The sequence below is a fragment of the Anabas testudineus genome, chromosome 4, assembly GCF_900324465.2.
Source record: "Anabas testudineus chromosome 4, fAnaTes1.2, whole genome shotgun sequence".
Lineage (NCBI taxonomy): Eukaryota > Metazoa > Chordata > Actinopteri > Anabantiformes > Anabantidae > Anabas > Anabas testudineus.
This window is the reverse complement of record NC_046613.1, coordinates 24,457,378-24,745,735: the sequence shown is the minus strand read 5'-3', so window position 1 is coordinate 24,745,735 and position 288,358 is coordinate 24,457,378. Positions and strand designations below refer to the sequence as shown.

Here is a 288,358-nt window from a genome sequence, read left to right as displayed (position 1 = left end):
TTATAGCACTTGTTTCTTCAAACATGTGATTAGTATTGAAGTTGAGCTCATGTCAAAGCCAAAACACAAACTTTGACCCAAGCCTACCAACTTGTTTTTGTGCAGAGATCTGCCCCAGTTTTAACAATGTTCTTGTTAAGATCATAAAACAGATTCACGTTTCAGCAGTGAATTGTAATGTCATCTGCTGTTCTGGGTGTCAGATCAGGCTAAACTTATGTAAGTCAATCCAGAGGACGTGGATTAAATTTGGTTCAAAGACTGAAATCAGGGGAGCAGACGCCCATGGTGTCGCAATCACATGTTCACATATGAGAGGAATGTTTGGATGTCCAAATACTTTGGACACATCAGATCACAGCTGGAAACAAACTGTACATAAATTCAGTGTAATTTGGTACAACAAACACCTCATTTCATTGCTCTCAGTGAGCTTTGACAGCAGAGACACTTAATTAGATTTCAACACAATTCATGCTGCCACCCCAATCCCTCTATGTTGCCTTGGTTGCATGTTGTTAGACAACATGTGGAGCCGCTCTCGGGGCCCGGCGCTCTTGGTGCCCTTGGAAGCTCCGTCCCTCATGCTGGTTTCAATTCCATAACCTTTCAGATCACGGCGTAATGAGTCGAAATGGCTCGCACATGCACATTATGCCCAGACGAATCATTTTTCCACCGAGCCAATTTACTCCCATGATTAAATCTTTTTTTCCTACATGAGTCAGAGCACAGATCCAGGCGAGGCAGAGGTTTGGAGCGTGTTGTGTGTCTTCAGGGAGTCAAGTGTGTGTGTCAAATGTTTGTGTGGAGAGTCAAGTGTGCATGAGTATGTAGAAGGAGTGAGAGGTGGAAAGTCACTCAGTGCACCTTCTCTTTGAGGTTTAGAGGATCTGTTAGTGACGTTATTTCATTTTGAGACACCAACTTTTTCCCCTACTACATCTTGGAGGGAAATATGATGATATTACCACCACTCTGTTTATCTGATGGCTGGAGTTACTGGTTACTCTGCAGATTCACATTTCTTAATTTTCCTTACTGTTTATATTGTAGTAAAAATTTGCAGTAGTACTATTTTCCTTGTAGTGTTCATACTTGTAATGAAAGAAAAGATTAAAGTAATTATTAGTCATTTAAAACTGTGTGTATGTGCTTGGTCTGGTTGTGAGTGTGATGTATTCATAAGAAGGATTCAGAGAAACAGGCCCCGATGCTGGAGCCATTAGCTGCTCTAGTAAATCTGCTGGGACCTGAGAGAGTCGGCCCGTCAGCGGCAGGTATTTCCTGTCTCTTGATCTTGGGAGGCAGAACTCATTTCTGCTGGTGGGGGTTCGGTCTTCGTAATAAGTTGCGGTTTAGTGCCAACAGTTTATTATTCAATTTCATTTTGAATGGTGTGTGTGAATGTATTTTATCCAGTGAGAGTCCATTTGCCAACTGCATATTACTCACTAGCAACTGGCAAACTTTTCAATGTTTGCTGCCAATTCTTTAAAAATCTATTATTCCACAGTATTCCTGTAAAACAACTACAGTGGACTAAAGTGTGGTTATTATAAAACACATATTTAGGCTTCCACTGTCACTTTGGGTAAAAACACTGAAAGCATATCAGCCACATCTCTGATACACGCATGTCGTGTGTGCTTCTTTTTAATCTATAAATTAATATATGTTTTGTCTTCAAGTCTGTTCCTGTGTTTAACACGTGTAGCTACAATGATCGCTCATTGAACACTGGTAGTTACTTTTAATCTTACATTAGTCTCTCAGAACAGCCCCATGAACTAACATTTAGTCTAATATAAAACCAAGTATTAAGCCCCAGTTGCAAAAGCTCTCTCCACATACTGTATCACCTAAACATGATGACTGCAATAAAATCATCTTGTGCCAGTGCTCTCATTTGAGGCCAATTCACATTTTCCGCTGTAATATCCGTGTAATCTCCTTCCAAGTCTGTGGGGTTGGAGCAGACTCTCCACGGATGCCCGCGTGCAGCTCAGTAATTCGTGCATGTGCAAACTGTCCCCAGTGCCAGTGTCCCGACTACACATGTGGCACAAAAGTAAACTAGACACTTGTTAATGCAGCTGAAGTATGCAACATTTATTTCTACATCCCTGACACCTTTATGTGAACACAATTACCTACTCCTGAGCACAGACTTGTACAATAGATAATAACTCAGCTCTTTGTGCTTTGACAGAGTCGACTTGGACTGAACATGGCTGCTGAGCGTCCTGAAAGCCGAGGATACAACCATTCATACTGGTCGCACATCCCCCACTGCATAGTGAGCTACAAGTTTCCTTAGCTCCTTCAAAGATTTATAAATATGTATATGTAATATAATATGGTATGGTATAATATATAGGATGGTACTTTAATGGTTGAGAAATGTACAAAAATGAGTATAGCACTAGCTCATGTGAGTCCCACTCATATGGACTAATCATGCTCGTGAGTCACTCACTCATTCATGACCTGTTTGGCTCCCAGTTCATTATTAATGTTCAGTCATTTTCCCATGGAAGGCACGGCCATTATAAGCTGACACTTCTCACTAGTACTGTGCTGATGCCTTCGTGCTAATGTGGTTTGCTGCTGCAGAAGGAAAACTGTTTGAGTTGGGGAGAGATCACAGTTTAGGTTAAAAAGCAAATTGGCTAATGTTGGGAGCCACCGTCATCATGGGTTGAAGAACTGTTTTCTTAATTTTAGGGAAAGGCTGTGGAAATCACTGTGGACAGAAAGAAGAAGGAAACTGAAAACACACAGTAGTCTCCAGTGTCAAAGTCAAATGTTTAGGAGGTTCAGCAGGATTTTAACAAGGCCACACTACTGTCCTGACGTGTAAGACGGGTGGACATTTGGAAATGCTGTTGTTTTCTGTGGAGAACAGACTGGATGTTCCTAATGCTTAAAGTACACAAGCAAAAGGACAGAAGAAGAGACAGTGGATGCTTCTTTCAATGTGAAATACCTCCTCACTGTCTCCCTCCCACTCAGGAAAGGACAGCAGCATCTTTAAGCTTCGTGTGTGTGTGTGTTTTTTTCCTCTCCTCGTTTTAAGGCACTCGAAGCTCCTCAACCTCAAGCAGGATTTTTGTATTTAGAGGAAAACAGGATGTGAACTTTTAAGACCACACTAAAGGAGTTTATGATGGAGGGAGACATTGTTCCAGCATGTTCCTGGGCTTGTATACAAGGGAACATTGAAACACCCGGCGGTTAAGATGTGAGGGGGGAAATTTATTGGACTCACATGGGCGACATTTTTAGTCAAACCTAATAGTAATTTGCTCGTCATATGGGACAAGTGTTCCAGGGAAGTAGGACAGTTAGAGGCAATTTGGGTATGACTGAGATGATGAGTGACGCTAATGACTGAGTAAAAACATGATTCAAAGTGTTTCACAGTTTGGATTAATGTGGAGAGGAAATACCTTTCTTTGGCTTTTAAATCACAGTTTACTTCTTAAATCTGTCACACACGGTTTATTTGTTTGTTTGTTTAGTTACACATACGAGAAAATGAAAAAAAAAAACAGTGCTGTTGAAAGGGAACTGTGAATCATAAAAACACGCTGAGGGGTTGTAGCATCTCCAAAGAGAAGACATCTTAAGTTGATTCAAAGTAATAAAAACACTGAGTCAGAGAACCAAAGGGAACACATGCAAACATAAAGCTAAAGATAGAAGAACATTAAGGAAAATTGAATTAAAAACTACACAAGACTGAGCCATAAGGTTGATGTGTTCATCTTATAGTCGACTAGCATGGACGGTTTTTATTTCTGCAGCTCAACCTTTTTAAACTTAAAGCTGCATGAATTGATTATTTGGCCACTTGGGGGCAGCACAACAGTACAACTCTGAAAACAACACTGGCATTGACAAGTTCTTATGGTTAAAAGAGTCTGGTTGGTAACGTTCTCAAAAATTTGCCATAGGTCTCACAAAAGAAAAAGTTGTTTATTCACTATAGAATTTTTTTAACTACCTTTAACAAAAACTGTTTCCCACAAGCCCTCGGTGTAGCCATGTATATTGTAAAAGTGATTCGTTTTTTTTTTTACAAACACCAATAAAAAAACATTAAATGACAGATCGCACAGAGGTTCTAACACTAATAAGCTGAAGTCTGGATGTGGCGTCATGACTTTTGCTCTCTTATTTCCTCATTCAGCAGACAGAGAGCAACATTAGCATTCATTTGAAGTGATGCTTGTGTCCACCTGATGGAAGCAACTCAAACATTCTGCTAGATATTTCAACAGCTTCACTTCAACAGCTAGTCTCCTTACTTTGACTGTGTGGAGTTTGCAGTTGAGATAGCGAGCAATGAGTTTATCAGAGCTCAGTAATATCAGCTCTTTATCAGATGCGAGAGTGCGTCGTCTAAAATGATGCAAAGTGGGATTTTTATTTGGATGAATTCTGGAGCATGCAGCAGCAGGTTGGTGAAAACCCGAACAGCAGAGGCTGTATCTGTACAGGCTGACACTCTCATATGTAGGTCTCAATCATCAGTATTTATGGTGTGTGGAAATTTGCTGCCATGTGTACAGGAGCCAAGACTAAAACATGAACCTGATGTGAGCAGAGTGATCCTGACCTGAGATGGCAGCTCACAGCTCGATGGCAAAAACTTAGTAAAGTCCCCCTCTAACCCATCATCATCTCTAATGCAGGGGCAGCCAAGAGGGAAGAGAGGAGGAGGGGTCCGGGAGCGCAATCCTACTAATTTGAAGCAAGTTGGGCGATTTTATGAACTAAGCTGTGAAATATGACTTTAATAATGGTTGCAAATGGCAGCGCCGGCGTCTGGGAGCATGGGAGGGAGAAGAATATGGCGGGAATAAAAGTGTGGAAAATAAAGAAGTCAAAATTCCTACAATGGGATCAACACCAGCTCACCGCCGCCTCCCTCTGCCTCCACCACCACCCTGGCAAAGCCCACAAGCTAATGAAATGTGAAAATACTTGTGGGTGCGGCGACTATGGGCTCAGCAAAATCCAGCTCCATAAACTGATGATTAAATCGATGTCCCTGTGGCGGGGGCTTAATTCTGAATAGATGCTCCACTTTGCTCTGGCGGCTTGCGGGGTGAAGCTTCGGCCTCAGAGAAGAGAAACAGACTGAGACAACCAACGTCTGATGAGAGGTTTAATGGGTATCGCGGTGTCGTTTAATGGGGCACTGCGGCACCACCCTGGCTTCACCCCTGCCCAGTGGTTGGAGTTTTAAAACCCACAATGTTGGTGCTTGGATTCTCCTTTTATAGCTTTTCACCTATATTTAGAAAGTGTGAAACAAACTGAAAATAATGATGCTACATAAACTATTTAAGTTGTACTAACAAGCTTTTAATCAGCTCACTCAGTTTTCTTGTTTGGAGCCAAAATGCTCAAGTAATGTGGAGCATTTATCAACATTATAGCAGAGACACATGTTGGGAAAGTCCCTCTTTCAGAGCTGCCTCATGATCCTTCTCTTCCTGTGGACGAGATCGATGTCTGTACACAAACACACGATGCCTGCCCCATTTGGTTCTCAATAGAAAACATGCACGCTACACATTCCCCTATGAGAAATGAGAATTTAATGACTGCACCACCACGGGCTGCTCCAATCGACAAGCAATCCTGGGAAGGAGTTAAGGGATGTTGTTCATTGTCACATGACATTAGGAGCATCGACAGAAACTCTCCACCTCCTCCTCCTCTGAACTGCCTCCTCCCTCCACCCCCCTGAACCCCCAGCCCCGTACGCACATCTTGCCTGCAGATGTGGTGAAACCGCAAACACTTCAAAGTGCCTCCCCTCAGACCAACAGTGTACCCTGACGCCAACTGTAAATGTCCTGGACACAGTGCACGGAAAATATTAAACCCCCCAAACTCACAATGAATAGCCCAGCTAAACCGGGCAGGCAGAGGGGTGGGGTGGGGAGGGAAGCAGACATCTAAAAAGGCCCACTAAAAACACTTAATGACTCATCATTCTGCTACGCAACAACACAGGAGAGTCATCTCGCCTGTCTGTCTGTCGGCCAGAAACACAGGAACGCTGCGGCTTCTGCTGTTGCTGCTGATGGACATCTGCAGCCCACTCAGCGCCGCATCAGATATTTACCTGAAATCACACAGAGGTGTGTCATCAAAACATCTCTGCTGTGAGTCAAAAGGAAACAGTGTGAGAGTCGGAAAGAAAAGAGGCTTTTGCTGTGATGAATGTTCTTCTGATTGTGTTTGGAGAAAAAAGGTCTCGAGGCCCCCCCCCCCCAGACAACTTGGTTAACATAATGATGTAATTTACTGGGGCCCCTAAAGAGTTCCATTACATACACCCAGAGATTTAAGGAAAAATTACGTTATTTTAAAATTTGGGTCTTTTTTGGTGGTTTTGTCCATTTTTCTTATATGTTATGAAAAGATTCTACACAGCAGCTCAGCTTTATAATGGCCACTGTGTCACATGATAAAAGTCCAATTTAACACAATTATACCGAATAAACCACTGATTAAGACTTAAAACACCTTTAAGAATATTACCCCAAATTAGTGTAAATAGTAAATTCAGCTGATCATGTACTCACCCAGTTTACAAATGCTATGTATCGCTATGTGAACAGTCATGTTCTGATCCGGGCTTCATGTAACAGGGTTGGAATTGACTCGTAAATTCTTCTCTGTGTTCAAATAATGGCCAAAACACCACAACACCAGGTTGTAAAAGAATAAACAGTGAGAATTGAGCAACATCTAAGTGTGTGTGTGTGTGTGTGTGAAATCATCTGCAGCAGCACATGTGCTCGCTCGCATGCTTGCATATGCATCATATGTGGGATAGCGTGCTTGCAGTCCTCTGTGCGCTGTGATCACTAAACTCTGCGCCACCTCAACTGTGCAGATCTCTGCCGTTTCTCATGGAAGATGAAATGTGCTGCTCTCTATCCCAGAGGGGCTGCTGGGAAGGGGTTGAAAAGCAAGGGGGGAGGAGGGGTACATGGCAACATCTCCTCTGATTCCACATCCCAGAGAACTTTGACCTCCAGCAGAGAAACCAAAATAAAAATCCCCTTCTCGCCGCCAAGGCAGCACAACAGGAAGATGGGGTCGTGGAAGAGAGGTGGGGGGAAAGAGAACAATGAAACCCCTCTCTCTGGTTCCAGATGGGTGCTTCTTGACAGCCCAAAGCTTTTGTTCCACTGAAATAAGGGGGCATTGCTGTGCTTTGCGACGTTGCCAGACATTGTAGGTTTCTCATGAAGATGCACTGCGCCAGGGTTCTGACAGGGTAGAGAATCCACCACCACAGAGGAGATGTGGTGAGGAGAATATTTCCTACCAGTGATTTTAAAACCCTGCAAAGTGGTAATGCATCACATTACCACTTTGCATGGTTTTAAAATCAGCTATCATGCAACAGAAAGACAACAGGGCGAGCAACTAGGAAGCACTGCTGCACATCAGATGGATAGGTTAGTATATCAATGAAATGTGGACACTGTTAGGGGCAGGACTGTTTCTGGAGAAGACAACAGGAGCTTAATTAAATGAAACCTTTGAAATAGGTTGATCCACTGGGAGCAATGGAAAAGAAATACTTACTTCTAAGTACTCGACTTCATAAAGTCGACATTAGGATTAATATTTGACTGACATCCTACAGTCTGCCAGATGTGAAGATGAATGCTGTGACACATTTTGGATAATAAATTTAGGGAATCTGTAAAAACAAAATAGGAACTAGTATTTTTAGATTATGAATTCATATGTTTCTTGATGGTTTCTGGAAGAAAACTACTGTAACAAACACATGCTGTTAAAGTTTAATTCAAGTTTTGCTGAAGGCCCCAGAAGGGCCAGAGCTGGTCCTGTGTGAGTGCGTATATGTATGGATATGTGTGTGTGTGTGTGTGTGTGTGTGTGTGTGTGTGTGTGTGTGTGTGTGTGTGTGTGTGTGTGTGGCAGTTGTCCAGCTGTTAGATGGATGAGGTGCGATGCTGGCTTTATTCTCCCATGACAGAGGAGCAGCCTCGGCACAGGGCAGCGACTCACATGTCTCGGTCTCACACGATTCCTCACTCTGATTGACGGACTGGAGGCAAATAATGACTTAACGTCATTACAGCTTGAAAAAACTACTATGAGGATTTGTTTTCAATTACAGTCTAATTTGGAGCCGCCACCCCCCTCACACACACACACACACACACACACACACAAATACTAATCTATACTTACTCTCACACTGAATTAGAAATGTCTGTGTGTGCAATCATAAATTGTTTATGGCACAAATGGGATTCAGATCAGATTATGGGTTCAGAGGATGTGTGTGTGTGTGTGTGTGTGTACGAGTCATGACCTTGGACACCGTTAAGCCAACAAATCCTCCATTTATAAAATCAAAGTGGATCCATGTGTTTTTGTTTTCCCTCGTCCTCATAAACCATATCACACGTTTGAGTCACAGAGGTTGCTGTAATCTCCGTTGCAAGTCATTCTTCCTGTGATGGCTTAATGTGTGTGTGTCTGTTTTCATTAAGATAGATTCTTGTAATAATCTGCCTTCTGCAGGCCAGAGGTTAGTCAACTTGTTGTACAAAACTCGGCAACAGAGGCACTGAGACTTTCACCATAATTCAAGCCATACTCACGCACAGTAACAGACGTGAATGTTAACAGGTGTCGTAGCTTGGCGTCATAATTACTTCAGTCCTGGAGAACTTGTGCTTTTTGTGGGTAACAGTAAATACAGCTTATAGAAGACACTCATGAAGAAATGCCCCTGCTCGTGTGGTTAGTTAAAGTATCCCCCTGGCCACTCGTGATAGCTCCTTGGTTGGCCAAAGTGACCCACTTGACTATTGCACTATATGCTATGTGATTTGGGGCTCTTCTGTTTGTCCCACTGACCAAGTGTCCTTCTTGTTGGTTGGTACAGATACACCCATTTTAATCAGTACTGCATTAACTGGCTCAAATGCCCCGACAGTGCCCTTCTCACTGGCCTGAACACCTGTGGATAGACCAGTCTGGTTTGCCTTAGTGTTCCTCTGATGCCCAAGTGCCGCTCACAGGTGTCTCTCTTGTGTGACCACGGGGCGTCGAGCTGAACCCAACACGTGGCTGCTTCTGATTTTTGTGCTTCTGCCTCCGTTCTGAATCCGTGCTCACTTCTGCAGACACACACGGTGATTGTCAGCCTTATCTATTACCAATTCCATGTCCATGGATTTGATTTGCAGCAATACGACTGTATGTGTAATGACAGCATTAAGGCTTGTTCTGCATATATCCAGTTTCAAGGAAAACGAAGACAGATGCTTCTCCTTCGCTGCTCTTACACGTCAACAGAAATAAGGCAAAAACACATTCCTGGTGGCTACGCTGACTGTGTTTAGCCCCGGCTGTGTGTGTTCTGCCTCAGCACTTAAAGGGACCAAATAACAGGCGATGCTGGATGTCTTGACTTGAAGCTGAGGCTCCTTGCCATCGTCAGCCGGTAACGTGAGTAATGAGTTCTGTCAGAGGCTGGCGGCTGACTGATGTTTTCCACCGCAGACGAACCTCCCTGAGAGCTGACGGCCACATGCTAACGACAGATCTCTGCTTGCAAATGAGCGGTCCACGTAGAGAAAGGTGATGAGATGATTGGTGTGATACGCCCAGTGCAGTCGCAACTCAAGGTCACGACTTGGTGGAGTATCGAGGGTTGGTACTGTATGTTCTTCGGTTGAGATTACAACACAAGGGAGACAGCACGCCTTCAGGACAAGTGTACACCACAAGTTCACTAACATTGTTTCACATGAAAGACTTTAGTGTCTGAACAATTTCAACTTTCAACTGTCAAACCCTGTTGTAATATCCATATGTGTTAATGTGACTTGAGTGCTTTGGAATGGCAATGTTTAGGGAAATGTGCAGCAAGTTCAGAGCTCCGAGGAAGCACAGTAGTGTTTCTGAAAATTCAAGTCAACAAAACGGGACTTGTTTTTGTCAGATTACTTGGTGAGAACAGGGCCTCGTTTCATTTGCACACCCTCTCACACAAAACTTCATCAAGTCTTTTAGCATCTCTAAGGGCTGACCGTTCCTACACCTACTGTGGGACTGACCACACAATCACCTAATCAGCAACTCTTACACAAAACTAAATGAACCCTTGTTTGAAATTGTTCCATTGGCCACGGTTGCCGTGTTACTTGATGGTTTTTCATGCAGCTCACATCCTGGTGCAGCGATGATGCAGCAGACTTTTCCCCCCTTCAGGGATGAAACTTACAAAGTTCATCTCTCATCCTGCTGTGACCCACACAAACGACAGCTCATTTTTATTCCTGTCATGTGGGAGATCGACTGACGCAGACTAATGACCTGTTTTGATCTGCAGTTTAAAAAATAACGACACAGCACATCCTCAGCCAGTTCACTGTGAAAGCCGGGCATTGTCTCTAAAGCAGTTTAATTTTGACGGACATAAATAGGAAAAAGACAAACTCTTCCCTATTATTTTTACAGTGAGTGATCGTTTCCCTTGTCTGGCTGATGGAAATTTAAAGAGAAGAAACCAAACAAACAAAATGAGCATTAAAGATCTCTGCTTTACAGGACACACCCTTTGTGTTTCTGACACATTAAGGAAACCTTGAGGCTACTCGTAAAATAAAACTACATCTTTCTCTCTCGGTCATAAAATAAAACAAGATTGGCTGCCTCTGCAAAAAAACACAGGCAGCACTTTTCTTGCTGTTTTCCTCTGAGAAGAATGATTGTAAATGTGTAATTAAATTAATAAAATAGTCCCTGGTAGTAAATCACGGCCCCTGAGGATGCCTGATTGCACAGCTGAGTGTGTTTGTGCATGAATGCATTTTGGCTTTCAAGCTAAATGTAAAGAGAAGTAGGTGCATGCAGGATTTTGTGGTTAAAGGTTAGCATATTAAAAACAAAATGGCAACACAGACTTTAAATTTTGCCCAATCCTGAGGGCAGAGCACTCACACAGCATTTACCTCTGGTGGTTAGTTAGTGAGCTGAGGAGGGGGCCGAGTGGCATTAGGCTTCAGCGCATGGTGCCAGTTTCTGCTATAATAAAGGCATTAAAAAGCCTCCTCATTAAACTATTTTGGGCACAGAGGATGGTGTGGAGGGGTGCTGAGGGCCGGGAGGGGGCACCAACACTAAGACAGAGGTAGCGGCTGCCAGTGATTCTGAGCCAGGGCACCTCTATGTCACTGGTGGCTGCAGAGATGTAATTACAAACACATGCTTTTTTAATGGGGCTCCAGGGGATCTGTGCGATGAGAGAAAAGAGGCTGAGAGAGGAGAAGTAATGTTTAAAGGTGTAAAAGAGAAAAAAAAGCACAACAGCACACAAATAAGGCCACGAACTGCTGAGACATCAACACCTCTGGTTCTTGAAAATGAGCTTTTTGAAAAACGACGTGGGGTCAAATTGAATAAATCACTTTCTCCGCCGTTATGTTAAGATGACATCCTCGTTATACTGACATGTGGCATTGCACAGTAAAAGTGTGTGAGACCAAGGTTCGTGTTCGGTCTCCTTCCAACAGTCAGTTTCGTTGAACCATTTTTCTCAGACTCGGTTTGAACGCAGCCTGAAAAAAACAACTGTCCTTCAGGTACTGGTTGGATGAATAAAATCCATTTTGGCTTCATCCCTGAGTTTGAGGATTTATCAGCCGTCGAAACACAGCAGTTTATAACCCAGTGAAATATGAGTTTACAACAAAGATTTTGTCCTCGGTCTCGATGGTTGCCAAGTAAACAGAATTAAACCGTTCACTTTGCGAACTAATCTGTCAGGAATGTAAGAGTGTGTTCTTGTCGCACTGAGAGTTGCCGTTTTGCAGAAGAACCCAGGTTTTATTTATTTATTTGCAGGAATACAGTGCCAGCGTGTGCACGTTAGCTCAGAGAATTCACACTGTAAACACCAGAATATACCACTGAAAGCAGTCAGAGAAGACAGAGAAGAGGAAAATGTCGTTGGTTGACAAATCCCCATTGAGATGATGACTCAGACTTTGGGACTTGGATTAAAATGATCACATGAGATGGAAAAACCTGAGTCTTTTTGATAGAATTGTCAGGAATTATTGACAACACCTGTATTGTGTGATTGGCTGAAATAAAAAACTAAAAAGTTCGGAGGAGACAGAACAAAGCTTCATCCTGCTGAGAGGCCGAGGCGAACAATGTGCCATGTTTGTACCAGATGCTGGTGGAAGTTTTTCAGTTGTTTGGCAGAAAACAAAATGCAGAGGTTGAACAGAAAAAAATGTGACGCATTAAAGACGTCTTTCAGTGTATCTGAATTAGTGTGAATAAACCCTCGTGAGTGAAAGCATGCGATGGAGTCAGCTCAGTTCATGTTGGCAGTAAACACTCCTGTGTTGTTGCACCAAGATAAAACCAGGATCAGCCCGACACTGTCAGGATTCACTGGACTGAAGAAATGTTAACTTGTGAGTATTTGATTGACATACAGTACAGGAAATAATAAGTGAGGACTATGTAGCTCTGTGGTGGAAAGCAACGTGTTGTGTAAGACTGAGGTTCCTGATGAAGTGGATGGTAATAGGAAAGAAAAGTGGGCACCACCGGGCTGCCCTGCCAGCCTCCCTCTTAGCAACCCCTCATGTTTATGTTGAATGTGGGCCATATAACAGCGCTGTGGCTCTGATGTGGTGCCGTGGTAATCATGTCACCAACAGACAGAGACAGACAGAGCGAGGGAGAAGCTCTTTGAGAAATGATCAACACCAACAAACGCTCTGATGAAAGAGCTTGGCCGCACATTCAAGCGCCTCATTTCATGAATAAATTTAGACGGGCGTTAAGAAAAACTGCTGTGGTGGCGACAGTAGATACATTTATGAGGCTGTAACTCAAATTAGATAAACAAACGGCAGAAATCAAATTACTCGGCTGTCTGTTCTGCTTGTCTGCTGAATGGCTGTTTCACAGGGATCAGCATCAGGATCAGTTCATATGGAAACAGAACAATGTGAGACCAGTGCACAACATGTCCCGATGAAGCCAATAAAACAGATAAAGAATATATAAGATACAGATAAATGAAGTCAACCTCGTGATCTGACTGAACTGTTTTATGTGACTGCAGCTTTTCCCTGGGTGAGACAGGACAGTGGGATAACATTTGCTTAAATCAATCACTTGTCATATGGAAACTGTGAGCAGAGGGCTGGTGGGTCGACGTATCAGGAAGAACCAAACAGATGTCAAATCAGTGAGCAGCGATGTGTTGGAGAAAGAGAGACCGAGGGGGGATCCCTCTCTCAGGAAGGACGAATATGAAGAATTCGTTCCCTCCTGGTTCTAAAAACAAGATTTCATAAAAGGTATGAAATAACAAACATAGAGAAATATTCAGTAATAAAAGATGTTATCCATATTACTTACACCTACCTGTGACTTAAAGGTGCACCGGACTATTCCTTCATTACGTCCTGTGAACTGTCTACATAATTAAATAACTGAGTCTCCAGTCTTTTTTTTTTTTTTTATTACACCGACTCTTCACTATTTCAGCTGCCAAAAGTACTCGATACACGTAAGTAAAAAACAACCTGGGTTAATCCTGTTGCTGCTTCTCCTCTTTGCACAATACATCTGAACCAAAGACTGACTCAATCCTTTTCAACTCACTGACTAGTTTCAAGAAACAATACGTACACCTGCCTGTTAGGTGATAATCCCACTAGTGACATTTCCACTCGTACAGTAAATACAGAGAATGCCATGTTCCTACGCCGTTGGCTGTCCCCTGTTTGTTTTGGTGTCTTTTTGTGCAAATGTTCCTGATCTGTAACTGGTTCCCATGGTATCAGACCACCGTGTTCCCAGTCCTCCAAGATCAGCTGGCCTGTTGTGGTTTGATGATGCAGCTCAGGAATCTGTCACCCAGAGCAAAATGCACCGAGATGTTTAGAATCAGGCCCACAAAATATGGAGGTGGTTTCTGAGGGGAAAAGCTCTGCGACTCGGTCCCTGGTTCTGATTAACTGTGTGTTTGTGGGAGGATATCTTGATCAGCATGTGTGTGAGTGTGTGTTAATGTCTGGGACCATATTCATTGTACCATCTCCTCAAATACCCTTTTCTGGTTTTGGTTTAGCAAGTAGTCGAGGCAGAAGACGGGGTAAAATACACTATTAACAAGAAAAATACTTTACTTACAAGTAGACAACTGTAGAAGAAGTACTGTACTGCAATCAAATTACTTCTAATGAAAAACTATTATTTAGCTGAAGAAAAACAACAACGTGGCGTTTAGGCACAGTCTAGAGAGTCTATTTGTAATTTATGTAAAGGTTGTGTTTAAATTAAAGAGAAGAATGAATGATGAAAAAGAACTAAAGAAAATCTTTAATCTTACTTTTTGTAGATTAAGTGCATTTTATGAAATGCATTTAATGAGTTACTGTTAGGACAGAATGAACATTTCCAATATGGGAAGACATTTTTGGATAAGTTATGGAAAACTGTGAAAGGTGGAAAGAGCAGAAGAGAAGTGCAGCCCAGTTTCAGAGAAGTGGAGGGATTTTGGGAAGGTGAGGATTCTTTTGGAAAATGTGGGACAGTAGAAAGACGCTTGGGCAGGTTGTGAAAGTTATTTTGGAAAATACAGATATTTTTAGAAAAAGTGAGGCCGTTTTGGAAAAGGAAAACATTTTGGTATGTGGGACACTTTGGGAAGGGGAGGACATTTTGTCCATTAGGGTTAGGGAATGAAATATGTGTGTTGGTGGTTGTGGTTTTGGTCACGGTGGTGTTTGGGGTTGAGAGTTCATCACCATCAAATCTTTCATTCTTTGGACTCAGTTCACGATGTCTCTTAATCATTTCTTTCAAACGATTCCACCCTGCTGATTCTGTGTTGGAGAAAACCAAACAAGACCCAAACTGTTTCGAATCACAACAGATGGTTTAAAGACAAAACAGCATCAGAGACGTTTCACCAACTGGCTTCTATTTTAATAAAAGCTTGTTTACAGGAATCCTTTGCATTCATCTATTCAGGGTTCTCTTCAGAGTGCACGACCTCTTGTTTCACCCCACAGTTGTGTTGTTTTATATCTCCCATCCAGTTATCCTAATAAAAGTTGATTTTGAAAATAATCAAATCAGTTTTATGTAATTGTTTATGAAGAACATAAAAAGGCCTAACAAGGGAGGGCCATAAATTAGTCTAATTATCACAGCTTTTTTTGTTTGGAACAATGACTCATTATTGCTTTGCGTACCCACAAACACGACACATACTTGGATTTAATGTGATTAACTCACTGCAGCGCAGCTTCAGCTGAGCCTCTGCATTTCGGAGCCATAAATCTCTATTCTCTGCCGTCAGCAGGGGCTCCTTACCTTCAGCACTGCCAAAACCAAATTTCAAATCCATGACTCCTGTTCTCCTTATAATGAAATCAGATAAGGGCGTGGCAACGAGCTGAGAGAGACTTCGTACACAGCACAAAACTACCAGAAACTCTGGGGGAGATAGGGCACTGCTGTTCACGGTGTACCTATGCCAGAGACTGCTAATAGGCATTCTCTCCATCTCTCCCTCCTTGATTGGGTCCAGATGTGTGTGTGTTACACTCTGGGAAATGGTTGAGATGAGAGACGGCGAGGCCGCCAGAGCCACAGTAAATTCGTGGAACGGCTAATGAATAAAACAACAGCGGATTAAATGTGCCATAGCTAAAAATAATTTGATTAAGAATCTGATTCAACGGCCAAATCGTTGGAGGCCATGCCGGAGACAGCTGTATCTTTATTTGAGCTCTGGTGTGCAGGACCACATTTTCCTTCCTAATGAGCTTCTCTGAGACTTCGATCGGGCTCTTTTTATGGGGATTTTTGGGCAAAGCTTGAAGCCTGATGAATCAGTTGTCATCCTGTGTGATTGTCTGTTTAAAAAGTCCCAAACTTTCTGATTCTGTGAAGACCGGTTCAGCCAGGGTCAATCCAGAGTTAAAACAGGCCCCTGTTCAGCAACTAACCAGCATGTATCAGCTCCCCATCATTTTCATGAAATACACATATCAGGAAACACACAAACCTTTCGGAGCTCTATGTCGGGCCTGATCACTGCAGACTGCACTCCAGAAAACTGTGGAAGAATAAAATACAGTTTACAAAATATAGAGTAGAGTCGACATTTTCTGAGAGAACATCTCATCTAAAAATACAATTATCTTTTTGTAGGAAATGTTATTCTATGTGGATGATGTTCTGATGTTCTGATGTTCTGATCTGTTTAGATTAACAAATGTAAATTTTTAAGAATTTGTACACCTCCTGTTGGCATGATGGTAAAAACACACTTGAGGTAAGGTTAGAGAAATGTTGTGATTTTGTTTAAAGTTTAATAATTGAGTTGTATCTGAAGTGACCAGACCACCATTTTTCTCTCACCTTAACCAAGTACAGTACGTGTCTACACACAACCATAAAACAATTTAATCACTCTGTAGTCATTCTACTGCAAGATCAGAGACTATGTTTAAAATAACCAGTGAAACTTGTCATTTACAGTTTTGTAATAACAACATTTCTGTATCATGAAAACCTAACCTGGGTGCAGGTACATCCTTTAAAAACTAATTTGCAGTTTATAGTACACAAAAAAACTTTTGATTCAGTAAGATGACAGAAATGCAAACAGTTCATGTTTGCATTTTGTTGGAGGACTGTGATGGATCAGGGGTTAGTGTGCTGAGGGGCGGCTCCGATACCTCTACTTCCAGTGCTACTCTCATGTCTTTTGCTCTCTGTTGCCCTCCTCTCTCTGCTTCTGTCTTTTCAAACTGCGTGTATATTTCATCTCAACGCAAACTGACAGGCCGACTCCACTCCTGACTTTCACCTGTCCACCCTGCTCGCTGCTGGGACTGCAGCTGCAGCTCTTCTCCTGGGACGAGCCCAAACGTCTATATGTCTCACAGCTGAAATGCCTGAATGAGGTCCAAAGAGCTCACCGGTGGGTCAAAAAGGCCCGCTGCCCTGGCTGCCAGGGGAAATAGAGCTAGTAGGCAGGTGAGACAGGGAGGCATTGTTTGGTCGTGTTTCTCTTCCTTACAGGTGGGACTGCTCAGAGTCTGGAGCACAGACCTCTGTTCAGATGGACAGGGACACTCTCCAAGAACATTAAGAGGACTTGGCTTAAAGTTGGCATGACCCAGACTGAGAGCCAAGTCTGAAGGAAATGGAAATGAGAAAGGTTTGGTGGCCTTAAACGGAAGGTTTGAGCGATTATATCTTTTGTTCACATTTTAAACCATCAACCCAAAAAACTGTTCAAACACACAGTTAAAGGTTTTTTTAAATCAAGTTTGATTTTAAAAACAGACCTAGAGATCGAGAAGAAGTGAGAAGAAATAAAACAATTATTTTGTCATGTGAGAGACTGATCAGCTGTACAGAGCTGAGGTTGTTACTGCTGCAGAGACACGTCACAAAAACACGTCACAACTTCTTCACGTCATTTCAAGGATTTTATGAATTTTAATTTAGGTGCAGTTTTATTCTAAAAATCTTTTGTCATGCAGGTAAACTGCAAAGCTGTCATTTTAGCAACGATAAGCCTTTTCTTATTGACTCTTTATTACTGTAAGAAAGATTTTAAGGTTACACTGTATCTTGACAGTTGTGTGAAAGCGATAATATGTGTGTTTGTGTAAATCTACACATGTTTCTCTCAGGTACAGGTACAGTATTTTTTCCCAGCAAACTTTAATTCAAACCACAAAAATGCATTTAAAAGTTTATTCAGTATCCCAAAGTCAAACTCTAAATAGTAATATATGGTTTTTAGACATTAATGAAATTAACTCCTGTCCATGTCCCTATGGTTCATAATAACATAAGAGCTAGAACAGGAGTCATTATGTGAATATAAAAAAAGAAAAAGATTTACAGGAAATTCAAGGTGCAAAAGCTTAAAATCATCAAGGATCATCCTGATGAAGTCTACAAAGAGAAACCAGCTGAGAGGCAGGAGATCAAAGTAAGACTTTCTGTATTAGAGATAATAGGAACAGGAGAAAGCTTCAGAGAAACTGAGAGACACGCTGTAGGTGAAGAGAATGAGATAAAAGGAAACTGTGGCCATGATGTCAGGCTGCTGTGTAGTGCTGCATACCGGCTACAGATGGCAGGACGAGAGGTCAAGGATGGAAATTAAGGAACAAATTCAGAGCAGCAGCCGAGGGTGAGAGGAGACGCGGCGGCCAGAACAAGGCAGCAAGGCCAAGGGGTCAGCGTGGACTGTGCATACAGATTTGTTAAACAGCAATTAGAAGCTCCTCCTGCTTCCAGCGCAGAGACATGGAGACGGCCTGACCTCTAATCATCCACAATTTTGTTCAGGCTCTGACTCTCTGATACGCGTCTCCGCAGACTGGCTGTTTATTTTTCACAATACTTCCGGTTTAAGCAACGTGGCCTGCGTGTCTTTATTCTATTAAGTCTGACACAGCTGGATGGCAAAGGTCATGTGCACACTTACTGCACGTGTTAAATCATGGAGCTCCACAAGCAAGTATCTGCCCACATCTCATTTCTGTTACAGAATGGGAAATCCCCTGTCAAAGTACTGGTCATTAACAATACCAGTGATTTATTTTAGGCTCGTAGGCCTCTAATATCATCTGGAAAATCAGTTTAGTATGGCCCATGGCTTTAAATACCACAGTAGTCAGTGCTGCTACGAAGAACAATTAGTCAGAAGTGGGAATCAGAGGTGTGGAGTTGTGAAGTCGCTGGTTCTGTTTTTCCTCTTCATTCTTTAGTTTATTCCCACATCAAGGTTTTTCTTGAAACAGTATCCTCAACGTTACTCAACACAGGTCTCTCCCAGATAATGTCATAATCAGAGTTTAATTATTTCAACCTTGAGAAATCTTGTTGTGTCTGTGATTTTGGCAGACACGTTGAAGTACTACAACACCCATGAGAGTTATTATTCAAGTCAGACATTAAAAAACGTCTTCCTTTTACAGATATAACAAATATGAGATTATGCAAGTGATAATTGCAATTACACGATAACTGGACAGATCAAATGAAACAAGACAGAAATACATGATATGAGAATATAAATAAAATATTCTTCTTTATAAGAAAGAAGAAAAAACTAAAGGCTAAACAAGTTTTTAAAGTTTTTTTAGTATGAATGGAGAGTGGCAAATGATTCGATCACATTTTGATTGAAACAGAGTGCGTGGAACAGAGGAAAGTAACTGGGCAGCAGGTCTGAGGGGTCTGAAGGTGGAACAGGAAGCACTCCAACAATGACCCTGGTGCCAGAATATGCAGTGTTTTAAACACAAAGTGGTGACACATTACTGACTGGAAAAGTAATGGATCACTAATTACTCATCAGTCATTCTATTTCTCTTTACTTTACTTACCTCAGTGCAGCTCCATCAGGTGTCTTTTATTAAAGCAGCAGATTAACTGATGATGCAGCTGCTGGTTTGACACGTCAGCATTAAACAAGCTTAGCCAGTTGACTCCTGACTCCTGACTCTACACATGCCTGTTGCAGAACACACAACATTTAACTCTGGAATTCCTCGGAGTCCCTTTTCTCCTCTTTTGGTAGGGGCTATCCTGCTCATCCTGCTCCCGACCAGTACTCGCTCGGTGTGTACTGGACAGGTCGGCCAACTCAGAGTCAAACTGACATAAACCCTCAATTTAACCAACTCAAGTTAAAATAATAAACAAGTTAACAAAACATCAAAGTGTCATTTCTGGAATTGATAAGTAACACAAAACCCAACTTGGAGTCCATTAAACTGCTCGTTACTGAAGAAGTAATCACATAATACCTTACTTGGCTGATTAATCCTGTTAAATCTAATAAAGAATTAAATGTGACTTGATCAGTGGAACTGAGGAACTGTCTCCAGTTTGTGGAAAATCCTCCTTGACACATGTGGATGATCTAACATGTTGGACTTCTGAACTGAGCATGCTTATCATGAAAATCTCCTTCTCTATTATCAGTACAATAGGTCCTACAGGGGATTAATACACTTCCCCTACCTATAACCCCGATATGCCTCCACAGATCATCTCAGTAATGAGCCATGTGGTCCCCTCTGGCTCTCACTAATCAGGGATCCAAGGACGTCCCATCCTCAGCCTGATGCCGTGGCAGCAAAACACAAGCTGAAACCATAGTGGTTCCCTTTCTGCCATCTGGCCTCCATGCCTGATCCTGTCTCCACTCTGCCGGCGATTTACGCCCTCCTGAGGTGTTTCGCCTTTTAACTCGCACATAATTGGCCCCCAGATGCAAAAAAGATGTGGAGGCCAGTTTTTATTAGTTGCCAAGCCGAGGTCATTGTTTTTGCATCGCTCTGACTCAGCAGTGCCAAGGTTAAAAAGAAACGCTTCATGTCTGTACACCTTCACCAACAAGAGCAAAGGTAATGATGAAATACAGAGGCACAATCTGATGGTGAGTGCTGAATGACAGTAAAGCAATAAAAGTAAAACATATTCTTTTGCTTTTCTACAAAGTTCTAAAATATCAGTTGAGTTCCTGTCCACAGACCCCTCCACCACTGACTCACCAGACACCATACGCCTGCTGTCAATTTGCATGAGTTAATAGGTGATATTCACAAGAAATATACATGACATGACGAAATAATGAACTTTATGGTTTTCTGGGTAGCTGGAAAAGTCAGATTGAAGCTCTGACATCATTTCAAAGTTAAAACCCTAGCATGTGATAAATGGTGGAACCTGTTTCTAAGGTTGACAGTTACAGTATGTAAGAAAAATGCAATTTAGTTCAGTAAATTCAATTAGAATGGCACGATCACAGCAAAAACAAGAGCATTTAAAAAATGATTTAATTAAGTATTTTTAACAATTCAAAATCATACATTATATTGATCTTGTCTCATATACCTAAAGCGGCATCAACACCATAGAAACATATAACACATAACAACAATGACAGCAACTCTACAATTTCACAGTTGATTAGACCTGAAACAACTGATTAATTGATTTAAAAATGTTTGTTTGGAAGTGGTCAGAAGTGCGACTCTGGTCCTTCTGGCCACCCTGTAGTAGTTCCATCATATTCGCATGTATGGTGGCACAACTAACAATTAACTACACAACAACAATTTCCTCAAAGGGAGCAAAAAAGTTTGTTAAAGTATTTTTCAAGCTAAAATCCCTGACACCACCTTGGGCTCAGGGACGTGGTAAAGGAATTCTTCCCTATTTATTTTATTTTGATAAAACTATTCAATTATGTAATGTTGAAAATAATAATTCTGTGTTATAACAACATCATTTTAAATTTTACAATAAGATAACACTGGTAATACTGTTACCCAGCTTGTGGGCAGATGTGCATATCTATCCACCTTTACATTTAGAACACCTAATATAAAATCACATACTTTCCAGATTTGCTCAGTTGCAATGAAGATGAAATGCGGTTGTGACTGAACTTCTTTATTTTTCCTTTTTAACGTTCCACATGATTCTAGGTCATTTTATTCTTTATACAACAAAACAAGCAACAAATTAAACAAGCCACACTTTGATAACAGGTGTGTCTAATTCTCCACTTTGCAGAACAGCCTCTTAAATTTCATGCTGCTTTCACATGAAGCAGTTCTTTAATTAACCTCTGACCCCTCTGACCTACAGGCAACTCTTTAAAGACACAGAGGAGGCAGCAGATGATAGATTTATAGGAACTGAATGAAAAATGATAAACACACTTTGTTGCAAATGGTTTTTAACGATCACAAACTTGTAGTTAAAATGTGGGTGAATTTTATTATAAGAAATGAATGATTTTTGTTTTAATTGCTAAGTTAAATCAAACTATAATCAAAATCATAAAGCAACAATCTGAACTTATTTAGTCTACCATTAATATGCCTTCTGTATTATCATCTAGAAAGTCACATTTGCTCATAATACTTTAATTGGCGTAAAATATATTTTGTAAGTTGTTTTAAAAACAATATAAGAAGCGACAATAGACCCAAATCTTGAGGTTTAAATTCCATGTCTGTGTGTTTTTAGTCAGGCGATATGTGTAACTGCGCCGCTCTTAAGGGTCCTTGACGTGGCATTAATAAACAAAGATGGCGGCGGTGTCTGGGGCTTCTTAGAGTTTGTCTGAATACTTTGAGCTTTATGATGATTATTATCTGGAGTTAATACACACAGCCCTTCCTCTAAGGATTGTCTTTCCTGACTCGTTTGGAGTATTTTAGGTGTGAAGCTGTAAAATGAGCGCCTGGGCTGGTTTTTCTGACGAGGAGCTGCGGAGGATGCATCATAAAGGTAGCTAGCGTTTCCTTTTGCTAGTGGTAGCCAGACACGTAAGACTCTGACTGTGTGTGGGTTTTTATTGCTTAAGATGAACTTTGATAGTTATTCTGAGACATGTATTTTACACATTTGGGAATAATCACGAACTCATCACTTTTTCAGACTCGGAAATGTGCAGTGCAGCTGCCCGAGGTCGGAAACCGCCTCCGGCAAACCGGAGTCGGCAGCAGCTACAACGGGAGAAGGCTCTTCAGCTAGCCGCGCAGAGAAACGCAGGTGTCGGATCACCTGGTCTTCTACCGGAACAACAACTCACACAACCGCCGACGAAGAAACCGCCGGAGGCTGCAGCACCAGCAGGAGGTCCGGCTGTCAAACAGGAGGTGCCGCAGAGACCCGGGGTGCTGAAGCCGACAGACAGTCATCAAGTGGCTGCAGAGGAGGAGACCCCGGCTGTCAAAGAGCTGGAGAAACAAGAGGTGGAACTGTTAGTATGTGTTTGTTATCGTACACATTACAGAGGTTTGGTTTGATTTACAACACAAAAATACAATCAGAAGGTGTAACCCACTGCTGGGTAACTGTAAAAAGAAATGTATAACAAGAGACTCTATGTTATTTGTTAATGCCAAAGTTTAGTTGTACTTGTACCTTTCGTGGTGTCTTATTTTTTCTTTCTGTCTGATCACAGGCGGGAAAAGACACGTCTGGAGCAACTGCAGCAAGAGCAAAAAGTAATCGAAGAGAGGAATAAGCGCAAGAAAGCTCTGCTGGCAAAAACCATTGCTGAGAAGTAAGTATGGATGGGTTAGTACTGTGCTGAGCAAGATGATATGATTATACATAGGAATGTTAAGTAGAATTTAAGTAACCGCAGTATGTTATACTTTACTCTGCCACAGGTCCAAACAGACCCAAGCAGAAGCTGTGAAGCTGAAGAGAATCCAGAAGGAGCTTCAGGCTCTCGATGACATGGTGTCCAATGATATTGGCATCCTAAGAGGAAAGATAGAACAGGCCAGCTGGGACTACACCGCTGCAAGGTAGAAAGCCTATCCTTGATGAACTAAGAAATTAAACAAGGTGTGTTTTATGTAGAAAATGTCTGTGACCTCTGGTAGATGGCCGTTATTGTGAGTGAGAAGCCGTTCTTCTGAGTACTGTAGTGGAGAGAGGAGACGCCCAGCCAATCTAAACACCTATCTGCTCCTGTCAGCCTCTGCTGTGACATTTTAGCTTTGCAAAGCAAAGCACATGTGTTACTAACTAATATTAAGTACCATGCAATGTATAGTATATTTACTGTAAGTCCTCCCCTTTTAAACCCTAGAAACACTGCCCCCTGCAGATGGTTTCCAGTACTCACATAACTCCCCCCCCCCCACTTTTAATCCACATCTGTTTCCAACACTTTGAGTTTTTTTAGCAAGCACTGTCCCACTAAGATGTTTTAGATGGTCTGCTTTGCTTCAACATACAGAGCTTAAATAGACATGAATATAACTATCTATCCAACCATTAACTGAACCTCTCTTTCTGTTAACAGTTGTGGTGCCAATCCCAGCTGACACTGGAAGATAGGCAGACAGGTTGCTAGACTATCACAGATCTGACATATAGCGACACACACATGTCTTTAGTCTGTGGGACGAAGCGGGAGGAAACTCGAGTAGGCACGGAGAGAGCGTGGAAAAGTCCACACAGAAAGGCACTCGGCCGGCTGGTAGATTCAAATAGGGGCCCTCCTGGCTGTGAAGTGACAGTGCTTATGACAATTCTTAATTCCTTCGGTTGCTGAACCGTGGTCCCTACTCACAGTGATCCAGTAAATCTATATCTGACCTTGTGCTTGTATCTGGGATCCCTCTTTGCAGCCTGTTGTGTAGTGAGATTAGATCGATGTCATGAACACTTCTCATCACTGATGTTTGTATAACGGGAAGAGGACCTGACCTTCACGTACTCATTGCACTGGACTCTGTTATGATTATGTTGATTTAATCAGTTGTTGAGCTTACAGTGAGATACACCATAAAACCCCAAGGTGAAATTCAACTTGTAGAAATGTTTGACATCATTTGGTTTATTGCCACAGTTTCCAAACAGCTTGTGGTTTCCTGTTCTTCACAATTAAAACAATGTTTCTGTGTTCAGACGTCGTGGGAGGACTTGTATCCTCAGTGGGGCCGTTTCTGAAAATATTCAGTTCATGTGCCAACACACAATCTTAGTTTTAATACAGATACTGTTTTTAAATATGTAAAGCTGTTTTCTCGTACATTTCTGGTACATTTAAGAAATGATTGAATCAAACATTGATAAAGATGATCCTGATCAGGCATTTGCTGCCAACGTTTGGTGCCTGACAGTTTTTAAGGCATGTTAGTAGCAAAGGAAGATCAGTGTTGAGAAAGTACTAATGGAGCCACCCGTGTTGCCTGTTTGTCTGATTAGTCGTGTCAAACCAGAATATATAAATGTTTTTATCAATGATTTATTATCAAAACTACTAAGAGTTAATTTTCTGATGCTTTCAGCACAACATCTAACCTGATTGGATGTGTATGATCTTATATAAAGTTGTTATTCATGCAGGATTCTGACGTCATTTGTGTCATTAGTGTTTGCATTTTGACAAAAAGCAGGTATGAACAGATGAATGGGTTTCCTAATATACATTAAGCATATTTGGTCTTGGTGCTTTTTATGAACGGTCATGCAATGCAGACGGGAGTACTTGGATTTGTTACAGCTTCATTTGTTAATGAAATGAAACATCTCCACTCCTAAAGAAGCAGTTATTCATGGTTAAACTGAGAAATATGTTTGTTTAATACAAAATATATGTGACGAGCTGTTTTTAATTTTTATTTTCTCTCATTATTTCTTTACATTTTCCATAGAAAGCGGTACGAGAAGGCAGAGGCAGAGTATGTGATGGCCAAGCTTGACCTGCACAAGAAGACAGAGGTAAAGGAGCAGCTGACGGAGCACCTCTGCGCCATCATCCAGCAGAACGAGCTGCGTAAAGCCCACAAGCTGGAGGAGCTGATGCAGCAGCTGCAGCTTCAGGCGACCGAGGAGGAGCTGGAGAGGCAGAAGGAGAAAGAGGAGGAGGACAAGAAAAGAAGTTGTGTGGAGGCGCAGCGAGATGGGAAAGAGGAAAACGGTTCTATGCAGAATCAGGAGGGAACAGTGCAATCAACCAAAGACTGTAAAGCCACAGAGGAAGAGACTGTAAAAGGGGAGATGGGAGGTGAAGTCCAGCAAGAACACAAACTTATGATTGAACCACCAAAGATTGAACAAGCTTCTGAAACACTAGAAAATGGTCCTCAGAGTGAGACTGTGGCCTCCTGATGCTCTGAGTGACTTCTTCTGTAAAATATCTTCACATTATCCTTCACTGTAGGATCAATATACAGTGGCAAGAAAAAATATGTGAACACTTTGAAGTTTTATGGTTTTCTGCATTCATTTGTCAGAAAATATGATCTGATCTTTACCCAAGTCTAAAAAGAACATTGCTGCACCCTGAAGTTTGCCAAAGAGCACATTGACCCTCCACAGCAGTATTGGCAAAATATTTAGTGGACTGATGAAACTAGATTGAATTATTTGGAAAGAACACACAGGACTACATCTGGTATAAAAATGTCACTGCATAACATCATGAAAACATCACCCTAGTCGTATGTATGGTGGAGGAAACATCATGATTTGGACCTGCTTTGCTGCACCCAGGCCTGGCCAGCTTGCAATGAATTAGCTAGTTATTAATTCCAAGGTAGTTAATAACATACTTTTTCTAATAGCACTATATTATTTTATTATTTGTTAATAATCTTGACTTAAATGAAGATCAGATCACATTTTGTGACAAATTAATGCAGAAAAATAGGAAATTCCAAAAGGTTCACATACTTTTTTTTTTTTCACTTTAAAACACTAACGCAGTCTTAAACTTAGTCTGGGGCTGTCAAAAATATAGAGCATATGACATTATGTTTCTTTTGAAATGTCTTCCCAGGAACTAAAGAACAGGAACCTTCCCTAGGGTGGATGTCCTCAAGGAAATTGTCATGTGCATTTCCACAGCAGGGCTCAAGCCTGGACAAGACTAATCACATTATTAAAAGCTCTACACTCGGCTGCTTTTTACATGTGCAGCAGGTTTTTAAAAATCTGGAGTGTATTAAATGCTGTGCAGTATTTGACCAATCCGTAATGTTCAGCACTGAAGGCCCTGCCCAGATAGTTCCTGGTCCGTACTACGGCCTGACCTGGGACCAACCTAAATTTAGACCCTAGTTCCATTGTGGAAATGCAGGTATTGGAACTAAGTTCATCAGAGGTTCTATACCAGGTTCCTGGTCCCCAGGAAAAACTCTGCAGTGGAAACAAGCCTTTAGTTGTTAGTGTGTATTTACATTTACTTTATTTTCATAAGACAGAGTTGAATTATTCCAAAATGCTAAAATCAGTGTCTGGTTAGATTTAGAAACCTGATGTCTCTCTAAAATCGTAACTACGCCTCGTTTAGACTGTATGTTATTCAGACACAGTTCATCCACAACCGCTTGTATTGAAGCATTTAACATATGAGAATTTGGGCTTCTTGTACTAAATGTTAAAAGACTTTGTAGAGAGCTGTGTTGAATACTTCATTGACACTAATATGAATCATTTCCAAATGGTACCCAGCACTCGCTGTATTTGTACCTGCAGGATCAGATGGAATCATGTTCAGCTGCTGAAAACTGTAAATCAGAAAATTATCTTGCAGCTATTATCCTCAATCTGTCCGTTCTTATGTGTGCGCTTCCTAAAAAAAAGAACTGTTCTTCCAAACATGTGGTTTTACATCATATCTGAATTATCTCTGTGAGCAAAGGTTGAATTCAACAGGCCACTGGTTTTGATTGTTGTCTCTTTGTGGCAAGAATAAAAGATGGGTACTGTTTACTTCCTGGAAGAAAATATCCGTTTCATGCTGACGGAGCTGAGCGTTAATCCGTTTCTATTCTAAACACGAACCCTCCTGTCCTGTGTGTTGTAGATGAACGAACATGTTAGCTGGTGCTGGGCTTGTGTTTCACAAAGCTAATTCTGGTCTTGTCAGTGCAGCTGAGGAGCAGCGGGCCTCCTGGATGGTAAGACGATATCTGTTAACGTATGTACGGATGCTTCAGCCTGCATGTGTTTCTGCAGTTTGCTTTCCATCGCAGCACATGGAACAATGTGTGGAAAATAATATGTGACAATAATCTCATGTTAAACTCTGTAAATATGGGCCTGACCAAAGTCTGATTGATTAGTCTGAATGTTGTGACACAGATGAATAAAACATGTAAGAGGTTATTTAAAGTGGGGTGAATATTTAAAAAGGTCATATTTAGATAAAAACTGCTGAAGGATATTTTACTAAAATAAACCTTAAAAAAAAAAAAGCAGATTTCCTTGTGCTTTCTGTTCTCACTTTGTTTTAGTGTTTAGATAATGAGTTGTCTGCAGGTCGCAAGCCTGTGGTCCTGGAAGGAATTTACATGGAGGAAAGCACTTTGGGACTCCCATCGCTTTTTCAAGTCATTTTTAAAGTGCAGTAAGTGTTTCTGTAAACCGCTCTAAGATTTTACAGCACTCCGGTCACATCTGGCCGTCTGAAGGAGAGGCCGTAAAAGCAGCTTTTTAAATTAGTTGGGAGGTGGAAGCTCTGAGAGGGAGAGTGACCACGGTCCGTCTGTCCCTGCAGAAACTCCAAGGTCAGTGTTTGAAGATTTCAGCTCAAAGTAATGAAGATAATTAAACGAAGTGGTTTTTAGTGGGTCCTTTCCACTCGTTGTGAACATCACTATAAAACAAAATCACTGGTGAAATGTAATTAATTATGTTTCTTCCATCTTGAAATTGGATTTTATTCTGTGTTACAGAGGGAAATGGACTTTTTACTCCACTCCATGTATTAGACTCTAGTCAAGTCATTTGAGTCTAATTGTGTTTCACTGTAATTTAATTACTTTAATACTTTTATTTTTACCCAACCCGCCTCATTCATTTTCTTTTTAAACAAAACCTTCATGTGAAACATTTTCATACAATTTCGATTTTTAACTAACTCTATTCATTTGTGAACTTGCTTGAGGCCCATCTGTTACAAACTTTATTTTTATTCTAATTAGAAATTAGCTCCGTGTTGGCAGCAACAGTAAAATACAGTTTGAATTAATTCATTAGATTTATCTGTTAATAACAGCTTTATTTAAAGGGCCATGTGTTGAAGTACTAATTACCTCTGATGTGTTGAGTTGACTTTTAAATGCAGTCAGTTTCATATTCAGATGAATTAAATCAAGTATCTGAGGATCTTCATGATCCGCTTCACGGCCTCAGTTTGAAATAGGAACAGTAAAAATTGTCTCGGTCCTGTGAGAGAAATCCTCAGGGGCTCCTTAAAAACAGAAATGTGCGCTTGATTAGGACGAGAAAACCCGAGAAGATCGGGATCCGGAGGTTTGGATCAGACCGAGAACACGCGTCCCCGTTAAAAACACATGTCCACCGGTGTGTGTGTGTGTGTGTGTGTGTGTGTGTGTGTGTGAGACTTCAGAGAGCGCAGGGTTTCTAAAGTAAAGTGGGATTTATGTGGCGCTGCTGTCCCCCGACAGGTCGAGAAAAGCCGAGAAACCCGAGTCTCCGAAAAAGAAGCGAACTCCTCCTGAGACCATCTGGACGCGTCGAGCTTCAGCTCCACACTAAATAGAAGTGGATGGATGTTTATGGTGGAGCCCTGTGTTCCTCTGTTAGAGGCCTGCAAAGGTTTGAAGCAAGAAAAGAACCGAATCTTATTAGAACTCAGCTTCACTGTTGAAGAGAAGAAGGCTGCACACAGAATGTGTCTCTGTAATATATATATATATATATATATATATATATAGACAAATAATCCTTCAGACAAATAATTTATAAATAGCTCCATGTTGCTCTGAAAAAGAAAAGTAATTTAATAAAACACAGGAAACAATAAATAGAAATAGAAGGAAAATGATTCAAATGTAAAGTGAAACACAGAAACAACGAAACCACTAATGAATGATTTATTTATCCCGGGATCAGTCACTGGCTGCGGTGTTAAACAGTCGGAGGGTGGTGTTGGGGTGGTGTAATAAAGAGGATCAGTGCGGCTGGATTAATTTCACACGGCCACTTGCTCTGTAAACTCTCCGTGTTGTTTTAATCAGGAGCAGATTTGCTGTTTTATGTCTGAACACCACAGAGCGTTTACAGTTCCAACAGAGCAGCAACAGCACAACAAGAGGACGAGGGGGCACAGCCACCAGGATGCACTTCATCACTACTGGAGTGGGGGGGTTCCACCACATCCATCTGACAGCTCCAGTCACTTTTCACATCACATCAGACACAGTTCTCCTCTGGAGCAGCAGGTTCCTCTCAGCTGACTGACGCGGATCCAGCTCAGACTTTTATTCTAACAGCGTTTGATCCTCGACTCTTCTCTGAATACCAAGAGTTTTATATCAGTTTTAAATCAGATACTAATATTTGATTGTTGTTCAAGTCTCACAGTGTCGCTGTGGTTTAGTTTTAGGCTGTGGTTTAGTTTTAGGCTGTGGTTTAGTTTTAGGCTGCGTCGACGCAGTCAGAGGTTATGTTTCATTTCAATGAAAGAATTAGTGAATTGTTTTAATTGTAAGAGAAAATATGTAAAATGTACATGATGATAAATTCAGATTAACTGCATCAAAGTACAGTTCAGCAAATGTTAGCATTTTAACATGGGCCTTAAGAAATCCGTGGCTAATATTCCACAGTCTGTGAAATATTTATATATAACATAATATATATATATAATGTATATATTATATATATAGTATATGTATATATGTGTGTGTGAGTGTGTGTGTGTGTGTGTGTGCAACAGATTTTATCAGAATTAAAATAAAAACAATCAAATCTAATCAGTGCACTTTTACATGTTCAGGAGAACCTCTCTGCAGATGTCTAAACTTCAGTCTGCATTACAAGGCCCCAGTGCTGGCTCCTCGTCCCCTCACAGCCTCCCCTGAAACTGTAATCAGCTCCGTGTTTGTGAGACGTTTGCAGCTCGGTCCCGGTGCAGCCGCTGCAATCAGGCGCAGCGCAGGGGGAGCGTGTCTGCAACATGTGGTTCCCTGCACAGGATGTAAAGAGTCAACAAGGAGGCCATTTACTCCTAATTAGGGAAATAAAACAGGACAGGGGCCAAGGCGCTACTCCAATCAGCACCAGAGGTCAGTGGACAGCGGCGGGACCGTCGTCATCGTCCTCAGCCCGGGGCCACGACTGAACAGCACAGAGGGACTGAGCTAAAACAGAATCAGCAGAGAAAGAAAACACATTAAGACCAAGTGGGAACTTGGATTTAAATGCGTGTTGGGACTGACAGGACTGGTGGAGGAAGAATTCAGTGGCACCACAGAAATTCAACAACAGCATTAATGATGTGGAGGCATCAACAAGCAAGTGTCATTGTAATGTAACAGCAGTGCAGCTTTTCTTTAGGCCTCTTATCCGAAGGGTTTGAGAGACCTCAGCTTCTCTCAGCCCAGTTTCCAGATGGTCTTCAACTGTTTGTCACTTTAGAAATTGGATTTAAATATTTGGGAAACGTAAAATCTTTCAATCTTGAGTAGTTGTTGGAAATAGTTCAGGACATTTAGATCAAGTAAAAAGTGAAATAAATACATAATGTACATGTGTGTATGTGTATCATGATCCTTCTTTTATCACAGACATGAAATCATCAAGAAATCACAATAGGAAAAAGTCTCTTATTACTTCTCTACTGATTTGTCCCTCACACCATTGTCTTCACTTGTTTAATGTCTCATCTTTAATAATAAAGTCATAAATTAAAAAATGTTTCTCACTTAAAGATCCGACTTGAGCCGGGTCACAGGTCGCAGCCTCGTTCTCTGACTAAAACTTAGTATGTTTTCAGGGATTAATGAAGTTAAACAGACGGGGCAACGCTGCACTTCCTCCGTGTCTGTAGATTTGCTGTAAGATCTCACTACTGGTCCTCGTTAACTTTTACCCTTCACCTCGGAGGGTCAGCAGGTTTCCGTGGCTCCACTGTTCAGTTGCCACCCACCGCCTCCCCCGAGCTGGACCAGACTACAAACCAGTGCAGCCCCTAATTATCCCTGTTCAGGCTTTTACTCCTGACATGAGTTAGAGTCTGGAGTTTCATGAGTCTGTGATCAAGATCCATTTCCAAGTCGCAAAACTAATTTAGTGAAGCTCTGCATAAATTTATGATCACTCCTGTTTTTTGCTCGTACAGTTTAGAACAGTATCAGACTGAAAAAGGTCAGCGTGTGAGATTTAAACCATGAATACTGGTAAATACAGATCAGAATTATGACAATGTTGACTGAAAATGATGTTTTAATGATGCAAAAAATAACAGAACAGCATAAAAGCACCTTTTTAGCTCTGTTAGATTTTTGAACTCCACGGTTTGATTTACAAAGAGCCGTCTTTTCATCTTTATAATTCCTGCACGTGTTTATCCTGAATTTAAGCTGAACGTGATTTAATAATCATAAAGGTGATTTTAAACCTGACAGGTTTTTTAAACCTGACAGGTTTAAAATTACGATCCCTTCTCGCTCCGTCTTTGTTCCACAGTCTGCAGTGCTGCAGCGTACACAGTGAAGGCCCCGGTCCAAGTTGGAAGGACAGTAGGGATGTTTGGTTATGTGGTCTCCATCTTGGACCACTGGGCCTTCAGCGCCCCCACGGAGTTTTTCCTTATCCAAACTGAGGGCGTGTCGGATTCCTCTGAGACTGATCTGTGAATCTGAGCTGTGTAAACAACGTTTTCTCCATCTGAGTTGACAGTTGTTCCCAAAGACAGAGACGAGTCTACAAACACTTCTCATCTCACACTGTGATGATTTGACTTTACTGAGAACCTCAAACATTTGCAGCCTCTGTGTTCTACAGTGAGTGATGACTCTACATTTGATTTGAACATCCCGTGTGATTTGGCTGCTTTTCCAGATTCTACTCAAACTACTTTGATGGATCCAGGTGTAAATGTTGTCATCCTGATGCTGATTTCTACTCATACTCTCAGATTGGCGTGTTCCTCACAGACAAACTGTAGCAGCCGGAGTGAAACAGGCCACGTTCACATTGAGGTCTGCACAAAGAACAGGGCCCCTGCAGGAGAAGACAGAGAGTCTGAGACACGGGGAGGCCTTTTCTTTTCTTTTTTCTTTGCCCTAGCTGGCACCAGAATGGACTTGTAGGCAGGAGGGGGGGGGCTAATGATGAAAAAGTCTACTCTATCCCTGTGCCTTCATTAAATACATGGAAAGAACGAGAGAGGCACATCTGGATTCAATCTGCGTCTCTTTGATGGCATCAAGTGTTCTTTTCCCAGATCATGAGGCTGGAAGCTCTGGGATGTCTATGGCAGCTTGGAGCAGAGTCGACTCCTGCCATCTGAACACAGCCCACCACATCACCTCTGCCATTCGGCCCCCTCCGTTCCTTCATCCCCTCACCTCCACCACCTCTGCAGTGCAGCTCCAGTAGTGAAGGGAAGCAGCACCTGATTGATTTTCAGAACCGTTCTACTGTTTCTCTGCTCGGTTCAGTGGGAGCTCTTCTGTTATTTCTGCACTATATTTATCTGCTGGTTGGAGGGACTGGTCTAAAACAGAGGTTCCCCACATGTTTGGCTTGTGACCCATTAAAATAATTTCTACTTGTGACCCATCATCTGGCTAATTTGACCAGTGAGTGTGTTTCTTTTTCATTTAGAAGCATTTGAACATTTGAACGTGTCCATTATTTTAAACTAATACCAGTTTTCTTTGGATGCCTGTTTCAGAAGAGTGACTCCTTTTATCTCTCTCCCTTCTTTTCTTTCATTTTCAACTGATCTGAAACCACAGAAATTCCCCCAGATCATCAGTTGGGAGAAAATCATGTCTGATATAGCTCCAAAGGGATTTTCAACGCCGTCTGAGTGACGGTCTCTGAAGAAGCTCATTTCACTTTCTTTTCCACCGCCTGACTCAACGGTCCAGATGCTCCCGTTCTGATTGGCTGAGCCTCTGTAAAGTACCTGGGATTCACACACCTGTGAGCAGTAAAGTGGTAAATTAAACTGCTGCTGGAGGATGACTCTGTGCCGTGGAAGCTTTTTACTGTGCAAATGACGCAGTGAATGTTTCTGTTGGGGATTTTCCTAAAGTAACAAGGAACCAAAATATCCGGAGCAACATTCTGCAGAAAGTAATAATGAGGAGAACAAGAACCTCTTCAGACCAGTTCTATGAGGCTCATTAACATGTGTGAGTTCAGCATCAGCAGAATATATTTAAAGGGCCACTTCACCAATTATAGGAAAAAAAACAATAGAGTCACAGGAACAACCTGCTCCTTGTAGAGAAACTGAAACTGACAAACTGCAGCTACACACGGAGCAACCTAAGGATTAGATCTGTAGTAGAGTTTCTGGCCACATGGCACATTCACAGTTAACTCTCCTTCTAGCTCGGGTTTGGTCTCCACCAGCCCCGGAGGCTTCACCTTCCTGATGTTGTTCAATTGACTTCTGTCACTGCTGAAGTCAGAAAATTCAGTGTCGTCCTCCTGCACTGCCGCGCTGCAGGACTCCAGTCTGAGTTTGACCTCAGGGACTCTTTGGTATTTGACTTGGACCTTTTCTTCCCTGAAATTGCCTTCCTCCTTTCCTTCCTCCTTTCCTACCTCCTTTCCTTCCTCCTTTCTTTCCTCCTTTCCTTCCTCCTTTCCTTCCTCCTTTCCTTCCTCCTTTCCTTCCTCCTTTCCTCCTTCTTCCTCCTTTCCTTCCTTCTCTTTCCTTCCTCCTTTCCTTCCTCCTTTCTTTCCTCCTTTCCTTCCTCCTTTCCTTCCCTTCCTTCTTTCTTTCGTGTCCTTGTTCAGATACATTATTCACATACTTTAAACAGTTAAGTGAATGAACATTATCTGCACATTAGAAATTAAAGTGAAGTCACAGACAAACCATCACATCACAGAGGTTAAAGTCTGGTGTTTTACTGTCAGTCTCCATCAGACCTGTGACTTGGACCTAACTTGGACTTGGACTTAATAAGGGGACTTGACTACAGCCCTGCTCCACTGCATTGAGAAGGTGCCAGTCAGAGTTCTGAAGTCTTAAAACCTGCACTCATCAAAACCACTGGGGCTTTGTCCTGTGTCTGTGTGTGTTGGTTATTAACTGTAGATGAATCCTGTGGGATACGTTTAACAGAAACCTGTAGCTCTGTTCACCGTGTGACTCTAATTGTGTTCCTGCTTTTGAACCAGGTCTACATTTAAAAGGACCTGTTGCTGTGTGGACTGAGATAAATGTCCCCCTCATTAAACCACATTTAAAAACAGCTGACATGATAATGATGCAAACAGAAAACAGAAACACACTGAGATCCAGATCCAGAACTAGTCTAGTACTGCTCCCTACAACTCAGACTGTGCTAATGTGGACAGATCTGTGGATAGACTGACTGGCACGGGCTATGGTTGATTTAATTGGTGGCAGACCGCAGGCCAATCACAGTGGGTCTATCAACACACAACCAGCGATAACAACCGTGCGTCTCCCTGCGGACTCTGCGCACTGTGAGCTTTGCCAGCCAGGGGAACGAAAACAAGCTGAGGGCGGGGGTTGGCGGTGCTGATGGTGATGTTTCTGCTGAACTGGTGGAGAAAGGTGGTGGGGGCCTGTGAAACGTCAGACACAGCATAAAGGCGCTGCCACGTAATTACGGGATTCTTATTAAGAGCGAGTGTGTGTGTGAGAGAGAGAGAGAGAGAGAGGGGGAGAGAGAGAGAGAGAGGGGGAGAGAGAGAGAGAGAGAGAGAGGGGGAGACTCTAGGGTTTGTAGCCTGGAGGCGCGGCGATAACGTCCTGCCTCCCCGACCCTAGCTGCCGCTCAGCAAGCTTTGCGCACACACGGACTTTTGCGCATCTGGTCGTCATCAGCAGCAGCAGCAGCAGCGCTTCCTGCTCAGATGTGACTCCACCAGAGAGCGAAGACAACTCGTCTTAGAGGACTTCTCCGACTCAGACAGTGCAGGACACAGTGAACTCTGTCGCCTCCTCTTGTTCTTCGTGGATGGATTGGCTCTAGGTTTGTTTTTGGGAAAAGTCAACGAGGAGAAACTTTGCTGAAGTTTGTTTGAGCCTCAGCTCCTCGGCTCCTCTGGATGAGAACAGACCCGCTCTCTGCTCGGAACAGCAGAGTGTCTCTGTGGCTGCTTTGTGAAGCTGCTGCTTGTGCGCTCTGCATGCACGGATCTACTTGTCTCGCTCCTTCTTCTTCTTCTTCTTTTAACAGTTCCGATTTTTCCGCTGTTCCCAACTTGCGTCATGACTTCTAGCTATGCACATGTAATGGACAGGCAAGCCACGATATCAAACCGCCTGGAGAGTCCAATAACGTCTAACCTGGACAACCTGCAAGCCAAAAAGAACTTCTCGGTCAGCCACCTGTTGGATCTGGAAGAAGCAGGGGAAATGGTCGGAACCCAGGCGGAAGAAAGCGTCGGGGAGGCGGGGAGGAGTATGCTGGAGTCCCCGGGGCTAACCAGCGGGAGCGACACGACCCAGCAGGAGAGTAAGTGAAAAGCAGATCTGCAAGAGCTTGAACACAGGCCGGGACTGAGCAGAGGAGATTAGAAACAACTTCAAACAGTGTGACTAAAAGTGTGTGTGTGTGTGTGTGTGTGTGTGTGTGTGTTAGATCATCAGCGTTGTTCTCCTCATGTTCTGGTGTGTGTCCGTGTGCAGACGCATGAATGGAGCTCTGCAGAAAGCAGCTCTCATGGAAGGAATCCTTCAGTGAGTTTTGGCAATGCATCATCCCTGACGGCCTCCTCCTCAAAACGGCCATTAATTCACCATTAACACTTTGATGTCAGTGAGGTATGGGGAGGTCGGTGGACACAGTCAGTGAAGCAACCTTACAAGTCAAGCTCGCGGGTAATAAATCTCTCTCTGACTGTTGACCTCAATGAGGCCGCGGATTTGATCTTTTTATGTAAGATTCAAAGAAATACAATCATTTAAATTACTGGGAGGGGCCAGTGGCTGAGTACAGTAGAAACCGGTTTGCTGATTTATTTTATTTGCTTATTTTATTTAATTTGACACAAAAGACTGAAAAAAACTTTTAACAACCGCGCGTCTCTTTTCTCCGTGCGCACAAACGTGAGGCCGACAGAAGTTTGGTCAGTTGAGAGGAGGGAACCAGTCTCCAGGCTGCTGCTGACAGTCCAGCCTGAGAATCAGAGTTACTTTATCAACTTAGTGCCTAAAATGAGCCTTTGCGCGCAGTGAAGCCGATTAAACGTTGGACGGAGCCCAGAGAGAGTAAATAAACGCTCCCTCCTTCCTCCTCCTCCTCCTCCTCCTCCTCCTCTTCTCCTGCTCATTTGCAGAGGTTGACAGAAACGTTAAAGGCTTTAATGAGTGTTATTGTTATTTTTTTAAAGGCTGAAAACCGGAAGTGTCCAGGTCACGTCGTTAATTCACGGTTATTTTCAGCCTGTCAAACACTTCAGAGCGTCGGACTCGAACCATTTGTCTTAATTAGCGCGCGTGTCCGCGCGTGTCCGCGCTCCAACAATTAAGGAATCGAATAACAAGAGCTCATCTTATTTTGTGGTGAGATGACTTTAAAAGGAACGGGTTTGAGGAGCAGCATCAGTTTTTGAGCCACGGACACAAATCAACGTTTATTTGTCTGATTTAGTGACTGAAACGTGAACGCAACATGTTCAGTCTATTTTACTAAAATCTCACGTGCTGCTTTTTTTTAAATTTGTGTTAATTTTATGATTTGAATTTTTCAGGAATCAGTAGAAGGTTTTTTCTTGGACAGACTCTTACTGAGAGCTGTTGATCAACCTGATCACACGTGTTGGTCACACTTGGAGCTGCAGGATGCAGCAGCAGCTGATGATGATGATGATGATGATGATGATGATGTGACAGGACTCACTCTGGTTTGTTGTTTTTTAAATGGAGCTGAATTAAAAGCGCTGTGCGGCCGGTTTTCATCTGTGTGTTTGGATCAAATCCTTTATTTAAAATTCAGGAAAGAAGAAATGAACACAAGGAAAACAAATCTCACACGAACTCGGGGATTTTCCTGTGTTTTAAATGCACTAAAATTAAAACTATTAATTATTAATGATTTGAATTATTTCACTGCGTCACTTAAAAATAAAATCAGAAAATAATTATTCAACAAAAGTAAAATAGACGCACGAAGATAGATTTTAGTCATGATCGAGTTAACTTAATTAAACTAAATGAAATGAAATGAAAATAAAAGATCAAATCTTAAACAACTCATTTTCATTTCCTGACTTTATTCTAATATTTATTCTACTTCTTTTACTCACTCACAGGGAATTATTGCACCTTTAATTTGAAGTAATATTCTTTTGATTCACGTCCTTTTCTTTTTATTTGTAGGCTCCTGTTTTCTGTTTCATCGTTTTCTGAGTGGCTCCTATTTTCACTTTTACTTGAGTTTGTGTATCTCCACATGTCTCCAGCAAACAAACCTCATCGTTTTCATTTCAACCTCCCGCCTATAAAACTGAAACTATGCGCGGTCTCTGGTTTCACCATGTGCGGCTGCAACCAGCGTTTACTGCCGCAGTTTACTGCGCCCGGCTCCTCAGCACCACGCTCCTTATTCTGGTTCTTCCCTCGATTCACCAGTGAGTTCCTGTCAGAGACTGAGACTGAGACTGAGACTGAGACTGGAACTAAAGTGAGATGAGAGAGTCTCAGCTGGTTGAGATGTGTCCTCATAAACCACACATGCTTCTCCCAGAATAGCAGAAACGTAATTCATTTAAAAACAGCACATCTACAGCTTTAAGTTTTGGGACTTGACTTCCTGAATTTTTAAATTTAAATTTTTATTTAAAGGGAAAAATATAAAACGTTGAGTGTGTTTTTTTTTAAATTCAATAAAGCAAAAGAGAAAATGAAAGTTCAACTAAACTCACAGCTTTAATTCTTATTTCTCTGAGTGTTTGAGGAACACAGTGGATGTTACATCAGTCAGGTCACTGGACTGGGGAAAAGTATTTTTAATTAAAGTACTTAATTAGTATTTGATGTAGGAGCCTGTGTTACTGTAAATTCCGAGTACTTCTTGACAAATACTTTTTCAGGATTTTACAAAATACTGCGTTGAAATCATCAGAGGTCGTTTCTGTGACCTCTCAGAAGTTGAACACATCAGTGATGTTAAAGGATTAAGAAAAGTAAAATGAACACGTTTACATCAGATATTTTATCCTCTCACTCATTTTTTAAAGTGAAATTTCAAAAGCAAAGTTTTCAGAATCACACACTCGTACTTTTATTTGCAGGTTGTAAAATTCTAATAATGTTTCTGAGGTGAATAAACTGCAGGATGGAGGAAATGGGAATCATCACAAGATGATTCGATTCTTACAAGAAGAGAAACGTTTGGTCTCATGTTCCCTCTCATTTCAGTTCAGTGATATAAGGAATGGTTTTCCTGCTCGGGCCTGTCACACTGCTTGATGCTAGAATATCTGAATAACAAATGTCCTGATTGGCTGAAACCGCAGAGGCCAGTTTAGGTTTCATCAAGGTTTCATCAAGGTGCTGACACTCTGCAGCATCTTCTCTCTGTGACTGTGTTTGACCATGTGGAGAAAGTTTAATATGTGTGTGGAGAAAATAACACAAGGATCAACAGCATCAGATTCTGTTTAATCTTCTGTTTGAATTTTATTTCAAGGTTTTTCAGTTCCACATTTTCAGATCAGAGGTTTTTATCTTTTTAGTTTTAAGACTGAACAGGCTCTAAATGACCCAGATAAACTTCAATAATAGCAATTAAATGTCCTAAACAATTCAAAGTTAAAGTACTGGCTAATAGTAAATAAAATAACTTCCTACCCCCCCTCTTTAAATTCTTTAATTTACTGAGTATGTTTCATTCTCTGTGGGAAAAAATCTAAATGTTAATATACCAGAAAAAAATTCACCAAACGCGACTAAAATGTTTTATTATTTCAGAAAATATTTGAGGAATTAACAATAATTATTTAAAATCTTTCTGCATTTAATAAAACACAGAACAACATGTGGCTCTATGCTGACGCCTGTTGATGCTGTATAATGTCATTAAATTTAGATTTTAGGATAAAATGAATTTCTAGCAGCTGTTAGTTTGAGACTAATTCCAGTTTTTAAATACAAATACAAAATCACACTTTACTCAAACAGGAATAAATAAATAAATATAATTAGATTTTTACTAAATGTTCTGAGATGAATGAACAAAAGTTACTGTGTCATCGAGCAGCGTTTTTAAAAAGTTTTCATCAAAACTCAAAATCAGAAAACTGAAAACTCCACACAGCTGTCGAACACTCAGGTTGAGTGTGTGTGTGTGTGTGTGTGTGTGTGTGTGTGGCTCCAGATTTCCGTCTGTGTGTGTGGGTGTAATTAGACAGGAACATGGATGAGCACGTTCTGTTTCTCCCTGTGAAAGTGTTGTTTTGTGGTCTCGCTGTAGCCGCAGAGCACCAGCGATGATTCCTTCCTGCAGTCACACGGAGCTGGGAGGTGTTTTTGATGAGAGCCTGTTCCAACATGGATTCTAGATTTATCATAGCCGCCTGCCGAGGTTTTGCTTGTTTGCTTGTTTGATTGTACATGTGTGTGTTTGTTTGTTAGTCAGGCTGTGGAGCCAAAGAGCAGGTGGTTCACTCATGGTGCTGATCCAGTTAAGACAAACTACAGAACGTGGATCTTAGAACCTCAGCGCTCTTCACGCAGAGAGTTTTACTTTTAAAGATGCAGAGTTTGGTAAATTGTTTTTGGGAAAATGTCACTGTTGAATTATTATTATAGTTCCAGCTGTTAGTTGGATGAATGGATCTTTGACGTTTTCACATTTTACTGTTTTTACATTTAGAGTATTTTCCCAAAAGAAGTGTGAGGGCAGTTTGACCAGTTTGCAGGATCGAGGTCAACAAAAAAAAAAAAAATATATATATATAAAAAAAGTGGGATGTAATTTGCTAAATTATTATTAAAACTGAAAATGTTTTACTGTAGTTGAAGTTAGACTTCATTACTTAACATAAAAAATAATTCTAATGGAGCAGTTTGTCTGAGGAGGCATCGACATTCGAGAGCAGCAGCAGCAGTGCTCGTTGTTAGAGCTCCTTTTATTATTAAAAGTAAATGTGCTCCGTCACGGTCGTTCAAACCTTTCGTTGTACAGTCTGAGCTAAAAGCTCAGCTCCAGTGGGAGAGCTCACTCGCATTTAACCGTGCAAAGGTTCAACATCTTCTTCTTCTTCTTCTCTCTGCAGATGAACAGATGAACACGGAGGAGAAGAAGAAGAGGAAGCAGCGCAGGAACAGGACCACCTTCAACAGCAGCCAGCTCCAGGCTCTGGAGAGAGTGTTTGAGAGGACACACTACCCTGATGCCTTTGTCAGAGAGGATCTCGCCCGTCGGGTCAACCTCACCGAGGCCAGAGTCCAGGTAGGAAACAGGGACATCGCAGCTGAGAGTCCCATGTGGTGTTTCCTTCAGTCCTTGAGAGTCAGAGACTTTTATTTTGACATCACCCTGACAGAGCAACTGTTTCCCCTGATTCATTAAAATGAGAAGATTTATCAGACCAAAGTTCAACCTCTGATCAAAAGAGGAGAACCCTGAAGACTCATCAGTTCTCTGAGTCGCTGCCTGTGGGTACTGGACTGTAAACCTCCTTCTACTGTAGGGACACAAGATAAACAGATTCTTATAAACACAAAATGCTTCTAGAAGCTTTGGCCGACCTGTGGGACCCTGTGAGGAATCCTTTGGGTCGTCATGACTAAAACCAACTTTTATTAAATCATGAAGCGTTTTGTTTGTGTAGAAAGAGGAGTTTTTATTGGATACTAAGTTTTGTAAGAGAGAAACAGAAGAAGCAGCAGGGAGCCTGGTTTCATCATGTGAGCTCTTAGTCTAACTACTGATCCTGCTCAGTCCTTATCAGTATTAGCATGTTTAAGGTGCATATTAAGGAACTGATAAGATATTGTCAAATAGCTGTTATCATACTTACTCAATCACTTAAACAATCAGTGATGCTTTAGAGAGTGCAGGCAGTTTGTAACCCCCCCCCGAGGATCGCATGTGATCAGAAGAGTGGATGTAATGACGTGTAATTTCCTCAGCGGTTTGCAGATCAGTGATAAAGTGCAAGTGTGCAACACATGAGCTAAATAACAGAACAGGAGCTCAATATTATGATGTAATTGGTCAAATGAATGTCCCACATACAGACTTGATTATTCCTGTTATTTAGTCTTAGTGGACGTGACACAGCGGGCGGAGGTTGTACTGATACTGTCAATTACAAATATAACAACATGGAACAACTACACCTTTTAATTGATTAACTCATTTCTAAACCTGTATATATAGTAGGCTGCTGATCGTAGCCTGAGAGACAAAGCTCAGGGCAAACACCCAACAACGTTTAACCTTGCACATGAGCTCCTTGTATCTGTGTGTTCATCTTCATATCCCCTTTATGATTTGTCTGAAGAGGAGACTGTTGAAGGAGGTTTATTAAACTTAGACTCATATAATGTATGAGACAGGAAATAATGAGGAATATCTGGAGCATTCACTGCAGATAAATACGTATCTGTAATGTTTGTGTGTGTGTGTGTGTGTATGTGTGTGAGTGTATTTTCTGCCCTCTCTTTAATCAGCACAGTGAAAGTATTTGCTCTGTGGGCAGAGTGAGAGGGGAAGAGGAAATGGTGATGTTGGAGGGAGAAGAACGAGCACATCTGTGATTAATGTGGAGCAGAGAGCGATGCAGAAATGCTTTGATAAAAGAGACTTTGGGCTCATTCCTGAGGCAGTGCGTCAGCCGGTTTCTAATAATGGATTTGATTTCACAGTGAGGAACAACATTATCACCCCTCTAAGTCACATCATCATCTGTTTGGGAAGGTGTGTGGGGGTGGCGGCTGTTCGTGAGAAGAGGGGGAGATTAGTGGACGTGTGGAGACTGTGGGAACGATACACTCACTGCTGAACATGGTCAGACAGCAGTTTAACAGTCGGAGCATCGTCCAGATAAAAGCTTCAGTTGCTTTTTAGTGTCTCTGCTTCTTTGTTTGATTTCTGGTTTTACGGTGTAGAGAAAACTGGTGGCGACGTGCTACTAATGCTCATGTTCAGGCCAAAACTGAACAGGAACGGGACCATGTCGTGGACCGTTTGGCACTGGGCGCCACAGAACATCAATACCAATATCATTACTCTTCATTATGCAGCAAGCAGCCGTGTCTCATGGTTTTGGAATGAAATGCATCACTGCTCATGAATATCCCTTCATGATTTCATTTGACTGTTCTCACTGCATCTGTCCACAAAGAGTGCAGAGAACTCATGAGCCCTGAAAAACATTTAGCATGAAACAGCTCCATTTACTGAAAAATACCTATTAATACTTAATAACTTGATAATTAATTCATTATTGGGATGAACAGAAACAAAACGGGCTGAAGTTAAACACACAGAACGCGAACGAGTCTTTTTGGAGGCGTTCAACATCACACACAGTCGAGAGCTCAGTAAAATCTACTTTTCCATTCAAATGTCATTTCATCCTGTGGACATTTGACGTTTTCCCAGAAAACTCACTGGTTTATACCAAAGTTGTGTATTTAACGGTGCTGAAGAGGTTAAAATGAACAGAAAGTGATTTTCTGTTCTCTGTCGTTCCAGGTTTGGTTTCAGAACAGGAGAGCTAAGTTCCGCAGGAACGAGCGCGCCATGCTGGCCAGCAAAAACGCTTCCCTCGTCAAGTCTTACTCAGGAGATGTGACAGCAGTGGAGCAGCCAATCGTACCACGCCCTGCACCCCGCCCAAATGACTACCTGTCCTGGGGCAGCGCTGCCCCCTACAGGTAGGGTCTTATCCACATTACAGTAACTCTCACTGACACTGCTGCAGCGCAGGGAGAAGAACTCCAGGTTCTGCATGTGAAAGAAAAGAAAACCGACTTCACACATGTTTATACTGAACAGAAAAGTAATGTCGAGAAGAAGAGTAGAGTCCATGTGAGGAGGAAATAAATCAATAAAGGGTGAACAGAGTAAAGAAGAAAGACAGCAGGGGACAACAGTGGATAGGAAGGAGGAAAGGAGGAAAGGAGGAAAGGAAATAACAAAAGATACGTAAAGAGGAAAAAGGAGGAGAGGAGGGAAGCTCCTATATTTCTATATAATATACGATATGTTACTACACAATACTGCAATATATTATATATATATATTACATAATACTACTACTACTACTACAGCACCACTGTAGCTTCACTGCAGTCCCCCCCCCCCCTCTGCTGCAGAACATTTAATCTCACCAGTGTCTCCAGTTGAAAAAGCACAAGCTAACACCACCGTGACCACGTTACCACCACCGTAACATCACACACACACACACACACACTCACAGGCCGCAGCTCCACACTCTGTTATTGTTTCATTTCCTTTTCTTCTGCTACCTGCACATACTCGTCATAGTTTCTCTGCCCGTTTTCATCTCCTCTGATCCACCTCGACTCAGACTGGATCAGAGCGCAGCTCAGCGCCACCGTCTAACCTGCATCGTTTCAGTCTCTCGGCCTTTATTCGACATGTTAGACAATCTGTAAACCAGCTGTCTGACAGGTTGATGCTCAGACGTCGATTCTTCTTATTTTCTTTCTAACGTTGACATCAACACTTTTATTACATTCATGAGCACAGAAACAATAAAAAAGGAGAAAAAACTTCAGAAGTAAATTGTGAATTCTTCTGAAAAGTTTTGATTTTAAAATATATTGTTCACCATTTAATTTCCCACAAAATGCATTTAGTAAATGCAAAGTTATTGTAAACGAGCATAAGATCATGCTGTAATTCACCACAGTAACAGCAGAATGGCTTTTAAAGTATAAAATATAAAGTGACTTACAGTATTAACTGGTGTTTTTCTACTGTGAATTTACTGCACGGTAGCAAACGCTAAAAGTTACATTTAGTGATTTAGCAGTTACCCTTAGTGTAATTTACACTTTGCTGTTGCTTTGTAGTATTCCAGTAATAGTTATTTTAATTTCAATCTTTGTATGTTTGTCACTGTTGCTGCTTGTATCTAACAGTACAAACTCCTGACACAGCATCATCAATGAAAATGATTAATTCATTTCAAAATGTAGCGTTGACTGATGAACTGATGAACTAACGCTGCTCTCTAAAATGAGAGAATGAGGATTTGTGTTAAGTTACGGTGTGACTGTGTGACCTCAGCTTCCTCTGCTTCCTCGTCTGCACATATCTAACTTCACACTAATTGCGTTGAATCAAAACACACTTTTCCTCGCCTCCTCTCTGTCACTGTTAGTGGGGTGAGACCAGATCCTGTGACCCTCCTGACGAGGTGATAATGTGAAAACAAACCGTATTAAATCTACTGTGTGACCCCTGCGACCCCGCTGTGCTACACTACACCAGATAATGAACACTGCACACACAGACGGAGCTCTACTGGGCAACATTTTTTGTGACTCTGGTTACATTGGTCATGATTTACAGTAATCCTCCGTTATGAAACTCTGCTAGAAAATGTCAAACCCTGCGGCCGTGGCTCAAACGCACTGAGAGCTTTTTGGCTGGATGCAGAGCAGTGAGGGAACTCTTCTTGTGGAGCAGGAATAATGCTATGTGCTGCTAACACTTCACTGTATATTATTCTTAAGCTGGTATCCGATGCCGGAGGGGGGGCCAGTGCGAGTGCCACAGAAAATGCTGCCCTCAGAGAACAAGTACGCTTTCCCTTTACTACATCTACATATTGTTGTCTTTAAAGGAGCATACCACTGTTTTTGAACATGTTATGAACTTTTCTTTACCTGTCTGTTGTCTTATTATGTTTTCATGTCGTTTGTTCACTTCTTCTCACAAACAGATTTTATTTAGTTTGTTTTCTGTCTTTTTTTCTTAAATTGCTGTGACAATAATAATATTATATTATCACACTGCTAACAACATTATTTATCAGGACAAAGCAAATGTTTTTACAGCAACAACAAAAAACAACACAGGAAAGAAATTAGAGGTTAAAAAAAATCATTTTAAATCCAGGAGCAGCTTAAAGTCAGTGACGACTTGGAACTAAATATTTACAAGAAGATGAAACGACACCAGGACACAGTTCTTCTTATGTAGACGTGAACACGTTGCTGGATTTAGTTTTAAATGTGGTCATGGAATATTAGAGGTGAACTAAAAACAGCAGTGTGACATATTTTTCTGTTTTTTGTGCTGATTACTGCTACAGTGCAACGTATGTGTGCCTCCTCATGATTAATGCATTAATAAAGTGATACCAGAGCTTTGAAGCAGACAATAAAACAACTCTAAATTATTCAGTTTGTGATCTGAACTTCAACAACACTCAAAACGAAACAGCCTCAGAAGAAGCTCCTCTTCAGCCTTTTCTGTAAGTCGACCACTGAAAGCTGCAAAATCCCAGTTAAAAAGTAAACAAGTCAGTAAATCATGCAGACGGACCAAAGGAGAAAGACAGCGATCAGACAAAACAGCACATAGAATAGTAATAATTCTTAAATCTAAAGAGAAATAAAAGTAGGAGAAATAAACTTCAGATATTTCAGAGGTCATTATATCATCATCATTATTAAAAGCTGGACGTTTTCCTGAGCTTTCAGTCACTGAGGCCCATCATCCAAATCCATCAGCTGATGAAGGAGCAGAGATGTGGCTCAAAGCCCGGGAAAGGATTTTACTTTTATTATACATCATAAATTAAATACTGGGAGGCTTCAGGATCTGACAGGTAACCTGCCAGTTGGGTGCCAACTTGTGTGTGTGCTCGTTGTTCGTTGATCGACCGAATCTAATGAGGAAATAATTGATTCCAAAGCACAAAAGACTGGACAAAAAGCCTTTTTCAGCAGGACGATGGATAAAAACATTAAAGAAACTCTGTGTTTTTATGCTGGAAACAAACTTCCCACTTGATGAATGAACCATATTTAGCAGAGACTAAACTTTAATTCACTCACCTCATGTAAACTGTGCAGAAACACTGGTTAAGCTCCTTTTTTGGTTTCCGAGTTTCGTAAAGTCGGGATCAGAAATCCTTTTTGTTCCTTTACATTTTTCCACTGCTGCAGCTCATGTCAGTCACAGGTGATGTAACCCCCCCCCCCTCTTGTTTCTCAGTGCCATGGCCACCTACCCGCCCACCTGCTCCAACACCAACACGTCCCAGGGAATGAACATGGCCAACAGCATCGCCAACCTGCGGCTCAAAGCCAAGGAGTACAGCTTAAACCAGGTGCCCACGGTCAACTGAGAGGAGGAAAGGCTGGGGGCTCGCACAGGAGGGGAGGGGACCCTCTCTGCCGCTGGACCCCCGCAGGCGGACACCGCCTCCGGGATAAGAGTCATCTCACATTACCTGGATTGTTAAGTCTCTTCTCGTTTCCGGAGCAGCCTCGTGGCGTACTTCAACACCTGTATGCAAAAAGAAGGACACAGAGTGGGGGCAGGATTTTCCGTAAGATGCTTTTTTTATTCTCCTGAGCGTCACTGAACTCTTGTTTGTACAAAAGGACAAACGGGGATGCTGTAGCTGAATATCTACATTGTTTTACATTTGTGATTGTGACTGAGATGGAGGGTGAGTTTCTCAAAGATCTTCTTTAGTTTCCATCAGAGATCATTTCTCCACAGAGGCTCATGTATGGACTACGTGGAATTCCCTTTGTGTCTCTGGCTGTGATGTTGGAGAAAATTACAGACCAAAATTTGGACAACAACTTTCTATTTTTAAAATCAACAACAAAGCAACAAGAACTTCCTCTGACATTTATACCATTTTTTTAAAGATAGGTTTGTTTCGTTTTTTTCACATTACTTTCCATGTTATACCACTGACGAGCAACATTTTCAACGCATTTTGATTTTCATGTAATAGTCCAATATAAATGAGATGCTAATGTATTTCTCAATCCAAAGACCAGTAGGTTCTCTTAATTCACTATGATATGCTTTATTTGTAACAGAATAAAAACTTGTATATTAATAAAAATGCATTTGAAGCAATACTATGGCAAAGTGTCCAATTCCCCAGACATGAGAAATCTTTGCTTTTCCCATTTTTGAACTATGTCCTGAAACAAACTGACTGAATCTTTATGGTTGGAAACTTATCATAACACAAATGTATCACTGCTATAGTTGAGTCTGGCTTCAACTGCGCTTCATTCATGCACGGCCCATAAAAGAGAGAATTACAAGTCGCGAACAGATTCTCCTTCAGAAAAACCTCAACCTGTTCCTGCTTTGTGTGTTTTTTTTCCTGATTACCACAACCTGAGATTTCCATTTTAAAAACACGATATTTATGAGCAGGGAAATCCTCTCTCTAATATGGAGGACCCCTGGGCCTCGTTTAACTCAGCGGCTGTCATACAGAGTGTTTCTTCTTCTTGGACCCTCGTAACCTTTGCAGTCAACACAACACATGCCAGCCGTCGTCCTTGTGTGGCTCACAAGGGCCGTAAAAATGTGGAGTCTTATGAAATTACATCTGAGGTGGTAGAGTTTCAGTTTTTGAGGAGCCTTTAAGTAAAACGTGCTCCACAGGTTGCTGCCACACAAGTCTTGTGGAAATGTTATTTGCAGAAGTTTATTGCTGACAAATACCTGAGACTAGTACGATCCTGATCAACTTCTTAGTCATAGACCAAACTCCCTTTAAAAAGTTTAAGGTTTAATTTTGCTTTGACAATGGCAAACGTTTCAAGTACATTAAACCTGGTTCTACAACATATTCATAATTCTTTTTGTCTTTTGCTCAATTCATCATGAAAGTTGTCAACTTTCTGTTATTTTGGGACATTTTTCATCATCTCACTGCTGCTCACTGCCTCCTAATGGTAATAAGAATAATAAGGTTTAATTCCATGCTGTTCTTTAGCTTCTGACATCAGTTACTTGGAGCCTCGTGTTCCGTGCTGTTTTTCACTACAGCTTTGAGATGCTGGTACTTTAATGAAATACTACATTTTCAAGATGTCATGTTTCAACTGTGTTAATGTTAAAGTTAAAAATCAGAACCACGGTGCTCAGTAAACGTCCTAAAACGCTGCAGAGTGTTGCAGAAAGACAGCGCGGTCTGAAAATGTTTTGACTTTGGCTTCTAATCTGTCTGAAAGCAGGAAAATCCTCATGAAAGCATCAAAACTTGGGAAGCTTGTCATCATTTCATTATCTCCATTTGGGACAGTTTTACTTTTATGAGTGTTTATTTTGAATGTGAACTTTGAACTTTTAATTGTAAGGGAGCATTTTTTAAACTGTGGTTTTGTGGTTTTAGGACTTCTTCTCCGACTTGTTTAAGTTCTTCAGTTGTGTGTTGGAGCTGAGTGGGGGTTAGTGGGAATAACAAGGTGGTTCACTGATGTGACTGGGGGCTTTTCCTGACCTGTGCGCCACATTAAAACTCCGTATTTCTGTTTTCTTTTCAGCCGCTTTATTTTCTGCTCTTGCTTGTTTTCCCGATCACTGATCCCTGACTGTGGTATGTCCAGTGTCAGACCCCTGTCCCCCTCTCCCCTGCCAGGCGCCCGGTCTCACCTTTCACGGCCAGGGCCTGGGCTGACCTGAAGTGATTCCAGATGTGGAAATCTTTTTGACCCCCTCCCACTTCGCCTCCTCCTTCTCCTCCCCCTTTTCGCCCCCAGGCCTCGGCCAGCCACTCCATCAGGGCTGACAGCGTCCCCTCGGACAGCGTCTCTCCTCGCCTGAGCACATGACATACAAGGCAACTCTCCCACCACCGCTTCTCCGCCTCCCCTCCCCTTTCTCCTTCACCCACCCACCCCCATCGTCAGCAGCACATCTGGAGGTCATTACAGAGGAGACAGTAAGAGCGAGGGAGGGGTGGGGAGTCTGCGTGCAGAGTGTGTATGTGCAAGAGAGCGGGAAAGAGAGCGTTTCTCAGCCCTTCTCTGTTAAAACTTCCACCTCTTTTCCCTCTTTCATCCCTTTTCTTTTTCTTTTTTCCTCTTCACTTTTGCTTTTCACCCCCCTCTGGTGCTTTCCGCCCCTCCCTTTCTGCCTGCAGTGATTTTGGTCCTGCTGTCAGTGCCACATGATCACAAATACTTTATTAATGAGCGGTTTTGGAAAAGAGCTCGGCACAAAAAAAGAGAGAGAGAGAGAGAGAGAGAGAGAGAGAGAAAATGTCGACGCAGTCTGAGTGAAATACTGCACAGCTGTTAACAGTGTGTGGTTTGGGTGAACAACCAAAAGAATGTCCCGAGATGTGGAGTTTCCACGCAAAGTCAAGTTGACTGAGAGGTTGCACTGTTTGTGTGATTAAGTCACTATTATTACACACTTCTCATAAACACAGATGCGAGCTCGAATGCACCCTCTGTTGGATTGGAAAGGAAACATAATTAACTTCAAACTGCCATCTCAAGGTTAACATTGATGACCATATGTACTGTACAACCACCGCCAACAAGTGGGTGTTGTTTTTTTCCTCAGGAACTGAGAAAATCTGGCAGCTTCTCCCCATAAAAACAGTTGCTTTTTCTGATTAACATGAACTATTTTTGAAAGGATTTCACAACAGTTTCAGGGCCATAAAAAGTCATTAAAATCTCTTAAAACCAGAGGCTGTGTAAACTTTAAAGGATAACTCAGGGTAAATACAACTTTTCACAAAATGACATTCATGGTGGATGATTTCGCAGAGTGTGATTCTCCTGCCGACTGGTCAGGTCCACAGAGCACCAACAATGTCCTCATGGAGAAGTTGTGTGTCATCATTTAAGGTTACAAAACCACACAATAAACAGAGTTGGAGAGAGTTCACGGAGCCAGTGGGCTGCAGCCAGGTGGAGGCTGTGACAGTGGCTTTTCTCCTCGTGCTAAGATGCGAACTGTCAGAACAGCGAGAAACACTTTGGCTGTGGTTGGATGACGTCTTATGTGAGTTTGTTAAAGCTCAATTTTATGTAAACAGTCAAGCAACAGGCAGGTGAAAGGGACTGCAGCATGCTGAAGATGAATTCATGTGCTGTTACAGAACATTCAAAGCTTTGGTCCAGACTGAAACATCCTAACTTATCACGGACGGATCGGAACAACACCACATTTTCTCCAGATGATGAACACTGCTGTTTCCATGATTCCTTGACTTTGAATCAAAGTAATGTCTCTAAATCTTTGGTTTAAGTATCAGTTTGTTTGTTTTCGCTCACACAGCTGGTTGTGTGGCTCTTACTCTGGTTTAAACTGTAACCATGATCTTTGCCTGAACCTTGACTGGTCTCTACCGAACAGTTTATTTGCTGAACCACATCTTCTACCATAGTTCTCTGCACATACAGCTAAACTAAATCATTTTTAACATGGATAATGTGAAACATCAAACAGCATTGTTCTTAAACGTGGTGCACACGCAGCTCTGTTTGTCTTTCTTTGCACTCATTCTTCTTCTGTGGAGACACTAAAGTACAGCATGTGAGTTCAAACCTAAATGTCACGTCGCATTTTCCCATGCTGCATGTGAAGCAGTGACAAAGATAGTTTTTGTCTCGTCCTGGAAGTAACTTAATTATGGTGTGATAAATGCTTCTGGTTCAACTTAAATGGCTGTTGTGACCATTCTGGTCCTGGAAGAATTAGCGTTTTAATTCTTTCTGCCTTGCTGAGGTTCAGCAGGGCAACAACCAAAACAACAATTATGGTGAGTGACATGACGTGAGCTCCGGGACATCGTCACTATATAATCTTCGAGCTCATATTCCCTCATGGCACATGAACTATTTTAAGTGTTTTGAGGAGTTCGTCTCTTACAGGAAGTCCGGCCTCTTGCAGCAGAACACGTATATGACCTTGGAAATATGTGGGAGCACAGACATTTACTGACTATATTATTCATCCAACAGGCACAATGCTCAGTTTGGGTTTTTTCTCTTTCTGCCACTAAAACTATTTCATGATTTAACACAAAGCAGTAAAGACAGCATCATGTCCACTGTCACACCTGTCAGCTGGTCTAAACCTCTGGATGAGGTCAGAGCTGCGAATTCATCCTCTCTGTAACAGCTCCAACCTCCAGGCTTAAGGGAAGTTTGAACAAGAAGCAGTTTGTTTAAAACACGCACACACAACCAGAAGCAGCTTGAAAGTCACATCATCGGCCCTCTGAGACAACTGTGACTTTCACTCATCCAGGATTTTGTTCGGTGCTCATGTGTCACCTTTACTCTTCCACAGATTATCGACTGTCTTACTCCCTCTGCTGGACACTGGCTGTTCACACAGGAGAGGTGGAGTGGTCAAAAACACAAAAATTCATATATTCTTCAAATACTGGAACCTCACACCGACAAAAACCTTCTCAATAATTCTCCTTCTTTCTTTAAGGAAGTCCTAAATTTCAGGATTAATCAAAAGTATTTCTATCTTTAAACAGGAATAAGTAAAGCCGGTTGCTTCACTACAAAACATCTTCACATACAGTTTCCATCAGGCTTTTTAAGTTAGAACAATCATCTAGAAAAATTAACAGCCTTGTTTATTTCAGAGGAATTACATCTTAAACTAGAATGTAATGCATTTTTAGTTTGACACATATTTACTACCAACTTTATTATGTCAGCACAGCTCATAAAGTAATGTTTTCGATTTCAAAAGGAACATTTTACCTTTTTAAATGAAGTGGTGCTCATGAACGTTAATGGAAATCTCATGAGGGGAATCTGGAGCATTCAGTCAGCACACACAGGCTTCATCTGAGCTGTCATGAAATGGTTGATTTGAACTGCTGCTCCAGCCAAACCTTTGATACTGATACCAAAACGGTACTTTTTCAGAGCCTCACTCTGACAAATCTAAACCCCATAAACACAAATTTCAAAGTAGAAAACAAACTTCTCACATCTACAGCCTAAAACCAGGATGTATGTGACGCCAGCTTTCAGCATGTGGCAGTTTTTTCAGTCCGTGTAAACAAGTGTTGCAGCTGGAATCAGTGATTCTCTATGAAGGAATCAACATAAATAGTCTGAGTATGGAAATGCAAATGAACGACGCTGTGTCTGTGACAAATGCTGCTTTGTGTCTCTGACATCTTCCTCCTTGCACAGCCCATGTTTCATTGTTGCTGCTGACTGAGGCAGCGAGGACCAAACCTGCTCAGTCATCTGGACTGGAGTTTCCTCTAATGGGCTCCATACCGACCAGTTGGAGATGATTATTTGGAGAAACATGAAACTGCGCTTGGATCAAATCGGCCAATGTGGGCACGTTACAGGTCTTGGCATGCACATGGACGTCCGAACAAGGGATACAGAAGTGTGTGTGTGTGTGTGTGTGTGTGAGTGAAAGAGCATAAGAGAGGGATACAGTTTATACATGGGCCTTTTGATCAGCGCCTAAACTTGAGGCTATGAGGAATGTTTCTTTTTCTCCTTTGAAGGCAGTTTGAGTTTTCTCTAATAGTTTTGGTTCAACTCGGGCTGGAGTGTGTGTCAGTGTGTGTGTTCAGCTCGGTATCAATGGGGGCGAGCTCTGAAATGAATATCATTGTCACATCTCGTGCCAGAGCAAATTTCCCATCCAAAACGAGCAATTTGGAGCTGACGCCTGCCGTGGAAAATCTGCCTTCAATTTTCCCCACTGGTGGCTGAGCGTGCGCTCTCCCCTACAACTCTTTTCTCTCATTCACACACGCTGAGCAACGGAGAGGCCGAGCTCTCCGTCTCTAACACACAGACACAAACACACTAGCTTGCAGATCTAGTTGGCCTGCAGCAAGTGGACCCCACAGTTTATTTTTTTCTCAATTATCCATTTAGTGTAAGTGGCAGGCGCCTGATGGGCTCCACGCCGAGAGGAAATGTTTGTATTGTCCTTATTTAACAATGCCGTTTAAACTAATACCTGATTAGCGACTGAGTCACAGTGAGAAATAGATTTTGGAGACAGCTGGTTTTTCCACTTCCAGTAATCACCTCCTACTGTCACAACTTCTGCAGACACAGACTGTTCTTACTTTAATTAGCTCCAGTATATGAGCGCTGTTTCAGAGACAACTTCTGAATCTGTACTCATAAATCCTCAACACACAGTCTTGGCTGAAATCACAGAAACTACTACATCCAGAACCAGGTTGGAATAAAATTACTGAGCACATATCTGGGTTTGGTCTTGGAGACATGTGAAGTGGAATAACATTTTGAAATAATGTAGGCTGAAAACCTTTTGTTCTGTTTGTGTTTTTATCAGCATACAGTCAGTCTTTGATGACTGGGTTCTTATCACGGCTCCTGGGGTCTCCTCTCTGCATCATGTCTCCACGTTCAGTTAAGAATCCTTCCTTAAATTTAAAAGTCATATTTAAACATGTGATAAGCACATATATATTTATAGAGTTAATAGTCTATGAAGATTTTACCAAATACAACAAAAGCAACACAAGTTGACGTCTTGACTCTGCCCATTTACTGTTTCCATGAACTAAACACATGATTAGGTTCTTTAGCTGATGCAAGGGTCAGATGAACAGACTCTGTTGGGTGTTGTACAGATTTTAAAGCCCCATGAGGCAGATTTTATGAATGGGATTTGATCCATTGCGTGTGAAGAATCTTGTCTGCCTCAGATGTGGGTTGTGACTTTTCCCCAAAAGAGCAAACCTGGAATCAGCGTCTCTTAGTTTGTCAAGTGATGCAACAGATACACCACAAATGAACAGACCTGTGTCAGTTTTCAGATTAGGTTACATGTGTGGAGATATTTTCATCAGCCTCTACCAAACGGATTACTTGGGCTTCTGTAGTGGATTCTCCATGTGGTCCAGCCTCTGTCCGTGCTCAGCTGCACAAGCACTGGAAAGCAGCGATGATTTCAGCATGACAAACTAAACTGAGCCAAAAAAAGCTCTAACACAGCAGTTTGTCTGTTCTGATCTGCTCTAATTACAAGTCTGAGTCGTCATGAGAGACACCAAGTTGGCAGAGTAGAAAGCTGCATCTGATTGGAAACAATGGCGTGATAATACACCATCCAAATTTTTTATTTGGACACCACACTCCTCAGCTCTGTGGTTTTCACTCGGAGGAATTCTGCTTTTCTTTTGACTCATCATCAGCCTGAACGACCTTATGAAATCTCGCTGAAGCCTCTCCTCCCCTGAGGACCGACTCTTCTTCATCTTTATTTTCCCCTCTCCGCTCATCGTGCATGTTGTTGGACTGCTGTGCTGTGGAGGAGCTTCTTCTTCTAAGTGATCGAGGCAGGCAGCCTACCCTGAAACACATTAAATCTACAGAGACAGCAGGAATGATGGGAGTGGAAGAAGACGGGGACAGGAGGGAGAAGAAAGAAAGACAAACAGTGGTTCAACCAAACACGAGTCTGACCAACTACATATGCCTACAGGTTATTTTAAAAACGTGTCCGACCTCATCAGTGTCACACGAGAGAGAATCAGAGAATCTTAAAGGAACCACAGGTGACTTACAAATGGTGGTGGAAGTATTTCTGCAACAGTACAACTCATTTCTAGTTTTGTCAATAAATAACCAACTCTAACATCTAAACCATGTTCACAAGCTGATCGCAGGTCATTTATTTATTTAGACAGTGGAGCCACTAGTTGCTCACAGTGTTATTCTCACACACACACAAACACACACACCTGATTGCAGTAGTTCTGCCATCCTCAGTCACCTCACCTGTTCGGTGTCTAGTAATTAGGTCATTAGATATAAACCAGTGCCAGTTGGTTTCTCTTTACTCTCCAGTGTTGTGACAGTGATTTTGTCTCTATCTGCTCCGTAACCTCCTGCTGGACTTTTTACTTCCTCAGAGTTAGTTTGCCTCTTGCTCTGAACCTTTCTCCCCTGATGTTGAAAACTAAGACAGCTCTCTGCAGTCCACTGTTGATTTATATTTACCTGTGCAGTTTTTACTTAAATGTAAGTAAATGTAGAGCATGTTAATATTTAGACTGTTGTAAAACCTTAAACTATCATTCAGTGTATCCTGACAGTACCCTGATCTATTTCTTACCTACCTGTTGTAAACATGAATAAAGAATGTAGGTGCACAGGTGTTTTTCCCAGTAGGTATTGATTTTCAGCCGGGAGATATTTGCTGTTTTTTTATTTTAGTAATAGTTGAGAGTGGAGTGGTATTTTACTTTGACTTTGTGTGTATTCTAATCCCTCATCATCAAACCTTCATCACCATCAACAGCAACAGTCACGTCAACATGATTGAACGGTGAGTAACTCCACAAACAACGCACTGAGCATGCTCAGTGGTTAAGTTACAATTTCCTGGTAATGTGAAATACTGAATATCACCACATATTTGGAATCTTTAGAGGAAAATGACCTATTTGAGAGACTGACCAGCTGTGTAACATGTGTTTGTAATGATGGACCCACCTGTGGGTTGGCAGGGTAGAGGTTCTGATAGATATCAGTGCCAGGCCGGTTTCCTGCAGTGATGAAGGTTTTGATCACTACATCAGCTCTGGGTGCAGGAATGAGGTATTATTAACCGTCAGCTGAAGTGTCCTGACCTCGGCTGACAATTATGACAAATTCATACAAACACAGCAGGAAACTGAAGAAAGGGCCGAGTATCTTTTACAACAGAGTAAGCAGCGCGCATATTCATAAACATGATGTCACTCATCAGCACATCTACACACCCATAAACCACACACATCATTCAGTCCGTGCAAAGACGCAAATGTACACGGGTCAGTGCTCGTACAGAGACACACGCACATCGACCGTTCTCCTAAATAAAACCTGAAACAGTTTTCAAAATGCAGAACTACAACAACACTTTGACTGTTCACCTGTTCAGGTTTTGCTCTACCTACAACTAGTTTTTTAGTCTTAGCATCTCTGTTCATGTGCAGATTAAAGTTTTCTGTTAGTGAGTTTTAAAGATGCTGCCAGGTGTATGTTGGATCTTTGGACACAGAGGCTAACTGCTTCCAGTATTTATGCTAAGTTAGGCTAAGAGAACCGTGTGAATATGTGAAACTATTCCTTTAAGACTCCCAATCAGGTTTTGCAGAACATGTGCATCCTGGCTCTTCATGAGCTGTCTCTGCTCTGTGTAATGACGCCCGAGACTCCACTGCTCATACAGAGAAAACATATTGAGCCCACATGTATGCAGAGTGGTGGTCACATACACCCGGCCGTCTGCAGTATTTAAATGTGCACACACCCACATGCACTCAGACAAGTGTCTGCACTGCAGGACAAAACGTGAAGGCAGAAAAACAAGGAGCTGTAGTTCAGCATTTAGCCACCAGGTGACATGAAAGCAGTGGTTGGCCCAGACTCACCTGCTGTGAGGGGAAATATGTCAAATGACGCACTGACCACTTTATTAGGTACAGCTCTCCAATCTGAGGCCACACATGAACCCATATCTAGAATTACTGAAGGAGTATTTAGTGGTGTTGTACTTATATTAAAGTGTGTTACTCCCACTCTCCTGGCAAAAGAGGAAGGTTCAACACCACCTCTATCAGATAGATCCATGGAAGCTGCCCCCCCAACTCACACTGCACTGTGTCCAGCTGACTGATGTAAGACTCCATATGTTGTACTGGGTAGAATAAAGTTTTACAGGTAACACTGATGAGTGAAGAAATTAAAAAGAAAGGTTTTCTTATTGTTTCAGGATCTAAATATTTTCACCTTTTCCAAACAGCAGGAAGAATCCTTTAAATCCGAGGACACTTCACTTCAGACCCCAGTGATGCTGTCTCCTGTGCTGTCTCCTCTGCTGTCTCCTCTGCTGTCTCCTCTGCTGTCTCCTGTCTCGTCTCCTCTGCTGTCTCCTCTGCTGTCTCCTCTGCTGTCTCCTCCGCTGTCTCCTCCGCTGTCTCCTGTCTCGTCTCCTCTGCTGTCTCCTGTGCTGTCTCCTCTGCTGTCTCCTGTCTCGTCTCCTCTGCTGTCTCCTCTGCTGTCTCCTCCGCTGTCTCCTCCGCTGTCTCCTGTCTCGTCTCCTCTGCTGTCTCCTGTGCTGTCTCCTCTGCTGTCTCCTGTCTCGTCTCCTCTGCTGTCTCCTGTCTCGTCTCCTCTGCTGTCTCCTCTGCTGTCTCCTCCGCTGTCTCCTCCGCTGTCTCCTGTCTCGTCTCCTCTGCTGTCTCCTGTCTCGTCTCCTCTGCTGTCTCCTCTGCTGTCTCCTCTGCTGTCTCCTGTGCTGTCTCCTGTGCTGTCTCCTCTGCTGTCTCCTGTCTCGTCTCCTCTGCTGTCTCCTCTGCTGTCTCCTCTGCTGTCTCCTGTGCTGTCTCCTCTGCTGTCTCCTCTGCTGTCTCCTCTGCTGTCTCCTCTGCTGTCTCCTCTGCTGTCTCCTCCGCTGTCTCCTCTGCTGTCTCCTCCGCTGTCTCCTCTGCTGTCTCCTCCGCTGTCTCCTGTGCTGTCTCCTCCGCTGTCTCCTGTGCTGTCTCCTGCTGTCTCCTCCGCTGTCTCCTCTGCTGTCTCCTCTGCTGTCTCCTCTGCTGTCTCCTCTGCTGTCTCCTCTGCTGTCTCCTGTGCTGTCTCCTGTGCTGTCTCCTCTGCTGTCTCCTCTGCTGTCTCCTCTGCTGTCTCCTCTGCTGTCTCCTCTGCTGTCTCCTCTGCTGTCTCCTGTGCTGTCTCCTCTGCTGTCTCCTCTGCTGTCTCCTCTGCTGTCTCCTGTGCTGTCTCCTGTGCTGTCTCCTGCTGTCTCCTGTGCTGTCTCCTGTGCTGTCTCCTCTGCTGTCTCCTCTGCTGTCTCCTCTGCTGTCTCCTCTGCTGTCTCCTCTGCTGTCTCCTCTGCTGTCTCCTCTGCTGTCTCCTCTGCTGTCTCCTCTGCTGTCTCCTCTGCTGTCTCCTCTGCTGTCTCCTCTGCTGTCTCCTCTGCTGTCTCCTCTGCTGTCTCCTGTGCTGTCTCCTGTGCTGTCTCCTCTGCTGTCTCCTCCGCTGTCTCCTCTGCTGTCTCCTCTGCTGTCTCCTCTGCTGTCTCCTCTGCTGTCTCCTCTGCTGTCTCCTCTGCTGTCTCCTGTGCTGTCTCCTGTGCTGTCTCCTCTGCTATCTCCTCTGCTATCTCCTCCGCTGTCTCCTGTGCTGTCTCCTCCGCTGTCTCCTCCGCTGTCTCCTCTGCTATCTCCTCTGCTGTCTCCTGTGCTATCTCCTCTGCTATCTCCTCCGCTGTCTCCTGTGCTGTCTCCTCCGCTGTCTCCTCCGCTGTCTCCTCTGCTGTCTCCTCCGCTGTCTCCTCTGCTATCTCCTCTGCTGTCTCCTCTGTCCACGTCTCCTAACACCTCGGATTCGTATGAAGAGCCTCTGCATCACGAGGCTTTCGCTTTGATGTTGGGGGGGGGGGGGCTCATCTGACGCGTGAACATCCAGTCTGCCGTTTATTGGGTCGCGAGGGGTGGGGGTCCCTCTCTGTTACCGACCAATGAGCTGAAACGGGAGCATCGGTGGCGGCGGCGCCCGAGCAGCAGCAGCAGCAGCGTCATCATCATCATCATCTCTGACTCCAGACTGAGGAGATAACAAATATTCAGAGATGCTAGTGGATAGTTAATGAATGGAAGCAGCGATCAGGAGATGTGCCAGGAGGAGAAGATGATGGAGAGGGGACCAGTCGGGAACTGAGAGGTGAGCGGGAGTCACCGTGTGCAGCAGCAGCAGCAGCAGCAGCAGCAGCAGCAGCTCGTTGAATAACGTGTTGTCAGCGCTAAATAACGAGCAGATAAATAACGTTTATCTAATAATAGACGACTTGTAATGCTGCTGTTTCTGCTGCTGCTCTGTCTTGTAGTTAATAGTAAACCGGGATCTGGCAGCCGTCTGATGGGGGGGCAGGAGGTCTGTCCTGTCCACTATTGGTTTATTGATGTCCCAGCTGTATGATGACCCCCGGCTGGTGGACAGTGTGTGAGGACCTCTGTCTGGTTTCCAGTGTGTCAACATGTTGTTTTACTCTGTTTTCTAGTTCAGTGACTGTTGTGCCCGTCCCTGTTCCACAATCTGTTCTGCACATTTCCACTGTTTAACTGTATGTCAAGCAGACTTCACATGTTCCTCCTGTATTTACAGTGAGTGTCACTGATTAATACATGAAGTGAAACAATGAAAAAGCCGCTGCAGGATGTAAATAATGCAAGACGCCATAAAGTCCACCGTTTGCTGTTGTTTCCAGACTGGACCTTACGTTACAGATTGACAGAAGCAGCTGTCTGACCTTTGTCTGACCTTTGTCTGTACCTCTGTTAAGCTTTGTGTCAGTCACTGGAGTCTCCACGTGTCGCTAATGGTGGAGTTCTCTTCAAAATGTTGAAGTAAAACAACTATTACTGATAGACAGTTAATAGAAGAGGCGTTGTATGGCAGCACCAGTCAGTCCTGTTAATGTCCCATACTCAGTCCTCTCTGTTGTACATTGACCTGATCTGTCCCCCTGCCGCACAGTTACTGACCTTCTAGTTATACCTCACGTCAGATACACGTAGTTTTCCTTTTGTTTTGAAGACACACAGCTCTTAATATTACTTTAATAACTACTATTGCAGAGATTATGAAGAAACCAAGCACTTTGTCATTGTTACAAACACATTCAGAAGCAGATCCAAACGCACGGGTCACCACAAGGACAAACTGCAGTTTGATTTATTTTAATAATAACAAAATGACCACAGTGCAAATAGATAAGAAAAAGAAACTAGATAAATGTACATGTAAGGCTGTCGCAGCAGAAAGAAAGGAACGCTGCAGGGGGACAAGACTAACTAATAATACAACTGAAAATCACTGAACTAAGTCAGAAGGAAAAATGACGAATACACGAAAAAAGAAAACGTCACAGCCAAAAAGAACAGAAAACGCTGCTCAAAACAGGACCAAAGAAAAGAAACCTGAACTTTCTAACTAGTAGAAACTAAAACGACACACCTGTCGGACCAGGTGAGACGAGCCCCCGGAAGTGCCAGAATAACAAGGAGAAAACAAAGCTCAGCGCCTCAACTGGTCGAACCGTGACAGTCATTATGGTTCAGTACAGTTTTTACTTCTCCTGAGGAAAGTACCAGGTGCTCCTGCTCCACTTCTACCGTCCCTCCCTCTACATTTTAGTGAAACACTGCTTCACTTTATCTGACACAGACGTGACAGGTTAGTTTTCTAATCCAGATTTTCCATCCCACATAGATAACCTCAGAAATATGAGCCCTTTCTTCTATTTTTATCTCCTCCTTTCTGCCATCTCTAATTTTCCTCTGATTCAACTGAAAAAGGGAAAAAATCTCCAAACCATCATTTATAAGATTTACGTGGAACCACATCACACCAAGTTATTGATTATTTGTAAAGTGTTGTGTAGTAATCGGAGCCTTGGATGGGGGTTGGCATGATGCTTTTTAATAATAAATGCATTTGACTGCTGACTAGATTTAGTGAAAACACATGCAGCACAACAGTAATGGCCACATGTTCACAATGGAGCCGAACAGAGCTCTGTAAATCACATCGCAGCTGTTTGGTGAATCTGCTGCAGCAGATTTTTACAGTGAAATCATCACGTTTTTGTTAGATTAGCTTTACACCAGCGTGACGTCTCAGGGATGTTTTTTGGCTGCACTCTTGAAAAACCAGTCGTCATTCCTGTCTTCTCTGACAGACTATTGGCCTCATAAACACGCTGCACAGACTGAAAGATGCTCATCGACAGCTTGTGCAGAAACGAGAGAGTTAATTAGACAGTTGTGTCCGTCCCAGCAGAGGGAAGGTACACAGGCCCTGGATCTAATCATGGAGACTGAGGAGGTCTGTGCCTTATTCTGTGCAGATGGTGCTGGAGAAAGGTCCAAAAAATAGCTCCAAGTCTCATGCTAGATGCTGAATAACTTGAAGTTGCTCCAGGCTGGGTTATGTAAAAAGAAAACACCTGTCTGTATCAGCTGGGACCACAAACCTCATCAGCAACAGAGAAGCTCCTTCCTACATCACGTGCTTGTCAGATGTTGTAGATTTGCTTAAATTCCTCCCATAAGTTTCTAATGTCGTCTGTGGTTACTCAAATCTTCACCAGCGGCAGGATAAGTGAAATCTAAAACTGAGAGAAGTCCCTCTGTTCAGAGTCAGAGAGCCTCATCCCGTGTCGTCCTTTAGTGTTAACTAACCACCTTTGGATGCACTGAAAAATGGAAGCTGCTGCTTCTTGCTGCCTTTTGGGTGCAACTTCTGATGTAAAGTCCATTCATTCAAAAGTGATTATCAGGTTAGCTTTACAAACCAGACTACCTCCATGTCAGCACCAGGCTGATAATGAAAACATCACATCAGCAGCAGCTGCAGTTCATCAGTGTCAAGCTGCTGCCACTCTGTGCACTACGTGGAATTTGACTGAGCTTTTGATTTTGCAGTTTCAAACAGAACCCTGAGTAAAATGAAGGTTGTTACCACAACAGTGTGGATAACTGCATTGCTTAGCACTGAAGCAGGTCTTTTCAATGAGGTGTGTGTGTGTGTGTGTGTGTGTGTATGTGTGTGTGTGCAGCCTGTGAGAGCATGCTAGCAGCTCTGTGAGGTTGTAATGAGTTTAAAGAAGTGGAGCATGGATAGAAACTGAAACAGGAAAAGTTTTAATTGGAATTTTTCATTTGTAATTTGAAGAGCAGAGGGTCACCAGTATTTATCATGAGCAATCGATGAATTTTGTGAAGATCCAACAAGTAAATGTTTGGCTCTGTGGGGCCACAGCATGTTGCAGAGTAATTCTGAGTTATATCAATCATAACACTGCTGCTGTGACTGATCAAATGATGTTTAATGTAGGTGACTGATTGTTGAGTGTTTTCTATCCACAATGTGTTGCACTTTTCTTCTGGTACTCAGTCACTAGGTTTGGTCTATGTTTAGCTGCGTGTTACTTTATTTTAGGTACATAAGTAATTTAAGGTTGAGGTCTGGCAGAGTTTCAGTTTCAGCTTATACAGTGCCTGGTGACAACTTCCTCAGCAGAAGAGAGGAGAAGACGTTAGAGAGGGAGTGACATTGGAGTGGAAGGTGACATAGGAAGGAGGGAGGAAGGAGGAAAGGTGTGAGCAGGATAATTACAGGGTGTGTGTGGTTTTAGTGTCTGCAGACTTCACTTCTTCTCTCTCATTTCATGTCTGTCTCCCTGCTGCTTTTCTTCTTCTTCTACTGTAAGTCCCTCCCTCTTCCCATCATCAGAGACTGAATTTCACCTCCTCAAACTGAAACATCAGCTCACATCAATTATCTTTGTTAATGTAATGATGAATTCAATTTAATAATTGTTTTCTCTCTATGCGTTCTCTGATTTTGTGCAAACAGCAGGCCAAAAATAAAGCTGGGAACTCTGCAGTGTGTGACTAACATCTAAAATTTAATCTTCCGGGGCTGCTGGGACTCCGGAGGTAGAGCGGTCGCCTACCAATCATTGGGCCGACTGTTGATTCCTGCCTCCTAATGTCATATGTCCAAGTGTCTTTGGGGAAGACATTGAACCCCAGGTTGCCTCCAGTGGGTCAGGCCAGTGGCACAGCTGGATAGTGTAGTGATAACATCGCCGCTCTCTCTGCAGAAGACTGAGGTTCGAATCCTGGCTGTGGTCCACCTCCAGTAGGGGTCCTTAGGTAGGACCTCCTGACGCTTACCCTGTCTTTGACTTGTACTTTGTACTCTTTGATAAAAGCGTCTGGCAAAGTGCTAAATGTAAATAAGCCAAGGTGGTTGTCGTTCTCTACAGCCTAGTAGAGAGTGGATTTAAATTAAATAGAGTTTAAGAGGTGGTGAAGTTGCCAGTAGCAAAACTTTATAGCCTCAGTGTTGCAGGGTCTTGTATTTCCTCTACTTCCCTTTTTAAGTCTCTGGATCTTTTGTGGAAGTTCAGCAGACAGTAGTGCTTCTTTCCCACATTGTCCACTTGCTGTTGAGACCTTTAAAAGACGTCAAACTAGCTGAAAGTTTAGAATAGCACAGAACACAGAAAGGTGAAAATGCAGAAATCAACATCCAAGACACAAAGTGACCTGAGCTGAGAGTTGTTTTGGCCCATTGCATAATAATCTGATGTTCTGACCCCCTCCCCTTCTCAGACCTGCAGAGCTGCAGGATGGCTCAGACTGTGTGCCTCGAGCCCCTCACGTCCTCAGGTTTCCTGAGTGGACACACTCCATTTGTGGAATGTGAGGCAGGTATGAAGTGATTCCAGAGAGAGAGAGAGCATATTCAGCATCCTGTAGAAACCTGCAACAACTACACCTCAGTGCTGCATGTGTTTGTGTTCAGAAACATCTAATTCCAGTTATTTAAAGGACCACGCTTCAGTCAAACATACAGATTAGAACATTCAGAGACTTGTTTTTGTCTCTTATGAGTCTGTATCTTTCAGACATATTTATGTAGTGAGTATAATTGACATCCTCAGCAGCTGTACCTGTACTGCTGCAGGTACAGCTGTTTTGGACCAAGTTTCCTGATCGGGGCTTTTGCTGTTTCGATGCTTGTAGAGTGCACAGGTGGAATTTGTTGGACAATATGTCTCAGTGTACAGTGAGAATAGCTGGTGATGTGTCAATCTGCTAAAAACTAAATACATTTAACTATTTTAACTTCTCACCCCTTTTCCAGGTGAAGCATAAAATAATTAAAGCAGGTATTCAAGTATGAAATGCATTATAGTGCATATAGTGTGACCATTAATGACTCATGAGCATCATTCAAAGGGTTAATACAAGTTTACTTACACTCAACACAACCTGTTGATTTTTTATCAAGAGTATTAAAAGTGTTTTATTGTGTAAATGGTTTTGAAGAAGCAGAGTTTGCAGCCACGGCAACAACTAGCTGCAAAATGCTCTTAGTAACATACAGTGTGACGAAGTACACGAACACATAGGCTCCATTTAATCACTTATGGTTTGGGCAAACTTACCCAAAACACCAGAAGGATCTTTAATTTTAAACCAGCTCACTTTCTCTTTCCAGAACATGCACACACACACACACACACACACTGCAGACTACACCCTCCTGTTTGGAGAAGCACTGAGGAGGAATTTCCATGGAGGCTGATCCAGGCCTGGTGCTCTGGGCCCGCCACTGTCTGTCTTTGATCTGGAGCTCCCCCCACCAGCCTCTGTGCTGCTCGTCTGTTTGAATCTAGTCGGTGCAGCTTTTCTAACGGGTGATAATAGACGTGATTCATGTGGTTTTATTAAAAATGACCTGTACTCAGAAGTTTGAAGCAGCTCAACAGTGTGTTTTGTGTTTGTGTTGGAGCTCCTGGATATTCATATTGTACCTTGTTTTACCTGCTGGGAGCCTGTTCCAACATGCCTCACACACCTGCAGGGAGAGGAGGGGGGGTGCAGACACACACACACACACACACACACACACACGGGTGTCCTTTTTGTGCTCCACCCTGCCTTCAAAAATACCAGAGGCAAATAGTCAATTGACAGTTTAGTGACTGTTTTACAAGCAATGTCAGGAAGACGCTGGTGTGGTTTCTACATGCTGACACACACACACACACACACACACACACACACTCACTCACCTACTGAAGAGTCGGTTTTGGAGCAAGCTGAAACAGATCATGCTTTCATGCTGAACCAGGCAATCTGTGTGTACCTTTGCTCCCCGGTGGTGTTTACCTCCTCTCTCTGCTGCGCTCTCTGCCACGTCAAATGACTGCCTGGGTGCTTGGCTCGCTCCTCCGGGAGCCTCATGGCCAAACAGCCTAACTGTGGTCACTCTGCTCTGGACCGGTGGAGTCAGAAACAGCTTACTTAAAGCTTCATACCAGCACACTTGGATTTTTCTGCTGGTGTTTTGGCAGTAGTCTGCCTGTTTACTGGAGCTCTGCTGGCAGCCAGGAGATAAATGGATGTGTTCAGGTCTGTGGAGGCAGACTGAGGACTCACCTGACGGTTGAAGAGATACTGGGAGAGCAGCTGCTGGAATCTGTTTTTCTTTTTTATTCATGCTGCTGAAAAATGAGTGGATTTCTCTACAGGGGACGGTGAGTGGCGGAGGAGGGTGATAGCAGCTCTCGGATGAGTCACGGGGGTCGGTTTGTGTGTGTGTGTGTGTGTGGTTTGTGAGCTGCAGTTGGTTTGTGTGTGTTTGTGTTTCCATGTGGGTTTGTGTGCATCTATTTATGAATGTAAAGTGAATAGAAAACCTCAGCTCTGCAGTGAATGCAGATAAATAAAGTAAATAAAGTCGGGCTTCTTTTTAGGTTACAGTGGAACAGGGGACCTTTGTGCCAGTGTTATGTAAGAACCCTCGTCTCTCACAAGTGGTGTTCCTGGATCAGAGGCAGCTATTGGCTGAGCTAACTCCAGTCATTTCAAAGGAAACTGCAAAGTGTCTGTGTTGACTATTGTGATTTAACCTCTTTCAGCCTGACAGACACAACAATGGGTCTCTAATACCCATTGTACTCTAGTGCTATTTTAGATTTTATTAAATAGGACTTGTGATAAAATATCAAAAGTCAATAACAGGTTGTGTTATTACTGACTCATACAGCTGATCAGTGAGATTTAAAGACTTGATGTAATCATATATACAGAATATTTCTTCTGAATGTGAAGCAAATTAAACCTTAGTGTAGAATCTCACATGGGTCAATTTTGAAGATCAGATGTTTGACTGAATACTAAAGACTTGTTGTACTGTTGATTAATCAAGAGCGAGATAATAAATGACAGTGGTAATGAATGTGGAACATCGTGGTTTGTCTTCTGCCAGAACGGACGGTTTCTTTTCTGTTTAAATCAATTTTCTTTGGGGGTGGTTGGGCTCCTTCTTTCCTGTTCTTTTTACAATTTGAAGCACTGACTGACAGACACAGTTCGTTTTCTCTGTGGTGTGTTCAAGAGCAACATGTTTTTTTAAGTATTTGTGGAGCATCGTGGTCCTAACTATTGCATCATGTGAAAAGCTCATTACAGATCCGAGAGTTAGAGAGTTAAAACCAACAGTCACTGTATATTTTCACCTGATTAATGACATGTCACTGATTAAATCTCAACTCAGCACCTATTCTAGATGTAATGCTATAATTTGGGCCAGGCCAGGGTCGGGGTGTGCTGCAGGCCGAACTTCAGTCAGTTCCTAACAGAGAGGTGATGCATGATGAGTGCCAACACATGAGAGCACAAATGTTGTTCTCACGTCAAACAACTTGAGCCTGTTGCTCAAAGCTCTGGTGGTCTGCTGTGACGCAGCTGCTGAGGGCTGATGGAGGCCTTTACTGTCGTCTACTCACCTTCTATTGTCACACAAATCTCCTGCAGCTCTCTGCTCCCCCAGCTGTTGTCACCAAGTCCCATTTGTTCAGACCAGCATGGAGCTCATTATTATCAATGGGTGGCTAAAAAGTGGTAAATCAAGTGACTGCACTAATTGTTCTGTAAGCCTTTGACTCCTGCACTCTTCACAGACACTGTGTTGAGCTCATTACAGTGATGCGAAGCTCCCTTGATCCTCACTTTACTTAATAAATAAGGCTTTTACAGGCCGGTGCGATCAGCTTTGACTTAATCTTTCTTATCGATTATTCATGAAAGGCTCAGAGGTTGTGCTAATGAGGAGGAAATCCAGCCCCTGTTCTGCTGATGATAAAGAAAATCCTCCCTATCAACTTTAAACACTTTAAAATACAGATAAAATGAATCTAAGAAGCCAAAACGCCTGTTTGAACTATTTGAGATTTGAAGATTAGAGATTAACCTAAAACTTTACGTTATCGTCCCGTTTAGTCCTATTGAGTAAATGTTTTTAGGTAAATGTGAGAAACACCCTGACTATTGGATTTATTAATAAAATCTTGACCATTTGCTGAAAGGGTTCCTTCTCTCTCTTTGTTTACTGTCTCTCCATTGGTGAGTGATGGCTGTGTGACTTAAAGCATGCGCTGACTCAGTTTCCACCAGTGTGTGAGTGTGCCTGCTGTCTCTTGACATGTCAGTGGGAAGCTTCCCTCTGCAGCTCTGCTCTTTCTGGACTATTTTTGACCTTCTGTGCTTTGGAAAATTGACACAAGAAGCAAACAGGGCTCCAGCCGTGGAGGTTATAGGAGCGAATTAACATAAACCTGGAAAAACAGGTTTAAATGCAGGGATAAGGATCAGTGTGTGGCGGCTGGTGAAGACACATGGGACAGTGTTGAGTCTGAGGGAACTGGGCTGACAGTTGTGTCTTGTTTCAGGCACTGTGGCGCAGAGAAACGGGCCAGGCCGAGGAGCATCGGACCAATGATGGGTAAGTGGCTCCTTAAATCTCATAGATACGTTTAAAACTTTAAAAGTGCTGCTTGTCTTATTTGTCCTGTGCTCACGTTCTCTGGTGTGTTTGTGCAGCACAAACACCTCTTTACAATTCTGCTTCACCTTGGCCTGAAGCAGGCGCCTGTGTGGACTATTTAACTGTTTTTAGCTCCAGTCTGTTGCAAATAGGGCTCTATGAACGACTCTGTATTGGTAACAGCTTCCACGCCTTTTACAGGGTGTGTGTTTCCTGCGTGTAACTTTGCGTGTAAGCCATGATGATTAATGTGCAAAGTGAAACATACTTAAGCCTGTTTTTAACCTGGTGGGGGGGCAGATAAAACTGGTCCTGATCAGATTCTTTTGACTGAGACCCACATTGTTCTGGTTCTCACATAACTTCTGTGGAGAACCAGGTCATTTAGTACAAATAACATTTAATTTGTGGAGATTTGAACAGAGATTTGAATATTTTGAAATATGTGGCAACAGTAAATGAATTTAGGTTGAATAGTTGGTTCAGGCCTCTTTTATGGGATGTTAAAATGTAAAACTAGCAGCGTTAAGCTAAGTGAACTTTTTTAGTTTGAAGAAGAACCTCTTGGTTTGATGTGGAGGACTGACAGCTGCAGCTCGTAGAAACAGTTTCACGTATTACGTAGACGTACAGAACGTAGTATGTACTCTCTAAAAGTAAATACTCGTCTTTTGAAGTTGAACGAATTTGAAACTATAAAATTTACATTTTCACATAGTTTCAGGTTAAGTTAGTTTAACTAAATTCCTGTGTGATGTTTTACAGTGTGCTGATATGTAATTGACCTACAACACATTTATTAGGGAGTTTTAGAGATGTTCAGTCTTTTTGAACATTGGACATTGTGATGTTTCCCTCTGCCTCCAGACTTTATGCTACTTGAAGTTGCGTCTCAGTGTCTCAGTCTTGGAAAGAAAACGCATGAGCATGTTCTTCAGTCAGTGCTATCAGGGATGGGATTAGGGTTTGGACAAAGGGAACACAGCACATGTTTGTGCGTTTGCGTGTTTGTATCAGTGCGTCATTCAAACGGGTATTGTGTAATATTTTGTACCCTGCAGCAGTTAGGACTCAATCCAGAATACCTTCTACCTTTAAATTTCAGAGCAGCTTTTTAATAATATTTAATGTGCTGCAATTTTAAAGAACTGTCAGAAGCCTGAATGCTGCCAAAGCGTCCTGATTACACCCCTCGGGACCAAGCTCTCCACCACCCCCGCTCCTTCTCTACCACAAACGGATTGGCCCTGTTTTTAAAGGAATAAAACTCTAACTATTGTACAAATCCCTCCTGTATGGAGTTTTCTGGGAACACTCTTGGCCTTTTAGAGAGGATAACCTTGGCTTTGAGATGTCTTAAGACCTCTGGAAGTGTTTCAGCTGGACTAGAAGACATCGTGTGTGTGTGTGTGTGTGTGGATATGGGCCATTTACATCCAGGTTTAATATGGTTATAATGAGGTGGGGGTTGATCAGAACGACTCAGAGATGTTGCTCAGAAAGCCCAAAGGTGTTTGGATTTGTGCTCTGTGACGTTCGACTGATGATTCTCAGTAACAGTGGTGTAGTAGTAGTAGTATATTCAGGCTTTACGAGGGCTTTAAGCAGCATGGTTTACAGATGAAATGCATTTATTTGCAGACAAAACTGAAAAACAAAATCTGTTCCTGCAACTACTTGCCCACTGTCTTCGCCCGTTTTCTTAGTCAAGAACATGACATGTTCTTTTTATAAGCAGAAAAGACAGTGTAGTAAGTCCTATAGGTTATATTCTATAGGTTACGTTTTCATGTCTACTGCTTCAACACAACTCAACAACTTTTGCTGATGAAGTAAATGCACTCCGTCAACAACTGAGTGGTTTGTCAGCAGGAGATCTTAAGGTCAAGAATTAAGTGTTACGCTCAATAAGAAGTTGGTTTTGAAACATCTTAAGACATCTGAACTCTCAACATGCAGCTGTCAACAGAAGCATTACTAAATCATCAGCGTTAACTTTGTTCCATGGTCAAAAGTCACACTCAGCTACAGTAACTCTCTAACACTGGAATTTGTGGCCCTCTTGGGGAATGAGTCTTGGGAACTAAATTTCAATTGTGCTTGTGTGATGCTAGATTCAGATTTTAAGTTCTTGTCCCCTTCAAGGGACAATGGAGCAAAGTTGAATTGGTTTTATGGACTAAGTTCACACCACCATAAACTGTTGCCTGAAATGTGCCACTTGTACCAAACTATCATGTGGGGACAGTACTCCTGGTACATCTGTATGACCCTTCAGTTTCCATTCTTTGACCTTGCAACATCTGGTTTTTGACTGAAAAGTCAAGACACAGATGGCTTTGGGGTCGGGCTTACTGTGAGTGGTACTGGAGTAATTAGAGCAGGGCATAAGGTGAATCTTCCTCCTTTTTAAAAAAGCTGCTCTGTGAAATATCCCAATTTGCAAAAGAGACTGGAAACACAAAGAAGAACCACATATCAAATCCTTAAAGACGGGTTTAAGTTTCTACAGTGGAAAAGCTGCTGAAAGATGGTCTGGTATGTTTGATCTAACCTTTTTAACCTTTCTTCTTCCATTTGTGCAGATTTTTCATGTGATGAAACAGAGAAAGGCCCGCCGGTACAGATGCACAGTCTCCGAGAGTTTGAACAGGTAAGAACTCAGAGATCTGACATGTGTTGTGTTCCCACTGTGTGCAACACATGCTGTTGGAGAACGTCAGTAGTGTTTGCTGATGTGAGAAGAAGGACAGTCTGAGTGAGCCACCAACAAAACTGATCCTCCAGTGTTGCTGGAAATAACAGTTGAGACTCTGATGTACTTGGGACTCCACTAATGTTAGCGTAGCGCTAAGCTGTCCAGGCCTGTCTCTGCCCTGTGGTAATGACTATGTAGGTGTTTGGGAAGATGATGTGGCAACTTAAACTCTGCACGTGTCAAAGAGTTTCCTCCACTCCAGCTGATTCTCCACAGTCTGAACATGCAGATGTCTCTTTTTCTTTATGGTTATATGCAGTTATTCATCTTCAGAAGCAGCAAATAGCAGCAACTGCATAGTTTAAAACTCAAAATGAAGCTTTTCCAAAACACCTCCTCGAGCGGAGCTTGTTCTTAACAACCTTTGCGTCAAGCTTTTCAGAAACATGGCTGATTTACACAGTTGAGTTGTTGTCACAGATATTTTTCTGTTGTTAGGTGAGAACACTTACATTTGTAATTAGTGTTTCCTGTAAATAGCTGGTGGCGTTAGGACTCACAGTCTATCTGTCTGAAAACCACAACAAATAAAAAACAGCTTTGTTGATTATGGCTCTAATGAACCTTTAGGAGAAATCATCAGAAATTGTAAAACAAGAGCTGAACATTGTTTAGCATCTGAGTTTCCAGATGTATCTGACTGTGATCATGACTGAGATATATGACTGGATAAACTGAGCCCACATACGCAGACATATTTTTAGAATAAAGCATTGTGTATGAAAAGCCGCACGGCTCAGCTCACAGTGAGTCTGGGTGGTTTTCAGAAGATGAGAGGTGTAGTTTTCCTCTGGTTCTGGTTCTGTGCCAGAGTAATGGATTCTGGGAGCTCTGCCAAGCGCATTATAGGTCTGATATAACTCTGGAGGTGCTTGCTGCAATTACCCTGCTCCCCTTTCAGTGAAGGACAGAGCTGGAGAAGGGGGAGGTGCGGGTTCCAGTGATGTTGAATTCATGTGGAGAGTTTGGTCTGTATTGGAATAAAGGTCAAAAGATGTGAAATATGAAACTACAGCAGGACAAATTTAAATCCGTTTTCCTGTAGAGCAAAGTCTGATTGATTCTGTAGCGGAAAAGCAGAGTGTACTTTCCACCTGAAGTCCATTTTGACTTTTTAAACAGGTGGTAATTTATAGGATGAACAGGAAATAGTAGAAAGGTTTTAGCTCACACGTCATTTTACTCACTTAAATGCTTCCTTTGCAAACTTTGGCATTACCTATAAACAGTATGTGTTCCAACACAGCTCCAAGGATCTTTTTGGTTCCTAGTAACAAAGATCTGACCTGGGATCTGTGTTGTGCGGTGTTCTGTGTAGTCTGGAAAGGTTGAATCTTGTTGAATTTCTGCAGGTCTCAGGTCTGTGTCTAATAGCTGAGTTGATCTAAGTTGATCCTTGGAGCATCATTCTGCTCTTTGCTGTAAATCAGTGTTTTCTGGCTGCATTTTGGATCATGGTCTTTTCAGATCTTGTCTGGTTTTTGGAAACTAATTTATGCACATTGGTTTAGGAGTGGGTCCTTCGAGGCGTCTTTTCAAGACACGAAGACCTCCAGTTACAGCATGTGATGAACCTCAAATCTGAAGAACAGCAGTTAAATATACATGTTTTCCATTGTTTTCTCAGTTGTTTTGCTAATTTAGATGATGTATTACTGATAGTTTTACTTTCTTTCACCTACAGTTTGTATGTTTGTACATTACATGTGCACAAACTCATAGTTCAGTGAAGTGCATTCTGTATTAAAATAAACACATACATTGAATGAGCTATAGGTTAGCCGTAGTTGTCACCACAACAGGAAAGGAAGGAACACTAAGGTGGTGTTCACAGAAACAGGGAGGAGGCTTTGGTTTAAAAGGCCAACGTCAGTGAGAAAAATCCTTAGTGTATTACATGATAAATTTAAAAAGAAGATCAACTAGACCTGCAAGATGGACACTGATTTGTGCTTCAGAATAATTTCCACTGCCCACAGGTGGATATGTGCCACACACAAACCAAGTCAAAGGGTTTGAAAGGAACTGTCTACCGTCTAGATAAAGACTTGTCGTCCACAGGAAATAAACGTGGATAACAATTAAAGACTTAACTTGCAGACACAGTCTTATATGGCATCATGAATCCTAATGCTAGAAATGACATCTACTTGATGTGTGTGCCTGTGGGTGGATATTCCTTACAACTGGAAAATGGCCACATCTCTCTCAGGCAGTAAAAGGTATCTGAGGTTTTTTTGGAACAACAGTAAAAAAGTTGTAGAAGAAAAATGATTCTTTGCAACATGTGGAAACCTGCTGTTGATTTAAATCACCTCGTACAGCGCGCCAAGTGTAACTGAGCTGTTATTGTACATTTTGATGCATGGCTACCTCTGGACACATAAATATATATTATTTCATTAATTTAATACCACTGAATACCAGTTAGAAGTGGAGAAAAATGCATCTAGGATTTCTGTAGAAGCTTTAACAGCAAAGCCGTAGCTTTGCTTTTTCACAATGAAGACATATTTCCTGTGATGCAATGCGCAGAAGCAAAGAGCTGGGCGCCTAGCTCCCAGTTGCTTGGTTGGAGGCTGCGTTATGGTATGTTGACAGCTTTCCTTTGAAGTTTTCCTTAGACATTCCCACTGTGGGATGAAGGGATGAGTCATGCTAGATGCAGACACAGAGTACAGACAGCAGATTTAGAGTGGCTTTGTATAGAGGGACCAGGAAAAATGGGCTGTGATTACTGACAGTATGTGTTTGAGTTACAGTCGATGTGCTGCAGAACTGCAAATAAATAAAACGAATTTAAAGAGCAGTGTTCTTCTTGCAGATTTACTACATATCATGTAAACTTGAAATGATCAGTGCTCAGATTACTAAAGAATGCTGCAGGGTAGAGCTGTTTTAAAAAGGGTTTCCAACCTGCCATGCACTGCAGACATTTCCTGTGTGGTACAAAACTCAGATGTTTCTGAAAAATCCCTAAAATCAGTCTAGAAAAACTAATCTGGTAAAAAAAAAAAAAGACATTTAACAACAAGAAAAGATGTAATCGCAGGACTGGACAGACAGGAGTACACAGAGGTTTATCTGATTTCAGTACAGGATTTACAATCCAGACTTTAACTAACGGAAACAACTGATTTTCAGTATTCAGCAGAGACATAACAGTCACGGTCTTGTCTGAAAATTTCCACATTCTGACAGAGCAGATTACAGTTTGTTGACCTTCCCTTGCCAGTGTAGTTTTATATGAAGTTCTTCTGACAGTGCTAGCATATGTTGGTCCTCTCATCTCAATAAAGCAGTCGGGATTATTGAATCCAGATTATGGCAGGCTCTTTGTGTGTGTGTGTGTGTGTGTATACAGTTTGTCCTCTCTCCACATTTAAAGAACCAATGCTCCCGCTGGCTGGTTGGAAGAAACCTGAACCTGCCAGAGCAGCATTTGTAACTGTCAAACATCCGCGCTCTGCAGCCCTGAGGTTTTCAAAAAGAAAAAGAAAAATCACCCAATCAAAATGGCCCTCTCTCAAATGGTCTTTATTAGTCCGCAGGAGAAATTGAAAGCACATGGCTGCCTATAAATGTGAATTCAAACCGACCACAGAGACACTTAGATTGATAGAAGAAGGGGGAGGATTGTGTATAATTTTGGCCATTAAAACCTCAGGACAAATTAGGGTCGTTAATCTGTTATTTTGCCCTCGGTCTCGGTGTTCACTTCTAAAAAGCCACATACGCTATGAAAGGTCTGTCAGACTTGGATTATCATTACCAGAGTGCCAGTAATGGACCCACGAACACCCGATCCTGCAGCTGACAGCAGGGATGAAGTGAGCACCTGGTTAAAATGGCACATTTCTTCTAATTCCCTTTATCTCCAGAGTCTTTTATCTCCTCCTCTCTCCTTGTGCTCCCCTAATTTTTGTTGTGGCATTTGAAAGTAGGTCAGAATACTCTGTGTGTGTGTGTGTGTGTGTGTGTGTGTGTGTGTGTGTGTGTGTGTGTGTGTGTGTGTGTGTGTGTGTTCAACCCTCAAGCTGTTGGCTCTGATTCACTGCTTTATGTAGGCTAGCTGGTATCTCCAGCTCTGCATGGAATTCCAGGAACAGTGATGTGCGATAAAAGGCAAAGATGCTGGATTTTAAAAAGTCTGTTCCCCAAAAACGACCACAACATTTTAAACATCAGCTGCTCGACTACTACTACTTGATTCAATTCATGATGCATGTGTGATAAGATAAGTTCTGGAAAAATGTCTGATAAAAGTTACATACTGTAATTTTAAAGGTCAATAGTTCAGAGGTGACAGGAAATGAGGAGAGAGTTGCCATGACTTGCAGTGACAAGGAGCTAATGTGCTCAAAGAAGTGAATAAGATAAGAATGAAAAATAATGTAAAAATAAATTAAATGCATGTAATAATCTTTCAAAAACACGTCTTCTTTTATCAGGATGAGTCTTAAGATCTGCTATCACAGGGCCACAGAACAGGAAATAGAATCTGTGCAGCTTCTGTAAGAACAAATACTCTCAGACTGTACCGTCCATTTCCAATCGAGTTCAATGACGCTGAAGTATGATATGGATTTCCACAATTTCCGCCTCTTAGGTTTTCTCCAGTCTCCCTCTCAGAACAGATACTGATGCCAGCCTGTGTGTCTGCGCCCTCTCTGACCTACACTGCAAAAAGATCAGCACAATAAAAAAAGTGTTTTCAAAAACAAACCTGCAGAAATGTTTTTACTGGAATCATTTCGAGAATAGATAATTTTACTTGAAGACAAGTTGTTAAACTAGTTCACTTTAAGAGAAGTCACCTAAATCCATTTGGTCTCCTTCCTCACTGACAGAAGTGTTGGAGCCGATTTTGGCCCGATCACAACAAGAAGGTTTTTGCAGTGTCTCCAGTGGATGAGCTGATGAGCGTTAATGGACGTGCTGACAGCACCGGAGTCAGTTTTCACCGCAGCAGCACTTAGACGGGCTGCAGATCAATACAGAGCAGCTCAGCTTTCAGCTTTCAGCTCAGCCAACCAGGAGATCTGCTCAAATTAGCTGTCCTAGACTGACACACACACACACACACACACACACACACACACAGAAATCTCTCAATGACCTCTTTGTGTTGACCTGGAAGGACACGTAAACTGCTTTGTTTTATCACATTTGCTCTAAAATCGTTGGTATGTGCATTGGCTTGTCCGCATACACACACACACACACACACACACACACACACACACACACACACACACACACACACACACACACACACACACACAGAAATCTCTCAATGACCTCTTTGTGTTGACCTGGAAGGACACGTAAACTGCTTTGTTTTATCACATTTGCTCTAAAATCGTTGGTATGTGCATTGGCTTGTCCGCATACACACACACACACACACACACACACACACACACACACACACACACTACAATGTCCTTTTGTCATACAGCACACACAGCACATTTTTGTCAGTTATCAACAAACAGAACACAGTACCAGCAGTGAGCTGCATTAAAGCCTGGAGTGGCATTCGATGATGGTACATTTGCATTTTGGGCATTTTTCGCCGCTATAGCTTTTGTGTTTTATAATACAGACGTCAACGTGTATTGTCAGTAGTGACAGCTGATATTTTCAGTATTTATGAGCCATAATCTGCACATATTCCTAATTCCCTTCACAATTTGAATGTGGGCCGAAGCAACAAGACCTTGTGAAGTGATTTGAATCTAAACAAGGTGAAAGTTGGTGATTGCTCTGTGGCCCCAAACTCCCAGGAGACGTGAATATTCTGGGGTCACTGCATGTCAACTGGGTTCACTAATTTGATCATCATTATGAACTGAGGAGGGTCCTGCAGACGTGTGTTAAATGACTGTTTCCACGTAGAAGATCATGGTCTTCATACAGTCGGTGAAGCTGCCTGAAGAGTCCTCAAACTGGCTTTTGTCCAGGTCCTTGTGACAGGTTACTGTAGGCTTGAAGTATTCAAGTATTAGGTTTTTATAGAAGTATTTTGAAATCTCAGAATCTACTAATGTACTATATAAAAGTACTGCACCAGCGCCACCACCTGGAAACAAAGAGAGAATGATTAACTGAGTGGCACATTGGTAGTCTGAGTTTGACTTAGTTAATTGATCCCAGGCGTGTGCAATAAATTTGTGCTCCTCTCCAGCGGGTCAGAGACAACATATTGACTCGATCATGGCATCAGTCATGGATGATAATTGTTCACTTTACGTGTAGAGTAATCTGCTGCCTACACACTCCCAGCGGTAACACAGCCGCTCCGACTATTAACGTCAGGCTCCTGCTGGAAACAGCTGTCAGACAATATATCTGTTTTACTATTATGGGTTTTATTTCTGACAAGCTTGTGTCATCATTGAAGAACACATACGTTTGAGTGGAAGAGTTCTGACGTGGCAGCAAATCATCTCCAGCACCTCAACATGACCGTGTTTATGTTGTCACTGTGTGTATGAACACTTGTACATATCTGTACAGACATGGTTTACACAGAGCTCCTCTGTGTGTGTACGTGTTTTCTGATTTTTAGAATGTATTTGTGTATCATATCTCAGCATCCCCCTCCCCTCAGCCCACACATCATATGGAAACAGTTACAAACAACAAGAAAAGAAAAAACGGATTTCTATGAATCAGTCTTGTACTTAGCGGCAGACCGGATCCTGCAATTACTCTGACAGTACAGCCAGCCTTTAATGCTGGAGAAACCACAGTCTGTATATCCTCCGCACATCTGACCAATCACATCCTGAGGAAAGCGGCTGGCGTACGAGACATTGCAGTAATGCTCACATGACTGAAACCGTGATTCACGCCAGCTTGTTTCAGAGAGACAGCAACAAATGTAAACCATTAGAGAATATTAGAGAAAAATAGAATGAATTTTAGTGAATGCTTCCAAAATGTCCATTTCAATCTGTGTGTGGATTCCAAAAATATATGAACACAACCGCTCGATGTACAGTAGATAACGACAGTCCTACTAGAACAACTGGGCTGGATCCAGGACATTAGGTTCTGCTGTCTGATGGGCTGGTCCTGTCTAAACACATATGTGTCTTTAGGAAGAGGTGCTCCTATAGGGTCCCACTTAGCGTATATTTGACTGTGTTTGGTAAATGATAAACGATTTTCACTTCAATTAAGACCCAAGTTAAATTAAAAAAAAAAAAAAGAAAGAAGAATTAAAATTTAAAATCTTGAAGAGAAACTTCGGCACATTCCTTAAATCAACGCTCCACTCCAAAATACATCCTCCGAATAATAAACACTCACCTTCTATGGACTTGAAAAGTTGTTTTAAAGCTGATAGTTGTCAGCTGTCGTCAGTTTGGATTCACTTCAGTTAAAACAAACTCGTGACGCTCTACAACACTATGTTGAATTTGCCAAAATACGGTTAAATACATGGATTCCTCACCCGTGACCATCTCACACGGGCACATTTTTATTACTATATAAATATTTTCACCAGACCAAAGAAGAATGAGGTTTGGCCGACAGGAGAAGTCCTGCAAGTACTTTTACAACAATGGAGCAATAACAGGTCATCGAATATCAATCAATATGAAACAAAAGCAGAACTCAGCTAAACATGGCCCCTGCTTTACTGACTTCCTTTAGTTAACCCCCCCCCCCATGTGGACCACACATGGCACGGTCTGGGCTCTCCACGTTTTACCCCTTTGGTTTCTTCTTCGTCCTGTTTTGGCCGGTGACATTTTGTGACATGTTGCATTACATCAGGACATTTTTTAATGAGATCTGTTACCTGCGATTGTCTGAGGGTGTGAGGGATTTAACATATTCTGAAATACTAAAGGCAGCAACAGTACAATGTTTACAGCATTGTAATGTTATAAAAGTAATTACTCATTTAAATGCTTCTGACTTCCCTTGTTTGCAGCACACGTCCTGTATATGTCCCAAATTAAAAGTCTGTTGGGAAAATGATGGACTGTCAGATCCTCTGTTGGAAGTTTAGAATTTCACTTTTTCAACTTCCATTGCAAGAAAAACATTATTAAGTTATTAAGTTAGTGGCAGTAATGCATCTAAAGTAAAGTCTGGTTTCCAACCACCAGTAAAATCCACAAAAGAAGAACTTTAGATGGTTTCAACTTAATTCAACGTAAATTTTAAATAAGAGCCACGATTTGAAGCCATGAGACGTAAAATAATGAGTTGGATGAATGAGTTTGTTCATCTCAATAATTAAAGTCAATAAAAACTGCAGTGTGGAAACGTGCTGCATGTTTTCAGTACATGTTAAATTAGGTCACTGCTGCTCATTTTCCCATTAATGAAAACAATGTGAACCACAAGAAAGGTTGGTGCTGAATTCAGCTTAACGTGAAGGTTTTGTACCGACTCTGCAGAACTACAGCACGGCTCCTTTTCTCAGTTCAAGAAGTTAACTTTTCAGATGGACTAATTATTGTAGGGGGCGTGTGTTAACTGAGCATCCCAGAATACTCAGTAAATAAACAAATGAAATGAATGTATTAATTTGAATTAGACTGACACACAACTCAACTGAAGCTGACGTATATTTGTACGTTTAAACAACTGCTTCACTTCAATAAACTAACAAATCTCACTCGGCCAATCGAAGACATACGTTTGCACTATATGATTATTTAAAGTAACTATTTAATTGCTCTTTCACTTATATTTATATATATTAAAATAATTGTATCGCACCGTTAAGTTTGCGTTCGATGCAGTTTCAGTACTGTTTTTTATAATATCATAAAATACAAATACATGGTTCTTAATGTTTCACAAAGCAGACCAGTACTTGGAAGGTCGACGTTTGGACAAACAAAGTACATGTTTCTGAAGCCAAGACACACAAAGGATCGAAAGATCAAGCGTCCTACACCACTGTCGGTGCCAGTCCCAGAGAGTAGCTGCACAGATTGGACCGTTGTTCCCAAACTGCCTAAGAAGCTGCTTAATTCAACACGTTTCTATCAAAAACACCTTTTCATTAGAAGAGGAAATTGAAGAGAGATTTTTACAAGGTTCCTTTTGTATCTTTTGAGCCTCGCTCGTCTGAATGTCAGTAGGTGTGTTTCCCATCAGCCAGCTGGTTGTTGTGGCTTATTACTGATGGACAGACTGATGGTCTCCATTTGTTATTGTTTTATAGAGTTTCTCTGCGGGCTGGTAATGGCCAGATCTGTGTGTAATCAAAGCCGTCTCTTCATCTTCTCTCCTCCACCCTTCTTTCTCTTTTCTTTTTCTCTCTTGCATGTACATTCTGCAGATTCGGTCTTTGTCTCGTTCCTTTCTTCTCTCCCTCCTCTCAATCTCTCTTTCTCTGTTGGGATAACTTATAAAAGGTTGTGAAAGAACGACATGTGCAGAACAGACAACGTTTCTTTTTCTCCACTCACTCCCCTCGTCACATACCAGAGAAAACTCACCCATTTGCCAGAGAAAAGGGGAGGAAAAAATCCATGCTTGAAAAAAATCCCAACTTGGAACTGCTCTATACACACCCATGTGTCATCATTTATTTCCAACGTAGGGTTCCTGGAATCAGCGCATTAGAATGGGGTGTTGAAACGGAGAGTTTTTCTGCTGTCCTTTGGGGACAGGTGCTTTTTGGTAAAAAACAAAACAGAAAAAAAGCTAAAAAGCTTTGAGATGGAATCATTGCTAGCAGAGCAGGAACAGGAAGAACAGGAGCAGTACGAGACACTCTGATTTTCATCAGTCACTTGCTTTTTTATTTGAGATCTTCGTTCTTGTCTGTCTCCGTTTCACCTTCACACTCTTCTGTTTGATCTCATCTTGTCCATCACTGACATCCTCAATTGTATTTTATGAGTTGAGGCACTACTCAGCAAGTGACTGTTCTGTTGGGCCCTTCATCATGCTTTCAAGTCTGATTTAGGTTTTGAACAGTCCTGTTTTTCTGTCCAACATGACTCAGTCCCATGTTGCTCACTGTAAAAAATGACTGATTCTACTAACAAGTGGTGGGTGTGCATGTGTGTTTCCAAAGCCTGATGTACAGTCTCCTCTGAAAGTACTGGAACAACAAAGGTAATTCTATTGTTTCTGCTGTGAATCGCACACATTTGGGTTTAAAGATATGAGCCAACAGTTCAGAATCTCAGCTTTCATTTGATGCTGTGTTCACCTTAATATGATGAAGACACCTCTCACATTAGATACAGATTGTGGTAAATAGCTAAAATGACTAATGTTGGTTTTAGTCTTGGATTTTACCTGTGAAGACAGTTTGTTGCTAATAAAGGACAAATCTAGATGAATTCAAAGGGCTATCTAAGCTGCACTGAGCAACATTCAGCTGACGACAGAAGCATTGTGAGAGCTGTGAAGAAAAACCCAGAAACAACATGGACAGAGCAGAGTTGAAGGAATCCATCGACTATTAGAACAAGAGTTTATTAGTGGAAGTATATTCAAATATTTAATCAGACAAACAGGCTGGAAAAGTGCAGAAATCAGCAGATTAACGTCCACCAGTATAATAGTGTCTCCAACCACAGTGTCACGTCCTTAGCAACCTGCCTCTGTTTTCCTAACGTGTCATGAAGTCACTGCTGATGTCTTCTACTGCTTTACTGAATAAATCCACTTCTTATTTTCTCAAATTAAATCCCCTGTGAATCAGTGAAGGGGCAGTAATCCCTGTTTTAACACGGATCAGGATTCGCTTTTCTTTCTCTTTAACAGCTTCACTCTCTCCAGCCTGTGAAAATATTTTCTCTCGCCAGTGAAACATTAGAATTGAACCATCAAACTCTGCAGTAAAGAGCCCACTGATTTCGCCCCCGCTGGGTGAGACTGAGTGGTGCTGGACTCATGGCAGCACCGTGTGAGTGTCCAGAAACCTGGGACCTCCAACATACGTTAACCTGCAGAGCAGCGGTCCTCCTCATAAACCTAATAATAATAATAATAAAGTATTTTTTCTACGTGTTCACCTTTTTGTTGTCAGTGTTACACAAATGTTCTGCAACTAGGTTTTTCTTTATTAAAATAATTGAATGAACTTTCCATCAAATTAGACTGTTCTACTAAATCCACAGTGGGGGGGTCATGGTTTGGAACAGGGATGGTGGATAATTCCTGGAGGACTATAGTTTGGATTTCTTCTCATATCTTATGAATGTTTCCAACAGCAAGTCCACTGATTTAGTCCCAACTATAACTGCTTGTTCAGTTTTGAAACAAAAGATAATGTTATTTCGGGCTCCTCCATCATTATTTTGTACCACACACCGTTCTGACTTAGACTGATTCCATTCTTGATCATTTGACACCATCCATTATTATTCTGTCCTTTACGAGACATTTTCTGCAGCTGCTGAGGAACCAGTTTCTAAGGTTTATTTGTACCAACCCCGTCTTTTAAAATCCTTCCTATGCAACAAAACTTCGACACTGATTCCGTTTCTGTAGTGAATGTACTCCAACAGTAATCATGTTGTGATGCAGCGTATTTGTTGAATGAGTAAAGTGCCGTATTCATTAAAGTGACATATGAGGAGGTGGTTGGGCTTGATGCAGAGAATATAATGTGCAGGACTGACAAACTGCAGACCCACGTTTGAGTCCAGACTCCTGTGTGAGGCTGGGTTTAGGATGAATTGCACTTTGGTTAAAGAAAGATAAGAAAGAAAGCTTTGTTTAAATTTTATTGGAAGTGACTTTTGTCTATTAATTCAGTCCATGATCTGTCCCTGACCGTAACCCAGTGATGTGAGCACCTGAACCCAACTGCAAGATAAGAAGATAAGAAAAGAAAACTGGATGTTGTAGAACAGATAGCAAGATATGTTGCCTGTATTAGTTTAAAGAAAATGGAATTTGGTTGAAGGTGCAAACCAAAATGTCACAGTTGTAGCTATAAAACAAATTAAAACATCATTTTTTGAACACGTTTGTATTCACAGTGATCGGGATCAACGTGAACATATTTTTAGATACTATATATAAGAAGAAGAATATCGTTGGTTAATATTTGGCTCCTGTAGTACAGTACTTAGCAGTATGTTAGTAGTAATGTTCTGTGCTGGAAAACTGAGACCAAAACACAAAAAGCTGAAACATTCAGCTTTTTAAAAACATGTTTTATATTCTTCACTGTGACATGTTTGTATGTTTGGAAACAAGTGCTCTATAACAATGTAAAAATATGATATAGTAGAGGCTACACCTCATGTTTTTGTAGCTACAGACTGACAAAGTCAAACTGTTCTAGTAAAACCATTGAATATAAAGCAAAAAGTGGAAAATATGGGAAAATCATCTGGGGAGTTTTCAAGCTGTGGACAGTTGACTTTTTGGAGATAGCAGGTTTCTGCGGGGCACAGACGATTGGCAGGTAACTAACAAACCCAGAAGGCTGAGTGTAGCCTGGCTCAGATCAGACAGGTTCAGCCTGTGCCAACCAGTGTTGAGTAATGCTGTTAGTAAATACCAGGCCAATTATTACTAACGAGGCCCTAATTGGAACCAGATGAACATTTATTGAATTTGTCAGAGAAAGGTAGAGTGGAGATAGCTAATGAAGTGCAGCCGCAGCGCTGGGCCAGGCAGCCAGGCTCCGGGGGGATCCAGAATTCACCTGGCAGTGCCACAGTGTTTTCCCATGATTGTGGTTTTATGCTGCAGAGGCATTTTCAACAAAACGAAAAAAGTGAGACGGGGGAAAAAATCTGTTTTTTCAGTTGATATAATAATGTACTTTATTTAAACTGAATAGGAAGAGTTCGAGACGAGCAGCTCTGGTCCCTCAGAAGGATCCCATCCAAATAGTTTCTGACCCCTAAAATCCCAAACACTTCAGTCTTCACACAACACAAAGCCACCAAGTGTTGACCTGAAGTCCCTTCTGTCTTCAGAATAATTATATGGTGGGATGCTTCAGATGCTTTGAAACTGTGGTGACTGTCACAGACACACACACACACACACACACACACACACACACACACACACACACACACACACACACACTCGTCCTGTTCATCTTCTCACTACTTTTCTCAGGATTTTATGGAGAACAAACCAGAGGTGAAAGGAGCGTGACTGCGGCTCTTAGATTTATATTTTATCTGTCTCTATAAGTGGAAACAGACACTACTGCACTGTTCCTCTGCTGGATGTGGATGTTTTTCATGTTGCCTTCAGGTTGCATTCAACAACATAATGTGCATCAACTAATATGTTAATTAGTTAATTCCTATGATTGTATATGATCAGGCCATAGGTTACGCTGAACACGTTACTCGCCCTAAATCTTTTTTAGCTGGATTCAGATGGAGTCATTGCTCTAATCGAGGACATGTAAAAGGAAAATGTCCAACACCACCCTAACTTCCACACCCAACACACTGAGCTGCAGATCAACAAAACCCAGAGGCGAAATGAGGTTGATGTGACCTCTGCTCTGATTCATCCCTACATCTCCCTTTTCTTGTTGCTTCCTCCTCCTCTTCCACTGCCCTCCATCATGTCATTCATTCTGCCTTCTTACTCCAATTTCCCCTCCCCAGTCCACCCCCCACCCACCTCTCTCTCTACTAACCTCTTTGTTTCATTATACAGTCGCTTCTCTTCCTCTCCAGCTGATGGTTCAGTGCAGCGAGGGCCTCGGGCTCCGCTCTCTGTCCCTTTGATTTCCATCCACAGACAACCAGACAACAAAAAGGAGGGCACACATCCAGTGGATATGGTGCACAGTGCACAGAGCATGTATGAGCAACTGCACACATGCTACATACTTTACTCTAAACTGGACTGTATATACTTACAGGACGCTGGAGGTCTGCTCATTCTGTAGAGTGCACTGTATGAATCTGTCCCTGGACACGTGTTCAGTCGATGATCAGTCAAGTGGTCACTCTGTCCACTGACATTCTTTCATAAACATCATGCTGTGCGTGTGTGTGTGTGTTTGCATGCACGTGCACGTGCAGAGATTAAAGCCTCAAACCACAGAAAGTTCATGTCAACAGCAATAAGCGGAATCATGCCAGCAGTTAATTAGCAGCCATGTGTTTTTGACATTTCAGTCCAACAGTGAAGACTTACTCAGCACTAAAACAAATGTGCACACTTAAATAGTAGTGTAGCTGTAGCAGGGCCGCCTGGATTCATGCTCTTCATTTGTTTAAAGATGTTATTATTTCCAAAAGACAGACAATACAAGAAAACACCTGAAGTGCTTGATCCACTGAAACTACCACAGCTCTTCTACTTTCTGTCAAAATGAAAACTCAAACTTTTAACTTCTATTTTTAGAGGTTTTGTTTTCTGTCTGACATAAACAGTACGAGCAGCTTCACATGAACTTTGCAAGAGTTGAAATGTAGAAGTCCTGTCCCCTTCTGTGGTTCAGCTCTTGGTTATATCATATATAAAACAAGTCTTTTTAGTTTGAGTTTCTTAGACGTCATTTTGTGATGTCACCTGTACAATAACAACTTCAGCTCCACAGTCCATTAAATCATTTAAAAACATAAATCAATTAGTGATGTTTGATAATCAGTTTATATTTAGTCTGAGGAAACATAAAAATAATAATTATAATAATACATTTAGTTTGTTCTAACTATGAGTCACTCTAATTAGCATAAATACACAGAAGAGTTGCCTGAGGAAATTGTTCAGTATCATAGAGTTGAAATAAATCTTTATTTATTGGATTCTTAGTCTGCTCTGCTCCATAAAACAGTGTTTTGTTTGTTAGGATGTACGTAACACGTCCCGCCGTGTTTATTCTGCACTATGCATCCTACCATGTTTTGCTCGGCTCTCTTTACATTAGAGAGGCTGGAAAAGGATTTGGCAGCTTCACATGCAGCAGTAATGGAGAACAGCCTTTTCGGAATAATTTGGGGATCATTTTAATTTCCGTGTGTAAATTATTGCGTCCTAACCTTCATGCTGCCTGAGGAGATTTGAAGCTGGTTGACTGCAGACTCTCCTCTGTTGCCATCTCTTGGACAAACTGTGAACTGCAAATTGATGTGAAACGTCAACAACATGGTGACATTGATTTGAGATTAAAGAAACACGGAGCTCTATTATTGACATTGTGTCCTTGTCGTTGTACGTGTGACAGTGTGTGTATGTGTGTGTGTTTTCTTTGTGTCAGGCCTCTACACACACACTAACCCTAACACTGCACAGTCCAAGTCTACCTCTGTTTGTCAGCTGGGCTTCATTCACAAAACGTGGCTGAGCCGGCAGCAATTCCTCTGCTTTCTATTTGAGGAAGAAACTTAAAAAAGACCCACTAACTTTGTTCTGGAGCTCTGTGTTTGTCTTGTTTTTTTTTTTTTTACATCTCTCTGCTCTCTCTCTCTGCGTCCAGCAAAAATGAACCCAAGCGGAGAGCCAGAAATTCAGGAATAGATTGGGTTACACTACTTCCCAGAGACAAAAGTGGCCTATATGGGAGGGTCGGCCATGACAGTTGGCAGTTGGTTCAGTTTGGGGCGAACTTGATACCATAATTTAGATCTGCCATAAACACACAGAAATGAGACACAGACCTTCTCTCCCTCTGAAATACAATCATGGGAAAATGGGGCATTTTGGCTGCAGAAGTTCTGCCCCAACCATAACATGAAATCCATACTTTTATGATTAGATGTAACGTGTTTATCATTGCTTACACAAACTGATGGAAAGTATTTGCTTGGCCTTGCCCATGCTGCCTGCATGTGTACAGAGCAGAGGCTTGGGAACAGGTATTAGTTTCTGCTCAGGAGATGGTTTGCCAATAACCCGCTGTTTACACATGCAGATTGTGCCGACTCGTTCTGGTTCCCTTGTTGTCTCTGAGGTCTAACGTGTGCATTGATCTGAAAATAAATGAACTGTTATAATCACTGTTTTCAACTTTTCAGGTGTGTAGCTGGGAACGTGTTCCTGCATGAGCTCATTTAGCCTGTGTCTATGTGTGTGTTGACATCTCTTGATTAGCTCTGGCACTGACGCAGAGTGAGAGGAGGTTTGTGGAAGATTAGCTTAGCGGGATGGTTTCCTGTCAGATCTGCAGAAATCAAGTCTTTCCGAGCTGAGTGCCAGCAGTTAGCAAACACATGCAGCGCCCCAAAGATGTTTGATATGTTGAACGCAACTTTTCTCCCAGAACTGTCAAAATAAAAAATTGTTGTCAAGAGCCAAAATCGGAAACCACTGCAGGGGTGTTTTAAGATGCACTGCCGCTAACGGCCACTAGATGATTTCATCACAGAGATGTTGATGCTTTAAGAAACATTTTTTAATTTTTACTGGGAACGTGTGTGAGTCAGACTTACTATAAACTGTGGAGGTGGAGTTATTTTTCCTGTCCCTATTCCAGAAGTACAGATCTTGAGCATTTTCTGCAAAGACATCGCTGAATGGCACTTGGATGGACATGAAACCTCTTCTGTTTGAATCATCAGTTCAAAGGATGAACTGTGAGAGTCAAAGGTACCGGCTTCTGCACCCTAAATCGATTATACGTCACCTGAGGTCTGTTCAGCGAAAAATACTTTTGAAAGTTAAAGATCTCACTGTAGGAACCTGATAAAACATGAAATCTTTGTGACTTGAGATCAGTTGAACAAGTTCTGTGACAGTAAAGAGCTCTGAATTTGCCAAAGGTCTGATTCACATTATTTACTGGCAGCTGAAGCTGTTGAATATTGTGGTATTTAGAGACATCCACCAAAAGTGCAACAAAGCCTGGTTTCCCAGAAACAAAGTTGAATTTAATGGTCAGGGTCGTTTCTGTCTGTTCTCGATCAAGTGATTTGTGTATTCAGACTCAGTTGAGACAATATTGATCCTAGCAGAGGAGCAGAGACAGAAAATAAAGGTCACCTCTGATGCATTCATTTCTCTGTGGGTGACAAATCCAAGATGTGATGTAAAGACTAGCGTGGGTGGTTTGTGTCTGAATCATCTGGCGTGTGTGTGTGTCAGTGTGTGAGTGAGAGATAAAGACAAATGACGGGAGATATTTCCAGGGTAGAAGTGTGGGAGTAGCAGTGTGACATTTATCAGGTGAACAACCAAAGCTTTTCATTATATCTGGGCGTTCGTGTTGCATGTTCATGTTGTCATTGTAGATCAAAGATAACAAGGCAGCTCAATCTGATTTAAAACATCTTGCACATCACATTTGTAAACTCTAGTCTGTCTCCTTCTGTCATTATTTCTTGAGCACGCCTACAAGCTCATGTTAAATCACTCCTGGCTCCTGACAGACGATTGATTCTATGAATCATGTAGAAGGAGAAGAGGAGGGATGAGCAGGAAAGAGGACGAGAAAACTCCATCAAGTGTCATTATGACAGACGACATGGTTAATAGGAATATGTGAGATAATACTGCATGATGTCACCGTCTTTGTTCAGAGGAGGCAGCTGAGTTTTCACTCTGATCCTACACACAGATGCAATAATATCTCAGCAGCTTCACTGCGATGCACTTACTAACTGTATATACTTTACAAGCTATAAAACACACTGAGCAACAAGAGGAACCATCTTGATTTGTTTATTACTGGTCTGAACATTAACAGTAATAAGATCGGTGGTTGGTTTGTAGAGGATTTGTTGGCACCGTTTTACTTACAGCCCCGACTAGGACTTAAAGAGTAGTAATAATATTAGCAGCTGGTGTGTAATCTTTAAATTTCCTATAATTTCTTTGACTTACTTTATAGGAATTGTATTTTCTTGCACTTATTGCAGCTGTGGTCAGTTAGAGGAATGGTCGTCTACCAGGGGTGGTGGTTTGTTGGTTCTTGGCCACATGACGAAGCGTCTGCGAGCAACACTGAGCCCAAACTTGCTCTTTGTGTGTAAGTGCAGCTTGTGAACTGCTTTAAATACAAATGACTAAATGTAAAATCTATTTATAATCCAGATTTCGTGATGTGTGATGTCCACATTATTTTTTTAGATTCACATTTTCTATTAAGAAATCACTTTTTTCAATTTTTTTTAGAATTATTAATTATTATCTCAGCACTTTTTAAATTAATCTTTTGGTTCTACAAGTGCAAAATTATCTTCAAGTTGCTAATTTTGTTCAACCAACAGTTCAAACCCCAGGAAGATTCAACAAAGCAACAAATTCTCATTCAGAGAAGGTGAAAGTTTAGTGTTTGTTCCCGACTGACGTGTTTTAAAAACTCTTCATTCATTTTCAACCTTTTAAACTTCGAATCATTGTTGCACATATATTTGGATGCTTGGCCACACTCCAGCCAGGCCCCAGGCTGGTACAGTATGTGTTCCCCCTCCTCTACTGATCTCAGCTCTAACCCCCTCCTCCTTGAGAGCATGCTGCTTTTATCTTTGTGTCCATCTCCCATCCCCACGGTCCCTGGATGAGGTCATTTCCTCTTTGGCTGACTCACAGCGCTCACACCTCTCAATGAAGGAGGATGGAGGGATGAAGGGCTGATGGAAGGAGTGTCGGGTGTCAGAGCTGACAGAAAAAACTGTTTGTTATAGATTTCAGATTTTTCTGCGTCTCACCTTCGTCCTGGTGAAACGTGGCTTTGGAGTTAATACTGAGATATAAATACGCGCTGACATGTCAGCAGACGGACGTGTACACACCTCTCTACTACACTTAATCGTAGGTAAACACAAATGTGGACACAGAATAGTCCTGGAAAGACAGATTCCACGGACCCCTAAGTGTTGACATGATTTTCTCTTTTGCAGACTGGCCGGACTTGCAGCCATCAGCAGCAGCATCTGTGTTTTAGCCCCAGGAGCTGTCTGAGTCCAGGCCCTGCTCCAGTCTCTCCTTCCTCCCTCTCTGGGAGTATCACGCTGCATCATCAGCAGAGTTATGGGCTCTAGGCCATCCGTCACAGCCTGCACCCACTTCCGGGGGGTCAGGTATCTCAGACAGCCTGGGTCAGGAGGGGAAGTCATGCTGGAACATCTGATCCTGATCCAATGAGCGCATTCCCACAGTCGAGGAGTCAGTTCCACTCTTTTAAAGTCACCCATCCAGTTAAATTGGAACTGTCTTTTGTGAGTTCCACCTGGCAGAAGGTGATCGTTGTATTTTGTAAGATCCACTGTGGAACTTAAGTACGGCCTCTGTGTGGATGTACAGGCCTCCTTGTTCATTAGCTTGATGCAGCCTTTCAGTCAGGGAACAGGTATAAGTGACCCAACCTTGTCTCAATCAAATGCAGTATCCATGACTCTGCTCTCTGCATGACATCAGCTGTGGTTTCAGCTGAAATAGACTGTTAATTCCACACACACTGTGGTAGCTGTAACCTTTTAGTATGTGACTGTTTGGTCAAGAATAGAAAACTTTGGTTTCCACTACAGGGCCGAACAAGGCCAGCCAACGCGTCATGCTTTTTATTGCTCGCTTATTTTTCTAAAGTTCTCGGTTATGGAGAGCAGTGTATTGAAGTCCAGCTTCACTTTTAACAGAACTCCATCGTTGATTTCTGTCCAGTGGACAGAGTTATGAAAACCGGAGTAGACAAGGTGCCACTCAGTGCTCGAAAAATCTTTTGATCAGATTTAGCTTGTTTTTTATGTGATGTAGCCCAAAGTGAACAGGAGAGGATGGTTTCGAGTCCAGTGGTTGGTCCAGTTTGGGGCCACTGGACCAACCACTGCTACCAAAATCTATTTGATTTGCTGTGTGGGAGGTTGCAAAATCCAGTTTCAAAGTAGTTTCCTCAGGCCTGGTAGAAAATGAAAGCTTTCAAGGACACGAATCCTAAAACCTTTTTGTGACTTCTGCCAAAGATCCTAATGGAGTATAAAGGAGGTGTACTTGTTATTTATGCCTGCTGCTTCCTCCCAAACAGCCTGTAATGTGATTTCACTCAGAACTTCATGTCAGCTCAGATGATTTGCCGGCATGCTTTGGTTTCGAAGAAAGAGTGCGTTTAATCCTGTGTTATAAAGTGGATTTGGCTCGGACCTGCTGTTGTCCTCACTGTGGAGAAGAGGTGAATAATTTCCAGCTCAGGCTTCGCTCCGCTGCTGCAGTCCTTATCTGAACGTCTGGAGTCAGCGTGTGTGCTGTTAAAGAGATTCAGATCCTGTTTTGCTTCATGCCTCTTGTTCTTTTGGCATCATTAAAGCAAAACAATGGCGCTCAGAGTAAATAGCCATGGAAACGCAGGGAGGGCTGCAGCTAAACACGGAGGCCAGCCAGGGTTCCTTCAGCTGTGTGACCAGCCCTGTCCCAGTGAAACCGCTGCTGCAGGCTGCATGCGACACGCTCATCTTGACCTCATCTTGACATACCACGCATTTAGTCCTCGTCATGCACATTACGGGATGTGGAGTATGCATTTGTGCATCATTAAACCCGTCTTTGGGGGTTGGAAAATAAGTGCTGGCGAGTATAAACCTATTGGAACTAAATGTGTCAATTAGATGGAGTCAACGTGTCACAGTCTTGGGTGTTTTTTTGTTTGTTTTGTCTTGACTAAAGTTGGCCGACAGGCTGGAAAAGCCATCGAATGCCCTCCATGCACTGGTACTGTTCCATCCCAGGAAACCCTGATGGGAGGTTGGCACTGAGCTGACCGACCCTCCGCTGCCACCTCCTTCACACCGCACCATCCTTCACTCGCATGCAGCTGCTGCCACCACATGTGGGAATGATTTTATCAAAACCAAAGAGAGAAGAAAAGTGAGAGGAGGGAGATGAGATGAGCCCTAAGTTCACAGATCCTCCAGCCTCTGTAATGTCTTCTGTCTACAACAGTTGTGACACAGAGATGTGTAATTGTTTGTGGGTCCCCTGAGACAGCTCTTTGTACTAGTGCAGTTCATGTAGATCCCATTAGACTTATTGAATAGTGAAAACTGCTCATTATCTGTGAGTTATTTGGTTTCCTGGTGGTTTGAAGGAACGACTTGCACGTTGTTGATTTTTCTGCCATAACTCTGTGTTGACTGATTATTATATTATTATTATTCAGACACATTGAGGTTTCTAACTTTATATTTTATGGATTTTGGTTCAGATGAGATAAAATCAATATAATGATTTGCTATCATCTTAATATTGTTTGTTGTATTAGACCATTGTGGGCAGTGTTGCCAGGTTTGCAATCAGTCAGCCGGACTTTTACGTAACAGTGTATTTATGGGATTTTTACAGCATTAAAATTCTTCCAACTGTAAAATTGGACTTTTTTTGACATTCTGTTTAGTTGGTTCTTTGCTGACAGTCCAGACAGACATTAACTTGTAGTACAGGCTCAGTTGGGCGCTCTCTCCTTCGCACAAAGCCAGTCTTTTAAATTTTCTGCTTGATAAATGTTCCTAATAAATAAAGCTCAAACGAGGAGCTGTGTTTTCATTGAACGTCAGCCCACCTTTTTTGCACATCATTATTAGTCTCGTGGTGTGAGGAGAAATGATTATTCACTGGAAAATAAAAGAAAGATAAATAAAGTTAATTTACACGCTTGTTAAAAGTTTCTTGATAGATTTAGATTCTGTTTTTGTTTGCAGTGTGAGAACAGTAGCCTGTGGCCTTCTCTCCCTTGTTAATCTATTTTAAGGGTATAAAGTAACCTGTTGCAGGGTTTTGGTCATTGGTGGAATTTTATTATGAACAACATAAAAATACACAGCATGAAGTTTTACTCATAAGTACATGATATCAGAGTTTCCACAGTTGTTCTGTGCAATAATGTTTTCAGATACATATATGAAGGTAAAATGAAGCATCAGAACATTTTGAATCTTTCTGTGTGTTTTCCTGTTGAGTTGCGAACAGTCGTGATTATTTTACATTTATTTGATCTATAGATTATATGAACCTGACACAGCACATCATTTTTGGACAGAGCCAGGCTAGCTGTTTCCCTTTGCTTCCAGTATTTATGCTAAGCTAAGCTAACAACATCCTGATTCCAGCTCAGTACTCAACACACACACACAGCACTGATATGTTAGCAGATCTGAATTTCACTCTGTAAGCAAACAAACTCTTCCTTTAAGCCACAACAATATAAATAAGAATGACCTGACTTAACATATGTAAGAAATTATGTAGCAGCATCCCCCCGTCTGCAGGTTTTATCTGGTTTCTCAAGTGTGCTTTTTCAGTGCATTAGTCCTTCTTCTGTTCATGATTTTAATTAGCTCCTGGGGATATTTTTAGTGGCTCTCTTGATGATTTAATTAGGTTTACAAATGATCATTTTTAACCACCATGTCTGTCTACCGTGGACTGTGGCAGCACAATAAACACAATCAGACATTCCCCCTGCAGAATTTCATTAGGGGCTTGGCACTGCCAGAGAGCAGGGCTGGAAAATGTCGACTTAGCTGGCATCAAGGAGCTCCTGTTACCGGTAAAGGGGGAAAACTCCCAGCGCTCTGCCAATGTGGAGCGCGCACACACACATACACACACACACACACATACACACACACACACAAACTCACATGCAAATTTCCAATTTCACTCTCATTCAGAGTTGGATTCAAACCTTTCTTGACATGAAGATGAGGCAGAGAGCCCGGCTTCATAAACAGTTATGGCTGCCTCCCCCTGCTGCAGCAACAAATCAGTGGTCAGTGCGTGCACGTGAAAAGGGACAGTAGAACATATCTGGTGTAGATTCTCCGTTGTACCCGTATATTTCAGGTCTTGATCATTTCTGATTCTACTTCCAGAGGCTGGAGTTTGTTCCTTAATAATAAGATGCGGTGGGGTAGAAGTTAGAGCAGCGAGAGCCTGGAAAAATGTTCTAATGCAGCTTTTTTCCTCCTTTTCTAGTGTTGGATTTTGCTCTGATGCTGGAAAAGTCCTGTAGAATCAGGATGATTTCATTTCACGGGCATGTTGTGTTGTAATAAATTCAGCCGTCTCTCTGCGTGACCTCTGGATGAGCCGCTGCCTCTCCAGCTTTCTTCCAATCCAGATTGGTTTTCAGTTTAAGTGATGCACTTGAACGTTTTGGCCAACCGTCACTCGTGTGTGTCCACTTCGATCATTGATCGCTGCTTACAGCATGTGACCCAGAGCAGAAGACAGACTTCTCTTCTAGTCGAGTTTTTGGAGGAATTATTGGGTTTTATTTGTTTTTTTTATGTGCTTTTGTTATGAAGTATCACCACCAGCTATATATTTCAGGTCTAATCTTTCTTCTTCATTGTTGGAAATTGATGAATAAATGTAGATAAAATTATCACTAATCATAGTTTTGAACACAAGGTTTCAGGCTAACAAGACACTGCTCACATGATTTTATCTGGAAACTGTGGAAGTAAAATGTCTTTTCTATGTGTACTGTATGCAATTAGAAAGTAGAAATAATAATTAAGTAAAGTTGTTCTGATTTTTTGGAACTGGAGACTTTTCATCACTGTAAACTGATTATTTGAAGATGTCACTTTAGCTTCAGGGAAATAGTGATGATCATTTTTAGAACAGACAACTATTCTCTAAATCCTAAAAATGATCATTTGATTCATTAATAATGTAAATAATAATTATTTCATTTGTCTTTATTCTAACAGCAGGGTTTAATTCACTTTCAATGCCTGCAGCTTGTGCTTCATAAATCTTATGTATTCAGGTTTACATCAGACAAAATATTCTCAGTACATTCACTTTATCTTCTTATCATCAAATTATCTCCTAGTCCTGAATGTTAATAGCAAAACATCAATTGAAAACGTACTAATACTTTAAGCTTGTAAATTCTTGGAGAGCCTTGAAATAGGTTGAAAACAGCTTTGAATGCATTTTGAACTTTGTGAACTTTACTCTGATCAGGTTTGTTACACATCTCACTAAATTCCATCTGTCTTAGCCCTGCTTAGAGATTTAACCCCCTGCTTTTCAAAAATGTTACCATCTTTATTTATTTAATGTAATTTACATGTCAAGATTTCAGAAAAGATTATTGCAGCAATAATTAGGATGAAAATGATGAAAACAAACTCCGCTGAATTGACATTGCTATCATTGCTTTAATGACAGATATAAGCCCAATGAGAAGCAGATGTGTGGTTATTTTATACACATGCACAGTCATAACTTTGTACACTGAGGTTTTTAGGGAAATACAAAAAGTTTTTGTTACATATGACAGACCGGATAAATATCTAGAAAGGTCTAAATCCAGATAAGGTTATGAGAGAGAATGTGTTTGTTTCTTTGTGTGCATTTATTTGTGTGCATTCAGCCATGTGCTTGTGTGTAGCTGTAATCTGCAGCCAGTCTCACACCGAGTGCCAGCATGTTGGACAGCCTTGCATGTGTGATCAGCATCTCCCAGCGCAGCATTCCTCAGTGACAGCCGTAAGGCAACAGCTTCCTTAAATAGCCTTTGGATCGCTGCAGTTCTGCAAGACCTGCAACGACGTTGGGATGTGTGGCCTCAGGTGGAGTGTTACTGCCTCCCTGTGGTCACACACTGTCTGAAAATCATAAGAGTGTCAGAGTAGTTTTAAGCCGGCAGATCAGGAGTGAACAGGAGTGAACAGGTCTCTTACTGGTAGAAATTAAAGTTCTCTGAATGCAGCCTTTCTGTTTGCATGCTTTTGTTTCCCTTAGGTCGACGTCCAGGCTGAAATGTGCTAGGATGAGCTAAATAAGGCTTTTAGACGTCTCTGTAACATGAAAAAACTAAAAGAAGCACAGTTTTATTAATGCATTTCAAAGACAGTCAGTTAGTAGGTCTGTGGAAACAGATGATGTCTTTTTAACATCAGTTGATTCACATTCTCCTCATTATTTTTTCTGAATCTTTTCTCGGCCTTGTGACATTAAAGACGGTGAAGAAGTTCGTCTCCTAACTCTAGATTTGATATTTTCAGCAGCAGCTGTCAGTAACACTCAGTCGAAGCCTCTGTTCAGTCAGAATGAAGCTGCTCAGCTGTGGTAGGTCCTTTCTGGGGTTCTCACTTACACCCAGAAGTCACCTATCTGCAGGGGATGGGAAACAAACAGCCACATGGACCTCATGAGGTTTTGTAGCTGTGTAATATCCACTCAAACACACAGTAAATATCCGTTGTTTGTGGTTTCGAGCCATTTTAATGGAGCCACTTGAACTCTGTTCTAAGCTGAAGTCAGCCACACTGGGCACATGATAAAATACACCATGTCCCATTCAGAGGTTCTACAGCAGCGCAGCACTTGTGCCTGTTATCAACACACTCTCTCCAGCTTCAGATTCCTGGCATGACTTCCTCATGGTAAAAAAGGAAACCATTGCCCCCTCCCAGCTCCCATAATCCCCTCCTGCCTGTCTGTGTGCCATCCCTGACCTGACCCTCCTGAAACAAATCCACACTGGGAGAAGCTCACGTCCACTTTGTGTTTTGACTGTTTCTCTGTTCTTGTTCCCGTCTCTTGATGTGTGACAGCAGGAACGAGCACAGACCTCATTTATTTCCTGTATCATCAGGATAGTTTGGTTTTTCACTCTCACAGCTCTGATCATCTTCAGCCCTGTCTTTTCATTTATGCTGCGGTAAATGGGGGGCTGCTGTGCCCCCTACAAAAGAGGCACCTGTCATCATGTCTAACCCTGGTTTCCGTGGTTGCCGCACTATCTCGCAGCACCTGAACGACCTGAAGAAGGAGAACTTCAGCCTGAAGCTCAGGATCTATTTCCTGGAGGAGAAAATCCAGCAGAAGTTTGAGGAGAGCAGCGATGACGTGCACAAGAGGGTGAGTGACCTAATTCATCTGAAAAACCACACTGCTAGCATTCACATGATGCACATCTATAGTTGTTTGTGTTGCAGCACAGCGGCGCTTGTTGTTTTCAGAGCTGCAGGTTTGTGTCAGACAGTAACTGGTCCTGGCAGCAGGTCTCAGGCTGCTCTGCAACACTTCATTCAGTGTCACTCCCACGTTTCTGCCTTTGACTGATTCAGCAACACTCCAGCTTTTCTCAATCCTGTCAAGGTGAAATGAACAGGTAGCTATGGCCTCTGAGTCACTACGGAGCCCAGATGAACTGAATGATGCCCTGAAATGACACTTTCTTTGGTTTCTACTCTCAAGATCAAAAAGTATTTTTACTTACTGAAAGTAACAATTTGTGAAAAGTAACATTGACACAGAGAGTTCAAATTTGTAATCCTCCAAACAGATTTAACGTGCTTGTAATCACAGGACAGGTGGTCCTTCATCACGTGTGTGCACTGTGTAAAAAAAAAGAAATTGTCATTTCACAGTCTTATGAATAAAAACCTGAGTTAGATTTTTTTTAAGCAGACTTGTGGAAGCTGTTCTGTGTGTTTGTGATGTTGACTGAGATCTTTAAAACTTCCAAAGTTTAAAATGTAGATTTTTCTGGGGTTTTATCTTTATTTTTATTTTTATATACGGTCTTTGACCTCTGTGACCCCGTTGCAGTGACTAGTGCTCAACACAGTCTTTGCAGCAGAAAGTAAAACCCTAAGACTGTTTTTCTTTAAACGTGTGTGAAAGTGAAAATTACAAAAACAATGAGCCTATCAGGACAGTTGAAGGACGCTGACAGGCAGCAGTACAGTGTTTCTAAAGAGACCCACATGTCTGCTGAGAGAACAGTTGTTTTAACTGTCTGACCTGTTTTCTATCAGCCACAATAGATCCAATGACCCACATTGTGTTGTCTGAGAGCCTTTAGCCTGCTGTTTGCACACACACGTGCATTCTCGCTGTATACATGTGCATGTCAGTCCTCTTTGCTGTGACCTTTCATTTATGGCACCGTGTAACCAGCAGCACCTTCTGTGCACCTGTGTTGTGTGTCAGTAATTGGACCTGTTGCACGTGGACATGAAGTTCACTGTAGGAGCACTGTGCTGTAATTCCAGACTGATGCACAGAAAACAAAATCACTGCTGCAGGCACATACCTGCACGTGAGTGACTGGCTGCCAGTTCAGTCCAGTTTGTTGCTGCTTTCAGGGCCAAAAGTTAAAAGTGGAGGTGTTGCTGGGTGCAGGGAGGGGGATAGAGTGGAGGTTATACACTGGGGGGAGGCAGATAGAGCAGGTGCTCATATCCCTGTCAGCTATTTATAGATGTATTGAGCTCCCAAAGATACAGGTCAGCGCGTGAGACGTGTTGTGGAGTGCCTCTGCAGCACTGTGCAGAACTCCATATGAAAAAATATATATTAAGTTTGATTCCACTGGTGACATGTTGTTGTTTCCACTCCGCAAATTATGTTTTTGAATTGCCTAATGACCTAAAGCCACTGACAGTGAGCATAAATGTGATAAATTAAGTAAAAGCTAACACAGGCTGACTTCTGATTTGTTTGTCCTGACTGATACAGTAGAACCATGTGTAGATTCTGACTGTGGGCTAATGGACTGGTTGACAATGGAGTCAGTCAGAAGATTTGAACTCAATCATTCAGTCCTATTATTTGTTCTTTAGCCTCAATGCTGGACCTACAGTCTAAGGTTTAAAATACAGGACACTATCTGTCAGTGCAAATCCCTGAACACAGTCAGACTGTCTCAGATTTACTCTGCCTTAATGCGACTTCTCATTGTTTTACTAAATGAATTTCTTTTCCAGAACATCGAGCTGAAGGTCGAAGTTGAGAGTCTGAAGAAGGAACTTGAAGAAAAACAGCAGCTTTTGGACAAAGCACTGTGAGTATTTGACTTCATCCTGCAGATAACCACCGCGGTTCGCTATTCTTCATAATCAGTGAACTAAATTAGGTCCCCAGACCTCTAACCTCTAAATGTCTCCAACATTTCACTCACCCCTAGTATATTACGTGTCTACAGTCTACAATATTTATTCTCAAGTGGTTTCAAATATTCTGCTGCTTGTGCTGCACAGACTTGTTGAAACGCCTTCAGGGAAACCTGCCTGAGATCTACAAAAACAGTGCTTTCAACACTAGTTTGGTTATTTCCCATGAGTCCATCGGTACATCAGAGCCCCCGTCGCCCTCAGGACCTGGCAGCCTCTCATCACACGCGAGCCTGCTGGCCTGTAGTCTCACCTAGCTATCACAACATGGACTAAGCTCTGAGGAATGTCTTGTATGAACTCGGTACTGAAATGCTTTTAAAGAGGATGAAGTGGCTCTGTGTTCTGGGGTGGAGGATGAAGAAGGGATGAGGGCGAGGGGGTGAAGAGAGGGTGAGGGACCGGCCGTGGGTCTGTTTTGAAGGGGGAGGTTTGGAGAGAGTACGGAGAGTAAAGGGCGGAGGCGCCGAGTTGTTTGTTGTGCTGCTGAGTCTGGAACTATTTAAGCTGTAGCACCTGTCTGTGAGGCAGCTGTCTGTCTCTCAGAGGTTCAGTTTCTGCAGCTCCTCTCCTGCAGCACACTCACCAAGCAGAACGATAGGAGCTGAGATCAGAAACCCCTGTGTATACTGTACACTGCTGTTGATAGGTGCCAGAAATAACTGGTCCAAGTGGACTGAACTACAGGAACAATAAACAACATTGGTGTAAAATCACAGGAGAGGAACAGGACTAAATCACGATGCCAGCAAACAGGATAAAAAGCTGGAAGGAGTACCAGGCTGCAGAAGACTGTTCCAGCGCCTCATAGTGCCAGAGGCCGTACTGCTTCATAAACTGGAAGCATGTCAGAGAATTAGGCTGCTTCAAACCATGAAGTGCTTCAAATCCAAGTAAATGAATTTTAAAATCAGGCAGCCAATATCAGGATGTCCTCTCCTCCTGAGGTGAACATTTGACTGGATGGATAAAAAGATTAAATGTTGAAAATTCTGTTTCATTTAATCAGATTCACTTTGATTCACTTCTGATTCATCTGGAACTTTTGATCATGTAAAGTGACATTAGTGCAGTAAACATCTTTAAATAGCCCAAAACGTCAGTATGTCAGTTACTTTGTAGAATGAATGAATAGAAATGTTTATTTACCAAAGAGTTGAGCATCAGTAATAAGGAAAAATGGCCAAAGACCCCACGGGGTTAATGATTGTTAGGAGTTGAACCTTTGATTCATTTGGGAGAAGGGCAGGAGCCTGAGCCCTCAGGGCCCCTCCCTCTGCACACGGCTGGCTGGTTGAGCTAATAAGAAACAGTTTTCTAGGAGATGTTATGTAAAATGCTGTGTGTTTGATCAATTAATACAGTTTCAACATAGGAATAGCAATAATATTGTGTCAGCTTGTCCATTAACACCTTTCAATAAAATACTTGATGCAAGATGAATCCAAACTCTGGAATTAATTTCTGGGGGCACATGGACCGGGATCCACACTTCTGTCAGTTCAACATGCATCATTATTTTCCGTTCCATCATGCTAAAGTCCTCTCTGCACTCCTTAAACTGTGTCGAGCATCAACATGTGTAAAAATCCTCTCCATTAATCTTATTTGACTGATTCTTCGCCTAATAGATGTTTGTAGGAAAAACACCATCAGCTTCATTACACAGTGCAGACAGTAATTAGTTCAATCAGTCAATTTAACTCTTTGTCAAAATAATGAAATGAGTTGGTGTAGAGGTGGAGTGTGGGGTGAGTGCTGCAGCGTTTTCTCTCTCTGCCGGTGCCTTGTTTCATAAATAAACTCTTTGGCCACAGTTCATCATTTGAGCTATTAACAGAGCCTGACTGATAGATGTGAGGAGGAGGAGCTGAGTGTGACCTGCTGGCTGCTGGAGCTGTGACTGACTGACTCCACCATAAGAAATTCCACCTCGTCCTCAGGAGGTCACGAGACCTGGAATCAGTTTTTTTTAACTCATGCAACAAGTGTTTTATGTCTGACAGTGCTTCATGTTTTAGCTGAGACTCAAGCAGTAAGAACCTAAACATGTGTCCGAATTTCTTGGTCAAATCTTTTCCTACTCATCTATTTCTGCCTGAAAATTAGTTCTCTCCACCTGTTCTATCTTAACTTATTTAATCTGCACTCTGAACTTTGGTTCATAACACATAATTTGATGAACAGGAAGAAGTTCCTTTTTTAACTTATCCACGACATCAGTCAATAATCTAATGTTTCAACACCCATATGTCTCGTTCTGGGCCTTTTATTTTGTGGCTTCCTGTGTCCAATCATTATCCTCAAACTGCAACTCCCCAGGTCAACAGCAGAGATCCTGTCCAACCACAATGAAGCGGAGCTGCAGCGTCGCCTTGCAGAGCGGCAAGAGGAGATCAGCCACATGCAAGAAATCCTGGAAACCAAAGTTCAGCTGCTACAAGAGGTACGCACTCCCGGAGACAGTCACTCATACTGATACTGATGCACATGAGTTTTGTTCATGACACAGTTACCAGCTGTTCCTCCTTCACCTGCTGTGTGTGTTCAGGAGGCCGAGCTGGCGCGAGGTGAAGCCCAGCGGATGGCCTCACTGGCCGACTCTGAGGCCCAGCGCTGCCTGGATCTGGAGAGAGAGATGGTGGAGAGGATGGAGGAGAGTGGAGGCTCTGGTGGAGTGCTCAGTCAGCAGGTCCTGGCTGAGAAAGACAGGTACACTTCACAGTGGAAACACCTGAGCATGTCAGATGTTTTTTCCCAGCAGCTCTGTTGGTCCTGACACTGCTGCCGACACTCGTCGACCTGCAGTGACACCTGAACTTCACTGCAGCTTTAACTTTGGTTCTCTTGCTTTCTCAGAGTGATCGAGGAGTTGACGCAGGAAAAACATTCACTAGATCTCCGGGTCGACGAGCTTGAAGTCCAAGTTCACAATCTCTCCTCCTCCCTCAAGAAGAAAGAGTTGGGAACTCAGGTATCTGTGCTCCCTCAACACCTAATGAGCATTTATAATCCTGTACCAGACAATGTCTCCTCTCAAATGTCATGAATACCTGGGCCTGGATTTATAAACATTGTGGGAAACTACCATTAGAGGTTCATAAGAAGCCATGTACCTATACGGTTTCATGGTAATAGTACATGCACAGTTTCAGAGTCTGTATTACATCTATCTTTAAGGTAAATATATAATAATTATATCACACATCTGTGGAGCTTAGGTGAAAAACTAAAATTAGGACATTTTGTGATGAGCAGGAAATAAATCAAAAATAAATGGAGCGGTTTGATACAGTAGCTGCACATCTGGATCCAGGCCTCAGGTCCCGGCTCTGAACGTGACCCAATCAGATGAGACGGGCACAGGCTACATTCCTCTGTGGTTGCCCTCATCTCTCATTTCTCTAATCCAAGTGTTTTGGCTCAAACCCCAGACTTAGATATCAGACTGTTTTTATTACCACACTGGGTCAGTGGAACTTTGGCAGAGCTGCAGAGCTGCAGAGCTGCACGCCACCGTGAAGATAAAAACGTGTGCATGGTGCAGCTCACTTACAGGAATATCCCTGTATGGTTATTTTTTCAGCCTGTGTAGAGAGGATATAATAATAACACTGGCAGGATTACTGTCTGTGTAACATGAGTACTGACTACTGGTAAAAGTACCCTGATGTTTACTTCTCCACCCACAGAGTCATGATGAGCGCAGAGTCCACGCACAGATGCAGGTAGGAAGACATGAACAGGCTTTTATTTGGTAGTTAGGTACAAACTAACTAAACCAACCTGACAGCATCAGAACCACTGACTGACTTTCTCATTTTCATTTCATCAGTAGCCTTTGCAGTTCACAGACTACTAGCTCCACCTAGTGGTACAAAGTCTACCCTGCAGTCAGTACTGATTAGTTTTATCTCTGTTGCTTAAAGAATTCATTTAATGAGAATATTTCCTTAAATATATTTGAGTAAAATTCCAACACATGTAACAGCACACGGTTCTCTTTACTCTCATTTACTCTTTCTATTTTTCTTTTTTGCTTCTGTGTTTGTCTGTGGTTCTTACTTTTCTTGTCTTATACACTTTGTAAACTACTTACTATACTACTATGTTGTACTGTTCTTTTCATGTAGCTCACCTGAAGGCGGGCGATGCCTCAAACTGGACATCATGTTTCCCACAGACATCCAATAATTGAGCTTAAACACATTTCACTTTCACTTAAAAAGCAGATCAGCTTGTGATATAAAATCTATCAAATGCACTTTAACTGAGGTCATCATTCCACCATTTTACTTAAACAATGAAATTACTGATGTTTTTGAGATTTCTACCTGTACAACAGGTGTTAAACCTACATTTGACACAGTTACCACCTTATGGTCCTCGTTCATACGTGGAAGTTAATTTAGCTCAAACCACAAACTTTGAGTTCTGGGGTTCTTGAGGTCTAGGGGTAATCCAGTCTTACTGGCTTCAAAAGAGGATGTCCTGCCCTCATATCATCGGAACTATTGCTGCTCTTTCTAATATTAGGCCCCTCAGGTCGCTCTTATCAGCAGTGATCAGAGAATCAGGGTTCACTGCACAGTGTGCTCACACGTACAGTTCTGCTAAAGAGCTTCAGTTTTCCCCTCTGACGCCAGTTATAATTAGAATCAGCTCGGTGTCTGCTGGCTGCCCCGCACAGAGACTTGTTTCATCAGACAGCTGCAGAAGGAATCAGTAGTTTGGTTGGCAAACCAACAAGTTGGAGAGAAGGAAAATCAGTGGAGACACCTCTTGGGTCTGCGTCAGCGTTAATTCTGTGCTGTCACACGTTGGTATTTCTGCCACTTTGAGAAAAATAAACCGTGGGCGCGGGCTGTCAGCTGTGTTTGGCACTTATCTCTGATTAGGATTAATAGTTTTTTGATTGCGTGCCTCATTCTAGCCGATCAGTGTTTTGGTGTCATGTCTCCAGAGGTTTGTTGGGTGACAAATAGACACAGTCAGGCCAGAGGACTGTCAGCGAGTCCTGCGGTGGTCGACACACACACAGAAAACAACAATCACATGTGAGAACAGCTGAGACGATGAAACGGGGGACGCAGACTCACTTATCTGTGAGAAGACGGTCTTCTGAAAATGACATCAGCATTTTAAGAGCACAGTCTGATGAAGGCGTCATGTGATTCACTGGCACCAGCTCCAGGGAAGTGAGCGCCTGCTTTCCTCACCTCCCCCTCCCTTCTCTCTCTCATTCTGGGACTGCATGCCCCCGGGAAACACATGAACTCATTTCGCACTGACAATTTAGAGAATTTAATGAACCTGATGGAAACACTCAGGAATGATTTTTCAGTTCACACTCAGACAAACAGAGTGACCGATATGAAAAAGCCTTTTGGGAACACAGAGTGTTTTATTCAGCGTTAAATAATCTGTCACTAAATGTTTTGACACTGATGATTTGCAGGGAAAGAGAAATTGTGCTGACGTTTAACACTGAGTCCTTTCTGCCACTACACCCTCAAACTTAATGAGCAGTTATAATGAAGTAAAACATACTGAGATGGTGTTCAGTGCAGAAAATGACACAGCAGTCCCTCAATATTTCATTGATTTAATGTTTCATCAGCTGCAAATATCAGCACGGCATGACATTAAATACTTAAAAGGTTTAAAATCCAGTAGCTACAAGGTCATTACCTCATCATGTACAGAAAACAATGAATCATCAGCCTCAGTGGTAAAATGATGCACTCTAAAAATCCTGGTTACTGTAGCAGCTGCACGACCCAGGACAGGTTTTTAACCCTGTGACAGTTAAAACTGGATCACAACAACCCACTGGTCCTGGAGGAGATTTAACCTCATAGTGTAGGAATATTTAAATATGTTTAAATATAGATAAAAACTGTCCAATGAATATATTTTAAAAATGGATCATTGTCAAATTATCAGTTAATCAAATGTAGATTAGACCTTTTTCACTTTTAAAGGTATTGATAATTAATTAATTACTTTATAAATGATACTGAATAAACTGTGTGTTAACAAATAATAATACATCATAACTTCTTATGTTTTATATTAGACTGAATTTAAAAACATAGAAATTCAACTGTAGAAGAAACCCCCCTGTTTCCAGTAGAATGGTTCAGTCCAGGCAGCAGCAAGAGGTCTCACTCCTACACGAATCTCAGGGACAGAAAAAAATAAATAGAAAGAAAGAAATAGATACAAAGACAAAGATGTAAAAGTCAAATTAAAACTACTGAAGGTCAAATTAAAACTACTGAAGGTCAAATTAAAACTACTGAAGGTCAAACTAAAACTACTGAAGGTCAAATTAAAACTACTGAAGGTCAAATTAAAACTACTGAAGGTCAAACTAAAACTACTGAAGGTCAAACTAAAACTACTGAAGGTCAAATTAAAACTACTGGGATCATTATATTCAGAGTGTCATCACATCATTTAAAATCATTCACATAAATAATTTCATTTCTAAAAGATTTCGAGACACATTTGACATAATTCGGGGTGGAGGGACCTCAGCTGGTTCCTGGTTCCTGCCCTTGGACAATAAATTCATCATCATCATCATTAATTACTGTGAACAGACTTATTAGTTTTTTCTGGTTCTATACAGGATATTTTTGTGGAAGTCGTGTAGTCGTTGGTAATTAGCTAATTAATTCATATAGAAAACTAGAACTGATTTCTGGAGCCCACACTGGAGTGATCCATCTTCACAGACAGAGACGATCTTCGCTGTGTGTCCCCGTTGCCTCGTTGTGAAACCTGCTGGACGTCGCTCGGAGTCGGAGTCCTCCTCCTCCTCCTCCACCTCCTCCTCCTCCTCCATCCTCAGCTGATGAAGCCGCTGCTGCGGGACTGAAACCCGAACCGGGCCTCGGGAGGAACCCGGAGACTCTTGAATCACCGACACGACGGACGGGTCTGTGTTCCGTGTTCGTGTCGGAGTGAAACGAAGAGATGCTGTTACATAAAGAGAGTCGGTGATTTAAAGCCGGAAAACACCGCGACACCGGGAAATCAGAGGAAGAAAAGACCGAGAAAAGACGGAAATCAGACGGAGAAAGACGAAGAAAGACGGAGAAAGACGGAGAAAGACGGAGAAAGACGAGAGGAGAGGAAGTGAAAGTGGGACCGAATCACATCCACCCTGCTGAAAGAGATCTGTGTCATCAAGCTGCTTCATTAAATCCAACTTTCTGCTCATTGTTCAACTGAATGAAGTTCAGGGATTAGATCAATGTGTAGATTTCAGAAATCAGCAGTTTCATGGAGCTGATCACTGTCAGAGGTCAGAAACTGTAAAACACAGCACTTCAGGAACATGAGGACAAACATCAGACCATCACTGCACTGAACAGGAACTCTGTAATTATCTGTGACTGAGCCAACGTTAACAACAGCTCTGTTAACTCCACATATTTTTAGTTTGGATTTTAGAAACTTCTTCTGACCACATCTGTGCTGAACTCCAGTCACAGCAGCCTAAAGACTCTGATTTCCACCAAACCCACTGGTTTATAGACAGAATCCGCTGTGTCCAGCTGGTGTGATGCTGGACGTGGTGAAGATGAAGGAGGCGTGCAGGATCTGTGCCCGGGAGCTCTGTGGAAACCAGCGGAGATGGATCTTCCACCCGGCAGCGAAGCTCAATCTGCAGGTGCTGCTGTCCCACGCTCTGGGCCGTGAGCTGACCAGAGATGGCCGCGGGGAGTTCGCCTGCTCCAAGTGTACCTTCATGCTGGACCGCATGTACCGCTTCGACACAGTGATCGCCCGAGTGGAGGCGCTGTCCCTGGAGCGCCTCCACAAGCTGCTGCTGGAGAAAGACCGGCTGAGGCAGTGTATCGGAGGTCTGTACCGGAAGAACAACGCCGAGGAGGGAAGCGTGGCTCCACCCAAGTGTGGTGGGGCAGTTGTCGGGACGGAGGTGGCACCTGAAGACTCCCCAGTGGTGGATTTGTCAGCCTTGCATGATGTGAGATACTCTGATATGGTCCAGGAGGACCTGGCCTACTCTGTGTATGAGTCCTGGGCGGATAAAGAGGACCCTACTCTGGAGCCCTACACCCAGCATCACGACCACCTCCACCACTGCTCGGGAGGAGACTCCCTCTCTGGACAGAAACCAAGAAGATGCCGGGGGTGTGCGGCGCTCCGTGTGGCGGATTCTGACTACGAGGCTGTGTGTAAGGTTCCTCGAAGGGTTGGACGCAGGAGCACCTCCTGCGGCCCGTCTACCCGCTACTCAGTAACCACCTTAGGGATCGAAGATCCCAGCAGAACCTCGGCAGACTCTGATGCTACAGCTGTCGTCTTTGAGCCTCCTTTGGAGGGGGTGGACACCGATGAGACGTGTGACCGGACAAGTCCTAGCCCAGCGTCGTCTGTAGAATCTCTCGACACCGCCGTGGATGTGAGCTGCCCTCCTGCGAACCACAAAGGGAGAGAAGAACCGGAACCAGAGAAAGATACAGAGGAGGCTCCAGTGAGAAGGGACACGTCCTGGGACAAACCCCCAAGTGAGAGCTCCTTCTCTGGGCTCAATATGACGCTGAGCCTCCTGAGAGGCTGGGAGTACCGGCCAGTGAAGCCTCAAAAGGGCAGCAAGCTCCCAGTTCTGGTCAAAGCCAAACTGGAGCAAAGTCTGTCGCTGCCCCTGTCTGTCCCACCGAGGTCACCTTGTGGGGGGGCAGCAGACTGTGACTTGTATCCCCACCGGCCTGTGCCGCAGGTCGTGACCCCCTGTTCTCAGCAGGAGCTACAGGCAGAGCTGGCACAGATGGATGAGCAGTGGCTGGATGATTATGTTCAGTGTGGGCCGTTCCGCTTTCAGCAGGTAGCTCAAAGTCACAGTAGCTAAACGCTGGATGACCTTTGACCTTAGTTGATCCCCTCTTTTAAACCCTTTAAGCAGTGATGATGTGTTTTTCTTTTTAATTCTTGAAAAAAAGAATTAAAAAGCAAATAATTACTCGAAATCGGAGTAAAAATGAAACCCTAAAAATATTGTTTACTCTCTGACGGTTGATGACCTGATGCTACATTTAATACGTTCCGGCTCCTCTGAAGCAGCAGCAGCAGCAGCAGCAGCAGCTCTACTTCACTCTCTGGGTTTTATGTATTACTCATCCCGGTCAGAGCTGACAAAGCTGAACACACTCTGTGCCTTGATTACTCTCTCGGGGAGCATAAATACCTCTCCTTGTCCGTATCCTAGCAACGGTTCAGTTGCCATGGGAACAGCCTCCAAGCGCTGCAGCAGTCTGTACCATTCAGTCCGATCCCGCTTCGTAACTTCTATTGTTATGTTAATGATTAAATGATTAGAATGTGGTTCCATATTTTAAATGGAATGAAACTCAGTGGAATCAATGATAAAAGCTCCGACTGTTTCATTCCTTTATTCTTTGCCCTCACTGCTGAACCTTTAGCTTGAGGTTTATTTCATGTCGCACAGTCAAAGATGCTACCGCTTAGTTAGACATTGCTTTTCCATAGAATACGGTTCCATACTGTTCCCTGTTTGCTTTTAAACTCAGCTGAAAACGTTGCACATACTAATAATGTCCCCAAGGTCAGGATGATGTCACATCATGACTCAGTCCCATAGAAACAAAAACAAGGAAATCAACAACGTGCTCCTGTGGCAACAGCCGTTTCCTCAGGAAGTCATCCAGCAGTGAGCTGACATCACTTTCCACTTTCACTCAATCATGCAGCTGCCAGGTCAACACACACTGTGTGTATGTGGCATCTGCTGCTGCCTGCTGCCTGACCACACCGCCCCGCTCCTGTGTACGTTACAACTACTAAATATTTCTTCTTCCTGTGTTTCCTCAGCGGCTGATTGACGAGCAGCAGGGTCAGCTGAGCCAGTACGAGAGTGCTGCAGGTCAGTGTGTCGGTGAGCTGCAGAAGGCCCAGGACCAGGTCCACTCTCTGCAGGCCAAGATCAGAGAGAGCGAGACCAGGAACCAGGTACATGCCCCCCCCCCCCTCCAGACTTCGACTTTAATCAGCTGAAATGGCTTTTACATAAATCTACAAAACCACCTGGAACAAATGGAAAAATGACATTATTGAGATGAGATTTGAGATTTTAAATTCTGATGTTTTGTTTGTTTGTTTGTTTATTTGCAGAAGCTGCAGGAGCATCTTGGTGAGATGGAGTTGGAGCTGCGAACGGCCCGAGAGGAAGCCCAGCAACAAGAGCGCAACATCCAGAACCTCTCCGATGCTGTCGACTCCAAGGAGGCAGAGGTAGATAGAGGTGGATGCATGAAGAGATAAATGTAGAGCAGAACGGACAGAAATGTAAAGACTGAAATCAAATGTCAAAAGGGAAAATGCTTGATCAGTGTTGTTCACAGTACAGCATGTGTGTCTCTGTGTGTGTGCAGGCTGCAGAACTGTACAGGGTGATTGAGGAGCAAAATAAGATGCTGTGTTCTCTCAAAGAACTCGCCAACCGCAACCAGCTGCAGCAGCTGCAGGTTCGTCTTCTGTATTCACTTGGACTTGTAAACAAGTGAAGCTTCTTCATGACTTTCAACAACTCTACTGAAAAGGAGCTTTTGTAATCTACAAGCACTGAAATGACTAGTTTCTGAAGGCTGATGTCATATAACTCTAGTCATGTCTAGTTTCAGTTCAGTGCTTTGGAACAGTTTTAAATCAGGGCTCCGTGTACTTCCTGTTTTCACTCTTCTTCATCTCTACCTGGTTTTACCTCCAGGTGTCTGGAGCAGAGAGTATTCGAGGACAGGGGGAAGTTCTGGCTCTGCAGGCCTCTCTCTTCCAGGCTCAACTGGAGCTCCAGGCTGGACAGCGGGCGCAGCGACATGCAGCCAGAACACAGGAGGACCTGAGTCGGGCCCTGCAAAGGCTGGAAAAAGACCTGCAGGGGGCGCTGCAGCACAGGAGGGAGACAGAGAAACACAACCAGGTGAGAAGAAGAGTACTAGTTTCATTTTTGTTCGTCTTGTCTCTTGGCTGTTGGACGTGTGTGATGCTGTGTTTGTGTGCGATGTTCAGGAGCTGCAGCTGGCTCTGGAGAAGGCTCGACTGGCTCTGCAAGAGAGAGAGGAGAAGCTCAGAGAAGGAGAGCAACAGAGACAGAGGGAGAAGGAGGAGCAGGAGAAGACCATGAGAGAGCTTAAGACATGTCTGAAGGCAAAAGAACAGCTGGTGGAGGTCAGACACGTGCACTCAATCATACCTTAGACTTAAACAGCTCATTGTGCTGGAACAACGCTCAAACTTATATACACTGATTTAATTTAGGTTAATGTTAATTATGTTGTATCAGCGAAATGCAAACCACAAATATTTAACATGCACAGTCCGACATGAAAATGAAGATGAAGATGTAATAGTGAAAGTGGATAGTTTCACTTCCTTTTTTTAAGTTGCTGTCTCAGCTGAGCTCTGCCTCAGTTCTGCCTTTTGACCAAGCTACTTCTAATCCTGTCAAGACACAGAAAACACACAGTACAGTGCACACTGATGCTTTCTTTCTGTCCTCCACCAGGACTACTGTGAGCTGTTGGATGATCCAAAAGAGAAGAGAGACTCTCTGCTTCAGAAACTCCGCCAGCGCATCAAGGAGAGAGATCGAGCTCTGGAGGTAAACGACACACAAACAGAGTGAACACTGCTCCATTCTATTCTGTTTAGTTTTAGTTTGGACCTGTTGGAACATTTAGGAGCACTGCGGTCACACTTTGGGATTGACCTTTGTTTTGTGGCCAACCTGCAGCAAGCAGTGGATGAGAAGTTCCGCTGTGTGGAACAGAAAGAGGAGGAGGCACGCAGGCTGCAGCTGCTGCTCAGAGAGAAGGAGAGGGACTTGGAGAGACAGCGCTGCGTCCTGACCAACAACGAGGAGACGATCACTGTAAGAAAACTCACACACACAGAAACACACAGTCACTCTGTCAGCTCAACCACCTCATTCCTTCTTGTCTGCTGTGAACCAGAGCCTGGAGGTGCTGGTGAGAGGTAAAACTCTGGAACTGGAGCAGGTGTGTGACGCCTGGAGGAACGTCCAGCGGCAGCAGCAGGAGAGCGAGGAGAGGCAGAGCCGCATCCTGAGAGAGAGAGATGCAGTGATCAGTCAGCTGCAGACAGCGCTGCACTCTCGCACACAGGAGGCACAGGTGCAGAGAGCTGGACGAAGCATTTTCACCAGTCGTAGGCACTTCTTCAGCTTTAACTTCTTCTTCTCCTCACCTCTGTAGGACCTGCGCTGCTCCCTGCTGGCTCAGACTCAGTTAGCTCCATCTGAAACTCTGGAGGAGCTGAAGGTCCGCCTCCAGCTCAAAGACCACCTCTTCCAAGAAGTGCTGGCTGACCGCACGCGTCAAACCCAAGAGCATCAGGAGCAGGTCCAAGATCTGCTCCGGACAATCAGTGCAAGGGACCAGTATATTCAGGTGCAGCAGAGGAACTCGGCTCAGACTCAAGTAACGTCACACACTGTACGTCTCAAGTATAAATGAAAAACTAGCTACGATGTCTTTGCAGGACTCTGCAAGCCGGCTCAGTGAGGTGATGGCAGAGCAGACATCGAGGCTCCAGGAGCTCCGCAAACAGTTGAGCTCAGGTTCTGAATCGAGGAGTCAGTCTGGACGAGACTTGGCTGTGGAGCTACAGGCAGCGCAGGACGAGCTGTGTCTTGCTCTGAGGAGGGAGAAGGAGAACCAAGTGCTGAGCAGGAGTCAGGCCGCCCAGCTGGACTCCCTCAGCAGGACTCTGCATGTGAAGGAGGAGATCATCAGGGTCAGTGACCGACAGGCGTTAGGAGAGGGAGATTCTGTTTATGGAAATGTGTGGAAATGAAGAATTTCACTGCAGCTTTCCATCCTCGAGCAAATCACTATTGTGTTTTCTGTCTGTTGTTATCTAATCTGCGTGTGTGTGTGTGTGTGTGTGTGTGTGTGTGTGTGTGTGTGTGTGTGTGTGTGTGTGTGTGTGTGTGTGTGTGTGTGTGTGAACTGCAGGACTTCCAGAGGGAGATAGTGGATCCTTCTGACCTCCCGCTGGTGGAGCGACTGACTCAGGAGATTGAGGATCTGAGGGAGAGCCTGGTTCAGCGGGACGGCCCCCCAGCCAGAGGTCCCATTCTGGGCCGAGACCGGCCCAACAGCAGACAGCCTGAGTTTGGAGGTGGGCACCAGAGAAGCATGGGACAGTATCTGTAACAGCAGGTCCCCCAGCAGCAGGAGGCAGTGACTGTGGTGGTGTTTGTACTAATTTAGCACAGTTTGAATCACTAACAGAACGTTTGTCTGCTCTTTTCTTCACAAGCCTGCACGCTTCTTAACACTGACACAAGAAATGGTAGTTTAATTAATGAGAGACACGTTTGATTGATTAAATTCAGGCTGGGAGGGGAGAGTTGTTGTCTCACTTGGGATGATGAGATTTTAAATACAATTTATTTCAGGGTTCAGGATAGAAGACAGTGGATAAAGGACGTTACATGTTCCCGATATTTGCCTTTAGTTTTGGTTTAAGATAATTCAGACAGTCCAGACATCTGCTTTTGCCTCCATTATGAATCAATTAATTAATTAATTAATTATGTTTTTGTTGGAGAACGTTCAAAGACAGAAAGATAATGAAAAAATAAAAACTACATAAAATATATTAATAACTAATGTTCTGAAAATGCTGATCCAGTTGGGTTAAAATCGAAAAGTTTCTAGAAAAGGTTTTTTATAAATGTTGTGCATACATACACACACACACACACATATATATATATATATATATATATATATATATATATATATGTGTGTGTGTGTGTGTGTATATGTATTTTTGCTCAATTTGGAACGAAGCTCTTCTCCGTCTCCCTGAACAGTAGGAGTCAGTCTACAAACAACTGACAAGAGGTTTTATTTCTTTGACGACTCGATCAACTGCTTTGTGTATCTTTTATTTGAAGGTCAACCAGCTTCACTTACCGTGTTAAATGGTGTAAATGTTCTGTATTTATATTATTGTAATATTCAGTTATGCAGTAGACATAACTGAATAAATTACTTTTGCATTATAGATTGTTTGAGGCCGATCTCTGTCTAGAAAGGAACAGAAACAACTGTGTGGGGGGATAATGAGTAGAGCAGCTGACACAGTCATAAAAAGACACTAGAGGAACAAAAGTGATTCTAATTGTGTTACTTTTGTCTTGTAGAAATAACCTCAGAGGATGAAGATGATTAATTATGTTTTTTTTGGAGAACGTTCAAAGACAGAAAGATAATGAAAAAATAAAAACTACATAAAATATATTAATAACTAATGTTCTGAAAATGCTGATCCAGTTGGGTTAAAATCGAAAAGTTTCTAGAAAAGGTTTTTTATAAATGTTGTGCATACATACACACACACACACACACACATATATATATATATATATATATATATATATATGTATATATGTGTGTGTGTGTGTGTGTATATGTATTTTTGCTCAGTTTGGAACGAAGCTCTTCTCCGTCTCCCTGAACAGTAGGAGTCAGTCTACAAACAACTGACAAGAGGTTTTATTTCTTTGACGACTCGATCAACTACTTTGTGTATCTTTTATTTGAAGGTCAACCAGCTTCACTTACCGTGTTAAATGGTGTAAATGTTCTGTATTTATATTATTGTAATATTCAGTTATGCAGTAGACCACAGTAAAACTGTATGTGTGTGTGTGTGTGTGTGTGTGTGTGTGTGTGTGTGTGTGTGTGTGTGTGTGTGTGTGTGCATGATCAGCAGCAGAAATGCGTCTTTCTGAATTCTGTAAAAGCTTGATTCAAACCTGTGTTTTGTTTTACTGAACAATATGAAAATATAATTGCACATTGATTTTATTATTATTAATATTCTGTGCACTTAGTTTATGTTTGTATTTTTGGGGGGAATGGTCAAATTTGTCAAATGTGTTTATGAGATTATGAGTTTGTGAGATTCAGCCACTATCAGATTAGTTCTCTGTAAATCATCCCATCATAAAATCAAATGTGACACTGGAGCACAGTAAGTACGGTCGTTTTTCTAACTGTTGATTTTCCTGTTCAGGCTGTGAGATTAAACCACATTTAAACTAAGTTCACCCACATTTAAAAAAAATCCTTCACATTTAATTGAATTTCTAAATATCTCGACCCTGTTATTAAACTCTTACAGAAAGAAAACTACAGTACGAGCATCATTTATGTGTTATTTAAAAAGCTGAGCATCAATTTAAGTGTTTAAGTGTTTGCTTATTTATTTGGACACTCACTTTCCTTCACTCCTCCATGAATAAAAACTGTACTTTCTTCACATTCCTTTAGCTCAAAATGCCAATAATTAAATCCCAGGTCAGTTTCCTCACCATGTGGTTTGTCTGACTGAAGCACCAGAACAACACTCAGCTAATTATAACGAAGATGTTTTGCACTCATTTCAGTTCATGTTGGCTGCAGCCTCAGAATTTAGTCCAAATTATTAAGAAATCTTCTACTAGACACCATAAATACAAAACCACTAGTGACAATTTATAGTGTATTTATTACAGAATAGGCTTGTTAGCTCCTTTTTCATCTTGTAGACTAAAAGAAGACATATAAAGATGAAAGTGACGACAGAATTTATAAATGAGCTTTTACAATCCAATAGAGACACATTTCAAGTAGTCACATGACACAGATGATTATATAGCGTATAAATAAAGAGACTTTTAAATGAACCCAGTCCTGTGTCAGATATTCATTCAGTTTAACCACAGTACAAATAAAGAGGTTTCTATCCAGTCACTGTTTTTGTGTTCTGGCATCTTTGAACCTTATAAATACGTTTGGTCAGATCCCTACTGATCGTTTCTGTGTCTTTAACCCACTGTTATTGGCTTTATGCTTGAATTAAATCCCATAAACTGACCTGAAAATTGACTCTGTCACATAGATTCTGTTAGATTTTAGCTAGCTGTTCATATTTACCTACAAACCTGCTTATATACATGTATGTAAGCAGATAAATGACTAGAATGATGAGTATGATAAATGACTTTTGCATTATAGATTGTTTGAGGCCGATCTCTGTCTAGAAAGGAACAGAAACAACTGTGTGGGGGGATAATGAGTAGAGCAGCTGACACAGTCATAAAAAGACACTGTAGAGGAACAAAAGTGATTCTAATTGTGTTACTTTTGTCTTGTAGAAATAACCTCAGAGGATGAAGATGAGGCTGATGATGACCTGAACAGCGAGTACACAGAGAGTGTTGATGAAGAGGAGTTCAAGCTGAGGCTCCAGTCTCTGACCAGCACTAAGGTACGAATGTCTGCACCAGGATTCATGAAGCTGAGAGTTTGAAGGATTAGTTATAATCAAATATGAGAAACCCACTGATTCTCTGATTCAGTAGAACTGAGCTCTGCTCTCACAAAACAGTATTCAACAACAACCGTAGTTCAGCTGTGACTGTGTCTGATCAGGGTCCTGGTGGTCCAGGAGAAGCACCGTCACAGGATCTGCTGTTTGAAGGTCCGGGCCTGATGGAGGTGAAGCAGCTGGTGGAGCAGAAGAGGGTGGTGGAGAGGGAGCTGGGAGAACTGAAGGCTCAGCTGGAGAAGGCTGGCTTCTCCTCACTGTCACAAATGAGGTGAGATGGTCTACTTAAAGGATCAGATAGAAGCATAGAGCAGAGTTTCCTCTAAAAATGGAACTGAATAAATGAGGTGCTGACATTTTCAGTGCTGGGAACCAGAGAACTGGGTTTAACAGTCTTTTCATGAGCTTTGTTAACAATAAGAAGGTTTTACAGTAATGTCGGCCTCAGTCCTGAACCTTCAAGTTGAATTACTCCAGCTAAAGGTTGTTTGTAATCACATTTAAAGGAAAGCTCTGTTCAGTCTGCAAACCGAGAACCAAGACTTAAAGTGTCGGCTGGATGAAGCAGCACAGCCTGACAATAAACCATGTGAGGAGCAAAAGCTACTGGAGGGTGAAGAGGAGGATGAAGAGGAGTTGGACGTGACCATAGAGGGGGTCGAGGACGATGAAGAAGAGGAGGAGAGCTCTGAGCTATGGGATACCTGGGAAGGAGAGCTGTCCCCGCCACAGACGCAGACCAGTGATAAGCAGAGGGAAATGAGATCCGCCAGGCCGGAGTCCCTGCACCTGGTCAGCTCACAGGTAGGAGAGCCGACGTATATCGCTTTTTTAAAGCAGCTACTTAGTTATAGAATTTAATTCTATATCAATTTATGAAACAACTCTTTTTACTCGGCCTGTATCCAGGTTGATGACCTGGACAGCAGCCTGCAGGGTGCCGTGTCCTCTGAGCTGTGTGAGAAAACCGTTCGTCTGCAGCTGAAGAGCAAAGAGCTGAAGGAGAGACTGATGGTTTCTGAGGCCACTGTGCAGGCTCAGGCCGAGCAGCTCAAAGACTACAGGGAGCTGCTCAGTGAGTGAACACACTGTTGTGTGGTGACAGTAATAAGCAACATAAACACGGTGTAAATAATCAAACCACTGCTAAAAAGTGTCCTGATGCTACAGAGTTGATGTCTAAAACAATCTGTACGTGCACTGAAGTCCTGCTCTGTTGTTGTGTGAGTGCAGCAGAGACAGCAGTTCAGCAGGACAGTAAGCAGATCCAGGTGGACCTGCAGGATCTGGGCTACGAGACCTGTGGCCGCAGTGAGAACGAAGCAGAGAGGGAAGACACCAGCAGCCCAGGTACCCACACAGTGAGATTCTTTAACTTCATGCAAATAGTAAGTTTAAATGTTTAAAACTAAAACTAAATTAAATGAAATCAGCTTTCAGGAGGTTGTATTTACAAATGAGAGACACCAGAGGGCAGCAAAGCCTCAGATCAAACTACACACTGAGCCGTTTATTTTAGTTTCTGCATTTTGACTTAGTTACAGTTTATTTACTACTGAAAAGAAAGAAAGAAATATATATTAATATAATACACACTGGATGTGTGATGCCATGTTGAAGTAATGTATTTCTACTTCATGCCTCTTGACAGAGTTTGATGACCTGGAGATGTGCACGTTGCTGGACTGTGGTTCCCAGTGGTGGCCTTCCAGCAGCAGCAGCTCCACCTTCACTAAATCCACCACCCAGAGCTCTGGTTACGGAGACGAGGTGTCATCTCTTCAGCGCCTCGTTGAGGACCTGCGTTCCCAGCTGTCCCGCTCTCAGGGAGTGATCCGTGGGCTGCAGAGCCGCCTCCGCTCCCTGTCCACCTCCAGCGACTGTGGGCCGTCCACACCCCGCAAGGTCAATTGGTCGTTCCAGGCCTCACAGAGTGGGGCAGAGGACGATGAGGGCTGGCAATCATCTGATGGAGGTCCACTGGCTTCGCCCCGTCACCCTCACCCAGACAAGGGTCTCCAGGAGCTGGTGTCCCGAGTGGACGCTCTGGAGGACCAGCTGAGGAAAGGAGGCAAGAAGTCTGTGGACCAAGATGGAAAGTCTGCCACGTGGCCGGGGTGAGTGACAGGAAGCAGCATCAGCAGCAGCTTATTCTGTTTTTATTACAGAAAATATTAAACATGATTATTTTATACAGTTGTGACACAATGAAATACTCTCTATTGAATTTAATCACTTCATTTAGAGCAAAGAAAGAAATAAAACTTGTCATGATAAAAAATAGAATAAAGAATAAAGGAGAAATAAACACATGACATAAATCTTTGATGTTAAGCATTAATATGTAAATATAATGTTAGTTAGTCATGAAAAGTGATCTGATCTGTACAAAATTAGCAAAATTTTACAAAGTCTGAATACATTCATGGTGCTGTGAACTAGAAAAGAAGGTCTTATTCCCAAAGGAGGCTTTTATTGTGAAACTTTGCCAGCAGTGATTCAAATATGGCAAAGTGGGAACAATTAAAATAAAATGATTTCAGCAGAGTGGTGAGTACAGCATGAGCAAACAGAAACTCACATGTTTAATATCTGCTAGAGAACTTTATCAACAGTGTGAACAGTGATCTGTTAATCACTCAGTGTTAGTTCATGTTAATCAAGCAGAACCACAGATGTTTTATGTAAACTCAGTCTGACAGGATTAACTAACATGAGGATGGGGACATGCTGTCCCATTTACAACTGTGGCTGCAGTGAAGCTTTAGGATTCTGGTAAATCGAAATCAGGACCCAAACTTTACTGTAACGACAGAATCCCTTTAATACACAAGCAAAACATCCAAGAAACACTTGGTTCTCACTCTGTAGTGTAACAGACATGGTTTCATTCATTTCTGTTGATGTCCTGTCTTCTAACTTTGTCACAGATGGATATTTAATACGTTGAGAGATTGAATGCAGGTGATTATTACAGCAGTCAGTATCAGGAGTGTTTTCCTGCTGTTTGTGAGCAGTTGGAAGGAAATATCTGTATTATGTCTGTTTCCTATCCTTCTATTATGTGCTGCATCATTTCATATTAGCTGCATGTTACTGTTTCTCTTTCTGTAGTAAATTCGACACCCTGATCCAGGCTCAGGCCCGGGAGCTGTCTCACCTCCGCCAGCGGATGAGGGAGGGTCGAGGCGTGTGCAACATCCTCACCCAACACCTCGGAGACACCACCAAGGCCTTCGAGGAGCTGCTGAGGGCCAACGACATCGACTACTACATGGGCCAGAGCTTCAGGGACCAGCTGGCTCAGAGCAGAGCTCTGTCACAGCGGGTCAGCTCAAAGATCAGCGGACGTGAGTCGGACTTTGGTTTGATTGTTTTCATTCTCCACAGATACATCAGAAACGATGAACTCACTCTTAGATGTAATTGAGTATGTGATTAAATTAATGACATCATTACGCTGTTTGTTTTCAAACAGGAGATCAGCCTGAAGATCCAGATGAGAAGACAGAGCTGCTCGCCATCCGGTCAGTGCTCATTTAGCCCAGCTCGAGGTGCCGTGTGTGTGTGTGTGTGTGTGTGTGTGTGTGTGTGTGTGTGTGTGTGTGTGTGTGTGTGACTTCTTTTACTTGGTAATTTTATCTTTGAATTTCTGGCGTCGTGTTGATTTCTGCATCACAACAGGCTCAGAGCTTTCAATGGAAAGTACCGTAGTGTTTCAGGCTGTGACAGATGTTTGTTCCTCCGGGCAGAATAATCAGTGGCTCGTTCAATAACGGGTGAAGATCTCACTGGATAATTAATGACAGGCTTAATTGGCTAATTAATGAGGAGGGGAAGTGAGGATGGGCTGCAGAGATGCCTAACAACCAGTGAGACAGAAATAGATGTCCCTCTAACATCCTTCCCTATGGCTGTTTTTCCAATAGTGAAAAAGTGAAAAACGGTTTTCATGTTTCTTTAGAAACGTGTTTAGGCTGCAGCACTGTATCGAACGAGGGCTGTTGTTTTCCATCTGGTAAGAATCAAATACTAAAAATCTTCAAGTTCACATCCTACTTCACTTGAGTCACATTTTGGTGTTGTTTCCTGCTGGTTGCAGTTGGCTCGCTGTCTAAACCCTTCAGCAGTTTAAGTCAGAGATGTTGCTCTGACGTTTCAGCATTACAGGACCCCAAAGTCCTTTGACGTCACAACTCTACAAGGCACAATCTATGATGAGGCCCCCCTCCACCATGACCAACATCAGGACAAACACAGTTATACAAGAGGAACAAAAACACCAACTCCTGTAGGGTTCTTTGTTCAGTACAGAACATCCGTTTCTTCAGGAAACAACTCAGCTTCTCTAGTTTTGTGAATCTTTTTAGCCTCGTTTAGCTCCTAGTTTTGGGTTCCCTGCACATTTCCTGTCAGGTTCAGTCTCAGTGTTTCCAGCTGCAGAAGTAGCTCTGATAAAGTCACTGTGTCTGCACCTGAGCACCAAACAGACACAGTTGGAGACTCTGTGTCTGCTGCATGAGTCAATGGGCCACGTTTTACTATATTGTGTTTAGTACATATAAAGGAGATTTTACTGTAGGTCAGAAAACACTTTTGGATTAAGATGGTTGATTGTTTCGTTCACAAACTGATTTTCTGTTACTCCAGTGTAACAAATTCACAAACCTCAGTATGAACAGTTGTTTTCTTTGGTATAAACCACTGGAAAACAGTCTATTAGACCTTAAATCTTCAGAGCTATAAATAATTTGACACACTTGTAAGTGAGGTCTGGTTTCTCTCAGGCTTCTGCTGAAGGTTCGGTTGCCACTTACTTCTTTTTGGATGACTGATGGATGTCCAGTAGGATCAGTAACACACTCCTGTTTCGTAACACAGCGCTTTGATTTTCAAACCTGAGTGGGATGGTTAGAATGAAATGGCTTCCTGAAAGGTGGAAAAAGCATTATTACTTCAGTTGACCAGTGATGAGCAGGCAGTGCATGAACACATGCATATTTTAGTAAGAGAAAAGCATCAGTGTGGTCCTTTAAGGTCTACGGGTGAGCGCTGGGTCAAACCCCAATAAACAAAGCTCTGTGAATAATTAGAGCTGCCCCTGAGAGAGACACAGAGACACAGAGACAGAGAGAGAGAGGCCTGCAGTAATCTAACATCATGTTGCAGCACAGATGGCCAGCCAGATGTGAAGGAGAATTATCGAGTGTGTTTTCTGCGACAGCCATCTCAGTTAACTGTCCCTGTCTGTGCACGGTAAACATGTAGACGTGGTGTACAGTATAGGTGGCTTCTTAAAATTACAATGAAGTCACTATTCATTTGACTATTTCTGTTATATGTATAGGCACAATCTGTGAGGTAAAGACTAAAACTAGGCTTAAAGCACAACACACGACTTTATTTAAAACTCTCTTCAGGTCTTAACCAAAGTGATTTAGTAGCCTTAGCAGGCACTGGTTGTAGATTTAAAATCTGGTCCATGGTATAAATGGTTCATTTACTTAGCGGAACATTAACAGGGTATTTAATATTATTACAATTACATAATGCAATATTACATTAATGTAATTTTAGACATTGTTGGAAAATAATAGTCACGTACAATTTACAAAGCTGTGTGCATGTTAAAGGAATCAGGCCAGTGTCTGTGGTGACGGCAGAACACATAAACTAGATAAATATATATGTACAGTGTGTACGCACCTTTACATCGGGAGTCTGACAGCACTGATGGCGTAATACTGCTGGGGCTTCTGCTGGCTGCACTGGGTTCAGGCCTTGTTGACACGGCCTCTAATCAGGTTAAGTTATTAAGACCTCGAATGGGGAAGGGAAATAGGTCAGAAGCAGCTAAACGCAGAGAGGGAGAGAGAGAGGGAGGGAGTTAGAGTGAGGGAAACGTGAGGGGACGCGGCAGAGAGATGAAGCTCAACAGAGGCAGCATCTCTCTGCTTCAGTGTGTCAGACGCTGCACATGGTGCTCCACATCAAGCTGTGCTCTGATCTCTCTTCTTTAGGATTTATTTGCTCGTAATGTGGATTTTTTTATTTGGGACAGAGGATAACTTATCTGCTTTTATCAGTTACTGTTGTGCAAGTTGTAGCTGTTGTTTTTTTTTTACTTTGGGAATCTCCCTGAAGCTTCTTCCAACGTGGAACATACTCCTCAGCAAATCCTGAAAACGTTCTGTTGAATCCGCTCTTGTATCAAAGAGGAATCCTGGATGTTTGCAGGTTCACAGATCTGAGCTGAAGAAACGCAGCCATCAGAAGAAAGATGAAGTGCTGCTTTGTAGGAGAACATTCATTCAGCTTCTGTTTCTCTCTTTTTTCTCGGATGGTTGCTGGAGCGTGAACATACCGGCCCTCAGGATCTGGACATCCGTTTTTACACGTGTCCCTCTTTGCCTCTCATCCATGTTCATGTAGCTCTTTCGTCACTGCCTCTCTCCCTCAGGACTCCCACTGCTGGTGGGATGAGTGGTTGTGTCAGTACTAAGAGGCTTTTATTGGACAGCACCATTCAAAACTTCAATATAAAAAAGACTCATTTTGGGACCAGAAAGGGAAAACTGCAGAAAAAAACACAATTTAGCAGAGTTGCACAAGAGAGTGAGAGAAGAAGAGAGACCCCGTGTGCAGCTGCAGGTTGCGTCATGAGTCATTTTTTGTTCAGCACAGTTCAAACAGTCTCTGTGCTGTATTTTAGTATTTAAATTATTTATTATTCACATTGTCACATGCTGGACGGGTCCGAACCTTTTTCTTTTTGCGCTCATACCAACATTTTCCTGATTTGTGTCGGCAGTTGTTACTGTTCCTGTCATCAAACCGATCTGTTGTGGTCTCATCTGAAACATTTGGATGCCAACAAATGCACAAATCCTTTAAATCTGCTGTGAGGGTTCACATTTATTAGATGTTTTAGCTTGACTCTGCACTCTGTGCGCTCTTCTTTGCATTTTTAACTACCCTGAGTCTGTTTTGGGATTTATTTGGGTGACCACCTGTAGTCCCAGTCCATACAATCCCAGATTGTGTGTGTGTGTGTGGGTGTGTGTGCAGGCCATCGAAATCCATCTCTCTGTGCAGCTCAAACCTAATCAGGATTTGCTCTGCTCTTCACCTGATCGCCCACACGCTCAGACATCCCTCTATCCCTTCATCCCTCACTCGCACTCTGCCAATCCACTGTGCCTGCTGTCACACGCACTCATAGGTCAGGACCTCAGCTGCTAAGCTAATGAGCCACGCTCGACTTGCTCTGGAGACACGACCGGGAGGAAAAACTGAGTAAAGACCCAGGAATCTGAGAGAGAGGAGGACAGATAACGTGGAGGCATGGCCAGTCAGTAGCCAGGCAGAAGGCTGTTGGCCAGGGAGCAGGAAGCTGCTGAAGGTGGATGATGGCTCCTCTGTGGAAGTCCATGCTGTCGAAGAGCAGCCCGCTGTACAGAGACTCTCTGTTCTCCTTCTCCCTGTGGGAGTGGAAGGCTCAGGAGAGAGAGCTACTGCTGCTGAAGAAACATACTGACAGGGAGAGGAGAGCACTGCTCACACAACTCGACAAGTAAGACAGACACAAGAAGAAATGTATGAAAAGTATAGTACTTAGACCAACAACATACTATGTTTCTCATTAAAGGAAGAAACTAACTACAGCAGTGAAAAATCTGAAAGGGCCAACTCAACCTGACTGCTGCTGATTTTCTGTGCTCTTCAAAGCCTGATGTGGGATGGAGCCTTGACAAACCACAACCTGATCAGTTTATTTGTATAATTACCACCGATATCTTAATATTACTATCTGAAACAACATAAGATGAATAATATCAAACACAACACGTAAGCTGGACACAGAGGAAGCTTTGGTGAAATTAAGGAAAACAGAAACGTTTTTAAAGTCGACCTTTACGCTGAAATCATGAAAATGTGTGTGTATGTGTGTGTGTGTGTGTGTCAGCCAGATATTGATTTAGATGAATGACCTTCACCTCAGAAATGTCCCAGTTAATTAAATCAGCTGTAGGGGACACAGTGCAGCTGCGTCATTATGTGTGATTATTTGTGTTGCTGTCGTCCCTCCACTTGCTCCGGGGGTCTCTGCCTGTTCTCAGTCACTGGATATATGAAGTTCTATATGTTTTATGTATAAGTATGTTAGAGTTGTAACAGTGTGACTCAGCATTTTAACCTGTGTGATTTGACACACACACTTGTCGTAAGTCACTAAGAGGCTAAAGCAACACAGTGCAGTCAGCAGAGCCTCTCTGGGTTACAGCTGATCAGCAGCCTGTAAGTGACAAAGCAGTTCTCATGTTATTTTGGTGGAGTGTATACTGACTCTGTACTGTATGTTTGTGTGTGTGTACAGGCTCAGTAAGGAGCTGCAGCAGAAGGACAAAGTCATTGAGTCTCTTCGTGCCAAACTAAACCAGCATCATCATCATCATCCTCATCGATCAGACACGCCGTGCAGCAGCCACGCCCTCTCGGACACCACCGACCAATCAGACCGTATCTCCTATGTGTCTGATGAGCATGGATCCGCAAATGAAGACCTGGAACTTTGTTCCGACGTGGACGCTGCCAGTGAGCTCGGCCAGGAGGAAACAAGGCCGTCTACCAGAGTCAGCACGGGTGAGAGCAGACGCTCAGCTTCAGATAGTGCATAAAGCAAACAGTGCTACAGACTGTGTGTGTGGGGTATGATTCGCTGATCAGTGGAGCAAACAGTGGAGTTTTATGGCACTGAGCAATAATAAGTGCTTTGATAATTCTTTTCACATGACCTCTGCAGTATCACTGTGTCCACTGTTCATCACAAATAACAAATGTCCCAGCTACACATGATAGTTGTAGCGTCTGTGTCCACAGTCTGTTCTCTCCAGCATGACAACAGACTCTTTTCATTTCCAGATTGCCACTCTCACAGTAGCGCCATGTCACGCCATCCGTCTGTCCCTCCATCCATCACCTCATCCCACAGAACCCAGTCCTGCCTCAGCTGTCCCAGCATGCAATGCCCCAGCCCACCACACAAACCTGCAGGCATGCACAGTCAGACAGGTAAGAAGAGGTTTAAGCGTGGGGCCCCGAGAGAGTTTATCTTGATGCTGATTAGTTTTTTTCTGCTGCTTTTTCTCTACAGCTGATGTTTCTCTCTCTCTTTGTTTCTGTCTTCTGGTTTTGTTACATCTCCACTTTTCTTTTCCTTTTTCTTTTCGTCCCAGCTCCAGCTTCAGTCTGCACCTCTGTCCCTGTCAATGCTCCTTTCTCCTCCTCCACTCAGACTGCACATTTCCCCTTCCATCCTTTGCCCACAACCCTACGAACCCGTTGCCAAGACAGTGGGGGGGTGGGTTTCTCCCTGGCCGAAGTGCACCAGGAGCTGCAGATGTTACAGAGGCAGCTCGGACACAGTGACAGTGCGTCTGATTGTAGATGCATGAGCATGGGAGTGTGTTAAAAACTAACAGTGTGCAGAAGCTCAGTAATACTGACTGATAATGTCAGGTTGATCTTTAGTGAAAAGGAGAGACGCCACCTTTACCATCAGTCTGAGACTGAGAGACAGCTGAGCAGATTTAATACTCAGCTGCCTCCACGTCGTTCTTTTCTTTCCCTACTTGACTTTCTCTCCTTTCTCTCCTTTCTTTTGTTTTTACTCTGTTTCTCGTTTTAAATCTTTCTCATTCTTTGTTCTTGACAAACCACCCACCAGATCAGTTTTATTTTTTCTAATTACCAAACTTGTTCCCCGTGCTAAGAGATCCTCCATCTCTCTTTCAGTTTTTTCTATTCCTGTGTGCTTCACTAATCTTCTTATTAGACTGTCTCTGTCCATTGTATTGTATTTATTTTATTTCCCCTCCTCCTCAGGGTTTTCCACTCCCCAGTCCAAACCTCATCTGGGTTTTCCACTGTCCCACCAGCAGCCGGACTCCTCTGCCTTCGTTCCTCTGTCCTACCATGGATACCAGCATTCTCCATTCAGCAGTGCCACCAGCAGCAGCAGCCTGGACGCCAGTTTAATAATGAAAACTGGGGCCAGTCTGCTGGAGAGCAGTGCATTGTGGGATATGACTTATGCTACCCGACCAGTCAGACTCGGAGCAGATTTGTCATCAGGATCATCAGGGTACCAGTCAGGCACCAGCCACACAGGTAGAACCACACTCAAATGCCAGTCTGAAGGTTGTTTGGTTTAACTCAGTTAATTAACATACTAACAGACGTTTGGTGATTGATGAATATTAAATAGGCTGCAGAATATAGAATAATAATAATAATAAATATGTTCAGTTTACAGTCGTATACATCAATCAGTTACTAGTATAAACAGATATTTAGCTTGAGTTTGTGTCATGTGTGACTGCAGGTGCAGACCTGATGAAGGAGCATCTGAGAGAGATCAGGAGTCTGAGACAGAGACTGGAGGACTCCATCCAGACCAACGACCGCCTCCGACAGCAGCTGGAGGAGAGGCTGGCCCACAAGGCCACTGAAAAAGGTAACACACACACACACACACACACACACACACACACACACACACACACACACACACACACACACACACACACACACACACACACAGACAGTTACGTCCTATCTGCTGTTCTCTACTTGTTTTTACCAGTGAATGATGAGACTCTTCCCTCCCTGTCTTCTCTCCAGGTGCTCCTACTAACATCTACATCCAGGGTCTGGACTCAGCCGGACAGCTGTCCAGTGAGATCCGGCTTCTGAAGGAGGAGAACATCAGTCTGCAGAACCAACTGAAGCAGGTCACAACAGGTAAAATCAGACATTCCCTCACTAAACTGTGGAGAAAACACTGACATGTGGGACCTGTTGGATTGTTTGTGTTGCTCTGAAGGAATATTTCTGGCTGCGGTAAAGAGAGATCAGACAGACATTAACAGTTCTGAGTTGGTTCAGGGTCAGATGATCGGCTCAGCTTTTTCTTGGTGTGTTTCTTGCAGAGAGCAGTAAGGAGGTGGAGCAGCTGAGGGAGGCATCTCTCCTGGAGCGAGCCAGGCTGAAGGAGGCAGAGATGGAGGCAGAGAAGTGGGCAGAGCGGGGCAGGAAGCTGAAAGCTGAGGCTGAAGCTCACAGCCAGGAGATGACACAGCTGAAACAGGACAGACAGAGGAACCAGGAAACCATCAACAGGTGAGTGTGTCTGCACTTTTGTGGGGACCAGTTTGAGAGTGTTAGTGAGTTATCGACAGGGATCCTGGCGTTAGCCTGACTTTTTGAATCTGTCAAGCTATGTGTGTGTATTGACAGGCTACAGCATGAAGTGAGTGTCCTCCAGCAGCAGCTGAGCGAGAGCCGCAGTTTGGTCCACTCTCTTCAGTGTGAGCTGCAGGTGTACCACCGAGTGTGTGGAGTCACCACCACCACACGCTCAGGTAGAACTCATCACTGTCAGACCCAACACAATAGCTGGTAGTCGCAAAAATATGACTCAACACGACTAAGACCAAGAGAAATTCTGGTTTTGTTTGTTTCTAAGCAGGTCGGGTCAGTGACGGTGCCAAGCAAGGACCCAGCAGTGCAGCGTTTGACCCCAAAGAGCTGCACATTCAACTTGAGCAGCAGCTGAACGGACAGGCGGACACACAGCCTCGAGCTAGGAGACAGCTCTTCAGCGGTCAGTATGTCTGGTACACCCACCCTGCATCTTCAGATAATGAAGAACAGAAGATTACAGAACTGACTGAAGCTCATTACTGATGGAAATGTTCTTCCACAGATAATGTTCCCTCTCCACCTGTAAGAGACATGGGACTCGTCAGTCCTTCTTCTCCTCTGCATTCTGTGCAGACACCTGCAGGAAAGACGGGAGCTGCTGCTGGACAAGGTGAAATCTCCACATTATAAACAACTCCGGCTAAGACACATACTGCATGAAAAGCAATATTAATAATGAATCATATGTGAACAATATCCTCCTCCTGACATTTAACAGAATCTTTTTTTGTGTTCATTAACTAAACAGATTCTTGTTATTCCACTGTCTGGAGTCACACTGAAACCCTTCATATCACTGAGAATCTGTGGGTCTCCCTCTTGTCCTTAGTCCTAAATCTCTTGTTTTCTTTTCAAGCAGCTCCAGACGCTTCCTTTTCCAGCCGACAGAGTCGCCATGTAGTCGGCCACATTGAAGACTTTAAAGCTCTGCAGCAGCAGATCCTGGAGGGCAGTGCTCTACTCCACAAGATGGAGGGGACCCTTTATTCCCTGTGCACCCCACAGGAGTTCAGCCTCCATCACGTGAGTCCAGGTCCAAACAGTACCGCAGGTCAGCTGATTCTGAGCTGAAGCACTTTGTTAACAGCATATGTTCTGTGTGTTTCAGCCTTCAGACTCAGGTTGTGTCAGGAGGCTGCTGGCTGACACTAAGACCCTGACACAGATCCAGGAGGAGGCAGACTCTCTGCTCCAGATGTTCTGGAGAGCAGCACTGCCCAGTTCTGAGGAAGCCAAAAAGGTTAGAAACAAGGTCAAGTCCACGGGTCCAGGGTCTAGTTGTTACTGAGGAAAAAGCTGATGATGTAGTGGAAACGTAGAGGAATCAAGAAAAATTCAGCTTTTTTAAATCCATCTTTGTTACTGCCAGAAGGGAGAATATGAAGACTGGAAAAAAATATCTCAAGCAGCAACATCTGTCTTAGACTTTTGGATTTTTATTATTTTATTTATTTATTTGTTAAAATTTGTTCAAAATGTCTCCATATGTGCAACTATTGCTTTAACAGAGAGGGAGAATTCCTTTTGTTTCCAGCATGTTGTTAACTGGAATCCACTTCACTTCGACATACACAGCTGATCCAGTACAGTTTGGTTTGGGTTATTTTCAGTGTAACTTTGTGTGTTTTCAGGATCAGCCTCTGAGGGAGGAGGTTGGTTCTCTGCGTCTGAGGCTCTCAGAACAAGAACAAGCTCTAAAAGACACGATGGAGAGACTGAAGAGCTCCAACCGCAGCAGAGATAGCATGGAGCACTTTATAGTCAGCCAGCGTGAGTCACAGATGTTGTTTTGCAGTAGCACAGACTGTAGAAGACCAATATAAAACTGCTTTTTATTACAAAAAACAAAATAACCCCAACAGTCTTTCAGTAATAGAATATTTGCATTATTTCTTCCTTTAATCTTACAAGACGCCTGTCTGTATTTGATCTATTAGTGCGAGCAGATATCAGATACTTTGATGTAACATTCTGAAACCAGAGTTTGATCTTTCATCATCTTCATCTGCAGTAATTCAGTTTCACAGTGTTGCACGATCCTACCCCATCTTCATAGTCACTTTAATGAAGATATACTTTTTGGTGTTTTTGCCAATGGAGTCAGTAAGGAGGCAAACAGAGGGGAGGGTATCATATGTAGACTCGAACCAGGACACAGCGCACGTCCTGAAGTCTTCTGTTCAACTGATGAACAAACGATAACTCCCAGATGCTCTTTGTGTTTGTTCACAGTATCGAGAACACGGGACGTCTTGAGGAAAGCCAAGACAAACTTACAGGTGAGTTGTCTCATATTAATGTTTTCACATCTTTTTATTTGAGCAGGTCCGAACACCGCAGGGGTTCAAGTAATATTTATGATTCTGAACAGAGAAAAACGATGTTAGAAGTGAAAAGTCCATGTTTCCTTCTCATCCTCACCCTCTCTCTTTCCTGACTCCCGCTGAGTCTCCTCAGGAGAACGAGCTCAGGATTTCCTCCCTTCGTCAAGCCGCTTTCTCTCTCCCTCCTTCCTCCCCATGTCCTTCCTCTATTTCCTTTTCCTCCTCCTCTTCACCTTTCGAGCTCACCTGTAAAGGTACAGTCCCCTGGTTTTGCTGTGTCCTGCTAACATGATGAAGCTGTTTGCATTTTGACAATAACCTTGGTATTAAAATACATTTGCATGTAGCCAGTCTATTGACGTGCTCATTGATGACTCGAGGCTAAAGGAACATTTCAGATCCATCAAGACTTCTGTCCTTGCTTGTAATAATAGAAAAACATTGATTTTAAGTGGACGTTAAAGCTGCCCTGTACATTTTTGGACCACTTGTATGGTTTGAAGTTGTGTTTGTATCTTGTGCTGTACTAAAACTTGCATTATGATTTTGAATTAACGTCTTGACATCAGCTTTGCAGTTCTTAAATGTTAGAACAGTCTGTAAAACACGTTTGGGGAGACGTTGAAGACACCACAAATGTTTTGTTCCACCCTCGGAGCAGGTTGTTCAGTAACTCCGTCACCTGAGTAGCTCATCTTCTGTCTTTCAGGTAAAAACACAGGAGGCTTCTGTGAGCTCGCCTTCTCTCCTGGTTGGGGTGTCATGACGCCCCAAACATCCTCCTCTGCCTCCTTTTGCTCCTCCTCCTCTTCCTCATCTGCTGTTCTGTGACTGGCTCACCACCAGCGCCCCCTGCAGGCAGCCTTTATGTAGTGCACCGGCCCCACATCCCTCTTCATCAGCATCATCACCATCTCCTCTTCAAATAGAAAATGCTGGAAATCGTGGCTCTAACTGACTTGAGAAACATTTCATTTGAGTGACATATTGAGTGTTAATGAATGTTGTGTTTTGGTTGATGATGGTTTATGAATGTGAGTGACTGCAGTCGTTTTCTTGTTGGTATTACTGTTTGTGTTTATTGAGGTTGTCAACTGAAGTGCTTTTCTCCTTCCTGAGACCATTCTGAGTTCAGCTGAAGTTGACTTATGATTTTTAGCTTCTAAAGAGGATCAACATAAACCCAGTTTAAACAGTAGTCAGGCTTTCAGGTATCTGAACATTTTATGTGATCTAGGTGGTAAAATTTCACTGTCTTTATACATGATCTCTCTATATGAAACCTGGTCCCTGTTTGTGATTTAAAACTAACATGAAAAGAAAATTCTCCCGTCAGTTTCTTTATCGACTTGTGTATCAGAAGCTGCCAATCAGAACCCAACTTCGGCCACATACTTGAGCAGGGATTGAAGAAACATAAATGCCAGCAGGGAACGGGGTTTTGAAAAAAGCCAAAACCAAAGTGCAAAGTGCTTCCTCTCAGCTTCTGCTGAAGCCTCTGTTTGTAGTTAGTATGTAGATAAGTTGCATGTGGTTTGAGCAGCTTGTGGAAACAAAGCCATACTCTCAGATGGTTTAGTAGATACAATACGTAGTTGTTTTGTCCAGTTTGTACAAAAAATGTCATAAAAAGTAGCCAACTCCAAGTAGCCAAACCGTGTAGAGCTAAAATGACACTCTGGTCAGATAGGTAGATGATGTTCTTTTGCATTTACTCACAAATGAAACATTCATTTAGGAATCATTGTTCTCACTCCACAATATTACTCTGATTATAGTTAAACTATGGGTCCAACCCAGTTTTTGTTCCTAACACACTAACATGCAGTAATGGAAAGCCTTCTGACGAAGCTGCTGTGTGCAGCATCTTAGTAAACCAGTGTTAATTAAAACAAGCACGTTACAGACTGTTGTCATGAGGCTTCTCAGCAGCTTGTGCGATGCCTTCAGTCCAGTGATCATGGAAAGAAATTTATACTGCAAGGTCCAAAAGAAAGTACATTTAACTTTTATAACCAGACAAATGGACCACATTGTTCTGTTTTTTTTTTTTTTAATTGTGATTCTTTAGGTGTTTTTACTTTTACTTTTGAGTCAAATTTGTATTTTTTTTTTTAATGTTTGAATCTCCCTAAAGATGACAATCAAAAAATTTACATCGTCTGCAGGACTCGCTCACTGTGCAATGGAACTTTTCTGTTCCTTATTTCACTCTGGCTTCTCTTTTAGTTTTTATTTTTCTGTACAGCAGGTTACCTGTTTCTTTTGTTGCATGAACTGTGGCTTTACTGCCCTCCTATACTTTTACTGAAATATGCAATTTCCTGGGCTACTGTGCAATACTAGCCTTCATGTTTGCTTTTTGTTGATGTACTAGTCCTGGTTATTAAAGTGCCATGTCATCTGTTTCAGTTCTAAAGATGAACTGACTTAAACATGTTGAATGAATTTGTCCACTGTTCAGACAATCAATTTGAAGCAGTTTAATGGCCCACTCATTTTTAGCTTAAAATGAATCCGAGTTTTATACAACATGAAAAAAGCACTGTAATGTATTTAATAAGCAATAAGACAAACCAAAGTGAATGTCAAATCAGGTGTAAATTATTAAGTTTAGATATTTTTTGTGTTGCTCCCCACAGGTCAAAGATCAACCTTAATGTTTTTCGTAGTATCGCCGAGGTTTTAGAAACCACATATGTATGTAGATATTAAAGGGAGTGTGTACTTCAATGCAAGGTTTTGTTGCTGTGAGAGACAGATGTGGTCTTTGGATGAAGACCTGCTGTATTTTTAATGCATGTTCTGTTTATTAAAATGCTTTGGGGTAAAAAGAAAAGAACCTTTTCAAATAAAGGAGATAAAACCATGAATGTCTTGTTCATTATCGTTTTTGTTTTGTTTACCTGGGGAGAAAATTCAGCCTAAAAGCAAATAGACTGTAGATTGTAGTGTCATGTTATTTTCAAACTAAACATTGTAAAAGAGAATTATTCAGGTGTTTATACACTGCATATCATTTAGCTATAGGGCAAAACAATTGTATTTACTTTAAATTATACAAGACATTTTAATTTCACTAATATCTTCACTTTTTCCATTATTATTTACTTTTCATGTAATCATTGTGTGGTTTAATCAGCAGGTGGCAGCACAGCCCAACAAAACAGATGTAACTGCTCTCTGCTAATTACCTGCAGAATCACAGAGACACAGATGTTTAAAGTAAATGAAAATGGATAAAAACTACATTCTGAAAACATTTTCTATTACGAATTAAATATTAAATTGATAGTTTTTTTTTAAAGAAATGTTTTGCATGTGATGAGTCTGTGGAACTTCACATAAAGGAATCATCTGTGTAAATATGGGAAGAAGAAAGAAGACCTGTGTTCCTTCAAAATAAAACAGCAAAACATGCAGTGTCTGTTTGCATATTAGTAAAGCTTGGCGTATATAATACTTTATATTTACATTCTATATATATTAAATCAAATGCCCGATTTCAACATTATCAGTGTAAATAATGGGAATTTATAGAGGACACAAGTTTCCTGTATGAACTCTATAGGGATGTTGTGTTGTCTGTGTCTTTGTGTTACTCTACTGCTGCACAAATGTTTACCTTCTGGGAACAATACTTATTTTCTGATGTTGATCTACACATCTTCAGACCCAGCCAGTCGTCTTCAGTAAATTTACTAGTCTGTTAGCCAGTTTTTGCTGCTCTTTCTTTCTGTCTGCCAAAACTGCCACCTCTTTTTCTGCTCTTTATTTATTTACAACGTTACTAGTGATACACACCACTTCAAGACAATCTATTGCATGATTGATCCTTCTCTGAGCTTTTTCTTTTTAATTGTCAGTCCATCCTTTTGTTTCTACTTTTCCTTTAAGGAGTCCACTTTATTTTGAAACATCCGTGCTCTTATTGTGACGACGCCAACCGGACGTGGTGAGCTCCTTCACGGCAGCTTGACGCACGCGCATTGAGTCGAGGAAGCGAAGTGATCCGCGCGGTTCCGAGGCTGCGGTTCGACACCAGGCTCGACCCGGTGTCTCTACACGGAGCTCGACCTTTATCCGAGGATGGAAGAGCACCCGAAGAAGTCTCTCACAGCCTGACAAGTCGGCGGGACGCAGAAAACGCCAAGAAGTGCGGGGACATAATGTGTTAGCGCCCGTTAGGAGCGGGGCTGGTTACGGATGGTACGGTGTGTCCGGGCAGGTAAACGTTAGCTTGACTAGCCGCTCAGCTAGTAGCAGCAGGAGGCTAGGAGGCTAACAGCCGCTGACCAACTAACTAGTTGGGCTGGATGAACTGTGGCCAGAGTCGGTACCGAACCCACCGAGCATGGGTCGTTTGTGTCCCACAAACCATCCTCTGTCCCTGTGAACTGTCACTATCCGCCCTTTTCATTGTCTTCAAGGAGAAACTAGCGGCAGAGGTGCTCCAGCGCTGATTGACAGCTCGTCACACCGGGGTTCCCAGATGTGGAGGCGGCGTGAGAGGCGCAGCTAGGCTCCGGGGCAGCTAGCTGCAGGACGGGCTGCTCACCAGGAATGGATGACACCAACAAACTTTTCTGCGGACTCTCAACTCAGCACAGGGCTTCAACAAAGCGATGAGTTTCATTTTGCCAGTGAGGTGTCACTGTAGTCCACAGCAGACGAGCTGACACGTCGAGTTTGCCCAGTGTTTGTCTAGAGGTCTGAGCCCCGACAGAACCAGCTCCCTCCGGGGTCAGCCCCGCAAACGAGGAGCCTTTTTACACTTACACGAACTATGAAGAGGACAGAAAACAAAAACAAGAGGAAACTCAACATGGAACAGCAGGACAGCGTCGGAGAGGACAAAGATGCGGTGAGTTGTAAAATCATTGAGTGTCTGTGTCTTTGTGTTGTAGGAGCCTCGGGTCCCTGGTTCACGGGGAGCCTGTCAGCCTGCGCACAGGGAAACAACCACACCACAAAGTCCATGACCTGAAAGAACGGATAGAAAATCACATGAATTCATGTCAACACCGACCTGACTCCATCAGCACGATCAGCTTGACATTTGGCACACCCTGCTCGTTTTCTTAGAGGCCTGAAGGTGGTTTGATGCTCATCTCATGGCAAATAACGAGTTTCCCATAAGAATTCAGGGCAGACCAGGCTTCAGTACCCAGCCAGTAAAGGTTGGCTATAAAACAATCATATATATATATATATATAATATTATAAATAATAATTTATAATATTATAAAATATGAAACATCAGTAAAACGTTGGAATGACCAGAATCAGAAAATTATTAGCAACTTAGCAAACTTATTTAGTTAGCAAAGTTATTGAACTCTATATTCTCCATGGTGATGAATACGTGTTATTTACATACAGACATAATGTGCAATTCAGTGACATGTCCACTGAAATATCCAAAAGCAGCTCAGATTAGCATCAGCGAATGAGCGTTAATGATTATTTAATATTGGTTCACTGCAGCAGAAAGGCTGCACAGTGTGCATGCAACCTACCTGGATACCGTCTGAAAAACATTTATCAGAAAGATTAATGTAGCAAATAACCTCTGTGTGGGTTTTCTTTGACATGTGTGAACAAATCTGTGGTGTTAATACTAATACTAACACAGACAAGCCAAGGTACCCAGTGTTTTTGCTCAGTCATTGTAGCTCTGTGGACAGGTGGCAAAGTGACGCTGCAGTTAGTGGATGGATTGTTTTAAAGACCCTGTTGTCACAGTAATTTTAGCAGTGATGCACCCAGTGTAATATACTGTGTGTTCTGTCCTTTCTGTTGTATGTTGGATGATGGTGGCTGTGCATATGAGTCTTGCATAACTTGCCTAGGTAGATTGTGATCTCTGTGTGGTATCAGTAAGAGGTCTTAAATCAGGTATTTGTTTTAATCAGCACAACCAACATGCAGATATTCCATAAACAGTAAACCAGCCATGAAGCCTAAATGTGCAAACATCAAGCTTATCTACACTCTAGCTGTGACCTTATTGACACTGAAAACAACTTGAAACCACTGCCAATTTAAACAGCTGTATATCTTGCAAGGTTTTGTTAAGATAAGTCAAGGGACAGTTTTTCATGGGTATTGTTGGATGGGTTTCTTAATGTTTGCAGATATTAAAAGAAATGCATTGGTTTGTTTCATTCCTTTAGTTCAATACATTATTGAAGCATGGAAAGACCTTCTCTTGCATCAGAGTGCATGACATGTCTTCTTTTAATGCTTTTATTTAAATAGTTGAGTCGACTTTTTAAATTAGTCTGTACTTCAAGGCCAGTGATGTAAGTTCACTTATATGTTGTGGAATAAAACAATGGTTGTATGAACCTGCATGAAAGGCTGTTAAGGATTCTCAAATGCTGTCACCAGCATTTGTAGTCCGACATTCTGTCTGTTTGTACAGATTAACAGCTACATGTTATTTGTCTCAGTTTGCAGTAAAAGTAGACACAGTCCCTAAATAACAAGAGCTGCTCCCAAAGATGAAGTCATGGCTGTAGCTTACAATTTCACATTTCTGCATGAAGTCATGTTTGTCCATCTATGGAAGTTGGATTGAGTGACTTTGTTACCACACCGCCCAGTCTTCTGGGATAGTGTGTGAATGAAAAGGTACAAGTGTCCAATTAATGACATTTATCATCAGCTATCATGTCTTATAACCCTTTCCATTTTTTTGTACCAGCACTTGTCCTGAAATCAGTTTTACAGGAAAATGACACAATCTCAGGCTGGATTATGTCTGGGGAGGGAGGTGCTGGATGTGAGGGAGCAAGTGTCATGGTTTCATGGGAACCAGACAGATGTTTTTTAGATAATACTGTTGCATGTGTTTTTGTGTGAAACCTGATGAAATGGAGGAACAGACATGCTGTTTTCATCCCGTGTGTCTTACCTGCCTGTTGCTTTTACTGTGGAATGCTGGGTAATAAGTCATGGCCCTTCTAAAATAGTTGTCTGCTTGGGTTTTGCAGCAACTGAGTTTTCTGTAAATTATAAAACAGCTAGATTAAAACTACAGCTAACAAGTATTTTCTTTATCTGTGTCTTGTTTGTCCCACCAAGAACCTGTCCGCTGGGATCTCCTCAGGTTGTTGCTGTTGAAGTGAACAGCAGGTTTTAGGCTTTTACAGTTAAAGCATTGAGAAATGAATCTGATTATTGTCATTTCCTAACCTCAGTGTGTTTGCCAACATGTTGCCAGGGACAGAGCCCAAACACAAATGCACGCACACAGATATCCTCTGCAATCAATCACTCAGCTGTTTCTGTCCTGGGACCCTTTGTTTCTGACATTTGCAGAAACATTTGCAGAAACAACACATGTAAACTGTTTACAGTCAGCTGACTGAAACACAGGCTGCAATTCACAAATGATGCATTTCAGTTCTTGATGATTGTTTTAAATCAGAATTCATCCTGATACAGGTCAACATTCATTCAACTTAAATTTAAAAAACAATTTCCAATCCAGCCCTATAGTATTTATTGTTCAAATGTACAAACAACAGTAAATAATTTTTCCTTGTACATTAGTCAATTTACTATTTTAGCCTTACAATATTCTTTTCTTTAAACACTATAAGAAATACATCTTAAAATAAAATTTAATATCCTGGTGCTTTTCTTTTTCATAATAGGGTTTTTAAGGTGCAATTCTCCCACATGTTTGGTCAAAGTCTCTTGGTTCAGTTTTGCACATCCTGGCATTTGTGAATTCCTTTACAGAGAAACACCTGGAAAAAGAAAAGTGAGTGATTGAGTGAGTAAAAGTGAAGTCACCTTAGAAATATGTCTGTTGTCTCACAAACTTACTTTTAGGGTTATGAGAGCAAACTGTCAGCAGCCTGTAGCTGAATCAAGTAATTTGAAAAGGAAGTTTTTGTTAGCAGTGCTGCAGCTGCTGGGATCCTAATGTCTCCTGAAGAAAACATTTCTTGTCCAACTGAAACTGTTGCAGTTACTTCTAAAAAATGTCTCATCTTCGCTTTCTCGGGCCGTTGTTAGAGCAACGGCCCGATTTATGTGTTGTTTCCAGAACCGTTCTTCCTGCCCTCCTGGGCCTTTTTCTGACTTGTAATTCTGTGTACTCATGACCATCCCTGTTTCACAGGTCTCATGTGTTCTCTGACATGGTTAAGTGCGAGCAGTAAAAGCAGTGAAGTCTACTACACATAATAAACATGTCAGACAGTGTTCCTGCAGAGGGTGACTGGTATTTATTGAAGCTGTGTGAACAGAAAGCATGCTTCCTAGTCCCTGTTTACCTCAACACTGATGTTTACTGTGTTGTATACACACACACACACACACACACATACACACACACAAGATGATTCCATGATGATGTGTTCATCATGTAAAAAGAAACAGGCTTTCTTTGTTTAAATTCTTCGGGTATTCATTTGCATTGCCCTACTTTTGGTTTCAGTTATTGTAGTCATTGTCTCCTTTCTTCCCAGTTGACTTCTTAATTCTGCTTGTTAAAAGCGTTTTTTTTTTTTTGTTAGTAGAGTTGACTGTTTAACTTCCACATTTTAACGTTGTTATTGTAGTAGTAGGTCAGATTCTGAATCCTTGAATTTAGTTTGATCACATGTGGCTGATTTAAAATGTAATTTTGTTCTAATTATAAGTTTCAAACGGTTTTTGAAAACATGTTTATACTGAACGATGCAGCTACACTATGTCATTGGTAAAGGTAGTTTGTGGACTATTAAAGTGTTATAGTTACATTTTGAGTGATGCTTACCTGTACTTTAAGCATGAACCTTCTCAATACAAGAGCTGTTGATATTTGGAGTGACCTTTTAAATGTTCTGTTTAAAATGTTCCCTTTTGTGTTCTGTGTTATTACAACTGCAAATCAAATTCTCCTCTGACTATTTTGTCTTTTTGACTTGATTACATTCCTACTTCCCTCTCCTTCTTCTCTCCTCTCCTCTCCTCTTCTCTTCTCGTGCTCTATTGTCTTACTTGCAATCCAACACTGAACTGATGTATTAATACTTCTAAATGTTGCCTGTGCTTTGTGGCTTTTGCTGTTTTTTGTGCAGTGCAGAGCAGTGGTCCTTGTTATGAGCTACACACAATATCATGGCTGCAGGCCCAATGCCCAGGTCCCAGTATCATCCAACTGCAGAGCTTCAGCAACAGAGTTAGAGTTGAACATATTAGAAGTTTTATAATTATATTACCAAAATCTAACACGAGACATACTCTGAATTGGAAATAAATGGGGGTCCAAACACTATTTAATCTGTTTAAGTGAAAAACAAACAAACATTTGTTATTTAGAGAATAAACTCTCATCATACACAAATATTAAAACTGCAGTAGCTGTTATTTTCTTTGCCTGTAGGGGGAGACGTCCATATGTCTACGTCTAATTTCCTTATAGGTGATACAGGATGGTAGGTGTACATACAGTTCAGGTTGCAGTCAAATGTGAATATGATGGTTGACTTCCAAAATAAGGGCCCCGTATATTCCTCTTTGAGTTAGGTGGATAATCTGTTACTTTGCAGCACAGTGCAGAGATGTTGTTGTTCCCAGTTGAAGCCCCCTGGAAGGATCAAGCTAATTAGGGCAAACTGGAAGTAGACTGAAGTCTACAGTGGATTAACAGGGTACTTTACTGTAGTACAGTGTTGATGAGGGTGGGAGAGAAGTGGGAGGGATGTCGTCCAGAACACTCAAAGGATTTTAACATTAAGCTACAGCCGTAAGCGTTGCATTGGTAAGATTGTAGTTGTGTGGAAATGTGCAGCTGAGATCTAGAATCATGGCTTACTGGAAGTAAACTGTTGACATTAATCCAGATTTTCTTGATTTTTAAACTGAGTGTCCTACTAAAGCATGTTAAGTAGCAAGATTACAGATTGCTCTATAAACAGCACTGAGTATATGTGAGTTAACCAAAACCGTGAGGCTGTGGATGCAAAATAAAAGATTCTTCCTCACTGTTTAAATGAACCTTTGTCACATCAGTATGACAAACAGAATGATCACAAAACCTGCACAGATGAAAACAGATCTTTTGGAAATGTAAATCAATTATTTTTGCCATTCTATCAGAGAAACCTCAGTCAGTTCCTCGGTGGGCACAATGAAAACCCACAGTGCAACTTGACCAGTTTTGAGTTACTCAGCAGTGCAGAAGTCTAACATTCACACTGACAGAGCAGATGTCCTGGACTGTCTTCCCACTGGTCTGACCAGTGTTATCTAAACATTTCATATTTTCTACATCAGCTCTCACATTTATTTGACTTTACAGTTCATGTGATCAGTGGTCCCTCCTGCATTCGTTGGATTCCAGATAGAGCTCAGAGGAGTTTTAGGTAACAGCCATGGGGGCCGTGCTTCAGCAGATTTAGGTTTGGCTGTTCTGCTGCACATCCTCCCTCTGTGAACATCATGCACAAGCTTACTGTCATGATAGACAAATTTGGTACAGGCTGTGTGTACGTTCAATCTCTACATCTCTACATACATAACCCTTTTCCAACAAACCTATTCCATGCTTGGTTTGCAGGCAATGCTTCATTTCAAACCACTTCTTCAGGTAGTCACAGCCAAAGAACATGCTCTCGACCATGGGAACCAGAGTGACCAACAAGAAAACTACAGTGTTGTTTTAAACCTTAAACACTGTAAAGTTCCTTTAGATGACATCTGTTGTGATTTAGTGCTATACAAATAGAATTGAATTGAATACTATGTTCAAAGCATATTAAAAACACAGGACAAGCAGTGTGAATGTGTTGGACTGGTTGTGTTTGGATGTCAGTGTAATCTCGTAATATCAGAAGCATCTCTTGTACAGAGACCCTGCAGTGCTTGTTGTTGTGCTCATGTTAGTGTTGGTGTGAAAGGAGAGACGTATGGAGAACTAATGGTGTGTGTGTGTGTGTGTGTGTGTGTGTGTGTGTGTGTGTGTGTCTATATGTCTATATTAGTCAAATAACTTTTGCATTGGCAGTTACATCAGAAAATGTGAAACTATCTTGACCCTTGCTAGAATTGGCTTTAATGTCTGTCCCTTATTTCCAACAGTAGCATGGCTCTTTGCTCTTTCCTCTTCATTAGATATCTCTTAGGTTAACCATTAAACCTGCTCCCATCCCTCGCACTGATATGGGAGAGTGATTTTCTTTCCATCCCTGAACCAGCTCTGGGTGATCAGAGAGCAGCTGAGCAGCTCCTGGTGCTGCACAGCCTGCGGGCTGATTGATGGGGCCCCAGTGGCTAATGAATGCCATTTAAGGGTGTCTAGGAGGGTGGTAATGGGGAGACACAAATTCAGAATGGTGAACTACATTAATTATAAAACCCTCATTATCCAGAATTATAATCTAGATGTGTTTAATACGTCAGTACTCAGAAATGGCATTTATTACTCTGCAGCCTCTGATTATCTTGTTGCAGTCTGAGTTGAAATTAAGCCACTGGATGATGACAGGGGAGAGGAAACGAAGCATAAAGTCATGTTTTTCAGTGAACAGGTGTTTTTTTCTGCTCATGTTTCGTTTTTAGTGTGATTAAAAACCTCCGGGCTGAGATAAGGTCTCCGACCTTCACAAGCCCTGTTGTTGTTGTACGTGGCGTTTCTTGGCATTGCGTTTCACATGCTGTGATCTGTTAAATCCCGAAAAAGCAAGATTCAGAGCTTTGTGTTTCGCTTCCAACAGAACATCCTTAATGAAGAAAATCCATCACTCTGCCAACGCTTAATGCCGCATTATGCCTCTCTCTATCAACTCTCTCTCAGTCAATGCAGCTGAGGAATGATGCTGATTTCACACTCATTATTCTGTGGTTCATTAAAGATACCTTTATTAGATGTTCCTAATCCTCCCTGTCTTTATTGTGTTTTGGTCTTTCTCTCTTGTATTCCTTTTTATCTACCTTCTTTCGTTAGCCTTCCACTACTGTCCTGGGGTCCTTTTCTGACAGAGATAAACTTTAGCTTTCCACAGTTAAATTAACCAACAACTAAATATTTATTTTTGATTGAATCCTCAGGGAAGTATAAGATTCTAGGCCCTATAGTCGAGCTGTAACTGTGGTGAAAACGTTAATGAGAAGTGCAGAACATCTGTGCTCTTTGATGCTTTACTAAACATGTTCTGGTGCAAAATAATATAGATTAATAATTAACAATAGAGTCAATGTAGCCATGATAATTCAACAGCATTATAATAGTTGTAAAACATAGGCACTGAAAACAGAGAAGACCCCCTGATCTAGGTAAACAAAAGCTATTGAATAATTTTGTCGTGGTATCATGACTCTCTAACTTTAGGTACTTCTTACTATGTCCATATTTATTGGAGAGAGAAAAGCTAAGCAGATGGTTAAGGCCTCGTGTTTCTGTTGCGTCTCGCACTCTAAAGATTTAACTTTATCTGATGGAAAACCGTTCATGTTGTTTCTTTAAAAATTCTTGCAGTCACAAATACATTCTATCAATTAAAAATATGTATAATTACTTATGACGTTCATAGAATAGCAGCATCATGAGCTCAGTGAAGTTTTTAACTGATCTATTCATAATTAGTGAATAATTTTATTGTCAGATTAAGGTGAAGGGAAATAAAAGTTGTGTTGCTCGTACACAGGGATAGTTTCATCTGCACTGAACAGAAATAAACACAATTACTGGATGAAAATCACCAAAGGTTGAAAACCTTCAGCTACATACTGTACCACATTTTTAGGGTTACAACTAATGATTATTTAAATAATTGATTATATAGTTAATTATTTATTTGATTCATCAGGCATTATTAATAACCAACATTTTCCTTTTCTTTTAACCATCTCACAGCTCTGTAACTAGACTAGAAGTAATATCTTCATTCGTTGCTGACTGTATAATATGAATAATAACAATAATAGATTTTTTGTTGCATGTCTTTATTGTTGTTGCAGCCCTAGCTGAGATTAAACTAATGAATATAATAAAATCTGTGGCCCTGTACATTTTATGACCTGCTGGCTCAGTGTTAATGTTGAACGTCAGTGTGTGTGTTTGCCATCTATCTCTGTTCTGACTGAACGGTAGAAGCAGTCTTTGGTTATGTTGTGTCCTCTGAGGCTTGTTTGTGTTTTAGTGAGTGAAGAAAGTGAGATTAGTTGTTCTGCTTGTGTACTGTGTGTGCTGGGTTATCTAGCTTCACTATGGGTGTTTAGCTTTGTGTTAACTGACTGTGTGGCCCTCGCTGTGCAGGGTCAGTACAGATGCAAGGAAGCAGGGATGGAAACAAGCAGAAACCTGCAGGGTCAACACTGACTGCTGCTGCTGTTGGAATAAAAAGGACTCGCTATGCATAAGACTGTAGACATGGAACCTACTGCTGCAATCAGAGCTAATTTGACAGTTAGAATTAGGTTTATGTCCATAAACATTATTCTGTCTGTACAGCATTGTTGAGCCATACTGATTGAGCAGCTGGTCTTTACTTCCCTTATTATCTTTTTTGTTTTTTTTTTCCTGAGTCAGATATTTATTCCAGTAGCTTCTACTCCTAATTGAAACTCTCGTATGTGCTTGATTTTTGACATGGCAAATTGCGAGCAATCAGAATAAATTAGTGATTGAAGGCAGTATTTCTGTTGTTGAACTGAAGGAACTGGTGCAGTGAAAATGAAAATTATGCTAAAATTATACATCAACACAAGTATTTTCACCCCATCTCCAGTGTTTTCTTTTCTCCTTATTTGTCAGTGCTGACCAATTGCAAAACAACTGTGATACAATCGGTAACAGACCTTCAATGTGCATTATGTTACGACTATAACTTGAATTTCAAGTTGTATGAAATTGAAAATCTCATCCTCCGATTAAAAAAAACAAAAACAAATTCAACTTAACCAGATTCTTGAGCTGTTATTGCTATTCTGCTATTAATATAGCAGTCTTGTAAAGAAATACAAAATTACCAGGGATTAAATTATAATTTAATTAAATGACCATGAACAAAAAGCATAAATGTCTGTTACAAGACTTGAGATTATGTTCACAATGACACTAAATCAAGGGATGTGTCAGGGCCCCCTTAGTGTAATGGGTTGTATTTGGGTGATGCACATTGTCAATTTAGGGCTTTATTATTTTTATTTCATCAGCACAGAGGGATAGTTTTTAAAGTTAGATGGTGCATTTTTTAACAAATCTAGTCGGCCAACTAGTTTACTAGAGTTAACACATACTGAAGGATAGGAGCCTGTAATAATGCAGGGCATTGTGATAAATTACTTATTGCCATTTTAGTTGTGGCGCTTCTAATCATAGGATACTTTATTAAGGATAGCACTTTACCTTAGCCTGTATGTCGAAGATCTGAGCACTGCCCTTGGTTAAACAGACAGTAGCTGCACAATAAACATAATCAGATCCACTAATCTCACTAGTGTCTTCAAACACTTATATCCTAAGAAGACCTCAGGTAATTTATTATTTTTGCACACATTTTGGCTCACTCGCTCCCTCCTAATGTTTCATCTGTTTAATGGTTCAAAAACAAACACATTTGTGACATGTGGTGAAACAATTATAGAAATAGGCCATGTTTGAAAACTAGTTTCCTCTTTGCCCCCAGTACATGTGCCTGATATAATTAATGGCAAAAACACTGATTTTAGCCAAACTGAACTGAAATAATGGCTGACTTAAGGATCTCTACCTGCAAAAAGAACTGAAAACAATTATTAAATCCACTGTCAGCTACTTTCACTACTTCTCACAGTCAGTGAAATGAGGTCAACAGTCAGCAGCAGCAGTGTTAAGCAGGTGTCAGTCGATTTCCTGACTTCCTTCACTGGGTGCTTTTATGTACAGCTCTTAAGCCAAATCTTCTTCTGAAGTCGAGGACATGTGATCGTCTCTGTAATCTCACTGTTTACACACAAAACTGTGTCAATACACTTTTCACAGACTGTTGGGATTGTTTGTGTGTGTGGGAGCAACAGTTTTTACTTGTTGATGCAACGCCCTGTAATGTAAATTAAACCACACGTGCATGGCCTCTCATGTGTTTGGTATTTGTGGAAGTCATGGCTGTCCCTCCCTGTCCTGATTGGGGGTTATTAGCCTTTGGGCTGTGTCCAAGAAAAGGATCTTCCAACACAACATCCTGCTTCCTTCAGCTCAGCAGCTAACTATAGGATCACAAACACAATCCTCAACGTCTGAAACAAGCACTAAACATGGATGCTAATCTACCTAAAGCCCCTCAGAACAAACTAGCTTCTTTTTAGAGAGCTTTCATCATCTGGTGTTTTCATGATGCACATACAGTTGTCAGTATTTGTGCTACATTCAGTAACTTTCTGGTTTCTAAGACATGGAATTCATGCGTCATTGTGCCTATAAACAGAATGCATGAATCAGTATCGGTGTGGATGTGATTCAAAAAGCCAGTAGTGGCAGGAGTTTCGAAAAAGTTCTGTAAATGGTTCTGTAAATTCAATATTTCCACTGAACAGTGCTCTTCATCGATTTGCGCTAATGGCCCCAAACAGACTAATACAGTGATGTGACAGGGGATTTTCATTTCTGTGATGAACTGCTGAATGAGTAGCTGACACATTTCTGTTATCTTACTTATATATATATATATATATATATATGTGTGTGTGTGTGTGTGTGTGTGTGTGTGTTTGTGTATAGAAACGTACTCCATTATTATTATTATTATTATTTAGACAAACTTTAATTGAGGAAGACACACTATTTCTATTGTCACTAATTCACCAACTTTACTGTGCTCAGGGACAAAAATTGAATATTGTTGTTTGTTTTTTAGCAGAGCTGGTATGATGCACAGCGTTCCTGCATACAGGAAGAAGAAAAAAAAGGCCAAAGCCTGACATCACTCACTTCTCCATTAAAGTTATACAGAGAGTAATGAAAGCCACCACACTTCGGGGCTTTGAGGCTCTAACTCTCACCTCATTAATTTCAACACAAACCTCTTGTCTTCTGCAAACACTCACAAGCCTTTGGATGATTATTTTTTCCACTAGAAGCAGTCTGGGCCCGTTGTGCCTAAGCTGAAATGTGTGATTATGTCGCACACTCACACGCCCACACAGCAGGGACACGCCTGAGATTAAAGCATTCAAGTTCAGATATCAGTTTAATCCTCGGGGAATTAAACAGGCGAGCAGTGAAGAGTGGGCCAGAGGTTTTATTCAGTTCAGACATGCTGCATGCTAAGGCCTGTTACTGACGTGTTACAGTGTTAGATGGATGGCAGTTGTATCTGCAGAGATGAGTCATAGGAGTAAAAGATTGCACACAGTGCTAGGACTGGATATCACTGATCACTGATCCAGAATTGATACATTTCAGCGTGATCCATGACGATTAATTCACATCAGATAGATATCAGTGCAGTTCTTTATTAGACGAACCAACAAAGTGGAATATATAACTGTGTTAAAGAATTTTCTTTATGAAAGATATATCTTCATGTTCTTAGGCCTGCATGGACAAAACAGACAACCTATGAATATGTCTGAGCTAGTTAACACAATTTTTTGTTGAACCACTCTTAAATTATTGAACTGTTTTTAGGAATGTTCAGTGCTGTGAACTGATAAGCCGCACATAGGTCCTTTGTGCGTGTGCAACACACACTCACTGCTTCTTACACATATCGGAGATGCTGCACAGATGGAAGATGTAGTCAAGTTACTGAAGGCAGCATATGACAATCTGGGAAGCGAATGTGATCACATTGATGCTGGTAAACGTCTCATAACCCACACTGAGATGCAGCCAGCATGTAGGCCTACATAAAAACAATAGGAGCAGGTGTTTGGATGTATGCAGCCAGTGTGTGTTGGTATTTACATCTGTTGTTTGTGCTGCAGCAAAGCTGACTGACTGTAAACATCTTTATGAGGCATCAAACAACTGGCAGCCCTACATAATGCATATTGCTTTATTGATTTACTGGAATGATCTCGTAAAAACTGTGACCGTATCAAAGAGACTGCCAGCTGAAAAAGCAAGAACTTGAATCATAACTTTAGTAAATGAAATTTTGTTGTTATTGCAGTGTTTTGTTGTCAGACTGGAGAGAGAGAGATCTTCATGCATGTCTGTCTCCAAGGCTCAGAGACTCTGTTGCTATTCAGGAAGACTACCCAGGGTTCAAAAACGGGTGCAGTTTGCTTTCTCTTCCTGCCACACACATAAACAAGCAACATGTACATGAACTCACGCGAAACAATGGGTTTATACACACACAAACATATAGACTCACACACATACACTCACACACATATACACACACACACACACACACACACACACACACACACACACACACACACACACACACACTCTCACTCACTCACTCACTCGCCCACACACACATATACACTCACACACACACAGCGAGTAGTTTTGGAGTTAAGCCCAGGTGGTGGTTTTGGCAACGCTGATGATGCTCAGCTGGGATAATGCTGCAGACATGTAATGACATTACTCTCCTGTGTGTGTGTGTGTGTGTGTGTGTGTGCACGCAGGTGTGTGTCTGCAGCTGTGTTAAATAAGAAAATAAAGATATCGAATCGGACTCTGTACCAGCAGACACTTAGTTTTAAAAGACTTGGTTGGGAATCAGGGAAGCATGATCAGGACATCCTGTTTTGGAGGTAATGTCACGCTCACAGTCATTATTGGACACTTGATCATAATCAGTGGTAATGTTCAAAGCTAGTAAAGGAAGCACCGTGTCAGGCTACATGCAGGTTGGTGAATGGGCTGATGAACATTTTGACTCTGATGCCTAAGCATGCATCCCACCAAAGTTCAACGAGTACTTAGTAGGTACTTAGGTAGTTTTTCTTTAACTTGTTTTCACCAATTTTTATTTTTAGTTGTCAATGTGGTTCAAAAGAAACAAAATTGTATCAAGGTGCCAATATTTTTTCTATCATATGATTCACTTTTTTTCTCCCTGTCCCTTCAGTGATGACAAAAATGTCCTGAAACGTTCAGCAGCCTGTCTGTTGGTTTGATCATATAGAATAGCCTCGGCTGTCTTTGCAGCAACTTTGTTGATTTGTTCCTTGTCTGCTTCCTGTCAGTATGTTTGCGTCACTCCTAAGCATAATGAAATGGCCTTTGATTGCCAATTTCTCAACAACCAACATGCTGACTGACATGCTGAAGAACCAATCCATCACTTACTGTCTGACTTCTGTGTCTGTAGTAGAGTTTTTTGTGTTTAGGGTTATTGTCCTGTTGCATCCAGTTTCTACTGAGCTTATGTCTGCAGACAGCTACCCTAACATTATCCTGTAGGATAGAAATTCCTCCACAATGGCAAAAAACAAACCCATTGCATCATACTTGAAGTTTGCCAAAGAACACCTTGACACGCTACAAAGCTGCTGAGAACTAAATCTGTGAACTGATTAAACTGAGGCTGAATTCTTTGCAGCAGTACACATCCTGTAAAAACCAACCATGAACCAACAACACGAACTTTGGGGAAGAGCAGATCACATTTCATGACCAGTTTATGCAGAAAACCAGTACATTGCAAACAGTGCCATTACATTTTCTTTCCACTGTATTTGCACAGATTCAGGGTTTCCAGGACCACCTCATCTGAAATGAGAACCACCTGCACTAACCTAAGAAGAAAATGAATAAACTTTAATGAAATATAATATTAACCTTATGGGGAAAGATTAAAATCACCACTCACACAGAAAGTTGTACATTTAATGTGCAAGGTTTTTGTTTAGATCATTATCTAGTAACTAAACATATCTGGATGTGGGTGGCTTACCACCTTGGCTAAACAGTTTCCTCTAGGAAAGAATTCACCAAGCTGTGTACGTCTCTTCTATTTGACAGTGATTACATTTTTATTGGCCACAACCACAATGTCTTTCCTCATCCTTAATGTCATGTTTTTCATGACCTAACCTTATGCTGCTGTTGTCAGTCATGTATATATCTAAATTTCCAAAATACTGAAGCAGCGTTATGTTTCCACAACACAGTTACTGATGCAGTATAGTTTCATTATGAATGTCCCTCCGGGATCATTGTAGATTTTATTATTTCATAATGGCAGCAGTCTTAGAAGTTGTACCAAATGCCTACATACCCATTATGTGTTTGTGTTTGTGTGTACCGCTCTTGATTTTGGTGTGTGCATGTTTTCAGGCTGCTCCACACACTCTCCTGACACTGTTACAGTTTATGCTAATAACCTCAGTGTTTGTGTTTGGGCTTAGTGCTCCATCATTTTGTTGGCTCTCTTCCTACCAGCCTTCTCCTCCTCCCCACCATTCTTTCTTCCGTCTCTCAGTCGCTGTTTTTTTCCATCTGTTTATCCTGAGTCATAGCAGAGCTGTTGGGGCTGGTTGATTACCTTAAATAAATTGGAGATGGTGCAATAGGCACTTTTTCACATCAACCTGTGATTTACGTTAAAGAGAAACCAGATTATCTTGTTTAAAAAGGATTTTGATTTAAGATTGTTAGATCCTGCATTTCCTGTTGCGTTTAACATGTCTTGACTTAATTCATTTACCAGAACGAAAAACACAAAAGGGATTATAAATGAACCTCAGTTACCAGTAAGAAGGCAATATAATCACAAATGCTGCTGTTTTCATTTTTCATTTTGTGAGGAATTTGGTTACACATAGACAATGACTGGGTTCTGTTACGTTCACTTGGTCCTCAGGTGATTAAGACTATTAAAATTCACTGTTACTGCATAATGTGTGATTAGCATTGTCTCCAACCACACAGCAAAGATGACGAAGATGGTTTTTAATGAAATTGTTAATTTTTCTTGAATAATAATACCACAACAAATAATTATTCAATGTGTTCTTTATAGCTAGGAAATCCCTTAAACATGAAATCTATAATGTTTGTCAGTCTGTTTCTTGTTACGTTCTGATGTCTGTATCCTGAGTTCTCAGCTCCAAAACCCACTGGTTCATACTGAAGTGTGTATCTTTTCAAAACAGCCTTGTGAAGTGAACAGTTTAATTTTTTAAAATAGCTCAGTAATTTCCTGAAATAGCAGCACTTCAGCTTTTAACAGATGTTTGTCAGACAGTAGAAAATGTGTTGTCAGTTCACAGATGCAAAACCTTTCATAGCTGTGATTAGTTTAATGAAATGCTAATGAGAGTAATATAATAATAATAATAATAATAATAATATTTTATAAAAAAAAAAACAAGAAACGGATGACAAGGAGATTTCCTTAAGGCTACAGACTAAAATGTAAACGCAATGAAAACAAACGGAAAATTAAAAACATCAATTGGACCTGAATTACTTAGGTAAAATAAGAGAAAATAAATAAAAATCAAGTAAAAGAAAGCATAAACTTACATCAGGATGATCTTAATGGTAGCTCATTAATGACTTTCGATACACACCTTTAAACCTTATTGTCTCCTCGACCTCTCATGTAGACCCAGGGGTGGTCTGGTGGATCACATCACTTCAGGACCAACATGGAGACCTGTGAAAACAACACATTAATCCTAATGCTCACTGGTCTTTGACAGACAGCCTGCGCCAAAAATGAAAACAGACAGCTCTTGGTTAACCATGCTAACCCCACTGCCAAACCACACATTTATACTGGCAGTCACTGCAGCAGGACTCCTGTGGGAATAATGTAGCATGCTAGCTTTGTACAACATAGGCTGAGAGAGGATAACTGTGCTTTGGAAAAGTAATGGCTTGTCACGGAGAATTATCAAGATGGATTACATTCCAGCACTCATTTTGGATACAGGAGAGGAGCTTTAACGAAAGCACTTGATCGTGGTTCTTCTGAGTAGTGTGAGAGACTGGTGTCATTAGACCCAGAGTCAGACCTCTCGCATAAGTGTCTAAAGATAATGATTACAACTTGTGTTTTGTTTCATTGATCTCATCACACACATTAGACATTTATTTTTATCAGCAGATGCTGATTTAAAATAAGAGATCAAACAGAGTACTAGTTTAGATAGTGGAAGATAGTGTTCATAAGTCTAGTGTTCATAATTTGAAACCAGATAACTCTCCTTCCTCTCTGATTTATATTGCATGTTGCCAGATATAATACTGTGTAATCCACAGAGTTGGAGCAAATGAAAAGTTACGGCCTGGAACTCTCGTCCAAGCTGCAGCACTCCCCATGTACCTTTCTGTCATTTTTAAAAAGCATATTTCTTACTTTCATGCCTCTGACCTGCTGCACTGCCAGGGTCCATGTTGTTTCTGTTACTGAAATTGTCACAGCACACCAGATCTCTGGAGGGGTTTCTGTATTTTTGTATGAAATGTTAAACATAATCTATTTGAATCAAATGATGTGTTTTCACACCCAGTTTCACTCAAGTTGCACAAAACTAAATGTAGAAACAAAGGAAGCTCATGACCAACACATTTTACACTATTTTCAAAGATGTTAGCAAATATAGTAAGGCGAGTTTATAGTTTATGTAGTGCCTTTGTAACAGACTGAAGAATTTCAAAAGTCTTTAAAGATTAAATAAAATATTAATATAAAATAAACTGATACCATTTTTTGCTTCATTCATTCTGTCTGCGAATGCCATAGTAAAATATTTGACCAAAATAATTCCATATGCAAAATAATTGGGAAATTAAACAATCTGCCTGCTTGAATGTAGCAGCATCTTTGCTCCTTCCGTCAGTCTCGTCCTTTTGTCTGCTACAGAATCCCTTATTGAGGACACAGCTCTGGGCTGTAAAAGCACCCTCTGCCTCAGTTGAGTGTCTTTGAAATCCTAAGCAGATAAATTACATCATGAATAGGAAGTAACATGGTGTTTATGCAGAGCGGAGTAGAGCTGTGAAAATCCAATTTGCTAGTTCCTAAACCTCTAAACAAAGAGCTCCTGAGGGTGGGGGTGCATTGTCTGAAAACTGTATAAGCATTTTGATAGCAAGACCAGTGTTCAGTGCCAATGTTGTCTTGATTACCATGATAGACAGATACAGTATGTCTGTATATGTTTTTAGCAAGACAACATACTGTTGTATATCAGTACTCGAGTAATGTCACTCTGGTCTTGACTAACAGCCAAAGACACAAAAACCAGACACAGTGACCAGGTGTGTCCACTGAAAGAGTGTCTCTGTTCATCTGCTGCAGAATTTTAAACGCACAAGCCTCCGTCTATACATGTCCACTTTACACCACTCACATATTAATATGCACGATTACACATGATTTCCTCATCACCCTTTTCCTGTCGGGTCAGTGCCAGACACTTAATGAGCTTTATCTCTGTGCCGGCTGTATGAAAAACCATTTAGCTTCTCAGCCCACTTCATTATTACCATCATCTTGCAAAGGCTGGTCTAAATGCTAATGCTTAGTGTGTCTGTGTGTGTGTGTGTCTGTGTGTGTGTGTGTTTATTTATCACTTCTCATCACTTATTCATGAGTGACTGATGGACTTTGACTATAACACAAACCACCAAACCTCAGAGATTTGATGCTGTCATTTTTGTGTGATGCACGAGACACCACATGTTTGATTTTTATCAAATTAATTAATAAAAGTGAGCGGTTTTCAGAGCTGATTAATTGCTTTAGTTCTGTTTTGTATTTGTGAAATTCTATAGATTAAGCCCCTGCTTGGCTAGCTGAAATAATAGTTAATATTAAAAACTAAAACTGGGATGAATAGTTGATTATTAGATTTGTGTATTTACAGAAAATTAACTGGAAACTATTTCACAACTGAATGTAAAAAAAAAAATGTAAAAAAAAAACACTAACTTAATTTTAATAATACACCCGTTTTTGGGGTAAACAACAAACACACAGCGTTTAAAATAAATGTTTGCATCCAGACTTAAGGCACAGATGCAAAGTGCTGCCTCAGGATGTTGAGAATTGATGTTTGGTCATTCAACTGAAAATCCCCCATATCAATGTCTGTACTCAGTCCAAGTCTTTACTTTGTTAATGATTTTTGAAAATTCGGAGCCCTCCCATCTGTTTCATATTATTTCTGTCAAAATGTTCAGCTTGTGTCTCTCTGCAAGGCATCAGGGAACAGTTTCATTACATCCACATAATCCTTCTCAGTTTATTTCATTTGTCATCGTTGAACTCCACCGCTGATCCTCTCCCTGCACAATTCTTCAAACAAACTGATTTATGAAAGCTGAGATAGCAGATGCTCTTTTTTCCAGCTGAAATATTCATTCATCTAAACCAAATCTGGTCTGCATCACTACTTTCTCCTCTCACAACAATATGTGTTTGTTTGAAGAAAGGAAAGGAAAAATTCAACCTTTGCGAGCCTTTGGCTCATCCTGGCACAAACATTCTGCTGAGCGCAGACAGGAGGAAGAGGCTGAGGAGGGAGGTGTGACATTTTACAGCGTGACATTTTCTGAATGCGACCCACTGTTCACCACGAGACCTTGCTTCTGTAACATTTTCACTCCTCATTTCTGTCTCTTCTTGCTGTATTCACCTCTGCAGCTGGTTCCAAATCCCTTTTCTTTAATGAATAGATCCACAGCAACCGTGTTGCTATCTGCACTGTGGTTTATTCACCTCAAGTCCCCCCAGTGGAACTGTGTTTGCCGGTGAAGGTCATCTCACACTGGGAGAGGGGCTGTTAAAGGAGACAGGCTGGAGCTGACCTGCTGAGTCTGACCTCTTATTAACACATACCTCATCAATCGTTCCTCTTTTTCTTTTGGTTTTGTTCCGTCTTTGTTGTCTCGTTTTCTATTTTCTCTTTATCCTCTGAATCAGAGTAACACCCTTTAGCTGTCAGCTACAGCTAAAGGGTGTTACTCTGTGTGATGTTTGTAATGTGCAAACCTTTTTGGAGTTTTGTTTAACTCCACCTTTCTGTTGCTACCTTCCTCTACCAGATAGTAATGTGACTGATAATAATGAGTAATGATTGTTGACAGTTTACAGCTCTATTCTGTAGCTGCTTGAGCTAATATTATCTTCACACGCTGCCTAGTATGAGCTGCTTCACAGGTCAGAATCCTGAAGGGTGCGATTTGTAGCTTTTATGCCTTCGAACGAGAGTGACACATTTTCCATTAAACATAGCCAACATTCAGATTCATGTTAATGGAAACAAAGGGGGCTCAGGTGAAGCCCACAGCCAATTCACTGATTCTATGACTACATTATAATACATTACAAAATCTCATCTCAAATGCAAATAAGAGAATAGAAAACCAAATATATGTTTTTTTCTTACATCAGAACATCGTTCTTATATTCTAGAACAGTCTCTTATAAAATGAACCTTAGTAAACCACAGCTGATAACGTGCAGTTACAAAAAAAACAACATAAAAAGCACCAATTCCACAAATTGATGGTGGACATCACTGTTGGGTGTAGACCAGCGTGTGTTGACCTTTTGTGGTACTACTTCACATTTTCCCACAATGTAGAAAAAAGCAGTGCAGGACATATATGTGGGCTGTGGCAGGGAAGCTGAGTCTTCTCTGAACCCCTCTTTATCAGTTTCATGACATAATGTGGTCAGATTGCAGGACCCTTCCCTACATTAGATTTCAAACTAATATATGGAAAGTTCTAAGAATGACCATCTGCACCTAATCCTGCACCCCGTCTGTGGCTCACTTACCTCTTTTTGTGCCGTTTTTAGCCTCACCCACCGTCCCTGATCACACCGTTTGTTTAGGAAGGCAGGCATGACCTCATGGTAATAGAGCAGCGGAGTCTCTTATCTCTGTCAGCCTGGCCTTGGTGTGGGCCGTCTGTGGGTGTATCTGCACCCACTTTTATCTCGTGGCTATTTTTTTTTTTGGTTTCAAATGTTAGCTGGTGAACTCGTGCCAGTTCCCCACTTCACAGAAAGGCTAGAGACCATTTTTTTGTGCCTGAATAACTCGTTGGAAGTGGTTGAGTGTTGCTGCAGACCTGGGGACTTCAACTCTATAGTTTAAATATGACCTATATACCTGCCGTGAAGAGATCTCTGCTCTGAAGGCTGTAGCACACAAATAGAAACAGACTGTTATCTTTAGTAAACCTACTGAAACACACAAAGGACATTCACAGTTGGATTTGTAGCTACATTTGTGTACGTTCTTCTTCCTAAAGCCAGCTGACAAATTTGGCTGTGGTCACCGTGGCCTGGCATAGCTCACTGGGCATTTCTTTGAGGTTAACATTTCAAAAACACTAATCAGTTGTTTTGTTTTGCTTCTATTATAATTAGCAATTTACAGTGTCATGTGGGCTCTTAACAGTTTGTAAATAGGTTAGGGTTTATCGCTTCAGATGGTATTTTAGACTAAAGTAGCAAAACCTGTGAGATGTATGGAAAAATGTTCTGCATTTAAACAATCCAGAGGTTTTATTTGAAGCTTTACTAAGCCCCAAAGCAGCAACAATAAAACTCCAGAGATATGTTCAAGCCTGCCTGCTGAATTAATGGTTGCCTTTTATTTTTCACTCCAGTTTTTATGTTTTATGCTAATTTGTTTGGATATTTGTGTGGGAAATGCACATTTCAAATATATGCTTTATCTGTGCTTTTTACTGTGTAACAAAACAAGTAGACTCATGATAACCTTTGTTTATTATATCACAACCATAAATTGCATTATTATCCACAATAATCACAATATGACTTTTTTTTACCAAGATGATTAAAGAGATGAAAATGCTCTTCATGTTTAGGAGAGATTTGTTTTAAAGTGATTTAGGTGTCTGTGTGACTCTTGGCATGAGTAAAATCACTTTAAAGTGGTGCATCTTCCATTTACCAGCTGCTGACCTGTGAAATTCACAGTCGGCTACATCAAACTGAATGAATGGAGCCAGTGTTTTACCTATTTGCTGTCTGTTTCTGTAAGCTCATACTCTCTGAGGTGTGGGCGTTGTCTACAGTGCAAAGTGTCTGTGGGATGAGGTCATTTATATTGCTTCACATTCTGTACATCTTACAAAGAAGGAACCTTCAGTGAAGTCAGAGGTTATAATGTGGTCAGTCGTTGCTGTGTTGTATCGTACAGTACGGTTGTTATTAACAACAGTGCCAAGAGGCACAGGAGATGCTGTGCGGTTACAGATTAACCACAAAATGCTGCAACTCTTCACACAGAGTAGTCTCGCTGGGAACAACATGAACACAAAGCCACAGCTCCAGATGCAACTTACTAATGGAAAAGAAAGAAGGAATGATCTGAAATCTGGAACATGATTTAATCTGAAATTCTGCTAAAAAGAGGGTGCAGTGCGTACACCTCACCAACTTCCACAAACACAACTGTGTCCTGAAGTCATTCACATACTTTGTAGGAAATTAAAGGAACATTTGACCCACTTAAAGTGTCATTAAGAAGAACTGGTTGCTTATGTTGGAGTAAACGCACTTTAACTTAGCGATGCCGGAAGCCAAGTGCATTTCTGAGCTGTGTTTTCTTTAGACGGACTTGAATTTGACCTGTGGTTGTTTTATGGAAACAATTTGTTTCTTTCATGGTAGGATCTGAATAAGATTTTCACCATGCTAAGTCTTTTGATTGTGGTGTTTTAAGCTCATTAAATCATTTTGTTTAGCATGGAGTTATGTGGGGGGGCTGTGGGTTTCTTTTGTTGTTGTTGTTGTTGTTTTTGAGATTTTTAGCTTGTTTCAGTTCTTTCTTTTTGGGTGGACAAATATTTTTCTACAAACCACAGCTGAGGATAGGGAACATTAACCCTCCCTACATTTCCTGAATCTCCCTCCATCAATTTGCATCAATTAGCTCCTTTTTGTTTCTCCTCCTGTCTGTAATATATCTACTTCAGCGTTTTCCCTTTAGCACCTTGTTCCAACTTGAACACAGCTGGAACACATCAGTACATGCATCAGCTCCCATTAAAAGCTATATATTGTCTTGCACGCGCGCACGAGCGCGCACGAGCGCACACACACACACGCACACACACACACACACACACGAACGCACGCACGCACACAAGCACACAAAGTGAACTCTGACACAGCACTCCAGCCTCTACCCACGTGTATGGACAGGGCGCAGGTATGATGCAATGTAATCCTTCTTAGACACATGTCATTAATCTCATGATGTAACACACCAAATTATTTTAGTTCGCTCAGCAACTTGAGGCAACAATAAGACACACACACACACTCTAAAATCAGCAGAGTTAAACAGCTAGTAAAGTCATATATCAGTCAAACTCCTATGCAGAATATGTACTTCAGCAAATACACCTAACGACATCATTGTGTTGTTGACTGTGATGAATAAATTAATTTAGAATGGAAGGTTGAAGCCAGTTTTCCCATCAGACTGATAAATGTTGTTAATAAATATCCAGGTTGTGCCTACACTGACAGAACTTTAGAGCAGAACGGGTGATAGATTTAGATTATTTTGAGTTTCTTCTTAGGCATTTTGTCTTTAAGCGTTCAGGTGTTAAGTGGTGAAGCAGTAGGTACAGGATGTGCTGTAAGTGCCGTGTCTCCACCAGCTCTGTAGCTGCATGCAAAACAGCATCAGTACCAGCAGGTCCTGACACAAACACAGATCTCTGTAGATCTGACAATTATTTTCTCTGTACTGTACAGTTGAGACACACAAGAGGGTAACAAGAGAGACACCAAGATAAACAGTGTTTTAAGTATGCAGCGTGCCTACACTCTGCTGAGGCAATAAGATGGCTGAGACATTAGACATGCCTTAAGAGGCCTGAAGGAACAAATGATGATACTTCCCAGAGGAGAAGCTGCTCTCACGGGCGTGCAAATTAAATTTGACACACACAGTGTACATCAAGTGCTGTCTTTGTTTAGAGCCCAAATCCAGTCACTGATGAGCTACATGATGGACAAATTGAAGTCAGGACAAACAGAAAGCAGAAAAGCAATCATGCATATTGAAATGTAGGGTTTGATATTCACTGTCATCCCTCGAGGTTTTATTCTCCAAGCACCTTAACGTTAGTGGAAACTGGCTAACTGATTTGGAAAGTAGGAAATGAATCTAACAACATTTTCTAATTTTGATCCTCAACTGCAGTGATGTAAAATATAGATTAGATAAATTAGTTGTGAGCTGCTTATGTGAACATGAAATGAACACAAGGCCAAATAGGACAAAGCACATAAACAACATGAACAGGTGGTAAGCAATCTAAAACACCTTATGTGGAGACAAAACTAAAAGTGAGTACACATGAAGTAATGGTAGTAATACCTCATTACAAGGCAAAGTGGTGTGCACAAAACTACAGTAATTGGATAAAGGAAGTCTGTTAACTCTAACTAGTTTTCCATTTTCTAAATCTCAGAATTTTACATTCTCAGTGCAGTATTTTGTATTCATAGATATGAAAACCTTCTACAAAAATAGGACCCAAGTTATAATAAACAGTGTTTAAGAAAACGTATATAATATTTGAAAAATGTCATTTCTCTCAGCCTTTAAGCCTCCACGTCAGTTTATTGTCACATGTTCACAGTAAAGCATCTGGCTGAGAACATTGCACAAAAACTGCTGAATGTTAAAATCTGCCTTCCACTATGGTCTGTGTCAGTGCTGAGGCAACACTCTAGTACTTCTCCAGTGGTCATCCTGCACACCCACACAAAATGGTTTGTGAAAAACAGCCTGACATGTGGCCATTTCCTCACTGAACCAGCTGACAACAAAATAGACAACTCCCAACAACAACCTGACTGTTTTATCCTGCAATGCACACGGTCCACTTTGCTGTTTAGTGGCCAGTCATTGATCTCCATGAGCTGTGTTTTGCATCTGCTGGATTAAAATTTCCTTGCGAGCCAGCGAGGTGAATTTGCAGTTCTCTCTAAGCTGTCAGCTCATTGAGTCAACAGGCAGCACACTCTGGAGCCAGAGGAGTTTTTAAATCATGTTTTGGACCATCTCACCACTTTTGTTGCCAGAAAAACAATACACAAGATTGATTAGGGCTCTTTTTTGCTGCGTTGGCCTGAGCTGCAGTGAAATTACAAGACCGTGGGAGAGCAGCTCTGCTGATGAGCAGATCTGTCTGTACAGTCAATGGCAGAATCGCCTTACTTAATCTGCATGATGCACTAAACCTCTGATGAGCTCTGTGTCCACTAACTGCATTATCTTTGTACCCTTTGTATGTTTTTGTGAATGACAGATGTGATAGATTTTCTCTATCTTTCTATATTTCTCGGCGGGACGCAATAAAAGATGAACACCCCCCCAAATGTGATGCAGCACAAGGGTTCAGAGCAGGGCGGAAGAGAAGCCAGAAGACAGGAAGGAGAAGAAGATTATGAAAACAGGGTTTTACTTCCCTGTCAGTATTCGCTGTCTGTCTGCTACTGTCTGTTTTTACATTTTCTGGTTATCTGGCCAGCTTTTATCCTTATGTGCTTTTAAATCACTCTGTAACAAATCCTTTTGTTGGATCTATTTTTGTATCAAAGGAAAGTTGGATCCCTACCTGAACTGTTATTTCTGCTGAGGAGCTGGAGTAGCATCAAATGTTATTCTACTTGTCTTAAAGCATAGCTGCACTGACCTCTGTGGGCTGAAAGGTATAATCCTCCTGCACACTGCACACTGCACACAACGTCTTAGCTGGGTGTGGTTCAGTGTCTGTGGCACTTGTGACCACACTGAACTGTGATGTTCTGTAGTGTAACACTACTGTGAAGAGTATGATATCACCACTGGCTGCCAGCACAAGCAGGATTATGAAACTGTCAGTTTTTAAAACCCTTTTGTAAAGTTCTCATTTTCATGAGTCTGCAGGAGACATTAAAAACCCAAGCCAGTTTCCACTTAATATTTAAAGTTAATGTTAATTTGCTGTATCTGGTAAATGCTGCAAGCAGATTTCATCATTTCAGTGAAATGTACATAACAAAGCCTGTTTTTTTTCTGCTTCTGTCTAAAATCTGTGAACAACTCACACGAACACATGAAGATTTTAGGATAGTTTGTGGCATTCACCAGATTTCCAATGCTTTGGTCTGTTTCATTCAGAAAGGCCCCAGGATTGATGGTTCTAGCTTCTAGTTTGTAGCTGTGAATATGACCCACTGTAAAAATCCAGTTGGGCCTATTGAGATGACTGAAGCCTAACCTGAGCAAATATAAGGTTTTCAAGTATCTGCTCTTTTCTTGGCTGAGGATAGGAGTCATAGGACAAGTGGAAATAGATCTGATTCTGAATTATTCTGATGAAACTGCCAGCCACAGCAGGCCAGTTGAAGCAGATACAATCTCTGGTTGAAGACATTAAATATGAGCATATACATGTGTGGGGCTTCTGTGTATTGATAACTCAGTATTACAGGTGTCAGTGTTTGCACAGTGCTTGCTCATCTGCAGCACTGTAGAATACAAAAAGCAAATAATAAGCTAATCCTATACTATATAAAATGAAACGCACTGCAATCCTGTCCTCGCTTCCCCTGCGCTGCTGTGGACTTTGTGCTGTAGACTTTGGTGTTCACTGTGTTAAGCAGACATGTTTGTTTGCCTGGTGTTGAGACAGGTGGCGATAACCTACTGCACTAATGACTGAACACACACCACTGTAGTCTGGATTGCTCCTTATCTGCCCAAAAAGAACCTAAAAGAGGAGGTTTGCAAATAAAAAGTTGTTCTGAGTGTGAACAATGCCTGAGATGTAATGAGGGAGTGTGTTTACTTTGCAACGACACCCTTAAGAGTTGTGTAACGTGTTGATAGCAGCAGTCTTGTGAAGCTGACTTGCTGAGTGTCTGTGATGACATCTGTGATAAATCATAGCCCAGTACACACACACACACACACAGACCTCTTAGTTGTTTTCCACCTACATTTCATTTTCAGTGTGCACGTGAAGCTCATATGAGCACATTGCATTAAGATTACTGTGTCTGCCACCTGCTGGAGCACAGACTGTCAAGCTGTCACTCTGCAATAATGTGGTAATACAGGGCAGTGTGTCATATGTTGGACAGATAGAAATTGCTCTTTTGCTGCGGTCACACATGACGGTGAGATAGAAACAAGATGTCCTCACTGAAGTGTGAAACTGTCTCCAGGGTAGCTCCTATGACACCAAGTGAAGCAGCACATGTCCATTAGCTTCCTATGTTAATGTGATGCAAAAGTACTGAGTGTTCACTGAGGGCCTGTTGCGGCTCATTTACTCCAGCCTGAGTTAATGAATGTAGGTTGCACATGGCTGCACTGTGTGTGTGTGTGTGTGTGTGTGTGTGTGTGTTAGTGTGTTTATAGGTGTTTATCACAGTGTTTTAGTAGTTAAGAGGGGAGTGGCTGGTTCTGGTTTTACTGGTGGGGTGGGGAGTAACGGAAGCTTTCACTAAAACTCTTGCATATGTGCAGCCAGCTGTGACGTGTGTGTGTGTGTGTGTGTGTGTGTGTGTGTGTGTGTGTGTGTGTGTGTGTGTTAACGTGCACTGTCCAGATGTTTCTGGAAAAGTCTCGTCAAGGCCTGGTCCACCGGCAATAGACACTAGAACTGAGCCCAGGCTAGCTAGTTTCCATGGCAACGGTGTTTCCAAATTCCCAACCAGAACCTCACATGCAGACCTTATGTATGGTGTGTGTGTGTGTTGCACTGTATTTTCTCTGCAGTGTCTCTTTGGAAAGAAAAGTTTGGGGATATTAAGGAAGTCCAGAGGGTTTTTTCCTTTATTACTGTGATGGATAAAAAATCAGACTCTTTGGATGTCACAGTTTGAAATGTCGAGTTTTACCACGAGGAGCAGGCATCACCCTGCTGACTGCCTCTTATACAGATAACTGCTCCTGTTTCATGCTGACAAATCAGGTGTGTGTGTATTTCACTGCTCAGTTGTGTGTGTATTCCTGTGTGCTGTGGCTACGTGTGAAGGAGATGTGGTATCAGCAAGTGGTTGGTCTTGTGTTTTTATAACTTTGTTTAGACTCCTGGCCCACTCTCACAGGGACATGACAAAGATTTTTCTGTTACTTGATACTGGGTTTAGGATATACGGTATATTTTACTGGATTTACTCTCATTTTTGCCATAACAGATTGCTGTGGTTGAGTTTAAGTCAAAAGATATTCCACTTACAAAGCGCTCACCATGATTTAAGCTGTTTTTTTAAATATATTTTCATTTGGACAGCTGTTAGTTTTGAAGTCTAATGTCTTTTCTTCTTTTCTCTCCAGAAGGAGTTTGCAGCCCCCCCTCCTCTCCTCTTCAGGAAGCTGAGTAATCCCGACCTATCACCTGCAGCAGCGACCGCCACAAAATCCAAACTTCACAGACAGCTCAGCCAGGATGAGAGCCGGGCTCGACGCAGCAGCATGGCTATGACTGGTAACACACACACACGTCATTCATTTTCTTAATCCTGCCCCAATCTGCCTCACCCATAATCTGTAAAGTGAAAATTCCACCACAGATTAACTACAATATTTCACCAAACCGAGGTCATGTGATGGTAATAATCCCAAGTGAAACTGCAGCTGCAGAAATGTACAGTTGGTTGTACTTCAGCTTTCCTCAGGACAGATGTGTTCTCTGTGTTTAGGAATATAACTGATTCCTCTAACTTGCCTGCAGGTAAGCAGCTGCTGCCTCTGTCTAGCAGTCTGCACACAGGGGTGAGTCAGCTAGCCTGGCAAGGGGCCTCTGGAGGTTTTGGAGGGCCAGGGGCCATTGGAGGAGCATCTGCGGGAGGAGAGGTGAACAACCTGGTCCGCATGAGGAGCCAGGCTCTGGGACAGTCTGCTCCATCACTCACTGGACTGGTCAGTAAACGCTTCCAACAAAGACATACACTCATTTCACAACTCCTCATAATCTCTCAGGTTCAGACTTAAATTTATTTTAAATTTATATTAAGAATTTTCCTCATCGGCTCTGTTTAGTCTAATCCAAGCTAAATGTTTTACATGCACGCCTTTAGCTCCATGTGGATCCTGGCTGTTGCACTAAGCTAAATTCAGTGAAGCAGACAGAGGATGACTCAGGCTTTCAGAGCCACCAGCAACACACACTCTCACACACTGCACCTTCCATCCACAGAAACACTTTCTGACTAACTGCTGGCAGGAGGAAATGGACTAGAAATGACATGAAATGAATGGTTGGGGAAGATGTACCTCTGTGTGCGTGTTTGCTCAGTGGTGTAATTGGTCAAGATGCAGCACAGTGCTGTGCTGACCTTGTATGACTGTAGGTTCATTTTGCTGCAGTGTTCAAGCAGGTCACTCGTTGTGTCCATGTGTGCTCTACTCTGACTTCTGCTGGTTGTAGAGAGGATGACATAGAACAGGGGCTCTACAGTACACTGCTTCATTAGTCTAAACATATGATTTGTAATGAGTTCCCTTTGTATTATTCAGGGTTTGAAACTCTCTCTCTGAAACTGTTTTGGTATCTGTGCTTTTACTGCCTGAGGTTTTCACTTTATTTCTTTTCATTGATATTTTTGTTCTTCTAGCTTTTCTGGTTCTTTAACCCTTGCAACACTGACATGTTGATGAATGAAGCAAAATTAGAACCTAGTTAGAATCCACCAGCTCAGGTTAAGGATGATTTAAAGTAACCTGTGTTAGTGTTAAACACAAACAGCAGCTGAAGGCCACCAGCAGATGGCAGCAGTGTTTAATGTGAAGAATGCCTAGAGCTTTGTCTCATATATGGAGGTTTCTCCCATACAATCACTCACATGTTGAACATGTCAAATGTGTTACAGTGGCCTTTTCCAGCCTGATCATAAACTGCACAGACTATATAAAACAAGAGTTACAGGTTTGGAAAGTTTCAGCACATGAAGTCTGTTAGTACTGTGGCAGGAATAAAAATACATTCTTCTCAGTTTCTCTGTGGTCAGACTGGTTAAAGGACCACCATCTGTGGTGAGGGGGGGTTGGACAAAAACCCATTAAGTTAAAATGAGTTGTGTTTGTAGTTTATTTTGGCTGGTTTGGATGACTTCATGCTTTTTCCCTCCCTGTGACTCTCTGAGAAGCATTGGTCGATGTGCAGGCAGCAGGAAATTGTAGCCTGGATTTAAAACAGAAAATATGATCTGCAGAGTTATTCTAGCTGAGCAAATAATCACAGGTTATTATTTTTCTCAAGGCCAAGTTTATTAATGCTTTCCTTTTTCTTGGCAGGCTCTTTCCTCCTTCCTGCACGCTGTTATTCGGCATGTGTCTGGCCCTGTTTTGCTCTCACTCTCATTCTGCTTCTTGGTAAACAGCAGCTCTTGCTTTTATCATATTGAGCCCAGTGTTGTTCCTCAGGGTCACGATTGTCAGAGTTTTTAAATTACAAGGCTTAAAGCTCCAGCTCGTGGTTTGAATTGACTTAGATTAGGATTTAGGAGGAACACCTGAGCCTCGCTCGATTACTTGTCCTGTTTTTCACCAATCTTTTCTTCTGACCTGCAGTGTCATATTTTAGCCAGTTGTTCCTCAGCATGTCTCTGCACCATTTTTGCTTTTATAAACACAATGCACTTTACTTGTCAAGCTGTTTAAAAAACAAGTTGGGTTATCTTTTTACTCCTTTGTTCTTTTACTTCTTTATTTGTCTTGAGTTTATGCTAATAAGCGATTATGTCCACTTGTGATTGTAGTGTAGTACATGTAGTACATGTGTTTATTAGCCGTTATGGAGGAGGCTTTTAGTATGTTCTATTACACACTTGAATACTTTAATGCAATCCAATATCAACCAGCTCTGCCATAGAACTTTAAAAGCTTGTAATGTTCATTTTTTGCCTCTATCAGAGAGATTTTGACCTAGTTATGGTGTATGTTTACACTGCACATTTACATTTTACATCTTTACTCTACATGCGTGCATGTAATATGGGAAACAAATAAAATGCCGTACTCCCAATTACATCATCATTAACTACGACATCAATAATAAACATGCACTGCCGCTGAATTAGGAAGGTCTATGAAAGTATCCACAAAACTGGAATATTTTTATATTAATTAAAACTTAAATTACGGCAGAGCTGTTGGCAGTACCAGATAAGATGGCCACACAGTGTACATTACAGCATTTACTTAGACAAAGTCAGACAGTTAACCAGAGAAAAATGTCTCTGCAGACCTTAAACACATCTCAAATAAATATGGAAAACACCCACACAATACTTCACACTGTGATTATTATTAATTTACATTTCTGTTTATCTAGAACTGTTCATGAGGAAGAATCTCTCTCTCTTTTTTCTTCCAGTTTTAGTCAGGAACTGATCCAGGAAAATCTGACCTAGCATTTGCCTTCTGTTGTAGTTTTGAACAACAATGTTGATTACAGTTCTTGGTGACTAAAATAATTTCACAACGTAGTTCCATTTATGTTTATTCATGTATTTGCACGTTTGTCTCCTTTTTTTTGCACCAAAATCAACTGCACTCAATAATAGAAGAATGAAAATGTAGATACTATGATGTAGCCGTGATGGTGACCTGTACAGTTACAATACAACACTATGTCCATCGCATTACCATCAGTCAGCTGTTTCACTGATTACTTAATGTGGGCTTTTACTGACCATGGAGCCCAGGTACTGTAGCAGAAAAGCCTGTGGGTAAATATTCATATATTACCTGGTCTTTGTAAACATGACATCACTCATAAAATCTGTTTAATGCTGCTTCAGTAAGAGGATTAGTGTTTTAAAATGTATTTGTCCCATCAGTGTTGAATAAAAAGTTGTGTGGGGCCACCCTGCATGTCAGTGGATAGAGAACTTCCTCCCTCGGGGTCTGTCTGTGTTTGTGCCGTTGACACCTGTGTTGTGTTATTAAGTGAAATGAATGGAGCTCGTGTGTGTGTGTGTGTGTGTGTGTGTGTGTGTGTGTGTGTGTGTGTGTGTGTGTGTGTGTGTGTGTGTATGTGTGTATGTGTGTATGTGTGTATGTGTGTATGTGTGTGTGTGTGTGTGTGTGTGTGTGTGTGTGTGCGCGCGCGTGCGTGCGTGTGTGTGTGTGTGTTGGAGAAAACATTTGTGAACGTCCAGATGGTGTTTACCTCTTCACTAATGGACGAGGGTCTGCTCGCTCCTGCTTCTCCACTCTCTGACACACTAGTGTGTAAGTGCATGTGTGTGAGTGTTTTCTCAGCGTAACAATCCAGTATTGTCTGGTGGTGTGTGTGTGTGTGTGTGTGTGTGTGTGTGTGTGTGTGTGTGTGTGGGAGTGTGTTTTTGTGTTTCCAGTATAATTGCCCCTAAGTGCTCGGCATCTGAGCAGTTTATGGACACACAGTATTTGCAAAAGAAAGAAAATGATCCTTTTTGTCCAGAGTCTCTTTATGAGCTTGGTCCTTTCACTGAGCAGCTTCATTGAGTGAAGAGGTGAAACTTTGCAATAACACACAATCAGATTAGCATATTATTAGCATTTGTTTTGGAGCAAAAATAAATGAAAGGCTCTACTGGAGGGTGAATACAGGGCTGAACATGAAAGTGGAGTGCTGCTGTAATGTTGCAGCCTGTTTATGATCATTAAATACAATCAGACTCTGCAGGGAGGGAGGCAGGTTCATGAAAGTTTGGAACGAGGAGATCACAACAAGACTCAGGTGACTTGAGAGTTTCCTCCTCATTTCCTGTCATGGGATGGGGGGCACACCAGTTGCATTTAATGTTTCAGGTAAAATCTTTCTTTTCTTTCTTTTTGACACAGTATAGTACTATGCTTCACGATATCATGTTGCCATCACATATATAAAATGATCGTGTGTTAGTGCGGCCTAATGTAAAAAAGTGTGCAAACACTTCTGAAGCTGACTAATTAACACACGGTGTCTATTCTAACTTGTGTGCTACTTTCACTTCTAGTCTAGGAACATGAGAAATCACGATCTGCATCAGTGCAAACAAAGAGATAAATAAAGCCTGGAATAAACAGAGCAGTGTGCAGACATGCAGTGTGTAGGCAGTTCTTTGTGAAGTACACCTTCTGTCTGCAGACGTCAGATCTCAGCCTCAGTGACCTCATCCTTCATGCTGGTGTGTTGGAACTGATGCAGCTACCACTTAAATATACATGAGAACACGATGAATAATTACTGCACTCTTAGCTATTCCCCTCTGCTCAGACTGACAGAGACGATGATGACGACAGCTGCTTTAACAGCTCATCAGCCTCATCAGTCATCAATGTTCTAGACTGAGAAGCAGCACTGATTGCATCTGTAGCTGATCAGAAACTGACTCAGTTCTTGTCCAAGTCGTAGGTTGCTATTTACAGTTAGGAACCTACAAAATGATACTGTTATTTAAATATTATATTTCTGAAACTAACATGTACATGCAGGAGTAACTATGTTTAGAAATAGCAAGAACACTGAGGATGAGATGGTATATACATTTTTATGGAATCCAGATTTATAGACCCAGTGTCCATAATCTCTCTGACTAGTTGACACTGTTCTGTACTGTGTTTTGTATGGGGCGGCTGGTTAGTGTAGTGGTAACATCACCGCCTCCCATGTGGGAGACTTGGGTTCAAATCCCAGCTATGGCTACCTCCCAGTAAGGTCCCTTGAGGCAAGACCTACGACGCTGCCCTGCCTACCCTTGTAACTTGTAATGACTTGTAAGTCGCTTTGGATAAAAGCGTCTGCTAAATGACTGTAATGTAATGTATGTGTGTGTTCTTTCAAATTACAAGAATAATGATCTTAATATCACAACTACTAGATCTATTGCTGTTAGGTTAGTTAGTTAGGTTTTGATAGGTTTAAGATTTGTGTGGGACTTAGGACCGATGTCTTCTTGTGGTTACATCTTAACTGCTGTTGTTTGACTTAAAGTGCTGATCGTTTAAAGAGTTATCTGTCAGGCAGGGTGCTGTACTGTTGTTCATTCTGGAGCAAATGTCCAACCTGTCTGTATTTCATACTGCAAGGTCACTAAAAGATGTTTCCTAGTAAAAAGCACAGCAGCACCAAGCCTGTAAAATGCTTTGAGGGTAGAAACTGTGGTGATGACTCATGTTCAAGGTTGGACTCTGTTAGTGGAGATGGTGAACACGGTGAGTATGATGTGTGTATCACACAGCTTATCTCCTATCTGCATATCTACATAAAGTTTGCCCTGTTTATTGTAACAGTCACTTGACACACACGTCTTCATCTTGCCGCAGGCTGTCAGTTGTCCTTGTCATCAGCATGATTCATAGCTAAAGGAGGAAACTGTGTTCTTGCTCTGTTCTGACCTCACCTGCTGAGACGCAGCAGGAAAGGCATGTCCTTCCCTTTAACACACACACACACACACACACACACACACACACACACACACACACACACACACACACACACACACACACACACACACACACACACACACACACACACACGCAGTATATTCTAATCTATATATACAAACACACTGCACAAAAAGCAGCACCTGCATTAAGCTGTTTATTATTTGAGAATTGGAATTGACCCTGACAGGCGACTACATTTGATATATAATATAGATTATATTAAACATAAAATATGACTAAATGATGCAAACTTAACTTTTAAAAATATGTTTTATCTAAACAACATTTTTGTGATGACTTTTTAACTTTCATCTGAGACAAAGAAGCCAAACACCTCAGGAAACAGGACTGGAGAAAACATTCAATGCTAAATTTAAACGCAAGATATTTTCTGTATCTGGTGTCTGCTGCGGTCAACAGTGCACGGGACATTTGTATGAGTCATATAACTAACATAAACTGGGCAACTCCATTTGATCAGGCAGGCAAAACCTTTACAGGCATTTACAGTACTTACTCATGATGTCAGTGTTTGTTATCACTCTAAAAGAAACACATTCTGTCTTCGATGGTAACCCAGGTTTTGTACATGTCCTCAAAGACTTGAGGATATCGCCGACGGTGTCTGTTCATGCAGATAGGAGGCTCAGTTGTCTACTGAACCTCCAGATTACCTCATCTGAAAAACTGAGAATATGACAGGACAGCTAGATAAGTGTCAGACTACAAGAACCGTTTATGCTTTAGTCCATTGGCTCACCTGGACCACTAAAAATCCTCATCAACAACCAGGATTAATATTCTCCCACCACATCAATACAGATGGAAGCAGATGAAGTTTGTTTTTCTCACGTTGAAAAATTACATTACGAAAGTCAACAGAATTCTGTCTTTAATGCTAATTATAGCTGGCAGAGTATATAAAGCACTACAACTAATTCATAATCATATCTGCTCATTTTAAATGGAGTCCGGTCATACTTCACACTCAATCTTCTCTAGTGCAGCATCCAGACATAGGCATAGCTAAGCTTCCTATCCTTCATGCTCAGATTAAGGCAGAGATGTCACATGCATCAATCCAACAGAGAATCAGTACAGATGACACATTCCGTCCTTCCCCCCTTCTTTTATAATCTCCTTAGTTTTAAGACGGGGCTTATTTTTATTTAATATATCTATTTATTTATTTATTTTTCTTAAGACTTAAAATGACCCGTCACAGGCACATGCTGCTGTCAGACTTCTTTGCCTTTTCCTGTTGCATGTTTCATATTATTTTTATATTTACATTATTGCTGTTATTTTATTCACTCTTATTCTGGTTTAATCATCTTGTCTCCGTCTTCACTTCATTCTTTCTCCCTCTTTTCTCTCTGCTTTCATCTCTTGATCCTCTTTAAGTTGAGAAGGAGAGGCTTAAGCTTAGGAGGAGTCACTCTCTGTGTTAGTGGAAGAATATGCAGTGCTGAATTGAGCTGGCAGGCAAACAGTAACTGAGGTCCAGGTGAGAGCCGAGTCCGCTCAGCTCGGCTCCACATGACTGCAGCATGCTTGCTTGAACTTGAGCTCCACAATACAAAAGAGATGTGGCAAACAGTGTATTTAATGACAACTGGTTGTGAAAGGTCTGGAAAAAGGGAAATTTCTCTGAAGAAGTCAGTAGATACCATACTCACATCACAGTGATATAACAAGGTTCAGTCATAGTATTGTTAGGATCTTTCAGAATCTGTACTAATGGTGTAGTGATCCTTCAAATCCATGGTTCAGTTGTGACTTTTAGAGCCACAGATTTAGTTTTTGTTTTCTAAATGGAGGGTTTTATTAAATAGTCAACAATTTGGAACTCTGAATGCTGCTGAGCTCTGAGTCCAGGATGACCTACACTTTGTAATGTCCCTGAATGCTTCTCTAGAACTGAAACTGCCAGCCTAAAACCATAGAAAGATATAACATTATTAAACATATTAGTAAGGCTAACACATCACAAACATCAGCACCCAAAAGTTTTACAGTCATTTTAATTTAAAGACCAAATGTTGTAAATTCACCCACTCAAATAACTCTGGCTGAAGTATGGAATCGTACATCATCAGCATAAGTTGATGCAGTATATCTGAACATGCAGCACTTATTTCTAAAAGTAAAAGAAGTCCGTCTCTGACACTGACAGGTTATTTAGGATCTAGACAGACATGTACTGTATCTGCTCAGTCTTAAATCAGCTACGGCTGGATGCTGAAACTACGCTCTTTATTGCACAGTGGAGGCAGCACATTCATGCTGAAGTGTTGATATCCACTTGTTAAATCTGCTGGCTGTTGAACTGGTTTGTGGACGTGAGGAGGCTTTGTTTTGTTTTGTTTCACAGTCAAATGCGAAGGGCAGAGAGGAAGCCGTGAGGGTTACAGGTTTGACTTCCAATCTCACATCTCACCCCTCAGCAGACAAGAGAATCGACAACTCCAGCGGAGCATCCCGTGATGAAATGGAAAATATTATGCAGAAGGAGGGATGGAGGGGAAAGAGCAACGCTGTGATGGGCAGAATAAATAAGTCAAGCACAGTGTAATAACAAAACTCACACAGGGGGTAGAGGAGGGCAGAGAGGGGTGGAGTGAGATGGATGAATTGAAGATGGAGGTGAAGTGAGAAACCGTGTCCTCCTGTCTGCTCTGTCAGAGAAAGAAGCAAAACAGAAGCTGATAAATGCATTCGCAGACACAATTTTAATATTTGATCCCTTCTAGTAAATAGTAGAACATTTCCTTATTTATTTTCTTCACTGTCTCGGTAACAACCAACAACTTTTATAACATTACTTGAAACAGTGGCCTTAATAAAAGATGAGTCCTGACGATCACCTGTCTTTTTAACATAATCACACTAGAGCTGCAGCGAGTGATTCCTTTCATTATTGATTCATCTGCTGTTTAATGTTTGTTTTGTTTACAAAATGCCAGAAAGAATAACTATATGCTCTGCAGACCAAGGTGACATTTTCAGATGTCCTGTTTTGTCTGACCAGCCTGTCAAAATCCATATCCATTTAGTTTCACAATAAATCCTCCTGTTTATCAAGTAAAACTGTAAATATCTCACATTGTTGCCTAGAAAATGATCAGTTGAGTCTATTGTTGCTGTCCTGTTGGAATATTTTCTACAAAGTGCTATTAGTTGAAGAATAGGACAGACATAATCCTTAAGGCCTTTTTCCTGCTTTGGCCTGTTTGTCTAAAGATGTATTGAACTAGTTTAGTTACAGTTTTGATCTATACAAGCAGTTTACAATGATAACAGATAACACTTTGTTAGTCAGGCTTAAGGATCCGTCCATCACAAACAACTATTATTATGTAAATGTTTCTGTTCCTCAAATATAATTCCACCTTCAAATATAGCTTAAAAACAGAAACGCAGTATGTCCTGTAATGCAGTCCATTTGCTGCAATGTTGTTTTTTGCTTTGAGTACTGCTGTATATTGAACAATATGTGTCTGATATAAAGCTGGAATTACATGTCACTTATTTTTTTTTTAACTCTAATTAATAACCCTGCAGGTTTTGACTCCTTTTTAATCTGAGCATGTTGGAGGAGAAGGTCACTATGACCACCCTCCTGTATAAAAGGTTCTTTACATGACCTCTTTACTGCAAAAAATATTTCCACTTTCAAACTTGTCAGTGCAGAAACTTGCAAGGTTTGAGCAATTATGAAGCCCTATTTGCTATTTTATAATCCCACTCCTAATGTGGTCCTTAATTACAAGATTTAACTAGGTTAATAAATAATTGAAGCATGCAACTGGTCTCACATAATAAAAGCTCTTTATACTCCACAGCAGGAGTTTCAGGGCGACTCATTTCATAACAAACAGTTCCATTTTGCAGAATTAAGCTTGTGTCCTGTTAACTGTGCAGCCCTCTGGCTTTATCTGCTGCTCCTCTCTCCTCATTTGTCATCGCTGCAACCTTTACAGTTTTTTCGCACGATGACAGACTTTAATTGGATGAAAATGTGAGGAGTGTATTTGACAGTGCAGAGGCCCTCGAGTCACCGGTGAGCTGCACCTGAACCTGTAATTACCGCGAGTGTCCTTTCTACCAGCATTTCTTCATTAAGTCTTCCACATGTCTTTTCTTGCTTTTCTGGCCTTTTCACTTTCTTTTAACCACATTTGTTCATTTTCTCCATCGCCTACTAATTTTTTCTGGCCCCATGTAAAAACTGTCTTCTCTCTTTTCACCTCCTGCCTTATTAAAATTAACGGCTTTTAGCCTTCTAGCCAAGCATGGAAACGTAGAGCCTTGAATGGATAGTATTTTTTCTGTGTACATGTATGTTGTTTCACTACTTCGCAGGAAATGGAAAGAAGTCAGATCGTTCTTTCATAATCCATTTTCCTTTCCTTTCTCATCCATAGAAGGACACACCAGAATTAGGTTTAGTGGTTCATTTGCTTTCACTATATTTTTTAACTATTTTGTGTTGATCACCCGACAATACACACTCGAAAACACGCACGCTTGACATGCCAAAAGTCACCTCCTGCGGTGATACCCAGCATCACTGACTGCAGACACCAATTACAGACAGACCATGAAAAATTAAGTGTCTGCGTGCGATCAGTGCACATTTGGAAAGTACAGAGGAAAAACAAAGCACAACATCAGCCGCGGCTCCAGGCAACTAATTTCTCTGAAATAATTACCCTGCATAAGGAGATGTTATTTTCAAAGTTTTCTGTGGTGTTTTTTTTTTTTTATATCTGTAAAGGATTTTTCTTTCTCTTGTGGAAATCAAGATTTGTTTTTCTAGCAGAACCTATTCCATTAATTCTGTTCTTTTGAAGGCTGCTGATATAAATTTAAATAAGAATAAATGTAGGGGGGCGCAGTTAAGCAGAAGAAATACGGATGAAACCTCTAATTACGGACAGAATCAAGATCATCATTAGTTCGTCCTATGTTGCAATTAAAAAGCTGGACCTTATTATATGTATGTAACATAGAGATCTAAAACTCTACTGAGGTCCTTTATGTTTTGACTCAACTGTGCATGCAGACAAAGACGCATTGACACATAATAAAATCTAAATATTAAGATGGAGCTAAGTATGGATGACGCTAGGGCTGAAGTCATGAATATATTGATAATATATTTTCCTACATTCATGTATTTCTTTATATTTGCCAAATTGATGTAACATTTCCTTTACTCTACACATGAGACCAAACCAACTTTAGCCAACAGTGTGCTGGGAGGAAGTTTGTGCATTTTTAGATGCTTTACTGGTGTTATTATTAAAATAAAATGCACTTTGAATTCTCAATTCTCAATTCGTGGAGAGTGCAACCTTTATATTAAACATGACATTTTATATTAGTGGTAATTTAGTTTTATATGTGCTCCACATTTGTTTCAGAGGTTGATAATCCTGATAGATCCAAAATGAAAATCTTCCTTGGGTCTTCCATCTTGTCTTGTTTGTGCTAGTTGTTTTCTTCCCGTTGACATTCTTAATACTATTCTAGCATTTTTCAGATTCATTCTGCTCGGCTCCTTCAGCCTCTTATCCGCCTCTTCACTTCCTGTATTCTGTGTCTGTCTGCCAGTACAGTATATTCAATTTGAACCATTGAATTAGCCCATGACGAGGCCGTGTTTGTCTATTTTAAGGTTTTAGCCCTCTTAGCCGCCTACTTACATAAAACTAAAACCAGATATGGATCAGGTTCTAAAGGTCTGTCTTCCTCCTACCTTGTGTTCCTCACCGCCTCATATTCCAGTGTTGGTGTGTTTGTTTGGTTAAAAGATGAGACAAGATGTCAAGTTAATGAGTCAGTGGGAATGGTTATTAGTTTCAGCAACAGGAACGATTTAGCTAATGAAAATGCAGAGCCGGCATAACAAACACAGTACAGCTGTTGATCACAAACCTATCATTTGTTCAGGGAACAGATGAAGGTGCTGCCTCAGTATATTCAGCCATTTTTTCAGACTTATGTTAAAGTGAAGCTAAAGTGAAAAGAGTGGGCTGATAATGGAATGAAAATGTATTCAACTCCATTAAATATTAGCTTCTACTTCTACTTTTCTTCTGTTTTTGATCTGCAAATATAGTAAGGCTGTCATTTAGCATGTTAACATATAAAAACATGAAGTTATAGTCATATAACATGCTGTCATTTAGCATGTTAGCGTGCTATGTTAGTGTTAATTATCTATTATTACAGTACTAAGGTTCACTTATTCTAAACTACGGCTCTGTTTATACCTTGGTTTTTTCTTTTTGGTTCTTTTGTTGCAGGATTTTATAAATTTTCCAAATAAATGTATTGATTTTAGTTTCGTCATTGGCCCCTACAGTCTGTCCTCCTCTCTTCTCCTTCTGTGTCTCTGTACAGTCCAAGGTTTCATGCACTGATGCATGTTAATCTTAACTTTGCACTACAAACCTTCTGATGCACACACACAAAAACATACACACCTGCTCATGAACACTGCAGAAACACATTGTCCTTGTCACCTTGGCAACTGTCATGATTTGAGAGATGTTGTGAATGTGTTGGTCGTGTCTTTGTGAGATGACTCACTCACCTCTTTCTGTCTCTCCTGTTCTGTTTAGCTCTAAGCCTCCTGTGTGAATCGATAGCTTCATCGAGCCTCCCTTGCTTGTTTTCATTAACTTTGGGAGTATGTTTGTGTTCACCAAAGCAAGCTTGGCTTTACCTAGACGAATCTGTGTGTGTGTGTGTGTGTGTGTGTGTGTGTGTGTGTGTGTGTGTGTGTGTCCGGCGGGTGGAGATTTGGGGGTAAAGCAGGATTTATTTATTCCTATACAGCAGATAAAAGCAGAGTGGAGATAAAATGTCTCTGCTCTCCGGATCCCCCACAGGCCTCTGCTTTGGTCTCACCACTGTTTACTCCAACAGACTACACTGTCAGAGAAGAGGGAATACACATGTATACACACAAACAACTGTCGGGGAGTTGCTCTGGGTTTGATTATCAGGCTGTATTTTAGTTGAGGCAGTTTTCCAACTTTACCCAGAATATTTTAAAATGTTTTTTAGGTATTTAAGAGAAAGAGGTTGTTTTCATGCAATACATTTCCATTGAATTGTGGATCAGTTTTGTTTCCATCATAAAACCATATAGTACATACCGTACTTCATTGTTGAGCAGAATATAGAGAAAAAACATAGTTACTTGGTGCACCAGTCTGCGGCAAATTTTTTAGATGTTGATAACCATGATCGCAACTTTTTCAAAATCAATTAAACTATTTATTATTTTCCCAGTTAACAAATTAGACATTTAATCTGTCAGATTTAAGAAAATGGTGAAATCATGTCACGTCATATGGATTTGTTCATCCATCCATCCATAATCCAGATATATATCTAAAAAAACAAAACTGTTAGAGAATATCAGCACATGCTCAAACGTGACAGACTAGAACCTGACAACATGGTGCTTTGGCTTCGTCAAAAAAATATTAATTGTTAGTTCTGATACCCCCAAATTCAATACAACTTCCTGCAAATGTGATATTTATCATGTAAGACGACTGATCTCCTGCCTAGGTACTTGTCCTTATACATGCACCCTATTTTTTTTAATCACTTATTCTTATTAAAGAGGTGTCAGGACTAGTTTCTTTGTATTTCTGTAGTTTCCTCTCCTTGTTGTTATTCCCCTGAGAGCAGAACAGGACTCTTCTGTGGTCTGCTGATGGATAGTGATTTAATTCAAGTAGATTACTAAACACTCTGACTATCTGTTTGTTCGTCTTTTGCTGCTTTGTATTTCTCTGCTCTGTTGTGCTCAGATTAGTTTTCAGCTTCCAGGGCAAACTTTTTACTGAATTCCTCAGTCTGACTGAAAAAGACGCCCGTGACTGGAATTTCACGTTTCATGGTTGGTTGTGTGTGTGTGTGTGTGTGTGTGTGTGTGTGTGTGTGTGTGTGTGTGTGTGTGTGTGTGTGTGTGTGTGTGTGTGTGTGTGTGTGTGTGTGTGTGTGTTGATGAATTCTGGTGCCCTGCAGAGGTGAAAAAAAAACTAATCATTTCTGTCTGCAGCCCACTTTTTCCTGTCTGCCTCTGCTTCTTTCTCTCTGTTCGAATATTTCTATTTTCTTTCCCTCTTTTGCAGGTAATATGCTCAGAATGAGCAAAGCACAAACAGTAGGACACACACACACACACACACACACACACACACACAGTTATTTACAGAGGACGGACTTTGTATTGATCTCACACACAGATCTCGTCCTCTAATCCCGACTCAGTCAGACGGCTCTCAGTGGTTAGTGTTTTATTTATTGGCTTGTATAACACACACACACACACACACACGTGTTCTTATCTCCGGCTGTCTTTGATAAGTGGACCTGACACTGTGGCCGAGCCATTGATTGACAGATGGACTGATTGCATGTAGGGATTGATTAGTGAGGTCTAGTGAGGCGGAACTTCCTCCTGTCAGTCAAAGCAGGAAGTAGAATATGTCTGATTTCACGGGTATGTCAGTTTGTGTCTGTGAGTTTATGTGTTTCGTTGACTTTCAGCAGCTTGATAAATAAAACCGTGAACTGAGCTAACTGGAAATAAAAGGCTTGATTTGTATCAGATGCATCGAACTATGACCGATCTGTGTGTGTGTGTGTGTTCTCCTCGGTTGTTGTGAGTATATGAGTGTGTTGGACCTGTGTTTTAGTAATTCCTAACCAAGGGAATCATAGTGGAATTTGTTTTAATACAGTGAGTGTTCGCTCAACCCAACTAGGACTTCTCATATGAATCAACCTTATAATAACTAAAAGAAGAAAAGGATACGAACATGAAAATGTTGTTGGATCTAGTAAAAACTATCTTTTAGAAATAGAAAAACTAAATATGGAAAACGGCCTGCCACTGTTTACATGACTAGTCAGACGTCAACAATACAATGAATGAAATGAATGACTAATCCTGACTTCCACTGTGTGTTGAACAGAGCAGGACCATGTTGGAATCTCACAAATGCAGGCTGTATAATTAATTAGCCAAATATTAGCATCCAGATGCAGCTACCACGACTGCTAGAATCCACTGTTTGAGTCTCTGAAACGTAACGATCTGATGCATTGTGGAAATTTAGTAGAGCTTTTAGAGGTTTTAGCTTTTAGAGGATAAATACTGTGGGATGCTCAGTGCCAGACCCTCGTCTTCTTCGAGGATGTGAACACTAGTGACAGAAATCCAAACCTGTACGAGAGTGCTGTCAACTTCTCCCTCAAAGTCTTCTCAAAGCTGAGAAAGAAGATGTACACACACATCCATGAGTGTGTTTCTTTTATTTTACCACTATTTTGTAGTCCTGAATCTGACTTCTTCTCTTCTCGTGGAGTCTGCTGTAAGTGCTGTTTGAAGGCAAAATATGTAGGAAGGATATATATGAAGGATAAATATCAAAAAACAAATGTGGACAATGGCTGAGACCTAAAGACAGCACAGACTTCTGTGTGTGTGTGTGTGTGTGTGTGTGTGTCTACACCCTGGGAGCTCTGGTTAATGGTGTTTTGAGTGCAACGTGGTTTTTCTCATTTGCACTTTGAGACGAGTGTGTGTGCATGTCTGGGATCTTCCACAGAGAGCAGAGTGTGAGGTGGCAAACTGGGGAATAACTGGGAATAACTAAACACACACACACACACACACACACATATTCACGCTGCCTGTTCCTCCACAGAAGAACAGTGAGTAGTTCTGGGTCTCGGCCTCCTAGTTTTCAGTGACTGCCTCTTATCTGCCTCCGGTTAACTTACTGAGACAACTGTGTGTCAGTGTGTTTGTTTGAACTCTGTACTAATAATACAGCTCATTATTTTTGTTGCTTTGCTTCTCAACACAACATTCAGAGATTCACAAGAAGCACAAACAGTATGCAGTTTGTGGGTTTTTCTGTAGGACCATCAGCAGCTTTTATTTCTGTTCTCACATGTTTTTTTCTTTGTTTTATGTTAACAGAATAATTTCAGAGTTGGTTTATTTTAGTCATTCTGCAGTCTTTGTGCCACAGTAAAGAGAGTACATGTACAGTCACATAAAACATGGTTTAGGTCATTTTAATCAACAGAGAAATCTGTTTTGCATTTGCAGTAGATCTATATCACCATATTTAGATTTGACTAGTATAAACTAGTAACTTTTATTACCAGACTGTGATATCAAGTAATCACAGTTAGAATGTGTTGCATGCCGTTTAATGCAACACCGAAGACAACTGAGCTTAAACTTATCTGTGGAGTTTGTAGATCTGTCACTTGACTGAAGCCTTTCTTCTTAGGATCTGTATTATTAAGTATATACAATTCGTATTAACTTAAGCAAACGAACATACGAACCGTCTGTGTGTTTCTGTTTGTCCCACCATATGTGTGCTGAGCTGAAACACGCTGCGTAAGCATGGCAGGGAGCTTATTGACAGTCTGGTGGATTATTTGGAAACATGCTTTACTTAGTTTTATTAGCTCCTCCTCAAGCTTTTTGTCTTTGTCACACACACACTCACACACAAATGGAAAGCTGTTAATTAGCAGAGAGAGTTATTGCCTCCCTAATGGAGCAGGGCAGGGACATTCAGTGTTGTGGTGATGTATGGTTTTAGGTCTGAGTCGACCCGCTAGTCTTCTATGGCCAAAAACCTAATTTCAAACATCAATCACGCTAACAGGGTTACACAACGCTTTCTGGTTTCTGTTTCCTTCTCCTCTTTACCCCTTGTTTCTTTGTCTTCATCTGAACCCTGCCTTACATTCTCTATATAGTAGCCTCTGTTCCACTAGGTGCCTTCCCGTTAAATCATCCTGTCTTATTGTCCTAGTGCTGGACTGTAACAAACCATTCAAAGCTCCAGCTGCAGCCCTGCTCTCTGTTTCTAGCTACAGATATGGGGTCAGTGAGATCCAGCTGATATGTGATCTCTATCGACCACATCATTTGGGGAGAAGATCCCATTACAGCTTCGTCCTCCTTGTGTTCCTCTGTCTCACTCTTTCTCTCTCTCTGTGTCTCTGTTTTCTTTCTCTGTGCATTTTGTTGCCAACCCTCCATCGCACTGCACATGTATTGATCGGCACTGTAGGCATTAATTATGAGAACAGATACATTCCTACATACATATCTGGGTACAGACATCTGATGGGGTTTTTTACTTTACCATGAGAAATCACTCATGGTTTAATCTGATGCCACAAAAAGATGAACTTTGTAAATGATCCAGTGTTTGTTCCTTGTTTTGGATTATTTTACACAGTATCATACACGTCACAACTGTGGCTCCAGACTTTGATGTGTGTGGATATTTTACCACAATAAAGAAAAACGTGCATATGAATCTATTTACATTTAGAATAATCAGTGCATGTTAGGAGGAGGAAAACCAAAGTTTCCTCTAGTTCAAAGGCAACAGAGGGAAACGGAATGAGGAAAGCACAAACTGATGGGGGGATTTAAAATTTTCAGAGGTGTACTAGAAGCGGCTTCTGCCAAATAAAAATACAAAGATTAGACTAGAACAGGAAGCTGTTTTTGAGACACATCTGAGACGTGCTGTAGAGCACCAAGTAGAACAAGGGTCGAAGAGCGGCAGCATTCGACTCCAGCGATCCATATTGATCCATATTAAACAGCGTTTGTCTAAAATTTAGCCATTCTGCATCTGTTGAGCATCAGGTCACATCAAGCCCTTGAGCTTCATATTGTCGTATTCATGATTTACCAGCAGATACTATGCTGACGTCATCACAGCAGGAGCCCTGTTAATTTCTGTTCTGCTGCATTAATGTGACTTGAGGTCAATGATTTGAAAGAATGCTTGTTACAAATCCTAGAATGAATCCATCATTTTCTATACAGTTAGGTTTATAGGTTGTAGGTAGGGGGAAGGAGCAACTGCTCCAGTATTAGCAAGAACCTTTAGTTCATTGGTGCAGCTGTTTGTCGACATGTTTGAGAGTGAGCAACACTGCGCGTTACGACCAGGAGTAAGAGGTCACTGAGTCCAGCTCCTATATCTATTTCTCTTCACACATTCACAGTTCTTTGTTCCTCTGTGTCCAGACTCACTGCACTGTAGCAAACCTCTGGGAGATTTCAGAATGACTCTCTTCCAGCTTGTTTTCATGTCTCACTGTGAGTTAATGCTTTCTGCTTCAACTCGCTCACACTGCAGACATCTGCAAGTGTCCTGAATCCACAAGTAGTCATTTAAATGCCACTTGGAGGACACTTGCAAGGTAAAGTATTCATCTCTTCGAGCTGCGAGTCTCATAGAGTGGTGAGATGTCTGAAATAGAGGAGGAATTGAGGACAGAGGGACATTTTTCTGTTCTGCTTTTACTAAAAATACTTTTTGTAGTATTAAATACACTTTCTTGCTCAAAATATGAAGTTAACCCTAATACTAAATATATAACCTGAAACCTGAACATTTACACACACTCAGGTAATAAAATCCAACATGTTTGGTAAGAAACCTTTTCCTCTGAGAACATACCTAATGTAATATATCTGATTATTTTTTTCATTTCTGCAGTGGCTCCATAAACCTGCTCCTGCTCAGCTTTTTACTAATGCTAATGCTGTGTGTTAACTGTAGCTCCAGCAGTAATCTTCTGTGGTTTTTCACAGTGTATTCTATTGAACAATGATCAGTTCTGTTCCTAATCAATAATGATTTATGCTGTGATCAGTTCCCAACATCCAGGGACATCCTACCTTACTGCCTCATGGCCTGAGTAGCAGTCTGTCACCAGTATAAAATACAATAGAGAGATTTACAATGATCTTCACTGCACTGCACACTTCACCTCATTGACTGCTTACAACTTAGCTACAATGCAGGTCTACTTGTGGAAATGTAGAATGGGAGGCAGAGCTTTAGATATCAAGCTCCTCTTCTGTGGAAGCAGCTTCCAGTTTAGGTTCAGGCAAACGCCGTCTATACTTTAAAGATTACACTTGAAACTTTTACTTTTCATAAAGCCTATCGTTAGAGCTGCTGTAGACTGGGGCTGCTTGATGGCCATCAAACCTGATTCTGGTTCATTGTCGTCTTTTGCTTCTCAAGGAACATTTGTTTGGGTTTTCTCTATAATTCTGTAGGGCACTGACTTGGTGCCTTAAAATGTAACTGAGTGGAAAACAGAAGGAGCCAGTGTTGTAATTTCTCTCTCAGCTCCTTTCTACTTCTTTCTCTCTGAGACACTATGGTGGCACCTTCTGTGTCCTGAACTGAGACCTATAAATCATAAACATACTTGATTTGAATGATGAACTTCGTAACTCAGGCTTTTAGTATTGTGGATTTAATTTACCACCATAGAGCTGCGTTTCTTGAAATCTTATAAAAATTAAATATTACAGTGCTGACTTCAAAAATACTTGTTCAATACTTGTTTTGAGAGTCAGAATAATTTGCCTTCTTGTGGTATTTTGAAATGCCAGAAAATATTGAGTATTGGCAAAAAGTACTCAGATTAAATGTACTTTAAACATAATCATGTTAACCGCAGTAAATGATTCTCTAGACTGACATTTAACTAAAATGAGTGTATTCTGCATTCATACTAGTGGCAGTTTAACAAGATGCTGTAACAGCAGCGATAAAACAGGACAAGACATGTACAAGTAGCACTGGTACAAATTCCTGTGTGAGTTCAGGCAGATGTTTTTCAAACATTCCCTGAAGTCTACAGCGATAAAGTAAGCACAGTTTGAAGCATAGATCTCATTTTACATTCACTTCTGTCAAATAACTAAATGTAAATGTAACTTGTCCCACAGATCAGCTGTACTGCATTAGATGAGACAAGTATGATGCAGCGTTTGTGGGTTCAAACAGTGGCCATGTGGTTGGAAGTACAACAGCAGAGAGGATGCAGATCACACCAGCACAACTAAAACTGTTGGAGAAATCACAACTTGGATTCCATCTGAATTAGCACTGGGAGTTTTTCTGTATTGATTTTAGTTGTCCTGAATGTTCACAGTTTTACTTTTTATTCAGCTTAAAAGAATAAAACCCATCTCCAAAATTAAAGGGCAAGCTTTAAAAGCCATGTCAGCCATTATGATTCACTTTATGCTGTGTCATTGAGTTCAAACTGTTGATTACATTAGAAAACCTTGAATTGCTGCCAACAGCAAACTGTGCGGTTTAGTATGTAACACAATGAAAAATGTTCCTTTGCCTGCTGTTCAAAGATGCTCTTCTGTGGTCTCTGTTTCTTTGTTGATGCTGTTTGTTTGCTTCCATTTGCTCTTCACGGTCATCTATTTCCTTCTCTCACTTCGCTCCTAATAGCATTTTTCATCATTTGCCAACAGCTTTTATTGGATCCACAAGCCAAAATGTATAAAAGAGGGTGCAAATATAAAGCACAAATCAGTGTTTTGGCAGCTGGATGGCAAACACCATTAATTCTCCTATTAGAGTTTGATTAAAACCAAAAGACATTTCTAAAAGATTTTAATGAGACTGGATTCTCATTAAAAAGCTTCTGCAACAAAGAGAAATAATAATAAAATGCTTTGGCAGCAGCAGGAAGGCAGTAGCCAACAGTTTGGATTCTGAGAAAGTTCAAAATAAGAGGAACCTCTGTAGACTCATCACCTCAAAGGCTCCCTGAATATGACCAGACGGTCTGTCTTCCAGCGGCGAGCAGAGCTTCCTCCTTCATTTGATCTTTCTCACAAACAGGAACGTTTCTCAGCACTTTTCTCATGATTGTGTTAACACAGTGGGCTTAAGAAAAGCAAAAGACCTGGATACTGAGGGGGAGAAGGAAAAAAAAACAGTCAGAGAGTGCGGAGGATTTGTTCAGAGACCGTTATTGAGCGTTAAGGAGAGAGTCCATGTTGTGTGTTCCTTAAATCTGCTGTGGGGATGAATTGATCTGACCACATCAATGCAAAACTCTCCCCTAAGATGATATCGGTAGCTGAGTCCTCATTTGTTTCCTCAGTGATCCACAGAAAATGCAACTCTCTTGAAAATCACCTCCTGATAAAGAGAGTTACGCTGGACTCAGCGTTACTGGATTGATTCTTAGAAATAGTTTCTGCCTGTCAGGATCTGTGATTTACTGTAGTGAAGTGAGTTTTAGTCCAGGTTTGACACTGATGTTGGATGGATAAATTAATAATTATTTGTCACGCTGCAGTGTTTTTTAATGGTTTGCATTTTTTATTTGCCACTTGTTTTACATATGTACACATTATAAAAATATGAAGTGAATAATACAAGTAATTAGTCTAGTATTGATGTAAAAGCATTATAAGAGATTTCAGGTTATAGATGGAGCTTTAGTCAGTCCCAGTTTAGAAGAAAGCACCTTAGCTTCAGGGGAACATTACAGTGAAAGCTTCTTCCTCCTCGCTTACATTAACAAATACATTCAAACCGTGTTCTGTTCTGTTTGGGATGCAGTAATCTAGTTTTGACCGTATCACCCATCTCTGATGACGGAGAGGAAATTGAATTGTCTTTCCATCTCACACTCACTCCCCCTCCTTCTCCCCTCTCTCTGTGTTGTTTCTCATCTTTCTCCTCCACATCTCTGCTTTGTGCCTGTGAGACGTGGAAAATCATCCTTCACAAAGCGCCTGTGTTTGTTTTTGTGCTCAGTTTTTCCTCTGTTTACATATTTTATCTCACTCACACAGAGAGAACACACATTCTGACAGTGTGATATGTAAAGGATGTGGGTATTCACTTCCCTAAAAAGTAGTTTACACAGGTTGGTGTGTGTGCAATAGTTTTTTTATGTTAATAATATTATTACAAACATCCATCTGAACCTGAAAATAAAAAAAAAGTACTTAATACTGATTTCATATGTATGGAGTCTAATTTGTCTTTTGTGTATATCATCTGGATTGGGTCTACTGCTTCGAGGGACTGTGTTGTTGATGAACTCACTCAAGCATCCCAAATAAACATGCTAGGTTTTTCCAGGTTTTCAGTTCAGTATAAATTGCTCAATAGAGAAGGTGATGACAGTGAAAATCAATCAGTGTTACTCTTCTCAGATTTTATGGCCCGACTCAGTTCTCGTCATAAAAGTAGTGAAACATCTTTCCAACATTTACTGGACGTAAATGCAGCCTGCCTTTAATGGGCCTAGACAACACAAGACATTTATGCCTTGACAAGTGTAAGGTGAATTTGTCTCTGTGTTCCTAGTCATGAGGGAAAGCAAATGTCTCTCTGTGCAACGTATTTGCCAACAATAGGTTTATTGTGCGTCAGCCTTTGCTTCCATTGCAAGTTTGCATTGTACAGAATTCATGTTATACACACGCAATATAAAGAAAAATACAAGTCCTATCCACAACATGATCAGTGAGGTGAACTCCAGCATAAATACAAATGATCAATGTGTGCTAGGAAACACTATTAGTAGTGATTAATGACTAATAACTTTTAACCATGCTGCAGTTTTTCTGATAGGATTTTGAAGCTGGTGTTGTACAGATGTGCAGGAACTCATCAAGGTCATGACTTATTTTACTTTATGGATCCTATGGTTTCTGTCATTTCATTTGTCCCACTGGGTCATTGTCCACATAGCAACACTAAAACTGAAAGCCAGGCTTAAAACTTTTACCAAAGTAGTCAAGGTGACCTATATACAGTACAGTGAAAACAAAGAAGAAAGATGACAGAGGAACAGCATCATCATTCAAGGCAGCACAGTTTGTACCATGTCTTCGCCCTTGTTTCTGCTCTCTTCTCAGACACTCTTTGGTCTGATGCTGAATGTGGTTCGACTACTCTAAAAACACATGCTGACTTTGCTTCCTTTATTGCTGACGGAGCTGTCACTAGTTGATCTGACAGCGGCATCAATAGGAACCCCTGATTTGAGTGCAGCCATAGGTCAAAGTGAAATTTCAAACAAGTTTGAGTGCCGCAGTGAGATACAGCCAGTGCAATACTCGAGCAATCCCCCGGCAAAGTGTGACAACCGGGGCCAAAACTGTTCTGTTGCTGATCGGTTGTGAAGTATCTACATGTAAATATATGCTTGGTTTTTAAGCTATCAGGGCTCATCGTATCAGGAACTGCAGTATCATTGGTCCGTTTATTAACTAACTACAGGTCTCTGTTGTCTCCCCTGTCACTTTGCATGACGTCCAAAACAAAGTTCACTGTTTGTACTGAGGAAGGAACGTGGACAGAACAATAACTGTCTATCTGTGTACAGGAACCTGCTTTCAAACAGGCTGCATTGATTCTTGTTGCCACTGAAAAGTCTCTGCTGTGGTTCGAGTGCATTGGGTAGAGTGAACACCGTGACCGGCGTGTTTTGTGTGAACTCTGTTTGAACCCTTTGCAAAATAGCAAATCCAGAACACGTTTTGAAGATAGAGATCAGCTCAAAGCAGCGTGCTGAGCGAAGATTTAACTTAACCAGCTGCTGATAAAACAGCATGTTTAAAAAAGAACTCTGTGTGTGTGTGTGCGCGTGCGCGTGCGTGTGTGTGCGCGTGCGTGTGTGTGTGTGTGCGTGTGTGTGTGTGTGTCCCCAGTCACTCTTTTCCTCCTTAGAGTAGAAGAAGTCAAGTTGAGTTCTGTTCAACTGTTAATCCTTGATGAGATCCCACTGCCAGGGTCCGACTACACCATATGAGCCAGGTAACAGCCGGGCCTGACACACTTAGTGCACCGGAACCAAGAAGAGTTGTTCGGCCCTGTTATTGATGCATCACGACATGTTGGGTGACGCTGATCAACAGGAGCACCAACTACTCTTCTGCACACAGCTGTAAATGTGGTGACGTGAAACAGGGCTTATGCTGTGAGACAGGGCTGTGAAACAGACTGAGCTATGGCTACTACATCACTGACTTTTTGAGAGACGGCAGGGTAAAGCCCCCAGGTTCCCCTGCCACTCCCTTGTTCTTTTTTATCTGCCCTCTCTCACTCAATCACAGTGTAAAGCCTTTTCAGGCTTGCTCAGCATTTTCTTATCAACCCCACTGCCGATGGGGAAAAAGCTTTATGCAATGCTGTTTCCTTTTCATCCTCTCCTCCCACCTTCCCTACCTCCTCTCCTCTCCTCTCCTCTCTTCTCCTCTCCTCTTCATTTTCTACTTCCCTCCGTCTCTTTAGCTTTGATCAGGTCTGAACTTCATGATGATACAGCCCCTCCACATTACTTAAAATGGGAGCACGGCCCTCTTTATAGGGCTCGTAACAGCAGAGAGAGGTTTTTGAGGAAAGCTACATCTGTGATAAAATGTCTTTGGATTATAAATGTGAGAAGATGCTGGAACCTGGAAGTTTAAGTCTAAAGCAGCATAACTAAGAGACGGTTCAGAGTCACCTGAGCCAGCTCTGACTATAAGCTTTATTAAAAAGGAACGTTTTAAATCTAGGTCTTAATGAAATGATCGACTGCAGCATTTTGGATTAACTGGAGGCTTTTTAAGCAGTTATTGGGACAACATGTTAATAGTGAATTACAATAGTCCAGTCTGGAAGTAACAGATGAATGGACTAGTTGTTCAGCATCACTTTGGGACAGGATGCTCCTACTATTAGTCATATTCCGCATGTGGAAGAAGGCAGTTCTAGACATTTCTTTTATTTCTTTCTGAAATCAAGTCAGAACCTGTTCCTAGAGGTTAACGTGCAGCTCATGTGATGTCACAGTTTCTCACTAGTTTCCACTGAGTTGAGTCATGAAACCTGCTTCAGTTGTGAACTCATGTCTGCATTCAACTTTTCCAATACACACCATCATGTGGCAAATAAGTGAATTATAGATTTATAGCATTTTAAAAACAATATTCGTTTTGCTTCATCATGTAAGAATAATGTAACCATGAGAACCAGCATCCTTGATGTTCACGGGTTGCTTCAAGAATTTACAGATTGCTTTGTGTAAGTAAAAATTACAATGGCACATACATTACACAAAACAAATAAGACCTGAAAGAACCATCCTGGGAATGGTTCAAAACACATGGTGAAATACAATTTCCCATCACCTTCCCCTGAGTTGATTTAGTTAGCGAAGGTTCAAGCTTGTGGCATAAAATCTTCCAGAATAATTTCACTTCTCATGACCCCTGGCTTCTTACACATGCATTATAAATCTTCCTTTTCTTCTTCTGTACATACCCAGCCTCATTAAGGCGAGCTGAGCAGCCGTTACTGCCTGAGTGCATGATAAAGAAGTGTCATGCTGAGAGAGAGAGAGCAGTGGGACTTGGAGCTGATTTCCAACGCTTGTGATTATGTAAGGTCAAAGCTCTTTCCAGTGTGTGTGTGTGTGTGTGTGTTAGAGATGTGCACACACACTGATTGCACCTTTCCCTGAAATGTATTTCAGGTCCCATCCGATCTCCATCAGTCTGAAACAAACACCACCCGTTTAGTTTATTCAGGCCAAGCTTTGTGCTGCTGCCCTGTCTGAGGAGGCCGACACTCACATTTAAACACACCGTCAGCACAATATGCAGACAGAGCAGCATGCAGCCTGTCAGCATAATGCAGAAACACACATACTCAGCTGTCATCTCAGTGCACAGGCCTCGTGTTTTTCATTTTCAGACTGTTGCTTCTGTTCTCTCTAGCTTCCTTTAATTGCCTTCTTTTCTTTTCTCTTCATCGTTTCATTCCTTGTCCATCTTTGCATTAGACAGTTCCTTACTTCTACCTCACTAGTGCTTCCCTTATCACCCCAAACCTCATTGTTTACTGTTGTTAAGTTGTTCTGAACACACATGCACCGGGCTGAGTTATCGACTGGGCTGTTGTCCAGACAGACGGCCAACTGGCTGCAGGACAGTCAGGCCAACAGTAGACCAACTCATCAAGCTGATGAATCAAGTAATACAAACAGGAGCTCTTTATCTCTGCTCCTTTATTACACTGTGGAGATGATGGCCTCGTCTGGCACAACAGCCTGTTTGTGTGTTCACAGAAATTCCTATTCATCTTTTATTGTTGTTGTTTTATTTTTCATAGTGTGTTTGCTTGTGAGACTTGATGTCATAGTTTTACAGATGTGTCTACATAAAGGTTTGGAAGGGACATGACCTCCACTGTCCCCCCAAAACACACTGTAAGACCAAGAGGTCAAGAGTGCGATGCATGTGTTGTAGCTGTGTTTTTTACAATGATGCAATATTGTTCATTTCTGAAGCACATTTTTAAAAAAGCTCGCAGTGTAGGGCTGAAAATGCAGTAATGCAATATATTGATCTACAAGTCAATTCTACAGAAAATACTGAATATTAGGATCGTTCTTAAGATCTGTGATGTGTTGTATTGCCTTTAGTGTTGTTACCAGAATATGCAATAGTACTTTACTGTACACACGAGTCTTTACTCCTCCACTGTGTCCTCGGTGTCTTGTGAAGACATGCTGAAGGTCAGTTAACTAGGCCTCTGGTTTTGACAGGACTCAACAAGCTTGAAGCTGCGGGCTAAAAACAGACCTGTCACTACTGAGCACTGAGTGTTTCTCTTGTCAAAAACAGCCGTGGACGTGGGGGTGGGGGGAGCAAAGAAACAAGTTTCTTCTTTTATATTATATTCAACAGAAAAGATGCTGTTGTTAGCAGTTCTTTATCATTGACAGGAACAACCTGGGCCATTGCTTCAATTAACCTCCAGTGACGCTGAGACACAAAACAGAGCAGGAACAGGCTTTTGGTTTAATTAGTTGTGTACATAGCAGAGAAAAACACTTTTATCTCACTGTCATGCAGCTTCTTGTATTTTATAGTATATGTCTGTGTCTTCAGATAGGGGTAACATAATCTATTGCATGTTCAACAATAAACATGCAGACACTAGTGTTTAAGCTCTTCACCTTCATCTGTTCAACTGCTGAAAGTGAAATTGTAGGTGTAAATCAAAATCTAAATACCCCCTCTTGATTCTTTTTCTTTACTTTAAAACTTTAATTTAAAGAGTTCTTTTGGATTATTGTGTTTGGAATAAGTCTTCTTTCCATCCTTTTATCCTCACTGACAAAGCTGTAGCTCTAATTTAGCTATTTCATTATAATTTCTTCAATATATTTCTTCCAGAAACTGAGGTGAACAGTTCACGGCCACTTACTATTTGGGTTGGGTGAATGAGCCTGAGTCCAGTTTGAAATAACTGTTACTGTCAAACCTTGACTCTTTAGGCCATTTTGCTGCCGTTGTACTTTAAGAGATGGCATCTTGGAGGATTTGTTGTCCTCCATGAGGACTCATAAATAACCATGTGGTTGTAAACTTTAAATTTAAATAAATAAAGAGTGAGCCAAAGGATAAATGTTTTGTGAGTCTATCCAAAAGTATAGAACTCTCTAGTTCAAAGCTATTAACATCAGTGAGGCCCATTACAGTGTATTACATGCATCATTTTTACCATGAACATTAGATCATTAGATTAGTTTGGTTTAGTTTATTTTGACTGAATCCAGCATTCTCATTTGGTTGCTAGAGCACCATATGTGGATTAATCCGCAACGCAATTCTTAATAGTTTAGTAACTTTTGTTTTAAAAACGACAGTGAGTACAACCATTTAAGGAAATTATTTCAAATAGGAACTAGACATTTTGCAGTATTTCTAATATTTTTTAGCCTCAGCCAGCAGTCTTGGAGCTGGGAGCCATACTGTAAATGGTGTAGGGAATATGGACCAACTATAGTGGACAAACATGCTTGGATTTGATCTTTTGATGAATTTGCATAACATAAAATGAACCATCATTCAAGTGCCACTCTTGTAACATTGATCACTTTGGGGACAGATCGTGATCATTGACGTTTTCTGTACACATTCACCAAACAAAAATGTGAGATAAGCCAACACAGTAGCTCTGTACACGGCTCAGTGTGTTTTCTGGACCTGACAGTCAGACAGTTGGTTGACTGCTCAGTCAGTAAGCTGGTGTCAGTCAGTCTCGTTGTGGCTGTGTGAACATTCCTCTCTGTGGCCTCTTTGGCCTTTGCTCTCATTAACACAGAGGCTCTGACCAGAAAGTGGGGGCTTGTCCTCACAGTACTACACAGTGTCACTAACATTACTCAGGGTCTGAGTAATTCTCCTCACAAATAGAGAACAGTCCAGTTCTGAACTTAGTGATCTGTAGATATACAGTGTGTTGAGCTGATACAGCCACAGTGTGTGTGTGTGGGTGTGTGGGTGTGTGGGTGTGTGTGTGTGTGTGTGTGTGTGTTGGGGGGGGGGGGGGTACATGGCCCCCACAGACTGACACAAACCAGCTCATTTTCTGTTTAGGAACTGGTGGTTTTTCCTTATTCAACCCATCCATCCCTCCTCATTAACGATCTCTCATCTCTTTGTGAGTCATCAGTACATCTCTCTCTGTGAGCGTAGGAGGACACCAGACACGCTGCCTTCTCTTCCTTCTCTTTTCTGTGTTTTTATTCTCCCTTTTCTTTTCCATGTCTCTCTGTCTGTTTATTGCAGTTATAAATAGTGCCCTGGTTTTTAGTGTACATAGACTGTTGTCTGTTGCCATCATCAAGTGATGAAAACAGTGTATTCCCAGGACTTCCTGCAGCATCTAACACACACTGACATGGTTTCTGTGATTTATATTAATAAGATCTCTATAATGTGTGACTGTATAGATAAATGGCATCACAATTTCTAGGAGACAAAATCTTCAAATAGCTTGTTTTGTTTTGTAGGAATCAGTGACAGGGCGTTTGCAGTATGACTGTGGAGGCTCCTCTCAGTCCAGTGAAACTAAACGAATGTTTCTACTGTACATACCATAATATTTTAGACTTCAGCATTGTTCCAAATTTAGTCCGTTTGTGTTTGTGTCTTTTCTGTTTCAACATCAAACTAATCCGGCTCCATATAGAAATGTGTTTTTTTTTTTTTTTTGAATTACGTAATTAACAATTGCATACAGTAATGCTGTAAATCTCTGGTGCCCACATACTTTTGGACATCATCTCATTAGAGATAGAGGTAGAATCAGTGGTTGTTGAGTAAGATGAGGCTCGCCTCTCTTTAAATCCATCATGTTGAATAAGTAATCATTCAAAGCTTCTGATCAGTGCACTCATGATTAATTCACCTCTACACCATAATAAACATGAACCACACATCGCTTTGTTTGTGCGCTGTGAACACACCCTCTTGTTTTGATTCGAGCCAGCGAGGCTGTGGTGATGGGCACACCGTGCAAAGGACGGAAGGCAGGGAGGGAGGGAGGGAGGGAGGGAGGGAGGGAGGCAGCAGGAGGTGGAGCACTTGTCCTCCCTCCATTCATTGTAAGCAAAGTCTCTGTCTTCTGCTTGCACCTGATTGGCCACCTCTACAGAGAGAGAGAGAGAGAGAGAGAGAGAGAGAGAGGTAAAGTGTATGGTGAAAGAGCAGGGGAGGAGTCAGAGCATGTGAGCATACTGACACATCAGAGGGAGGAAAGAAAGCAACAACAGAAGAGACAGAGGGATTTGAAGAGCAGGAGAAAAGAAGAGAAGAAGAGAACAATCTTTTCAAAGGCCACATCTGCTCCTTTCTCAGTGGGAGAAAAACAACATCTCCACTCGTTCGTCCTCCCTCGTTCCTCCTCTTGTAATAATCACCTTCAGCTGAGCCGGCTCTCAGTCTTTGGAAGAACACCAAAGACTGAGACATGCAGGAGAAGATGCTGAAGATGATGGCAAAGATGAAGAGATGACTAGAGTGTGGGACGTGCTTGAATGACTGTGTGGATGATTTCGTGTGGGAGTCCAGGGTTTCTTGTGGCCTTTAACCAGATGGAATTTGGCCCAACTGGTTGACATTGATATAGATGTGTGAGGTGCCTCCTTACTCAGTGGACGGCTGCTAGCAAACAAACAACCTCTTGTTTTCAGTCTAGACTCTGTCGTTCAGCGAGCCCAGCAGCTCTAAGTGTGGACATTGTGTGTTGTTGTTGGATCTCTTTTCTTGTCCCGAACAGAGTGACGGCCTTTTTCAAAGCTCTGCGGATTCCCTTCCACACACATGCACTGTCTGTCTGTCCTGACTGACAGCTCCGTTGAAAGAAACTCTTGAAATCTGATTCCTTGTTTTGTAGCGATCTTGGGACCTTGTTACAGCTCGACTCTATGCCAGAGGGGAGCACGCTGTGCCTTCCCCGTTTATGTTTTACCTTCCTTCGGTCTCTCTCTCCTTGTCTTCATCCACTCCCCGAGGCCTCATTGTCATCATTAATTTCTATTGCAAGCCACTCATGAATAATGGAGGGAGCAGAGTCTCCTCTGGACTAGTGCCTTAAGGGTAGGAGGCAGACGGAGAACGTATAAGAAGAATCGGGCAGCATAGTGTACTCAGCCTCTGTGACAGAGAGAGAGAGGTGGAGGGGTGTGTCCAGCGCCAAACGGATGAATGGAAAAGCAGCCAACGGAGGCTGAGCTCAGCAACAACACGTGCTCTTTTGGCGATCTTCACTTTCAGACGGCACCTTCTTCTACAACGAGCTGAAATAAACAAGTAATGAGGGAAGGATAAACAGGATGATGCTGTGAACCAGGGATAACATAGAGCAAGAGTGCACCAGTTTTCCTTGTTTTGAATTTTTATCATTTTCTTTCTAGATTCAAGATTTGTTAAAACGATTCAGAGACATCCAGATGGAGCTGTTTTTGTTATCGACCTTAATTAGAAACTCTGTGATATTTTGACACTGATTGCTGCACAGAGACACATTTTGAGTCAAACCAGGACCTGTCAGTTAGCGATTGATTTGAAGTCTGTTTTTGGATGGATGGACCTTTGTTGACAGTTGGTGGACAAAGAAAGAAGGAACAACGAGGCAATGAGACTGTGATGTGAATTCCTCCATGTGCACAAACTTCCTAGAAAGTGCCTGAACTTTCTGTCTTTGTAAACAAAAACCAAACAAGGGAAGACCTACTTAAGAATCATGGATGACTCAAGTATTTTGAGGCGAAGAGGACTCCAGGTAAGGAGCATATGATTACTCTGCAGTTCAGAACACTGAGAATTTGACCTCAAGTGATTGATTTAGTAAAGTATTAAAGAAAAGAATTTAGGCATGAAAACCCTTTAAACCCACTCAGATTTCTGCTTTAGGATTGTTGTGCACATACTGTGATGGTTTTTATACTGCGCCTTTGTTCAGATGCACATTCTGTCATTTGCTTTCTCACATTTCCTGTTGGTATTAAGAAAGAAAGCATACCAACACTCACACAATCCACACAGACACACACACACACACACACACACCATCAGACCAGACCTATCCAGTTTCTGTCTGTTGTTAATTGGTAAATGACGCCACAGCCCAGTGAGCAACAACAAGCCTTTACATCTCAAAAGACAGAAGAAGGACATCATGTCACTGTACTTAAGATCTTTGAAAAATAATTATTATATTATTATTATTATATACAAATCAATACCTCAAATTTAAAAGAATGTATCTGTGTTTTTTTATCTTGTTTAATTGGTAAGTTATATTAGGTTTTTTCTAACATTTGGTGGTTGTAATGAAAGTTGACTAAAATTAACACCTTTTAGCTGAAACCATCCCCTCCACATGTTCAAAAATGTGTTAAACCCCAGCTGGTTAATTTCAAATGTAGTCTACTGGTGACAGCTGGAGGTCTTCTTACATATAAAGTGTTAGAATTCTATCTTAAGCAACCTGAAAAATATATATTTTTAAAAAAGACATGTTAGTTACACAAAATAACACTTTTTAACAATAAACATTTAAAATTGATTTAGTAATAATTGGAATGATCTTGAATGTAGTAATTAATCCATTACCACATTCATTTAAATGTTTAGAATGTTTATTTCTGGAGTTTCATGCTCTCAATGTTTCACAGCTGTAGATGGAGAGGCTTTTGTAATGTTGAGTCAGCAAACATCAGTCTTTACTCCGTCAACCCCCTCATCCACCCCTAAAAGTGGGTGGAGAGCGAAATGTAGGTTTGAGTCTCTTCAGCATTCAGCCTCAGATAACTCCTTTCCCATCAGCTTTTCCCTCACAGTGTGAGGCCAGCTAGGAGAAATCAGGATACAGGGTTCTGCATACAGAGACTCTGAAACACTGTGCTCTACATCAACTATTTACAGTCTTGAAATAGCTTTGTGTGGAGAGGAACTAGGCCCCAAATGAGGACACCAGGCAGGGAGAGATGACCTGGATTTACTGAGCTTAAGTTTAGGTTGCAGGACTTTACTGCACCTGTACTTTGTCAGGATTTAACTTCCTAGATATACCTTATGCATTGCAATGTGGTGTTTTCAAGTAACACAAATACAGCACATCCAGAATATGAATGCTTTCTATTAACGAAAACAATAAACCATCAATCAGCAACGCATAAAACTTATTGTTGTATTGATTTGCCCTGCTTTCTTTCTAGACCTGTTACGCTTTCTCATTAGGAATGTTTTTATGTTAGCATTCTTTTCCTGCAGGCACTTTGACACATGTTTGAGGCAATAATAACAGAATTAATAACTTATAATGAATATTATGACCTCAGTCCTGACCTGATTACAAGCAATCGGACACTTACAGTCATGTTCTCAAAGGAATCCCTCTGCTGGCATTGGTATCACTGACAGAAGGATGTAACACAACATGCATCTCCTCTAACCAGTCAGGTGATTTTAAGAACTTGTGCTTGATTAGTGTGTTTTGGAGCATTGACATTCGTGGTAATTTCATAACATAAAATAGCTGAAGAGGGTTGCAGAGCACAGCTGAGGGAGAGTGAGGACTGGGTGGAGCAGTGTAGCATTAGCTTAAGCTTTAACGTGCTGCTCAATGTCTGCTCACAAAGACACAAACCAGTGTTGACTCTGGTTTTGTCATTATTTGGCATCTCTAAATTCAATGCAATACTATTTTGTTTCATTAGTATTTACAAGTAGTGATAAAAGTAGGATGGTTTTGCTGCATCTAAAAAGCTACATTGGATCTTCACTGCCAAAAGACGTGACATTATAGAGTTTGGACAAATACTTCTGTGAGTATCAGTGTGTGCATGTTTAAAAACTTTGCCTCATATACAAATTAAAGCATTGATTGACAGCTGCACATTTGTTTGTTGGCACGCAGAAGTTCTGTCTGAGTTTGTGTGTTTGTTTGTGGGGAAGATCCTCTGGTGCTTTTTTCTGTAAATCCTTTTTGTGGCTGGGTGCCTGCAATTGGCTACCAATATACTGTAGTTGACTGGAGGGATTAAAAACCAGCAGTCTGAAACCTTGGCCCCTACAGGCTGCAGACTGCAGCACAAAAACAACAAAGTACTGGTAATGAATCCATTGTTAGTGCCTTATGGTCGAGCTAAAATTTTAAAGTTTGTCCTGAATGCTAAAGGAATCCTCTGGGCATCAGGAATGCGATTAGCAAATTTCATGGCCTTTCAGATTCAGGGATACAAGTGGAACAGTCAACAAAATCATCATGTGGACTTCATAAATATCTAAAGCAGCTTTTGAAATTTTGCTTTTGAAAATGAAACAATTGGTTGTGTATTTTAGTTGATCTTTGTTAAGATAATTAGTTGCAGAGTGAGCGCTCTTTCCACTCTCTGTTCAATAGAACAGCTTTGACGTATTTTCTCCGTCAGTAAATTAAGTTAGTTTAGTTTCCACAGTAAAACGAACTGGTTCGTGTTTGTGCTGAGTGTGTTTTATACGTTTGTGCCTTGGAAAGCATTTGTCTTTGTAAGTATTCACATGTTTATTGTCATTAGAAGTATGTTAGTTGTTACCTGTTACATGTGATAAATTACGTGTGTGTTATTGTAATTAGCTTCATTCAAGTCAAGCTAGCGTGTGCGAGTGTAACATACGAAATGTGTAACGATGTGTATTATTTGTTAATTTAGTTTCTTTCAGTTACATAAATAAAAGATAGGAGTTTGTCCTCCAACTGTAGCCATCTTGCTTTGTTCCCTCAGAAACTCTGTTTAGTCTTCTTTACTTGGCCATCTTGTTGCTGCCTCCACTTCCGCACCATTGATTCGTTAATGTTAAACGTCTATTCCCGTGTTCTAATGCGTGACTGACTCAATATTGATCCATATATAAGGCGCACCGGATTATAAGGCGCACTGTCGGCTTTTGAGAAAATTGAAGGGTTTTAGGTGCGCCTTATAGTGCGGAAAATATGGTAGTTTATACTAATAAACGTAAAGTAAAAGGTCAATTAAATTGCTCATTGCATGCAGCCTTGCTTGAGATATCTTATTTGTGACCTAAAGTATTGAACAGACAGACAGATGCATAAACAGGACAAACTTCTAGTGGGACATAAACACTACAAACAACAAATATATCTGGTTGAGTCATAGCAACTGGACTTCCTTCTTGTTAGGTTAAAGTTTCACTACTAGTAGTTTCACGACTCATCCAAGTAGCTTCTTCAGTCTGATTATAGTTGGTTAGAGACCACAAATTTATGCTCCAGGTTTAGTTTCACTTGTTAAGTGAAATAATGCAGGGGGAGGTTGTGAAGGATGTAATAGTCACACCTCTTCCAACCCCTCTTATCCCCTAAAGTGGGTCATTAGGTGTGTCAACCTGGTGCTGCTGTGAGTTGGGCCTCATCTTTTACCAGGGATGACAGTAAAGACAAACAGTTGACTGTGCAGTCATCATTGTGACGGACGGCAGAATGGAAATAGAGATTTACAGGAAACCCACCCAAACTGACTAGTACATTTTGTTTGACTCACATGACTCACATTATCCTCTGCATATAAACTAGGAGTCATCAGGACCCTGAACCATAGAGCTCAAAACATCCCACCTCCACAGAAGCCCAAGTGAAGGAAGGCAGGCATCTTAAGAAGACCTGTGGATACCCCATGTAGGCATGGGCAGGACCTGAATCAGCTGTGTACCTTCATCTTAAGGACAAAGGGCACTCATTGGAGGACAATAAGATTCACATATTGGACAGAGAAAACAAGTGGTTTGGGAGCCTTGCATGTGCATATCAACAGCCCCTCATTCAACAGAGGTGGAGGCCTTAGAAACAACCTGTCTCCTATTTATCATTTTTCATTCATCTCCAGAAAGATCTCGAGCAGTTCACACCTGCACCAGTTTGGACATTCTTAATGACCCACTTAGGAGATAAGAGGGTTTGGCAGAGGTGTGACTGTTACATCTTTCACAACCTCCCCCTGCATTGTTTCACCTAATGAGCCTTTTCGGGCCATGGGTGAAGTGAAGCCAAACCTGGAGCATAAATTTGTGTCTCTAACCAACTCTCTAAAGAAAACTGAAGAGGCTACTTGATGAGTAGTGAAATGTTTTGACCCAACAGTAGGAAGTCCAGTTGCCATAACTCAACTTCCAGATAACTTCCCCCGGATGACTGAGAATCCTCACCAACAACAACCAATATACCTTACTGTACGAGTGCCTATAGGTACAGAGAGTGAGTGCATGTGGCGTCTGTTTTTCTGTGTCCTTGAAACCCTGTCATGTGGCACATCCTTTAATGTGCTTGCTGCCTAGAGTCAGAAGTCGCTACTCCATCAGGACTCTGCTAGTTTCTGCCAGGTATCATTGTGTTTAAAGACCAAACATAGAGTGGACTTGACGTCTGCAGTGAGAGATGGTGAATAGAAAATGTGGTCAGGGTGAAAGGTCAAACCGATAACAACTGTGTTTAGTTTCTAGCTCAGTCTACTGGAGCTGAGGGGGTTGGGGTTTTCTATTTGTAGTTATCTGTCGTTTCTATTACCGGATGTGTGCGTAAGAAGGGGAATATGAAGGAGGGGGCGGGTGAAGGGACAAAGACTTGACTCCAAGTTGTTCTATCTAGACTGAAAAGCAGTGACAGTGACTGAGAAACACCAAGTACCAACCCATAAAACTGGTCCCATTCAGGACCAGAGTCATTAGTACAATAGTCTTTAAGTGTCTGCACTAGTAGTTGTAGCTGGGTTTGAAATGCCCCTGGGAGCACTGTGTTTTGCTTGATGGATGAGATTTAACTGCTTATTTATTCTGTGCTGATTGCATCTTTTTTATGAAGCCTCCAAATTATAATTTCAGAGCATGTGAATAAAGCAAATTCTAATATTTAACATTCCATGTTAACAGTTATAAAATATGATCTGCTACGAAATCTCAATCTTCCTTTGGTACCATTGAAATATAATGGTTTTGAATATTTGATCAGATTCTAGTATAAATGTTATACCAGTGTGTGTGGGTTTAATTTTTGACTTGTTTCGGTGTAGAACACTGAAATCTGTACTCCTGAGACAAAGCTACCGAAAATAATCTTGGTATTTGTACAGAAACTCAGGCATTATACTGACCCTGAAAGGTCAAATAAAATTGATTACTTTTGTCCAACAGCACGTTAACTTGTAAAATGTTAAATTATTCAGTGAGTTATACAGTTTCTTATTACTTTAAGTCAGTGGTTTGTGGAAAACCTAAATCAAAGCAATTGGGCAAATCATCAATCTCTAATATAGAGAGTCCTTGTTGACTGATTGTTCATCTTGTATTTGTTTCTACCTTCATCCTAAAAAACTGTAGTTATCCCACCTTCATGTCTTTTTTTGCAGTTTATTATGTTCCTCTGTAATATCTACAGTATGTACCAAACATTGGACCATGTCATTCAATGAAACAATACCATATGACAGTACATACCCCCCCACCCCCCCATTTTGCATGCAAACTTCCTCCATACCTCTGTGTCTGTGCGTGTGAGAGAGAGAGAGAAATCATGTTTTCCTCTTTAGTGTGATAAACCGGATTAGTGCTGCCATTACCTGCTCCAACAGCAGCATTCGTTTTTTCTTTTAGAAACAAAACCCTACCTGTTTCTTGCTGTGTATTAAACCCAGAATCTTTAGAGGCTCTGTGCTGACACCAGCCTGTCTGCATCCCAACACGCATGTGATCAGCTACTATCAGGTGGCATCTACTTTCATACAAAATTGCTGTCACATGGATTTTGAGATGATTTGCTACGCTCTGTGTGTGTGCACTCAGATTTCATGGAAATGAAATACAAACAGGTTTCCTGAACCTCTTACTCTTTAGAGACTAATTCATCTGCATAGAGTAGCCGCTGTGAAAACAATTGATAAGACATTGTCTGAATTACTTAGACTAACAGGCATGCGGTTTCCTAAAAAGTGTTGTTCCTGTTGATTTTCTTAAATGAAGCACAGTATAAATTTCCCATCACCTGCATTAAATGCAGACATGTTAGAGTTGGAAGTCTCAAAGTGTAGATGAATAAAACCAAAATTGTCTGCAGGACTAGCTAGCTCCATTCATTTTCCCTGTAACTTGCTTCTCTCTATTGATCTTATTGACTCGTCTCCCTTTTCCTGTGCCTTTTTTTAATCATACACTATATTGGCTGCAAGTCATAATGGTGCCCCATGGAGGCTGTGGCTCTCAGGATGATAGAGCGATTCCATTCTTTCTCTCCTTTACCTCCTCATTCCTTCCTCTCCTCCTCTTTCTCCACTGGACACAGTCGACTGAGTTCTCCCTCGCGCACTTGTGAAATATTGATCACCCTAGAGGTACCAAGGCCGTAAGCAAAAAAAAAAAGAGTTTCCCCCTTCATCCTTTTACCCCTGAACACTCTTTCCCTTCACAGGGTTTGTAAAGCTTGGCAGCACTGGGTAATCTTGTGTTTTGGCAGAGAAATGGCATCAAAGCTAAATGGGTTGAGGAATTTATGATCAGTGATTGTGTGAAAGAGAGATTTAACCAAGGAGAAGAAAGAAAAAACACAGACCAAGCCAATGGACAGCAAAATCCAGCCAATTAACAGCAAACATTCAAATCTTCTTTAGGAATCTGTAAAAACGTTGGTTTTACTGAGAGTGGCCTGCAGTTCCTCTGGAGCTCCTCGGAGAGTGTTTGTGTATATTCATGTGTTTGCGATGGCGAGTCCATGGGTGCTGCAGAGTGATGAAGAACTAAGCAGGGACAGGAGGTCTCTGGCCTGCAGGCGGTCGGTCATCTGGTATGGTTTGAGGTTGAATATTATCAAGGACACAAATGAGTCGTCCCCATATCTCCACCAGGTATGAACCAGAACTTTTAGAGTTACTGACCTTATATAACCACTAACATGGATTTCTTTCTCATATTCTTTCTCATTTTTATTTTTATGAGCTCTTGAGGTGAAATAGCAGCTTTTAATGGTTCATGGAATTTGAAATATCTACTATCTCATGACAATTAATAGTAGTATAATATATTACCATTATTTTCTACTGCAGGTATTAACAACACAATGTAGACGGACAAAAGAAAAAAACCTAAACTTAATTTAGGCTTCAACAACAACACTTAACTGAGTTCACACTGAATCTCACACAGGCTAAAGCCTGAAGAACAAGTTTCATTTATACAAGTTCACATAAAGTTCTACAGAAACTAGAGCAACATCTTGTCCCCTCCAGTTGTTGATTTCCCCTCTCCACAGCTTTTATCCTTGTGTTTCTCTGTTCTCTGTGGTAAATCGATACTTTGCGCCTATTAAGCGGAGCAATAACTTGTGACCCGGTCCACTGTTCTGTTGAAATCACTGCAGCTGCTGCTCATCAAGAGCCCAGAAAATCAGCCACTATGGCTGTTCAACACTATCTGAGAATGCAGAGGGCTATTGACGGACTGTGTGTGCTCCAAGAAAAATGGACGTAATGTCTGCCGGCTTCCTGTTAGTCTATCAATAAACCAGACAGAGGAAGGCTACAGTGAAAAAGAGTCTTTATTACTGTCGACCACAAGGATCTCTGCATTGTAATGATTGATTATCAGCGATGCAGCTACATTTCCCCATATGGAAATAACCTTGTCACACAAAATAGATTTACTTAATATTTGTCTAGATTTATCTGTATTCAGCAGCAAAAACAAAACTTTGAGAGGATTTAAATAAACTGCCATAATGACAAAGGCATTTTTACTTGTCTGTGAATAAACCTTTATTTTCTGTCCTTTCAGAAAATGTTTATAAAACATACTTGTGTGAATTTAGGCTTTGAGATAATTAATTTGTTAGTCAATAGATAATTAATAGGTCACACTGATGACCTGATGGTTTCAAACAGTCAAAACTGGTGAATTTAATAGAGCAATTTATTTTTTTTGGGATTGAAGGTTTTAAGATCTATGTTTATAATATTATTTAAATTAATCAGTCTTAAAATGTTATTGATGGTGAAAGATGGTAAAACTAGAGTTGGAGTATTATAGTGATACTGAATTTACTCACTAGAACTTTTTACTTGAACTCAAGTTCAAAAACCTTCACCTACCTTGACATTACTATGTATTTTGTGTTATACATAGAACTCAGTCGTCCTATTTTCTTAGTTGATCCCGAGAACCTTCTCTGCATGGTTCCACAACCATACTGCTTTTTCCTCTTTACCCTTCTCCTCCTCCTTTACCCTCCACCTCCCCTTCCCCCTGCCTTTTATCTGTTGTCCTGCGGGCAGACATCTCTCCACATGATAAAAGCTGAAGCCCAGAGGGTGGCAGGCCCGCTGCCATCCTGGTGTCAAAGTTTAAGAGAATGACAGAGGGAGGATGGGAGGAAATTGAGGACCTGAGTGTGAGAGAGATGTACAGCCCTTTTTAACTTATTGTAATGAGCCACAATAACCTCACTGCTAAAAGAAAAGATGGAAAAAGAACTGACAGCTCAGATTTTCTTTGTTTGATCCCCTCGTCTAAGAATCTCAGCATGAGACATAAATGCTTAATGTTTGAACAGCATTTCATCAGCCATCATTTGGTGTTTTGGATTGGATGGATTGGACCAGGTTTTGGACTCTCAGGCCACCCAAATGCAGATAGGCTGTACTCATTGATGAAAGAAGGACAATGTTTAATCTTTATACTGGTAGACTGTAAATCTGAGTTTCAGCACTAATACCAAAGCAGTCGAGTTTACTTTAAGACATATGAATGTGTAAACATTTGTTCTGTACCTGAAAAAGAAAAGAAATTAACATCAAAACATTGTACATATATCATTGTAAAAACAATCTATCACTGAAGAAATTTTACAGCAATAGTTCTCTAAATATTAAACATGGTTTTAAGACAAAGAATCATTAAAGCTCATCATTCATCAATCATTAATGCTTTTTATAAACAATCTGAAATTGGCATAAATTTGACTTAAATCAGGAACTGTTTGATGAGAGAATTAGCCAACTTGATCCAGTCAGACATTTAATGCAAGCTTTCAGTTTTTGCTATTCAGTGCCACAGACACATTTCAGTCTTTAACCAAAGAAGTATTGACTTGTTTACGCTTCTCAATCAGCCCTTGTATACCTACTAACAAATCTAACTTGTAAATTATTTAATTTCATGCAGACAGTATTGGGTAAAACAATAACTACAGCCTAGTGTTCAATCACCAATTTTTATGTACAAACTCTTAGTATGTCCTGCCATTCTGATGTAGTCAGTTGAATCTGTTTAAATACAGTGTATGACCTTAGCTGTGTGGTAAAACATTTTGGTTTCCCTTACTTGCAATTTGTTATTATCTTTGACAAAGGTGCAAAACCTTTTCCCTCACATTCATGCAAAGGCCCTGTAGTAATCCAGATCAGATTTCACTAGTTGCACTGTTCATTAGTCAAACTGAGGCTGGACCGTTGTTAAACAGCATAATTAATAATAATCTCTGTTTTTGGATTTGTGGATCAAGTACTGCTTGAAAAATGAAGTAAATTTTTGTTCCTCATTAAAATGCAAAATCCTGAAGAATATCAGGAGGATTATTTTTATTATTTTTAGGTTATTTTGTCCTTCATGAAAAGTTCCTCACACTTAGTTTTCTTCCCACGGTTTTTATACAGCCTCTCCGTTTAGGAATGCACTACAAATCTGGTAATTAATTACCCATGGCACATTGCATCAGCTCAGCAGATGTACCCCGGTTTGTCCTGGGGATTGCAGCCAGTGTTTGTGGCCAGTCAGAATGAAAGATTGTACAGCTGATGCAGCTGGAATGACACCAAGGTCTCGTCAGGGGAAACATTTTATGACTTAAATGTCTGATCTGGAAGTTTCTCGTTGCCAGCATAATCAGACGTGTTCTTATTCCAGAGTGAGGGTGGATTCAGGATTCGCACAAGAGCCATGACACCACACAGAGGGCTATTGTCAGAAAATATTCTGAATTCTGAGTATCAGGACGTGTGCATGGGTGGCTGGGGAATGAGAATGGGTGGCAGTTTGTGGCATTGTTAATCTCATTGTCTGCAGGACTGTCAGTCAGAAAACTGCCATATTCAGTCTTATCTGACAGCTTCTCGTCTCTTTATTACCATCCCTCTAACAGATCTCATGCAATAGAGCCTGAATAGACAGAAACATAGACAGAGAGCGCAAAAGGCCACACTGCAGCTGATCTAGCTTGTTTGGACTTCACCTTACAGCCTTGTACTGATAAGAACCTCGTCCTTCTGAACCAACAAAGACATGTACAACAAAACTGCCTCCACCAGCCCTCCTCCTGATTAGCTGTAACTTTGACATGCCCTCCACCGACACTTAGAGGACACTTGTAAAGAATAATAAAGTGAGTCAGACAGACAGAACGAGCACACTGTGTCTGAATGAGGCCAACAGTCATCAGTCCTATTCAGCGTCACCTAAACTAGCACCTGAAGTCAGTCTCCTTGTTTGCACAAGACTTCAAGGTATATCGCTGCCACAAGGAACAATGTATAACCACCATCCAACTTTAGTTTTTATTGACAAAATAATTAATTTAGGAAACAAACCAGAGACTAATGAGAAACCAAAATAATCAGCTGCTGCATAAATTGCATTGTTGAGGATTTATCCAGCGCAGCGTTTGGGATCTGCTGCCATTTTTGGCCTCTGACAAAATATTCTTCTGGATTAAAGCTTATACAGAACACTTTTTCCAGTGAGAGAGTTTGCATGACTTACATTGATGCTCCCATGTCCTATTACTGACGAGTAAATGGAAAAGCTAAATCCAGTTGAGTGGCAAAAGCAGGATCAGGTGTTGAAGTAGCCAGTAGAAATCCTAACTTTATACGATAGCTGTCAGTGTCGAAGGTTTAGCGGATACGGTAAAGCCACATTCAGCACCAAGAACAGGTTAAACACAGCTTAGAGGGTTCAACTGGACTTTGACTGTTGGCTTGGTCTCATGTTTGTTTGAGGTGGATCAATTGAGGGAGTTAGAAAGTGGGAACAGAAGTTCTGTTGTTAGTTTTCCGTCTCACATCTACAGGCTCTCGTGCTCACGCTTCTCTCTTTGGCCACTTTACTCGCTTTTGCTTCTTCTTCTTCTTTTGTTTAAGTCACATACTGTTCCTTCATCTCTCACGCGGTCTCCCGCCAGCAGACTGGATTAGCCAATTAGAAACGAGGTATGAGCTCATCCGGTAGCCACGGCGACCACTGGGCGAATAACATGAGCTCATCCTTTGAACGCTGATTGAGAGGCTGAGAGAGTGACCTGCAGCCACAGAAACACTTGAGCCAGCTGGTCCGAGACACAGACGGGCCTCAACGCCCAGATCTGAGAGACGGGGGGCGAGGGAAGCTGGACCCAAGAAAACGGAGAGCACCAACCAGATCTACAGTAGATGTCATCATTTAGCATGTGTCTCAACCTCTGGACCATTAGGGCACCCTGATTTTGCTCCTTTTAATTGAGTTTCTCCACTAGTGGGATTAAAATGAATATATTTGTCAGTCTAAGTGTGTAATGGAACTTAAATTTCTCCCTAATATGTTTAGTTCAGTACATTTTCTTTGGTTTGATATACCCTCTAGACCAGATAATAGACACTTATAGAAACTTAATTTTAAAGCTGTATGTTTCAAAGATTTGAAAAAGGCAACAAATGATAGATTATGAGATATTAAATGGCAAATGGACATAATATTAAATGCACACAATATGTCTGCAGACATTCCAAAGAGCTAAAGAAAGCTAAACCTCAAGTTTCAATAATAATTATATGTTATTCAGAGAATAAAAGATAAAAGGGAAAATGTAGCATCCCTCCTCTTGCCTTCCTTCTTGTTGTCTCTTCATGTTGAGTTCATCCACGCGGCTGCATTTGGCCTGCAGGCAGCGAACTTCAAAGAGTGTGAAATTGAATGTCTAGACGTCACCCAGTCCTCCCTCATAACACACACACACACACACACACACACACACACACACACACACACACACACACACTACCTGAGTCCTATTGCCTCCAGCCAGTTACTTTTCTTATACTCAACAACAACAAACACAGCACCATACAGTCCATTTGTCTGATGGACGTTATTTGATTGATTTTTACTTTCTTTGTGTTGGGAATTTTTTTTTATTTACTTTTCAGTACAAAATTGGTCACACTCAAACATTTTTTGTCATTACTTCAGTAAATGGTCTGTAACTGCTTTTTCTCAGGCTATTGCATTTATTATTTCATCACATAGAGCAAAGTAAAAGGGGTCGTTCATCAACTCTGTTCTCTGCTGGTTTAGTTTTTACGGCACATTTCCTGTATGATTTCATTTCAGTATTGTTTCGGTGTAACTTTAGTGTTCACTAACGGATAGCCTTCAGAGTCACCAAACCAGATGCACTAATTCCAGTTAAATGAATTGACTTCAGTCTCAGATTGTGCTGTTATGCAGGTTTTCAAGAAGAGATTGTGATTAGCAGATCATATCAAGGAGCAAAGACAGAAATCAAATGTCCATCAGCCAGCTGGGTTTCAGTTGCTCTGTGCAAGCAGTGAACAAGTTAATTGGATTTTTACTCCCATGTGTGAATGAGCTGCCCTGATTTAAATGAGAAGTAAAATCAGAGCGGTTTGTCTAACTCATGATGATAATTACTGAAATCCTCAGTGGCTGCCTGCTCTCAAGTGTGGAGCGATGGTTGCTCCTCCTCCAACCCAGTTTACTTTTGCCGCCTTTATATCTTCCTCTTCATCTGTAATTTTTGAGGCTACCCACCCGTCACTGAACCCTCGCCGCCGTAAGCAGATCGGCTCTAATAATACTGATGAGCAGTGCGTGGGGTTGTCTGTGAGCACAGTGGGGAAGGAGAGCAGGGGAGGGTGTAGGTGGGGAATGAAAGAGCACTCATATCCAGACAGATCACATGTCACTCTTTCTCTTTGCTGCTTTTCCTCCAGGGAACCGTCACCCTCCTTAACTGTCTATCAAACCTCTCTTTGTTTCACTTTTCTCTTGTTCTCATCTAATCATTAGTCTTCTTCACTGTGTTCACTCTCATTGTCGTCCAGAGAGATTAATACCATTACAGAAAGTTTTTTATCTGTTCCCTCAGATTATTATTTCCCCCCCCCACTCCGTTGCTTCAGTATTTCATCATCCCATTTCTTTCTCTTTCTCTCCTTCGTCTCACTTCCATTAGTTTTTATGGAAATCTGCAAATTGTATTTCCAAAGTTGGGTTGGCAGTGGGGTAGATGTTAGAAAAGTTTGCTGAAGCAGCGAAAAGTGTTAGGGTTCAAATCTCTGGAGCAGCTGAAAAGATTATGAGCAGAGAAAGTGAACGATCAATACTTTTTCCACTATTAAGCAAGACGATTTACCGCAGACTCTTCAGCAGCCACCAAGACAGGACTGCTCTCTCAGAGAAAAGTAAAGTTGAAAAACACTGAACGTGCAGAAATCTTAGGTTAAACTTGAGTCCAGACGGAGATTATTTATATCAAGAAACACTTTGCAACAGTTTTTAATGCTTAGACTAGATACTTCACTTTCTAAAGTAATCACAGTTCTGTTATCGTTTATCATGTTTTTTTTTTTTGTTCCAAAGTTGGTCCAAATAACAACTAACTTCATCCTGGTGTCTGAACACTGATGCTGCTTATGCTCTTCTCAGCAGAAACATTTTTTAGCAATATATATCTACTGTCAAATATTGAGTCATTTGCATCCACGTTTTAAAAACTGAGACTTCCTGATATTGTGACATGCTGCTGTGATTAAATATTGCACATGTACAATGTGATCGCTCACCTGCTGAGCTGAATCCAGACTTTATTATGTAGCTCTCTGTTATTGTTAAACTGTTTTTTATGATACAAATATTTAAATGACGTGAAAACATTTATACAGTGTGAAAGTGGAGTTGATCAGAGTGATGAACCTACAGAAACATCAGGAAGCTGCTGATTTCAAACCAAAAGCTACTAAAACTGTCACAGAAGCCAGACACATTTAGTGGATGTAGTCAAGCATTAATCAGCTACAGAGCAAAATAGTTTCTTTATGAGGTGGTGGAAACCAAAACCAGAGTTAAGGAAGATGTGTAGATATACCCATTGGACCTATAGGTGGTTAAGTTGCTCTGTAACTATAAATGTGACTAACATGTTCAACATATCAACTTTACTTGCCAAGACATTCATTATTACAGGTTTAGTGTAACATTTAATTCAAGTGCAGTAAATTCTTCTGATGTTAGCAAGGTGCTCCCTTTTTTAAAGTGAGACACTCAGCATCTGCTAAAACACACTGTAAAATCCCAAAGACACTCACCCAGTAAAAATATGATAGTCAGAACCAAAGAATTGTTCAGGTGTAGTGTTGTTTGACAGCAGAAATATCATTAGTTCAGCTTACTGCAGCATACTGTGACTTTTTCCACAATTGGGTTGATATTAGCGTGAATCCACTCAGCGGGAGTGTTACAGTTTGTATTGTCTTTGTTAGATCCGGCGCGGGGGAGAGTGCACAGTAGACTGATAGATAGACAGACAAGATGGGGTTTGAAGCAGAAAGGTGCAAATTGAAGCAGTTTTCGGCTGAATGAAGACGGGATGACAGGCAGGGCGGCGGAGCGAATATGTCTGGTTTCCAGATAATAAACTGAAACTGCAGCAACGAGGGAGGGCAGACCAGAGGGATGAAAGGAGTGAGAGACACAAAGGAACAGAAAATGACTTCATTTCTTTCCATACATATATCACTTTGTTTCCGTACATACATTTGAACACAGCCCTCAGCATTTATGAATTCATAAAGAGGAGAGGTCTGCTGCAGCAGTTGGAGTCTGAGAGCTCCGCTGAAATCTGGGTCATACACATCACAGCGAGGTAACTTCCCCTCTTTTTCAAAACCTCTTCTTACATTTTTATGAAGCTGCTCCATGTTTGCATGTGTTTCTGTTTGTTCTGTCCTCTCAAACAAGCTGCTGAACTGCATCAGATCTTAGCCTGCGTTTGCCGAGGGGAAGAGATGGAGGTGAAATCCCCACTCTGTCACTCAGGAAGAATTCCCACCAGACCATTAGACCAGTCAGCGTTAACACCAGTCAACAGCACAGTGTTGTGCAGACACTGCAGCACACTCTTAGCCTGTAGACATGAACAGTCATCTAATCACGTCGAGTTAATAAAGTCATTCTAATTTGAATTAAATCAATATGAGTATTGTGATTTTACAGCTGCTCACATTATAGTTTTGCACCCAGTGTGATTTCTTACTGACGTTTGTTCCATTTGCTGAGATCTTATTGAAAATGTTATTTCTGTGAAATTTGGCTTTTATTTTTGTAGTTGTGGCCCCCTAGTGGTCTCACCAAACACCAGAAGGAACTAGATGATGAGCACACAAGTATTACGAGTCAAGAAAGACCCACTATGAGGGCCTTATGGTGGCCCTGCTTTCTAATGTGATCATAGACCTCTGATCTGATGTCTCAGAGTCTTTTCAATATCGTGCATCCCCAAAAGACAGTTATGTCTCTCTGTCTGTCTCTGCCAAATAACAGTCCCAGTGGGGATCAGTTGAGCTTAGCATGTTCACACAGACACCAGGCCGCTCTTTGTTTTAATTGTTGTAGCAAAGCTTGATTCAAATCCACCTGCCAATCTGTCTCTCACACAGCCACTCTCCATCCATCTCCCTCCCCACCACCCTGCCACTCCCTCACTGTATTATCTGCAGATAAAGCCCTTCCATTGAGGCGTTGCAGATTTCATTTGAATGTGTAAATTCCAATTAGGATTAGCTTGTTTTCTCTGTCAATGCTGATAGCAGCATTAGCATGTCGCTAGAGGAAGTGTCTGCCTACTGGAACTCATGATGAGGCCAGATTAGCTCTTTTTAGCTTTGTGTGGGTGGGTGGTTGGTTGGCTGATGTTATTTCTAGATGAAACTAATCAGCATGTTGTGTCGAGCACCAACACGCTGCCTGGATAATTGTACACTTCTGGATATCCGTTTGTCCGTTTGATAGACCGCTGCACAGCTGCACGTGAGATGCCCTGCAGTGTCACAGGAAGTGGGTGTGGAGCGATCAGATGAGTGAATAGTGCAGCTGTAGAGAAACAATAGACACAGAGATGGATATAAGAAGTGAAACTGCTTTAAATCATTTTTAACCACACAGAGCCAGAAGAACAATGCACACCAAAAGGTTCAACCAGCTCCGCTAAGTTAGCAACAAATTACAGCATATTGTGAGTTCATTTGGACAACAACACATGCCAAATGAATGTTGATTATTATTGTTTATTAATTTAGACCTAATTAGCACATTTACTGCCCCAGATCAATATACTGTATATCAATAACCATTTCAGCTCTTTCTACTTCTAGCAGACACTGGCTGCTAAATGTTTTAGACACATTTTAAAACACATTTGCTGCCACAAGTGCTGCATAGTATACAGAAGTAAAAATAATAATAATAACAAAAATCATTATAGACTCTTTGAAATCAGCAGACCAGCATCCTGGAAGCCTTTAATGATGACACCAATCAGTACTTGAATTATTTGGTTCTTAAGATTTGAGTCAAGTTTGAAGCCAAAGAGGTAGATAGAAAAGAAGAGAGGTCATTTTGTTACCATTGTGTTAGGTGCTGTACCTTTGTCAGCATCCACATTTTTCTTAAGCCCTGACTAAAAAGACTGTGATCTGCTCATCCCCCACCCCCCCCCCCATGTTATATCACCTAAAGGGTTTGGAGCTGGTGTGTCACAGCTGCAAACCTCTTCTGCAGGTCCACTTATCTCAGCTAAGAGTCCCACTTTCACTTCACTCAGTCATGTTAATGATGACACACACATATAATGAGTGGTCCTCTTCCTTCATGTACACATTACCACACACACACACACACACACACACACACACACCCTAACCCTTTCTGCTGGGTGAACACACACAATAATTGGCTGTTAGTGGCATTAGTGTAGGAAGAGTTATATCTGCTCATTTGGAAGATTAAAAGCCAAACTAAAAGGATGTCATCCCCCTGGTGACACGCACACATAAACACAGACACCACATTTCTTACCCAGTAATGGAGATTAGTTGTGTTAATGTGTGTGTGCACGGCCCTGATGAATTATAATGCTCTGTGATGGTAAAGTGTGTTATTCTGGGACACAAACATTCTCACCCTTGTGCCCCATACCCACAGTAACAGACAGACACACACCCCCTTCTGTTAATGCCTTACTGGTCCCAGTGGGCTTCTCTGTGTGGTGGAGAGTCTCTCCTGGTGGCCGTTAAACAGCAGCAGAGCGTTCATTAGGACACTACTCATGTCCACCGAATGCCACCAGACAATTAGCTCATTCACTTAGCTGCTTTATGTTGCAGTTTAAAGGCTGTATTTCACTTCAGGACGGCGCCGTCACTCATCACGGCTGTCAGTGATCATGCAGAACTGACTGTCAACATTAGGGTGGAAAAACATGATTCATAGGGTTCAATGTAGTGCTACATTTTCCTTCTTAATCTTATACACTACGCTGGCATAGTGGTTATTTATATCATTTATATTTAGACATTTAAAGAAGCCTTGTAATGGTAGAAAACTGGTAAAATAGAACAACACATACTGTTTTCATGTCTTGGTTAATGAAAACAGGATTTGTGTTGTGAAACAAGCACACGGAGCTGCAGAGAACTGTGTGTGTTTTACACCTGATGCAAAATACAGTGTTTCATGTTGCAATAGAAAATTAAATCATTGTGATACTAAATGGAATGATCAGTTTTTAGGACCACATTGTGGATGAGATCAACAAATACCACAGGATGGTACATGAAATGATTATATGTGATTCTATTTACCCAGGTAGACATCACCACAGGAGCTGATTTAAACAATGACATTTATTTTTGTCATAAAAGCTGATTCTTGTGGCAACAACATTTTACAGGCACAGTTTTCTACCCCACATTATCACCAGTCATTACATCAGTCCAGATTAATGAGGATATTAGCTGTTGCTCCAGTCTGTACCAGCCTACTGAGAGGTTAATACATCTTACTGTAATTAATGCAGCTTCTTTTAACGAATCAGTCTTTAACCTTGCTAATTTTTTCTAAAAATATTCACCTATTATACTACCAGATGTGAGATTTTGTCTTCATTTACATCCCTACAAAGCCTTTTCTTGTTCGGTCCTTTTGGGTCACAGCTAAGATTAAAGTCTAAAGCAGTGTTTTCCTAATCTGAGGTTAACCCGGGTCACTTTATCATTACGACCGGAGCTGGTTTGATTGTACAACAGATCTTGTTTGATACAGATTATAAAGGTTAGACATTGATTATTTTAACCAGATCTGTGTGGATAGATTTCTGACTGAAAACTGGAACTTTCCTTTTCATAACAGGTCACTGTCTCTGTTCTGCTCTTTGTGTAACACGTTCATGTTTTGGACAATTTACACGATGGATATCTGTTTTTCATTAGTGTGTGTTTCGGAGCCTCTGCCCTGTGTCTTGTATATTGATGTACTGTCTGTGTCATTGTGTAGTCTCTTTGTTGCCACTGTTTTCTCATCAATATTCACAGTGCTGGTAATGAATTCTGGCTGCCGGCTGCTGCTGCAGCTCTAATTGTCTCCGGTGGAGCTCGGCTCCTCTGCATCCTCCTGTTAATTGCATGTTTTTAGTTGGACTAAAACATGTTATTATGATCGGGCCCCTGGGTGGAACAGCTAAATAAATGCTCCCACTCTTTACATATAGATTGGTTATTTTGCACACATTTCCACACAAATACACACACTGTTGGTCACAAGAACGTAAAGATCAGCATAGGAATTGTTGAACACATATTTAATGTTTGTGGCTTCACATTGTGGCATTTCATATTGGTAATGTTACGTACAGTACAGCCTGCGGGTTTGCAGGGTGTACTCCATAATACAAACTGTCATTTGTTGCAGTTCTATTGTAAATTTAAAGGTGACTCAGTGCATATAATGATGTTTCCTTTAGTGGCACAGCACTGCTGTCATAGCAGGACTTTCCACTTGTGTTCTGCCCATCCTCTCTTCTAAAGAGCAGAGCAGAAATCCAGTGTGTATTTACGACGATGAAATCATCTTGCTGCAGGAGAACTCTAGCTGGGGAAATCAGGATTTTCTAATCCCCTACCTGGATTACACAGACAGGGTTTCTCATTTTTCAGCACGTTTAACAAATTCTGTTACTGCAGAAAGCTTACTGGGACTTATTGATTGAAGTAGTCAGGTTCTGGCAGTTTGCGGAGTGGGTGGGGGCTGTGTAAGTGGACTTGTGTAGGACTCTTCCAGAATGAATTTGGATTAAGTCTGTTGTTTTGACCTGTACTCTACTCTCCTTCTGTAGCCCAGGCTCCCACATCACATCTTTGCATGTTACTGAGCTGTTACCTTTTTAGCCTACATCTCTTTACTGCCTCCTCCCCTCTCACTCCATCTATCTAATTACATTACCCTCCCTCTCTCCCTCTCCCTCTGCCTCTCTCAGCCATAAAGCCTATTATAGATGTGTGTATTGCATCGGGCAGATTGCTTCAGGCTTTGTGTTCTGCTCCTCTTATCCTTGCCGTCACCGGGGATAATTTCATCATGGCTCGCTTTGTGCCTCTTTAGTTTGTTTAACACAAGCATGCTGCTGTGTGTACAGTGTGTGTGTGTGTGTGTTTTTATGTTGGGCATGAGCTCTTTTTCCACCCTCTTTGGTTATTTTTGCAGGGTGGCTTTGGGGTGAACTTCCTCCCTCAGGGCTTAGATAGCAGCAGCTACAACACACACACATAATGTAATACAATAAACTGACAGACCAGGGCTTCAGACAGGCACCATTGCACTTACAGAGCTCTGTGTGGGCAGTTAGATGCTGCTGTGCTGTGCAGTGAAACAGTGGAGTAAACTTGAGGGTCCAGAGGTTAAGAGGTTGTTGAGAGTGATGAAGAGTTTGTTATGAAAGAGTTAACAGAGCCTGTTGAAGAAACTTTTTGAACCCTTCTCTTTTTTTTTTAAAATTCCTGCCATGTTTTATTGTTGATTCCAGTCTAACAGCCTCCAGTTATTAAAATATAGTTTTAATGAATTTAAGATATTGTAAAATATTCCCTATTTCAGCAGATGGATGCAAACAAACTCAAACATCAGAAAAACAAAAGAAACATTCTTAAGTGCAGCAGAAATGAGTAGAATCACATACTTCCTGGATAAAGTTTTAAGCCTTCATAAAGTGGGAGGGCTCGTGAGAGACAGATTGTAAAAGCAGAATAGTCAAATCTAGAGCAGGAAAGGTGTCCTTACATCCTGCACCTCAACAGCACAACAGACTTTCTGCTGCAAAGAAAGAGAAGGAAAATAAAACAAATGCTATGAAGTCAGATCATCAAAGCTCTGCCAGAGACATTATATATATATATTGTTGAAAGCCAAATAGTTTTCAACATGAATAATAAACAGACAGACGTGTAAAATCACTGCAGTGACCCTGCAGACTTATGAGTTACATTTAAATTAAAGCAGCCATTTTCCAAAACATGAAACCTCATTCCACCCTCCAATCTTTCCATCCTGCTTGTCTCGTGTCTGAAGCCTTGTCATTGTTCAGAGTGAGATGTGGCATTTTTAAAGGTGGATAAACAGGTGGAAACTCTTTAACTGTAATGTACTGTAAATACACAGCATGTTAGGGCTCGTTACAGCAGAGAGAATTCTAAAAAGTCCTGAACCTGAACCATTTCCTGTCCTCCTGGGTCTGGACAACATCTGTTTACAGGGCTAATAGAATCACTGCGTCTGGTCTGAATGACAGAAACGCACACAAACACACAGGCTAATTGGTCATTTTGGGCTGATCTGTTCTGTTCCAGTCAGGCTAAATAAAAACCTTAATAAACTTTGATTGATGTAATCGGAGTTTAGGACACACAGGCTGACACTGCAGAGCACTGCCATACACTCACTCACCCACTCACTGCTTCTACTAAATTCCATCATTTCCATTAGCTTATCTGTGCAGCGAGATATGAAGAGATTGAGGGAGTTTATCTGACTCAGATGACACAGACTTCCCACGCAGGAACACAGAGTGTGAGTTAGAGCCGGTGTGACAGACAGACAGTGTGATGGAGCGATAAAGGCAGGTACAGCTAAAAGGTGTGTGTCTCTTCTCTCTGTGTGTGCTCTGCAAGATCTCAGGGGGCACCATTAGTTAATTTAATTCATCATAGAGCTGGGGATTTTTAAACAGCAATGCAATATAAGGTATTAGGTCTCTGCAATGATCATAAATGATCAACGTTGTTCTTATTGATGTGAGGCTGAGAAGCGGCTGAACACTAAATAGTCATGTAGCTGGTCTTTACATTAAATAAAACTGCACATGAACACAGCTTTGTAATAAAAGTTTTTGAATCTGTCAGTTTACCTTTTCAAAATGTGTATTTATATTGTAATTATTGTTTTCATGCATGCCAGTAAAGTGAAACGAGCCAACTGAAGATATCCTTGATCTCTGAGTGAATACCATTTTTCACCATTTTTATCTAAACTATGAAGAACATGTTTTGCAGATTGAGAATTTAAACAAACTGTTTTGACAATCTATCCATATATTTGTACTATTTTCAAGCATCAAAAGAAAATATAATAGCAGTACAGAAACTGAGGAACCAAACAGACATGGTTTGAACATCTATTTACCTTATCTACACTCAGACCTACACTAATTAGTGCTCTTGGCCAGATGGTGCTCTCCAGGAAGGCTGTAATGTCGGTGGTCTGTTTCCGCGGCTGTCAGCTTACAGGCTGTGTACGTCTGAGTTATGTGTTGCTTCATTTCAGGTGGTTCACCAAAGTTCAAACATAAATAAAAGATGCTGTAAAAACAAAAAAGGGAGAGTAAGCTTTTTTCACAGACAGACCTCGTTCACACATCCACATTCAAAGGTGGCAGGTTGGCATCTTGGCTCCAAGTTTGTCTGTGGGTCCTGCAGGTAGATGTCTGTGAGCCCTGATGATCATAATGATGCAGCTCCACCCCCTTGTGGTGACTGTTTGAAGGTGCACAAAAGAAACTCACCTTTTCACTTTCAAATGGAGACATTGTCTTAGTAAAGCAAGTGACCGCTTCTGCTTTATCTGGCTTCTTCTAGTTTAGTGTTTGAATTAGAATAGACTGGATCCCACTAAGAGAGTATCTGTGAAGACTATGTGCTCAATTGAGGTATTAATTTCCTTCTTTATAGTCTTTGTCTATCAACAGGATTTGTTTCAACATGTTGAAAGTAATTTGTTTTAGTTGTGTGCTTGATTGCACGACATCATTCGTGATTCATATCAGATTAAAGTCTATAAAATGGCCTATGAGTTATTGTTGTAGCTTTAATGCACATTAACAGGTTTTGAACAACTCACTGGTGGAAAATCATGAGGAATCCGCATGCTGCCTGTACAGGTTATATCACAGCGACACCTGTAGGTCAAACTGATGTACTGAGCTTTTTAAAGATACAAATACTGCACCGTTCCATAAAAACAAAGTACTTCTTAAACTGCTCATTCATATAGTTTCAAAATTCACATAATTTAAAACTCTCTTTCTTGTCTCTTACAGAAGGAGTTGAGCCTTCCCAGAAGAGGCAGCTTGTAAGTACCCACCACCCTGTCTCTGTCTAATCAGTACTTGTCCTGCCTGCAGTGTTACCTGAAAAGTTTGGAAAGCTTTGAGACTGCAATGCAATGAACCAGACAGAGATACAAACTGTGAATCAGAAGGAGGTGGAAGGTTCTGTGAAGGCTTCAGTTTTCTGTCTTTTTAGTAAACTTGCTCTGCTTTTGTTCACCTAGAAACTCACCCAGTAATTACTCACCCAACTCACAACTCACCCCTTTAAATAGTTAGAAACAGAACAGTACTGTTGGATTCTCCGCTTTGTCTCAGCTGTTATTTCATATCAAGTTATTCAGAGTGAGTCTCCAGTCAAAGGTGAAAGGACAACATTGAAAGGCCACTGAGTTCTTCTGTGTGTGTGTGTGTGTGTGTGTGTGTGTGTGTGTGTGTGTGTGTGTGGGGCAGAACAGCTGAGCATCACACTAATGATGGATGCAGTCCTATTTATATCTGCAGCTGACTGAATGTCCTGTTTTAAGAGTTTTACGTGTTTGCGTGCGTGTTTGGAAACAAAAGTCAGACATACATGTTCATGTTGTGAGGTAGAGGCGTCCTCCGTCTTAAATACTGCATCAGCATGGGTCAGTGTCTTGATCCTGGTTGTGATTATTTGATAAAGACGTTTGCATGGATCACTGAACGAACATTCTAATATCTTTACATCTTCAAATCAGCTTCTTCTTAGTTTGAGTTTGTTTCTTCATTAGTCTCAGTTGAGTTTTTATGTGATGGAATCATTTCGGATTTATTTTAATATATTTTTATTTCAGTTTTAGTGTTAGTGGCTGCCTTACTTACAGCAGGACAACATGCACGCACACAACTGGTCCAATCTGGAATTCCCATTTTTTTTTTTTTTTCTGTAAAGATCCCATTTCCTGTGCTAAGAATCAGTTTTTTCATATTGATCATCCAGAGGTTTGCTGTGTGTGCTGTTTCCTTAATCTTTGGACTCGCACATTACTGGGAAACCATTAGATTATAAGAATGAAAAAACAATACAATTATAAATATATTGTGGCTGTAGGTGCAATTGAAACGTCCAATTGAAAAACTTATTTCTTTAAATATTTTGAATTTGATGCCAGGATCTAGATTTTTCAAACGACAATGGATGTTTTGAGAAACACTAACAGTGAATTTAAAATCACAACTACAAATACTTCATATTTTTTGTTCATCTGGCAAAACTTACTTTCCATTTAGAAACTTCTCAAAAGTTTAGAATTTATTTACAAAAAGCAAAACATGATGTCTCACAACATATTCAAACATTAATGAGTGATGTAATTTAACAGTTGCACCCATTTAAGTTGCTGATTTGATAAAATGAGAAAAGTTTTTCCACTCAGCGAGTGTGAACTTTAGAAGATGCTCGTTTGCAGTTTGGTTTGTTACTAATTCAGTTTGTTATTATAAAGGCAACCGAGTGAATCAAACTCGTTAATCATTTCTCTCGTGGGTAACAACAAGAGCACAGAGTCTTATCAGCAGGGAGGAAACTTCAGGGAAAATCTGTGGGAAAATCACTTACTCTCATGACACACACACAGACACACACTCTCATCCAGATTGGTGTGTAATGACAAACTCACGTCCCGCGGCTGCTTTTACGTCAATCCAGTAATCGCTCCACATTAACTGTGTTTGAGTAGCACCATCCAAGTCCGAGCCCTCTGCGATCCAGTCCATTGTTTATGAATTAGCATTCTGGCATGTGAGCTGCATTTAGCCTATCAGGGTCAGCGGTGTCCCCCGGCTTCTCGGAAACCAGAACAGAGGAGGAGAGAAGACAGCTGCACGTCCTACATGGTTTTATAATATGAAGACAACATCGCTTGTGTCAGCATGTCTGAAAGAAGCTCCTTCTCGTTAAGGGTTTGTGATCGGTGCTCATCATAAACAAAACACGTCCTTAATAAAAGCCTTTATTAGCCGCTGTTGTTTCTGCTTGTGTTACAGTTTTGCTTCATCTTTATAGTTGATAAACTTGTTAAGTAAAACCTAGAAGAGATAACATAGAACCCAACGACTCCGCTTTACCTCCTGTATTCATCCTCCCACCTCGCACTCTCTCTCCTTCCTCCCTCACTCACTCCCTCAGTCTCTCTGTCCCTCTCGTGGCTGTTCGGCGAGGACTCAGTCGGTCCTCTCAGTTGACAGTCGACTGTCAGATCACAGCGACAGATAAGCTGAGAGTTCCAGGAACTGAGGGGGATTAACTGGCAGGCTGTACCCAGGAAAACCACATCGTCCCTGGGGATGTGCAGGCAGGAGCGTCCGTCTGGAGTTGACAGTCCACGAGCAACAAGTCGAATTTGAAGGATTTGTTTCTTCTTTGTTGTCACATGATGGAGCTGCTCAGAACTTTGTGTCTTCTCTGAGTTTTCTGGATTTGTTTTAACAGCAGTAGAGGAAGGAAGAGTCTGCAAATGGACCCATTTATCTTGTGTTTTTTAATTTACTGTGGATTATTCAGAGGAAGTCAAAATGGGAAAAAGGAAATCCCAAATGAGTTTCTGTGTAATATACACTGAGCTTGTTTATCCGACACAGAGGAACGTGTGTGTGGTCTGCACGTAGCTCCACAGGCTGTGTGTTTGCGTGTTCTCTGAGGCAGCCTCAGTTTGTGACTCAGCAAGTCGGTGCTTGCTGGTGAAGTAACACTCTACCCCAGATACATCACATAACTGTGTGTGTGTCTCTGTGTGTAGACGAGCAGGTGGTGACGTAACACACACATTCAGGCGCTCTGGTCTTTACATTTAAAAGTGCTGTCAGCGTCTGACTCATGGAGGAGCTGCTTGGTTGTCAGTATGCATTTGGTGCACAGATGAGCTGATGCACTCCGGTGGATTATTAAAGATTACAGCTGAGCCTTTTGTCCCGGGACACAAGATGAAGAGGAGGAAGGAGAGAGCAGGAGCCCCACACCTCCGCCTCCAGTAAGAGTGTGTGTGTACTCTGGATATCTGTGGATATCTGTGTGTGTGTGTGTGTGCGTGTGTTTTTGTATTGCTATCATTGTGAGGTACAGCTTACATTTTTAACGATTGGACTGAGGACATTTTAGCCGGTACTCACAATGAGAAGGGTTAAGAATAGGTTTTAGGGTTGGAGGAGGAGTTAGGAGTAGGAGTTTGGGAGTTAGGGTAAAGTCTAATGTGAGGCAGTTAGTGGTGATGGTTAGGGTTAGAATAAGGTAGTACAGGTGATAAATTAAAAAATTAAAACAGAGTAGATTAGCGTAGCCATTAGCCTACATGTCAGTAGGGGGCTGGAGTATGAATTAAGTCACTTCTTGTGTCCTTACACTGACTGCCATACAATAATGTGTGTGTATGTGAGAGAATGCAGATCAAATTAATATCAGATGTTCTTTTTTAAGTGGACGGTATTTATTGGAAACAATCCAAACACCATGAGTTCATTAAACCAAATTAAAAAATACGTTTCTAGAAAATGCTGCTTTAGAAGTATTTTTGCTGCCACCTGCTGTTGCTGTTTTACATATAGCTCAATAATATGGGACAAACCTATTCTCAGAGAATCAGCTGAGAATTCATGCATGCAATCTTATCACATATTTTTAAATAGAAATATCCTGCAAAATTTAACTTGGAGAGGCGCTGCCTGTGAAGTCAGTCACAGAACAGAACTGGCAGCAGTGCAGATATTTGCTTTTTAAAGTTTTTTAGAGATGCTTTCTGTTCCACTGTTTTCTCCATGGCAGAGCGCAGCAGACATAATATGTCTGATACCTGGAAGGCTCTGTGAAGCAGAGTGGATTGATTTTAAATCTATGCTAGTCTGGCCATATTACATGTTTATAGGCTATAAAATACAGATAAAGTACGGGGGGTAAAGTTACGGCTGCTTTAACTCCATTTGCCTCTTCCTTTTCCTTTTCCAACTTTTTTGGGGGGAGGGGGGTGAAAAATTTAGACAGATACATGGGAGGAAATATTATTTCTGTTAAAAGCTGTGGAATTCAAATATTCTGCCTCCAAACTAAATACTAAACAGCTTGGTCTAAAAAGTGAGAATGAGGCAAACTCCAAATGTCTGACAGAGTCACAGCGTCTCCGTACGTAAGCCAATCGAAACACGGCCGTGAGCTGAGGCTGAGTTCACTTCTGTTACATATATTCATAACACCTTACGTGCATAGTGCACATACACACTGAGTCACTGAAGCACTTGGACACTTAGGTAAGATGGAAAACCAGGAGGAGACAGAAACGTGAGAAGGTGAAACAGGGAGGGAAATCCTTCAGCTCAACATGCAGATATTCTGAGAGTGTTTCCCTACACACCAGTCACACACACACACACATGGAAATGACACATTTTCCCTAGCTATGAGAGTCTGTTGGGAGTCACTGACACACTGAGTTTGTGATATACTATAATAAGATGATATTAATTTAATACACGTAAATAAATAAATAAATAAATAAATAAATAGGCTGGTGTAGTTAAATTAACTGCTCAAAGTTGCAGCCAGAAATACGCTGATAACTAAAGGCTTTTTGTTAACCTGAACAAGGAGGACTCATTTACACTGTGCTGGGCAACTCTGCACATACTGTGTGTAGCTTTAGGCCTCCCAGCAGGTGGTCTCAGCCATTCTGTTCCCACCAGCATGGGGAAGGGACATGGAGACCCACTGCCATAAGGCCCTCATGCCATGCAGGCCTGTGCCAACTGTCATCTGAGCTCTGCAGAGCAAAGGCAGATGTTTTTTTTCTACATTTTTCACAAATCTCTTTAAAATTTGATCCAGATCACAGTGAACTTGTTAGACCTGGTATCTGCTTCCACTCCTCCACTCCCATAAGTCTCAATATGACTGAACTCTTTCATTCTGCTGCCATCTCATCTCCTCCCATCCTGACAGAGTTCTGTGAAGTTCATCCAGAACTTTCTGTCCAGCCGTTTCCAACTGTGATAAGTTAGTGCGTCAGGCTCCCCGCCTGCTGTGGGGGGACATCTGCAGGCAGGCGGAGAGTACGGATCAGTGGGTTGAGCCTGGCACTGCTGCTGCCTCAGACACTGAGGGACTCGGGATGTGCTCTCAGACAACATGATCTCAATGGTCCGAGCTACTTTTTGTCAAAGCCTCTATCAAACCCTTAAAAGACATATTTAGGAGGTCATGTCAGATCGGTTCTCATGTGGCTCTGGGGGAGGTTTGTCAAGTTTGTTAAAGAGACACATCACAAAGTTATCATCAAGGCTCATCACACTACGAATGTTTCATGGAAAGGTTGCGTTATAAACCAGAGGACATTGACTTTTTTATCAGGGAAGGCTGATGGAGTTATGCCGTCAACAGCAAGTATGTCCAACAGATTTAGTAGAATGTCTCACATTCTGCTTCTCACATTTTGGCCTTTCTGTTTTTACATTTATCTGTCCCTGGGGTGGGGGTGCAATACAAACTAGATTTACTATTTAATTTGACGGATGTCTGCATCTTTCAGTCCAATAAAACTGAGCCAGTTACCATTTGGTATAAATACTGATATGTGCAGTCCCACAGTTGTCTTTATTTTACTCATGAAGTCTGGCATTAGGCACAGCAGGGAGACAGTGGAGGAAAGTCAAACAACATATGGACAGTGTCTCCACTCTTTTTTTCAATCCGATTCTCAGATAAAAGTTACGCCACACAAACAAACATTTAAATCCAACTGAGCAGTTCACATCACACATCCCTCTGTCCTCACCCTTCTCTCTTCCTCCTTTCTTCATCCGTTCTTTCATCCCTCCCCTTCGTCTGTTGGCAGAATCTCGTCGCCGGCTCAGCTGCGTTGCCACGGCAACAGCAGCCTCCTCCAGCACCTGCTGTCCCCCACCTCCTTTCATCCCTCTGTTGTTCAGCCCCCCATCGTCTCCCTCTTTCCCTCCTCTTCCTCTCCCTCCCTCTGTTCCTCTGACAGCCCTCTGTCGGCCTCTGTTCACCAGCGAGGAAACCCCTTCCTCTGGAGGTAAGACCCACGTTGTGTGTCGGCCCCTAACACACCTGCTTGTTTGTGTTGTCTCCTGTTTTCCCACCTTGTGTTTTTATCAGCAGACACTGGTTTAGAAGACTCAACTGACAGGGCACAGACAGGAACCAGCAAGCGGCTCTAATGAGCTGTGTTTGCTGAAGACTTGAAAGTTGTTGTGCAACCTTTGTAGTTTTTAGTTTTGAGCATAACTCTTTAATATTTTATTGATCACCAAAAAGTAATACTTTTTTTGTTAAGGTACTGCAATAAACAGGCCTCGAAACTAAATCAAGAACTGAATCGTTTTGGCATGCTACATAAGAAGTACCATGATAATGGATGTAAAAACCTGGATTTATGTGCACATTTTATATTTTAGATCCTTACAGAATTATATGGAAAACACAACCACAAGGTAGAATTACTGTATATAGAAAACACAACACCCCCTCTTGTGTAGAAGGAGGTGTAGATCTTTAGATACGTCAGCTTCTGAAACTTTTATTGTTCTTACTTCGCTCAAACTTTGTCTTATTTTCTTGTTCTCTGTCTTCTCTTATTTTACAAACTGCTCATTTAAGATTAAGTTAATTGTATAACCACAAATGCCATGACCCACAAATCATGGCAAGATGATCTCTGGTAGATCGTGACATATCATATTAGATATTCAAACTAGAAAGGCCTTTGACAGAGGCATTATAAGATATATGAGTCCTTCGTTCTGTTTACTCTCATCGTGTAATGTTTGTTCTCTGTGTGAATGAAGCCTTACACATTATCAAGTTGTGTTGAAAGATGAGCAGTGGTTATTTCTGCAAACTCACTCTGGTGGTTCCCGCATTAGACAGTGATACATCAGAGTAAAAGCGAGTGGCATCAATAAAATCCTTAATGCAATATTGATGCATGTATTTACACTGACGCATTGTTCGAAAACTAATGGTTGAATTAAACTATATTGACACCAGCAAATACCACCCAACATTTTTTTTCCTGAATGAAAATGTGGGATTTCTGGCCTGTGATGTGTTTGAGGACTATAACACAGCAGGTGCTCATAACATAAGAAAACAGCAGCAGGCTGTGTTTTATAATGGAGCAATTTTCAGGTAAATTAATAATATGATTCAGGATGGAATCAAACATCTGCTGATAAACATCTGTAAACTGATAACTGCTCAGTCCCCGCTCTGTATTGAAGTCAGCAAGAACCCGACTGAGAAGCAGAGGGGTTAGAAGAAGAAAAGAGCATCAGAGAGGGAGGGAGGAGGCACTGCTGAGTGGAGAGAGAGGATCAGAGGAGGGAGGAGGGGGTAGACACAGCAGCGGCTCCCACACACGCTCGCTGTTGCCGGTGTGACAGGTAGAAGCCAGCGTCTGTTTGCTAACCACGTCCTGTGCTAAGTGCGGCCGTGTCACAGCGATGCTCGAGTGTCTGTGCTGGCGTTAGCATGTCTGACTCCTTCTGGACGGTGCTCTCAAATTTCTCACTGCCTGAGAGAAGCATGCTGCGGCGTTCCAAGAGGTACACGCTTAGATCAGAGCAATTCGTTTTATTAGTTCATTCCTCTGGTAGCTCGTGTCTTGTTCTCCTCATCGCTCCTCTCTGTCTTGATTAATTTTCTTTTTCCTGCTACATGTGTCCATGATTTTCATTTTTTTCCTGCTCCATTCCTGATTTTCTCTTTTTTCCTTTCATCTTCATCATCCTCATGTCTGCACGTCTGCTCAGCAGGAATTCTTCCAATGTGAAGGTCGGCGAACTAAATTTGGCTTTTGATGGATAAACAGCTCTTTCTGACTGTGCTTTTTTGAATGGGAGTTGCTGCCACATGTATCTCTGCTGGCATGTATCCTAGAACTGCAGTGTGTGTGCTCTTTTTATTTAATTACCTCTATGTGCGTAAGATTTGCGTATTTGTGATGCAAGTCTATGTTGCAAGGCGTGATTTGACATTTGTACAAGCAACTGTTTGTCGTCATGTCTTCTTCTCTTTTCTGTCACTCCCTCAGTTGACCTCTCTCCTCTGTCAGTCAGAGCCAGAAGTGGCTTCTCCAACAGGCAAGGGAGCCAGAGGCAGAGCTGTACTTACCACTTTGAAGCAGCAATTTTCTTCCTCCTCCCTGTAATAACGGGGGTAGCTGCCACACACATGGACAAATTTCTCCTTCTGTGCTCCTTGTCACTGCCTCCTGTTGTGTGCGATTGTGTCGACAGTGTTTTTAAAAGAGAGAGGGAGGTTGTGATGTGAGACAGAGGGACTCCTGCATAGCAACAGGCTCTGGCAGTTTTTGGATTGGTATAGTCGACAGCTTGTTTCAAGCTGTAATCAGAACAAAACTGATTGAGTGCTTTCACAGAAAGAGAGCACTTCTCACATCAGTTACCATTTTACCAAGAACAGTCATTTATGATCCTCCTATCTGTTCCCATGTTGTTAACTAGACTTAAACCACTTTCCTGATTTTGATTCAGAAAGTTTTCATTGTCATCATCCCATGATCATCTTTATTGTTTGAGTTTCAGGTTAGAGAGCTATAGACAACACACCGTAGCAGACACGGTCATTGTGTCTGCACCTCTAACAATTAATAGTGTGTTTCTCCAGTCATGTGTTTCTTCACTGTCCTCTCTCAATTATCACTGACTAGATAAGAACAAGTGCATGAATTTGACCCAAATAGAGGTTTGGGTTGGTGCAGTAATGATACTTCATTACTAGATGATTTTTCAAGTTTAAAATGGTGGAATTATAATTCCTCTTTATGTAACAGTGCCTCTGGCCTTGAAACTAAATAGCTCCTGTGTCTTTAAGTATCTTGTTTCATTCACTCCTTTCCTTCTTATTGGTCAGCTTGTGGAAATCTTCCTGTGGGCCGAGCTATGTCCAGTTGGTAAAATTCAGCTGCATGCTGTGGCAGGTTGAGAAAACAGTCATTCGTAAAGAAATCTGTTGCTGCCCTGTAACTGTACCCATTATTCTTTCATGGTTTAGTTTTTTCAAAAGTAAACAAATTAAAATGTCCTTCACAGCCAAACAGCTTTTTCTTTAAGATCGATGTAAGAACACGTGAATTAGCGCTAGTTGTGGGCAGAGTGGTGGCAGGTAACCTGACTGACCAACAGTCATTTAAGGATTTCTTGGTGCCAGCCAACGCAGCCTTGTGATCCAACATTGGATCAAAAGTATAGTATGACTTGAAATGTTAAGCAAGACTGAACCAGGAGACCTTGTTCTGATGACCTCAGAGACCTACAGGATCTGAATTGGATCAGCGGTTCACTATTTTACTGTATGGTACAGCAAAGCTATGACCTGAAGCATAAGTAAACTAGTGTTATAATACTTATAATACATATTTTATTAGCAAGACATCCTCATTGTCTTAGATAAAATGTGGATTTGCATTCTCTTCTCTCTGACTTGTTTGTCCTGCAGTTTTCCTTAAGGGCATTAACCCTGTAGCTAGTCACAGCAGAGCAAGAGATGCAAGTAAATAAAGAGGAAACACACACAGTCACAGAGACTGCTGATGGCCATCACATTGATTTCCTGTGGTGGCCATAATCCTCAGACCAACATTATTGACTGGACTGTGGGAAATGAGTTTAGCTGTAGATCTTATCCATATACACTCACCTGCCCAACACTCGTGTGTGTGTGTCACGTGGATTATTTGAACTCCCACATAGCTGTTTGCTCAACGCTAGTTTCCTGTATCTCTCCTGTCAGCTCTGTCACCGCTCTGTACGTCTACTTCTATGACTGTACGACTTATGAGTTTTACAGTAGTAAAGTTATTACATTTTGAGTTTATGTGCAGCTGCTTATATGGCAGCTAAAACTCGAGTAAACACACATGTGCAAACACTTAAATGTACCAACAAACTCAACTCAACTTTCTCATATCACTCAGGTTGTTTACTTATGCGATGCCGTTTTGTTTGCATCAAATGCTGCACGTTAATTATCCAACCTTCAATCTGAGATGAGATATTTGAGATAATTAAATTCACATTCAGTATAAAAGTCTCCAATAAAAACTGCAGTGGACATAATGTCTTATACGATCACAAATTATCATACACAGCTCTGCACGCATGTAAAACAAAAACTTTAATACTTTGTTAGTCTTTAATTACAGATACTAGGAGGGACAACAACCATAAAAAAATGGTATCATCAGTATACCAGCTGCAATCAATAAAAGGGTAAGTTCAGCATTATAAGAAACTGAATTATTTCAGTAACAAGTACAGGGATAGAGTGAGAAAGTGGTTAACGTAGCTTAACAAAAAGACTTGGTACAAAGGAAAACAGCCAGTCTGATTCTGTCCAGAGTAAAGAAATAGTAATTTATGTACAAGATATGTCATGTGTCAAAGTGTACAGATCAGAGATAAAAAGCCATCATCTAAATGCTAAATCAGAATTATTTAAATGACTGGCAGCTCAGATGGGACTACTGCACCTTGTGTCCCAACAGAAGCTACAGCAGAATAGTATTCAGACCCTCCACCTCCACCCACATTTTGCTGTAGATTTCATTTTAAATGCATTAAATTATAGGTACCCAGTGGCAATTTTCCAGTCATAGCCTTGTGCTGTGTAATTTTCTGATTACAGCTAACACCTTTACTCATCCTACAACTGGCTGGAACATTTCAATTAAAGGCAGATGTAACACCTCTCTTGTTGTTTATCGACTTACATGTGATCAACTTTATATTCGTAAAACCAAAAGTTAAAAATTCAACTTTGTAAAAATGAATATTTCGACAGAGATCACAATGAGAAGGTTTTGGTTTCCAGGTGTGTTAATGCCTTTAATCATACAGTAAATGATTGGTGTTTATGGTCATTGGGGATGTTCACTGTGAGATAAAAGTTACTTCTAAGGGAGTGGTTTTTGGATTCATTATTTGGGCACCTCGATACTGTTTTACCTTCTCCTTTGATTTGTCTTTCAAGCTTCTTCATGATTTGTTGACGTCTTATATTTTGAGCTGATATGTGGGAAGTGGCTACACTGCTGTGCTCAGGTAAAATACTGCTAGTGTGCACACTAACTGAACGTGATTGACAACTAAAAAGTTGTCCAACTTTCATATCATTATCAAAATGCATAAAGTTGCATTTCTGTCTACAAGTCAACACTCGGCAACATATAACAATGAATAATGGAGAGTTATAGTGTCAGTTCTGTACAATACATGTTTCTTAGCAGGCATCCAACATTCAGAAACTAGAAGCATATAGTCTTTATCAGAGAGTGAAACAGCACAGCAGCCATATTTGTGTATAAAAGTTCCCTTGTCTACATTGCACCAACTCACTCCAGTCTATTCACCTCCATCACTTCTTTTGTCCCTCAGATACAGTAATTGACAGGTGCATTTGATGCCTGGCATTGACTGAGATATAAATCCATGTTCATGAGGCAGCCACTGAGCTTTGTTCATTAGCCAATGCTCAGAGTGAGCGACAGTCATTAACCTACACAGACTGAACAGTGCTTCTGTCTCAGTGGGCTCTTAGTGTGCTGCAGGCAGAGACCTATCTTTAATGTCCTCTCCTGGTAAATGTTGTTCATTTATACTTTCATTCAGTTTCTCTTTCTTCTTCTTTCTTGTTGTCCTCTCTTCAACATGTCCTTTTACTGTGTTGCAGTGGAGTAGACATCAGACAGTCCAACGTGACCTTTCCTCTAATGTCAGTCGACTCATACTGTAGTTACTAACCCTTTCAACATAACTGTAGTCTGCACATGTTAAAATGCTGCTCAAAATATTACTGTTGGCTTTTGTGATCACACTTCTACTCCCCAGATGAAGAACTCTCAGTCCCAATATGTTAACGCCACACTTCATTTTCAGCCTCTTCTTTCCATCCAGTATTTACATATTGTGGGCTAAATGTTACAGTCTCTGGGGGCTAATGGGACCCACATTTCACTGTTAGAAACACTTTACCCGTCTCTATGACCTCACCTGAATCTCGAATTTATTCTTTCCATTGCTTCTCTGCACCTGCTCCAGGGCACTTCATGTATTTGCGTAGGCGTGTGTTTGCAGTGGGCTTCTGAGCCCAGCTCCCAAGGAGATAAAAAGTGCAGAATGCTTTCACACTTCCCTGCAAAGTTGAGGAGAAGTTAAACAGTATGAATGTGTGTGAGTCTGTGTGTAAAATGAAGAAATCCATCACTGAATGTCCAACATGGCAGCTCATCTCTCATACAGATGTGTATGTTTGTATGTGGATACCATATGCTGTGCTCAAACTGCTGATGCTGCACGTCTCCACAGATGGCAGGAAGTACACACACACAGCATGCTATATCGACACGCATGCAGTAGCTATTCGTCAGGTGGAATTAGACGCACGCTTACCATAGATCAAACGCTCTGTGATCCCCATGTGCACACATGAACTTGTGTACATGTGTGCACAGACATATACAACATACAGTGGCAAAAAAAAGTATCTGCATAGCCACAGTCCCAAAGTGTCTTCATTTGTAGATTGTATTTGTTAATACTTGACTTAGATGATGATCAGATCACATTTTACAAGAAATTATATTTGTTAATACTCTTTCATTTGAAGAAGGGCCAGACTAAATTTCCTCATCTTTGAATAACATCTTTAAAACTTAAGGTCTTAAAACTGGTCCTCACAAAGATAAAAATAAAAGAACATAGGTTTGTAGCAAAGACCTCAGCCCTAATCACTTCACATGGGCCGTGTGTCTTGTGATCATCCAGGCGGGTTCGGCCTGTCAGAAACACTACACTACACAGCTACATAATTACAGCCAGCAGATGTGATGGGCCAATTAACACAACACACACGCTGTTAGTGTGTTGACACCTGCTGGTGCTGCTAGAGCCTGTCAGGAGCATCCACGTGTGTGTGTGTGAGTGTGTGTGTGTGTGTGTGTGTTTATTCTTTATATTAAAAAAACACTGTGAAACCTGAGGGATATTTAAATTATGCAAAAGTTGGGATTCAGGAGTGAAGGCAGATTTTGGTTACTTTCAACAAAAGTTGACTGTATCGCTCTACGTGCTTGTTTTTATGTTAAACTATCTAGAACTAGTGATGATTTCACATGATGGTAGACATTCACTAGTCAGAATCCTTTTTTGGTTTTATATTTTATACTCTTGTGTGTGTGTTGCAAAGACATCATCATTGTTTACCTGGAGGCCTCATCACAGCCTCCTCTTCCATCTGTAATTTCCTCCAAGTGTAACGAGCCTCGCCTCGAGTCATTACGGACACAATCTCTACGGCGAAAGAAAGTGGAAAAAATCCTGTGAGCTCAACCTGTGGGTGTGTTAGAGCCGTTAGGTGTTAAGACTATCGCTTCATTTCCTCCTCTTCCCTTCCGCCTGGGGACGGATGCCACAGCTTTAAAGCAGATTGCTCTTTTCTCTGCGAGCATCTTTTGTGCAGCAGCATGTGCACACCCACACTCACACACACTAATACAGCTACACAACAAACACAGTCTCAGCCCAGAGGGGAGCTGAAGTCTAACCATTTGGCTTCAAGATCAGCCACGTAATGACTAGCTATTAGCAATGGAGCCTGAATCGACTTTTTCTAATGTAGCAGTCACGGAAATGAAGAAAGATGATGTTTTCAAAGAGTTCATATTACTGACAAAAATAAAAGCCAATTTCAAGTCTAAACATATAAGGTCTGCCTAAATAAAATGTGTTTCTCTCAGCAAGACATCGAACTATAGAGCATCATAAAGGGAAATAAAGTTTTTCCAAACAAAACTACATACATGAAATGTACAAAGTATAAAATGATGTGGTGTTGGTGTTGTGTGTAATAGAGCGTTGACAGTATCATCTGTGTGTACTGTGCTACCAAATTGTTATTTTTTAAGGGCAATTCTGAATTGGTGCTTTCGTCTCCACTTGACAAATAACAGTAATTGTCTATTCAGGGCTGCCACACTTTGTTCAGATCGGTCTGTTAATGGAGTGCCTCCTCCCCTCTGTATTATTAATACCTGTGGGCACCTTGGCTTCAGCATATCCAGTTATTTCTTGACAGTGCTACATTTTTTGTTTTTCTTTGTACTTGTTTGGCTCAGGGTGAACTCAAATCATTTTTTGTTTTAATCAGCAGTGGCTGCTTTTGTCTGTGTTGTGTGGTTGCAGCTGGGATTTTGTCTGTATGATCTCTTTGGGTGTCATCTCTGTCCTCTGGTGTGAAGGACGCAGTGTGTGGAAGTATCTCTCGCCCGAGTGAATCTGCAACATCTGTGAGCCTGCCAGCAGTGGATACATTAAAGCTGCACACACTGTTTAATGTGTGTGATCTGATGTGCGTCCGACGGCCAGAGCGGACACCTGCTGCTGTTGACGCAGAGCTGCATGGGGTCGTTCGGCCATTTTTGGAACCAGTACAAATGACTGACTTTCACATTCATGACACTGTGAGGTGGTAGTGAGCTTTGCACGTGTGTCTGACTGGTGACTGTGGCTGCTAACTACACATCTCAGTGTGCAGAAATGCCAAAAACACTCAGAGAAGCCAATTACACATATCTGTGTGTGATCCATTGCAGAGCACAATGAAGTTCCATCTATTGCATTTAATATGTAGATATGTTAAGTGAATCCACTGAACTGAATTTTGTTTCTGTCCTCAGCTGTCGGACGAGCAACAGGAAAAGCCTGATAGTGACATCTAGCACCTCCCCCACTCTGCCACGACCACACTCTCCTCTGCACGGGCACACAGGTAACACACACTCTTACTGGATGTACTCTCCCTGACACTTGAAACAATAGCTGTGGTTTTTAAAGATCGTTAATGTTCTTTGCTATCTGCAGCATTTGAAGTGCTGCAGTTTGTTTATATTATCTATATATGAAATCACAAGATGATGTCGTAGCACCATGCTGATTTTCACCAACTGATGTTGATTCGTTCCTCACAATCTGAAAGATGTTTGTAGTAGCAGCAGCAGGTGAGATGTGTTACATGGAGTCGTGTTGTTTACTATCGCGCACACAATCAAAGCTTAATTAACAGTTCAGGCAGCACACTGAGCACGGCACAGTGAGATATTCGACATACTGCACGCTGCAGCCTAGAGGCGACACATTGGGAAGAAAATAAAGTCGTGCAAATTGAGTATCCTGCATCTAAAAAAATATACAGATGAATGACCTCCTGTTTACTGACAGACAACTCACTGCTTGATAAATGTCACTTCTCAAGCAAAAGGTAAAAAAAAATAGTCTCCAGTTTCTTGAATGTGATAATTAGCTTCTTCCTTCCTGATTTATATTCCTGTTAACTGAATACAGTTTCTCATGTCTGACCAAAGGGAGCTATCTGAAGGGGACACATGTTTCAATATTTAATTCATTTCCATTTTATTCCGTTTTTGTATTTTGTTTTTTTACAATTTACAACCACACAAACATATTGAATTAAATAAAATATGTGCTACAACTCTGTATGTGTGTGGTGACAGATGAGGACATGCTGACAGGATTTCTGTCAAACCCGCACAAGACAAGCACACAAACATCCTGAATCCACCCACCCAGCCCCCAACACCCCTGAAATGTAAAGACACAGAGATGGATAAGGGACGAATAACAGTGATATTGATTGATGGTGGCTGCTTGGGAGAGATCATACGAGTGGAGTGAAATACATTTGAAAGTGACTGAATAGAATGAGACACACACAGTTTTTGTTCTTATAAGTTGTTCTGTTGACTTTTTATCCATTTCTGACCTTTTAAAAAAACCTTTATCCAACCCTACCTCATCTGCTGTTTAAGCGAGGCTATTGTGTTACCTAGCTGCTGTACAGTATCTCACTGTTATTGTTACAACACCAGCTTTTGCACCAAGATTGGTTCAGTCCCACGTTACTGAAATGATCATAAGGCTATGAAACAGTTAATGATCTTTGATCGGTGAATGTTTTAAACCTTTCACTGGTGTAGAACAGTAAAACTGTTTGAATGTCAAACCAGAAAATGAGTCTTCTGTGATAAAGTGACGTCGTTTATCATTTCTCATTAGCAAATGATTAATAAATGAATAAAACGTTTAACTACTTTGGGATAAATAAATTATTAAATCCAGGTGTTGAACTCAGTAAACTCTAAAACTTGGCTTAAAATCTTATTGTTATTGTGTTAATGTAGTTGTGAATGTGAAGATTCAGCTCTGCTCAGACATAATGAATAACTTAAAGGTCTCACTGTGGATCCTGACGTGTTTGGTGTTTTTTTTACCATCTTGAACACTAAATATGAAACTAATCGGGCAATATTGAAAACAATTGTTGACATAATGAATACGAGAGCAGATGGAGTGCTGTTGTGTTCTTGCTGCCTTGTGGGGCTCACGTTGCTTTTCAGCAGTCAAAATACTCTTTCTTTCAGTCTGTCTTTCTTTGTCTTTTCCTTTCTCTCTTTCCTGTTCTCTCCATCTCCATCCACCGGGCTGCTGCGTTGCCATGGTAACAAAGTCTGTATCACAGTTCTTTCAGTCGTTTGTCCAGACCCAGAGAAACAAATGCTGCTAATGCTAAACATCAGTAATTAATGATGTTGTTTCTTCATCTTCTCTCCTGTTGCTCATGTTCCTGTTGCTTTTTCTCTCTCTAGGTGATTTTATGTTTGATTTACAGCTTAACTGAAGATTTAGCTTTGAGCTTAGTTTGATATTTGACTCCACAGAAACTTAGAAGAACAGAAATTTCTGTCTATAGATTATAGATAACTGATTTTGCACAGCTGGCTGCTGTTTTACTGATTAAAATGCACCACTGGAGGCCATTCCGCTCATTCCTGGAGACCATTTTATACATAGATGATTTCTTCTTTCTCTTCTTTCTCTCAGTCTCTCACCCTGGCCCTAATCAGCAGTTTCATCATGGTTTCAATCCTCCAGGCATTTACTGCTAATCACATGGAGATTCCTCAAAGTCTAATATCCTTCGGGGCGGATGAGAAGCAATCCTCTCCAAAAATGACTTTTATTAAATGTTGAAAGTTTGCATAAATCCCTCGTTTCCTCTCCTTTTGCCACTTCATTTTTTTCCTCTCACCATTCTTCATAGTCTTTTAACATCTGCTTTCATTTTCCTCCCTCCTTCCTCCTCTTTCTTGTGCTCCTTGTTGGCATCTTGCCTCTTCATTCTCTCTGTCTCTCCACCCATCCTCAACTGTCCTTTCTCTGTGTGGCTGACAGCAGACTGTTATTCGGTAAAGGTCAGATGCTGATTGGCAGATCTGTGTGCTGTGACTTCCGATGAATTCTGTCAAACAATCCATGACTTGTCTTTGTAATCATAACCAAATTCCAGAAACAACGGAGCAGGGATTCGAGCTGTCTCTTGTTCAATTTCTTGTCACAGACTCATGAGAAAATACAAGTTTTAAGTTTCTTTTTGTCCCCTCCCCAATTATAGCTGTATTTTTTGCCACACTCTCCCTGGAGAGGCAGTGAGGGAGCACGACTAAAGAGGCACAAGGCAGATATTACATTTGCATGTATCTCATATGCCGGTGTATTTCTTGCTAAAGTAGGTCACTGTCACTGCAGTTTGCAGCACAAAACATTCTAAAAATGTGACAGCAGAGCAGCTTCTATACCTGTTGTGATGAGAACGCCTACAAGGTTCACTCAGCTGTAATTTACATTTCACTTGGAGTCATTATTCAGTCTGAAAATACAATTCATAGCGTATTTTTTGTTCCTGACGAGAAGTGGAAAGTATTATTCAAATGTATTTTAAGAATAAATAGATTTTTATGAGAATGTCGACACACTAAAAGTCACTCTAACCCTCTGCAGAAATCACATGTGTGGGAGATGTGAAACATACTAGTTTAAACCTGTGCCTTTGGAAAATAGTTGGTGATTGGTATGCGACTTGGTGTGTGACAGCTGCAATCAGAGACACCATGTGGGTCAGAAGGGGCAAAAACAAAAACTGATAACAACCAAAGCGCCATCTTGGAACAGACAGGTCATCCGTCTTTGTCTGAACGGTGTAACCACAATTTCAGTTATTTTTGTTTGGGTCAACATGGGTCAGTCCACTTGTTGAGTTTGTCAGTTCATCACCAGTCAGTGTTTTTAAAGGTTGTTGGAATTGATTTGTTCCAATTCTGACCTGTTTCAGCCTCTTAAAAAACATTTTGCTTCACTGTGTCATCCTGTGTTTTCTGGTCAGAATGATCTAACACAAATTAATGATGCCCCCATTGTCCCAAAAACAATAAACAGAGATTCAGTAAAGAGGTCTCTTCAGTGAATAACTTACATGAATTATTATTCAGGGTTATTCAGTTTCTGTCGAATTCAAAGATGAGATCGCACGGACAGCGAGAGGTGGCTGAAAGCAAAAGCCAGAAAACCAACACAAGATGACGGCAGTAATCTAATAGTGAGCATCCACAAAGACATTAGACTGTATTTATATTATGTACATTGGAAAAGGGACAGTTAACAAATGAAATATTTGAGTTGAGGCCTGAGTATGAAACATGATTTGTGACATTAGGAGTAAATCAAAGTGTTATATCCAGGCTCATGAGTTCCAGCTCACATATAATGATTATGGGCATCATTGTAAACTAGCAGACATCTTGTTTTGAGCTCTTACAGAAATAAACTAATGAGAAACAGTTTATTATTCAGAATCGTTTTGAATGGCTTAGTGTGGTTGGAGCCCCTCGATTCAGACTACAGGACTTTCAAAGTACTCTACTACTCACATGTATTTTCCTGAAAGTGCATAAAGGGCGTGATGGTCTCAGACCAGGTGCCCTAATTACAGTTCCAGCTGGAGGATTTTCCAAATTTCTACTGTAAAAACCTTTAGAGCACTAGTCTTATGTTTCCTGCTCTCATTAGACATGTCTGAGGTGTCCATGAATCCTCAGCTTGCCTATTACCTCGACGTGCGATGTTTATCTTGTGGGTGTCCGACTTACTGTATGAGAAATGGTGATTGTTTTAACATTAAATGAACATCCACATTAGAGGTGGATGGATGGATCTGACATCTTAGGTTTGACTTCTTACTTCTTATTTCTAGCTACAATAAAATCAAACTTGTCAGGAAACTGTTCAAAGGTCAAAGGTCGTACAGTAAGTAACCAAGTACATACATACATTTAAGTGCGGTTCTGACATACTTGCAGTTCACCAGAGTATTTGCTGCATTCACTTTTACTCCGCTGTAGTTCATCTGAACTAATAATTGTTTATCTGACTATAGATAGATAGATAGATCTGTCTCTGTAGGTCTGATACATTATGATATATTAGAATGGATGAAGCACTTGTCAGTACATCAAGTGATTATGTGATTAATCTCTGCCCCAACCTTTACCAGCTGCAGTTTCCCACCTGAATAGTAACACAGATCTTTGTCCTCTTTTTTAAACATTACTAGAAATATTTTTCTATTCAAACTTTTCACCCTTGAAAGTTTTTGGCACAAATGTGACATGAGTTCACAACAAGTATTTTCTTCTTTCAGAAAGTTGGGTTTTTCTGTTGTGCAGCTCAATTTGCTTTTATATTGCTACTAACCAAAGGCTCGGTTTGTGAATAGAAGAAATGAATTGAATGTTGATGAGTTTTCAAAGCAAATTCTTAGAAATCAGGTTTTTAAAGTGGTTATCTCCTTGAATCTGTTCATAAATTCATCTTAACAAAAACCCAACATGTGAGATTTCTGCAGAAACTTTATTTACGAGACACACGGAACAAATATGGACAAACATTCCTGTTATGTACAGCATGATGTTTTGTAAAGTCAATTTTAGAGCATGTACCAACTAATTCAGCTTGAATTAAAAAATATATTTAATTTTTTTGTACTTTTATTTTAGTATTGACTTTTTATACAAACACAGCTTGAGACACATTTTGGACAAGTAATGCCGTCTTAATTTCTTTTCTACTCCTAAAATAAATAAAAATAGGAAAAAAACGATGGAATAGTTCCTGGAGTCGAAGCAGCAGATCATCACATTTTTGTTGAAAACAGCTGGTGATTTATTATATGTCCCAAAAGCATGGCTAACATGAAGATCACGTCACACACCCAGGAGCACTGTCACATTATGATGCAAATCTGTCTGAGAAGCTTCAACTGTCCTGTGCACACACCACTTCACAAATCACTGCTGGGTGTGACTTTTCTTTATGCAGGATGAGGAATTCTTCAATCCCTAGATTGATTAATGGTCCACACACAAATGGACGATTCTGTATGTGCTCAGACTTGTAGCCACTAAGTGTGAATTCAGTACAGTGACTGAATTCTGTGTCCTTAAATGTATCATAAGTTAATGTACGAGACACGTCACACTAGTGCTCGGACACTAACAAGCATCTGTTTGACTCACATGTTCACTGGAGTGTGTGCCTACATGTTTTGCACTGCAGTTAGAGACACACACACACAGATTCCCATCTGACAGAAAACAAATGCTGGTATTAATATTTGAGCTTCAGCTCTGTCCAGACATGCTGCTGAGGAAATTGCATAATTGATGTGGAAATGTCCGACTGCTTAATCGCTCCTCCTGTTTCTGAGGCCGCCAGCCTTTTCTCTCCCATCCATCTGTGTGTGCAGTATATGTTCACCCCTTCAACTGCTGTATCCCTCTGCTGAATTATTAGTTACACACTGATACTGTGATCACTCATAGCACTGTTTTCCCTGCAGATAGGTAGGCCTTGATATTCAAATGTTACTCTGTGTACATATGGACGTGTCAGTAAGCTTATTAAATAATCTCAGGTTTATTCAAAAGAGCCTCATCAGTTTTCCAAGTCCAAGGATTGTACCACTTCTGAAACCAACGGCAAAACCGCAACACAAACAGCCCCCAACCACCCCCACCACCTCCAACCTTGTTGCAGACCTCCCACCACTCTTGCGGTCGAGTCGTCTACATATTTATAGCAGTTCCCTGATGGCTGCAAATTCGATACAGTATCCTGGAAATGTAAAATTCCTTGTGGTTCCCGTCACTTGTCCTTGTGCGTGGCCTTTACGGCGTGTTAACAATTTAACACTGGATCTGTGTAGAAGACGTAGCCTGGGCTTTTAAACATATTCATATATTCCTTGATGTCAATAGAAGCTTTAGAGATGCTTCAAATACTGGAGAAGATGGTGTAACAGAGAACAAATGAGCAGCTACTGTTTACTATGTTGTCTATTACATCAGGCGTAAAAATGCAGAGAAATTTAGTCATTTACAGCAAACAACATATATTTAGCCATAAAGAGCCTATATTATCTGTTATTATCTGGCAATATACCAAATTGCTGCACTGACACAATAGCATGATGTTTTCTATTCTTCTTCTTTCATGTTTCCTTTCTGAAGATGTTTTTCTTTTTATAACTTATAACCCATATTTTGTTTTTCATTTGTGTAGCAGTGAGTGTAAACCCAGTTTCTCTTCTTCTTCTTCTTCTATCTGAATACGATTCTACTCTCCCTGAACAGAATAGTTTGCTCTCTTATCTCTACAACCTCCACCTTCCCCTGAGCTGCCATTCACTTAATGAGACACTCTATCAAACTCTCATTGTCTGTGTCCATCTCTCGCTGTCCTTTGTCACAGCCTCTTCTTTTATTTTTGTCTCTTCCAATTTAATATGTCCTCTTCACTTGAGATTCTTCTCTTACCTCCATAAATGCTTCATTCACATTCTGCTCTTGTTTTGAAGATGGAGAATAAAGGGAGAAGCAGAACACTTCAGGCGTCCACTCTACTTCCATACAGAGGCCTATTATTTTCTCATTTGTCTTTCAATATGTCACAGTCGGATGTCAGCTGTAGTTTGTTGTTGGATCATTCAAACTGACCCACAATCTGACAACAAACTGATTTCTAACTTACTTACTTAATGTTTTCTCAGGTCTCAGTAATGTTTTATTCAGCTTTAGCTGATTTAGGCTTTTGTTTTGTTTTGTTTTGTTTTGTATTTCAATGAGTCAAAGTAAACTTCTCTCCTTCAGTGTTCAGACGTCTGTACGTTTGACTTTTTACCAAGGAAACAGATGTTTTACACAGTTGTTCATCTCTGGTTCTGTTCATTTAACCAAGGGGAGTTTGAAATGGCTCCAATCTACTACTACTACTTCAGGAACTCTGGACTCTTCTTGCCTATTTGTCTTATTCAGTTTTTCCTCTCTCTCAGGTACCAGTCCCCTCGACAGCCCTCGCAACTTCTCCCCGAACACAGCTGCACACTTCTCCTTTGTTCCTGCTCGCAGGTGAGACACATTTACTGCATATTCACGTGTTGTGGAACACACCTGGAAAAATAAAGTCAGTGAATTGTGTATGTAGAGGAGGATGGAAAAAATCAAGAATATTAAATCCTGGATTATCAAAATAACATTTGCTACAGTTTTGGTTTCACGGTTTTGTAATCACTTTAGCAGCTGCAGCATCTTTTGAGCACAATAACCACACTAGAAATGAGGAAACTGTGCCCAACTGGATAAGCTGGACCTCAGCTTTTAATATTGATCTCTTTGAAAAGCTGAGACGCCTCAGTGGCCTCAGCGCTTTGAGAGCTGATGAGAGTGATTTGATGAGGAGACAGATGATCACTGTGAGGCTGTCACTCAAACCAGGATTAATAAACCTTTTATCTGTCTGGGCACAGCTCGGCAGAGATAGCAGTTACTGGGAGAGAGTGTGTGTGTTTGTGTGAGGGAACTTTTACTTGTGGTGGAATCATGTGTTGTTCAGGTGCTCGTGTGATTTTCAAACCCATGCCAGGGTTAAAAGTGATATTATAAGTTTAGTGATATAGAGGATGAATTCCCAGCAAGCCTGCCTCATAAATGTTCATTAAGATGATGATGTTTCTATGGTAACACATCTCTCTTGCTGTACTGAGACCCTAGGCTATTTTCATAAGCACTGCATGGCAGCAGTGCAGCAGGGCAGCCGCCAAAAATGGTATTAATAATGATATGAATTGGAAATCCCTCTCTGTCCGGCTGCTGACCTCAGAGCTGCAGCTTCATGCTGTGGCAACAGCGACACCATGTGGTGCGGTTTGATATGACAGAGTAGATATTTCATTTCTTCTTTCTTTTTTTAATGTATAATATTCCTATAGTCAGTGACACAATTGTTTTATTTTTCCTTGAAATTGTATAGTGAGATGTTCTTCATCCATTTTTATAAAATGTGTCTCTTTGGCTTTTCTGGAAAAGAAATTATATCAGCTGTAATTAAAATGACCTGCAATTAAATCTACAGACCCCAAAGTTCTGTAAGTCCCTTTTTTAATATCTAGTTCAAACCACCGAACCTTTGACGGTCCAGGTACTTTACTTTACTCTTTAATTCTGTCTTAGTGGTCAATAGAGTCACTTAAGCAGAATTAAAGAAGTAAATGGACAAGATTTTAAAAAGGGGACTTTGGGGAGTCTCCAAAACATAGAAAGTAGAAAACTCTGAGGACAGTATGAGCCTGGAACAGCATGTGTGTTTGTTTGGTTCTGTGTTTGAGGCTGTATGACTATCAGCTGCTAACAGCTATAAAAAGAAAACCAATGTCTTGTCTCCCTCACAGTCACGGACACAGGGCTGACAGGTAACCCCTGAGTTTTTGACCTTTGACCTTTTTCCTCCCTCTTCCTGCTACCACCTCCCTGCCACCGTTCTGCATGGCTGAGCACACACACTCTGAATCACATCAGTTCCCTGGAAGGTCTCCTGTCCCTATCCCAGATAGTTTCAGTTCAGGGGAAAAGGGATTAAAGTCTGGTCGTTCCTGAAAGCATCAGCCTGTTATGTCTTATTATTATGGAACAAAGTGCTCGAAACCCATCCGTATGTTTTGATTCACTCACAGACAATACACCGTCTGAAAATATTCCGCTTTTGTTTGCTAAAAACTGCAGTGACCAGCTTTCTTACAGATTTACAGAGCCTTTACTTTTTAAATGAAACCTTGTACTTAGGAGGTCTTTTTAAAGATTCCCAGTAGAGACCAGTAGGTTAGACAGAACAGTCTCTTGGATTTGTTGACAGTGACAAAAATACAGAACTACAGGCTTCTATTTAAATGAACCAAATTCCAAAGGTGTTTATGTAAGGTCCTGTCAGGTGTCAGGTGACCCCATCACGCTTTAAGATCTCCCCTGTACTTTTGAGCTCATGTTATGTGTTTGCGTTAAATCACCTTTTGCTGTATGTGATGCATCTGCCTTTGCTGCATCTCTTTCATTGACTGCTTTGGAACATATCTTTATGAAATATAGAAAAAAAAAGTTTATTCTTTTTCTAATTCGCTCTCTCTCTTCCTCCTCCAGGACGGATGGCAGACGCTGGTCTCTGGCCTCCCTGCCTTCCTCTGGCTATGGTACCAACACTCCCAGCTCCACTGTCTCGGTAAATATCTTTACAAATCTTTATCTCTGCCTGTAATTGTGTCTAATTACATTTTGATCTATGGATCTTAAAAGCAATGAAAGGATTGTACTCTCTCTGACTTTACTTCAAAGCAACAAGTCCATAAAAAACTCCCTGTGCTACAACCGTGTCTTGTTCTCCTGCCTTTGTCTTCTTGTTTCCTCCTCTCTGATGCCCCCAAGTGTGCTTCTGCTTCCTGTTCTCTTTTCGTCTTTTTATTTCCTTCATTCCCTGGGACGTATCAATAGTCCTTCTGGTCTAATCTTCCTCCTTCTGCTGTTGCTTCATCTCCCTTTGTAATACCCCGGTGTGCAGAGTCTCTGTAGCTCTGTAGTGTGCTTCAAAGGCAGTGCCAGTGTGTTAGCTGACTGTGCAAACTCTTAACTCAAACATCCAGACTTCTAGTATGCCAAGTAGTACTGTCTGTACTAAATGAGGACACGGCACCTCTCTTCATTCACTTTATTAGTACAAATATATGAAGCCGTTAATATAAAGGACAGGTGACAGTACTGGGAGAGCGCTGTAGAGTAGCCTTAGTCACACCCTAACCTATATTACAGTAGCTAACACTGTTGGTTTAACCTAGTTGAACTAGTTCACCCTTAAAATGAAGACAGACCTGGCCCAGACTAGTCCTAATCCCGGCTCCAGCCTCACCCCGCAGTAGCTCCAGTGCTGGTTGTAATCTGTGCTCCCTCTGTGCTCCTCCTCTCACAGTCCTCCTGTTCATCTCAGGAGAAACTGCACCAGCTGCCCTTCCAGCCCACGCCGGACGAGCTGCACTTCCTCACCAAACACTTCAGCTCAGAGAGCATCACAGACGAGGAGGGACGCCGCTCCCCCGCCATGAGACCGCGCTCCCGCAGCCTCAGGTAGGAACTCCATGTCCATGTGGGTGGGGTTGGTTGTGTTAGCATACTATGCTGCACATAAACAGTCACCTGATGAGATAAATATTAGAATAGAGTGATGCTCTTGGCTGCGAGTCGTCAATGTCAGCCTTCAGAAAGGTCAGACTTGTACCTTTGATATTTCCATGACTGGTGGGACTCAGTATGAAGTCCTCACTGTTATATCAGTGACGCCCACCTGTGCACCTGCAGATCTGTGTCTTTCCCTGTTGCATTCACTCTGTCTGTCTGCAGCTTGAATGCCTTTTTTCTTTATCTTCTTGTGATGCTCTCTCTGGTTCTACCTGTCAAGAGCTTTAACATTTAACCTTCTTCATCCTTCCATGTACTGATGTCTCAGCCTGTCACTGCCCTCCCGTGACATCCCTCCTAAACATTTTCTCAATTTTCAACTTCTTTTTCTTCCCTTTTCCACACTTGATATCTCACCTCTGTCTCGTATCTACAGCATTCTCCTTATTTTTACCTCTGTGTCTTTACAGAGAGTTATTGAATTCTTTCATCCTCTGAGATGAAAGCAGGCGAGGCTGAGCTGCATGGTGTGTGTCTGATTAGAGTCCCACTGTGTTTGTTGATTGATGTCAGAGTCTGTGTGTGTTTGTGTGTCTACAGAGCATCTGAGGTAATCTACTACAATCTGTGCCCTTATACAAAGTTTGTTTCTGTGGTAAAATGGAAAATAATTAGAAATTCTGAGAAGGTAAAACTGAAATTTTCACACCAAAACTGTAAAAACATAGAAATAAATAGAAATAAATATTCCAGCCTTCATCAGAAAAGCCTTCAAAACCAAATTGTTGTAATTATAGAGATGAATGGGACACGTTAGTTTACATGGAGGTGACTTTGAAAAGTGCTGCAATTATATTAGTCTGCTAGCTGAGAGTGTCATTAAGAGGGTCTTAATGAACAGTCTGCACACTGTCTCCAAGTGCAGATAAATACCTACTGTGGAGAGTTCAGACTGTGGCTGTAAAGTCAGATAGTATAAGTGCGAACGTGCGAGGAAGAGTTGCAAAGACGAGATTGGACGGACCATACGGAGCAAAAGAGATATGAAGTGACAGCGAGGATGATGATGCTGATGATGATTGGACCCAGGAGGAGGGGGTGGTGAACAGGGAAAGATGTTTCTGTGTATGAGAAAGAGTGAACAATGAAAATGAGGTGCAGAGTACAATTTTATGCTAATTTTATGACTCTGCCATGAGGGATGACACTCGCCTGTTTTATCATTTAACACTCTCTTTGTTCTGCTCTATTTTTTAGTCTCATTTCAACTCTTTTCTCAGTTTCTTTTCTCTTTGTAGTTTTTTCCTGCCCCGTCTGCTTTCTGGACACAGGATGATCTGTTACCAGCTTCGTTTACTGTCGTCCGTAAACGTAATCCGTCATACAGGATGTGTCGGCGTCTGTAAAGAAGATGATGGATCGTCTTCCCCGACACCTCATTGACTTTTTATTTAGAAAACTGCATATAACACATAACACACAAATTAGCGGTGATGTGACAGAACTACTTTGTCAACTTTTACACTACTCACTCTGTTGTAGTAGTGGATAGTTTGAATAGTTTTATATAATTTAATATTGAGTTTAGTACTGTAACAATAATAACTAAGTACAGTTACACACAACCAGCATTCACACTCATTTAGATCAATTAAAACTTCTTAATTAAAGGGAACCTAACACTCCTCACGACAGATATGATATTAAAAGCTCAAGCATGACTCCGAGGGCATAATTGTCCAGTTGCTTACTAGGGTTTTAATGTACATCATCTACATAGTGTTTTTTTAATGACACCAGTAGAACAGCAAACGGAATAACTGTAGTGACTGAAAACAGAAAAGCAGAGTTGTTGCAGTAATGGAATAAGTTCTGTGGACTGAATATATCAAGACAGCAGGTAAACCTAAAGACATTTGCATTAACAGTAACTTAAAATGGAAGAAAAAACAGAAAACAGTAGGATCTCTTATCAAAATAAAACAAAATGTACTAATACCATATTTTTTATTTTTGATGTCTTACAACCCGCAAAACAACGTCCCTTCTAAAATTTAAAAAATACTGAGATTTAAGATTTGTTTTTATAATATATTTTGTGATGAACACACTTGCATAGCCGTCTTACTATAATGAGAACATAATAACAACAACAATAATAATCTGATTTCCACTATACTAACGTGGTAAATATTCTCAGCCCCAAACCTAACCTCAACCCACTTCTAACCTGAACCCTAAAACCAAGTCCTACCCTTTGCAGTTATGAGGACCAACTCAAACATCAACACGGTGCCAAAATGTCCTCACAACAGTGGTACTGAACTCAAATGTGTCCACATAACTACATAAATACATGTACACACACACAAACACACACATCCACACACATCCACCTCATCCCCATTCTGCCCAGCTCTCTGTCACGGCCAATTAGGCCTCTCATTTCCCAAGTCGCCTGCTTCAGTTGTGAAGGAGCAATGTTATTTTTCTCTCTCCCCCTTCCTCACCTAGGTCTCCCCCCTGCCTCACCAACCCCATCTGATTCGCTGTCTCGTCTGATTTACTTCAATTACCCTCTCCACCAATAAGCTCGTTTGCATTTTGAGTGCCTTTAGTCACATGTGACATCACCACTTAGCCGAAAAGAAAGAAAGCGGCTTTCCAGCAATATTTTAATTATCCAATTTTATAAAACACCCAGGGCTTGAAACACATTTTATCTTACATATCTCATAAATATTTTCTCTCTTTCTCACAGTCCTAACTTTTGAACTCGTAGCCCCACATCAAAACAGAAGAACTCTCCCACAACTTTCTCCAAAGCCTTGTTTCCAAGGTCATTTCTCATAATAATGACGAAGACGTTTTTGCAGGGATTGCCGCGGGGCGATTTTTATTTCCCATTACAGCAGAAATATAGCGGTGTTCTAATTAGCCTTTGTCTGGCTTCTTTGTGCTATTCATCCCTGGGATTTCACTCCGACCTCCGCTACAGCTCGCTCTGAACAGGAGCTTTATTTTAATAAAGGCTCAGGCTGCTCAGAGCCACAAGGAGAAAAGAAGAATAGCAGAGTGAAGAAGAAGATATTGTGTGAAAATTAAAGAATGAACATAACAGCCTCTGGCACTGAATCCATCTCTGTCAAGGCTAACCTTTATTTACTGAGCCCAGTGGAAGAGTCGGCCAAGTTTAGATTGATTTTTCTCTTTCAAGAAACATGGACATGAAAGGAGAGCTTTAAAGTTGAGCATGTTAGAGCTCCAGGTGATTGACGTACATCAGTAATGGCTGAGTGTATGTGTTTGTAAGTAGGCGCACAGTTGAGGCTTGCTTGCTTTAAAAGGTCAGTTCACCTAAATGAAACAAGCTCATGTACTGTTAACGTGCCACACTGAGTTTCTCTTTGAACTCATTCATTCCATTCTAGTGCTTTTTCTTTTACTGTTCTTTTCATTTGTGTTAATTTGCTCTCAGTTAAACTCAACGCTTTCTGAAGATGTTTCACATAAAAAAGGGAGTGAAGGTGTCAACTTTTCAAGACAAGTCTGACTGACAGTAGTTTAACACAGATAAATAAAAATAATCCGTTTGCTAGGAGCCACATGAAACATAGAACAACAAAAGGTTCTAAACGTAAATGTATGTTAATATTAGTACATTTGTATTACAACAAATTCTGCGGTGTGAATCAAATGAAATAAAAGAATGTGTTTAAATATTATTCCTGCAGTGTATAGTTGGACACAAGCAAAAGCAGATTCAAACAAAGGGAAGGTAGACAGGTGTGTGTGTGTGTGTGTGTGTGTGTGTGTGTGTGTGTGTGTGTGTGTGTGGTCACCTGTCACTGTGTGCGTCGTCATAATGATAAACTGCCTCCATGACGTTTAGCTCATATGTCACATTCAGGCATCTTTCGTTCCTATTAAGCCGGTAATTGGGCTTCGAGCTGCCGATGGGTGACTTAAAGCATTACTTCATCGCACAGGTCACGTGTGTGTGTCTGCGCGTGTTTATATGTTTGTGTGACCACCCCGATGACTCATACGAACAAAGACATCTGGAGCCTCAAAGTCATTTGTTTTTACCTTGTTTCCCTTTAATGTGTTAAATTGCCTCAGGAATCTGGTTTCTTCACATTCTACTGAGCTTTTCTAAGTTTTGTATATTATTAGTTTATGGTAAGACAACGTGCAATAATAGAAATACTGTAGGATTAAAATCTCTTGAATAAGAAGGAATAAAGTAAAGAATATCACATAGTGCTGAGTATTACTCATTTTTTCTGTGATTGACAGTGGATATTAAATAAGCTATGTGGAAAGTTGTTTTTTTTTTTTATATATATTAACATAGTGATTATTCAAAAATGTTTTAAACACAAATATTGCAGCTGCAATATTTAGAGGTCCATAAATGGATGGAATGAATAATACAACAGACTAACAAAGCCTAAAATTGCTTGGAATGAGATTTCTCTCCCATGACTTTCAACACACACACAAACACACTCTGCCTGTCACCTTTCGTCATCTCCTATTCTACTGAAAGTGAGACAGAAAGGTCAAGGATATTGCTGCTGTGGCTATTTTGTCTTACTGTAGAGAGAGGTTGCTTTTTCGGGAGGGGGGATGGCGGTGGGGGTTTATGATAGAATAAGAAAAGAGATGTGTCCCAGGAGGAAGGAAACTGGGAGAAAATTGAGCCCACTGATAAAAGGGTGGATTTATATTCAGTTGGAGCTGGTATGGACTGAAGGAGACATCACTGTCAGTCTGTCAGGTCATGAAAACCCCCTGAGAACAGACGGATACTTGGCTGAGGAGTGGGCAGCCTCGGTTTATTACCAACAGCTTCTTACACATGCTGCTTATGCCCATCGGTCTCCAGAGGAGTTACCTCTGTGCCGTACTGTGTGTGCAGTCATGTGGATCCAGAGGTCGTCTTAGCATGAAGACCCCAAGGTCACATTAGTGTCCATGACTGTCATCCTGCTTTTATTCTGTCTGTGCTCTGGTTGACCAATCGTGTCTGGTCAGTTCTGTTTCATCTGCTTTTCCTCCTCAAACAGAATCAAAAATTACACAATAACTCTACATTTTTTAACATTTAAATATAAAAGTAAACTGCTACGACGTTGTGAACCATAGAATTCACAACTAAAAGTTAAGCTGCTGAGCCGGTAAAGAGATTAAGATACTAGTTCCCAACCTTTTCACCTGTGTCTCTTGGTCCCTTGTCACAAGCTTTAGTGTGAACTTGAGCTGGGAGCAGTTGACCCAAAGAGAGATTGGCCCTTCTGATCCAGAACACTTAAAGAGGAAAACACATTTGCAAAAACAGATGTTAGAAACAGGTCTTTCTAAGGTGGAGTTGAAGGTTGATGCACCACATTTTATTAGTGGATCGACAATATAGAATAGGACTCAGCTTAGCTCTGCAATATGGCCCAATTTAGGCAGTATTATTATAAAATAATAGCTTTGTACAGTAGTGTTCTGTCTCCACTCATCTATTGTGTCTGTTGTGTTTCAGCCCGGGACGCTCCCCCATCTCCTTTGACCATGAGATTGTTATGATGAACCATGTGTACAAGGAGAGGTTCCCTAAGGTTTGTACTGCACACACACCTGTACAGAGTAAATATACAGCGTGTTTTAAAGGAACAGGGAGGACAGTGGAAGTAATCAGTAACAAAATGTTTACATTTATTTTTTGTTTTGAAAGAACCCAGATGTTCCTGCAGATGCTTCAGAGTAAAATGCTTTGTCAGTTCTCGTTGCTTTGATATTGTGAAGCGGCTGCAGGTAGTGCTGAGTTTGCAGTTCCTATTTATGAACAGTTCAGATTTTGTTCATAAAGAAAATTAATCACAGTAACTGTAGATGACTTTGTCCTGAATGTTTCAAATTCCATCATTGTCTCTGATGTTTATACGTTTGTGTGTGTGTGTGAATTCTTCATAATGAAGATGTAGGTGAAGTAAAGACTAAGTCGCTGTCTCTATGATCTATTGTTCTAGTGCATTGACTGTATTATCTTAGTCCTTTATGCTCATATATGCAGATATTTCTGTCAGATATTCTTTTCTGAATAATTTAATATTTAATTTGGAGGAAATTGCTCTAATGTATGATCTTATCGTGTGCACATGTACTTTCTGGTCTGGACACACACTGTATGTCTCTCTGTGTGTCTGGTGTGTGTGCGTACCTCTTCGGTGACTCATCCCTCTCCCCCCTCCCTCCTCATCCCCACTGCTCCCCTCTCCTCAGGCGACGGCTCAAATGGAGGAGCGACTGGCTGAGCTGCTCTCCTCCTCGGCCCCAGAGAAAGTCTGCCCACTGGCCGACGGGGTCCTGAGCTTCATCCACCATCAGCTGATAGAGCTGTCAAGAGACTGCCTGGAGAAAAGCAGAGAGGGCCTCATCACTTCTCGCTACTTCTACGAGCTCCAGGAGAATCTGGAGAAGCTGCTGCAAGATGTAAGTCCGACAATACAGTTTATTCACTGTCCTGCAAAAAAGCAACTTTTACCTCCAACTCAGTAATTCTCTTAAAAAAGTAAGTATATAAGATTAAGGAGCTCAATGCTTTCTGTCTGATATACATTTGGTTTTACTTTGATTGAGCTCCTGGTGCCTCTTCAGAAGAAATTAATTACAATAATGTTTAGTTTCCAATGAAAATGAAGAGCAATAAAGTAAAGAGAGAGACTTATCAATGCAGCAGCTGCAGGAAAAAAATCCCCCCTCTCAGTAAATTTTGAAAAGAGACCTTAGTAAAGTCATTTTATTCAAACTTAGGTTTATAGCAGCATGTCAACACAAGGACCATTGAAAGTACTTCATCAGACACACAGTGATTTAGAAGAAATAATCCAGAAAGAGAAAGTTAAATTAAATAAAATCAAATAATTAAAAAAACATAATAAGTAATATCTATCTCTCTATGAGCCTTTGTCATTCTCTCACACTGTTACTCATCACAGCAGGTAAAGTAAAGGTATAACCCCTGACATTAAGGCTGGCTTTGTTTCATTACATCCAACACCGGGACCCTGAAATCTGTAAACCTGAAGAGAATTCAGCTATTAATGATGTTATTAGTTACACCTGTTATTTTTTAGTAACAGTGTGTCTGTGTCTGAAATAATCGTTCCATGTGTCATAAATGTGTAATCGATTACACATAGAGAGCAGTGAAATTATATTTTTCTCCCGAGTGAATCAGCATCAGTTTGCTTCTATGCTGATGGGTCCCTTGTCAGATTTTTACATCTATCAAAGGCAGAGCTCTTTGGTTTGCTCTATATTAACAGTTAATACACAAAGAGTGAGGGCACATTTTAATTAAAATGGTTTGGAGCAAATATAGTCCTTAATTTTGCAGCTTCCACTGTTTTCTAATTATTTCCTAGAAAGAAACCATGGAGCTGTTAATTCATAGAGTTTCCTGCAAAGAATCATGCATATTACTGTTAATTACAAAGAAAATGGAGGCAGAAGTGTTCAACTGGTTAGGCTCCAATTAATTAATTCTAATTAACTTCACTCTCATAACCTCTTTTAATCAGGCAAGTCAGCTGAACATGGAAATATGTGATATTTGGCAAGTAAATTATGAAACAACTATGAAGAAACACAAAAGAAACCAACACAACCAACTGAAACTGATTAACTTTAAATAAAAAACTTTGTCTTGTTTTATCCAGCGGTCACTTTTAAATTCAGGTCAGATTAATTCAGTTATTTTAATTATGTAGCACCAAATTGCAACAGTATTATCTCAAGGCTCTTCTCATTTTAAGGTTAAGACCATACAGAGTTGTAGAGAGAGAAACCCAACAAGCCCCTTTGAGCAGCACTAGGAGACAGTTTAACAGAAGATCCAGGCTCTGGGTAAGAAAAGAGGGGAGTAAACCGATGATGATCAGGAAGAACAGACCGCAACATCCGGGTGCTGCTAGCACGACCTGGACCGTGCAGTCGCCTCCAATAGGAAAAAACTTCTATTAAAGATTATATGTCATCAGAAGCACCAAACTCTCTAGGAAATAATTAAGATTTATCAGACCCCAGAGAATTAATTAACAATTTTTTTTGCTCAAATGTTAAAATGATTCTGTTCTGGACTTTAATTTAATTGCGGTACCTTACCAGTCACGCTCGGTTTACAGTGGAACAACTCAGGGCATGACGCAGTCCTTCACTCATCATGGCTACAACTACGCTACGTGATGTCACGTGAAGACACACAGACTGTGGCCCCCCAACACATAAACCCCACCCTCATTGCTCTCACATTCCTTCACACACATACCTGCTGTTTACCGAACACTTCGGACCGGCTTATTGCTGCACTCAGTATCGTCGTTTTGTATATTTATGCATTTATTGCAGACGTTAGTTTACTTACGTGTGTGTTCCAGTGATGACATCTCTATTAGCTCAGTTTCGCAGTGTCTGGGGGGGTGACATTATGGCTCCCAATGGCCTCTTATTGACCTTCTATTCTACTGGGACACACACACACATCCTCCTCGATTTTAATTTCACACTTCAGCAGTCACTGGGGGCTGACAGATGACTCTCCCAGACGAACAGGAGGGGTGAAGGAGGTGCATTTGGAGGCTTTTGGGATGGGCGGGAATTCAAGGGTAATCCTTTGCTGCTGATTGGTTGAGGGGTCGATCAAAGGGGGAGGTGGATGTGTGTGCATGAAGCCTGTTCGAATGCTTTTGGAGGGTGTGAGGAACTTGAACACATCTGGAGAAGCTTCAGACGCCGAAGCTGCAATGCGGGTGAATGATGACATCACCAATTAGGCGGTATTAGGCGGGTTTTTTTTTTTTTTTTTGGCGGGTGGCCAAGTGGAGTGGAGCAGACCTACAGAGGAGAGGAGAGTATGAGGCCGTGAGCAGGTGGATGGAGGTGTGAAAATAGCCTCTATCCCTGCATCATCTCTGGAAATCCTTCTTTGTTTTGAGAGACATGTCTCGAATCTCGTGGCAGAGGAGGCTGGAGGAGGAGGTGCTGGAGGAGGTGATGAGGAGGAGCGAGTGGAAGGTGTTTGCTCACAGCTGGGAGGAGGAGGAGGCAGATGCAGACTTTGCAGTTGAGTCAATTTTGGTTTGATCCCATCAAGCTTTATTGACATTCTGAAACTCGTTACGCCGACGATGATGAAAACGTCACAGAGCCGTAGCTTCTCCGTAGATTAAAGGACAGATTTAAACATGGTAGCTCTTCTAAAACCTCAATTACAAACTCAGCTGATTAGTTACACCAAGCTAAAACTACAGCAGTCTACAGTAACAACACGTGTCAGTTCTACTCTACAATCATCAGTTTCATTATATTTGAACTTGTTACTGTTGTTGTTTTTTCTCAGAAATTTAACTTTCTATCATGTTTGTTTGTTTATTGTTGTTGATTATTATTCTGATTTAGTTTGACCTCAGTTGAAAGAAAAACAGCCGTGCATGTCAAAGTGGACTGTCGCCTTTTAGAGTTTTCAGGAAGGATGAACTAGTTTCCTCAAGAAGACGATGGACAATTAATAGAGTCAAGTGTTGTGGGGTTTTTTTCTGTAGCCTGTAAATAATTTCTTCAGTCATCAGGCTGGTTTATGTATGTTTTTTGATATAAATACAGTTTATCATTTTGTAGCACTTCATAATTAGGTAATATAATCACCTGTTTTATATACTAACTTAAAATTTTTATGTATGTCCCATAAAGCAAAATCACATAGACTACATCTTTAAAAGGCTTTAAAATATTACTTTCTCCTTCAGGACACCGAGTGCTGGTGTGGTCCCTGATTCCCTGATTTGCTGTTACTTTGTGAAAGAAGTGTTCAGACATCAGATATTGCACATGTTAGCAAAGTGTTGCTGTAGAAACCCAGTCATTGCTGTGTTTCAGTTTAAAATACAAGACAAAATTGTCGTAATATGTTGTGTGCAAATTCTATTAGGAAACTGTTCATAGACACATACCACAATGTTTTTTTTTTGTTAATCTAGTTAATTAAGTAAATGGAAAACTGATGCACAATTCCTACTAATCTACAGACATTAAGATATAACCTGTGGAAATGATTTGGGTGAAATGTGCCTTTATCTGGAATTCTAAAAAGACAAGCTGAGTTTTATTTGTATTTATTTTTCCGATGTCTTTGAACTTTACCTCATTCTACACCACTCAATAGAAAAACTTTGTCTCTCTTCATTAGACAAATGCATCTTGTCGGGTTTTTGAAATATTAATTCATTCATGTGTCACACGTCCTCGTCTTCCATCAGCTCTCATTTATTTTAATCTCACTTGTGTTTTCAGTGTATAAAACTATTACTAAACTCCCCACTTTTTGTCAGTTCACCCTCTTTGGTCTTGATGCGTCTTCGTCCTTCGCATCTTGTCCTACTTGCTTATCCATTCCTTTATTCGTCCATCCGTTCTTACCTTTCCTCATGTCATGACCTCATTACAGAACTCACAGGAGGCGACTCACCTCTCCTCCTTCTGTCCTCCTCTACTCCTGGTCTTGTCTTTTATCTCTCCTCCACCTTTACCCCTCCGTGCCTCTCTTCACCTCCACCACTTTCTCGCTCATCCATCCCTGTCATGGGCCCTTAGTGACCTGCCAGGCAGTAGCCATGGTAACATACGTCCAGCCCAGGAACCCCTGGGAGCCCCCGCTGGACTCCTGGGGGTCACCTGAGAGCAGAGGGGAAAGCAGAGTGCTAACTCAGCTCCGGTCATCTGTCACAGAGAGTGGATTGTTCACTCTGATCCCACCACATGTCTATCAAGGCTCAGATACAGCTGCAAACATCTGGTTTTAATTAACTTTCAGGTGGAAACTTCATCTGCTTGAAGAAAGTGATAATAGGCTTGATGACATCAGCTCTGTATCTTGCAGCTGATCACATGGAAATATATGAAATATTAGTATCTGTCACCTGATATAAAACATTAAGTAACTATACTAATTAATAACAAATGTTTTAATTTAACAGTATAATGATATGAGTGTAAATCTGCATTGACTTTAATTTTAATGATTTTAACAAACTATTTGCTTGTAAAACAATATGAAGCACACTTTTTAAAACATTCACAGTAATAACTGTACGTAAGCAAACCGTACACAATGGAAAGTAATAGTATAGATTACTTCAAATAGTACTGCTAACACTGCATTGTAGATGCCACTTTATTAAGTTTCCAACTTTTTCCTGCTTCAAACTGAGTCACTTTTTGCTTTTGTAAAGATGAAAATTCTTGAGAACTTTTTTTTGGACAGATTGTAACCTATGCTATCAGTTAATCAAAAACAGCAGCCTTAGTTAAATGTAATTACATTTGCTTTCACATTTTTGTCAGCAGGTTCCCACCTGTTTCCATTTATTCCTACCACACTCTCTTAAAGTGACACAGTCCCCTTTGCCCCAGCATAATAATACTGTATTTATTATAATTTAGGAAATCCAGAAATATCTCATATATTTAAAAATGTCACTGTATGATGATCAGAAGAGGCACTACAATGTGTAAAAACTAAAATCTATAGAATAAATCATATAGTACACAGATGCATACAACACCATTTAGAGTACTTTGTACCCACCAGGGAATGTCTTCCACATTAAACATGTCTCACACACAGTGACTGGTTAATTAGCCGCTGCACAGTGGGAGTGTGTCCCTCAGCTGTCCATTACTCACTGATCACTGGCCTGTTCAGTCTCACACATGCTTTCAGTTTCCTTCACTTTTACATATACACAGCATAATACATATTTAGAGTGCACATACAGTACATAGACGCCCCCCCTCCAGGTCTCATTACAGTTATAAATAATTCAGGGGCAGCGCGTTGGACCCCGGGGCCTTCTGCATGTGTCACCACAGCTCTGTTAGACAAACGGCAACGAGTCACCCGTGCTTTGTTTATGACCGACCACCTCCTCTCTGTTAGCGTGGCTGACACATACACACGCACATTATAAATACATACATGCTGCATTGATAAATACACACACACACTCACATGTTCCTCTCCTGAGAATGAACCATGTTTTACAGTGGGTGGTTTGTAATTGTTTCACACACACACACACACATTCACACACACATTTTTCACTTCCAGCCTATTTCTTTCCCTGGATCACTGTTTGCTCCAGATGCGTCTCCAGTCAGTTACAGTGGATTGCTGGGTAAATTGCTCTGTCTCCACACTGACAGACATTTCACGGTGGATATCAGGGAGCAAGGCAGAGGTCGTTCTGATTTAGATTACCTCTCAGGTGTTACTCTGCCGTCTGGTTGTCCTCAAACTGCAAGTTCTGCTTTGTTTGTGAAGGACAAACACAATACAAGAGACTTTATCTGCACAGTTTCAAGGTCACGCAAAGGATTCAGGATGATGAATTATTTAAAATGTAATTAAATTTAATGAATAGCGTCTTCCCCCAGACACTGTGCAATGAAAATCTTTTGTCTTGACAGACTGTCACATGCGGAAAAAAAGATGGAAATGAAAGCTGTTTTCTCAAGCTGCTAAGCTAACTATCCTCCTGTGATTGTACTGTATGTTTGTGTACAGGCTCACGAGCGCTCAGAGAGTGTGGAGGTTACCTTTGTCACACAACTTGTAAAGAAACTGATGATCATCATTGCCCGGCCTGCACGCCTGCTGGAGTGTCTGGTAAGAAAACCTGAAAGACAACAAAGTGATTGACATCCTTTACTTTCTGTGGCATATATTGATTTTTCTTGATAAACTTGAATATGTGTCCATCGCTGACTTTATTACTCAGTATTGACTGAAAAATTTGGTTGCCGCCTTTCATTTTTCCACAATTCAATTCAAATTAAATACTTTATACCTCAAGGAGCAATTCAGACAGACAAGTTTGCAAACATAATGAAACATTTCACAATAAGAAAATAAATACATCCCTACAAATGATAATACCCTCAATAAAAATGCTAAGATACAAATACATTTATCAGTATCAATATAAAATCAGTTTACTGTATCTGGACATTAGCAAACAAATCAAATCTCTGCAGTTTAAAAATATTGATTAAAAATAATAATAAACAATACAAGAAGTACCTTTACATTTGCACCTACATACATTTACTTACAGTTTGGAGGCACATTTATTACTGTATATTCAAGTATTTCCATTGTCTGCCACTAATTAAATTTACTCTAATGCGTTTCTGAGGGAAAGACTGTGGTCTTACTGCATTACATTTATTTGTGTTAATGACCTGAATCACATTTATTCAGATTATGAAATACTGAGTGTTGTTATACAGTACATTAAAAGTTCTACCAGTATATATGAAAATTAAAAGGAGTGCCACCTTTGGCAACTGCTGCTTACAGCAGCATGAATAACAATAATTGAATAATAAAAAAAATTGTGATATTAAAACATATAATAACACCGGAAAGAGAAATTTGATGATTACGATGTGTCGCGTTTTAGACAAAAGGCTGATGAATAACATTAAACCACATTACAGCAAATTTTATAATAGGAACTTAGAAACAACAAAGAAAGAGAAAATATGTTGTTACAAGGAAACACAGGAGGAACGAGTCCTTCTAAGTCGGCGTAGGCTGAGTTTCTAATCCTGTTTTCCTGAAGGTTTTAATCAGCTTTGTCCTGGTTGGTTATCCTCAACGGTTACAGTGTAGTTTTTAATCACACTGCTGCACAGTGATGTAAACTAGTGTGCTTCAAAAAGCATGCTTTGAAAAATATGAGCAGGATTAACTAGAATATCTTCTTTATGTCATGCTGCTCGACTCCACGCGTGGTTAATAAACAATTTGGAGTTTCATGCTTCTCAGTGTGAAAGGATCTAAGCGCAGCACCTCATTTATGAACTTCCTCTGAGAATTTTAAATCAGATTAATGTACATGCACGCATGCATACACATTAGCACCCGTCTGCTAGCTGGGCAGCGCCTCATATGTAAAATACTGAGACTTTTTATCTTCCTCTCGTATCATCCTCTCAGCTTGCTCCTCCACCGGGGCTCGATCAGTTTGGGTAAAAATGGTGCAAAAACTGGGGCCAAACAGGAAAAGTCAACCGTGGAGAAAGGAAGGAGAAAGTGAAGACAGCAGTAGAGATGAAGACAGAAAGGAGTATAGGAGACAGATGGATAATTGGAGAGGCAGTGGAGGGTGAGGAGGAGAGAGGGGGGAGAAGGGAAGGCTGCCCTGGTGCTCGTGTTGATAGCTTTGACTAATCACATGCAGCAGAAGCTATGACACCGTACACGATGGGTTTTTACAAATGGAAGCACACACAGATAGAAGAGGGGGAGGGACTGTGTGTTTACATGTAAACTGTATTTGCTGTGTGTGCAGAAGTGGGGGTGTAACAGCAGGTCTTTGTCAGAGGACACAAGACAAATACTGAGGTGTTGAGACAACAGAAACCTCTATCTTCTCCGAATATGAATACTGCTGCAGATGTAGAGGCTAAAGTTTATTATGTGTCTATGATCATCAGGAAAGGGACAGTCCGGACAATGACTGTGTTTTATTCAAGCAACAGCAGTGATGTAGTAATGAGTGAAGTCTTTTGTTACTTTATTGCCTTTGATATCAAGAACAAACCAAGGAACCTCAACGCTAACCCTGCTAATAGAGCTACCATCATGGGCAGTAAAACCTTTAAATGATGTAAAATGCTGCAGCACGTCTCATATTTGAACAGCCACATCACACATCACACAGCTGTTCATCTCTCTGCTCTGGCGCCCAGTGGCTGACAGATTGGTCCCTGTACCAAACAGAAAAAGATTCCCAGCAAAGCTTTTCAGCCAATGGTACCATAATGGTGGAACAAGTTACCTAACTCTGCTTGATCAGCAGCCTCACTCCTAATTTTCCAAAAACCTCTTATGCCCTTTAAAAAAATAACTAATAAGTAAATCTTTCTGCTGTATATAGTTCCTACATCGCACAAAATACACAACATTTCTTCTCTTGGCAAATGTTTTCTTCTTAGATTTGTTTTTTGCTTGTTGTCTTACTTTTATAACACTTTGGAAAAAGAACACCTTCCAAATGACAAATAAAATAATAAATGTACCAAATATATAAATGTGTAATCTTATATTTTACTTTCTCGTCTTGCCTTTTTCGTCTGTCTTCCTCCGTTGCAGGAGTTTGATCCTGAGGAATTTTACCACTTGTTGGAAGCAGCAGAGGGCCATGCCAAGGAGGGCCAGGGCATCAAGTCCGACATCCCCAGATACATCATCAGCCAGCTGGGCCTTACCAGGGACCCCCTGGAGGGTAAAACCATCTCAGATTAGACATTTTGTTATATTGCATCGGTAGTGAAATCAGATAAGAGCAGTTGTACTACGGGTTAGAGTGCTGCAATGACTCTACACGTTATTGTTGCTCCATTCTGTTGATTTCTCCTTGTCCAGCTCAGTTTGGTAACAGATCCTTTGGTGTCTTTGTAGAAATGGCCCAGTTGAGCAGCTATGACAGTGGAAACCCAGAGACCCCTGAGACTGACGACTCGGTGGATGTGAGTACAGTAATCAGATATGAAAGTTCAATGCTGTCTGTCAGAAATGTCTGTCATTGTCAAAATCAATTTAGAAAACAACACTGTTTCAGCTATTGGAAGTTTTATTTAATATTTAAAAAGAATTATCCTATATAGTTTAAAAACAGCCAACATACTGTACATTACAGGGTCGAGGAACCACAGTCCCAGCTGCACCACCACAGACTAAAACCAAAACACCTCGAGAAGAAGACTTTGAAAACATCAAGCTCATCAGTAACGGAGCCTACGGGTACTGCAACATATCTGTTATCCTCTCATTCTTCTTTTAATGCACGTCAGCTGCATTCCTGTGTGGAAAGGAAGGAAAACTCTGTGCTACTGAAATGAATAAATGTTCTCTGGTTTCTTGTTCGTTGTAGTGCCGTGTTTCTGGTGCGTCACAAAGAGACCCGGCAGCGTTTCGCCATGAAGAAGATCAACAAACAGAACCTGATTCTGAGAAACCAGATCCAGCAGGCCTTTGTGGAACGAGACATCCTGACGTTTGCTGAGAACCCGTTTGTCGTCTCTATGTTCTGTTCTTTTGAGACTAGGAGGCACCTCTGCATGGTGATGGAGTATGTAGAGGGTAAGGTCTTTGGTGTTAGAGGTATTATTAGTACTGCTGGAGGTGTTGTGTTGTCTAACACTGTCACTGTCCTCTGTAGGTGGAGACTGTGCCACGCTGCTGAAGAATATTGGAGCCCTGCCGGTCGATATGGCTCGTATGTACTTTGCAGAGACCGTCCTCGCATTAGAGTATCTTCATAATTATGGCATCGTCCACAGAGACCTTAAACCAGACAAGTAAGACACACACACGCTTTATTCTTATTTGCTTTTGTGATGGCATTAAAGTTTCATTAATGTTTTTTCTTTTTAAAATCAAATTAAGCAGCATTTTGGATTTTTTCCCTGCAGTCTTCTCATCACTTCGATGGGACACATTAAGCTGACAGACTTTGGTCTGTCTAAGATTGGTTTGATGAGTTTGACGACAAACCTGTATGAAGGACACATTGAGAAAGACACCAGAGAATTCCTGGATAAGCAGGTAGCAGCAAATTTCTTTTCTGCAGTTATTGTTGATGTATGTGTGGCCCACAATTGTGGTATAGACATTATTATTTCTTTTAACTACTAGCTAAAATTATTTCAGTTCCACATGTTTTTGCTGAAAATTGTTGATAATTACTAAAATCGCCAGATGTGTAGAAAACTCTGCTGATCTTCTGTGTGTTAACACCTCGTCAGGTGTGTGGCACCCCAGAGTACATCGCCCCAGAGGTGATTCTACGTCAAGGCTACGGGAAACCGGTGGACTGGTGGGCGATGGGAGTCATCCTGTACGAGTTCCTGGTGGGCTGCGCTCCCTTCTTCGGAGACACACCAGAGGAACTGTTTGGGCAGGTCATCAGTGGTGAGTAGATCATGTGGCAGACTATACTTCACTAGCTGTCACAACACTTCACTTTGAACTGACAAAATCCCGCCTGTGTCAAACTGTCCAGTCCAGCCACTTGTCTCACAAAGACGCACGAGTTTCACTGTGCTGGTGTCTAATGTGACACTGCACATAAAGAGCTAAATATAAAAGGAATAAGACTGGAACTGAACCAAAGTTTACTTTACTTGAAGCAACTCTGTGGAAGCAGTAACACTTAAAAATGGATGTTGTCCAGTTCCTGTTCTTCAATAAAGATGCTGTAACATGTATTTTATCGTGAATGTTTAATGTTTGAGCCTGAGGGCTTCCAGGAGAGAGAACAGCAGACCTGATAAAATCATCAGACGTGGACAGGAAGAGATGTTACAGCAGAGAGGGACAGACTCTACTCACAAGAAATAAATCGATGTGATTTTTCATCTGTTTTCTTCTCTCCTTTGAATTCTATTTGATGTACCGACAATCAATGACCATAAACCTATATTGATCCCTGTGTGTCTCTTTTATGACTGTCTGAGTCTGTCTCTATTGATGCAGTGTAGTGATAAAGAACTCAAATCTGCTTGTACCTTGAATGTGTTCTGTGTTTTTATCTGTCGGCAGTGTGTTTTTCATTGCGCATTGTGAACTGTAGGGTAGGGAATTTCTAACTGGAACTCTGGGACAGCATCTGAGGAATCTAAGTAAAGAAATGGTCAAGAACATAAAACAGAAACTGCAGCAAGACACATTTCCACACAGAAACAACATATTGATGAGAAGATTGATGTGTGGTTCACATTCGAGAAAGTGAAAGTATTTGATTAAGATTTGAGAATGTGAAATGCAGACAGTACAAAACAAGCTACAGTTATTTTGATTTATTGGAAGAGGAAACAAACACAAAAGCTATTCATTATACAAACCCTGAAAACTATGGCTGAAGTGAGACCTACAGCCAGAGTAAAATCTTTAAGTAAAGTAAACCAAACATCTGTGTCTTTACACTGTGTTGTGTTAGATGAGATTATGTGGCCTGAGGAGGATGAAGCTCTGCCTCAGGAGGCTCAGGATCTCATCTCCAAACTGCTAAGACAAAACCCCCTGGAGCGACTGGGCACAGGTAACAAACTTTTTTGTTTGTTTTCTTATTTAAATGTCCTTACATGTTGCACTCTGGCCCAGATTCAGTCAAATCTGATGATGTAGTTGCCAGTTTCTCCACCCCTGTTCTTCACATTCTCTGTCATCTCTACAGGAAGTGCCTATGAGGTGAAGCAGCACCCATTCTTCACAGAGCTGGACTGGAACAGCCTGCTGAGACAGAAAGCAGAATTCATCCCCCAGCTGGAGTCTGAGGACGACACCAGCTACTTTGACAGTGTGTCTCCGACTGGGTTATAGACATGTGTTACCTGTTTGAGGTGTCATCAGCATACAGCTTAATCAATTTGTCCTTTGCAGCTCGGTCTGATCGGTACCACCACGTCGATTCAGAGGAAGAAGACGACACCAACGATGATGAACACGTGGAGATTCGGCAGTTCTCCTCCTGCTCACCTCGCTTCAGCAAGGTACACACTGAAACCTGCACACGGCTCCACACCTGATCTTTTTTTAACACAGAATCATTTCATGCTTATATTCATATATCATGATCACAACTGACGATTTACTAGTGGTCATGTCAATTTTTAGCCCTGAATGCGAAGCTCCAGATTAAAATGAGTTACTGTAAAGATGGAAGTTAACATTGTGTGTTGTGTGCAGGTGTACAGTAGTATGGAGCGTCTATCCCTGCACGAGGAGAAGAGGACTCCTCCTCCCACCAAACGCAGCCTCAGTGAGGAAGGAGGAGATCGCATTGACAGCCTGAGTGGACTCAAGTCCAGAGATCGATCCTGGCTGGTGGGCTCTCCAGAGATGTGAGTTCTTCACCTCAATTAAACAGGACAGATGCAGTAATTGTCTTTTGTTGTATTAAAAAAAATTTAGTTCTGGACAACAACAACAAATATTTTTTAGTATTTATTTAAACAAGAAACATTCTGGTATGTGATCATCTGTATCTTGTAGTCAGCTGTAATTTGCAGTTGTACGTTCTCCTGAACTCTCCTCACCTTTCCCTCTCCAGACTGCGGAAGCGTCTGTCAGTCTCTGAGTCGTCCCACACAGAGAGTGACTCCAGCCCACCTCTGACAGTCCGGAGACGCTGCTGCTCTGCTATCATTGAGATGCCACGCTTTGCCATCTCCTCTGAAGAGGAAGGAGGCCATGGTAAAAATTTAGCGGTCACTGTAGGGAAGAAACTGTTCTTCAGATTGACCCAAAATAGTGGATGTAATAAAAGAAAATCTAATATAATGTAATAAAAGAAAATTCTTGAAGCTGATGTCAGGCAAAGTGTCATGTTCAGCTTCTTTATTAAATAAAATACAAAGTGACTCAAATGAGGTTTAGGTCTCGAGCCTAACTCAACTTTTCCTTTATCAACTCTTAGGTGTGGCTGGAAGTCGTAAGAGTCCAAGCCTGTTAGGTCCGAGTGCAGTGAGAGGTCCCCGGGGCGAAGAGCTCCCCCTCGCCATCCCAGAGATCCCAGTGGAGAGAGAGCTGAAGCTGGACGAGTCTCCCACCACCCCAAGCTCCACCTGTAGCCAGCTAAGCAGGGCCACGCTCACACGTCAGTACAGACACAACAGGGAGGAGACATAGTGGTGTTCCATTGTTAAACCAGTGGTTTTGAAGCAGTGTAGTTCTTAAATAAATGTTTTGTGGTTTAAAGCTCTTCAGGTAGAAAAGTGACTTCCATCTTAAACGTTCATTTACACAACTGAAATCTACATAAACCTGAATTGTTTCCCTGTATTCTGACATAGGCAGTGGAAAAACACCTAATCTGACCCCCCCCCCACTCACTTTTATTCCTCCATCCTCTGTCAATGCAGCCGGCAGCTCAGGCGACGTGTCTGACCGCGCTAATGGTGGCAATGGCAGCAACGGTGGTACGGGTGGGGCTGCTAAAAGTGCAGCCGACAGTGACTCTCCATCGACTCCAAAGGCCATCAGTGACCTGGCTGCTCGCAGGGCTCGCCATCGGCTGCTGTCAGGAGACACGGACAAGCATACCACAACGCCGAGCTCCAGACCGCTGAACAAGGTCATCAAGTCAGCGTCCGCCACCACCCTGTCTCTGATGATCCCCTCAGGTCAGTGCATCAGTTTGTTAAACACTGGCGTCCGTCATGCACACTGTGAGGCTGTGAGGTGGAAATAATAACAATGTTCATGACTGACATTATAATAATAATTTATTTATATTAAATGTGGCCGCAATACAACACAAACGTTAGGCTCCTTCTGTACGTCCTCAGACCACCATGGAGCCTCCCCACTAGCCAGCCCAATGTCACCCCACTCGTTATCTTCCAACCCATCATCACGAGACTCTTCTCCAAGCCGAGACCTGTCCCCTGCCGTGAGCAGCATCAAACCTGCCATCATCATCCACAGAGCGGGAAAGAAGTACGGATTCACATTAAGAGCCATCCGCGTCTATATGGGAGACTCTGACATCTACACGGTGCACCACATGGTCTGGGTGAGTCCACAGTGCAGATGTACTAATAAACTAATAACTAATAAAGTCGAAAGTCCTCAAGAGCAATTTTAAAGTTGACATTTATCAGTTCACATTCTAATTATTCTGGTGTTTTCAAGTCAGTGTCACTGTCAGTGTGGCTGGAGAGAACAGGGATTCTTGTTGTTAACAGAAGATGGCAGTAAACAACAATAGGACTCACTTGTTCCATTTCACTTCTGTCCTCCAACATCTTTCTCACCTCTTTCTGCTTGTTCTCAGCATGTGGAGGGGGGCGGTCCAGCCCATGAAGCCGGGCTGAGGGAGGGCGATCTGATCACTCATGTCAACGGAGAGCCGGTCCACGGTCTGGTTCACACTGAGGTGGTGGAGCTCATACTGAAGGTACAGATAACAAGTACTCTCAATTTTCCTTTTTTTAGATTCAGTTAAATCACTTCAGTTGAATTCAGAGCAGTGATAACCAGCCACAGAACACAACAAGGTTACTTTTTATCTTGTTTTATTTCATTATTTTAGGTTTTCTACTCATTTGCTTTTTAATTAAACAGCATAAAAAGTGCTTCATACACCAGAATTAATGACACAAATGACATTTTAAATACCAATTCTATAATCCAAGTTCTATATTTATAGAACTGAAACAAAAAAATGTCTTATACTTTGTCTCGTCCCTCAGAGCGGTGCCAAAGTGTCCATCTCTGCCACCCCGTTTGAGAACACGTCCATCAAAGTCGGCCCTGCCCGAAAAACAAGCCACAAATCCAAGATGGCGCGACGCAACAAGAAGACCAAGAACAAGGAGGGACAAGACAGGTGGGGCACACACCTGTGTCATATCAAACGTCTCTTTGTGTTTTGTTTTTTTAATACGCCCGTGGAGCCACTGAGTGAGTCCTTTCCTCTCTCTCATAGTAAGAAGAGGACGTCTCTGTTCAGGAAGATCACCAAGCAGGCGTCTCTCCTCCACACCAGCCGCAGTCTTTCTTCTCTAAACCGCTCTTTGTCCTCTGGGGAGAGTGGACCCGGCTCACCAACACACAATCTGTCACCACGGAGCCCAACACAGGGCTACAGGTCCATACCTGACTCTGCCCACTCAGGTGAGAGACGCAGACCAGGTTTGAAACTGTGCAGTGAGCAGTTTCAGTTGATTGTTAAATAATGTTTTATTGTCTAAACATTTAAAGATGTAAGTTCACAGAGCCAGAGATGTCGTTTACCAACACTTCAATAAAATTGAGGACTGAAAAAACTTTCAGTATTGTACATAAGAGAAAATCTACAGTTGTGATAACCTGTACCGATACCCGAGTTAAATTGATGTAAATGAACATGGTTGTATTTAAGGTAACTGTCTATGTGCAACTGCTGCGTCACTGTGCTCCCTCTCTGCTCCTCAGTTGGTGGAAACTCATCTCAGAGCAGCTCCCCCAGCTCTAGCGTCCCAAACTCCCCGGCAAGTTCTGGCCACATCCGCCCCAGCTCCCTGCACGGTCTCGCCCCGAAGCTCCAGCGTCAGTACCGCTCTCCACGACGCAAGTCTGCTGGCAACATCCCCCTCTCCCCTCTGGCCCGCACACCTTCACCCACACCTCAGAGCAGCTCACCTCAGCGCTCACCCTCCCCGCTGCCTAGCCACAGTCTGGGACAGGCTGCTGTGGGCCAGTCATTCCCTGTGAAGCTCCACTCCTCCCCTCCCCTGGTGAGGCAGATATCCAGACCTAAAAGTGCAGAGCCTCCTCGTTCACCACTTCTCAAGAGGGTGCAGTCTGCTGAGAAACTGGCTGCCTCCCTATCTAACTCCCCCTCATCCTCCTCTGGAGTCACAGCAGCAGGCGAAAAGAAGCTGCCAGTGGGAGCAGCTGTGGGGAGTCGTAAACACAGCCTGGACATCTCACATTCAGAGTTTAAGAAGGAGATTCTGCAGAGGGAGCCGAGCCTGCAGAGCCTTCAGGTAACAGTCTGACACGCCTGTCTGTTGTTCTACTGAGCTTTGTGTTGATTTCAGGGAGTCAACCAGTTATTAATTCCAGTTCCAGTAGTTACATACTTTTTCCACTCGCACTAGGAGGTTTTTATGGTTAAGACATGAAAGATCAGGATTTCTTTTCTGTTATTATTTTAGGCACATATTTGTTAAATAGTTAATATTTAACAAAATTTAACATGTAAATTTTTGAAGTTGTTATTTGTTATAACATGTTTTATGAGAAAGGTTCACATACTTTTTCTGCCACTGTGTGTGTTGACAAGAATATTTTCTTATTCTTCTCTGACCTTCAGGAGTCCGCCAGTGAGGGTCTACTGTCCTCAGCAGGACGCGGTGTGGAGAAAGGCAGCCTGCAGAAACACTCCTCCTCATCCAGGAAGTTAGGACGTCAGGAAGGGGACGGTGCCCTCGGCGCTGTATCTGGCTCACTGGGCCTTGGCCCCGGGAAGAGTAAGCTGAAGGACAAACTGTCCGCCATTCGACAGGACAGAGCAGAACGCAGGGAATCGCTTCAAAAGCAAGATGCCATCCACGAGGTTGATTCATCTGAGGACGAGACAGATGAGGGCTCAGAGGACAGCCAGGATGGACGCAGGGGGACGACTTTTACCCCTCCCCCCCTCCTGAGGCCCACCACTGTGAGAACAGGCCCTGGGGGCACTCTGCCGTCCCTCTGCCTCTCCCCATCCACTCCCCACGCCACATTCACGCACACTGGGCCCTCACAGATCGGCAGACCCACTCCCTCACACACCCTCCCCTCCGTTTCCGAAACAAAGTCTGCACAGAGCTTGTCATCGGTGGGAGTAAAGGAGGGGAGCTCCAGCTCCTCAACAGAAGAGGGTGCAAGACAAGAGAGGAGGGTTCTGGAGCCAAGCGGTACCACCAAACCCACTCAGGGTCCCCTTCCCTTCTCCACTCCAGGCAGTGCATTCATCTCCGTCAGCAAGGACATGTTCCTCAAGCCAACTCCTCCACAAGACTCAAAGGGCCTCAGAGGGAAGACGGGACCATCAGAGCTCAGAGCAGAGGATCAAACCCTGGATAGCCCTAGAACCACTGCTCCATCAACGACGAGCAATACAAGTACTCCTGACTGCAGAACTACAACTAAGTCCCCAGACTCCCACACCGCCACAAGCACTACAGACAGCCAAGAGACTCCCCGCACGTCCTGCTCCTCTCCAGGCATCCCCAAAGAGAAGAAGGAGGCCGACAACCGGAGACTATGTGCCGCCGCTGCAGCTGCAAGTCTGAGTGCGTCTTCTTCGCCCAATTCTAGCTCCAACTCAAGCTCCAGCTCCCCGGTTCCACCCTCTGAGAGTGGGGTAGACAGAGTTGTGTCCCAGCTTGCTACAGTAGCTAAATCCGTTCTTGGTCCTGTTAAACTCAGCAGTGTTTCTGACAGAAAGGACCCGAAGCCATCCAGAGGAGCAACCCCAGAAGTGCCCCATACTGACCCCCTTTCATTCCACTCCAAACAGGTCCCAGCTCCACATCTATCTCCGACCAGGCAGAGAACTGAGCGAGTTGCCTCTCCAGCAACCTCCCAGAGGTCAGCCAGATCTTCAGCCCAGAAAGACTGTGCAGCCCCAGCACCGCCATCCTGCAAGGACGTCCCAGGGTCTGTGGATAGAGAGAATGCTGCCACCTCTGCATCTGTACAGCAGCTGGGTGCCGCTGCAGCTCAGGCCGCCCTCAATGCAAGCCTCCCCGTCTCTGCAGCATCTGAGCCACAGCGCAAGCGGTCCGAGCCCCAGACAGCAACTGTCACCAACGTCATGTCCGCCTCCTCGCAACAAGACAAAGCAACCAGCAAGAAGACGTAGCAGATAGTTGAAATGAACCAGAGCAAAATGTACAGATCACACCACTCAGCGCCGGCCCGAAGTTTCAGAACTCACTCAAACTGCATGTTTGGAAGAAGACAATATATTAGTAATATGGCACTAATCTGAGAGTTTGACATTTGAAGCAAAAGAAAGGCGTAGAGAGAGCTAACAGAAGCAGACACAGGTGTGGTAGATGGAGGTCCATTCCAGCTGTTCTGTGCTCTTTATGTTAGTGTGAGTTATTGTGGTGTCCTGACGCTTCAGATGATGCTTTCAGACTAAAAACCACGAGGAGTCTGCGTTCTTTCTTTTTCTGACAACATGACGGGACTAGAAATAAAGAGCCCAGTGGTCCATGCTCATACAATTTTAAAAAGTAGACACATTTATGTTCTCTTTGAGTTTCTGTGCTGCCTCATTAACTTTCACCTTGATGTTCGGCAGAGTACACGCATGCTCCTCACATGAGGACGTGCCAAACCAAACCCACCGCTTCCCTTACCATTGCTCCTTGGTCTGGTGTCTGCCTAGCTGTGAATGCATCTCAGCAATAAAGTGCAGCTTAGATTTAGCAGTCTGTGTAAATGCATTACAGTGTTTTAATGGGAGTAAATGTGCACAGTCAACGTGCACTCAGCACCCAGATAACTAGGCCAAATTAAATTCTCCTCTCGCTGTAGTCCCTGCTGATCTGACACTGCAGGCCTGCAGCAAAAGAGATATATTCCCTGAGCACTGACTGCATGAGGCGTCTGAAGAGATTTTATTGGTTCAGTCATCTGCACAAACCTCTGAACACAGAAATAGTCGAGCTGTGGTGAACGTCTGTGGTTATTTTAGAAACTCTTGTTGGACCACAACCTTTTTATTTCTAACCCCATCAGCCTCTGAAGGCTGCACTCCTTTTATTTGGTATCTGGACCAACCTGCTGTGTTTCTTTGCTTCTAACTCTATAAAGTTATCACACCTTACTTTGTAATTGTGTGTGAGAGAGAGAGCGTGTTTGTTAATTTGTGCATGGTTATCTATGTATATACATATACATACATATATATATATATATATATATATATATATATATAGAAGAATATTTAAAGTTCTGTTGTGCATCTGTTTTATACATTGAGTGTGTTTGTGTGCGTGTTTGATGACTAACGTTGGTCAGGACACTCTGCTGCCTGTGGATGTGTGCTGAGCTCTCTGTGTCTGTGTTTGGCATCAGGCTTTGCACAAAACTCTTCTCTCGTTTGTCTGTTTAAAAAAAAAAAAAAGACACAAAAATCACTAAGAGAAAACCGCTCGAGACTCCGTAGCTCAGTTGTACGATTGTTTCAGTAGATAGAAACAAAAATGCACTCAGCTTTTCACTTCCTCCTGTTTTGTGTCTTTGCTGAGCTGCGTCATTGTTGGAGATGCGACAGAGGTCCCTGATGTAGTTTAAAGTGACCTCGACACTGACTGTGGCAATTTCTGTATCATGTTTACATGTTGTTTTGTTTCTTTATGCTTCTTGTTGCCTGTAACAATCAAACCTCCTCTGACAGGCTGGGATGTTTGGGTGACTCCTGATTCTCTGTGGGAGATAAAGAGCTCAGCTGTGGTGGACGACGTTTAGAAAGGACAAAGATTCGGCTCATATGCGAAAATCATCTCTGCTCGTGGGGTCCGTCGTCTCGTGTCCCTGCAGAAGTTTGTTAACAGATGTGCAATACGTCAGCGGTGTTGACACAGAGAGAGTAAGCAGCATCCATCGCTGGAGCTGTTGACCACCTGATTCGTTTTTGTTAGTTTACCTTCGGATGTTGTCAGTGGACATGTTGCAAACGTCTTGAGCCTCTGTGTGGTATAAAAATCAGATCAGGGTGGCACAGAGAAAACAATCAGTCGTTGTTTAATGAAAGTATGGACAAAAGCATGAGCGCAGACATTTTAGAACAAGCAAGGACACAATTATATTAGGTACATATTTAATTTTAACTGGGCAACCTGTTCGACGTGCAGGACGGCAGGTTTGGACATCAGGCTTTACTGATCTCTGAAATGAACTGAAGTGTCGCCTCTGTCTCAGGTTGAGATTTGATCAAATACCATCAAACCTAAAACCAAAAGGTTTCTTTTTCACCATCCCCACATCTTCCCTCTCCGAGTTCTGATAGTTTGAGTTATTTGCATCCAGAGTAAACTTTGGCTGAACCTTCTGATGAACTCTAGAGTCCAGAGCCTCACTGGTGCCAAAGACAAACTGAAAACACATTAAGCTCAGAGCAGGATGAAATGAAATTTTGTACCTTAAGCTAGAACTGAAACGTGAGCAGAGTTACAGTTACAGTCGTTCTTCTAGATGTTCAATCACAGTGAAACATGAGAAAAGACCTGTATCAAAAATGTTCATTAGGAAACAAATCCTGCCTGAACATTTGCATCAGTGCCTCAGAAATCCACTAAAATCCAGTTGGGCTCTACTCAAACCTTGTTATTTAATAATTAGTCCCTATGTGTGCTCTGTAATAAGATTAATGACAGCTGAGTTAATTAAATGCTGAAATTTGGTTCTTTGTCAGTAGTTTTGTCACTAAAAGCCTCTGTATCAGTCGGAGCTGTGCTGATTTTCTGTAGGTAATTAGGAGCAGAGTTCGTTTGTGTGTAATCATGCACAATCCAGCCCATCTGCTCTCAGCTTGTCGTCCTAATAATGCTACATGAACAGCTGCCACACACACACACAGATCGATACTAGTGCCATCTAATCCAGTGGTGCCAGTTTCACCCTCTGCACTGACGGTAGACACACACAAACACTTTCTCCCGTGTGTAAAGATGATGGTGCAACCATCTGCTGGAGAGAGAAGCGAGTGTCGGTTTCCCCTGGTGGAGTCATTAATCTCGAGTCCTGAGCCTGTTGACCACACGCGCGCACACACGGGGTCAGGTTGGCCAGAAACAGCGCTGCCCAGTCTCCCCGAGGCTCGTCGGTCCTGTCCCAGCCCAGTTGCTTCAGCAGTTACACTCTGAGCAATTTGTCCGACCTCCAGCCTGTGTTTACCCATGATGCACCTCTGCTGCTCTGTGGCTCACTGACCAGACCCAGTGCTACAGACGCTCATTAAACCAGCCGGGGGTTCGTTGGAAGTGTTTTGGTACCGGTGCCAACACAGAGACGGCGTTTTGTAAAGATTCATTACTCTGAATTCAATAAAGATGCTCGACAACAACAAGAAACACGACAGATCGGTCTCTGCATCCAGCCTCATCGTTCCTGTTCTCATGCAGTTGTGTCAGTAAAACTTTGAGCATCGATCAAATTTGTATTTTGAAGTTTCTAATTGTGTTTTGTGCCGTTTCCGTCTCCGTGTGTCCTCAGATACCAAATCAGATTGATTTGATCGTACATTGTGGTTTTGTCACTGACGAGCTTCTGCTCACCTCTGACTCTGAGCACACAGCTGATTTAAACACGACCTTGGGTATGACGAGGTGAAGCCTTATCACCACTTTTCCCCAGAGCGGGACATGCACAGATGTTCTGAACCCCCATTACCATTACATGAGATTCAGTGATGTTTCTGTGTGCAGTCCGTTAAGCTTGTATACGTGTCTAAGGAGGTTGTCGCCGCTCGGTTGAGTAGCCAAAACTGACTTTTATTGACTTGATTCTTGCCGACTAGGGCAGTATTTCCAAGCTTTGTATTGTGTGTTTGTCATTTAAGACTGATGAAGAGGAGGAGGAAGGTTGCGTTGTGCACCGTAAAAGCTTGAGAAAGACATTAAGAGAGGAAAACATTGCTAGAGTAAAACCAGTGCAATATCTTTTTATTTTTTATTGTGGTAAAAGCATGTTGTTGTCAATCTTACCTTACAACAATAATAAAGTTTTTTTTATGTACACCTCGGTGTCCTGTGTGCTGATTGTGTTTTATGGTGTTTTTGCTTCCACTCTGCTTCCTCATCACCTTTTATGTGGTGCATCATGCTTTTTGCATTAGGACTCGCTTTTTAAACACAGATTTCTGCTACTGAACTCACATAAAATCAAAAAGGACAAATGATAACGGCCCTCGGTTCAAACTGTGTCTCAGCTGCTTAGTCGCCTCTTTTTATTTGACACTGAGGCTAAAAGGAAATTCTGCTCTTATCGTCCACTTCTGTCAATAATGGAACTCGAAACTCAGGCGAAGAAAACTAGAAAACTACAATGAGCACATTGTGTTTCTGTGTGAAGTCCAAGATGTTTGTACCATATTTAATCAAAGTCCTCTGAGGTGTTTCTGAGATACATCATGGCATGCATGACCTTTGACCTTGACCACCTAAAATAAATCATTTGATCCTCCCTACTGTGCCGAGAAATTCCATCAAGACGCTCTTGTGATGTATTTAAAAGAACAGGACAAAGGAACAAATACACAGTCAAAGACTTAATACTGAGCTCGGCCTGATTCTGACGTGTTTTGTTATGAACACACACACACACACACACACACCCCTGGTCTTCAAAATGCTAAATCTAATTATGCAAATTTTTGAATCCCACATGAATGAGATGCAGCTTGAAGCTGAAGTTTTATTTTGCATTTAGACAGAAAAACACTTTCAGTACAATTCACCAAACAGTGACAGAGGCTGTCGTCTGCACAGTTTACTGTGTTGCAGTATTACCAGTATTAACAAACCCACACCGGCAGGTAAAACGTGATGGAGGCGTCGTCGCACGACCACTGATGCTGAGACATGAAGCTTTGTGGCAAAGTCAAAGCAACAGAGCAAAATGTTTTGACCCGTCAGGGACACATTGAGCAGGAAGAAGCACTTTGATCACAGTGGTCTGACTAATACACACGATGCACAATGAGCTCGTCTGTCAGTTTCACTGCTCATTAATGTGAGAAGCCTCTGAGATCCTGGTCCTTGGTCCTCCACAGACTGAACTGCAGCTGGATTTTATTCAGTTCGGACTCGTCTCCCTGTTACTCAGGATGATCCACACTGACTGAGAGCTGTCACACTTCTCACTGCTGTGTGCATCACACACACACTCATCCTCGTCTCCTCCACAGGAACGTGACAACCGAACCAAACCGAGTTCAGGAGAAGTGAGAACTTCAGTTTCTAGAAGAAAACAGAGAGAGAACATTTGGGATGAAGCTATTTGCAGTGATGTTCTCAGTATTTTCTGGTTTCTCTTCCTCCCTGTGCCCCCCCCTCCCTGCTTCATGCCAGGCATTTGTTTCTCCGTCATTTGTTCTCATCCCGCCCCGCTCTCCTCCGGGAGGATGAGGGGGAGCAGAAAAGTGGCAGTAAATTATGTGGAAACTCATTTTCCCTGCAGTTCTGCGTATTCTGGGTAAAGTGGCTTCATCCACTCAGTTAACTTGTGCTTCTGCGGCACCGAGCTCCCTAATGGGGCTTCAAATGGACCGATCAGCTGCTGGATGCGTGTCCGCTGTCTCTCCCCGTCTCGGCGGGAGACTTCAGGCGCCTTTAATGGTCTTGAGAAGCAGCTTCTGCGGGCTTTGCAGTGCACTTACCGGGGTAATGGCTAATCTGCGCCGCTGCGCTCCGGGGCAGGACCGGCGGTAAAATGTGCTCCATTAGTCTCGAGCATCTCACTCTCCTGCCAGTGGATGGTGAGGTCAGGGGTCAGAGGTGATTTAAACACCACCTATCGCTGCATTCTGCGATAATTGGGTCCCTCTCCCCCCCCCCCACCCACCCCACCCCGCCTCCCCCTCGGTCTCTTTCTCCATCCGTGCGTCCGCGGGGAGCTGTCGGAGCGGGGCGCAGCGACAGGCCTCTCTCAGTCCTTCCTGGAGGTCCTGGGGGGGTTGGAGGTGCACACGGTGGTGGGGGGGGCTCTGACAGCAGGCGAGCAGCCGTCACACACCCCAAGAAAAAACCGCGGTGACAGGCAGCAGGAGGGTGATGAATGAGCAGCTGCGCCTCGAGCTGACACGGATCTACACGGGGGGGGGGCAGACAGGGGACAGTGAACGGGAGGAAACAAATCTATTGACTTCCTGTTTGGACACGTCATCAGTCAAAGAAGAAAACTGAAGCCACGAGACTCGGTGTACAAGTGTGTTTGAACTTTGACCTCACATCCTGTGTGTGTGTGAGAGTGTGTTTGAGTGTGTGAGAGTGTGTGAGAGTGTGTGTGTGTGTGTGTGTGTGTGTGAGAGTGTGTTTGAGTGTGTGAGAGTGTGTTTGAGTGTGTGTGAGTGTGTGTGTGTGGAGTGTGTGAGTGTGTGTGTGTGTGGTGTGGGTGTGTGTTTGGTGTGTGTGTGTTGTGTGTGTGTGAGAGTGTGTTGGTTGTGTTTGAGTGTGTTGTGTTGAGTTGTGTGTGAGGTGTGTGTGTGTGTGTTGAGTGTGTGGTTGGGGTTGTGTGGTGTTGTGTGTGATGTGTGAGGTGTGTTGGTGTGTGTGGTGTGTTTTGGGTGTGGGTGGGAGTGGTGGGGTGAGAGAGTGTGTTTGTGTGTGGCGGTGGTGAATTAATCTGGTGGCCTGTTTGATTGTAGCTGTGAGTTTGTGGTGGAGGAAATGTGTGATGTGCAATGTGTTTTTGTGTGTGGTAGTGAGTGTAAGAGTGTGTGGTGTGTGAGTGTGTGTGTGTGAGTGTGTTTGTTGTAGTGTGTGTGTGAGAGTGAGAGTGTGTGTGAGAGTGTGTTTCCATCTGATCTTAACTTCAGTCAAGTGAAGCGCAGCTTGTTAATGTCGACTCTCGGACTGTTTCCTGTTTCCAGTTATTACCCATCATGCTCCAGTGTTTCCTGTTTCCAGTTATTACCCATCATGCTCCAGTGTTTCCTGTTTCCAGTTATTACCCATCATGCTCCAGTGTTTCCTGTTTCCAGTTATTACCCATCATGCTCCAGTGTTTCCTGTTTCCAGTTATTACCCATCATGCTCCAGTGTTTCCTGTTTCCAGTTATTACCCATCATGCTCCAGTGTTTCCTGTTTCCAGTTATTACCCATCATGCTCCAGTTCCCCTCTGTACTGTAGGTGTTGAGTTGAAGTCGTAGATTTAACCACATTCCTTCAATGATTCCATATCTTGCTCTGATTTTAAAAACCCTCCCTCAGTTTCCCTCTCGGTTAAGTCGTCCATTCATTATCAGCCACACGGAGAACAAGGAACAAAGTTACCTCAGTGTTCAACTTCCTCATCACCATTAATGAGCGGCTGAATGTGCCTCGTGATTGGTCGGGACCTGGCAGAGAGAGATTACCTCCCATTACTCCCTGAGTTCTAATTGGTCCCTGTAGGCAGCAGGTGCCAGGTACTTAATGAGGCCTGTTGTGGCTGATGTATGGCTCCTGTAACGTCTCTCCTGCCACACACCAGACGATGATGATGCCTACGAGACTAATAGTGCATGAAATAGCTGCCACTGTGAGGAGGTGCGGAGACGGATCGTCCGAATCGATGTGTCTGTAGGAGAAGAAGACGACGTGGTCGGACGTTTGTTCTTTGTTCAGACTGTAAAGAACTGAAGTCTAAAGTTTAAATGAGTCTTTTACCACCAACGACAGATCATGAGGAGCTAAAATACCAGTCCCGGTTTGACTATTAGAGCTGTCTGATGGTGAGAATGGAAGGTTTCAGCGCTCAGGATCGAGCGAACCTGGACCTTCTTCATCACCAAACACAGGAACAGTAACATATTTAGAACGTATAAAAACATGTTTCTGTGTAAATCTGTCACTAAAACAACGTCTCTCCTTTGTTCATTATCCCACTGTGACCCAGTCTGATGACTCGACCTCTTGCAGCTTTCACCTGTTTCATTATGCTGTGAAAACACATTCAGACCTCGTTACACCTGAAAACTGCTGTTTGTCGTCCGTGAGTCATCTCGAGCTGCAGCACAGACAGAGTGTGAGCGAGTGTTAAAGGTGAGACCACAGACACACATCGGGGCCCGGAGACGACAGGAGTGTGTGAACAAAGAGGCCGCTGCTCCACAAAGGACAAACAGGAAGGGGTTAAGAGCTCCACATGTATGTGTGTGTGAGGAGCATGTGGGCACCCTGGGCCTCCATCAGTGTCTGGCTGATTGATTGAGACGTCAGCCGAGATAAAAGATCCCGTCCTCACAGCGTGGCCGCGCAGCGCCCGGGGAGGGAGAGGCACACACACACACACACACACACATACACACACACACACTGAGGCTCGCTCCTGGCTCCCGGCTACCTGTGCTGAATACAGATCCACCTCCTGCTCTCCGGGCTGTGTTTACTCGTGGGCCCCGGTGCTGTGGAGACGCCGCAGCACATTTCCGTGCACGTTCATTAGATTCATCAACTGTAGACCTGCTTTTCTAAATCTGCATCATCTGTCACGGTGCTTTGGACATTTTACATGTGGAAACAGTTTCACTTGTGTTAACGTGCACATGATGGATCCAAACGTGTGATGATGTATTTGTGGACATTTCACAGATGAAACATCCTATTTCGTGTTTTCTGAGACGTTCAGATCTGAACTACGAACAGCTGATCGTTAATATAACCAGTTTATCTGAGGCACTAATTGATAAACACCCCCCCCCCCCCCCACAGGTTTTAGAATCTGCCCCTCAGAGAAACGGTTCAGCTCCTTTTCTTTGAGCTGACAGTCGGTGACTTTTAATAATCATTCATTTGTTCAGATTCAGCTTCCTGCTCCTGGTTTTTACCAACAAGCTTTAGAACTACTGGGTCTGTAAGTTGTGCTGATGATGGTCTTTTATTTTGATTTGATTTGAGACATTATTGATGCACAGCTGAACATCCAGGTTGATGCCACCACAGGATTTCACCGTCTCGTCCAAAGGTCCTTGGACACGCGGCCGGGAACTGAACCAGCTCTGGGTTCGTGGAGAACTGCTCTTCCAACCTGCTTCCACTAAAACCTTCATCTTTATTCCCGTTTGTCGACTGAACACATACGTTTGACGTCCTCACTGTACAAACCTTGAACTCTCCAGATGACTTCTGGCCACTTCTCATGTTTTAAAAAAGACCCGTGTTCGATTCCCCTTTTAGAGCCAGAGTGAACGCAGCCTTTATCAGACTCATTGCTCCAGTTCCGTGTCCGGCCTGCAGGGGCTGCTGCAGCTGCAGGATCTCGCATTCATTTTTTCTAGTCTCATTCTGCTCGGAGCTGCAGACTCAGCCGAGACTTCGACCGTCCACCGCCTCCACCCTTCATTGATTTGAACTCTCTCTCTCCTCTCGGCCTTTCTGACTTCTGCTCGTCCCTTCATTCATTTTTAACCTCCCTCCCTCGCTCCTCTCTGATCATTCAGTGGAGGAGCTGTTTGATGTGTCTGACATCTCTATCAGAGAGAAGCAGCCTGAAATGGATGCAAGGAGCTTTACTGCAAACACACACATAGTGTAAACAAGAATTCATCAGTGCTATAAGGAAGCTCATCAGGATTCCTGGAAACCTGGAAAACCTTGACTTTAAAGCAACTTTCGAGACTAGAATAAAATATTTTGCAGAAAAAAGGAAAACGTGCAGGTTCAGAGTTCAGATGTTTGTAGTGAGACAACTTTTAGACGTCCTGCTATTAAAATAAGAAAAACTCAATAAAGTCAGCAAAGACTTATTTTAGAATTAAAAGTCAAAATGTTCTGACTTTAGAGTCGGAAAAAATCCTGTGCACGAGAAAAAAGGGGAAGAACCTTTGGAAGGATTTAGTAAGAGAAAGCTTCAGTAACAAAACTGCTCTTTTGAAACATCAACACCAAATTAAAACAAGTATTCAGACGCTTAAGATGTAAAAAGCTTTTATACAACTATCGTCATCTACACGTGCGCTGTTTGACTTAACACCAGGACACAATGAGGACGGGGGACAATTAAAACATGGGGTCTCCAGCAGCTCGTCTGTGTCCACGTCACACTGCCAGTGACGACATTTCTGACCTTAATAATTTTCATAGCACTGAACAAAGAGCTGATCTGATTCCTGTAAAAAGTCACTTTTTACACGTTTGGTATAAAGAATATATGAATTATGTGAAGTGACATCACGTTGACAAACTGTTTGTGTCTATCTCTGGATCTGCTGTGTGTTCATCTGGGCACGGTGCTGGGTTTCTACCTGTTCGGCCCTCGGTCACCTGTCTCACCGTGGACGACCTCAGTCCGGCTGCACTGTGTGTAACTTTGAGAACTCGCCGACACACACACTTCATCATTAAACTCTCTTTTTTCACTCTTCACACTTTTTGGTTGCACAAACACAACTAACACCTCCAAAGAGTGAAATGTAAAACACACACACACACACACACACTTCTAAAGACATAACAAAGCCTTGATAGCGATGCTGGGTGTGTGTGTCCACGCTGGGCTACAGTGATCAATAATTCAATGATGCTGTGTGGACCTCAAATCCCAATGCAGCCTCTGGCTTCATGCACCATAATGAAGGAATAAGTTGAATAATGCCTCGTTAATGGCCTCTCTCCGTCCCTCTGCTGATTTCTTTCCCTCCCTGAACACTTCGCACTAACTTCACTCTGGTTTTCCTGCTTGTTTTTGCTCCTTCCATCAATTCTACATTTTCTCTTTCATCCTCTGTTGTTTCCTGCATCCTGCTCTGGATCTCAATCAGTCTCCCGAGATAAACGGAGAGGCAAACATGTCGAGATCAGAAAAGCACATCAGCATCTTTGTTCCCTGTTTTTCTGCGGCTCCCTCGTCTCATCTCTTCTGTGTTCAGTGCAGCTGATCGTCGGTTCCACACTCACTGTTCTCTAACTGTAATAGTGTTGTGGAAACAAGCTCTCACCCTCTGTGCTTCATCAATGTCACTCACTGAGCCGTAGAACAAGTGGATATTCAATTACCAGCAGGGGCTCGGCGGCGCTGGGAGAATTAAAATGTAGATGACCCAATTAAACCATAGGAGGGCACTGTTTGATTAGATTAAGAGCCACACAGATCTTTCTAAAACATGCTGCTTTTCAAAGATAATTACAAAACAAGTGCATTTACAGTGTGCTGTGCACACAGCGCAGGATTCAAGTGCTTTATTTGGAATATTTTGTTGGCTTTACGTCCTTAATTAGTCCATTTTTGGAAATAAATTCAGAATTACTTGCAGTTGTGGGCTCCAGTTACAAAAAGGAGAATCCCCACGAGTGTGCAGAGGTTTATTTTGGAGTAAATGTAATTATCTTGAGGTGCTGGAAGTGGGTCGAGCTTCTATAATATGAAGGAAACACAAGGTTCAAAGTAGCGAGCTGACATAATGTGGAGCAGACTTTACATACAAACACGTGCTGTGTTTGTTCTGGATCCGGTTTTCAGGGTTTGGGCCGCTCGACTTCAGCGGAGCGACGTATCAGTGCCTCATTATCCAACAGTATTTGAGACCAACAAGAAGAAACGTGCTGCCCGGGCTGCACAGAGCCCTGATTTAAACCCTGTTCACCTCTGATCTGAAGAGTGGAGGCTGCACAGTAATCACACATTCACTCATCACATGAGGACGAGCACAGGTACACGTTCGTATCACGTGCCTCATTTCTTTGTCTCTTTTTTACACATATTAAAATCTGCTGAGTCCTGAAACTGAACTCATTCAAACATGTTTCTATGTTGGTATTACAGTAACAAACACTTCCTGTTTGTTCACATCAGCTCACTCGGTCCTTGTTTGCTGCCAGTCTGCTTCCTGTTCTTCTTTAAATGTTTAAATGTTTATATCCAGTACATATTTTCAACATGGATTCAGCTTTGAGAACAAATAAATCTGAACCCACTCCATGTTTTCACTCCTCTGTTACTTCCTGGTCGACACTGGATGTATTACAACTCCCTCATATGCACTGATTGCAGGTAAACTGCTGACACCTGTGATTGACCCCTGAGACCAGGAAGTGGTTCCTACTCCTCCCCCCATGCAGCCATGTTGCTCCTACTCTCCAGCTCCAACAGTTCAAACACAGTTTTAAGTTCTTTATGAATCAAATGTTTCTCACTGTTAAACTGAGCTCAGCAGCTGTGGATTCACTCTCTTTATCTTTGGATCTATTTTTGAATCTGCTGTGATTCACTTTGTGGAATTAATGACCAGCTCGTCCAGGAGCCGCTCACCAACAGGTAAGAAGCTCTTTGGGACGGTTTGATGAGTGTGTGGCCACCTTGTCCTGTTGACTTGTTGACTCTGCTCCGTGCTCCTGACGACCAAATGAACCTGAACACAACATAAATAAAGTGGAAATATCTTATTAATGTCCTGCAGCTCTGGCAGAGCTGGTTTCAGATGATTTTTCTTTTGGTCCCTACAGGGACTTAATCCCAGGTGCTCCTACAAAAAGCACACACAACAAAGAGAATTAGATTTTTTTTTCTTCTCCAAACGCCCGTCTTCCCCTAAGTAAAGAGAATAATTAAGGTAATGGCATGTTGAGATTTGCTGTCACTGCATGCAGCTCTTTGGTGAGGAGCCTTCATCTGAAGGAGGACACAGCTCTCAGGAGAAGCCCGGGAAAAACCTCCCCGGCGGAAACTAAGTTTAGTCACATTAAAATGCTGCATTAGCCGTCGCCTTTATGCAGATGAGATTCACTGGGTGGCCTCGTTTCGTACGGCAGATCATGAATTGATCATGTGTGGAAAGACTTAACGTCTCTCTGTGTTACAGTCAATATGGGATTGCATCACAGCCTCGTACAGCACACGGTGTTTGATCCGGAGGAGACACTGATGTTTTATCTATGAGGTGGATCGGGAGCTGTGTTTGCATGTTAAACTATACTGTTCACTGATCTCTGCCCAGTTGAAACTGAGGCTCGTATGCAGATGATTTCATATAGTATATACGTGGTGTACCGGTGGTTTGAGAGCTGCCGTCTCTTTACTGGGTTTCGTGCTACAGTCTTACTTCTGGTACTTTACAGAGTTTTAGTCAAAATATATAAAAATTAAATCTCTGCTGATTCTTTGATTCTGTAGTTTGGTTGATTTTCCAGTTTTTATCAGTGAAATTTATTCTTTTTTCTTATGTTTTGTACATTTAAAACTTTGTTCCTTAAATCTAAGTCTGCACATGTTCTGGTCCTGGTCGGGTTTGTTTTCAGGCTCGACCCTGTGACAGTTATTGTTAACACACATGGTTTTACCCTCCACGGTTCCTTTCAGCTGCGCTGGAGAAAAGGTTTTAGACCATTTGACTATTTAAAGCTTAATAAAGCCACTGATGAGTTTTTCTTTTTACATCTTAGTTTTTTCATTGTGATTTGATGTTGATTCATTCTTACTTGACGTCTGTTCCAAAGAGATGAGCAGTTCTCAAATGAAGCTAATCGCACTAGTTCTGGATCAAACTGTGGCTGTTTTTCTGAGCGTCAGCCTGAGCTGCACGTGCGACTTATCGAACCTGCTGTAACAGTAACAGAGTTTCTGCAGCCGCTCGCTCTCAGTCGTCACCTTCTGTGCCTAGTTTCAGATGAGCTGTTAAAACGTTTCTACAGTTCCTCTAACAAACATTAATCACGTTAAGCTTTTCTTCACTGCTCCATCTTTTAGTTCGTATTAGTACACGTGATCAGTTTGAAGGTTTTAGTTTAGTTTTTGAGTGAAATGAATGGCACAGCACGTTTGTTGTTTCTACATGAGATGGTACATGTTGCACCATGAAAACACTCTGAAATCTTCTCAGTGCTTCACTCACTCACATTCACAGTTACATCATATGCTTTGAGTTTTCCAATCTACATATTTACAGTATGTAGTTGCACACATGTGAGCAGCTGGGCAGCTCTGCACTGGCTTTATCTAATGACTATGAAGACACATATTCTGGGATGTCAGGAAAATGTGTTTGGATGTCAGCTCTTGAAAAAGTTTTCTCACTCTTGCCATCAGCAGATTATACAGAATATTTGATTTGCTTCTCCAACTGGCGCTCATGGGGATTTAGTAACACTGTCAAAAAAGATGTGAGGAGAAGAGAGAGGAGAGATGGAGAGAGATAGCAGCAGAGAGACGGGCTTTGATCAACAGGAGAGCTCGCTGGCGCTCTGGCAGCCAAAGCTGGCTCTCCTGAAACAAACCCCTCTCTCTCCGTCTTGTTTTAATCTCCTCGTCCTTCACTTTGCCCTTTACTCTCACACTTACAGCTCTGTGTATTTACATCTACAGTGCATAGACTGTTTTTAAACTCCTGCCATTATTCTTCCTCTTTCTCATCAGTTTTTAAAAATTAAAGAAAGTGCTGTTGAACAAGTTAAATCTGAGCCTTTCTCAGCTGGAAACTGTTCCACTTTTGATTCTCTGTGATACACTTTGGGTTTTACAGCGTTACAGAGCATCATGGGACTGGGCTAGCAGAGAGACCGTCATCCCTTTAAACTACAGCCAAACGCGGCCTTCAGCCATTAGGCTGTCACTGTTCAGGGTGTCGCTCTTTGATGATGAGCTGCAGAATCTGGACGGGTAACTCCGGCTTTACAGTTCACTTGGAGGTTAGAGGATTCGTTATGGAATACATTAAAGGTGAAACAGCTTCCTCTCTCTCTGCTACAGCCCTCAACCAAAGCTGCTCTGCTTCACCAATGTGGGAGAAAGTTTGATGAAGGAAAGGCTGGACTGTGTGTCGATCGCTATTTAAACAGGTCCGCAGTTCAATCCTACTCTGTAAGTTGGAAGTTGATTTGTATACGAGCATCCACCAAACGACTGCCTGCACATATGTTAACATGCAAGTGCCTGTGAGAACAGAACATCTAAACAAGTCAATTTGAATCAATGGATGGATTCATGACTTGCAGGTTGCTGTGATACATCACTGAGCATGTGTACCAGCTCCTTTAGGAACTATTGGAGGGATCTTGATATTTCAGTGAACAGATCAGTGTGTCAGGGTCGATCCCACGTTGTGCAGCTTTCACCGGTTTAACCCAATGACGTTTTGCCCCTTTAGGATGTTTTGGTACCTGCCTTGTTTAGTCCGGTTGGATTGAACTCAGGTTTCATGGAGCCACTCTGGTGTGGTTTGTTTGGGCAGTTTGCCTGTACGTGGCAGATACATTCAGGTACAGACCAAAAAACAGCCACACTGAGACCCCTGATGTGGTCTTGGTCCTGTCCCAAACGAACTCTGCGATGGTTTGTTTATGTTGAGTACGTGATCCGACCTCCATCCAGCCTAAATTAGCAGGATTTAGCTGAATAGTGCTTCTGCACCAGCAAATGTCTGAGTGATGCATTCAGGTTCTCTTGGAATTTTCTAAGTGTGAAAAGAAAACAGACTAAGTTTAAAACTGGTCCGCTGACTGCGACCAGAGGGGTCAGGCCAACGCACTCCTTCTCTTCTCAGGTCAACTCTCCTGCACTGAACTGTGTCTCAGCTCATTTCAGTTAACTGAGGCCTACAGGACTCAAGAGGTAAACGCTGACTCTGTAGCATCTGCAGTTGGACATACTCACCTTAGATTAGATATTTTCTTCTTCTTATAAACAGATATTAAAATTTAAATTTAAAGAAATGATGATCTCTCTCTCGCTCTCTCTCACACTCTTAATCTGTAGATTGAGGGCATGTGGGGGAGGCTGGATCTCAGCGGTGCCAACGTGGAGGCAGTAAGATTGAGGTCGTGCTCATTGATGTGCGTGTGTGGAGGTGTTGTTCTCCAAGGTGCGTGGCTGTGGAAACGGCAGCGCTGATGGGTTGAACTCTGTTAGTTCGCATGTGTTTGTTTTCTCCACGGTCAGCCGTCTGTGATGTGAGATATTACATCCCTGTATTTGACTTGTTTGAAATTCTTCACTGAATGCACCACACAGATAAAAAGTCAGCTTTGTTGTTCAGTGCTATAGTTCTCACACACACACAGACACACACACCGTACGGTAAATGCTCAGCATCAATCTGGACCTCACTGTGCCGTGTTCCGGTTCGCTAGTTATTCGTATTCTGCTGTAAGACGTGTTTTCAGTCGTTGTCTTTCATCTTGTTGTGAGCTGAAGTGAACTGTTACCTGAATTTAGTGAAACATGTATAAAAGATAAAAGGCTGTGTCTATACATTGAACACCTTTGACCTTCCTCACAGCAGAGATCTTACAGAAAGGTGATACGTTCTGCTTCGAACACTGAGTTTCAGTTTCTTACTGTGGACGGTTTGTGACAGACCAGTGTTTGGTCCCATGTCTGGTTTTAGGCTCTAAAAACACTTTGGTGAAGGTTTAAAAGTTTATTAAAGATGATTTAATATGATTTCCTAACCTTAACCACATGTTGTGAGTCGAAACACAATCAGGAAACGGTTTAATAAGACTTTTGTCAGATAATTTGGACATTTTACTACAAATCGTGATCATGTTGCCTTTAGGTTCCTAAAAACGTATTTGTACAGTATTATTACAGTTTATTGTATAGAAACAGACATATGTTCACATCATATTATGCAGAATTATAGATTTTTATTAGGGAGGCTAAGAGAACGCTTTGGTACTAAAGTTAATTTAAAAATGGTCATTGGTGACTAAGACCCCCAGAGCACCTTGTCACCACCTGCTGTCTCCTGGACTTGAACTGACTCGGATGATGAGTCGTCTTGGAGCTGGGCAGTCGTCCAAACTGTTCAGGCTCAGGACCTCTGATCTGGATTGTTTTAGTCTCAGAGGGAAGACTCGGTGGAGACGGGTCCTCCACCTCATGTGATCTTTCTGGGTCATATGTGTCCTGAGAGTTGTCGATGCTACTGCAGTTATAAAAAAAGCCAAATCAATGGAGATGTTACTGTGTCAGTCTCAGCACGACTGCCCTTCCCTGGATGACGCCGTCGGCTCATGGGACAAATACAAACACTGAACTGACAACATCCTGTGTGGTTTCACTTGAGTCCGCCAGCTGAATGGTAGTGATGGGGACTTTCCCTAGACCCCTTTGAGCTGGATGAAAAAGATTAACCTCCACAGGATCCCATCTAACATAATCAAGCTTGGCCTCCCTGTGCCACTCTGACTTCCTCTCATCTACTTAAGGTAACTGGACAGACAGGGAGAAGATTGTAAGCCAATAACTTATGATTCTAAGAGTCATTAGCTTACTTGTGGATTTGGATCAAATCCACGTTAAAGCCAGTCTGTTGCAGGTGCTGTATAACCAAGCTAATCCTGAATACCACAGTCCTGTCTGTATTATTAGAATCATGCTCCACCCGTGACCCTGGAGATCACAGGTATCAACACTAATTCTACTGAGAATCTGTTCAGTAATCTACTTAATCCAAGTTTAATCTGCTCAGTCTGCAGTCGCTCTGTCCCTTTTAATGTGTTATTGGAAGCTTCGACAGCGTGGAAGGACGGCTGAAAGGTTCATCTTCCTACAGGCCTGTTCAGAAATCAAATCAACCCTTTCATGCATGAATTATGAGAACATCAATCAGGTGTTTTTATTCCTCTTTAGCGATGAAGAAAAGACAACAACAACCCCCCAGTTGAATTTTTTTAAAAACCTATATTTTCCCCGTAGTTACAAATATGTCCACTCAGTTGGACACCATGTGTTTGACCTTTGAACTAAACAAATATGTATTTAACCATCCAATAATGTGAATATGAACCATGAAAATAGAAAATAAAACATTTTTATGCTGTGAATCATTATTTTAACAAATGTTTTGACATTTTCTAATATTCTTCAAAACGATGCAGAAATGTTGAATCCAGCTCCTGATCGATGAACTGCAGATGTTTTTTACAAAAAGACAGAGAAGTATTGTCCATGTCTCTCAGAAAGCAGCATCATCTTTTTAATATTACTGCCATTTACAATAGTTCAGTCCAGTCTGACTTCATCTCCTCTGCACTGCATGCAGACTAATTGATCCTCACATTATGTGGATAATATGCAATAAATAATGTTTTTAAAAATGTGAATTACACTCTAATAACAAATGTAAATTGATTTATATTATACGCTAATGAAGTATGAAGTGCAGTTGAAATATAGTCAGTGACGCATGGCGTCCAATTTAGTGATTAATTGCAAATGTCTCCCAATATAAAATAAACATCTGAAGATTTGAACAATAGTATTAAACTTTAAAAGTTGCTGGCTGCTGGCATTTCTTTTTTGTGAGATATTCCTTGGATCTGTTTAAATTTTAATTTAAAAATGATTGAAATAGGTAGTAAACAAAAGATACAATCCAACCCATCATCTACAGACACATACATATAAACCAATAAAATGAATCATCATGTGATGTCTAATGCTGTGTGAGTCCCACAAACCTAAATGAAAATAATCAAAACCTTGGAGTTAGGAGGCTCCTGAACTCGACGTTAGTCTCTTAACTCAGCATGAAGACACTTTATTCAGATCCTCTGGACATCGACACCTGCACACAGAACCTTCTGTTTATTTTACTGCTCGCTAACAACATTGTACCTGCTTCTTTGTACATCTTCTTCTATCACACTCCTGTTCATATGGATATTTATGCTTTTGTGGTCAGAGTTAATCTTCCTTTATGTTCATAATCACTGATTACTGCCCAAACACAACATTTATATGACTGGACTTATCTTTCCTTACTACTACAAGCCAACAAGGTCACTGTAACACACTGTAGTCAACATGTAGTCAAGCTTTACCTCACACAAAGCTCCAGTGACTCCGATTCATCCACTCCACTGTGGTGTGTGTATGTCAGCTAGTGGTTCCACTCAGTGACTCTTTGTAAAGCTTCTGATAACAAGTAGTCACTAGAGCATTACTTTGTCTCCTCTGTGAGGTGCTGGATGGATAGATACAGTAAACATACCAATATACAACTCAGATTTATCCATCATCTGGCGAACCACACACACACACACACACACACACACACACACACACACACACACACACACACACACATAAAGTGCATACAGTCAGTATGATGAACGAGAGCCGGTGTGCTGCCGTATTGTTATTTCAGATCCTGTTTATTCTGAACCTGTGGCTGCTTCCACCTATGTCGGCCTCAATCATACTAACGTTCCTTTGTCTCAGTCCTTGTACAGACTGTATTTAAAGGGTTAAAAAAGAGCTCATATGAGAGACGAAGGTGGGAATAGAGAGCATATCATCACTATAGACATGGAATTACAAGAAGGACATGTTGGGATCATGTTTAGATGACATTACATTATATAATATGCATTAATATAGCATTAAGGCTTTAAAATGGTGTTAAAAGGCTGTGAAGGAGGATGAGGTTCCATCATCTGGGAGAAATACATGTGCAAAACTGATTCAGTAAACCTTTGTGTCTCATTGGTTTGAAAGATGACACTAAAGAATTATCAGATAAGAATCCTGTTCAAACTATTTTAGCACAAACAAAATCTAATCAGCATTTACCTACATCTATTCAAGTATAGTCTAGGTTATGAAGGTTACAGAACAGAATCAGGAAACATCAATGTGTTACCTTTTCTTCCTTTTCTCTTTCTGCTTTGGTTGCATTTTAGCAGCATTTTGCATTTAACCCGCGTGGTGATGTTTCCCCAGACCACAGTCTCCCTGTGATTGTAGTAAAGGAAACAAATTTCTTCACATGAAATTCAAACGAAGACAAAACAAAGTGACTTGTTTGTTGTTCCCTGCTGTTCTTTTCTCTCTCCTCTTTCTCCTCTCTCCTCACTCCAACCAGTCGAGGCAGATGGCCGCCCACCCTGAGCCTGGTTCTACTGGAGGTTTCTCCTGGGGCTGCTCAGTGGGGTTGTTGAGTATTAGTGTTGTTATATGAACCTTACAGTGTAAAGTACATCAGGAACAAGTTGTGATGTGGCTCTTTATAAAGTCTTTGTTTTCTTCTTCTATGTTGGTGTGTTCTAGAAATCAAGGACGTCAGCTGTGAGAAATCGAGTCCTGCTACTTTTTGTTAAGATACTGTTGTGTGCCCTGTTGGCCTTGCAGAGGTGGGAAAGAAAGGACACTGGGGAACTAAATCCTTTCTCTTTTCCATCGTGTGTGTAAAAGGCAGCTGTGAAACGAAGGCGTTAATTATTAATGGGATAATATGTATATATTTAAACTGGTGGAATGGTGACAAGCATCCATTATTCAGCATGCCCAGGCTTTTTATGAGATTTATCATTATTAAGTGAGACTGTGTGGGTGGTGAGTGAATGTGTTTACGCTCCGTTCAGAATGATAATTTACCCAAGTTGATCTCAAGTGTGTGTGTGTGTGTGTGTGTGTGTGTTTAACATTTCACTACAGTTTGATTATAGCAGCACATCAGCATTAGCATGTGGGTTTAGAGACTGTGTTCCCTTAAAAACCGAACCGGTAGGTCGTCTGTGCCTCAGCTTTTTTTATTACAACACATACTTCAGTTTTATGATCGACCTCTAGAGGCTGTAATTATAACAGGAGCAAAGGAAGAGGTCAGTCAAAGTATATAAAGTACACAGAACTCTAGTGTGATGTTTGTTTCCCTTTTCCAATGATTGCTAACATAGATCTCTAAACCTAACCAAATCGCCACTGGTCATAACCTCATTGTAACTGTAAACCAGTAAATGTCAGGGTTGCACTGTGCGTCCCTCTGTGAAGTTTGTCTATTGTGTGTTTAACGTTTACTTTGCACTAACCGTTGATGTAATATGAGCTCCGGATGTGGTGCAGCGTGGCCACTCGTGGTACTGCTATGAATAATTCCTCTGTAGACTGTAATGATTTAAAAACAGAATATTAATTTAGAAATACAATATGAAATAAGAAAAATTTACAATATAAAGACATTTAAGCTCAAAATGTACAATATGCACAAGGTTGCTGCAGATTAAATAAAAAATAGAAGTGAAGTGAATGAGGTGGAAAGTGTGTAAATTATACAGGATCAGTTAAGTTCACCTACAGCCGAGTGCAGTTCATCCTCCTCCTTTGTGTGGATAAGGAGCCATGTGCAAATAGAAAAATGTGCAAGGTACCAGGAAGTGTGCAACAAGTAGAAAGGTGCAATGTGTTGAGTGACGTGTTGAGTGTGTGAGTAAAGACGACAGCTCAGCTTGTTTGCTTTGGTTCATCGTTGTGTTCTGGTTGAGAAGCTTTTCCTCAGTGTCTCCATCTTGGCCTTCAGGGACCTGGATGCTCTTTCCTGACCGCAACAGGGAGAACAGTCCATTGTTGGGGTGGCTCAGGTCATCTGGAGAAAATGATGCCTTCAGCTGATCCCACCACTCTCTGAAGAGCTCATCTGTCCTGAGTGGTGCTGTTCCCAAACCAGGCTGTGATGTTTCTCGTCAGGATGCTCTCTATGGTGCAGGAGTAAGTTTCCTAAGCACCTTGGATATTGTGCAGTTGTGTGTTTGTGTTGAGCTGAGCTGAGCGGCAGGATTAACATCATGGCTGCAGTTCATTAATCAATACTTCTCTTCACCATGCTAGTCACACTTTCCTTTCTTTATTCTATTTATTTTCTTTAGTCTATAGAAATGCTAAATTAGAGAGAGAGTGTGTGTGTGTGTGTGTGTGTGTGTGTGTGTGTGTGTGTGTGTGTGTGTGTGTGTGTGTGTGTGTGTGTGTGTGTGAACCACCATGAACGACTGGATATTCTTGATTGGGGTAAATTCAGCTGTGCAGAGCAGTAATGAATTTAGAGTTTCTAATGCGTGAAATACACTGTACCACAGTGGAGCCTGTTATAGATTTCTCAGAATTAAAACAGATCAGAATCACTTTCTCTCAATTATTAAGTGTTTTTCTACAGCTACCAAAGTAAAAACAATTGGAGGTTAATGTATTTTTACTTACTCGTGCGACGTGTTTCTGGTAGGTAGATGGTTTCTGTTGCTGACTATAGTTAATCAGTTTCTCAGGTAATGTACTTTTCTATATGTAGATTGATGTGGGAGGAAGATTTTGTTTCTCTGCTGCAACGATGTTGTCGATTCTCAACCGAGCCAGATGAATTCAAAGTTAGACTATGTGAGAAACCGATTTAAAATATCATTTCTGTGCAATGTTTTTGAACCTTCCACTGGGAATTCAGAAGATATCTTGGGAGAGCGTTGTCGGTTTGAGTGTCTTTATTTAGAGAAGCTCACTGTGAGCTGATTGATTAGATGTTCTGTGACTTTAATGCAGTGACATCATCTACACTGATGATGACACACTTGGACTTCTGGTGTAGACGGGAAAGTGAAAGACAAAACAGCAAAGCTGGAGGCACTTTGTTGATGGGACTCGTAACATAGCAGCAGATCACTGCTCAGCGTGTGTTTGTATATAAGTAATTTATTTCAGTTCAGTTCAACAGGTCTGAAAACATCTTTCTACTGCATTAGAGTGGTGTTGAATTATTTAGTGATTTTCTTCACTTACTCATGAAGCACATACAGTTTCCTGTCTTATAGCTGTTGTCTGTCTACATACCCACAAGGTTTTACCACTTCATGCAGCACACACACAGTTTAGTGTATAAACTGCAGAACTTGGGACACGCTGTCACTGTTGACTTTAGCAGTTTGTAGGAGTGGGTTCACCTTGAGTGCCGAGCCAAGGCCACCTTCCCTACGCAGAGGTTCACATGGTGATTTCATTTGCCTCAAATCAATGTAGGTCAGCTTTTGGATTGGCCGATCGATCAGTAAATTGATCAGCTGCCTTATCAGACAATCAATTTATCACTGTGTGAACCACCGACCTTTTTATGGAGTCATGTGTGCAATAAAGGATGAGTGACCGTGGTGTTCATTGAGAAACACGTCAGGTAGGTCCTCCTGTCCTCAGGCTTCAGATGCATCAACTCTGAGTTACAGCTGTCAGATTAATTTCATTCACACAGTAAATTGACATCTCAATGTTTATTTCAAAGTTTTAAGTTTTAAAGGACTGATTTAATCTAAAAATCTCAAAAACATTGTTGTTACCCTACCTACTCGAGCTGAGCCTGACTCTTGTCCCTCGGAGCAACAGTTTCTCAGGTTGTGATAAAATATTCTGGATAAATTTGCCTCCATAATGAATTCAGAGTAATTGGTTCCTCAAAGGAGAACCTGTCAAGTGGATTTGGCTTATTTATGCTGAGACCTTCAAAGAGTGAATCAACTTTTGTTAATTTTCAGATATGAATAGTAAACGTACTGCAGTGAAAGAATTATAAAAGATGGAAGTGATGGTCGAGGGATTTGAGGCCCAAGTTTTTAAACTTATGCAGCCCAGGATCCAAATAAGACTTTAAAACTCTCACCCCGCAGGACCCTGGCTTATTAAAACAAACTTGTTATTAGTCATGTCATGTTCTCAACTGCAGAGAAACCGAAGCGGTGGTGATTCAAACCCACGAGGACTACATGGTATTCATGTTTGTTGATTGTAGGGACTAATAACATGCTGTTCTTAGTTGTTATTCTTGTTCTATCTTAACAATTGATTCAAATCATTTAGACTCTTTTAGTGAAATGTCGACTGCACTGGTGCAACAGAAGAATGAAGTACTGAAGCCATCGTTAGCCTAATGCTAACATGGGTCCCGTTAAAACAACTGATGAAACTGATGCTGAAAACTGAGCTGTTTTCAGAACCTTTGAAATAACCTGTGGCTGGGGCTGGAGTAAAGGTCAGGAGGTCATTCCTGCTTCACAGGATTATAGTTCTGTAAACGGTTTCTGTTTCTAGTTTCTACCAACAGCATCTCCACAATAGAACTTTTCTTATTTTTGTTTGCAGCAGGTATGACACAAGCATCACATGTTAACCTGCGTACTGTGT

At 41.7% G+C, this 288,358-nt stretch overlaps 4 protein-coding genes across 16 annotated transcripts; all 4 read left to right on the top strand.

Annotated features, from left to right (window-relative positions):
* Nucleotides 1-22,202: 22,202 nt before the first annotated feature.
* On the top strand, nt 22,203-25,891 carry gorab (golgin, rab6-interacting). The gene is made up of 5 exons (XM_026344336.1): nt 22,203-22,407; nt 22,558-22,882; nt 23,087-23,188; nt 23,298-23,438; nt 25,299-25,891. Exons 1-5 carry the CDS (start codon nt 22,353-22,355, stop codon nt 25,753-25,755), a joined length of 1,080 nt encoding a protein of 359 aa, XP_026200121.1. The 5' UTR covers nt 22,203-22,352; the 3' UTR covers nt 25,756-25,891.
* A 9,483-nt stretch (nt 25,892-35,374) lies between these two features.
* Nucleotides 35,375-48,282, top strand: prrx1b (paired related homeobox 1b). 2 transcript variants are annotated; one of them, XM_026343609.1, is made up of 5 exons: nt 35,375-36,074; nt 40,840-41,015; nt 43,269-43,450; nt 45,284-45,349; nt 46,773-48,282. In XM_026343609.1, the coding sequence occupies exons 1-5, from the start codon at nt 35,828-35,830 to the stop codon at nt 46,903-46,905; spliced, it is 804 nt and encodes a 267-aa protein (XP_026199394.1). In that variant the 5' UTR covers nt 35,375-35,827; the 3' UTR covers nt 46,906-48,282. The 2 variants fall into 2 exon arrangements, with proteins under 2 accessions (XP_026199394.1, XP_026199402.1); XM_026343617.1 differs by lacking the exon at nt 45,284-45,349 and having other exon boundaries at nt 35,376-36,074; nt 46,773-48,281.
* Nucleotides 48,283-65,148: 16,866 nt separating this feature from the next.
* pde4dip (phosphodiesterase 4D interacting protein) lies at nt 65,149-131,342 on the top strand. 6 transcript variants are annotated; one of them, XM_026342970.1, is made up of 42 exons: nt 65,150-65,639; nt 67,836-67,888; nt 70,516-70,583; nt 96,318-96,428; nt 98,282-98,358; nt 100,790-100,913; nt 101,019-101,179; nt 101,327-101,441; nt 102,160-102,195; nt 108,335-108,472; nt 108,635-108,754; nt 108,895-108,987; nt 109,230-109,439; nt 109,529-109,687; nt 110,025-110,120; nt 110,253-110,390; nt 110,473-110,652; nt 110,734-110,928; nt 111,020-111,274; nt 111,496-111,661; nt 114,693-114,805; nt 114,970-115,136; nt 115,372-115,669; nt 115,775-115,940; nt 116,099-116,215; nt 116,517-116,982; nt 117,980-118,215; nt 118,344-118,392; nt 123,243-123,508; nt 123,788-123,937; nt 124,751-125,035; nt 125,250-125,381; nt 125,549-125,668; nt 125,857-126,046; nt 126,164-126,288; nt 126,393-126,530; nt 126,633-126,740; nt 126,987-127,153; nt 127,239-127,370; nt 127,762-127,900; nt 128,363-128,409; nt 129,164-131,341. In XM_026342970.1, the coding sequence occupies exons 1-42, from the start codon at nt 65,614-65,616 to the stop codon at nt 129,218-129,220; spliced, it is 6,189 nt and encodes a 2,062-aa protein (XP_026198755.1). In that variant the 5' UTR covers nt 65,150-65,613; the 3' UTR covers nt 129,221-131,341. The 6 variants fall into 6 exon arrangements, with proteins under 6 accessions (XP_026198761.1, XP_026198755.1, XP_026198740.1 ...); XM_026342976.1 differs by lacking the exon at nt 102,160-102,195 and having other exon boundaries at nt 65,149-65,639; XM_026342955.1 differs by lacking the exons at nt 65,150-65,639; nt 67,836-67,888; nt 70,516-70,583; ... (4 more) ...; nt 101,327-101,441; nt 102,160-102,195 and adding an exon at nt 105,227-107,330 and having other exon boundaries at nt 126,990-127,153; nt 129,164-131,342.
* A 1,080-nt stretch (nt 131,343-132,422) lies between these two features.
* On the top strand, nt 132,423-265,921 carry mast2 (microtubule associated serine/threonine kinase 2). Of its 7 annotated transcripts, none has more exons than XM_026346252.1 (32): nt 132,423-133,318; nt 160,693-160,840; nt 161,087-161,274; nt 214,722-214,753; nt 229,454-229,545; nt 237,016-237,091; nt 238,411-238,431; nt 239,153-239,231; nt 239,973-240,127; nt 245,715-245,790; nt 246,455-246,664; nt 252,795-252,896; nt 255,390-255,522; nt 255,699-255,766; nt 255,937-256,040; nt 256,171-256,379; nt 256,459-256,597; nt 256,712-256,844; nt 257,045-257,210; nt 258,238-258,339; nt 258,475-258,597; nt 258,681-258,790; nt 258,987-259,141; nt 259,351-259,493; nt 259,717-259,896; nt 260,162-260,422; nt 260,588-260,814; nt 261,076-261,198; nt 261,494-261,630; nt 261,730-261,917; nt 262,218-262,771; nt 263,101-265,921. In XM_026346252.1, exons 1-32 carry the CDS (start codon nt 133,241-133,243, stop codon nt 264,634-264,636), a joined length of 6,048 nt encoding a protein of 2,015 aa, XP_026202037.1. In that variant the 5' UTR covers nt 132,423-133,240; the 3' UTR covers nt 264,637-265,921. The 7 variants fall into 7 exon arrangements, with proteins under 7 accessions (XP_026202037.1, XP_026202038.1, XP_026202036.1 ...); XM_026346253.1 differs by having other exon boundaries at nt 160,690-160,840; nt 239,991-240,127; XM_026346251.1 differs by having other exon boundaries at nt 160,690-160,840.
* Nucleotides 265,922-288,358: the final 22,437 nt, after the last annotated feature.

Coding starts and splice junctions, on each gene's coding strand:
- gorab (XM_026344336.1), top strand. CDS start 22,353: ATGAGCGCCTGGGCTGGTTTTTCTGACGAGGAGCTGCGGAGGATGCAT. Junction 22,408..22,557: donor GCGGAGGATGCATCATAAAG/GTAGCTAGCGTT, acceptor TCACTTTTTCAG/ACTCGGAAATGTGCAGTGCA. Junction 23,189..23,297: donor GCAAAAACCATTGCTGAGAA/GTAAGTATGGAT, acceptor ACTCTGCCACAG/GTCCAAACAGACCCAAGCAG.
- prrx1b (XM_026343609.1), top strand. CDS start 35,828: ATGACTTCTAGCTATGCACATGTAATGGACAGGCAAGCCACGATATCA. Junction 41,016..43,268: donor TCACCGAGGCCAGAGTCCAG/GTAGGAAACAGG, acceptor CTGTCGTTCCAG/GTTTGGTTTCAGAACAGGAG. Junction 45,350..46,772: donor ATGCTGCCCTCAGAGAACAA/GTACGCTTTCCC, acceptor CTTGTTTCTCAG/TGCCATGGCCACCTACCCGC.
- pde4dip (XM_026342943.1), top strand. CDS start 106,044: ATGCTGGACGTGGTGAAGATGAAGGAGGCGTGCAGGATCTGTGCCCGG. Junction 118,393..123,242: donor ACAGAGCTGCTCGCCATCCG/GTCAGTGCTCAT, acceptor GTGTGTGTACAG/GCTCAGTAAGGAGCTGCAGC. Junction 125,382..125,548: donor CCACAAGGCCACTGAAAAAG/GTAACACACACA, acceptor TCTTCTCTCCAG/GTGCTCCTACTAACATCTAC.
- mast2 (XM_026346251.1), top strand. CDS start 133,241: ATGAAGAGGACAGAAAACAAAAACAAGAGGAAACTCAACATGGAACAG. Junction 255,523..255,698: donor TACCAGGGACCCCCTGGAGG/GTAAAACCATCT, acceptor GTGTCTTTGTAG/AAATGGCCCAGTTGAGCAGC. Junction 259,897..260,161: donor AAGCAGGGCCACGCTCACAC/GTCAGTACAGAC, acceptor CTGTCAATGCAG/CCGGCAGCTCAGGCGACGTG.